Source organism: Rhinolophus ferrumequinum, chromosome 6 (assembly GCF_004115265.2).
Source record: "Rhinolophus ferrumequinum isolate MPI-CBG mRhiFer1 chromosome 6, mRhiFer1_v1.p, whole genome shotgun sequence".
Lineage (NCBI taxonomy): Eukaryota > Metazoa > Chordata > Mammalia > Chiroptera > Rhinolophidae > Rhinolophus > Rhinolophus ferrumequinum.
In genome coordinates this window covers 61,462,482-61,674,687 of record NC_046289.1, presented here as the reverse complement: position 1 = coordinate 61,674,687, position 212,206 = coordinate 61,462,482, and the positions used below count along the sequence as shown (strand labels likewise).

At 37.6% G+C, this 212,206-nt stretch overlaps 4 protein-coding genes and 1 long non-coding RNA gene across 9 annotated transcripts; 2 read left to right on the top strand and 3 right to left on the bottom strand.

The window, feature by feature from the left end:
* Positions 1-6,724: 6,724 nt before the first annotated feature.
* CTDSPL2 (CTD small phosphatase like 2) lies at positions 6,725-91,281 on the top strand. Of its 4 annotated transcripts, none has more exons than XM_033108532.1 (14): positions 6,726-6,984; positions 35,667-35,728; positions 40,567-40,776; positions 62,803-62,941; positions 65,302-65,451; positions 67,987-68,202; positions 71,977-72,055; positions 72,343-72,454; positions 74,530-74,616; positions 84,507-84,569; positions 84,674-84,753; positions 87,699-87,825; positions 89,035-89,130; positions 89,770-90,462. In XM_033108532.1, the coding sequence occupies exons 3-14, from the start codon at positions 40,591-40,593 to the stop codon at positions 89,833-89,835; spliced, it is 1,401 nt and encodes a 466-aa protein (XP_032964423.1). In that variant the 5' UTR covers positions 6,726-6,984; positions 35,667-35,728; positions 40,567-40,590; the 3' UTR covers positions 89,836-90,462. The 4 variants fall into 4 exon arrangements, with proteins under 4 accessions (XP_032964424.1, XP_032964423.1, XP_032964422.1 ...); XM_033108531.1 differs by having other exon boundaries at positions 35,664-35,728; XM_033108533.1 differs by lacking the exon at positions 35,667-35,728 and having other exon boundaries at positions 6,725-6,984; positions 65,305-65,451.
* Positions 91,282-91,751: 470 nt separating this feature from the next.
* LOC117023578 (uncharacterized) lies at positions 91,752-103,511 on the bottom strand. The gene is made up of 2 exons (XR_004423232.1): positions 102,583-103,511; positions 91,752-93,179 (listed from the first exon to the last, which is right to left on the bottom strand). It is a non-coding gene; the product is annotated as an uncharacterized LOC117023578 (long non-coding RNA).
* Positions 103,512-103,639: 128 nt separating this feature from the next.
* On the top strand, positions 103,640-121,078 carry EIF3J (eukaryotic translation initiation factor 3 subunit J). The gene is made up of 8 exons (XM_033108534.1): positions 103,640-103,781; positions 103,868-103,974; positions 111,971-112,025; positions 112,525-112,616; positions 116,121-116,235; positions 118,167-118,328; positions 119,584-119,657; positions 120,002-121,078. Exons 1-8 carry the CDS (start codon positions 103,733-103,735, stop codon positions 120,131-120,133), a joined length of 786 nt encoding a protein of 261 aa, XP_032964425.1. The 5' UTR covers positions 103,640-103,732; the 3' UTR covers positions 120,134-121,078.
* Positions 121,079-121,788: 710 nt separating this feature from the next.
* On the bottom strand, positions 121,789-196,998 carry SPG11 (SPG11 vesicle trafficking associated, spatacsin). Of its 2 annotated transcripts, XM_033108529.1 has the most exons (40): positions 196,745-196,998; positions 193,860-194,044; positions 192,320-192,544; positions 190,310-190,511; positions 186,139-186,276; positions 185,504-185,952; positions 184,321-184,466; positions 176,066-176,198; positions 173,248-173,403; positions 172,673-172,848; positions 170,661-170,837; positions 169,788-169,859; positions 169,368-169,495; positions 168,871-169,046; positions 167,907-168,120; positions 164,582-164,785; positions 163,161-163,267; positions 161,232-161,377; positions 159,557-159,718; positions 157,280-157,346; positions 154,495-154,660; positions 153,310-153,515; positions 152,940-153,048; positions 151,822-151,981; positions 150,610-150,882; positions 149,557-149,757; positions 148,703-148,810; positions 138,761-138,923; positions 136,776-136,990; positions 135,590-136,340; positions 130,355-130,494; positions 129,265-129,463; positions 128,736-128,873; positions 126,843-126,976; positions 126,060-126,167; positions 124,433-124,601; positions 123,930-124,018; positions 123,571-123,726; positions 122,759-122,910; positions 121,789-122,308 (listed from the first exon to the last, which is right to left on the bottom strand). In XM_033108529.1, the coding sequence occupies exons 1-40, from the start codon at positions 196,996-196,998 to the stop codon at positions 122,128-122,130; spliced, it is 7,335 nt and encodes a 2,444-aa protein (XP_032964420.1). In that variant the 3' UTR covers positions 121,789-122,127. The 2 variants fall into 2 exon arrangements, 1 of the variants encoding a protein (XP_032964420.1); XR_004423231.1 differs by lacking the exons at positions 121,789-122,308; positions 122,759-122,910; positions 123,571-123,726; positions 123,930-124,018; positions 124,433-124,601 and having other exon boundaries at positions 128,794-128,873.
* A 2,397-nt stretch (positions 196,999-199,395) lies between these two features.
* PATL2 (PAT1 homolog 2) lies at positions 199,396-207,576 on the bottom strand. The gene is made up of 14 exons (XM_033107625.1): positions 207,283-207,576; positions 206,579-206,659; positions 205,692-205,834; positions 205,105-205,173; positions 204,752-204,893; positions 203,362-203,482; positions 203,165-203,262; positions 202,897-202,950; positions 202,664-202,797; positions 202,367-202,526; positions 201,750-201,890; positions 200,789-200,886; positions 200,085-200,234; positions 199,396-199,636 (listed from the first exon to the last, which is right to left on the bottom strand). The coding sequence occupies exons 1-14, from the start codon at positions 207,574-207,576 to the stop codon at positions 199,618-199,620; spliced, it is 1,704 nt and encodes a 567-aa protein (XP_032963516.1). The 3' UTR covers positions 199,396-199,617.
* Positions 207,577-212,206: the final 4,630 nt, after the last annotated feature.

The window sequence follows — 212,206 nt, the reverse complement described above, 5'->3', positions numbered from 1 at the left end:
ATTCAGGTTTTTACTTAACTGAAACATTACATTTGTGAGGCTAAAATATCATGAGCAAGAAGAAGAGAAATGAGGCTGAAGAGGTATGGAAGGGGTAAGATAATGAGAACCTTGTAAGTTCAGGCGACTTGCTATTGACCCATAAAGAGAAAATACAGGATATAAAATATACATGGAAGGATGATTCCACGGTAAATATTCAGACTTCAAAATCATTTCTAAAACATGTCCATTTATTTTTAAAAATCAGAAGATTGTGCGCCTTTTTGACTTCTCATTTGCATAATGCTATAACAACAAAATTTGCTAAAATACGAGGACAGAGAATCTGTTAAAAAATATTTGTAAGGGAGACAGTCATTTTCCATAATGGCTGATCTTGGAAACTTCTGTTCCCTCACGTCTGGCCCAATGACTCTAAATAAGACAATCAAACACGGTAACATCAATACATTTCCAAAGTTCTGACATCACATGTGGGCCATCAATATTCAGTTCTAATTGGGCTACATCCAGTTCCTTTTAAAAGACTCTCCTCACTAAAGGTTCCAAATGAAAATTCAACCAACTATACCAGAAAAAAGGGGAAATTTAGTGGTCCATGTAAGCAAATTGCATACAGGGCAGGAGTCTCCTGGACTTGAGGACAATTGAAACAAGGACTTGAATGCTGCCATCTTTGTTTATCCAACTCCCATTTCTGCTTTTCTCTACTCTTTGCCTTCATTCTCTCAGACCAGCCCCCCTACTCAAAGCTCTAAACCAAGAATTCCAGTAGGTCACATTTTCTTATTTTTGCCACCTGAGAGGGGCTGCTCCTCTTTCCTTAGTTCTACTTCAAAAAAATTTGAGGGACGGGAGACTTCTGCTTCTGGCTATGATTAACTTGACTATCCCTTCTGGATTAGTAGCAGCTATAAAACTGGACAAGATATATTAAGCAACTGTATTCGAGCAGAGAAGGGAAACTTAAGCAATTGAGCCCCACAATCAGCCAGCTTTCTGTGGTGTAAAGAGGCTGGAGTGCTGAGCTGAGAAGACAGATCATAGTGGAGAGCAGCTGAAGCAGGAATCTATGAGCTTGGGTATCAGAGAAGAGAGCTATTCAAAGAGCTATTCCAGAAATCTATGTGGGGTCACCAGAAGTCCAGGGCTGTATATAATCAGAGCAAGACCACTTGATACTTACCAGATAGCAGTGGCTACACAATTGAGAATGGAAAATACATACCAAAGGTAAACAAGTGTTGGCATAAAAGCAGTGCTAAGAGACATTGGGTTTCTGGGCCTGCCAAGATGGAGATCTTAACAACTGAGGCATCCAGCTGAAACACTAGAAAGACTGTACCTTCAGAGTAGAACATGCCCTAAAGTAAGACCTACTCTAGACCTGCTCTAACATGCTCTGACAAGATTGTCAGGAGACACAATATGGAGCTTGACTCCTGCTAAGTTAGAACTTAATAAAACTCTTTAGGCTTTCCATAGACATGAACTAACAAAACCAAACTAAGCCTATATACCACTTTAAGTTGACCACTCAGTAACTGAAATACCTGCTAAAACAAGAATCATCACTTTGCAGAAGATAACAAAATCCAGAATCTCTACAACATATGCACAATGTCCAGTATTCAATAAAAATTTACTAGACATGAAGACAAAAAGAATGTGATCCATAGTTTTAAAAATTTAACATGGCCTTTGTTATTATTTTTTATATTGTTACTTATTAATGCATGTATTAAAATGTGTTCAAAGATTAAACAAAAACATGTCTTAAGTGAGTGAACAGAGAATCTCAGCACAGACATGAAAATTATATAATGGGAATTCTAGAACTGCAAAGTACAATAACTGAAATGAAAAATTCATTGGATGTGTTTAATAGCAGATTAGAGATGGCAGTAGAATGAACTTGAAGACACAAATATAGTTGTTCTGTAAGTATTTGGAAATAGAGGATTGAAATGTTGAGACCCAGAAATATGGATTTGGGATTCATTCTTCAAACATTGAGTCCTCAAGATGCTCTCCACCCACCCCTAAAACATAAGCCTAAAAATTCCATCAGGAAAGAATAATGATCATTGTTTCATTTACTTATTGAGTACCTAATATGTGTAGAGAACTGTTCTGAATACTGTGGATACAACAGTGACAAAGTCCCTGCCTTTATGGAACTTATATGCCAGAGGGAGAGATAGATAACTATTTTCTATAATTATAGTGATACACGCTATGAGAAAAATAAATCAGAATAAAGGAATAGTGATGGAAGAGTGCTATTTTAGATAGCTTGATCAGGGAGGACCATTCTGACAGGTGGTGTGAGAACAAGCCGTGTGAATATCCTGTGCAACACTATCCAATGGAAATATAATGCAAACCAATTTAAAATTTTCTAGTATCCACATTTAGAAAACATGAAATTTTCATATTTGACCGATATATTAGAAATACTACCATTTTAACGTAAACAATATAGGATACTATTAATGAGATATTTTCTTTTGTATTAAATCTGAAATCTAGTGTATATATTTACATTTACAGCACATCTCAATTTGGACACTAAATTGTCATTGGAAATATGATTGGCATTTAGAATTCAATTAATTTATAGTTAAGTATATTCACATGCTCATGTTCCAAGCACACTTAAAAAGTTTTCCAATAACTGAATCAAGTATTAAAGTTTTTTCAATAGACTTTACTTTTTGTGGCAGTTTTAGGTACACAGCAAAATTGTATAAAGTATAGAGTGTAGAAAGTATAGAGTCCTCCCCTCCCCCAGCTTTCCCCACCATCAACATCCTGCACCAGTATACAATTGTTTCTAACACTGATACATTATCAACCAAAGTTTTTGTTCCCATTAGTATTCACACTTTGTATTGTACATTCTATGGGTTTGGACAAATGTATAATGACATATATTCACCATTATAGTATCATGCAGAATAGTTTCACTTCCTAAAAATCACTTGTGTTTCACTTATTCCTCCTTCCTAGCCCTAACCCCCTGGCAACCACTGATATTTCAATAGTTTCGCTGTTGCCAGAATGTCATATACTTGGAATCATACAGTAGATAGCCTTTTTAGAGTGGCTTCATTCATTTAGTAATATGCATTTAAGATTCCCCCATGTCTTTTCATGGCTTGGTAAGCTCATTTCTTTTTAATTAATTAAATTCCATTGTTTATCCATTTACCTACTGAAGGACATCTTGGTTGCTCCAAGTTTTGGCAATTATGAATAAAGCTGCTATAAACATTTGTGTGCAGGTTTTTGTCTGGACTTAAGTTTTCAACTCCTTTGAGTTAAAAATACCAAGCTTTTTACTGTAGTAAAATACACACAAAATTTACCATTATACATTTACATTTAAAGTGTACAATTCAGTGTCATTAAATACATCCACAATGTTGTGCAGCCATCACCAGTATCTAGTTCCAGAACTTTTTCATCACTCCAAATGGAATCCATGTTAAACAGTCACTCAAGTATCAATTTTAAATTTTGAATTAATTAAAATCAAACAAAATTAAGTTCCTCAGTCACAGTAGCCACATTTCAAGTGCTCAGTAGCTGTATGCAGCTAGTGGCTACTGAATAGCACAGGTCTAGTGGAAGAAAATTGGAGGCAGAGGAAACAATAAATACAAAGCCCTTGATAAACTCTTTCAAAGAACAGTTAGTTAGCCAGTCTGACTGGAGTACAAAGAGCAAGAGGTAGGGAATGCAGTTAGTGAGTAGCCAAGAGTCAGCGAATGAGGGGCCTTACCTATCATAGTAAAGACTAGATTTTAAGGGTGATGGAAAATTAACAAAGAAGTTTAAAATGATCACTCTGGCTGCTGTGTTGGAAAGATTAAAGGAGGTCCAAGAATGAAGAAGTAAGACTCTAAAGGCTATTACAGTATTTCAGGAGAGATATGATCTTTCTTGAACTACAAAGGTAGCTGAGGTGATGAGAAGTATTTAGATTCAGGATATATTTTGAAGATTTTGTTTATTGCACTTACAATGAATTTGACGTTAGATATGAGAAATAAAAACTGTATTCTGTGAAGTGGAGAACACAGAAAGTAGCAGGGGTGAATTTAATTTTGACTATCTTTTAAGTTTGAGATGGTCATTGCCATCAAGTTATTGCAATATTGGAGCAAAATTACAGCTTTTGGTATTTCAATATTACAACTATTACTTCCTAGTTGTAATAAGAGTAACAAAAATGTAACTCAGAGATAGAATATAAGAATGGATTGTGAGGTGCATATGCTCCATATACTCTGGAATAGGGACCTACTGAAAGACTATTGAAGATCCAAGTTACTTCTGTGGCATTACTTAGTGAACATCCTATTTCATTAATGTTTTCACATAGCAATAGTTTTGAATAATTTATAAGGCATGCATGTCACTAGTTTTTTGCATTACAATTTTTCCACCCTGTGGCTACTGCTTTGCATCTAAATATACTTAAGACCTTTTTTAAGTTTGTATTTTTAAACCTTATCTTACTCTAAAATCTTGGACAGGGTTGTTACTGAAGCTTAATGGCATTAACTACCATTTAAGGATCAAGAAAAACACTGATAAAAGTTTTCCATAAATAATCTCATTTGATCTTCACAACAATCCACTTAGATGTTGCAGAAGAGACTAGGAGAGACCATTGGATGTAAATGACTGAGGTGAAAAAGAGAACAAAACACAGTTATCCTGTGAAAAAATGGTGTTAAAATGTTAAATTGCAAAAGCATTTAGGCTCACTACCAGCAACATTTCTCAAGTTAGTATCTACTTTTCTAAACTGAGTATTTTCTAGCCATAGAACAGTGGGATGTGGTCTAATGAGCAGGAAGACTTAATTGTATTTCTTACTAGCTGATTGTGACTGTCTTTGTATAAGTATCTTCTCCCTCCTTTTAAAAAAAAACTTAAGTGTCTTCAACTGAAGAGTGAAGAGACTATTATCACCTATTCTACCTTTCTCACAGGGTTGTTGAGAGAATCAAAATGCATGTAAATGTATACAAAAGTGCTTTGTCAATGGCATATTTTACTTAAGTTTTAGGAGAGTTGAAGGTATTAAATTACTACTTGGAACTTTTTTTGAAATTTTATTTGATTTAAAAATTATTGTAGTCATCAATTGAGGTAATTGTTTAGTTTATATTCTATTGTTTTCCATGATACACACTAGATAATCAGTGACCATTTGTTGATTTCCAGTTGGTTTTTCAGGAATCTATTATTTTGTGGACTATTACCAGTTCTGCATGCTGCATTCGATGGGCTCTCAATAAACGTCGCAGAACATTCTTGTACTAGGAAGATTTAGGATGCAAATAACTCAGAGATCTGACAGGATCTCTAGTATATGTCTTTCAGAAGACAACCTTCCTGCTTCACACTTTGAACAAGAAACAAACAGATACACAAGCATCCTCAGCTTACCTCTCAACCTCATCTCTCTCCACTATCCTCCCCTCATCTCTATTCACTAGTAGCGCACAGAACTACTTGCCCAACTGCTCAACACAATTTTGTGTTTGGACCTTCCCATTTGTTGTTTGCTTTAATGCTTACACACACTTCCTCTGTAGCATCCGCTCTTCCTTTATGTCTCATTTAGACGTCATCTCATGAGAGCCTTCCAGACTCCCTTACAGGCACTCCTGATATGACTGTCAATAACTTTCTTGTAGTCTATCATTGTATTTAAATTGTTTACTTGTCACCTTCAATAGACTGTGAACTCTGGGAAGGCAGGGTCCAGTCACTGTTGCTCAGTGTTGTGTCTCTCGCATATACTAGTATGGTCCTAACACATTGTGGTTTTTCAATAAATAATTCTTGATTGAATTATGAGAGTGACCGGAGTTTTAGTAAACAAATAATGCTCTTCCAACCACTGGGTTTGGTTTTCTGATATTCCACTAAGACTGGACGCTCCAGATTGATACATTTTCACCCAGTGAGGTTGATTATCCTTTGATCCAGGCCTGCAGGTGGAAACCCATCTGTCTGAATCTGATTTCTCAGCAGAACCACCGCCGACATCGCGTGGAGATGAAGGGCGTGGGCTTGTAAGACAGATCTAGGAGCAACTGCTATGTCTTCTAGGCAGTGAGTTGGAAAGAAGGTCTTTATGGGCCACCGGGATCCCAGGAAAGACGAAGGATTCGTCTTACCCTCACCTCCGGATGCGCTCTCCACACACCACCTCTGCCAGCGCGCCAAGCCGTTAGTCCCACCCCCTCCTACTCGGCTCCACCCACCTGGCGCGCCCGCGTTACTAAAACCCTAGCCGCCGGAGTGCGCGACGCATTCCTAAGCCCCGCCTCCGGGGCGAGGGCGCGCTCCCCCTCCCAGCTCTGCCTAAGCAATTCCGTTAGTAGCAGGAGGAAAAACCGTCCTTCGGGTCCCCGCCTCTCCACTCTTAACGCTTTACTCCCTACTCCCCCTGCGACCACTACACAGCCAGCTACGGAGGCCCCTTAAGTACAAATATCCCCCAGGCCCTTGGCGTATCCAGATAGGTTTTGTTATTGTTATTCCATCTGGTCCTAAGGCCCTGCATTTAATTTTTGTCAGGAATTCGGGCTCGCGAGTTTCTTCCGGCGGCAGGAATTCCAACGCTCTTCACGGAAGTAAAACTTGTTTTTTCTTTCTTTTCTTTCTTTCTTTCTTTTTTTTTTTTTTGCCGCTGTGGCCGCTCCGCATTCCTTCCCTCCCACCTCGCGGAATTGTGGCGGGAGGGGGAGGAGGAAGTTAAAGCGCCTGCGCGCAGAGGCCGCTTTCCATCCGGGTCCCTGTCCGTGCGGTGCAGCAGGTCGGTAGGCGGGAAATGGCGACTGGCTGAAGGAGCTGGTTCTGTTGCTGCTGCGGGCTAAGCGGGAGAGACACCACACATTGCGCAGTCGGGACCATCGCCGGAGCCTGAAGACACTTCTCTGTCGTCATAGTTAGGTAATCCCCCTCGTCCAGACACTGCCGCTGCTCCCAACCCTAGTCTTCCTCCTCTTCCAGGGCCGTGTGCCGGGATCTCCTCCCCTTCTCAACCGGGTACTCCAGCGGCTCCCGCGCGTTGGTAGGCATGCACTCTTGGCGCCTCGTACGTCCGCGGTGTGGAGACGCTCTTTTCTGGACTTTCCTCTGGGAACAGAGAGGCAGCTCACTTCCCGCCAGCTTCAGCTCCCAGGCTGCGCGGCCTGTGTTGTGATTTCTGGGGTTAGATTTCACTTCGCTACCCACCCCCACCCCAATCTCACGTTCCTAGCCCCAAACCCTGTGGTCTCTCTGGGTAATTGGGTTAGATCAGCTTTTCTAACCTTGGCCCACCTGATATTTTCAATATTTCATTCTTTCTAGTAGGGTGCTTTTAGGGGGGCGTTGCTCTCAGTTTTTATAAACACCGTTTGGAGATCTGGAAGAAGAGAGTTCACTAAGTTCTGTTTATTTTCTGTACTGTTAAGATGTTGAGTTGACATTGTTTTTCAAATCAATAGTGATAGTAATGAACAACCCATGTGGAAGGCCTCTGGTTTCCGTAGTGGTCAATTAAGGGTGAATCTTATCGTCTGTAGTGTTCTGCGCTTTCTTTGGGTATTACGTTGCCAGTATGGATGTTTACTTTTGCATTCTTGACTCGAATTCCATGGTAAATAATTGTGTAAGTAAATTGTATTTATTTACTTCTCACCCTAGTGGTGGCTGGATGTGTGATGATGTTAAGCACTTTAGAGTACCTTAGGGAAGCCTAAAGAGATGCTGCTCGTAAACTGCCCTGAGGTCCTAAAATGAGATGTACTTACAGTTAGATGTTCCTCCAAGGCAGGGATCTATCTTTCCAATGCTAATAAAGCAATACCAGGATTACTGCCCAACATAAGTGTACTAATTAGGGACTTAAATGATAGATTTATCTTCATAATTTTCAGACTGTAGGTTTTTAAATATGTTGTCTTTCCATTCGACAGGTTTAAAATTTTGTTGTCCATCTGTTAAAGCAAGAAAATAGCTAGTTAAAGCTAATTTTATTCCTTTTTTTTTACATTACAGATCAATTGTCTATGAATATAGAGAAGTCATAAAAGAGGCTGTTGGTGTTTTTCAGAATTTGTTTTCTGATCTTGTTGAATTTTGGGGCATTTGTAGTTAGTTTTTTTTAGCTAGTCAAATTAAATTTTTAAAATGTTCATATTTCATATCATTTGATCTTTATAACTCAAAGGCTTCTAGCTCTCTATGTCCAGTTTAAAAGACTTTACTATTGTTAGCACCTTAGGATTAAATTTCATTAATAAACAGGAACATACAAACATCATTATAGTCATCATTGGATATATTTCCCCCCAAGGTCATAAAGAAAGTCAAGGCAAAATGTAGCTCTTATGTGAAGCAGTCATTTAGGATTGAGTTGAACTTCATACTTACTTTCTAGGACCAAAAAATCGGGAGTGGAGGTGAGGGCATGTTGAATACTGGCTGAACCAATTTGCTTAAAGAGTAGGGTCAAATATGTTACTTAAAAGGATGTAAAATAAATTATTGGTCTAGTATAGGCTTTGTCTGTACTTCAGTAACCTTTTTGGGTAGTTTATAAGCGTTAATATTTTTAATACAATTTGGTTTACAGGTAGCTGAGTGAACATTGTGTGTAGACTTTGTCTTCAAGAATTTACCCAAATTGTTTTAATTCTACATTCATTTAGTACCTGCGCTCTTCTTATGCTCTAAGTGATATAGATCTTAACCTTTGTGAATTTGTAGCTATATAGAAATTCTTAATACGATTAGAAAACCAAATAGAATTGGTATATTTTATAATACTCCAATCTACATAGAGCTAGTAATGTTATTTTTTCCACTGTTAAGAAATTAAGAATTGGGAAAGTTCTACCTTTCCCAAATTTATCTAACTGATCTCACGTTTGAAATTTCTGGTTAAGAGGTTTCTTCACAAGATTATTATATAGTAGAATCTATTCAATTATGGTTTAAAAAAACTTGGACCTGTTGTTCAGAAGAGTACAGGACTCCAGACTCATAACTGTGGAATTAATTGCAGATTGAATAAAATAGTATTAACTTATCTCAGTCATAGGAGACTGCTTTGGACTAATGTGGTATAGAATAAAGTGTATATCAAAATTCAAAATAAACACTATCTATTTATATTTGTAATTTACCAAGTTGTGAAAGTGTAAAGTAGAAACGACACTTTAAGTGATAAATATCAAATGTGCTGAGAAGACCTCATATGTGGTGTGCTCTAAGTAATTCTTCTGGGTAGATTAAAAAGTTACCATTTAACTAGATTAGTTATAGGCAGTCATTTGCTCTACTTCGAAGATGAGAAGATTTAACAGATACAGGATTTATAACGAAACTATACAAGTGCAGTTTTAGTTTCTACTTACTTGATATTTGCCATGAGACATATATCTAAGCCAGACATATATTCACAACTGGTTGTATGACTACATTAATTTTTAATTTAAACTATATTAAATTGTAATTCGATCTACATTACAAATAGTTAAACTAGGTGGTTGACTGTGAGGTATAATTTGAGAATTGCCAGTGTCAAACTTTATTTGTGTCTCTCCTGTGTGTTATGGAATTCTTTCTAAAATATTCTGTTTAAAATCACAAATTCTCTGAAAGAGAAACTTTAAAATACTGTGTTTTATTGACAGTATTGGCGCAGATTAGTTTATCAAATAAATTTGCTATGCCTGTACAAACCAGGTGAGGGTTCAGAGGCAGTGGGATACAGAAGTAAGCTTTTTTAATAGGTGTGTGGCATGTAGGAACATTGTCTAGGGGAGAAAGATATAGGGGGGGTAGAGTCATAGTTTGAAGCTCGGCCCTCTTGAGGTCCTTTGGGAATCTTGTGAAACTGACAGTAATGATGGGTAAGACTAAGTGTGGTCCCAGGAATAATCGTAGCACCTTACGGACAAATAAGATTTATAGATTTAGCCAGCCCTTTTCTATCCTTCATCTGTAGGTCCCCCAGTTAGTTTGGTATTTTTAGAAAAGAGTGAAGAGAAATGCTGAAATGCCATTGAAAACACTGTGTTGTAAAATATTTACATAAAAAGTCTTTTCAACTTTAATATAAGGTCACAGTAGGCCGGATGACTATATTACTGACCCCATATTTTATGGTATTCATAGGCTCTCCTATGTTAATTTAAAGAGATTGTAGAAAAGGAAGTATGTCTAGATTAAACATGAATCATCAGTGCTTTGATTTGAGGTTCTAGCAATCAGGTTTTCATAATAGCTATAATACTTTTAGGACAAGGAAATGTGTTTATTACTTTGATTAAAGAAAAACAAAACTTCCATTGAAAGGCATTTGAATACTTTATAAATAATTGGAATTAATATTTAATAATAGTAGTTTATATAGTTAGGAAGAATGTTTTCTTTCTTTGGACTAAATACTTTTATATTGAGAAATTGGGAACTAAAACAGCAGAGACATTGCTAAAAAAAGGGAGAAGATTGAGACCTTGTTAGCAGCATAACCTGATATTTTAAGTTTCTCATGTTGACCAGTGAAAGTAATCTTTAGGAATTTAAAAGCACATTTTATTATTATTATAAAAGTATATTCTTTGTTAAATAAAAATACCAGATTACACAAGTATCTTTCTGGTTGAGAAAAAACTATGATTAGTTATTTTAGTAATATTTGCTTTCTTCCTGGTATTTCCCAAATATGTATGATTATCCTATTGAATTGAAAATGATTAATCTCTCATTGACCTTACAAGTACCTGCTTTAATGTATTTTGTTACATAAGATAATTATACAATCCTGTAATTTTTGGTGTACTGATAATAATTATTTGAAAAATACAATCATATTTCAATCCTGCATTTCTTTTCTTCATTGGGAATATACCCTTTTATTTTAGTAGTAGCAAACACAACAGCACTTTTGTTAGAGAATTATGATTATACCTCATCTTTGACTAGTAACTTAAAAACTCACTCTTCATATACCTTATCTTCAGTTTAATCTGTCATGATGATTAGTTTTTCCTTGGTAGTTAGTGATAAGAGTAGTGGGGAATTATTGCAGATATTCAGTGCAAATTTATTTGGGGTAATGGCCTTGATGTTTTGCTTCATAATTCTATAATTTTTAATATCTATTTTTCTTTGTCAATATTTCATGATCCTTATCAAATTAATGTGTTCTGAGGATTTCAGATTTCTGCTTGGGCTGAGAGTAAGTTCAGTATAAAATTAATTTTTAAATAGAAGTTTTTGTCAAAAAAAAAAAGTATAAATAAGTAGGTATATCTCTCCCCATGTCCAGTTTTGGTGAGAATTACTAAATAAAAAAAACTTTTAGGAAAATTATGCTGAAATTATATTCGTTTCAGTCTTCAAGTTTTCTTTTTTGATGTATCCAATAAGTGCATTGTGACTTGTATGTATACAGGTGATCCCAGTAAATTTAAAAAGTGTGTATGTTGGAATATACATATATTCTATAGAAAGGTTAGTAATAAGAAAAAAATGGTAGACTGGAGTGACGAGTTTTCTATGTGCTTTTTGAAGGGAAAAAAATGTTTCTCATGAATATTATGGTACTCAGTTCTTATAAATTCATAACCTGTATTTTTGCTAAAATAACACATTGTTACAAAGTTTTATTGGTATGAATTTCTTTCATACCGTGTAATAGAATGCTCTTTTTTGCAAGATGTTTAAATTATATTTACTGAAAGTTGTTAATACACCTCCAAATTACTGTTCTTTTAAAGCTTAGGTTAAAGAAATACAGGTATGTTTTCAGCAGGACATACTGTCTCATTCTGTCCATAACAAATACTGGCTCTGCCCTAATGGAGTTCCTGTTGAGGACATACAAGATCTTAAGTTGGTGTGCTAATACTATTTTAGCACGTATATCTGACTGACTGTGCCTTAAATATTTTCAGTGATCAGCAGACTGAGTAATGCCATCTTTAAAATATCAATTCATATTTTCATGAGTGTTTTAGGCATTACTAACCTAACAGCCCACATATTTTTCTCTAGAGAAAATTAATTGATCATGCTTTTAGAAAAAAATTTTTGCGGAGGGGGTGTTGTTCATTGAAGAAAACTTTAAGAGGAAAAAATAACCTATGATTTTATCCACCTGACTCAGCTTCTCTTTTATTTTTTGTATGTACCCTATATTTTGGCAAATTTTTTTGTTTATAAGTTTATTATATTTAGTAGTTTCTGAAGAATGCTATAATATTAACTAATAAAAAGAGAATCATACATCAAAAATAATGATGCAAAAGGACCCACACACTTTGTTGGAAAAGGTTCAATGAAAAGAATCTCCCTGTCTTGAAGTTGATGCTTTATGTAATAACTCCTCTACTTACTCCTTCTGCCCTAGTTGACTTTTGAATTTTATTAGCTGATAAGTAAGAGGGATAGAAAAATCTCTTGTTTCTCTGAAGTCGTTTAATGAAGGCTTAAGAAAGTAGTAGAGAGTAAAAGTGGACAGTTGCAATACCTGAAGCTGCTGATTTCAGATTAGTCAGGCTAAAAATATAGGTAGTGAAACGGATGCTGACACTTTTGAAAATGTCATTTGGTGTCAATGAAGGCAATGATTTTCAGCCTTTTCTTTCACAAATATAACTTTTTAATATAAATTTAGTAGTGATACCATTTGTAATATAGTCTAAATGAACAAACCCATAGAAATTTAGCTAGAAGAAACCAAAGGGGTCACCTAGTCCAATAATATCTTTGTTTTATTAATGATGAACCATTCTGAAGACTTTTTAACTACATATAGTAAATGTCTTAATTAGGGTGCTTGGGGATGAGTTATATATGATACAAGGATGCAAACAGCTCAGATTAATTAATGACTCAACTCCCACTTTGACAACTTTCTTTAAGATAAAATTTGCATGTAGTGAAATGCACAGGTCTGATGTCCAATAATTTCTTTTGCTGTTGAGGAAATGAAGTGCTAGAATGATTGCATGACTTACTCAATGTCACAGCTAACTAATGATAGGTTTACGACTGGTGCCTTCTAGTCAGAGGTTATTCCTCTAGTAACTCCCTCAGGAACCTACTCCAGAAACTTGCATGCATATATTCTTTATATGGACAAGTTATAATTTACATATACCTAAAATTTATGGCAAAACCCAGACTGTTGCCTTTAAAGTTTCTGATCTTACAATTTTCTTTATATTTATTACCCACTTTTTTGTTTCCCTCTTATTCCCTTCGTTCAGCAAACATTTTGTGAAAATGTATATTCGGTTAGTCCTAGGTAATTTTAAGAATCCTTCATATACAATGTGCTGTTTTGTTTTAATAGGAATTTATACATTCAACACCACAGTAGCAAATTATCAACTGAGTTTTCCTGGTATCATTATTATAATCTTGTTAACACAAGACAATTTGCAACCATAATTGTTTGCTTCAAATATTGTTTGGGATCAGGAAATCTTATGAGGAAGGAACATTCTTGGTTTTATTTATAGGCTCTTTTTTGTGAGCAAGAATTGATTACTACTGTGAGGATTGTTTTTATGTTTCAGTGAGCCTTTCTCTCTCTCTCTCTCTCTCTCTCTCTCTCTCTCTTCTTTCTTTCTCATCCTCTGGTCTCTGAGGGAAATGAGAAAAATGATGTTTCAGTTCAACAAAGATTGAATTATCTTGTGTGCCAGGTCACTGGAATTACAGATACCATCTCTGCCTTCAAGACTTTTACAGTCTAGTGCCATTAAAGATAGACAGATTATTTCAGTATGACTTGTTAAGAGCTAAGATAGAGATAACCACAGGTCTACACAGGCTTGGGGATGTGGAAGTGGAAGTAGCTGCTTAACTATTGGGGAGCGTGATACCTGGGCTGAGCTTTAAATGCTGAGGATAAGAATTAGTTGAAAGAATGTTTGAGGTAAAGAGAAAAGCAGAAGCATGATACCGCACAGTTCGGGCGGGAAACGTATTACTGGAGTGCAAAGAACGAGACAGCAAATAGCAGTGAAAAAAGACTGAGAGGCAGATCTTGTAGGATTTTATGTATAATGCCATAGTTCAGTCTTTATTTTGAAGGGAGTTGATAGGAAGGAACAGGCAGATTTGTGGAGTACAGAGGATTAGATTTAAAGGGGACAAGACAAATATTTCACAGGTAAAATTATCAGGATTTGATTGACTATCGGGCACAAGGGAGAGGAAGAACTGACTTGGATGTTTGGGATGGTTGCTGGCTTGATTGATCAAGTAGATGATGGTACTTGAAATCAAGAACACAGTGGTGGGAAAAATACAGTAAAAAAAGCAGATTTGGGGGTAGTAGGATGGGAAAAGTGAAATTCAGTTTTGGGTAAATTGAATTTGAGGTGCCAAGTGAAAGTGTTGCAAAGGCTGTTTGTTGGATGTGAGTCTGAAATGTAGAGGTGGGAGAGGAACTAGCAGATTTGTTGCAATTTGTAATGAACATGTGGAAGAGGCTCTTATTCCCCCCTTTCCACCAATCCTTTTAACTGGTCTGCATGTAAATAGAAAGCAAACTTCATTGCCTAGTTATAAATTGCTGAGCAATCAGCTTTTTCTATTCCTGAAATGAGATCTGGTTCAAATGTTGAAAAAGTGGAAATGTTTTTCATTATATACTCTTTCTCCCCATTGTTATAAGTTCTTAGGCTTTAAAATGTTGATGCCCCCATTGCTATGTTTGTTTTATGATGTAATCTACTTAAATTGTATCATTTTCATTCATTAGTAGATTTATTTCCCTAGTGTACTCATTTCCTATTCTTGTTTTGTTCTATTATTACTGAGAAAAGAACGTAGCTAGTAATGGAGCTGTTAAGAACCTAGAGGATGTGTGAAATTCTAACATAAATAGTAGGATTACCAAGATGAGGCTGTATATACATGTTTAAAACTCGTCCCTTTATATATTAAGTTTGGGTGATAGAATTAGGTTTTTGCAGATGTTCTGTAGGCAATGTCCGATCTGTTCTTGGCCTGATTAATATTTATTGTCTTTGGTTTTGGTATCAGGATAATGCTGACCTTATAAAATGAGTTGGGAAGTGCTCCCTTCGTTTCTATTTTCTAGAGGAGTGTAGATTTGTGATGTGTTATTTTTAAAGATGTTTGGTAGAATTCTCCAGTGAAGCCATTTGGGCCTGGTGTTTACTATGTTGGAGTCTTCTTCTATAGTTTCATTTTTAAAAATGATATAGTGATGATCAGGTTATCTATTCTTGAGCTTTGGTGTTTTATGTTTTTTGAGGAATTTGATCATTTTATCTAAAGTATCGAGTATATGGGCGTCAGGTTGTTTGTTCCATTATTTTTCTTTTAATGTTTGTAGGAGGTGTAGTGATGTTCACGTTTCTATTCCTGACATGGTAATTTGTGCCTTGTCCCTTTTTGTAAATCTGTCTTGCTAGATAGAGGTTTTTCAATTTACTGATCTTTTTTAAAAAGTCACCTTTTGGTTTCATTTTTTGTTTTTAAACCTCATTGATTTTTGGTTCTGTTGAATGTTTTGTCTCTTAACAAGGGGTTGTATTTCCTTTTTTTTGTGAATCTTGCCGTGTTTTATTGAATCTTGGATGTCTCGAATAGGACAGTAAAGACTGAGTACATAGTATTTATACCTGGAAATTGTATATTTGGGCTTTTAGTGTAGGGGCTGGAGTAAAGATTTTGTTGTTGCAAAGAATACCTTAAGTGGCTTCAGATTTTTCTAGTGTGACTTTGTGCTTAGGCTAAAAGTTTGAAGTATGGGGAAGTAGTTCTTGGTTTTCCTGTTGACTCAGTTTTTGGCTTTCTCTGTGTGCCTGTGCCTCTGTGGAATCTAGATGCTCCTGACCCTCTCCCAGTGGTAGACGGTGGTTGTGTCATCAGAACTTGACAGCTGGTGGTAGAGTCAGCAGCTTCTCTGTTGTCCTGTCCAGCCCCAGTCTTGGGGAGGCCCTGTGTATGGGCATCGGGAGTGAGGCATCGCGGTGATCTTGACCCTCTCTGCCAAAGCAGGCCTTGTGTCTTTTTCTGTTCTCATTTGGAAGAGTTTCCTGAGCCTGCCTCAGTGGTAAGAGATCTCTAAGGGCATTGGTATAAGATCCTGGGCCCAAGATTGTTTCCTGCCCTTTCCCTAGTGGTTAGGGTCTTCTGCTATACCCCCATTCTTAATGATGTCTTCACTTGTGCCCTGGGGGTGTCTATACTTGCTGTTCCTCCCCCAGCCTTAGCCTTAAAGTTTTTGTTCCTTAAGGGGAGAATGATCTGGTTGGGGCTTTGAATTCCCCCCCCCCCCATAATAGAGGCTGCTCCCCCTTGCAGCCTAGCACCATAGAGGAGGACTCTCCAGTCTCATGTTCCCATATTGTGAGTGCTGGGGGAGGTCTGGGGTGAAGGTCCTGCCAATAGATTTGGATTCCTGTTGTGTCTGTAGCTTCCGGAACCACATGCTTCTGCTAGCCCACTTTGCCTTTAGGCGTTTATTAACAATTTTAAATGAATTCTTTTTATCTGCTTTTATGGTACCACTGTTTCTTCACGTGCTCTGCCACAGGTGAGCCAGCGCTTATATCCTTTCTCCCCTAGGAAGGTCTTGTCTTGGATCTTCATTTGGTTGCCTTGAGTTCTCAGCTTTCTGATGGATTGAAGAAAAGTTTAGTTTTGTAGTTTATCCAAGTTGTTGTTAGGCATTTTTTCTAGCTTTCTGTTGTGTGGGCAGAATCCAATAAAGTGATCTTTAGGCAAAACTCGAGTTAGTCAGAGGAGCTCTCTTTTCTGGAGCTGTAGTTTGTAATTCCATGACTTCTTTGGCCTCAGGTTCCTTGGGATAAATTCCCTTGCTTTCTTTTATTTAGACTAAAGGAAAGCATTCACAATGGCTAAATTGATAGTAAAAAAAGAAAAAAAGAATAATTCCCCAACTGGTCCTAGTTTGCTTTTTTTCTCTTCCCTAAACACTGGTTTTCTTCAAACTATGTTGTGTTCAGTGTCTCCTACAGTTTTTGTTGTCTTTTCCTAGAACGTCTCTTTCTCCCAACCCTGCTTATCCTTCCAGTCCATTTCCTGTTAATGAAATGGCCCAGAAAAACCAGGTATATACTGAACTTTTTAATCTAGCATTTATATGAAATATTTCTGTACTTTATATAACTGACTTTTATTACTTTATAATCCTTTTTTTTTTTGCAGTTTATTTTGTCATTTCTTATAAGAACTAAATATTTAAAAGGCAGAATAGGAGGGCAATTTTTACTTGGTCCCCTTTCGTGTACTTCTTTCCCCATTCTATCCTTTCCCTTTTCATTGTAGTTTATTTTAAAAGGGGGTGGGGAATAAGGGATTTTGTTTTCCCATTCCAGAGACCCTGTTACTCACCCTATTAGAAAACTTTACCTTACACTCTCATTAGTAGCTTGGAAAAAAGGATGGAGATCTACATTTTTTTTTAATGTGGTCAAAAATAGATAACATAAAATTAATCATTTCAATCATTTTTTAATGTTTGGTTCAGTGGTGTTAAGTATATTCATCTTGTGCAGCCATTACCACTCTACACTGTGAGAACTTTTTCATCTTCCCAAACTGAAACTCCGTATCTATTAAACAATAACCCGCTTTTGCCTTCTTCTCCTAGGCTCTGACAACCATCATTCTACTTTGTCTCTGAATTGGACTACTCTAGTTACCTCATATAAGGGAAATCATATAATAGTTGTCCTTTCATGACTGACTTGTTCTACTTAGCCAGCATAATGTCCTCAAGGTTCATTAACATTGTAGCATTTTGCAGAATTTCCTTTCTTCCCCCACCTCTTCTGCCTCACCCCCTCCCCACCTCCACTCTGGTTCAAGCCGCTGTTTCTCAGCCTGCTTGTGTAGGACACAGCTCCCTGGCCCATGCTGGTATTAGGAGCCTTGTGCTCCCCCTCACCCCCCCATTGGTCGGCCTCACACGGCAGCTCATAGCAGCTGACGGCCGCTCACGATGGCTACCGGCCACGCATGGCAGCACACGGGTAGCCCCCGGCAGCACACAGCAGGCCATGCCAACTTCTGGCAGCTCACAGCAGCCCAGCTCCAGGGAGAGCTGTTGTTCACAGTCTTAGCTGTAGAGGGTGCAGCTCACTGGCTCATATGGGACTCTAACTGGCAACTTTGGGCATTAGGAGCACTACGCTCCAACCACCTGAGCCACCCGGCTGAATAATATGCCATCTTACGTATGTACCACGTTTTGTTTATGCATTCATCTGTCGATAGACATTTCTGATTCTACCTTTTGGCAGCTGTGAATAATGCTGCTGTGAATATGGTTATACAAATATCTGTTCGAGTCCCTCTTTCAGTTCTTTGGAATATATACGTAGAACTAGAATTGATAGATTATATGATAGTTCAGTGTTTAATTTTGTGAGGAACTGCCAGAATATTTTCCACAGTGGCTGCACCATTTTGCATTCCCATCAACTATGCACAAGAGTTCCAATTTCTACATATCTTCCCTGACACGCTTGTTTTTTTTTTTTTATAATAGCCATCCTAGTGGGTGTGAAGAGGAATCTCGTGATTTTGATTTGCATTTCCTTAATGATTAGTGATATTTAGCATTTTTTCATGTGCTCATTTACCATTTGTACATTTTCTTTAAAGAAATGTCTGTTCAAGTCTTTTGCCCATTGTTTGAATCATGTTGTTTTTGTTGTTGAGTTGTAGGAATTTAAAAAAATACATTCAGGATATTAACCTCTTATGAGCTATATTATTTATACATATTTTTTCCCATATCATAGGTTGCCTTTTCACTCTGTTGATAGTGTCTTTTGATGCACAAAAGTTTTTAATTTTGCTATAGTTCAGTATATCTTTTTATTTTCTTTTGTTGCCTGTGCTTTTGGTGTCATATCCAAGAATCATTGCCAAATCCAATGTTAAGAGCTTTCCCCCTATGTTTTCTTCTACGAGTTTTATAGTTTTAGCTCTTAAGGTCTTTCGTCCGTTTTGAGTTCATTTTTGTCTAGGTGTAAGGTAAGGGTCCGACTGTTTTTTTTTTTGTTTTTTTTTGGCTTTTGGATATCCCAGTTTTCCCAGCATTAGAGATGTATAGTTTTAATATGGGTACAGATAAGGCCTGGTGTTGAGGTACAGAATATATAGTGTTTTGCATTGTATAAAGTTTAGATTCTAAGGTTTTCACTTATATAATGGGTAAAAATATGCTATAGGAGCTGACTTAGAACTCTACCATTCCCCCCCCCCCCCAGGTTTATAACATTTTCTTCTGTGAGAAGTTTGGTTTTGAGCTCCCAACTGCCAATTAAACACATCTGTTTGCAGGTTGATCCTGTTTTAAGGCATTGCATAGTTAGAAGTCTTCAGGAAAATCACCAATTGTGAATGACTATTTAGAAAAAGAGTAGAAATAAAAAATAAACTTTAGAGGGAACTGAGAAATTAGAATTTTTGGCAACTTTTAATTAGTAAGATTTTTTTGTTGTTGGTGATAAATATTTTTTTACATTTCTGGTTTTTTTATTGATGATGTCTGCAAATTGTTACTTAAAATACTGCCATTTTCTCCACCTCATTTTTCTCAGTCATAAAATGGAAATAATGGACACTGTTTTATGTTGAAAATACTGACTGAGTGAAATAACATATTTCAGATTTTCCTTGATTTACAGTGGGGTTGGGTTCCAATAAACCCATCGTACGTTGAAAATATCGTAAGCCAAAATTCATTTAATACAACTAATCTACTGAACATCATAGCTTAGCCTAGCCTACCTTAAACGTGCTCAGAACATTAGCCTACAGTTGGGAGAAATCATCTTACACAAAGCCTATTTTATAATAAAGTGTCGAATATCTCATGTGATTTATTGAATACTGTACTGAGAGTGAAAACCAATGGTTGTATGGGTACAGGATGGTTATAAATACATTGGTTGTTTACCCTTGTGATTGCATAGCTGCCTGGGAGCTGTGGCTGTCTGCTGTTGCTGCATGTTGCTAGCCCAGAAACTGAAAATTCAAAATTTGAAGTACGGTTTCTACTGAATGCTTATCACTTTCACACCATTGTAAGTTAGGTACCATCTGTAAAAGCTCTTAGGATAGTGCCTTGCACGTAGCAGTTAATAAAGAACAGCTGTTGGTTATATATCACTAACCTTTTCTGTGTTCAGATAAATGCAGTTAAAATAGGTACTTTGTTTTTGAAAAGAATAGGTTGAGAGTTGGTTTTCTGAAGTTGACATAATACATTTTATACAGTGATTTTATAGAACACTTGGTTGGTTTATGTTTCAGTGTTCAGGTAAGCATAGACATTTAAACTTTTATTTTAGGATTTTAGCAATTTGCAGGAAATGCCAAGAGATTAAATTTAGCAAATATTTTTTTGAGATCCTTGGAAATGCAGATTGTTTTTAAGGTATTAAATATAATCCCATTATTTTGGGGAGTTGGGCGGAAATATGCAAATATCTAAACTCTTCTAAATTAAGCCATAATTGGTAAACTAAAAAAGTTATATAAAATCTGTCTATTAAAATGAAAATTTTTTTTTTAATTTTGGGTTTAAAACAGGGAAAATTATCTTTAACCAATTTGCTAGAGTTAAATTCTTCTTCAAAATTCTTTTTTTCTTAAGGAAATTGTCAGTACATAGTTGCAGGTTTTATTCAGTTCTGTTTAAAAGGTTTTTTTGGTTAGAGCTCTTTCAACATTTTTAAATATTTGCATTTTGAAGTAATGAACTTCATATCTCCTTAAGCATTCAAGGAGATTTTAGGTTACCTTTAGATAGGAATGCTACCTGAGAGATTTTGCTTTGGTTGGGAAGGCTGAACTAGTCATTTTCAACTTTAGGGTTTTATATTTTTAGAAAAGATTGAGAAAAGGGCATGCACAGGCACTTAACAAAATGGGAACTAGGGCTAGCCTATAAATATAATTAACATATTTAGTTCTACTAGTTATTACAATTTAAAATAATTCTTAAATTCAATTAGCAAACAATTTAAAATTAAAAATAAATTCTGATGGGCAAGATTCAGCTATATAAGCAAGCACTCTTTGTATCCTGCTGGTTGAAACCATCTTTCCAAAGAGCAGTTTTTTAGTATTTCTAGAGGTACTACCAAATGTTAATAACCTTTGACCTAATTAATTCTCGTAAGAAACTATCTTAAGAATCAGAAATGTAGACTGAAATTTATGTAGAAAGTTATTACATTTGAGGTGATGTTAGTAATTACGAGCAATTTAATTTTCAATAGGTCAGTTATTGCACAAATTAACAGAACATTTATATATTGGAATATTATGTGGTCTTTAAAAATTAAGTTCTCAGTAGCTGTTAACAGTCCTTTGTGGCTTTGACACAGTCTCTGTCACAGGCCAGGCACTGCCACGAGTCAAGCAGTGACTGGTAGTGGTATTCTCAGGGCGCTGTGCGAAGTGGTCACAGGCCACTATGTGAAGGTAGGCAGGATTCAGGGAGACCCAGGAAACCTAGAAATGGTCCAAAATGGCGGATTAGGTAAACACTATGCCTACTGCACCCCAGGATCACACTAAAATTACAAAAATTATAGAACATTCAACCTCAAGAATTATCTGAAGACTAGCTGAACAGAACCTCTATCACTAATGATACAAAGAAGGGGCCACATCGAGACTGGTAGGAGTGATGCAGATGCAAAACTGGCTGACCCCAAACCCACAGATAGTGATTGGACACTGGGAGGGACACTTTGGTGGTGGAAGTCCCCCCTGAAGAGGGAGGGGTCCTAGCCCCACACTGGGCTCCACAGCCCAGGGGTCATGTGCCGGGAAGAGGAGTTCCCATAGCATCTGGCTGTGAGAATCAGTGAGGACTCTGTCTGTCTGTCTGTCCCAGTGAGATGAAAGGCACTTGGAAACCCAGATATCCTCTTAGAGCCTGCGCAAAGACTTGCTCGCAAGCACTCACCTGGTCTCTGGTTGAGGGGCAGCAACTCAAGAGGCCCAGAGACATGTGGGGAAAGACTCAGTTTTGTGGCTTGGAAGTGAGGGCTGGAGGGACAGTAGCTATCATTGTCTCTGTAGAGCTTGACACACGTGTAACCTAAAGGAGGGCTCCATCATTTCTGTGTTGAGCCCTCCCCCAAAGAATCAAGTCTGGGACTGCATTGGTCTGATGGAGTCTGCGTGGGCACAGCCTTAGTGACGCTCTGGGTCCCTGCTCCTTGCACAGGTGGTACTGCATTGCTCGGGATACTCTTAACACTGGGCGGCTGGTCCCTCCCCCAGAGGCTGTGGAAGCCTTTTTGCAGTGACAGATGGCCTGCGTCAGCCTGGGAAATGTCTGTTGGTAGGTGGTGACCCAAGAACTGCACTGTAGCTTCTCTTGGGCAGCTCTCGGGGACTTGAGGGCCTAAGGGTGACGGTGGCTGGCCACAGTGTTCTTGGGGCGTTTTTGTGGGGTGGTCACGGGCCTGGCATAGGTACAGGATTGCGCTGACTTTGTAGAAACCACCGACCACACCCCTTAGCTCCCTGGAACCCACCCCACCTTGCCCACCTAGAGGGGCACTCTTCGTGCCTGGGTGGCCAGCCTTGCCCCACAAGCCACAGAAGCCTTTCATGGCAGCGGAAGGCCTGCGACAGCCCGAGGAGCTTTTGGTGGTGACAGTGACCCAAAACCTGCGCTGCAGCCAGTCTTGGGCCGCTCTAGGGGATCTGCAAGTTCGAGGCAAGTGGTGACTGGCTACAGTGTTCTAAGGGTGTTTCGTGAAGTGATCACAGGCCAGGCACTGGCACGAGGTGAGTGGTGGCTGGCAGTGGTGCTCGCAGGGCACTGTGTGAAATCACAGGCCAGGCACTGGTGCAAGAACTGAATCTGCATTAACTTTGTAAAAAACACTGGCCACATTTTGTGACTCCGTGGGATTCTGCCCCATCCAGCTAGTGCTGCGTCACCAAGGGAACTCTCAACACTGTCAACCTGCCCAGCCCACGTACCTAAGGAGGCTCTTTCAACAGCGGAGTCTTACTGGCAGCTGGTGGGTGGCAATAGGCCGAGGGGGCCCTGGGCCTTTTGCTAAGTTACCTCAGTCCCAACACTGGTGGCAGCCAGCCTTGGTTCACAGTGAGGCCACCCCCACATGCCTCCAGGTTCAGCACAGGCAGTAGCCAACCACATACAGCTTTGTGGTTCCTGTCAGGTAGCTGAAATTGGCCTGCATGAGAGCCCCTCCCCAAGAGACACCAGAAACAACACACCCAGAGGCCAGCTTCAGACCACACCAGAGCAGTACCTGGTTAGCCCCACAAGTGACATACCCAAAAGGAGGTCTTAACAGACACAGGAGCCCATGGGGGCAAATCCTCCTCTAAGGGATCAGCCCCCACGCAGCAGCTCATATACTGTGGGCATAGCCAGTCCTCACAGTCAGCCTGGGAGTCAGTCCCACACACTGACATGCCAAAAGCAATCAAGGCTCAACTATTGCAGGAGAACACACACAATGCACCCCGGGGACACTCCTAGAACACACGCACAGGAGATCAGGGAGACTGCACCATTGGACTACACAGGATACACTGCATAAGACCACTCCAGGAAAGACTGAGAGACATAGGAGATCTACCTAATATAATACATAGAAGCAAACAGAGAGGGAGCCAGGATGAGGAAACAAAGAAACAAATAAAAGAACAAGAGAAACCTCCAGAAATAAAAATAAATGAAATGCAGGCAACCAACCTACCAGAGACAGAGTTTAAAACACTGATTATAAGAATGCTTGAGGAACTTAGTGAGAATTTCAACAAAGAGATAGTAAGCATAAAGAAGAACATAGAAACCATAAAAAAGAACCAGTCAGAAATAAAGAATACAATAACTGAAATGAAGAATACACTAGGAGGAATGAACAGCAGATTAGATGAAACAGAGGATCAAATCAGCGATTTAAGAGACAAATCAGCAATTTAGAAGACAAGATAATTGAAAACACGCAATCAGAACAACAACAAAAAAAGAATTTTAAAAACCAAAGATAGTGTAAGAGACCTGTGGGACAACATCAAGCCTAACAACATACTCATCATAGGAGTGCCAGGAGAAGAATGGAAGCAAGGGATCAAGAACCTATTTGTGGGGCCGGCCCAGTGGCTCAGGCGGTTCGAGCTCCGTGCTCTTAACTCCGAAGGCTGCCGGTTCGATTCCCACATGGGCCAGTGGGCTCTCAACCACAAGGTTGCCAGTTCGATTTCCCGCAAGGGATGGTGGGCAGAGCCCCCTGCATCTAATGATTGAACATGGCACCTTGAGCTGAGCTGCCACTGAGCTCCTGGATGGCTCAGTTGGTTGGAGCGCAGACTCTCAACCACAAGGTTGCCAGTTCGATTCCTCGACTCCCGCAAGGGATGGTGGGCAGCACCCCCTGCAACTAAGACTGAATACGGCACCTTGAGCTGAGCTGCCGCTGAGCTCCAGGATGGCTCAGTTGGTTGGAGCGCGTCCTCTCAACCACAAGGTTGCCGGTTCGACTCCCACAAGGGATAGTGGGCTGTGCCCCCTGCAACTAGCAACAGCAACTGGACATGGAGCTGAGCTGCGCCCTCCACAACTAAGACTGACAGGACAACAATTGAGTTGGAAAAGTCCCAGAAGTACACACTCTTCCCCAATCAAGTCCTGTTCCCCTTCCCCAATAAAATCTTATTTAAAAAAAAAAAAAAAAGAACCTATTTGAAGAAATAATGACTGGAAACTTCCCTAACCTGGTGAAGGAAATAGACATACAAGCCCAGGAAGCACAGAGAGTCTCAAACAAGATGAACCCAAACAGGTAGACACCAAGACACATCCTAATTAAAATGGCAAAGGTTAAAGACAGAGAGAATCCTGAAAACATCAAGAGAAAGACAACTGGTTACTTACAAGGAAGCTTCCATAAGACTGTCATCTGATTTTTTTTTTTTTTTTACAGAATACAAAAAAACCCAAAAACAACCTTTATTACATGGACTAAGATAGGAGGGAGGAAGATTTACTATATTTTGCCATGTATAATGTGCTTCATATATAACGCAGACCCACATTTTTGGCCCAAAGTTTCAGGGGAAAAATATCTTTAATTTTAACTTTTTAAGTTAAATTTTTATTTGTTTATAGTTAGGTACTTTTTTGTATTATGAAGGAATTTCAGCATTTATTTTTTTAACATGGTACAACAAATTTTATGTTAAAAATAATTATAAAACACAAGAACAGATACAAGGCACAAGAAATTTTATGTACTGGTAGCATATTTATAATATTTCTGTGTCATAGAAGGCCAAGAACCCTTCATGATTGCAAATTTGTCATAAGTTCAACAAAACTGATATCGTATTCCACGTTATTATTTTGCAAAGAGATATTGTTATTGATTTCTAGAGTTACACTTTTGACTCAAGTATAAATAAAAGAATTAAAAACATTTAGATAACTAGTACTACCCGTGTATAATGCGCATCCCTATTTTTCCCTCACAAATTTGGGCAAAAAAGTGCACATTATAAATGGCAAAATATGGTACATTCTTTTCAAGTGCACATCAAACATTTTCAAACATAGACCACATGTCAGGCCACAAAACGAGTCTCAATAAATTGAAGAAGGTTGAAATCACATTAGGCATCTTTTCTGAACAGAGTGGTATGAAACTAGAAATTAATTACAAGAAAAAAACTGAAAATACATGAAGACTAAACGTACTACTAAATAATGAATGGGTCAACAATATGACCAAGGAAGAAATCAAAAGATACCTTGAGGTAAACGAAAATGAAAACATGACAACCCTAATCAATGGGACACAGCAAAAGCAGTCCTAAGAGGGAAATTTATAGTAATGCAGGCCCACTTAGAGAAACAGCAAAAAAAACAAAAAGAAACAAAAACCCAAAACTCAAACAGCTTAACTTTACACCTTAGGGAACTGGAAATGAACAGCAAACAAAGCCCAAAGTGAGTATAGGGAAGTAAGTAATAAAGATCAGAGTAAAAATAAACGAAATAGAGACTAAAAAAACAATACGAAAGATCAAAGAAACCAAGAGCTGTTTTTATTTTTTTGAAAATAAAAATTGACAAACATTTAACCAGCCTCCTCAAGAAAAAAAAGAGACAAGACTCAAATAAAATCATAAGTGAAAGAGAAGTGACTACTGGCACCACAGAAATACAAAAAAATTTAAGAAAATACTACAAGTAACTATATGCCAACAAATTGGACAATCTGGAAGAAATTGACAAATTCCTAGAAGCATATAACCTTTCAAGTCTAAATGAAGAAGAAAGAGAAAATGTTAACAGACTGATTATTACCAATGAAATTGAATCAGTAATCTGCAAGCTCCAAACAAAGTCCTGGACCAGATGGCTTCACAGGTGAATTTTACCAAACATTCAAAAAAGAACTTACACCTATTCTCAAAATATTCCAAAAAAATCCAGGAAGAGCAAGGCTGCCAGGCTTATTTTATGAGGTCACCATTACTCTGATTCCAAAACTTAGACAAAGACATTACAAAAAATACTTAATGTATGTAGGCCGATATTCCTAATGAACATTGATGTAAAAATCCTCAACAAAATATTAGCAAAATGAATTCAGCAATACATTAAAAAGATCATACACCACTATCAAGTGGGATTCATTCCTGGTATGCAAGGTTGGTTCAATATCCACAAGTCAACTAATGTGATACACCACATAAACAAAATGAAAAAAGTCATATGGTGATATCAGTAGATGCAGAAAAAGCATTTGACAAAATCCAGCATCCATTTATGATAACTCTCAAAAAGTGGGAATAGAGGGAACATATCCAACATAATAAAGGTCATATATAACAGAGCCACACCTAATATCATACTCAGTGGGGAAAAGCTGAAAGCATTCTACTTAAGATCAGGAACAAGAAAAGGATGCCCACTTTCACTACTTTTATTCATCATAGTACTGGAAGTTCCAACCACAGCAATCCGACAAGAAAAGGAAAAGGCATTCAAATAGGAAAGGAAGAAGTAAAATTGTCATTATTTGTAGATGGCATGATACTATATAGAGAGAACCCCAAAAATTTCACCAAACAACTATTAAAAGTAATAAATGAATTTAGTAAAGTAGCAGGATACAAAATTAATATTCAGAAATCAGTTGCATTTTTATACACCGATAATGAGCTGTCAGAAACAATCCCATTTACAATTGCATTAAAAATAAAAATACTTAAGAGTAAATTTAGCCAAGGAAGTAAAAGACTTGTACTCAGAAAATTACACAACATTGAAAAGAGAAATTAAAGAAGATACAAATAAATGGAAGCATATACCATACTCAGGTATATGGATATGAAGAATACTATGGTTAAAATGTCTATCCTACCCAAAGCAATCTATAGGTTCATTGCAATCCCTATCAAAATACCAATGGCATTTTTCACAGAACTAGGACAAATAATCCTAAAATTTATATCGAACTATGAAAGACCCTAAATAGCCACGGCAATCCTGTGAAAGAACAAAACTGGAAGTACCATGCTACCTGCTATCAAATTGCACTACAAGGCTATAGTAATCAAAACAGCATGGTATTGGCATAAAAACAGACACATCTATCAATGGAACAGAATAGAGAGGTCAGAAATAAATCCATGCCTATATAGTTATTTAACCTATGACAAAGGAAGCAAGAATTTATAATGGGGTAAAGACAGTCTATTGAATAAATGGTGCTGGGAAATCTAGACAGATACATGCCAAAAAATGAAACTGGACTACCTACTTTTTCCATATACGATAAACTAAAAATAGATTAAAGACTTAAATGTAAGACCCGAAACCATAAAACTCCTAGAAGAAAATATAGGAAGTAAACTCTTAGACATTACCTTTAGTAATGTTTTTACTGGTGTATCTTCTCGGGCAAGGGAAACAACAGAAAAAATAAACAAACTGGACTATGTCAAACTAAAAAGTTTTTTCTCAGCAAATGAAACCATCAACAAAACAGACATCCTACTGAATGGGAGAAGATATTTACCAATGATACATCGGATAAGGAGTTAATATCCAAAATTTATAACAAACTTATACATCTCAATACCAAAAAAACAATCAAAAAATGGGCAGAGGACCTGAATAGATATGTCTCCAACGAGGACATGCAGATGGTCAATATACATATGAAAAGTTGCTCAATGTCACTAATCAGAAATGCAAATAAAAATCATAATGAGATATCACCTCACTCTAGTCAGAACGGCTATCATAAACAAATGTTGGTGAGAATGTGGAGAAAAGGGAACCCTTATGCAATATTAGTGGGATTGCAAACTGGTGCAGCCACTATGGAAAACAGTATGGAGTTTCCTCAAAAAATTAAAAATAGAACTACCTTATAACCCAGCATTTGCACTCCTGGGTGTTTATCCAGAGAAATCCAAAATGCTAATTCAAAAAAATGTATGCACCCTGTGTTTACTGCAGTGCTCCAGCTCTACAAAAGCAGTGGGAAGCGAGAAGGGTGGCGCAAGATTAAGAAAGACAATAGACAAGAGTAGAGGGCAAGTGGGGCCAAGGGACTCAAGTCTCAAGGACTGAGCCCCAAATCGGGCCAACTCATGGCTTTTATTAGTAATCATACAAGGAAATAAAGTTTGATTTTTTTCATTTTCCACGAGTCACGTGCCTGACTGGCTGTTCTTTCCGAAAGCTCCCATTGTGCTCCAACATGTACTGTGCCTTCACACATGTATAACCCCAGGGGACGGAATCACTGTACTGAAACCATCAGATAAGAGAGGCTAACTGATATTATTCCATCAGTTCCCAGCTTTCTGAGACACTTACTTGTGATGTCATGGGGAAGGCGTGGGGGACAGATGGTTTGGCAGCTATTCACAGTAGCCAGGATATGGAAGCAATCCAAATGCCCATCAATGGATCACTGGATAAAGAAATTGTGATACATTTATACAATGGAGTATCACCCTGCCATAAGAAAGGATGAAATCTTATCATTTGCAACAACATGGAAGGACATAGAGGATTGTTGTGTTTAGTGAAATAAGTCAAACTGAGAAAGACAAATACCATATGATTTCATTTATATGTGGAATCTAAAGAACAGAATAAATGAACAAAACAAAGCAAATAGACTCACAGATACAGAGAACAAACTGATGGTTGCTACATGGGAGGGGGACTGGAGGATGGGTGAGAAAGGTGAAGGGATCAGAAAGTACAAATTGGTAGTTATTAAATAGCCGTAGGGATGTGAAATACAGTATGGGGAATATAGTCAATAATGTAAAGACTGGGGTATAAGATAGGTATTGGATTTATCGGGGGGATCACTTTATAGGTTATGTAAATGCCTAACTACTGCACTGTATACCTGAAACTAATATAAAATAATATTGAATGTCAACTATAACTTTGAAATATATGTTTTTAATATATGTCTGTGTGCATGTATATGTATGTGGTCAGACAATTAAGTTCATGAACTCATCCTAGAAAAAGTGCTGCATACCTCATTGGAGTACACCTTCGAAGTACTCCCCTTGGGAAGCCTATGCACCAACGCCAGCGCCTAGTCCACCCTTGAAAGCAGTTTTGGAACTCTTTCTGGAATGGCCATTAGAGCTGTCATCGTATTACCCTTGATGTCCTGAATGTCACCAAAATGTCTTCCTTTCGATATTTTCTTTATCTTTGGGTAAAGAAAGTAGTCATTGGGGGCCAGATCAGGTGAGTGGGGAGAGTGTTCCAATACAGTTATTTGTTTACTGTCTAAAAACTCCCTCACAGACAGTGCTATGTGAGCTGGTGCATTGTCATGATGCAAGAGCCATGAATTGGAGAAAAATTTAGGTTGTCTAACTTTTTAACGCAGCCTTTTCAGAACTTCCAAATAGTAAACTTCGTTAACTGTTTGTCCAGTTGGCACAAATTCATAATAACCCCTCATATCAAAAAAGGTTAGCAACATTGTTGCAACTAGTTCACAAACTTAATTGTCATACCTCATTTTATATTTATATCTATATCTGTATTTATAGGTGAAGATATATATAAAATCATGGGATGTAAAATACAGCATAGGGAATATAGTCAGTGATATAATAGCTACGCACTTGTCAGATGGATATTAGACTTGTTGGGGTTATCACTTTGTGAGGGGTGTAAATGTCTAGTGATTATGTTGTTTTTGTATTATCTGAAACTAATTAAAAAATTATGTTTTCAGATAAAAAAACATAGATTATGGAGTTTATAGTATAAAATGGGAAAAAACAGGTAATACCATTCTGCATGGAGTATAATTCTAAGTATTGATTAAAACACAGAGGGTGCCAAAAAAATGTATACACATTTTAAGAAAGAAAAAAACTATTAAGATTGTAATAATATATACTGACAACGAAAGTTGAATAGAAGTCATGTTTGACTTCTGCATTCTGATTATGGTGAACTACGGCTTGAGCAATGTTGACCAAAGTGTCCACTTGTGTACATTTTTTTGGTACCCCCAGTATTTATACATATTTAAACAAATGGTATAACATATACCCACATTTCAGTTATTTCTAGGGTTAGGAATTATGTGAGTTTTTTTCATATATTTCTGTTCTTTTAAAGTTTTCTAACAATGTATATTTTATCATCAGAGGAAAGGCTTGGTATGTCCACCTGAAATAGAGAATTTCTCAAACTTGTAAGGGCAAGAGTGAATTTTGTCTTGTGTAGGTGGAATACTTACCTATGTTTCTCCTTGAGTTGTTGTAAGCCTGGCATCTAACATATTCATTGCATATTTTCCTGTTTCTTTGTGTGTGTCCTAATTTTTTGTTGAAAACTAGCCATTTTAGATAAGATATTGTAGCCACTCTGGATTCAGAATTTTTCCCTCTGGAAGTTGTTAACTTCCACAGGCAAAATCTATGAATTTTGTCCCTGCAGTGTGCAACCACTTTTTAAGAAAAAAATTCTTGTTTTAATTTTTAAGCTTGGCTACTAGGGCGTACCCCTGTGTCTGCATAGTTTTGTGGTTCACCTATGATTGGACACATACTGTGCCCAAACATCTTGCACCGTAACGCTTCTTCTCCCTCTGCCTGTGGTTCTGTGTGGGGTGCACATTCCAAGTTCAGGCCTTTTCCAAGTCTGTCCCAGCTCTTATTTCCTACTGATCCATTTCATATCTCCTGTGTTCACATGTGTAGCTGCATGATTGGTCAAAAGTATGTACATAGCTTGGACCCTCTTTAGTCTCTTCTGTGCATGTGTACTGCCTCAGCCAGCAATACGGTTGCCCCAACAACCCCTGCAATGTCAAGCTAATAGAGCGGTTGGCCCTCCTAACTTCACTTGCCACAGAAATTATTATCCCACATACCAGAATTGTCACTTATACTGATGACAGCACTGAATGTGGTCATTACCCAACTGCTCTGAATCATGTGAGTCTCTTTATGGTGACCTCAAATCTGCCAGTCCTCTCAGCTTGCCAAATCATCTGAGCTTGCAGGTAGGAAGATAGGGGAGTGGAGCAGTTCCAGACAATGGCACAGACTCCAATGTTTTATCCTGAGTTGAGCAGTTTTGTAAGCATTCTCAGATTGTTGTATGCTTTTGGTTGATTTCCAGAGTGCTGAAATGGTTTTTGTCATTTTGTCCACCTGTGTGGTGGCTTTTTGTGGATAGGATTTGTTGCCCTCTTAACTTGGCCATAGTCAGAATTCCAGGGTTTTTATCTCTTCCTCCATTTTATATCTGTCTTGTGTTCCATACTATGTCTTGGTTCCCAAGGCCTTAGTGGATGACTGACTTAAATTAGAAATCTAAGTAAGATTTACCTCACAAGTCTCAGAATAGCAATTCCAGCAACTTCATATTTGTATGATTACTGAAGCCTTATAAACACTTTTTTTGCTGTGCTCTCCCCATCCTTCCCTCACTTTTAAATAGTTGAGTCTATACATTGTCAGAGAATGTAGCCCTCTCATACAATGCTCTGTCTCTTTTAGCCTTTATTTTATCCTAGTTGTACGAATAACTACATGTTCTATGCTTGGTGCTTACCATTAGTCGTTATGCAGTATCTGTAGTCAGTTTGGTTTTATGAAGTGCTCTATCAGAATTTTTTTGAAAGGGCTCCATAAGCACAATATTCCCCGAGTTCTTGCATACTGGTAACAGTTTGTGGTCGGTATTCTTCTAAGTTATTTTTTTGGATATAAAATTCTTGGTTTATATGTTATTTCCTTGATTATTTTATTTTAAATAGGTTACTCCATTTTTCTTCTGGCATAAAGTGTTGCTATTGAAAAATTTAGAGTAGTGTATTTTTCTCTCTTTCCATTTTAAAGTTATTTAGTGCCTACCTAGATAAGGGGTCTGCAAATTACTGTCCATGGGTTGATTGCCTGTGTTTGTAAACACAATTTTGTACATAAGGCATGCCCATTCATTTACATATTCTCTTTGGTAGCTTTTGCTATACAGTGCAATAGACAATATGGAAACCAATGAACAGAGCTGTGGACACTGATATTTGAATTTCATATAACTTTCACCTTATGGTCTGCAAGAGTGAAATATTTGCTGTCTGGTTCTGTAAGAAAAAGTTTGCTTACATCTGGCAAAACGATTTTTCCCTCAAAGTTCAATAATTTAAAGTTCTAGTAATTCATACTAGACTATGTCTTGGAATTGGTCATTCTGGGTTGCTATTCTCAGGTCTGTGTCTTTCAATATTTGATTTTAAACTTTTTCTATTTCTGGAAGGTTTTCATGTTTACTTTTGAGTCTGATCTTTTTTATTTTTGTCCCATTTTTCTTCTCCCTGCCCCCCCACTCCGGTTCAAGCCGTTGTTTCTCAGTCTAGTTGTGTAGGACACAGCTCCCTGGCCCCTGCTGGTATTAGGAGCCTTGTGCTCCCCCTACCCCCGGCTGAGGCAGTCGGTCACCGGTCGTCGGGCGGCCGCTCACGGCCATTCTCGCCGGCTGCCAGCCACGGCTGTTCCTGGAAGCACACGTTAAAGTTGCCCATGGCAGCACACAGCAGCCCCCACAGCATCCCACGCCGACCTCTGGCTGCTCATGGCAGCCCAGCTCCAGGGAGAGCCATTGTCCACAATCGTAGCTGTAGAGGGCGCAGCTCACTGGCCCATGTGGAAATTGAACCAGCGACCTTGGTTGGCATTAGGAGCACGGCGCTCCAACCACCTGAGCCACTGGGCTAGCCTGAGTCTGATCTTTATCTCTAATATTTATCAGTTTCTCTTTAATCCTTTTTTGTAATGTTGAGAAATATTCCTTCTTTCTCTACCTGTTGTGTTCATTTACTTCTTTGTTCTCTTAGTCTTTATTTCTGAAATGATTTTTTTTCTTTGCTTTAAAAATTTTTTCTGAGTTCTACCACTTTATCCACCCTTTATGCCCCAAATCTTGGTTAAATTTATTGTTGTATTAGTGTCTTTAAGCTTGCTTGGAAATGTAGTTTATAGTTGTGATCTGTTTTTGTGGATCTGTCTTTTGTAATTTTATTGTCTATAGGAAGTTAGGGGTTTTAGTCTACTCTTTCTTTCTTATAACTATATGGGCTCTGATCTAATTTTTGTTACTTTTTAACATGAAGTTTGTTTTCCTGAACTTTTAGGAGGTTTAATTCAAGATAGTTTTTTTACTTAAATGGAGCTTTCTTAAAAAATGTTCAAAAATATGGAGAATTGCTCTCTCAGATTGCTTAGTTTATGTTCCTCTTCTCATCTTTTTGTAGACATTTCTCTTTGCTTTTCTCATTTGATACTGTCCTACTCTATTTTGACTTTATTCGGCATTTTCTTTTCAGTGTTGAAACCCTGTCAGTAGCTCTGGTAGTCAGGGTTTTTTGTTGTTACTGTTGTTATTTTTTTAATGGAAAATATCAAATATACCCACAAAGTAAACAGAATGGTATTATTAAGCCCTGTATCACCATCACTCAGTTTCAATAGTTACTAACATTTCTTTCTTGTGGGATCTATACTCCCATCCACTCCCAACTTCCTCCTATCTTGTTGGTCGTTATTGTTCATAAGAACTTTTTACAGGTGTTTATTTAGGTAAAATGTACATACTTTAAAACACATAGATCTTAGCTGTAAATTCGGACAAATAGATCCACACCCCTATCACAGTATAGGACATTTCCTTTCCCCAAGGCAACTTCTATTCTGATATTTTTCTCTGTAGATTATTTTTGACTCTGATAGAATTTCTTTTTAATGGTATCATCAAATATGTACTCTTGTGTCTGCCATTGCTCAGCATAATGTCTGTGAGATTCTTTCGTGTTGTTGATGATGTTGATGATATTAGTAATTGTTGTTTTGTGTCTGATGATTATTCCACTGTGTGAAAACACCACAATATTCGTCTTTCTATCACTGTGCACTTCCATTGTTTCCAGTTTGTGGCTATTATAAATAAAGCTGTCTGGAACATTTCTGTGAAAGTATGTTGTAGAAATGTTTGCATTTCTCTTGGATAAAAACTTAGAAGTGAACTTACTGGATCAAAGGGATAGGTGTTGTTTATTATAAATTGGTAAACTTTTACCAAAAACCTTACATTCCCACCAGCAGAACTTGTACATCTGAAGGTGAATAATGTTGAGTGTCATTTCATACGCCTGTGGCTAATCATCTAGCTTTTATGAAGTGGCCTCTCAAATCTTTTGCCCATTTTTTTCTAATGGCTGGTTTGTCTTCTTTGTGTTTTAGGATTTCTTTATATAGTCTTTGCATATATATACTTTGCAAGATACGTTTTGTGAATATTCTCTCAGTTTGTTGCCTGCCTTTTAATGTTCTTAGTGGTGTCTTTTGGTGAACAGAAAATTATTTTTATGAAGCCTAGTTTATCCAGTTTTTGCTTTTATCTTCAAAGAGAGTTTTTACTTTTTCCTTTCTAACATGGATTGCTTTTTCATGCCTAATTGCCTGGCTAGAACCTCCAGTAAAATGTGAATAGAACTGGAGTCGGGGGAATATTGAGGAACAGTGTGTTTTTTCAGGAACCATCAGCTCCAAATCAAGTCGTTGTTTTCAATCTAGTCGTGGAGGGTGCAGCTCCCTGGACCATGTGGGAGTCGAACCAGCGACCTTGGTGTTATGTGCACTGCGCTGTAACCGACTGAGCCAACTGGCCGCCCTCTTGTCTTATTTTTGATCTTAGGAGAAAAGCATTTAGTTTTTCACTATGAAATATGATTTTAGTTGTGGCTTTTTCATAGATAGCTTTTTTCAGGTTGAAGAAGGTCCCTTCTATTCCTGGTTTGTTGAGTGTTTTTATTATGAAAGGGTGTGTTGGGTTTGGGTCAAATGCTTTTTATGCATCAATTGAAATGATTATGTAGATTTTTTTTCTCTTTTTCTAATATGGTGTATTAGATTGATTTTTTTCCCAGGTTTTAAAACTTTATTTGCATATTTAAAAAACTGCATTCCAATAATTAAAATCATTTGAACAACAACAAAAAAATGACACTGATTAAACTTCATCTTACAACCAGCAGGAACCCTTGGACCAGCTTGGTTTTTACTCTGGATTTCACCCAGCTTCTGTCTTCATCAACATGTAAGTTCTTTCCCTTCCCTGCCAGCCAGACAGGCAGATGTGAGAGGCAGGTGTGGCTTTCGTTGTCCTTAGTTCTTTGATGTGAAAAAGGGCAGCACAGTTATTTAAACTTGATCCAACCTCTTGCATCTTACAAAGTTAAACATCTAAAAGAAGTAAAATAAGGCAAAGCTTGTGGAATGTACAGAGCATATTGGCAGTTCGTGCCTCATTGTGATTTGCCAACTTCTGTTCAATTGTTCTTGAAGACCGTGGATTTTTCTCTCGTGTTTCTGTCATTTTCAATTTTGACTTACTGAATTTCTCCATCTCGGCCACATTGGGTTTGTCAGACATGGTTGCAGAGGAAGCAAGGTGAGGCGTGTGAACAAGTGGGTTCGATCTGCTTAGTGGTGGTCGCGGAGCCTATATTGATTGATTTTCATATGTTAAACCACCCTTGCATTCCTGGGGTAAATCCCATTGGGTCCTAGTATATAATCCTTTCATTAAGCTGCTGGATTTAGTTTGTTGAGGCTGTTGATGTACATCTATGTTCCTAAAAGATATTATCCTGTAGTTTTCTTTTCTGCCAGTGTCTTTGTATTAGGGTAATGCTGGCCTCATGAATTGAGTTGGGAGGTGTTCCTCGGTGTTTCGGAAGAGTTTGAGAAGGATTGGTGTTAATTTTTCTTTAAACATTTGGTAAAATTCTTCAGTGAAGTCACCTGGTCCTTGGTTTTCATTGTGGAAAGGTTTTTTTTTTTTTTTTTTTTAATTGCTGATTCAATCTTTAGTTGTCATGAACCTTTCAGATTTTCTGTTTTTTTCTTGAGTCCATTTTAGTTGTGTCTTTCTACAAATTTGTCCATTTTATCTAGGTTATCTAATATGTTGGTGTATATATGTTCATAGTATTTCCTCATAATCTTTTTTCTTTCCTTAAGGTTGGTATTAGTGTCCCTTTCATTCCTGATTTTAGTAGGCTGAGTCTTCCTTTTTTTGGCCAGTATAACTAAAGCTTTGTCAATTTTATTGATCTTTTCAAAGAACCAGCTTTTTTGGTTTCATTGATTTTTCTTTTTTTTTAATTATCTATTTGACTTATTTCTGCTCTTAATATTTCCTTCCTTCTGCTTTCTTTAGATGTAGTTTGCTTTTCTCTTTCTAATTTCTTAAAGTGGAAGGTTTTGTTATCAATTTCAGGTCTTCTTTTTTTAACATAAGCATTTACAGCCATTCAGTTGCCCTCTGAGCAACGAGCAACTTGCTTTTGGGGCATCCCATTAATTTTGGTATGTTGTGTTTTTTCGTTCATCTTGAAGTGTTTTCTGATTCCCATTGTGATTTCTTCTTTGACACAGTAGTTATTTAGGAGTTTGTTTAATTTCTGCATATTTGTTAAATTCTCACATTTTTCTTCCTTGTGAATTCTAATTTTATTCCAATATGTTTGGAGACCTCATACTTGTATGTTTTCAATCCTTTTAAATTTATTGAGACTTGCTTTGTGTCCTAACATGTAGTCTCTCCTGGAGAATGTTCCTTCCATGTGTAAAGTGAGAATATGTATTCAGCTGTTGTTGGATGAAGTGTCCTACATATGTTTTTTAGGTCTCGAGAATTGTTCAAATCTTCTATTTCTATGTTGATCTTTTGTGTAGTTCTATCTGTTATTGAAAGTGAGGCAGTGAAGTTTCCAACTATTGTTGAATTGCCTATTTTTTACTTCAGATATTTTGGGACTCTGTTGTTGAGTGCATATATGTTTATAATTTCTCTCTAAGTGCTGCTTATTCATCCTAGAAATTTTTCTATGCTCTGTTTTTGTTATTTTTCAATTAAAAATATTTTGTGTTTGTCTTGTGATTTCTTTTTTGACTCAACATTTATTTATAAATATATTTTTAAATTTCCAAGCATTTGGTGCTGTTAAAGAGTTTTTTTTGTTTTGTTTTGATTTATTATATAATGTGGTTAGAGAACATACTTGGTAAGATTTTAATCTTCAAACTTACCGAGACTTGTTTTACTGCTCACCACCTAGTCTGTCTTGGTGAACATTCCATGTGAGATTGAAAAGTATGTGGTTTCTTCATCTGTTGCATGAGTGGTCAGTTTTGAAAGTTCATGAGGGCTTGACTGCTTTAGCCGTTTCAGACCTATTACATAACACCTTTCTATAACTCACTATTGAAATGGACAAACGCCCTCTACATTTCAGCTTCCTTTTATAAATGTTCTTCTCTTGCTTTCCAGTGAAAATCCATTGGTTATTTTTTAGTTCAGAGGACTTTGCTTCTGAGCTTTACCAGAATCTTCTTTACTCTCAACATGCAGTGCTCTAGCATTTTATGTATAAACTATGGTATGTACAAGGTCGGACAATTAAGTTCACGAGCTCATCCTAGAACAAATGCTACATACCTCATTGCTGAATATCACTACGGTCACCTCCGAAGTACTCCCCTTAGGAAGCTGTGCAGCAATGCCAGCACCTAGTCCACCCTTGAAAGCAGTTTTGGAACTCTTTTTCTGGAATGGCCATCAGAGTTCTCATTGTATTACTCGTGATGTCCTGAGTGTCATCAAAATGTCTTCCTTTCAATATTTCCTTTATCTTCGGGTAAAGAAAGAAGTCATTGGGGCCACATCAGGTGAGTAGGGAGGGTGTTCCAATACAGCTATTTGTTTATTGGCTAAAAACTCCCTCACAGACAGTGCCATGTGAGCTGGTGCATTGTCGTGATGCAAGAGCCATGAGTTGTTGGCGAAATGTTCAGGTCATCCAACTTTTTCCCGCAGCCTTTTCAGCACTTCTGAATAGTAAACTAGGTTAAGTGTTTATCCCGTTGGTACAAATTCATAATGAATAATCCCTCTGATATCAAAAAAGGTTAGCAACATCGTTAAAACAAGTTCGCAGACTTTATTGTCAGACCGTGTATATATATTTACCTCCTAGACTGTTTGATTCTCTTGGGCAGAGATTATAATTTTCATCCTTTTATTACCATTCTGGCAAATAAGTGTTTAAATTTTCATGAGCTAAACCTCATAAGACTGGACTACCTATACACCTTTAGTCTTTTAAGACCTACTTTACGTCAATATATTGTTTTATAACATTTTCTAATTTGTATAATCATTTAATGATTCTGAGTTTAAGGTAGATTCACCCCTAGGTATTTTTGAAAAAACTGAAGAAAAAAAAAACCTCACAGAAATTGATTAAAAATAACTTTCTTTAGAAGTTAACAGTGACTCTTCAGGAGAAAAGGCAATATTATTTGGGGATAGCAACTTAAAACGCCACCATTTGGTGATGGGGAAAAAGTAATTATTTGGAAAGATATTTGGAACTCCTAGTGAATCCCTTGATTTGGGGGTTTTTGGTTTTTTGTTGTAAAAGCAGTTACTGTGTAGTAGAATAGTATAAAGTTTCTGTATAGTTTTTTAAAGGTTTCTAACTGTCTTTCTGTGAATTCAGTTATGTTGAATTAGTAAAGACAAAACTTCTTAAGCTTCCTAATTGGTTGGGGAAGACCCTAACCTTTGCCAGGAATTGCTACACCTTTAGGAGTTTAGAGTGCTTAAGTGGAGTTAGACTTTCTGTGAATACATTTCTGTTGTGAGTAGCTTTATTGTAATTCCTATTCATTTTGAGCCTCAAGATGGTAAGATGAATGTATTCTTTATGCAGGTGAAAAAACACTGTTGTGACTACAGCTTAGCTATGATTGAGGTAGGATTAGAATTCACATCTCTTAATTCTTAGTTTAGTAGTTTTGTGTTCTGTTTCACAGATTCTAATTCAGGGTGTGTTCTTAACTACCTTTAAGTCTTGGGACAGTTTTACCAGCCACTGTTTTTCTCATCTATAAAATGAGAGCATTCAAGGAGATTGCCTTATATTTTCTTTCTGCTATGAATTCATTTTTTAAAGTATCATTGTGTGTGGTAAGATCGAATCCCACAAAATGATCCAACTTCTCTTGTTACACTTATATGATTATTAGTTATAGGAATTGTGCTCATAGAATTAATTCATTTATTGACTAAGGGTTTTTTCTACTACAATTGTGATTGAGCTTCAGAGGGCAGAAAACTTTCCCTGTCTTGTTTACTATTTACTAGTTGCCCAGTGCCTCGAATGTGGTCACTGCTCAATAAATACTTGTTGAATGAATGATTAAATGAATGATAATGTTGGCATAGATAGAGGCAGCATAGTGTTGTGGAAAGAGCATGCACACTCTTTAGTGTTTGATCATAGAATATGATATTTCAGAAGTTGTTGGGAAGGTTACTTGGGATGATGTATATACTACGAGGTTCAAAGCACAGTGCCTTTCACTTAAAATGTTAGTTTCTCATTTCAATCTCTTAGAGATCAGGACTTCTTTTTGTTTTGTTTTTTTTAAGATTTTATTGGGGAAGGTGAACAGGACTTTATTGGGGAACAGTGTGTACTTCCAGGAATTTTTTCCAAGTCAAGTTATTGTCCTTTTAGTCTTAGTTGTGGAGGGTGCCATTCAGCTTCAAGTTGTTGTCCTTTCAGTCTTAGTTGTGGAGGGTGCAGCTCAGCTCCAGGTCCAGTTGCCGTTGTTAGTTGCAGGGGGCACAGCCCACCATCCCTTGTGGGAGTCGAACTGGCAACCTTGTGGTTGAGAGCCCACTGGCCCATGTGAGAATCGAACTGGCAGCCTTTGGAGTTAGGAGCATGGAGCTCCAACCGCCTGAGCTACCGGGCCGGCCCTGGACTTTGTAATGAAGACATTTTTATTATATAAGCTGGGAAAATATGGGTATGCTAGGTTTAATTTTAATAAATAACCCTTTTCATTTTTCCCGTATAGTTTTACATGTGGCACCCATAAAAGATGAGGCTGAGAACACGGAAAGCTTCTCAGCAATCAAATCAAATCCAAACACAACGCACTGCCAGAGCAAAGAGGAAATATTCAGAGGTTGATGATAGCCTGCCTTCAGGAGGAGAAAAACCACCGAAGAATGAAACCGGCTTGTTGTCCTCAATTAAAAAGTTCATTAAAGGAAGCACACCCAAGGTAATGGTTTTACCTTTTACTTATATCATTAAAATTGAAGTTTAGGGTTTTTATAAGCTTGTAAAGACAAGAATTCTGATATTGCTAGAACCCACTTTAAAGGCAGGTGTCTCCATTTGGTGTTATTTAAGAGTATTAACATGCAAACTAAAGAGGGTGCCAAAAAAATGTATATATATTTTAAGAAAGGAAGAAACTGTATTAATTGTAATAATATATACCGATAACAAAAGATGAACATGAGTCATGTTTGACTACTGCAATTACAAGAGGTGCTCAGAGTAGTTGCTATCAATGTCCAGACACTTCCTTTTTTTTTTTTTTTTTTTAAAGATTTTATTGGGGAAGGGGAACAGGACTTATTGGGTAAGAGTGTGTACTTCTGGGACTTTTCCAAGTCAGGTTGTTGTCCTTTCAGTCTTAGTTGTGGAGGGCTCAGCTCAACTCCATGTCCAGTTGCCGTTGCTAGTTGCAGGGGGCGCAGCCCACTATCCCTTGTGGGAGTCGAACCGGCAACCTTGTGGTTGAGAGCCAGCCTGCACCCCAACCAACTGAGCCATCTGGGAGCTCAGTGGCAGCTCAGCTCAAGGTGCCGTATTCAGTCTTAGTTGCAGGGGGCGCTGCCCACCATCCTTTGCGGGAGTCGAGGAATGGAACTGGCAACCTTGTGGTTGAGAGCCCGCGCTCCAACCAACTGTGCCATCCGGGAGCTCAGCGGCAGCTCATTGACTTCATTCTAATTGCGGAGAGTGCAGCTCGCTGGCCCATGAGGGAATCGAACAGGCAGCCCGTTGTCCAGAGCCTGCGCTCTAACCAGCTGAGCCACCTGTCCACCCCTGTCCAGACACTTCTGATTACGGTGAACTACTGCCTTGAGCATAGATAACATCTCTTAAAATTTGTATGCATTTTTTTCGGCACCCTTGGTATTTAGTGGCTGTTTAAGAAAACATTATTTAGTGTGCTTAACTGATCCTCTTTGCCTTCTGTTTTTTTCAGCACAGTTTTATAGGAAGTAAAAGAAAAATTTCTTTTACTTGACTTTTTTCTTTTACTTACATTTTTTCCCCATTTCACATAAAAGGTAGTTTCTCCTTAACGTTATTAGTAGTACATTGTTTAATTGGGGAGATGATTTCTCCTACCGATCTGAATTCTAACATTTGTACAATGAAAATGTGTTATTTCATTAAAGAGAAAACAAAGTTATTAAAGAAAAGAATGGATGCTGACCACAAGTCACAGGCTCCAGATTCATATTCTGGACCAATTTGAGTGATGTGAAGAAAGTCATTTACCCCTGTGAGCCTCAGGAAGACAGTAAAATAGGATTAATACCATTTATCTACCTCAAAGTTGTTTTCAAATTAGATGGCAAACAGGTGGAAAAGCAGTTTGAGAAATTTTAATGCACTCTATAAATGGGTAGTGTTATTAACATTCATTGTATGTAGATTTTTAAACCACTGTTTACTACTCTTGTGTTTTTTCTTGGGATTAGTATATATGAGAAAATTTTCATTATAATGTAAGTTTATCACTTTGATAAGTAAATCACTGTGGTGACTTATTCATAGTGAAAGATTTTGCTCTCACGTATAACTAACAAAACTTAACTTATTGTGAATCATTGCCCAAGATTTAGAAGTATTCTGTGTTTGTAGAGTTTGTCTTTTATTTATTTATTTATTTATTTTTGTTTGTTTTTATTTTTTTAATTTATTGGGGTGACAATTGTTAGTAAAATTACATAGATTTCAGGTGTGCAATTCTGTATCACATAATCCATAAATCACACTGTGTGTTCACCACCCAGAGTCAGCTCCCCTTCCATCACCATACATTTGATCCCCCTCACCCTCATCCCCCACCCCCCAACCCCCTTACCCTCTGGTAACCACCAAATTACGTTCCCCAGTAGAGTTTGTCTTTTTGTTTTGATTGTTTTATTTTGTTTATCTAACAATATAAGCAAAATTTCTTTTGTTAATTTTAAATACAATTTTTAAAAAGTTTCTTTGAGTTAATTTATAAACACACACGACGTGTGTATTTATGTGTGTGTGTATATATACTATGTGTATATGTGTGTGTGTATATATACACACACACACATACACACACACACACACACACACACGGTGAAAAAAAAACTAGAAGTATTTTAGTATTAACATGTAACAAAGATCAGATTTCTTCCAGAAACATTGATTCCTAATCTGTAAATTCCTAATTGGTTGTCTTCAGCCTCTGTTGATGGGAATGCCATTCTCTGAACAACTCTAAATGTTGTAAAATTTTTCATCTTGAGGAAAGATGAATCTACCCTTTATTTTCTTATATGTTCTTTTTCTGCATGTGCAAATGTAAAACCTCAATCACTAGCAGAAAAATTTCTAGTTTTCATTATATGACAGTATATGATATAGGTCACCATCTTGGCCAGCCTTTTCTGTTCATGAAAAGTAACAACCAGAGGTAAAGATAGGTTTTTCCTATGTCTTCTGACTTCTCTTCTTATTTACTTCCTTTGATCTGGGCATTCTTCTATTAATGTAGTATTATATTACATCATATTGTATCATATCATGTTTTTTTTCTCTCCTTTAGTAGTTAGATCTCTTTGTTGGTCAGCAGATTTTTCCTCATGTCAATTAAAACACTCAGGGTTTTTCTGTAGAATTGCTGTTGAGTTTCTTTTTTTTTTTTAAACCAACATCTAGGATTTTTCATTAATGCCTGCTTACACAAAGATGTTAAATAGTATAGGGCCATAAAAAACTGGCTTGCAAACTAATGTCTTATTTATTAATGTTATTTTGGGGCAAAGTTTTTCCTACAAATTAATTTAATTGTACTATCATTCATCCTAGATTTCTTTATTATATTCTATAAATTTATTATGAAAATCACTACTTGAATGCTTTACTGAAATCAAGGTACACTGTTTTGTTCCCAGTCTACTAACCCCATGTTAGAAGTAAATGAAAAGGTTAGCTTTTCGTGTATTATTGCCAATGAGTTTATACTGGCTTCTAATTGTTAGTTCTTTCTTATTTACATTGTCATTACACCGTCTTCTTGATAATCTAAAATTTTACTTGACTATCTATATAATACATGCTTACGTTCAGTATCTTAAATAAAGCATTGTTGTCCTTTTCAAAATTTGGGTAGAAGTTGGCATCTACTGTTCAGATTCTACTGAGAATCTGATTATCTGAATAGATTCTACTGAGTATCTATTAGGTGCTTTATACCCACTATCTCCTTAATCCTTAAACCATCTTTTGATATTTTTTTCGAAGAGAAAAACTGTGGTTTAGTAAATTTAGGTAACCTGTACAGTGTCAGCAATAACAACAGCAATTACAATAAATAGCTTACCCAGGATAAAAAAGAACAAAACAAAACAAATAAACAATTATTTTTGTGTTTATTATAAACAAAATAATAACAGAATAAATAAACAATTACTAACAGTTATTGAGCAATTGCTATGTGCTGTGCACTCAGTGTGTTCTCAGTGCATTAAGTGCAATAACTTCTTTAAGCCTCATAAACCATATGAAGTGGGTGCCATCATCTCTATATTACAGATGAGGAAATTGAGACACTGGGAGGTTAAATAACTTGTGCAGGGTTACTTAGCTTTAAGTGGCAACACTAATTGAAATCCAAGTACTGGTTTCAGAGCTTACACTATTTATTTATTTATATTTTTTAATTGGGGAATATTGGGGAACAGTGTGTTTCTCCAGGGCCCATGAGCTCCAAGTGTTGTCCTTCAACCTAGCTGTGGAGGGCGCAGCTCAGCTCCAAGTCCAGTTGCCATTTTCAGTCGTTAGTTGCAGGGTGTACAGCCCACCATTTCATGTGGGAATTGAACCGGCAACCCTGTTGTTCAGAGCTCGCGCTCTAACCAACTGAGCCATCCAGCTGCCCCCAGAGCTTACACTCTTAACCACTTTGCCATCCAGCTGCTCCTCCAGTAAGCAGCAGTACTGGGATTTAAATCCATGTACATCTGACTGTGATACCTGTGCTCTTTCTCCTATACCATTCTGTCCCAAAGTAGCTAGAGATCGTCTTTATAGTATTACCTGTCTTCTGTCGGGACTGAGAATTATTCTTGATGAAAGTAAACAGGAGTTGAGTATTCCAGTGCTGCCCACTTTGTCATTTATTTACAATCAATCATCAGCTCAAAGCTTGAAGTTTATGTTTTTACAGGAAGTTTTTTCCCCCCTAGTATTTTTTTGCATATGTCATTATCTTCTATCTTTAGTCTTTCTGATTGTATCATAGACTACTTCTCTTATTTCCACAAATGTCCTTTTCAAAACCAAGTTAGTTAGACAGCTCCCTGTGTTGCCACTTTGGTTTCTTTGGTACCTTTCCTTTTTCTCTTCTTTTGGACTTTTGAAGTTATGTGGCTGGAACTGAACTTTTAGATAAGCTAAGCTTTCTCTTTTGAGTTGTGCCCCTTCCAAGATATCTGACATTGCTTTCATGCCTAGCTCATGAGTCTGGTTTTTTGAAACTTCCTCTCCTTATATCAGCCTTCTTTTTTGCTTTTTTACTTTTATGATTTCTAGGACCAATGGCTACTGGTATTCTTGCCATTTTCCTATAACTGAGCCATGTTTATATATCTAACAAGTTTTAATCTGTGTTCTAGTCCTAACTGCATAAATTAGTCGTGAGACTATTTAGGTAATCTAAGCATAGGTTGTTCATTTATGCATATGTAAGGGGTATGTTTTAGTTTACTAGGGCTGCCATAACAAAATACCACAAATTGGGTGGCTTAAATAATAGAAATTTATTTTCTCACAGTTCTGGAAGCTGGAATTCCCAAGATCAAGATGTCAGCAGGTTGGTTTCTTCTGAGGCCTCTCCTTGATTTGCAGATGACCACTCTTGGCTCACTGTGTTGTCTGTGTCTTAATCTCCTCTTCTTGCAAAGACACCAGTCATATTTGGATTAGGGCCCACCCTAATGATCCCATTTTAACTTAATTACCTCTCTGAAGGCCGTCTCCTTGGTTACATTCTGAGGTCCTAAGGGTTAGGGCTGCAACCAGTGATTTTTTGGAGACACAATTCAGCCCCTAACAGGGTGAATGAAATCTCAGGTCTCTTTCAAATCCAGATTTTATGATTCAAAGACTTAACCACTTCGCAGATTTGGGAATTAGGAACGTGTCAGCAAGAGTACTCAGCAATTGTTGACATGCAGCCTTTCTGCTTTTAGCATAAGATTTCTGATATCTGAAGTGAAGGCCTCACAACCAAAATGTATTTGTTTTATATCAGAAATCTCTTTACACCTAAATAGGTAGTTTCTAGAGTTTTCTCATAACAGAATGATACCTAAATACTGTTCTGTCATAGTTAAGGGTCACCAATTTCCATATGGTTATAAATCTAATGAAGTAGTGAAATCCTTACTTGTTACATTAAATCAGTGTTTTTTTTATTTTTTAAAGTATGACCTACAGAAAGAAATACATGTTATAATACATCTATACATATGAAACAAAACTCATCCTTAATATCTTTTATATGCTCTGATTTGTCTTTTCTAGTCTTCTTATTTTCCTTTTAAAGGTGACTCTAATACTTTAAATTGATTTTATAATCCACTGATGGGTTATACCCCTTAGTTTAATAAAATGTTATTAAATGAAAACTGTTCTCTTTAACCTTTATATTAACAAGCTTCATAGTTTTATTTGGTGGTTTTCCTCCTTCCTACCAAAGTTAAATCTCACTTGTTCATGTAAGCAAGTCCCTCTAGTTGTATTCTTTAACAGCTAGATTAATGAAGTAATTTACCATTTATTAATGGAATGAAAAAAATTAGCTCAGACTGGCTGGTTACATTTAATGATGGAGAAGATAATTTGTTTTAATTCATATTCATATTCTCTCTCCCTTCTTTCCTTTCCTCCCTCCCTTTACGTACACACATACAGCCTGACATACATGCATGCATTTATTCGTATATTTCCTTGTTCTTTGTCTGTTGAACTATGTATACCTAGCACCCAGATCTTAGTTTCTAAATACTATCTTTCACCAGTTATTTAGTGTAAAAGGAACAGGGCTCCTTGAAGAGATATCTCATGCTAGGGCTTGGGTAGTAACAGATTATAACCTCTAGAATAAAATAGCCCATGAGACCATAATGATACATAAATAAATAAGTGGATGGATGGATGGGTGGATGGATGGATGGATGGATGGACGGACGGACAAGAGAAGGAAAAGTTCTTCTCCCTCTTCCACTGTCCCACGCCCCCCATAGCTATCCAATTAGTCAACATTTGTTAAAGAGACTTTCCTTTCCACCTGAGATTAATTAGTATCTTGCTTGAAAATTAAAGGCGATATATATGTGTGGATCTATTTCTGAAACGTATTCTGTTCCATTGATCTCTCTCTCTCTATATATATATCATTATACCCATACTACAGTCTTTATTAGTTTAGCTTTTATAGTGAGGCTTGAAATGAGATAAAGTACTCCAACTTTGTTCTTTTTCAAGTTTATTATTTTAGATCCTTTATACTTACATATAAATTTTAGGATTACCTTGTCTATTTCTCAAATAAGCCTACTGGAATTATAATAGAAATTGTATTGAATATGTAGATCATTTAGTGAGAATGGACATCGTAACAATATTGAATCTGCCAATTAATGATATATCTTTTCATTAATATAGGTGTTCTTAATTTCTCCCAGTAATATAGAGGTCTTACACAACTTTCATTCGTTTTATTCCTAGATATTTAATGTATTATGATGCTGTTTTAAATGATATGCATTGAAATTTTTTGCTTTCCAGTAGTTTGTTAATATACAGAAATATAACTTTTCTATACTGACCTGGTACCATGTGAAATTGGTAAATTCACTTAATATCTGTAGCACTATGTTTTTTTTAAAGATTTCAGAGGTTTTTATACATACATAATTATATCATTTATCAGATAATGACAGTTTTATTCTTTTCTGACCTCTAAGCCTTTTACTTCTTGCATTGGTCAGGACCTCTAGTACAATGTTCAGTGGAGGTGGTGAAAGCAGACACCTTTCTTGTTGCTGATTTTAGGGAAAAAGAGTTTGTTTACCATTAGGTATGATGTTAGCTAAATGGTTTTCATAGTTATCTTTTATTAGTTTGAGGAAGTTCCTTTCTATTCCTAGTTTGCTCAAAGTTTTTATCATGTTGAGCTTTGTCAAAGACTTCTACATCTGTTGAGATATTCAGATTTTACTTTTTTATTCTTTAAATGTGGAGTAGTACATAAATTTTTTTGAATGGAAAACCAAACTTGCAAGTATTGCTGGATTTGATTGCTTTTCTTGTTTGTTTTTTTAAACATTTTTATTTCTGTGTTCATGAAGGCTTTGGTCTGTAGTAGTTTGGGTTTGTAATACTTTCAGATTTGGGGATCAGGATTATGCTGGTGTAAAAACAAGTCATGAATTGTTCCCTCTGCTTTTTCTGAAAGAGCTTGTCTTGGCTTAGTATTATTTCATCCTTAAATAATTAGTAGAATTCACTGGTGAATTCTGGAGTGGGATTTCTGGAATGTGACTGGAATTTTCTTTGTGAGATAGCTTTTATTATAAATTTGATTTCTTTAATATATATATGGTTGTTTCTTTTTTCATTTCTTGTTTCAGTTTTGGTTATATTACATGTTTTTCAAGGAATTTGGCCATTCATCTAAGTTGTTGAATTATTTAGTGTAAAAGATTTTCAGTATTCCTGAATTAACCTAATAATGTCTGTAGGATCTCCTCTTTTCATTCCTGATGTGGATAATTTATGATTTATCTTTGTTTTGATCTGTCTTTCTAGAGGTTTATCAATTTCATTCTTTCAAAGAACCAACATGGTCTTTGTTCATTTTCTTTTTTGTTTGCTGTTTAATTTTACTTGTCATTTTTAATATTTTCTTGTACTCTCTGATTTACTTTTCTAGCTTCTAAACGTGGGAGCTTAGATTAAATAAGAAATATTTAGGCTTTGTGAACCATATTATTTCTGTTGCAGCTACTACTCAACTTTTCCATTGTACATGATACATGAATGAGTATGACTTTGACCAGTGATGTTTGAATTTCATGTAATTTTCATGTGTCATGAAATACTGTTCTTCTGATCCCTCCCCTCCACCCCACCCCCACCCCCCGCCAACAATTTAAAAATATAAAAAACATTCTTAGCTTTCTAGCCATATAAAATCAGTCAGTGTGCAGGATTTGGCTTTTGGAATGTAGTTTGCCAGCCCCTTGCTTAGATCATTAATAGTACACTTTAATTTTTTTTCTAATGTTAAGTATTTAAAGCTGTGAATTTCAAAGTACTGCTTTCCCACATATTCTGATTATATTTTTATTACCATATTTTCTTTATGCTTTATTCTTTGGCCCATGGTTATTTAGAAGTGTGTTGTTTAATTTCCAGGTATTTGGATAATTTCCAGAAATGTGTTATTTAATTTCCAGGTATTTGGGCATTCCAAATATTTTCTAATTGTTAATTTCTAATTTAGTATCATTGTGGTCCAGGAATATATACTCTGTATGATTTCATTGCTTTGGTGTTTTTTGATACTTTATAGAATATAGTCTCTCTTGGTGAATGTCCCATGTGTATTTGAAAATATGTGTATTTTGGAATTGTTGAGTGTGGTATTCTGCAAGTATTACTTAGATCAGGTTGGTTAATAATAGTGCAATCTCCTATGTCCTATTTTTAAACTCGTTTTATCAATTTCTAAGACAAGGGTATTAAAATCCAGCTGTTCTGAATTTTTCTACTTCGCCTTTCAGTTCTGTCTGTTTTCATTTCATTTATTTTGATGCTCTTTTATAGTTGGGTGTACACTGTTCTTGTTATCACAGTAAAGTCTCTCATCTGTAGTAATGTTATTTGCCTTGAGGTTTACTTTGCCTAGTATTGATATAGCCACACAGCGTTTTTGCTTAGCATTTGTGTGATATACTTTTTTCCATCCTGTGTATAAATATACTCTGTTATTGATCAATGATGCTATAGCCCGGCTAGCTCAGTCGGTAGAGCATGAGACTCTTAATCTCAGGGTCTTGGGTTCCAGCCTCACATTGGATGCCAATAATGTCAACTGGCCAAATAATTCTCCAGGTAATCCACCAAAAGAAAACAGTTTATTCGGGACAAGAAAAAGAAACAGAAACAAGGAGTGCATGCACACTCATCGGCTGGTCTTGCCCACCAGCTGCCCACATGGGAAGAAAGCCAGCCCAACATAGCTTCCCTTGTTGTTTGCATCCCTCCCCCGGAAGTTACCATAGAGTTCAACAGGAAGTCAAGACTATAGAGTTAACAAGGGGCCTAGCTTCACCCATAGTCCTCCCAGCTCTACGGTTAAGCATCTTAAGTTGCCAGTTCACTTTTAACATTATTTATATTTAAATTTTCATGTTTCATCTATTTACATTTAATGTAATTATTAATATGGTTAGTAGGAAAGTAACAAGTCTCCCATCTTGTTACTTATTCTGTATTTATCCCATTTGTCATTTGTTTCTCTGTTCTTATCCTGCCTTTTTGGTGAACTAGTTATCTTTTAGAATTCCATTTTATCTCCTATATTGACTTTTTAAAAATTAACTTTAATTATGTAATTGTAATTAAATACAATAAAACACACTCATCTAATGTATATGTTTTCATGACTTTTAACAGATTTAAACACCCATGACCAAAAAATACCTTTACTGACATTCTCATAGCATCACCCTAGACAACCACTGATCTGCTTCCTATCATTATAGATTATATTAATCTTTTCTAGAGTTTCATATGATTGTAATCATACAGTGTGTATGTGTCCTACTTCTTTCACTTAGCATAGTTTTTTAATTCATTTTTTTCTGCATGTTTATCTGTAATTTACCTCCTCTTCCCCAGTAGTATTGTGTTATATGAGTACCTCGGTTTTCAAATGTCTCCGTTGGCGAACGTTTCGGTTTACGAACGCCGTAAACCTGGAAGTAAATGCTTCGGTTTTCCAACACGCCTTGGAAGTCGAACATGTCACGCAGCTTCCACTGAATGCAAGATCCTGAGGCCTAGCTGTCGGCTGTTTTCCAACATTTCAGAACTTGAACGGGCTTCCGGAACGGATTATGTTAGAAAACCGAGGTACCACTGTACCACATAGCATAATTTCTTTATCCATCATCCATTTGGATTGTTTGTTTTTTGGCCGTCATGAATAAAGTTATGAATATTTCTGTTTGAGTACATGTATGGGCATATATTTAAGTGAAAATTGTATTGCTAGATCAGATATAGAAGATACATGTGTTTTTTGTGTATGTGGTAGCTTTATTGAGCTATAATTCACATACCAGAAAACTCACCCATTTAAGGTATAAATTCAGTAGCTTTTAGTTTAGTTAGTTGTGTAACCATTACCACAATCAAATTTAGCCCATTTTCATCATTCCCCTAAGAAACTCCGTACTCTTCAGCTCCTCCTTCCCTAGCCCTGAGCAATCACTAATCTACTTTCTATCTCTATAGATTTACCTATCCTGGACATTTCATATAAATGGAATCATACAGTATGTAGCCTTTATGTTTTGGCTTCTTTCACTTAGCGTAATATTTTCAAAGTGCATCCATGTTGCAGCATGTATCATTACATTATTCCTTTTTATTGCCAAGTAATATTCCATTGTATGAATATACCACATTTTGATTATCAGTTCATCAGTTAGTGGACATTTGAGTTTCTACATTTTGGCTATTATGAAAAATGACTGCTGTGAATGTTCACATACCGAGTTTCCCCAAAAATAAGACCTACCCGGGTAATCAGCTCTAATGCATCTTTTGGAGCAAAAATTAACATAAAACCCAGTTTTATTTTACTGTAAGACCCGATCTTATTTTACTTATATTACTATAAGACCGGGTCTTATGTAATATAACATAAGACTGGGTAGAATAATAATATAATATAATATAACTAGGTTTTATATTCATTTTTGCTCCAAAAGACGCATTAGAGCTGATTGTCCGGCTAGGTCTTATTTTCAGGGAAACACAATATATACGTTTTTATGTGGACATCTATTTTCATTTCTCTTGAGTGTATACCTAGAAGTCGAATTACTGGGTCATATGATAACTCTTCGTTTAGCTTTTTAAGGAACTGCATTTTAGAGTCCCACCAGAAAATATGGGCGTTCTAATTTCTCTACATCCTCATCAATACTTGTTATTGTCTGTCTTTTTTAATTTTAACCATCCTGGTGTTTGTGAAATGGCAGCTCATTGTGATTTTGATACACATTTCCCTAATGATTGATGACATTGAACATCTTTTCATGAGCTTCTTAGCCAGGTGTTTATCTTCTTTGGAGAAATGTCTATTTAAGTCCTTTGCCCATTTTTTAATTGGGTTGTAAGAGTCCTTTATACATTTTAGATACAAATCTCTTACTAGATTTGCAAATATTTTCTCCCATTCTGTGTACCCCTTTGAAGTACAAAAGTTTTTACTTCTGATGAAGTCCAATTGTTTAATTTTGTTGCTTGTGTTTTTGATGTCATATCCAAAGAACCATTGCCAAATTCAAGGTGATGAAGATTTAGCCCTAGGTTTTTTTTTTATAAGCATTTTATAGTTTTAGTTATTATACTTAGTTTTTCTGTCTATCTTGAATTAATTTTTGTAGATGGTGTGAGGTAAGGATCCAACTTTATTGGTCCCAGCACTATTTGTTGGCTGTTTAACTTTTAAGAAACTGCCCAACTGTTTTCCAAAATATTCGTACCATTTTACATTCTATCTAGCAATGTCTGATAGTTTCAGTTACCCACATTCTTACCAATATTTGGTTTGTTAGTCTTTTTAACTTTAACTTCAACCTCTCTACAGGGGTAAGTGGTATCTCCTTGTGTTTCTATTTTGCATTTCCCTGATGATTAATGAGGTTGAGTATTTTTTCGTGTTTATTGGCCATGTGTGGATCTTCTTTTGTGAACTGTCAAATTAAAATTTTTCCCCATTTGGAGGAAAGGCTCTTTAACTTTTCTCTTATCGTTTTGTTAGTAGACCCTCTTAAGCAAGTGGTTCTTAAAGTTTTTGATCTTAGGATCCTTTACCTTCTTAGAAATATTGGAAACCCTAAAGAACATTTATGTGAGTTGTATATATCAATATATCTCATTGGATATTAGAACTGAGGAATTTGAAAATAGTCATTCATAATTTTAAATCTACTACATATTAATACAAACATAACTGTTTTCTAAAAACAAAAAGGAAATTAGTGGGAAGCCTGACATTTACAGTTTTGCAAATCTTCTTAATGGTCGCTTCATAGAAGGTAGTTTATTGTTATTGTTGAAGCATGAAAACAACAACAACATGTATTTTGAAAAGGGAAAAGTATTTTAGTGTCCTTTTTAAATAATTGCAAATACTGTATTGATACTACTCCAAAACTTGACAACTGTGTAGTTTTTTAGGTTCTAGTTCCAAGATTGAATTTGAAAGCTCTGCAGTGATCTTTTTGTTGATCTGTCTTGCACTTGGAGTGGATATTTTTCCGATGTATGGTTTTGTAACATCATGCACTGGTTATTTGAAAAAAACTGGTTCACTGAATTGTGCAGATCTTCCATGTGTTTACATATTGACAAATTTTATTATTCAATATTTAAACATCACATTTGTGAGCATCCCCACTGATCTCAACAGAACAGTCTTTAAATATTGGGAAGCTGTCAAGCTCATGATTCTGGGTTCAACTTTTCTAAAATTCTAATTTTTGCTTGAAAACTCAAATTTTATTGTTGGCAATAAAAACCGTCAGTTTTCTTAAAGTGACAGGCTTGCTTTGTTCAATTTTCAGAAAATACCTACTTCCAGTAAAAATAATTTTCCGTCAGAAAAAGTAGTCTAATATAGGTTACAGCTCAGTCACTTACTTTTCCCCAACACAATTGTGGAAGCACAAATTTGCAGCAGAAGTACTTTGTGTATACTTCCCATCTCATCATACAGAATGTTAACACATATTTAAGCGTTGAGATTTGATTAATTTTACAGCTTCATCAAGGACATTCTTAAGTAGAATCAGCTTTTTTCTGCAAGTCCATGGCAGTGAAAAGCACAATAACTATTGGATGTCAGTGCCTTGATTTGCTAAGGTGGTAGTAGTTATATCCATCACAGTTGTGCTTTTGCACAATTAGTGCAGATGTCAGCACAAGTTATTCCAGGATAAAATGAGATGCAAAAAAATACGTACCATTTGTGTTTGTTACCATGCATTCACAGTAAAGAAGATCTTTGATGATTAAAGATCTTCGGTGATTAGTTGATGCTGGAACCATCAACATAAATACAGTCAAAACAGAAAGTTCAGCCACATCTGTAAGACAAAAGTACAGTTCTGCAAACCAGATTTTAAATCGTTTTTTGTATTTGCAGATACTTTTTTTTTAAAGACACATTTATTCAGCGTCATTATCAGACTATTACATTTAGCAATCAAGAGCATGGGTGCAAAAAAAATTCTAGTTAAAACCCTTTGTTGGAATGCTTTTTACACTTTCCACAGAACAGAAACTGAAATAACCTGTTACACAATTAGTAACAAATGCAGTTCTCGAGGTTTTTGTCCATACACAGGATTGTTGTCTAAAACATGTCTTCTTTGTAGCAGCTAGGCCCTGCCACCACTGTGCTTGGCTGAGTTCACAAATCTCTTGCTACCTGTAGTTTCTCTGTCACTTCTCTGGCTCTCCTCTCCTGCTAAGCTTTGTTTCCTGGCAGTAATTAAAACCTTCTGCCACTGCCATAGCTTCTGCTGCTGCTGGAACCACCAGAGCCACCTTAGTTTTGTGGTTTGGCAAAGTATTGGCCTCCACCACCATACGGGCCAGAGCTTCTGCTGCCAAAATTTTTCCTTCCATGGGTCCAAAATTTGAAGATAAATTGTTATAATTGTCAAAATCATTGTAGCTCCACCTCCTCCAAAATTGCTTTTATCATTACTAAATCCATTATAACCATTTCCACTGCCACCATATCTTCCACCACCACAACTGCCACCAAAGTCACCTCAACCACTGACGTTACCTCCATGACCAAAGTTGTCATTCAAACCAAAACCACCTCCACAATCACCACCGAAGTTTCCAGAACCATTTTGACCTCTGACTGGATGAAACACTAGCCATTTCTTGCTTAGACAGGGCTTTCCATACTTCCCCATTGTGGCCATTCACAGCATGGTATTTCTGAATGACATGCTTGTCTACAGAGTCACGGGCATCAAAGGTTACAAAAGCCAAGCCTCTCTTCTTGCCACTGCTTCAGTCAGTCATGATTTCAATCACTTCAATTTTCCCACACTGTTCAAAATCATCTCTTAGGTGATATTCTTCAGTGTCTCCTTTAATACCACCAGCAAAAATCTTTTCCACAGTGCAGTGGACACCAGGTGTTTGAGAATCTCCTCTTGAGCAGCCCTCTTTGGTCCCACAACTCTTCCCTCCACCTTGTGTGGCCTTGCCTTCATGGTTGCACTCACCTCCTCCACGGCGGCATAGATGACAAACCCAAAGCCTCTGGAGCGCTTGGTGTTTGGATACCTCATCACCACACAGTCTGAGCATTCCCCATTGTTCAGAATGGTTCCTCCAACTCACATCGGTTGTTTCAAAGCTCAAACCTCCCATGAAGAGGTTCTGCAGCTGTTCGGGCTCTTTGTGAGACTCTTGAGTTAGACATGACGACTGCGGGAGGAGAGTCTTGAACGATGCTTAACTTGGCAGTGTCCACGGACAAAAAGGCTGCACAGAAGTCTTTAATTCAGCAATTTATTTTATCATTGGAAACTGGAAGTGCCTGTTTCTTTTACTGACTTTTTACCCAGCAGGCTTTCAGCACTATCTACTGTAAAAGTGTATTTTATAAGTCTCTCAGATATTATGTACACTTTTTCAACTGATGCAATATAACTTTCTCTTTAAGATACTTCATGGGCTTTTTTATTTTTGGTTTGAAAAGCTGTAACAATTTTGCCTTTTAAAGAACTCATCATAGTATATTTTAAAATATCCTTTTTTTAAAAAAATGCTGAATGATCTCAAATGACAGTACAACTGAATTGTCACCGTAATTGAATTTCAGTATGTTCTATTGCATAAGACACAATAGGACTACTTAGGCAGCCAAAGGGAAAATAGGTTTATCATATTTTCATTTGTAATTCGCAATATACAATTCCATCCAGTTTCTTTGGAATACATTTGCCCTTTTTGTGATAAGAGAATTCTAATATATCAGTTTAATCCTTTCATCAGTACATCAGTGGGTTTAAATCACAAATCATCTAATCTCCCTTTTTAAATTCAATGGCCTAGTTATTATAAAGTTACAAATTTTCTTTTAAAATACTAAATTCTAAAATAGCTTTTAGATAAAATTTTAAAAACCAAATTTAATATTGCAAAACAACAAGAGTACTCTTATTGTGTTTCTACATATATAGAAAAACTTGGAGATTTCAAGATAATAATTTACTGGATCATAATAAGGCTAAAGAGATTATAGCAAGTATAACTATTGAACATAGCTAGTAAGAGCACAGTAGAAGTACTGAACATAAAGATCTTTTATATTTACTCATATATTTGCCTTAGTGGTGTTCATTCCTTACTGCAAATTTAGGGTCCCATCTGGTATTATTTATTTTATGCCTAAAGAACTTCACTTAGTATTTCTTGTGTAGATCAGCTGAAAATGAATTCTGTCAACTTTTCTGTTTAGAATGCCTTTAAAGTGAACTATTAAAAAAACTCTTACCAGTTTTTTATAGTTTATTTCGATACATTCTGAGCCTGTAGTCATCACATACTATCTTTTAGTCCTCATTTGTTTTAGTTATATAGGTTCTACATATGTTCCATATATTTAATGGTTATCTTCAGTCCTCATGTGAATTGTTGTCATTTTTATGTCTAAAGCTCATTTTCTAGTAGATGCCACAGAAAGCATTCTTGGGGAAAATATTCTGAGTTCTTGCTTGTTGCTAAAGTGCCCTTTATGCTTGAAAATCAGTTTTGCTGCATGTAAAATTTTTGGCTCACATTTTCTCTTGATTATTTTAAATGTTATTTCATTTTATTCTGACATACAAAGTATTGCTGTCAAAGTTTGATAATCTAATTCTTCCCTTTATAAATAAAGTGACTTTGCCTGTTCTCCTAAGTATTTTTTTCTTTAAATTCTGTTAAGTTTAGGATGTATCTGTTTTTCTGGGTTGATGGTTTAGTTAAAAAACCAGTTAGCTCAGTTGTTTAGAGAGTGGCGCTAAGAACACCAAGGCTGCTGGTTCGATCCCCACATGGGCCACTGTGAGCTGTGCCCTCCTTATAAATAAATAAATAAATAAATAAATAAATAAATAACAACAAATCAACCCAGAAAAAGTTTTAGTACTTTTTCATGTAATTTCATGTATTTTCAAATATGTAATTTCAAATATTTTATTTGAGGAAAATTTTCTAATATTTGTTCTCTTGCCATGTTTTTGCTTTGGTTTCCTTCTTCAAGGACTACTGTTTTCTGTCTGTTGGATCTTCTTTGTCTGTCTTGCAGTATTTGTCAACATTTTGATATCTTAAATTTTTTTTCCCGTTTTACCTTGTATTTCTCTTAAAGGCATAATCTATTGTTTACTCACTTCTATGTCCATTCTATTTCGGTCTTTATTTCTGAAATGATTTTTTTCTTCTAATTATTTTCTTCTGTCTCTTCATTTCTGAGTTTTCTTAACTCTGATGTATGTCTCATCATTTTCTTAATTTCTTGTTTTGCTTTGAAATAGAAGGCTATTGTTTTGATCTATTCTCTATGCATGTTTTTCTGACTTTTTTAAATCTGTAGAGGTCATTTGACTTCTTGTTCATTTTATTGTAATTTTTATTTGGGATTTGACATGTGTACTTTCTTGTTGCTCATTTTTATGTGAGATTGGTTTTTCTGAATTTTTAGAGAGTTTTGTGGTTCAAAGTATCTTTTCAATTAGGTTTGTGTTTTTGTGTGGTGTTAAAAAATACAATGATTGCTTTTCTAGTTTTCCTGTCACTTTACCCCTACCCCATGTTTATCTGGAACTTCTTTTTCTCCTCTCCTGTGATTTTCTTAATTCAATTTTGATTCCATTCCCAGCAATTTCCCTCCGTGTGGAACCCTGCTGTAGAAGGGGGCCATAGTTGGTCAATTTCAAGAGTTCATAAAAGCTAAACTTGCTCCTGTTTCATTCTCATCATTGACCCCTTTGCTATTGGATTGGGTAGCAACTTCCTCTCCTCTTCTCATCTGCTTTCATCAAGTTGGCCTGCTATGCTTTCAATTGAATACCTGCCTGTTAGCTATTTTGGGCTACTCCTGTTCTCAGATGTGTTGTTATACATCTTGTTGCATCCTTTTGCTTTCTTCTGCAGTGGTGCATGTGGGCATTCAGGTGTTGTGGCTGTTGGTTTGTCCTCCACTTGGAGTTTGGGGGAGACACCTTATTTCCTGATTTTGTTCTGAATTTGTCCTTGGGTTTTTGTTGCCTCTTTAGTTCTCTGTATTTCCTTCGGGATTCAGAGATTTCAGAAAACCACCTTCCCAAGATTTTCCACTTAAAAGAGACAATTTTGAAAAATGCAGATTCCAGAGAAAACATTGTAGGATTATTAAATTTATTAAAACAGCATGTATAGTAATGTAGAAATCCTGTTTTTCCTAATTCCTCTTCTAAAAATCTTATCATGTCCAAAAATGTCCCTGAAGTGTGTATAGTTGAATATTTACGGAAGACTAGGATTGGGTGACGAATTCTCTTTCAGAATTGAATCATCATCAGACATTTGAATACATTATCCTAAAAAATAGGATTTTTATCAGTGCAGAACCTTACTTAACCTTGATCTTAATAGCTTCTGCTTCCTTCTCTTTAGAGATGTAAGCTAAGGTATTTGAGTGTATTCTCAATTGACCATAATGCAGTGTGTTCTGGTACAATATGTGGTGCCTCCACAATATCAGTTAGCTTATACACTGTTGGGAATCAGGGGAATAGTGTCAGTGTAATATGGGTGGTATTTTGGTTTATACGTGATTTTCCCTAAATTGGATAGGGGGATCCTAAATAATGGGAGTTGAATTTTATACTTCATAAGGGAAGTTCAGCTGCTACAGAGCCTAAGGCACCCCCAAACCCCACACATAGACTTTTAAATTAAAAATGATAACCTGCAGTGGGGGTGTCCTCCCAGAGATGTACAGCCTGGCCTAGCAGGGACTCTTCTCATGTGGCAGCTGCATTGTCATAGCAGCCCTATTAAAGCTTTATCTATCAGCTCCCATAAGCCTTTGTTTCTACTTTTTTTTTTTAACACCTTTTATTAAGCTTTGAAGTAGTGTTTCAGCTGATCCTCGCTGCCTGACTGGGGTATCCAAGTTATCTCTGGAGGTCCCAGTCATTATTCTTGTTAGTGCTGTGGTTATAGAGTTATAGGGGTATTGACTGATCTGCCCCAATGTTCCCCTCTCTACTCTCCTGGTCCCATTTTTTCTCCTACCATAAACCTTGATATTTTTAGTATTGCAGAATGTAAGGTTTTCAGAAATGTATGTATTTATGTTATACCAGGTGAACTTCCTTAAGAGGATGCTGGAACTTAGTGTAGTTAAGGTTTTGTGGCACTATTTCTATTTTTGAAGGACTTGATAAAAAGACCCCTTATATTTTGCCACTATTTCTATTTTTGAAGGACTTTATAAAGAGCCCCTCTATATTTTGCAGTAATGGAGATCCCATATTTGAGATATGAGGCTTCCAGTTCATTTTAAAATACAGGGGAATGCTAAACAGTAAAAATGAGAGGAGTTTTGTTTTGAATCACTGAGGCATTTTGTGCTATATAGTAGCCCCCCTTATCCACTGGGGATATGTTCCAAGACCCCCAGTGGATGCCTGAAACTGTGGGCAGTGCTGAACCGTATATATACTATGATTTTTCCCTATACACGTATACCTATGATAAAGTTTAATTTATAAATTAGGCACAGTAAGAGATTAATAACAATAGCTAACAATAAAATAGAACAGTTATAACAATATACTGTAATAAGTTATAGCATGTGGCCTCTCAAAATATTGTACTGTACTCACCCTTCATGTGATGATGTGAGATAGATAATAAGTGCCTGTGTGATAAAGTGAAGTGAGGTGAATGATACTGGCATTGTGACGTAGCATTGGATTTTATAAGGGTTTCTTGAACACAAGCACTGTAATACCAGGACAATGATACAGTAACTGAGTCAGCTACTGAGTGACTAACAGATGGGCCAGTATACAGCGTAGATCTCACTTGACATGTTTATTTTCTGTTTTTAAAAACAATATTCAATCTTTAGAAAATGCATAATAGTATGAGGTATGATCAAAAAATACGGTGAATGTTTAAATTAATTTATTACAATAAAAGACACATTGCCATTAATCTCCCTCAAAATACCTCCCCTTGCTTTGAACACACTTATCCCATCATTCTTGCCACTTTCTGAAATAGTTCTGGAAGTCCTCTTTCAGAAGTGTCTTTAGTTGCACTGTCGTGGCTGCCTCGATGTCCTGAATTGATTCAAAACTTTTACCTTTCACGGTCATTTTGACTTTGGGGAAGAACCAGAAGTTGCACAGTGCCAGATCCGATGAATAAGGTGGATGAGCATACACCATAATGTTTTTATTTGACAGAAATTGACGTACCAGAAGTGATGCGTGATAGTCTTTCTGTTGTGATCACAAAATATGGTGAATGCTGCTGCCAAGTGCCATCCACTCGAAAGGCAGGGATCTTCAATAAGGGAAGCGGCACGTCGAAACTTAGTGACTGTGTGAAAAGTTTCAACTTGTTTGGTGCAGTCAGTCAGGTGTGAGCTACGGTTGAGAGAATGTGTGTTTTAAAGTGTGCCATAAATCATCCTCCATCATGACAACGCTCCGTGTTACACATCGCTGCTGGTATACGGCAATTTCTGTCAAATAAAAACATTACAGTGTGTCTTCATCTACTTTATTCATGGGATCTGGCACTGTGTGACTTCTGGATCTTCCCCAAAGTCAAAATGATTCAGGACATTGAGGCAGCCACAACAGCGCAACTAAAGATACTTAAGAAAGAGGACTTCCAGATCTGCTTCATAAAGTGGCAAGAACAATGGGATAAATAGGTTTGAAGCAAGGGGGAGTATTTTGAAGGGTATTAACGGTTATGTGTCTTACGATAATAAACGTTTTTTATTTTAAACATTTATTTGCTGTGGTGTAAAAGCATCAAATATAAAAAAGTAGACAAGTTATTCCTGTTGAATAAGGATGTTGATTATATGTGTAAATTATACATAAAGATTTTAAAATCTAGTCCTTATCCAAAGATTTCAAGTAGTCTCATTAAAACAAGGAATTACCGTGTTTCCCCAAAAATAAGACCTAGCTGGACAATCAGCTCTAATGCATCTTTTGGAACAAAAATTAATATTAGACTCGGTCATATATTATATAAGACCCGGTCTTATATTTCACTGTAAGACCGGGTCTTATATTAATTTTTGCTCCAAAAGACGCATGGTTTAGCTAGGTCTTATTTTCGGGGAAACACGGTATAGGCCAGTATTACAGTAAATGTAAGAAAATTGCTCGTGTGTTAGATGACTCTAAAAGTTTTACAATGAGAAAAAAATAGATGGAGAAAAATCAACTAATTGCTTGGAGTATGTACTCTCAGTCAATAATACTATAAAAATAGTATAAACTGGTCATATGTGGGTTTGCCCCATATAAGGAAATGAATAGAGAGCTTTGTTAAGAGTAGACTCCTTAGTGTTAATTTAGGCCTTTAAAGAATTGAGGTTGACATTAGGGGGTGTGGCAGTGGCAGGCCCTATAATTTTTTGTCATTTTTGGTAATATGTGATATGCCAGCAAATTCCAGTAAGGTTCTCTCTCTTCCCCTCAGGGCTCATGAAGCGACCTCTGTTCTTTCAGGCAATTCTAGGAATAAGGGGAAATTGCTGAAAATTCAGAGCACGTTGTATAATCAGTTTTTTCAATAGCATGGAAATTGAATGGATCTTGGGGAAAGGATCTGAATTGCATTAATAACTACTCTTCATGACACTCACATTTTTCCTGTATTTTCTACCAATGTTAGATATTAATTCAGTTTGTTACTCCTGGATTTGAAAAACGGGAAATATATCATACCGCATTAATTCTTTTCTTTTGAGATATAATTGATGTATATTAAGTATATAATGTAATGATTTGATATTTGTATGTATTGCGAAGTGATCACCACAATAAGTCTAGTTAACATCAATCAACATACATAGTTCCAGAGTTTTTTTCCCCTTGTGTTGAGAACGTTAAAGATTTACTCTCTTCGCAACTTTCAAATATCCGATACAGTATTAACTGTACTCACCATGCTGTACATTACATCTTCATGACTTATTATTTTATTACTTGAGTTTCGTACCTTCACCCATTTCTCCCACCTCTGGCAACCACCACCAATCTGTTCTCTGTTTTGTTTGTTTAATTTTAGATTTCACATACAAGTGAGATCATAACAGTATTTGTCTTTCTCTGTCTGACTTATTTCACTTAGTATAATGTAGTATAATGCCCTCCAAGTCCATCCATGTTGTCACAAATGGCAAGATTTCATTCTTTTCTTATGGCTGCATATATATATATATGCCATATTTTCTTTATCCATTCATCAATCAGTGGACCCTTAGGTTGTTTCCGTATGTTGGCTGTTGTAAATGATGCTGCAATGGGATGCATATCAAATTTTATTATTTTAAAAGTGTAACCTATGAGGCAGAAAGACTGCTCAATGCATGTTTTTCCTTTTATATCTTAAGGAAGAGAGAGAAAATCCTTCGAAACGGAGTAGAATTGAACGTGATATAGATAATAATCTGATCACATCAACACCAAGAGCAGGAGAAAAACCTAACAAACAGATATCTCGAGTAAGGCGGAAAAGTCAAGTAAATGGAGGTTTGTTAATATTTAGATACTGTTTTATTAGGTATAAGCAGAGATCTCACCTGATATGTTTCTTTTCTGTTTTTAAAAATCTACTTTGAGCAGTTTCTGCCTTGTTTTTGTAATCTTTAGTAAATATTAATAGCATGAAGTGAAATAAAAATTTACCTTAATATAAATCTACCTTTTTGAATTAAAATGACAACAGCAGAGCAACTAGCTTTATACTGTTTACTATGAACGTGTAAATGGATCAACATTTTTGGCTTCTGATGAACTCATTTCTTAAAATAATAATAGTTGTGACTTAATTTGTAGATGTACAAATTTGAAGTATGTACTTAATATGTACAAAGAATTTGTTTCTGGATCATAGAATTTCAGAGCTCAGAGAGGGCTTAGATCATTCAGGCCAGTTGTTCTCAACTAGGAGTGGTTTTGTCCCCCAGGGGACATTTGTCAATGCCTGGAGACCTTTTTGGTTGTCACAGTCTGTCGGGGTTGCTACTCATATCTCGCAGTAGAGGTCAGGGATGCTGCTAAACATCCTACAATGCACAGGCCATCTTCCCACAACAAAGAATTATCCAGCCCAGAAGTCAATAGTGTTGCTGTTGATAAACCCTGTTCAGGTCAATATCTTATATGGCCGAGAAGCTCCTCAAAGTTAAAAAGAAGAAAACAAGAACAAGCAGAGAAAGCTATAAAGAACAACACTTAGGAACATGGCATACTGCCTTTTAACCAATGCTGTTGTAAACACGACAGCAATAAAAATTTCTTACCTCTTTTCCCTCAATGCAGTGTTGTATCTCTTATCGTTAGAGTTCACCATTATGGAGAAAAGGGATAAAGGAACAAGTTATTAAAAGACCTACAGCAAAGAAGGAAAGAAATGAGGTAGATGCCGAGTAACGTTGTAAATGGTTAAGGATGATGAATCAAAACATTTGTTTGAATTTATTTTTATTTTATATTTTCCAAAAACCCATGAAAAATTTTTATTCACTAGAAATTAAAAAAAACAACTGGTTATTCTTCCTAACCACTTTGAAATGGTGCCTCAATATCCATAGGTAATTTTTGATACTGCTATCCATAGTCTTCTGCTTCAATAAAGCTATGTTCCCTCTATTTATTTCATTGCAAATAGATTGGAGGTTAGGTTTTATGAAGTAGGCAGCATCCCAAAATGTAAATAAAGACAAAATTTTGCATTTGTGTTTTCGATATTGTCGCTTGCTTTAGTTACAAAGAATTTATTTCATTCTGTTACCCTGTGTTGATAAGAAGCCTTTCAGTCTGTAATTCTAGATATAAATCTATAGTTGACCCTTTAACAACGTGGGGCCCTGACCCCTTGGCACAGTCAAAAAATCCACACATAACTTTGACTCCCTCAAAACTTCAGTTGTCCTTTGGAGTCTGTGGGGATTGGTTTTGGACCCCTGTGGATATACCAAAATCCACAGATGCTCAGGTCCCTTATACAAAATGGCTTACATAGAACAATGCCCTCTGCTTCTGTGCATCCCAGCCACAGATTGAAAGTCCTGTTTTTTTTTTTCCCCTTCTTCCATCCTCCCGCCATACTCTGGTTTAAGCGTTGTTTCTCAGTCCAGTGTAGGACACAGCTCCCTGGCCCATGCTGGTATTATGAGCCTTGTGCTCCCCCAGCCACCAGTCGTCACTTGGCCAACTCACAGCAGCTCATGGCAGCTCTTGCCAGCTGCTGGCCACTCACGCTGGCCACCAGCCGCTCATGGCAGCCCACGGTAGCACACAGCAGCTCACGGCAGCCCACACCAACCTCTGGTTGTTCCTCTAGTTCACGGCAGCCCAACTCCAGGGAGAGCCATTGTTCACAATCTTAACTGTAGAGGGCGCAGCTCACTGGCCCATGTGGGACTCCAACCGGCGACCTTGGCATTAGGAGTAGGGTTCTCCAACTATCTGAGCCACCGGGCCAGCCCGAAAGTACTGTTTTCAATATAACAACATATACTGATGACTCCGTGGAAGAGAAACCTGGGGATACAGAGGGCTGACTGTATTTATTGAAAAAATAAATAAATCCATGTTTAATCCATGCAGTTCAAACTCGTGTTGTTCAAGGGTCAACTGTACTTTGAAAAACTCAGTGAATTCTAGAATTTTTAAAGAGTTAAGTAAATTTGTTATAAAGATCATTTGATTTACCAGTGATTTACCTCAAGATTTTATTAAATAATAAACTTTCCTAATATTAATGTTAATTAGTTTTCATGAAGTATTTTGTGGGGAAAAGTTATTTTTACAATGAATGATTTAGAACACATTTCTGAAAGTCATGTTTTTTAGATTACAGCTTTGTTTTTCTATTTTTTTCTTAGAAGCTGGTAGTTATGAAATGACAAATCAACATGTAAAACAAAATGGAAAATTAGAAGATAATCCTTCCTCTGGCAGTCCTCCAAGGACTACGTTGTTGGGGACCATATTTTCTCCTGTCTTCAACTTTTTTTCACCAGCAAATAAAAATGGTGAGTGTAAACCATTAAACATGATTTGGGTTTTAAAAATTAATGGTTTTCCTAGGATTTTTAAAAATCTATTTGATTTTAGTGGCATAGTTTGTCGGCATCTTATGTTTGTTTTTAGCCTCATTAAAACACATGGCTTCTGAAAGGCTTTTTTTTTTTTTTTTTTTTTTTTTTTTTAGCGACTGAAATAAATATAGGACATGTTTAATTTTATTGAAGTGAATGACCTCTGCTTTCACACTCTGAAAAGCTTGATGATAAACTTTCGGATGGAGGGAAGTTATTTTTTCTGTGTTGGGATGACTTTGTAATCCTTGAGAATGTGTACAGGAGAGACTCCAGAAGCATTTTCAATATTCTAGATCAATAAAGTGAATATGTAGAACATTTTAAGTGAGCTGAAACTAGGTCATTTTTTGTAACACAGTTGATTTTTATTATTATTGCTTGATTTTTTTTCCCCTCACCTGCCATGTATCTTCAGTTTAGACAAATAGTAAAACTACACTAATTCAAATGAATTGAAGGTTTTTATTATCTAATTTAGCCTTTGCAAAAGAATCAAAATAGGCTTATTTACCAGTGTATTTTTTAAAAAAGATTTAGCTATTATCTTTTCTGATGGTTAATACATAATTTCATACATGCTAATTTAGTCTGTAGACTATTTGACTGCAAGAGATCATGTCTTTATTTTTGCATCTACCATGTTGTTTGATATAGTGTTGGGCACATGGAAAATAGCCATTAAATACTTGGTGCCTAGTTATTTAAATTCTAATTGGAATTATGTTTCTGGATAATGATGTAATTTTTAAGAGGCAGACTGTAAAATCAAGATGTTCCAAGGCAAAAATAGTGCATGTTAGCACATTAATTTGTAATGGCAACAAAACAAAAAAATGAAACTACCTTTAACTTTGGTTAACCCAGTATTTCCTAGACATATTTGACCAAGAACCCTATTCTGTGGGACATCTTACAGAACTAGTGCTTCAGAGAACATCTTTGGAAATAAATGCTAGTGTAATGGAAAAAGAATGGGCTTTGGAGTTAAACTTGCTTTAAAATCCAGCCCTGCCGTGTTACGTTGGACCAGTTCTTTTAAGTTCTTGAGTCTCTTAATCTGTGAGAGTGGATATACCTAAATGTGAGGGGTGGTTTGAAGATTTCAGCTCATTCAGCGAATATTGAGCATCTACTGTATTCCAGCCATTGGAGATTTACAGATGGTTAACACATGGTCCCTGCCCTCAAGACATCTCCTTTTTACAGGAGGGAGAGGTATATGTAAATAAGTATAATAAATTTTTATCATGAAAAGAGGTTTTTGGGGGGAAGAGGTTAAATTTAAAGCAATGAGGGAGAAGAAATATTCTGCGAGGAAGTTGAAAGTATTAGAGGTTGGTTTTGCTGTTGAAAATGACTTTTGGAGGATTCCATAAAGAAATGGAAAAAGATGGGATCATTCCATAGTGGAAGAAGAATTGGGCAGCAGTGTCATCTAGGTGATAGCTGAGTATAATGAGGAAACTAACTTCAAATCAATCTTTATTAAGATGGAATCTTGTTGAGATGTTGTCCTTGTTTCTCCAAATGAAGAGAGAGAGAGAATAGTATATATAAATAATGCCTAGACACAGTAGGCATTTAATAAATGATATTTGCTGTAAAGAAGTTCTATAGTCAACAATACTGTATTACATGCTTCAAAGTTGCTAAGAGAATAAATCTTAAATGTTCTAACCACAAAAAAAGAAATGATAATTATGTTGTGGTATAGAGATGTTAGCTAATGCTAGCTATGATTACCATGCTAGGTTGGTAATCATATTGCACTATATAAATGTATTAAATCAACAGGTACACCTGAAACTTACACAATGTTAAATGTCAGTTATATCTCAATAAAAAAATTAAAAAGTTCTAAATTATTACTTGTTTGACTATAAATGGGTGTTTTTAAACTATTTGAACACTTTTAAAGCTTTGTTCACAAATATTACTCTAGCTTATTCTTCTAGTCTTATTCCTTTAGTATTTATTCCTCTAGTCTTATTCCTGTAGCTTATTCCTCTAGTCTTTATTCCTCATTGTTTGAAATGTCTAGACGAGACTCACTAAACAATGGTGTCTTTCCACAGGTTTGTTTCTGTTGTATTTAGTTTTTTGAAATATTTCAGTTTTTATTTTTATTAAAATATATTTGACATAACATTGTGTAAAGTTAAGGTATACATGTATTTGATGCATTTATATGTTGTAATATGATATCCGTTATAGCTGTAGTTAGCATTGCTATCATGTTGCATGATTATTCTGTCTTTTTATTGGTTGGAACAATTAAGTTCTAGTCTCTTAGCAAGTTTGATGATTATAATAAATCTTGTCTGTATTCACTAAACTGTTCAATAGATCTTTAAAGCTTATTTACTAATCATTGTAAATTTGTACCCTTAAACAACATCTGTTTTATCCTCCCACCCCTATGAGTTTTTAAATGATGATTGTGAGTACACCAAATTATGATTTCAGGAACATCAGGATCCGATTCCCCAGGACAGGCTGTGGAAGCTGAAGAGATAGTAAAACAACTTGATATGGAACAGGTGGATGAGATCACTACCAGTACTACTACGTCAACTAATGGAGCAGCTTACTCAAATCAAGCAGTTCAAGTGAGGCCATCAATAAATAATGGTTTAGAAGAAGCAGAAGAAACAGTGAACCGTGATATCCCACCCCTTACAGGTGAAGAAAATTCCTTTTCTTATGCTCTTCACAAATAATTTTTAAAAATACAGTATTTCATATTTTTTCTTAAATAGGCAGATTAAATGCATACGTTTTTCTTCCTTAAAGTTAAGAAAATTAAAATTGAAAATAAAACTTTCTCCCCAAAATCTAGTCATTTTGAAATTGGAGTTTTTAAAAAAGATTGTTCTATTAATCACTTTACAGTTTAATTATTTGTACCAATCATACTACTTGAGATATTGAACACAACTGCAAAACATGTGCTCATGGTTATGAACATACGTATAATTACACCAGTCTTAGACCCTTAGTTCTGAAGCTTCTACGTAGAGGTAGTCTCATACCTTCATTTTTGTTTCATACATAGATGACATCCCCCCAAAAGAAGCTTCTGTTCCTGGATCTCTCCCTATACTCAGACTTTGCAGCCTAATTCTGGATCCTTATACAGGCCTAATATAATTCTTGGATTCCTGAGCCATTTGTTACAGAAATGTAGAACCTCATGAGATCATAATTTATTACCTCTGAGAGGATATGGTAGATAGACATCCAAGGCTAAAAGATGAAATTGTGTTCCATCATGCTTAAAAGCAGAAACAAATTGAGGATGGCCATCTTTTCCCAGAGGGAGAAGATCTTAGACTTTTATTTTTTATTTTTTTTAATTCCTTGTGTGCCAGGTATTTGAGAGAGACTAGACTAGTTAAGAAGTATAGTTTGATAGTTTGGTATAAAGAAGTAGAATGATGTTCTTCTCTTGAATATAATGGGAAAATTAAGAAAGAAAATCATTGAAATAGCAGAAAACAATTAAAAAAATTATACAATTATGAAACTTCTGTAAACTGCAACCCAGTAATACCAGCATAAAGAGAAAAGCAGGATAATAGAAGATTCAAATTTGTCAAACTATTAATGCCTATAATGTTCAATTATAATGTTATAATTTAAGAATAATACTGACTCTAACAAGCTAATCAGCATAGATTAATCACATAGTTCATTCTTGGGTGGATAAGACTTCAAATGAACGTACTGTTGACTTATTTTATGCTAATTTCTACACCCAGTGTTGCAGGCTATTGAATGGTAAAGTCCAAGGCTTTTGGCTTCCTGTTTGATGTTTATTCTGTATTTTTGTGTGGCATATAAACCTTTGTATTTATTTTTTCTGACAACTACCGTGTTTCCCTGAAAATAAGACCTAGCCGGACAATCAGCTCTAATGCGTCTTTTGGAGCAAAAATTAATGTAAGACCCGGTCTTAAGACCGGGTCGTATAGTAAAATAAGACCGGGTATTATATTATGTTATATTATGTCATATTATATTGTGTTATATTAATTTTTGCTCCAAAAGATGCATTAGAGCTGAGTATCCGGCTAGGTCTTATTTTTTGGGGAAACGATGTGAAGATGGAGAACTTCTATAAACTTAGTTGTTTCTAGAGGGGAAAGTAAGATTTACTCCAGTTGTCTCATTCACTTATTTAATTTCATAACATTTGTTGAACACCTATTTTTTGTGATGGGCACTGTTTATAAAAGATGAGTGAGATAAGCTCCTTGACCCTGAAGAGTACACAATCTTACTGATGAGCAAAGTAGACACAAAAATTACTGTATAGTGTGCTGAGCACTATTAAAAATAAATGAGCAATGGAATATTATTCAGCCATAAAAATTGAAATTTGCCATTTGTGAGAATATGGATGGACCTAGAGGATATTATGCTAAGTGAAATAAGTCAGGAGAACAAATACCATATGATCTCACTTATATGTGGAATCTGATAAACAAAGTAAACGAACAAACAAAATAAAAACACTCATATACAGAGAACAAATTGGTGGTCGTCAGAAGCAGGAAGTAGAGGGCTTGGGGAATGGGTGAAAAAGGTGAAAGGGATTAAGAAGTACAAATTGCAGGTTATTAAAATAGGAGGATGTGAAGTATAGCATAAGGAATATAGTCAAAAACATTGTAATAACTATATGGTGTCAGATGGGGTTTAGACTTATTGGGGTGACCACTTTGTAAGGTATATAAATGTCTAATCACTGCATTGTACACCTGAAACTAATGTAATATTGTATGTCAATTGTAATTGAAAAATAAACTTAAGAAATAATGAGGAAAATGATGAGGTGGCACATTGCAGTTACTCTGGGAGGATCAGGAGAGGATAGAAGTAAATTTTTGCTGATCTTAAAAGATGAGTATGAGCGACAAAATTATTACTTTCCCTAACTTCAAGAACGCAGCAAAAGAGAACAAGAAGAAAGGAGACTGGCTCTACCATTTACTTAGCTATGTGACTTTGGACAGTTCAAGTTCTCCGAAACAGTTTTCTTACCTTTTAAATGGTAATAATAATTCAGAGTTTTGAAGGTTAGAGAGATGAAATATGATAAAGGCTTAGCATGAAGGCACTCAAATATTACTTCCTTTCTCTGAGGTTAATAGGAATTTGAAACAGAAGTGGTTGGAAGATAAAATTTTTTCATTATCCTCTTGTGCTAATGAACTGTTTAGTTGGCATACAGTTATTACAAAAATTACAGCAATTTTTATTGAGTTCTACTGCCTTAGTCCTTCTGGGCTGCTATCATATAACAAAATTTATTTCTCACAGTTCAGGAGTCTGGGAAACCTAAGTCAAAAGTGTCATTGGTGTCAGTGTCTGGTGAGGGCCCGCTTCCTGGGTCACAGACAGCTAGCTATCTTCTCACTGTGTCCTCACATGGCAGAAGCTATGAGCTCTCTGATGGGCATTCATCCCCTTCATGAGGGCTCTATCAGCATGACCTAATGACCTCATGACCACCAAAGGCTCCACCTTCAAATACCATCATATTGAGGATTAGGTTTCAATGTGTGAAATTTGGGGGGACATAAAGACTCAGTCTCTAGCATCCGCCTTAAATTTTTTTCTCTGAGACATTGCCTGTTTAGCTTGTAAGTTATCTTTGTCCTCTCCTTGAGTTTAAATTGTAATTATTGGCTTACAAAATTCCCAGCATAATTTCTAAAGCTCTATCAATTGATACGTTTTATTTCAAACAGAACAGATTATATATGTGGCATGGAATATAGAATTGCTTCTTGATTATTTTAAGTTGGTTATACGTTAGAACTAAAATAACTGGGTCTTCTAAAGCAATGATTTCTATGCAGAGCATCATTTCTTAACTATTTAAGATGATGGATAGCCCTGTGATTCCTAGAAAAATGTACCTGCAGCATTTTGTTTTTATAAGTCTTCAAGGGATTCATGGACCTCTTGAAGACTATTCATGGATCTCAGGTTAAAAAATAGCTTTGGGTCTATTGTCAACACACATGTATTGACTGCCTGTAAGTACAAGGCACTTTGTGAAGTATTACTGCTATAAGAGCACCATGAAAGTTTTACAGTTATATATATAAACACCATCCAGTTAGAAATTGAATTCTTGTGGAGTGTATTTTTGTAGTAATAAGTAGTAAATTTTCTCTTAGCTGTTAGAACTTTTAGTTCTGCTAGCCATGATATACATAGCTTGCCATTTCGTCTGTAATGGTAATTTTTTCCTTTGGATCTGAAGTTAGAGCTATGTGTTAATAAATTTGCTTTTAAATACTGTTTAGAAGTTATTTCTGTCTTATCTTTAAGCTAAAACACACAGGGCTTCAGGAAGAGCTTATATAAAAGCAGTAAAATGCATACTTCATGGAAGCATTATTGACTAAAAGTAATATTTTGTTTTTCACTTTATTAAACCAGCACCAGTAACTCCAGATAGTGGTTATTCATCAGCCCATGCAGAGGCCACCTATGAAGAAGACTGGGAAGTATTTGACCCGTGAGTTTTTTATTTTTGTTTTCTTTCGCTTTTGGAGCAGAATGAAAGTACATGTGTGGAGGGATAATTGCAAAGAGCATGTGACCTGTAGGTATTAATACTTTTACTGAGTTACTAAAATACTAATTTGTATATGTTCAGTCTTATTTACATGTTTCACATGCTTGGTTTACTAGAATAAGTATGCATTATTTAATTAAAGATTTAAAGATGGGCTGAATTTAGTAATATGTCTCATATTTACAAAAAGTAAAAATGTTCACATTTTCTTAAAATTTGATTTATAGCTATTATTTCATCAAACATGTTCCACCACTGACAGAAGAACAGCTAAATAGGAAACCTGCTCTTCCATTGAAAACTAGAAGCACACCGGAATTCTCACTAGTTTTAGACCTGGTAAGTATATTATTTGTAGACGTAGGAAAAATAAAGGAGTTAAATTCCTTTTTTAAAATACTAGCCCCAAATACCTGAAAGAATACAAGTACATGAATAGTCTTACACATTTACTATAAACATGTCTTAGGTGTTCTGAAATATTTTTATATTAAGCATAGCCCTAATGCTAGGGCCCCCAACTTGGTTAGTTATAGGTACCCTTTGAAAATAAATTAGGCTTTTTATTTTTGTATTGAAATTAATTCTTTCCCCCATATTCCTGAAACCCCTGTGATTTTTTTTTTTTTAAATCTCCCAGTAAGTTCTAATTTCATTTCGTGCCTAGATTTCACCTATTTGGGGGTCACGATTATGTTTCCTTGAAGGACCAAATATAATCTGGGCCTCAATGTATTAACTTTATGTAAGACCATAATCCTTTTCCTATTCTTATTTTTGTGTATTATCTAATGACTATTAATAGACTCTCAAAAGCATGATCTCTTAATGCTGGCTAATAAAACCTTTAATATGCTCTCTTGGTATGATTGAAAAATTTATATTTTAGGGTACCAAAAGAGCTTTGAAAACTAAATATCTTTTACATAATCTTGGAAAACATTTTATTATTTATTTAGCCCTTGTTGCTGGTACCCTATAACTGGAGATGTGGTTTAATTCTCATAAAGAATTTTTCTTCAGGAAAAGTGTATTATTTTAAATCTTAGCGTGCATTAGCATGCATTCTTCTGTTTTGAGTTCAATACCTTATAGTCTTGGCCTAAGCAGAGGTATCAGAGAAGTATCCAGATGTGGTAAATATTTAAGGTATTTATTAGAAGATAAGTAGAAAGAAAATAATTTTGAAATTAATTATGAGTAGTTTAGATTTGATGTATGTGTTATTGGATTTTTATGTTAGGAATTGATTTGGGAGGTTTCGCTATATAATTTTTAATACATTGTGAAGACAAGTAGAGAAGGAAAGATAAGAATTGGCTGTTATTTTGTACAAGTGGATAAAGCAGAATGATCAAAATTTAGGTAGGTTATATATGAAGTAGTAGTAGAATTAGCTATTCAGATGTAGGAAACAATATATATTTTTCAAGATTCTGAGAGAATTCCTTGAAATGTGTAGTCTGATATGCTATTATTAAAAGAAAATGGGGCATATCTAGAGTATTTTTTGCTCTTTGCCTCCTCAGAGTTTAACTTTAGGTTAAAAGAAACACTACAGCTAATAAGATGTGGAATCACAAGGTATGAACATTTGTGTTTCATTTTAATTCATCTTAAACACAAAAATGTGAGGGATTGTTATTAGCAGCTTTATTTTTTTTTAAGCATTGTCACTATAAATGGAAGCCCTTTTTTTAAAATCATTCAGGATTTGAGAAATATAAATGCTTGCACCTATCTTTGAATCATCCTCACTGTAATCTTTTAATGAGAAATCAGGATTTGGTAATCAAAGATGACAAGTCTTCACTGACTGCTAATATAGTTAAATGTTTGTGTCTGTGAAATATTCAACAGATACTAAAACATCCAGTTTTTAAAATGAAATTCTTTATAAAAAGCTTTAAGGATAAGGAGCTATATAAATAGAATATATGTATTTTTAAAATAATTAGATTTTGAACTTCCATTTGCTAATTGTAAAAAAAAAAAAAAAAGCACTGGATATGTGGTTTACTTAACAGAAAGTTAGCAACTACAGAACTCAGCAGTGATTCTCAAAGTTGAGCATGCATCAGAATCACCTGAAGGGCTTGTTAAAACACAGTGCTGGCTCCTCTCTTCATCCTCCACTGAGTTTCTGAATTATTGGAAGTGGAGCTGGAAAGTTTGCATTTCTAACTAGTTCCCAGGTGATGATGCTGCTTGCTGGTCCAGGGACCACACCAGAGAACCAGTGACTTAGAAAATTCTGTCCAAATTGCCACACACAGTAATATATGATAAATGTGAAAGTCTATATATGAATGGGTGCTTGAATAAATGTTTTTGGTGGTCATGAATACATAAAATTATCATTTGAAATTTCTTCTACTATCTTGGTTCATTCAATATGTGTTTTTTATTTTAAGGATGAAACACTAGTACACTGTAGTCTAAATGAGCTGGAAGATGCAGCACTTACTTTTCCAGTCCTTTTCCAAGATGTCATTTATCAGGTAATTAAAAAAAAATTTTTTTAACTTCATTTTTGGCCTGTTAGTTAACATTCTGAACTAAGAAATCTTTTATAATTTTTTTTGTGTGTGAAGTTTAATGTGTTTTTTAAATGAATTTCATGAATGTTTTAATGACTTACTAACACCAAGTAGCATCATGCTAAATAATTACATAAAACATTAATTTGTTACAAAAAGATGTGAACTTTTTTTATCCAGTGATCTCTGCTAGTTTTACAATCTGTTTGCCAGCAGGTGGAGGCAGGAGCACTGACATCATAGATCCCTGAGAAAAACTTGCCAGGTTAATACCTGGTGTGTTTTTTCCCCTCTGAAATCCAGTCAACACAAAGAAAACTCATTCCTTGTTGGTCATTTTTATTTCCTTTTGTAGTAATATGGTCTGTAGATTCCAGTTTGGTTGATCTACTTTATATTAATCACAGAATTCCAGGATACTCTTCTAGTTACTGCTTTGCTTAAAAAATTTGGGTATAAACATTTCTCCCTCATCTGTGTTGATAGACAGGTAACAGTGCAAAATACAAATATTTACATTTCACTGTGAATTATAGTTTATGTGTGTTGGCCATAGTTTTTATTTTATGTGTAAGATTTTCTTATCATAAAATTTGAATTAGTATATGTGAATACACTTTGAAAGTTGGAAGGAAAGTGGCTTTCTGTGGTGGCAGTTGTTATTTAATTAGTATTACCTTCATATATACCAGTTGTTGAAGAATTGGGAAAGTGTCAAAAGCTTGTCAAGAGAAAACCAACGCAAGGATTAACTAAATAAAGCCACAGAATATTTACCATGAGGGTGATGAAAAGGTGTTCATGGTTGTTTATATGCTCTTAGTAGGCAGTTAGAATTTGGGTATTGTTTTCTTGGCACATGATAGTTATTATTTCTTAGGAATCAAAAAAATCTCAAAGTTAGGAAGTTTGTTGTTCAGAGTCTGCTTTACCTACTTGCAATGAGTTACAAAAGGATTTATTTTAGCAGTTATTGTGGGTTCTAGTTTACTCTAGATAGGTGTTGTAGGTGTGTTGATATATGAATACTATATTCATTTCCCTTTTATGTAAACTGGTTTTAATTCTGATGTCTGATCAGAGGATGAGCAAAATATACATAAAAATAAGGGATTTAAAGGTTTTTGTATTCTTTTTTAACAATATTATTCGGTTTAAGGTAAATCTTCTCCTTAATAAGATATTTTGTGCCAAATAGGTTGTTCTTGTTTAGTACACTTCAAAGACAGGAGTCCTGTGGCAAATAAATGTAGAATAGCAAGCGGTATCTTAGTTCTGTCTTTTTAGCTTGATAACCTTGTTTGTTTCAAAATTGCAGTTAAAAACAATGGCTTTCAGGCTTTGAATTTGGAAAGGAAAGCTGTTATTTGAAAAATAATTATTTTGAGATGACTTCTTACACTTTCAGATTTATTTCTTGCAGATGGTTTTGGTCTGTTTATGTAGTTTTTAATAGTGAAATAAGAAACTTAGAAAGTAAAAGAGTTTCATTCTTCACCTTCATGAGCATTTCTTTTCAGTGTGACCATAAAATTGAATTTTTTCATACTGCTTCTACCATTTCTGCTTCAGTTCTCTTCTGTATCAAGTTCTTATTATTTTCATGTGCATTTGAATAGTTGTCTTATTTTGAATAAAAGGCTTCTAGCAGTGCATGTGACTAAATACTTATAAAAATCATTTATGTACTACATCTACCTCTGTGGAATTCAAAGAACTCTTTTTTTCTGACATATTCTGAGGTATACTTTCTGAAGCTGAAAAATAAATGATCTAGCTTAAATTAGGAGCAATGAAAAGGAAGTTTGACTCTTACAAGTTATAGAGATGATTGCATTTTAATATTATGATTTAGTTACTACTATATCATGTACAGAGTTTAGTTCCTCTTCAGTAAATTTTTGAGGCTGTCCATAGTTAATATTGGGTACATTCCCTTGGATTTCTGGTTTTGGCATGGCTATTCTGCTGCTTTTTTAAAATAACTGAAGAAATCTTGGGTTAGGGTTCCTCCAGTTTTCAGACCAGCAAGCTCCCTTTAAACAGGGAATGATGTCTTTTAAACTTTCAGTGGTGTTGTCTCCATCTACTGGCAAAGAAGAAATATACACAAGGGTCTGAGATGATCTAAGAGATTTTGGAGAAACCACATTATTAGGTAAGATGTAACTTACATATTCAACCACTACGACATAATGTGGCCCACTTAAAGGTAGAAACCTGTAAAATACTGTATATACTCTTAAAAATAATTTGTTGGGGTGAAATTCACAACATAAAATTAACTATATTTAAGTGAACAGTTCATGGCATTTATTTACTCTTGAATATCAGTTCCATAGCATTGATGTATATACTCTTAAAAATAAAAAGGATATTTTTAAGATAGGATCAAAATTTTTCATCTGAATCAAAGCCAGATAGTGTCCTCTTGGGACTTATTTTACTTTTGCTTTCTTTTTTGGTAAGTTCATTATGGTTGACCTATGTCTAGTTTTAATTCTGCTTGTTATTTCTCTTACTTTCAAAACAATGTGAAGTGTAAATTGTCTTACATATGTTTTAATAATCGTCTATATCAGGTTGGCAAACTTTTTCCTATAAAGGGCCATCTGTTAATATTTTAGGTTTTGCAGTCTCTGTTACAACTGCTTTTTCTGCCATTGTAGCATGAAAGTAGTCATAGACAGTACATGATTGAATAAGTATTGCTGTGTACCAATAAAACTTTATTTACAAAATTAAGTGACAATTTGCATGTGGTCCACAGTCTGTAGTTCTCTGGTCCTTGGTCTAATAATTATGAGAGTATATACAGTAAATTTACATATTCAAATTCTTTCTAAGAGGAAATAAGTAATCAAATGTTCATCAAAATTCTTGTTAATATACAGAGAAATTTAAAATTATATCCACTCTAATTTGGTTGTGGGCTCTCTTAGTTTTCTTAGATGAGAGTTTGAGGGAAATTTAAGGTGGCCATTATTCATATTTAAAGATTGCCTAACTTCATGATTTATACTCTTGATTAATAAGTAGGACTCAGCGTAGTTAATGCGAGTCTTAGAATTTACAAGCAGGTAGATTATTCAAGCCTCAATTTAGTACCTTGAGTGTTTTTGAATTCCATTTCTAGGGGATTAAAAAAATACTTAAAAAATCCAACTCAAAATTTGATGTATGTTATTACTGACACTATATGAATAGACAGATTGTAGTTTGTGTATATGGAGGCAAAAGTAATTGGAAAGAAGAACTGAGTTTTTAAAGTGAGGGTATGGCACTCACAAAGGTAAAGTGTTTTGATTTTTGTTTGAATAGGTCTTCCCTCCCCCTTAAATTGGTATTTTTTCCCATAAATTGATTTATAGTTAGTTACTGGGAAAATGTCTTTCTTTATTCGTAGAATGTTATAAATGCATTTGATATCTGGAAAAACAAGTGCATAATCAGTTGTCATGCACGTGTTTATTTAATCTTTGTATTTAGCGTATATTGACGCATTATCAGGAAATCCATCTCGTGGTGTTACTCGGTTAAGAGGTCTCCACTGTATTTAGTTTCTGTTCCTGCAGATCCACCAATTCAAGACTCTAGGTCATCTCACTCCCTCTTCCATCCAGAAGATGACTTCTATCCACAAGCAGGACTGAATCAAAAGACAGATTTTTCACTTAGCTCTTGAGCTGAACAACCTCCTCAATGACCTTCCTCTGTCTCCATCAAGAACTGGAGCTCAGTTTTTTGAAGATGTAATAGAGCTACTCAGCCCAAACGTGGCTAATTGAAGACAAAAAGAAGATGCCTCATATGTTTCACCACAGTGCAGCCAAACGTAACTGTGTTGTCCAACTCCTCATTCTGTAAAGTATGACAGGGGCATCTGATTTTTGACTCTGTTCACCTTTAAGACTTTAGCCAGTCAGTGGCTTTCTGAAGATCAGTAAAATCAACAAGCTTTGGGTCAGCTGTCCAGAAATCAGATTGTGGTAAGCACTCAAGGAGAGATAGGATCCTGTAGGGAGCTGCGTGCTAAAGGATGCTTTGCTTTACTAGTAGAGGTTGCTTTTATGGGAAAAGTTGGGGGGAAAACTGGGTGGGAAACCCATGTTTAGCAAAGCTCAGCCTCTCTTCCCAGTTATTGTAGTTTATTTTCTTGGAAACCTACAGCCTAGGATAATTTTCTTAAGGATCTCAAATATTTTGTACAACAGAACAAGAGAAGTAGAGGGTCAGTGGCTTCTTATCTCCTCTACAGTCTTTCCCAGAAAAGGCAGCGTTTTTGCTTCATGAAGAAAAAAGCAGTCATTTAAATGGAGAGTTTTATATTAAATTCCTAATCAAGTTTTTCTTTCTCTCAGGCTCTGACTTAAATTGATAACCAAGAGGCATTTTGTTTTGACCTTCATAAAGCATAATTTTGTACAAAAGTAGTATGTATATTTGTGTCATAAATAAAACATTTGAGGTTGTGGATACTTAGTATTGAGGAGTGCTATTTCAGTTGGTTAGGGAACAATATTTTGACAATTGTGGGTTAATGTTAAAAATAATTTTAAAGTAACTTTCCTATCCTTATTAGTAAGTATAGTCAGTCATTGGCATTCATTTTTCATCATTATTATCTTTAGGTTACAAAAGGAACGATATAGCTGAAACCTATAATTGTCTACTTCTCAAAGACAAGAAAATGTATTTCATGAGGAATTATTTGCATTCTTTGTAAATGTATCTTAAAATTAGAAGCAGTTTATTGAAAGTACATGGAAAGTTCTTGTTCACCACCTGACAATGTTCTGCAAATTTAGGAAAGGTGACACTTGGTTACTAAGCGTGTTAAATTGGAGATTTCATTTCAGTTTTTATAGGCAATATTTGTGTTTCACTAAAAAGGCCTTTTATTGCTTTTAAAATGACTAAAATTTAATATAAACACATCAATAGTTTGTTTATATACACAAGTATATGTATACATTTCAATTTAAAATAATACATAAGTGGCTAATTTTTACTTGAAAATTATTGCTACTCTTAATATACCATTTATATGAATACATTAATCTTCACTTTATCCCACTTGGATTGTGTAAGAGAATTATTTTTTAAATTTATTTCTACTTAATACAGTGTAAAGTTTTGTAGAAGCTTTTAGTTTGGAGATTTTTGTTTTTTATTGATTCTGATGCTTTAGTATTTACCTATTCATTCCCAGATTGATCCACCTACAAAGAGATGACTGTAAAAATCACCCAATAGGCTATGAAGTTGAGGCCTCTGAGGGCCTACCTGAGCAACCCTCTTTCTATGGAGAAGGTTGGGGGTTTTGTCTCTATGCTCTGGTATTGGTGTTAAGAAAATGTTATGTACAATTGTTGAGCTATCAACTGATGCAGTTCATTATTACTGTCCCTTTTCTACTGTCCCATAGTTTGAGGCCATGGGACTTGCTCTTTGAGTTAAAGGTTGCCCAGTTCTGCCCCATAGAATCATACTCGTTCCATACTCATGTTCCCCTTATAACTGTCATATTTCCCTTATAACTGATTAGTTTTAAATAATACACTGGATAGTAGTAATAGCTATTTGTAGGCTCAATGTGCCAGGTGCTACTCTAGGTACTTAAATGCGTTAACTTATTTAAACCTCACAACCCTATGAGGTAGGTGCTGTTATACCCATTTTAAACTGAGGTGTACGGAGGGTTAAAAAATTGGCAGAGCCGCCTGTACACCTATGGTATCTACTAATGGTAAGATTTTTCAGTTATTTGTAGCATCTCATTCTTCACATTCCCCAGTGTTGTTAGTTTTTTACTGCTTTAAATTCTTACTGCTGATAAAGTAGATCACATTCACCAATCATTTTTCTTTTTAATTTAAAGATGCCATTCTCTTAAGTGGGTGAGTCCCACTGAATTTACCATTTTTCTTTCCTACAAGAGTGTAGCAAATAAGTTCAAAGGATATCATGGGGAAACGATTAAAGATGTTTATTTTTGAATGTATTATGGTCATATTATCTGCTTAAAACCATTTAGAAATATTTTTCCAAAAAAGATTTCACATGTAAGAAATTTTTTTTCTTAATCACTTGCCCACAAATTGAAACGGCTTATCTTCGGGCGTCTTTCATTCTTTCTCTCTCTCTCTCTTAATCTCTCAATATCTCTCTCTCTCTCTCTCTCTCTCTCTCTCTCTCTCTCTCTCTCTTGCTCTCTCCCCCTCTCTCTCTCTCCCTCCCTCCCTCCCTCCCTGCCTCTCTCCCCCCACCCCCCTCTTTCTTTCGTCATGCTGTTAATGTGATAATGGATAAAGGTTTGGTAAACTAGCAGTCAGAATACTCAGTGTATATAATTTGATATTACGTGCTTAGGCATGAATTTGAATTTAGATAAGACTATCACAAAATATAATAAATTTATAACTGGATTGCTATTTTAATTACTACTCTTATTAAATCTAGTCCTATTAACCATTTATGGCCTATTAGGACTATCTATATACACAATTGTCAAACATTTTCATTGTCTCAATACCAAAGTATGGGCTGACAGGTATTGTTCATATCAAGTAGTGTTAATGTACTGTTAATGTAATATTTTCTGTTATATATTTATCACTCTTCTATATAAAATTTAAATTTTGGTAAAATCAGTCCATAATAGATGATACAAGATTAGTCCCATTGCCACTATTTAGCAGATATTATTCTAATAGATTTTATTTAAAAGTTTTGCATAATGAACATATGTTCATAAATCCCTATCTTTGGGTATTAGTCAACCTTATTTAAGACATTTCTTTGTGTATTGTATTTTTATATAATTCTTACAGCATTATGCGTTATTTTTAAAACTATTGGCTTTTCAAAATACATTTGGTTTAGTGATAGATTAAAACTATTTGTAGTGAAGACAGACAATTGCTGTATATTTGGAGGAACATATGTATACAATACTAAAACGAAACTTTTGGCCTAATCTTACATTTGGGAGACTACGTAGTTTTGAAGAGTTGTATGTTTGAAGAAGGATGGTTGGTGAAATATTAAGTAGAGAAAGAATGTAAAAAATAGGGAATTGGCAGTTCAAAACAGGAATTTTTGTTGTTTAGGAGAAGAAAATGAAGTTAAAAACATCTGTGGAATAGTTTTTGAAGCATTTGGAGGCACGCCTATGTGTGCATCTGTATGTTAATATATGTGTGACCTAACACAATAAGTGATTGTAATCTCACTGTATTATACATACCTTACAAGTGTTCGTTTCCTACTGGACAATCTTAGTGCTTCTTGATTTCTAGTTATTTCTGCTTTAAGATATCACCCAAATGACTTTGACCCTGCGGGCCCTATGTCTCTATTTCTGTTTTTCTTTGAGCTTTTGCCTTTGCAGCACATGGCAGAACCCCATGTGGTCCCAACCCCACCCCACTTCACTGATACTTTGTACCTTTGTCACTAACCACCTCGGTTTCTGCTTAGTTTTTTAATCCTGAAACACCTTCCTGTTCAAAAGGTGACTCTGTTCTGAGGGTAGGAACTTTTATAATCAACAATTAACTCTATTTTCATGGTAAGGAAACACTCTAGCAACATATTCTCCCATTTTCAGTGCCCCCTTTAATTCCCAGTACACAAGCACATTTTTAAAGTAATGTCTAATTTAAGATGTATTTTATATTTAAATGTAGTCAAATGCATAATGAAGTCGACCTATTCTGAAATTCACTGTATAAGAAGTTGGAAAATCACACCTTTGTACAGCATTCCACTTTTATACTTGGATAATATTGTTTAAATAGAAGTATTCATTTACAATGGAAGTGTGTGAGTGTTCAGAGGAAACATCCCAAATTACTGAGGCCCTGCTTCTCTTCGTTTACAGTATGGAGCAAGTGATAACAGGGATATCGAAAACAAATGAAAACGTTTATACATATGCAAAAGTGAAATTTTTTTATTATTAAAGGCACGTAAGTGATAAACCTTAGCCACAAACAAAAGGCTCTGATAGTTCGCACGTAAGTGATAAACCTTAGCCACAAACAAAAGGCTCTGATAGTTCATGGTTTATCATCCTCCACAAGATCAGGTAATTGAAAAAACTATTGGCAGAATTGATGGTTTGTTTTCTTTTTTCTTAACCATAACAAACCTATTTTGACAAGACCCATAGTTAATAGAAAATGATTTTGCCAGCAAAGGTAGTAATATATCTAAAATCTATTAGTTACATGGATTACCAAACAAATAAGGTGTGGTTTTCAACCCAGGCCACAAACTATACCAGATGTTTTAGGATGAAAGTATTAAAATTAATTAGCAACTCTAGTTAAATTTTTTGTACCTCATCCTTAAAGAGAGTGATTGGATACTGAGGATTTTGTTGTTTTTATTTGCTAGGGGTAGGGATAGGTGTCTTACTTTGTTTTTGACTAGTCAAGAAATTGAGATAAAATGTCTAATAGAACTAAAAACAAGTATACTTTTATCATTCTAGCCTGTAGATGGGGTTAGAGTGATATTATTAGCATATTAATAATTGTCTGAAATTTGTCTTCCACAAGTAATCAGTTCTTAAGGAAATTCAATAGTTGTCCTTGTGTAGTCATGTAGGGTTGCCTCTCTATTTTGTCTATATTGCTTAACTTCAGGCAGTTCTATTTCACAACAAATTTTTATCAAGTACTTACTATGTATTTGGCACCGTCTTATGCCCTTTGGGCTTTGGAAATTACAAAGATTGATAGTATATAGTCCCTACGTCCAAGAATCCTTTGCATGATTTCTCTGTTCTGCCCTAAAACATTCCTAGAACTAGATTTTTATCATGAGGGCATTTTTATGTGGATGTACACTGATGACAGTTAAACTCCATGAGGCCTAGATTTTGAATTTTTTGCCATCACAGATTTTTGTAATCTGGGTCCAGTGAATCTGATACATAGGTGTTCTGTAGATACTTGTTGTTCATGGTAATTGAGGTTGATAATCACCTTTAAGTGGAGTACAAAATTTTTAAAAATTTTGTCACAAAATGAATATAATTTAAAGGAGTCAAAATCTTGTAAATCAATTTTAGTGGTTGCTCATGGCTTATGTTTGTGCTTTTTGAATATTGGAGTATATTATAAGAGTTACATTAAATGTAGGCAAGAAGGCACACAGAAATAAGAAAATATGTATATAAGGCAGTTCTTTGGGTAACTGGTGTTTCACTATTATATTTTCTATCTCAAGTAGCCCAGTAGTGCTAATTTAGATGCTACCTCTGAATCGGTAAATGGTAGAACAAGAAGATTGATTTCTGAAAAATTCCAGGTATTTAAAACCACCAATCCCAACATCTCTTTCTTGAACATTGCTTACCTTAATAGAAATTTAAAATAAAGGTATTCTTAGCAGGTGATTGTTGAGAAGAAATTCTGAGTAATTATTGAGGAAGGTCATTGAGACAGGTCAGCTAGAGATGGACACACAGCTTGCCTAATAATTGGATGGATGCTACCTGGCTGGAAGATGGAGCTGATTGGTGGATCAAACTCTCAGAGGGAAACCTCACACTTTTAGTTTAAATGTTTATTAAGATTATATTCCATGAAATATTATTGTATGCTGCTATTTAATTATTAAAAAGTGAAATTATCACCAATGATTATTATTAGCCCACCAAAAGGTTGTTTTAAGTGATTTTTGGTATGTGAAATATATCTGGTTGAGTGGTACTTAGCAAACTTTTTTATTTTTTTCAAATACGAACTTGATAACATATCCAGAGTTAGGACACAACATACCTTATAGTTTCTATTTTATATGTTTATTTGCTGAAGCTTATCTTTGTATTTCTTCAGGTTTATGTGAGATTAAGGCCATTCTTCAGGGAATTCCTGGAACGAATGTCTCAGATGTATGAGGTAAACATGCATAAGCTAATTACATAAGTATTTTTATTTTATTCAACATAGTACCCATATTTAGATCATGTATAATGATTACTTCTTTTCCCCTGAATTTGTAGATCATTCTTTTTACTGCTTCTAAGAAGGTGTATGCAGACAAGTTACTGAACATACTAGACCCTAAAAAGCAACTGGTCAGGTAAATTCAATTAAGAAATAGTGGAAATGTCTGTCATACTGATCTGTGAAATTACGATGATTATAGTAATTTTCATGTCCTTTTTCAGTGGGCGGCATATATAGAGATTTCTTGGGTTGAATGGTGAAAATAAATAAACTTTTTAAGCCCCAAAACTCCAGACAGACTTTCTTAAATGGATACAAAGATCAAATGTATTTATTTATTGTTAACAGCTGTATCCTCACCTTTTTTGGGATTGGGGGGAGAGGGGGGTATGTGGAATTTTTCACTGTGTGCATGATGTTCTCATTTCCTTATGTATCTGAGATAATGCATGTTATAATGCACTTTTTTAATGGCATAGAGAAATAAAGTTAATTTTAACAGAAAGCATCAAATAAAACTTTTGCTTTTTTCAAGAGCAAATTTATCTTCCATTGAAATGAAAATGTTACATGAATCTAATTGGAAATTGCAGTTGGCTTAGTCACTCAGCCTGAGACCTGATCTAGTCTCAGGTCTTGTGGGTGTCCTGAGCCTGCAGATGGGGTGTGTTCCTGGTTAAGTGGGGAGTGCCTTGGGTAATTTTAAAACAGTTTGAAAATTAGTCCAACTGAGGTAGTAACACTGCAGCAGTCTTGCTGCATTCTGTAAGATGTAGGAGTTAATCTTTGAGGTTTTGACCAAGAGCTGAGAGAGATGCCACAAGAGGCTTATTACAGCTGTCATAGCTGAGTATTCATTTTCTAGAATACTTTCTCCCATATTATCCTAGTGAAAAATCCTAAGCTCAATTGCTACTGTTGATAGTACCTTTATTATTGAGTGATTGCAACTATGATGAAAGGCTTTTCCTAATGTCCATGTTTAGGAGGTTTTCTTTCTTACAAATAGAACTATTTTTTTTTTAATCTAAAGGATTAAAATTTGACCTTGTCATTAGTTTCCATTTTATCTTTCATATAAGCAAGTTTCACACATGCAAAATAGAAAATGTATTTTCTATTCATAAAAGTATAACTTATTACCATTTTGCCTAACTTTAACAAAAGTATACACGTGATTTTGCTTTGATCACTTCATTCTGAATATTTTTATTCAGTATTTCCAATGTTCCAGGGAACAGTGGTGAGCAACACAAGCCCTTACCCTGGAGCTTCATTTTACTGGAGGACAAATTGTAGTCATACAATTATATTATTACAAATTAATATCCCTCTTTTAAACTAGTATTCTAAAATCTACACATTTGGGAGTTTAAATTTGTTTTATCTTTCTACTTTTTGGAAAAACTTCTTGAACAATATATTGAATTCATTAGAGTGTTGTAGGGAATTCTTCTGTGGTGACAAGGTCGACTCAGAAGTTCCTGTGATCTCGGAATCCCATGGGTCCAAATGCAAATTTGATGACTAGTAAAAGTAGTCTCTTTCTAAAACTGCAAATACATGCTACTGACACTCAGATTTCTGAATAACTGGAGAGGTTTTAGTGTAATCTAATGAAAATAACTGTTGGTACCCCCATATATATTCAGTTGTCTCTGGTCACAGGTGATTTTGCTGCTATTGGGGAAGAAGCATCTATAGTGACTTGCATGTACATCCAATTTCCTCATATTTAAATGTTTAAGCCATAAAGTAGAGAATCTTGTTTAGGCCCAACCAGGACCTTATTTCAAAGGAGGACTGTCTTTAAACTTTTCAGAGGTAGATAATCATTTAACTAATTAAAAGTATTCATTATAATAAGGGGGAAAGAACTGTTTAAACTACATTTTGTCTGCTTGTAAAATTCTCACTCTTTGCCATCACCACTGGCACTGATATTTTTAAGGTTGAGTTTTGTTGGGTTTTTGTTATTGTTGTTAGAACTATGACAGATTTTGTTGGTAGAAAATGTCCCTTTCTTGAAATTGCATGATTAAAAATACGGGTATGAGTAGGCCCTAGCTCCTGAAAATTTAGTGGGATTAAGACACAAGGAAGCCAAACTACCAAATTATTAATGTCTACAAATGGAGTATTTCGAGGTGATCTGTATCAATTACTAGTAATATTCAGAGACTAATATTTTTGAGTGCTAAATGAAGATTATATAATTATTACAGTATGTATTATTATAAAATCTTTAATAGCTTTTTTAAATGATATAGAATTTTTCACTTTACTGTCTTATCATTGGTGAAACATCAGTTTACATTGGTTATACTTAACTCTGAATTCATCATTTCAGTCCTTGTTTTTTCAAGTGCACACACACACACACACACACACACACACTATTAAAAGAAAGATGGGCGTTTGGGAAAAGTTGAAATGATGGAATGTTTTGGCCTCCACCCTTTTTCTCAGAAATTGTAAGGGAAACTAAAAACATTTTTAAAATGCCGACACAGAAACATTCCTTCTTATATTTTCTATTCTGGCATGTACAGGGATAGGGAGGCTGTGTGGTCTTCTGGTTAGAGCAAAGGACTGGGAGCCAGGACGATCCTGGGTTCCAATGCGGGGCTAACCACTGACTTACTGTGTGACCTTGGGCAAGTCACTTGATCTCCTTGTGCCTCAGTCAACCATCTGGAAAATTGGTTAAAAAGCAGGACCTCGCTGACAACCAGATGCTGCATCTGAACTGAGCTTTCCTGGGTAAATAAATTACAAAAACAATTTACAGAGTTTTTAATCCCTCTTTATAATTTGATATAATATTTTGGGATAAACCAGAGTTATTTAAGGCATGGTAATATTTGGTTGTAAGGTTCAGTAATTGCTAAGAATTTTAATAGTAAAACTGTAGCCCAAAGCTTAGGCCCACGTTTGTATTTTAATTTCTTTTGTGAGACAAGACTAATAAGGGTTAACCTCTAAAGCCTGTGGTACGTGTATGTACATATGTTTTAGTATATGTTGTACTTTTTAGAGCTCTTTTTTTTTTAAATTTGTTTTTATTTTTATGTTTAGGCACCGACTTTTTCGTGAACATTGTGTTTGTGTACAAGGAAACTATATAAAGGACTTAAATATCCTTGGAAGAGATCTTTCAAAAACTATAATAATTGACAACTCACCACAAGCCTTTGCATATCAGGTAGGAAGAGGGTTGCTAAACAGAGTGGAAGAAAAACACAATAAGAACAAATGCTGCCAAACACAATATGATGGGAGAACAGAATTTTTACTGGTGTAATTTCCATTTAGTGTCACCTTTAAAATTAGAAATGCCAAATTTGTATATTCCTTGTGCAAAAGTTTCTTTTAAATGGATTACAACATAAATAAAGGAAAACCTGAGTAGTAAATCTGAATAAGAAGGGACTATAAGATAGACATACATCATTTAATAGCATTCTTATCACTTGTTAAATCAGTAATATAATTGTAAACATATGTAAGAATTACAGATAACTTACCCATGTTCTTGTCTGTTTGATTTCACATTCTTTAATATTAGACTGTTTTGTCAATATATTTGTACCCTTTGTCAATGATTCTTTGAAATATAATAGAGATGAGCCATCTTTGCAAGATACATTTTACATTATGAACATGTTCATGTGATATGTCTGGGATTTCTTTCACAATAAATTGGTGCAGAATGGGGATGGTGGGAATTGGGTTGGGTGTAGATGAAATTAGGTTTGTCCTTCTCTATTTCAAAATGTCCATAATAAAAAGGGGGGAACTGCACATAGTATTGAAATATGTTCAACTTAGGTCACTACTTTTACTTGCTTGTATTTTGAATTATGTTAAGTATTTCTTCTTAGTTTCTAGATCAAACCATTTCAGTGCCCTCCATCTCAAACACTATGTTCTGTGTAAATGTTTAAAGATATTTTATACTAGAGATTATTTACTATAAAAAATACAATTTGCATTCTTGTTTTTAGACTCTTCCGTGAAATAGCATTGGGTCAATTTATTATGTTCCTACTATGTTTCAGATTGTCCTGCTATTTGTTGAGAATACAAGAATGAATGGGACAGTCCCTTGTGTAAAAGTACATGCTTTCTGACAATTGGTTTCTGTGTTGCCAATCTGTTAACAATACCCCTTCATTCACAATACCTAGCACTGACTAATAGTAACTATTTTTTGAATGAATAAAGAAATCTTTTTAGTTATGTTAATGTAAAACTTGTTTTAATGGATCTTTCTTGTTTAGTTTTATATATACTAAGAAGAAATTACGTTTGAAACCCCAATTAGGCTTCGATTTCTTTATTAAGCTTTTCCAAAGTAGGCAAACTGTAGGCCAAAAAAAAAAAGGATTTAATTACTTATTTATCATTTTAGCTGTCTAATGGAATCCCTATAGAAAGCTGGTTTATGGATAAAAATGACAATGAACTCCTAAAATTGATTCCATTTCTGGAGAAGCTTGTAGAACTGGTAAGTATATCTTATTTATCTGTTTGTTTTTATTGCCTCAACTTTATTGAAATAAATCTTTTAAATTGCTTTACTTTATGTATACTGACTTTTTAAAGTCAACGTGGTGAGAGATTAGGGCAAAGATTGAAAAGGATTATAAGCATTTCCAAACCTTACAAATTATATTAAAATACTTAACAGAATTTAAAAATTTATAGACTGAATTCTTTATTTCACTGGCCTTCCTCTTGCAAGTCACTAACTAGTTGTGTTAAATTGATTTCATTTTGCTTTTATAGTTCAGGTCTAAAATTATTGCTTGTACTCTTGAAACTTTATTCTGGTAACTGTTTCCTATATCAGTGGATTAATTTTAAAACTAATGTATAAAGTAGAATTCAGTGGCTTAACACTTTTACCTAACTTTTGGTTTGGCCTCTTACTGGGTAATTATTCTTACAAAATTAAAACTTTAATGACAATTTTTTTAAAATCTAAATTTAAGTTAATGGCTTCTGTGTAGCACATTTACGTTTGGCAAACAATAATATAAGTTGTAAAATAAAAAGGAATGCATTTTTCTGCAATGTTCATAATGGTCTGCGGATCAAATCTTTGAAATCACGTGGCCTTTAAAATGTCTTTTTCTCCACACAGAATGAAGATGTTCGACCTCACATCAGAGACAGATTTCGCTTGCATGATTTGCTGCCCCCAGATTAAGTACAAAGACTTGTCAAATCACTGAAGGGGGAGAGAATGCAGGACCCTTTTGGACTAAGACAAAACATTGCCATTACTGTTGAAATTTTGCATTTTTGTACCCCGTCTTGCTTTTCTTATCTTTGGTGCCCAATAATAATCAAGGGTTACAGAAAGAGACTTTATCTCAGATTGAATACATATAGTAGGTAGGCTAAAACAGAAGAGTCTTTAGAACTAGTGCAACTCCAGTGAAATTTTTTTATGTACAGGACATCTGCAGTTTATAAAGAATTCTGTTTCTGCCACCAGCAGTTTGACCTGTAGTCACACAGGATTTTATGATAATAACAGAGATGAAAATGGACTTTTATTTTCTCTCTGTTTGGTGCTCTAAGTGGGTTTGTAGCCACTTTTCTGTTACTTTAAGATTCTCATTTCAACAGGAATGGCCAGTAAAAGTTGTTTTATTTTTCCTGTTAAGGTTTATAACCTTTTTACATTTTTGACCTGTATTAGATTAGAATTTCATTATGCATTCCTTTTAGTTGAGGCGCTTCATAGTTTTCTGGAAATAGTCAATTTTTAGTTTTTTATTATACATTTGAATGGCCGTTTTCCTGCTTTGTCTGCCTGCATATTGTATATTTGTTTAAAAATATTCTCTACTTTTAGTCCATGTAAGTTGCATTTAGAAAGCCATGCATTTATATTTTGTTTCTGTAATATTCTACTGTAGGTGAAATCTTTTCAAAAATCAAGAGACTGGGTAGATAAGAATATATGAATGACTAATATTCAAAAGATTTAAACCATTGTGATGGCATGTGTTCCCAAATGGTAATATCTTGCAATGGCACACAGATTTAATGGATAAAGGTATACCTCAGACTTCACTGTGCTCACCAATCTTTGAGGAGAATGAGTTTAGTCACCTGTTGGGCTTGATCTGGTTACTGCTGCCTTTGGTTTCCTCCAGGAATGAAGTATTCAGCACAGTGACTCAGTATTTTTAGTTATTTTGCATGGGCTGGTAGTACCTCTGTTATGCTCTCAGTTACAATCAATTTAAAGCTCTGTGTAACAGTCTTGGTACCTTACAGTAGCTATGCATATTCCTGTGGCACAGTAAACTTCCAAGCCACCAATGCAGTTAATATGCTCTCATAGTGGTTTTCTATGCTATATGAAAATAGTCTTCAAGCCTTGGTTCTCTAATGCAGCTACCACAAGAGGTTGATATTTTTATAGTGGTGTGTAATCTCCTTTTCGGGAGGCTTTTTATGGAAGGTAGAATTTGTAAAAGTTAGTATGCTTTGCCTCTCGACTGCATTAACATGCCACAGGCTCAGACTGTTTTTGTGTAAAGGATGTCAAAGAACGGCACTTTTTCTAAAGAGAAGTTTGATATTTTGTATGCTTGTTAAGAAAGTACAGTATTGGAAATTAAAGGTGGACAACTGATAATTGAGGAGTATGTCACTTAATTTTTTATGTATATTACCTGTTTACTTGTACAACTTATTGTACAAATTACATGCAGCTTCATTTTCAAATGAATCCTTAAAATAAGGAAATCTTTTTAGGAAAACATTTAATTTTTGTATTTTTGATTTTAAAGGCATGAGTTATGTCAATTTTCAGTGTATTAATGAAGATTTTAACTTTTCATCAGGTTGAGTGTTTTCTTACTATATTATCTGTTGTGTATGTAGTTAGCATATTGTGTCACTGAACTGTTTAAAAATCTAGCATGTAGAGCAAGCCTGTTTTGTGGAAAATCCTTATTCATTAAAAAAATAATCATGGCAGGTTTTCTGCAAAAAAAAAAAGCAGAAGCATTTGCAATTCAGAATACTGGTTTTTTTGTTTTTGTTTTAATTTAAAGAAAGGTATTTTGCTTGCAGGAAAAAATACTACAGACTCATTTTAATGAGAATCTTCGAAATGTATTTATCTTTAGGGCATCTGGGCATCTTTATGCTGTTTGTCTTCTGTCTTTCTTGAAATAAAATGTACATACGTTACCTTTACATATGCTCTTGCTCAAAATTGTGAACCTAGTTACACTTCTCCTTGCTCCCTTTTTATGCTCAAACAGCAAAACCCAAAACCTATACAAGATCTAAACTTTCAGCATGCATTGGAATTGCTGAAAGCTTTTCTGATTAAGTAAATACAGTCTCAAAGGGCTTTCCCATAACTTAAAGGGAAATGTAAACACCTTACCATTGTGCCTGTGGGCACTTTAAATAAACACCAACTTTTAATCATCTTTCATTTAGTTGTAAAGCCATTTTCAGTCCCATGCTAAGGAGACTTCCCTAAAGTCAACTGACAAATGAACCAAGCATAACAAAATTCTATAAAGAAGTAAACTAAGGGAAATTTTGTATGGCCTGAGAAAATTTCTTGAGACCAATTTATTTTTCTTCATTAATTGACTTGTCATTTTAAATTTAATACAAAATTTAAAATTTATAGAGACAACTATCCAGTTTTCTTCCACTTTAATATTTATCTTCTCACTACCCCTTCTTTCTCTGTAGATGTTATCTTAGACACTTCCATTTAGTTAAGCGGAGGTGTATATTTTATGAACTGAGATGTGCCCAGCCCCTTCAGATCACGCAGGAAACATGAACTCTTAAAAACTGACTGTAGTAAATGCAGGAGAGCTGGATACCGATAAGACACAGCAAAAGTGACCTATATACACATTACAACTCTGAAGTACATAATTGTGGTATATCCAGTGATAAGTGTCTGACTTTTAAGACATTCTTTTAAATATTTGTATTATTGTTAGGATGTTTTAATCAGTTGTGTTTTTTAATTACATGTAATATATGTAGCCCTAATCAGATTTATATCACCAAATTTCTCCTTGGGTCTTAAAAGAATTGATAACAATTTGAAACTAGAAATTGTTTTATATTGGCTAGTATGTATATTTATTTACCCGATGGCTTTATCTTGTCTCCCAAAATTTTGGGGTAATTTGTTGAAAGCATTTTAACTTCTATAAATGGCTATTTTCTTATAACTGTCAGTGAAAATGTATGTACATTTTTTTAAAAATATTTTTCTGGTTTGTTTGTTTTTTGTTTTTTTAGGGTTAAACATAGAATGGTTTTTTTAAAAGTTCTCTTTGGCCAATGACTTTTTCAGCTAGATATTACTTTCATTCAGCCTTCTAAAGAAGTTCGTTTTTCATTGTTTTGTTCAGTCAACTTACCTGTAAAACAGAGACTTCATCTCATCAATGAAGAAAGCATTTCATTATTCCTACAAATCTTTACAGCGAGCACAGAATTCTTCATAAGGACCAGATCTCTTCCGCGTCTTGTGTCAATCACATAAAGCTGTAACGTAAAGGACACTGAAGCCTTCATTTAATTGTACTAACAAGATGGTGTTATATAACACATCATTAGCTAGTTAAGGTTTTCTTACCTGATTTCTTTGTCTTCCTAGGTATTTATTTGTTATCTCTTTTAATCTTGTGTATCTAAAATTAACTTAGTTAATAGTTACCCACCGAATAACTATGCCAAGCAACTAGGAAAGAATGTTTATTTTATTTCCCCTTATAGGGGAAGAGTGGACTGGGAACAAAAATGTATGGGCCAAAAGGCCTTAGGTTGTCATTCATTCACTTTCTTATTCCTCTCATGACCTATATTTGAGTATAGTATTTTTTCAGTGCTGATGTGCTTTTACTTTTCATGTCTTCCTGAGTTGAAAGCCTGCTAGGAACCTGTATAAAATACATTTTAAATGTTCAGAATAAGAACCACAAAATTCAGTATCTTATATTTAAATGCTACTTAAATTATTGGAATCCAAGTCTCACTCTCTAGGATACATTTTTATAAAATGTTTCTCTGTATCTTGAATTGAAATTACTTGCCCAAAGGCAAGAGTTCTAGAGGATATGTGTTTTGAGAAATTTTTAAAAGGGGGATAAGAGAGCAACAAGTTTATACTTAGTTACTTTATGGTTTTGATATTAGTATTTTAAAATAGTGGTTCCCAAACCTGGCTGTTCATTAGAATTACTCTGAGCTTTTCAAATACAGATTTCTGAGGCCTAGGCCCTGCAAAATTCTCTCATTGGGTCTAGAATGGGACCTAAGAATTTGTTTTTTTACAAACTCTCCAAGTGATTCTAATAGCCAAATTCAGGAAATCACTGTTTTAAATGTGACAGTGGTTTGAGAGTAGGCAACAAAATAAAAGTTCACTAGACATCTCTTTGTGGTAGAGTTTTCTTTTTTTAAACTGGGACCAGATTTTACAGAACTTATTCAAGATACATGGAGGAATAATAAAGAAGATTGAGGCTACTGCTCATTATTTCTTTCATACTTTTAAGAGTTTGCATTTCTAGCACTTGGAATAGTTGATTATATTCACAGCTGAAGGACATATCCCTGAATGAGACCATTATATATATTAACTGTAAAATATTTCACTATTTTTTTATTTTATAAATCTTTGTAGAAATAAGCAATGAAATACTACTTTCATCTTTTGAAATGGGATTTTTCAAGGCAGTGTCCTTTTGGCGTTAAGGTAGGGGGGAGTTAATATTCTCTCTGCCTTTTTCCATGTGAATCAATATGAAGTCATGGACATTTAAAAATCTCAATTTAATTTCTACATATTTACTATGCAGTATAGCCATGAACAAGTAATGTAGATTTAGTTTTCTCATCTTCAAATGCCCTGATCACCCTACCTCACAGGGTTGTTGTGAGGATAAATAAAATTTTTATGGAAGCACTTTTCTTTGATGATATTTTATCAGCCATTAGAAACAATGTAATGTCTAACAAATAAGTACTCTGTTTACAAATACACAAAGTTTTTCACATTACTTTCTCTTTAGATGATCTTCAGAACAGACCTGTAAGGAACGTAGAGCAAGTTACAGAGAAAGAAACAGGCTCAGAGAGGGCTGTTCCCCAAGACCTCACAGCTATTCCGGGAGACTTAAATTCAGGTATCACTACAATATGCTACTTCCCAAGGCCTTGGCAATCTTGTATAAGCATGTTTGTATATAAATACAAAGCTTTCTCAAGTTCATAAATCAATTTAGCCAACAAAATGTTCTTATAAAGGAATATAATAACTCAGGTTATAAGCCTGTGGTACAAACTAGGCCCTAGGGTTTAACCATCCAACTTTTTTAAACTAGAAAGAAATCCCAATTTCCAAGCATGCCTCTGTATGTTACAGATTAGGAAATGTTCTAGAAAAGTGTCTTCCCAAAATCACAGGTGGGATTAGAATCTAGGTCTCTTAATTAAGTGGAATGAATGATTTTAGGGGGAATAACATTCTTGATTTCTGGAACTAGTGTGTGTAGAAATGAAATAAAACATTTGACAAACCTCTGGATATAGAGGGGTTAGTTTTAAAAAGTAGAGATAAGATGGCAACAAAACTAGATTATGGTGAGCTAAATTGAGAAATTAATACTTGACGTAATGAAACAATTAACTACAAAATAACACTGGTCTCACCTCCAGTCTGTGATGACTTTTTCTCCAGCTTTATTGAGTAAAATTGACATAATATTGTGTACGTTTAAGGTATACAATGTGATGATTTGATGTACGGATATATTGTGAAATGTTTACCACAATAAGCTTAACACATCCTTCACCTCATGTAAATTACCATTTTTTGTTATGGTGAGAACATTTTATATCTCTAGTAGCAACTTTCAAGTATACAATACAGTATTGTTAACTATGCTATACATTAAGACCCCAGAACATTAGATCCTCATACAACTGAAAGTCTTTTAACATTTGACCATCTCATTATTCTCCCCACCCCTCAGCCCCTGGCTGTGATGAGACTATAAAACTATTTTCCCTAAGCTCCAAAGGAATTTTAATGCAGACAGGTTTGAGAGTCATTGCAACAGGCCTTTAGAAATTACTGAGTTTCAGACAAATAGTTGACTGGGGAGTATGGTTAAAAGCATAAAATTGAGAGCCAGCAGACCTGAATTCAAGGCCTTGACTCATCCACTTACTGGACTTAGCAGTTGAGCCTGTTCATCTGTAAAAGGTTGAAGACCTACCTTTCAGAATTACAAAGATGAAACAAATGTAAAGCAATATACAAGTTTAAATTGAAGAGTACTGAATGGCTTGAGAAGTCCAGTAAGTAGTTTTAGCAGGCTCATGATTTGCCAAGTTAAAAGTCTCTTAGTAATGGATCAACCAAATGATCTAGAGCTTTAGTGGCTACGATATGAGCTTTAATATATTTGATGTGTGACGATATTTGTTGAAGGTAGCTATAAAGTAGCCTTCCTAATGACAGTCATTTTATAACTGTCTTACTATGTGTTTGACACTGCACATAGCAGAAGAAAGCCAACCTGGCACTACCCTCAAGTTTAGTCTAGCAGTGGAGACAGTATTGTTGGGAAAGGGATCATGGAGAAAAATGGCTTTGAGAGCGCTAATACAATCTAGAAGTGAGGAATGGGTTGCCTGAAGTACTGTTTAATATGAGATCTGTAGAATATTGAAAGAATGTAAAGCCAGGTGTGTTTGGGGGGCGAGAGGTAAAATCAAGCGAGTAAATGATCACATTTGTCTTAGACCGCCCTTTGGCTGCTTCATAGGCAATACCGTAATAGAGTTGGTGTGTGGGAGACCAGTTAGAAGAGTTCTATAGAAGTTGACCTAATTTGCCACGCAATGTATTTCCTTTCTCCAAGACAATAAATGGTTAATGCACTGGTTGCTAGAATCAAAATGGACAATCTGATGTCAGGAGATGGGTCAAGTCTTAATGAGAGCGTGGCTTGTCTGGTTTACTGATAGGAATAGGAAGGTACGTTAGGATTTTATGATGCTGTATAAAAATAAATGTGGAAGAATAGGAGGTGAATGGCGACATGCTATCATTTCATTTAAGATTCTTGGGTAGGTTTTTGGGGGGATGGGGTGGTTTAAAATGGAAAAGTCATTCAATTATATAGTTGTTTATATCAAGTCATAAACCAAACTTTTTACGTATGTAATGACTGATTTTGGTATTTTATGAGTTTTAACCTGGTTCTGTTTGCAATTAAAACCTCTTCAGCCTTGTTTCATCTTTATGAGATTTTGAATCTGGTGCTTAAGGCACTTACATTTAAAAAGGAGCCATGAGCAGCTCTGCTTCATTTTTACTGTCATTTCCTATGGCTTTAATGATTAAGTTCTTGAAGGCAGAGGTGTTAATGTTAATTTGTCAACACTGATCAATTACTCTGCTCATCTGTAAAATGGGAATACTGTTAATGTGCGATTATAGAGCTCCCCTAGAAATTAACATGTGAATCACAGGTTAGTTTTAAGGACTAAAAGAAGTCCCCACCACATAGTTCTAGACAACTGTTTCCCTGTTTCCTCATTTCAAAAAGCAGCATGCACACTACTGTGAATGAATTCTCAATTTCTGCTTCAAAAATGCATCAGTGCTGCATACACATAGCACATGCATTTTTCCATAGCACCTCCAACCCCTACACCCATGTTCAATTGCATGTGGTTTATTTAGTACTTTCAAATTAACATCCTGAGAAACTAGGATAGTACTTCGTACAGAGTAGACACTCAATAGTTATTTGTTGAAGAAATAAGTGAATATGCTCACATTTCAAAGTCTGAACTATAAGTCCAGAAAATTGATTCATTCATTGCAGCCCAGAATTGATGAGACTCAGTGGAAGTGGTTCACATTAAACTCACAAGACACTAATTTTTAAGCCATATTTCAATTTCATTTACCATCAGCAGGTTTCTCCCTTATAAAACTAAATCACGACCTACCTGCTTGATAAGGGTAGAAACAGAGAATGTCTAGTGAAAGAATCATAATGGCTAACATGAAGTCAATGGGATACTTTCATCTCTACCAGGTATCTGCTGAAAGCCTGTGGGTTAGTTTGTCCTTTCCTCTGGAGACTGTCAAAATCTTGGTCTTTGCTTTTCCTATATTTCACCTTTCTGTTAACATTTTTTGTTTTAAGATGCAAGGTGATACAGATTACTACCACTTGGGAAATACAGTCTTGCTTTCCTGTGACTTCACCTTGCGGTGGCTGGTTGTACCTGGCATCCTCTTAGCTACTTATTTACTATTTCCTAGTTCAGGTTACTGCGACAATGCTTTTACAAGTAATATAATTTTTTAAAGTGCCTTTCTTTGGGACCCATGTATTTTCCTTTTGGGACTACCTGTCATGAAGAGAAACAATGGCCTGATGGGCAGGTTTTTCCTGGGAAAAAAATCCAGTTCTGCATAGAAATTTATTCATGCAGTCATTCAATAGTTACTGTTTCCCCAAAATAAGACCTAGCCGGACAATCAGCTCTAATGCATATTTTGGAGCAAAAACTAATATAAGAGCTGGTCTTATTTTACCGTAAGACCGGGTATAATACTGGGTCTTATGTTAATTTTTGCTCCAAAAAACACATTAGAACTGCTTGTCCAGCTAGGTCTTATTTTCGGGGAAACACGGTAAGTGCCTGCTATGTGTCAAATGCAGACTTAAGTATAGCAGAGCTTAAGATCTCAAGATTTGTGGTCTTCCCTTCAGAGTGCTGTCATTAGCCACCAACTCGTGGTCCCTCAGAGTCTCGTTCCAGCTTCTAAAGCCCTGGGAAAGAATCTATTATCATTGCATTAACAATTTGCCTCAAAACTTAAGAGGCTTAAGATATCTTATCTCTCACAGATCTGTGGTTTGACTGGTCAACTCTTGCTTGGGGTCTTCCTTGGTGACGTTGAAATGGTAGTTGGGGATGGAATCATCTGAAGGCTCAACTAGGCTGGATGTCCAAGATGGCTTCTTCACTCCCATGTCTGGAGTCTCTCTGCAGGGATATCTGAAACAGCCAGAGTTGGCTGAGTATTTCTTTTTCTAAACAGCCTCTCCATGTGGTTAGCATGAAACAGCACATGATGGTCACAGGCTAGTAAAGACTTCAGAAATGGCAGCTGACTTCCACCAGAGTGAGCATTCCAAAAAGCATAGGTGGAAGCTGCAAGGCTCGTGATAGGTAACACTGGGTGTCACTTCTGCCCTATTCTACTGGTCAAAAATGAATCATAGGGCTAGTCCAGGACTCAAGGGAAGGAGACCACATAAGGGCCTGAATAACTCTTCATTGAAGGACCATCTTTAGAGACTAGCTACCAGAGAATTTGAGGATTCCACTGGGTTACTTATACCCCACCTAAGGGCAGAACCAGATTTCATATTGTTTGATGCATGCATATATTACACAATTTGGAGGGCTTTCTTTAAAAATGGAGGAGCCCATGCAATGAGAGGCCCTGAAGCTAGAGCTTCATTAACTTCAGTTAATCTGCCTCTGACCCCCCTTCCCAAATCAGCAGTGGTAAAGGAGCAAATGTGGCTTTGGGGGCCCACCTACACTTGTGTTCTAGGACAATTTCCAGACAAGGAGGAATTGTGAGCTTTCCCCACCCCTCACCAGAAGTGTCCAGTGTTCAGTTCAATATAATTAGATCATTTTTATGTCTAGAACCCAGGTCTCCTGACTTCCAACAGGGAATTTTCAAATATACCATGTTCCACAGTATTTTAAAATTTATTTGTATTTTTTACCAAAAAAACGTGGTACAAATTTCTTTTTTAAAATCTTACTATTCTTTCTATACTTTTCTCCTCTGGTTGCTCCTTAAATGTTGATGTCCTTCAAGGTTTCTTCTCATTCTATCCTATCTGCAGACGGCCTCTTTCACGTGATTCCATCCACTGCCATAATCAGGTACTCCTAATTATCTGTAGCCTCGGCTTCTCCAGTTCCAAACGTGTACTAGGCATGTCCCTCAGGAATGTCAAGATCTATGAGCCAAAACTTTATTCCTGATTGTGATGACAGGCATTATACAGCCATTTTCAAAAACATTTATTGAGCATTTGCCACATGCCAAGCACTGGAACTACAGTATTAAGTAACAGACAAGGTAGGTGCCTGCGCTCCAAACAGACTTAAATAAGTCGTCAAAGTCATTAGAGACTGTGATAAATGCTATGACAAAACAGGGATGAGATAGAGTAACTGGGAAAGGTCCCTTGCAAGAGGGAGATCAGGGAAGACCTTCCTGCAAAGATCACATATGAACTTTGATTTGAAGGAGGAAGAAAAGCCAATCATGCAAAGAGGTGTGGAAAGAGCACTGTAGGCAGAAAGTCCAAAAATAGGAAAAAGCTTAGTAGCCTTAGAGAGCCAGTAGCAATGAAGTTAATGAGAGAGAATGGCATAAGGGGGCTGGATGGAAGTAGGAGTTAGACTATGCAGGGCTTTATAGGCCACAGTAAGCAGCTGAATTTTACTGTAAAAATGATAAGCCACTAAAGGGATTTCAACTGGGAGGAAGGGGTGTTACAATTTGGTTTACATTGTTAAATAAGCAAATTGCCTGGTGTGTAGTGAGTGAATGGACTGCGGAGGGGGAAGAGTGGAAGAAAACCAATTGGGAGGTTATTATAGTGGAAGAGTCTAGAGAAAGCTTGGATTAAGGTGGTACCAATATGGAGGTAATTAAAAGGATTCAAGATTAATATTGAAAGTAAATCACAGGGTTTGGTGATGGATTGAATTTAGGAGGTGAGCGAGAGGAAGAAAGCAAGGATAACTCCCAGGTTTTTTTGTAAAGATTTTTATTGGGGAAGGGAACAGGACTTTATTGGGGAACAGTGTGTACTGCCAGGACTTTTTTTTTCCAAGTCAAGTTGTCCTTTCAATCTTAGTTGTGGAGGGTGCCATTCAGCTTCAAGTTGTTGTCCTTTCAGTTTTAATTGCGGAGGGCGCAGCTCAGCTCAAGGCGCAGCTCAGCTCAAGGTGCCGTGTTCAATCTTAGTTGCAGGGGGTGGAGGCCACCATCCCTTGCGGGACTCGAGGAACTGAACTGGCAACCTTGTGGTTGAGAGCCCACTGGCCCATGTGGGAATCGAACCTGCAGCCTTCGGAGTTAGGAGCACAGAGCTCTAACCGCTTGAGCCACCGAACCGGCCCTAACTCCCAGGTTTTTGATAAGAGCACCTATAGATAGGTGTCACTACCACCCAATCTCTTTTTCCCCACCCATTCCATATCCAATCAGTCACTGTTTAGTCAGGGTTATCCAGAGAAACAGGATCATTGGGATGTGTGTATATTTAGAGATTTATTTTAAGGAATGGCTCACCAGATGGTGGGAGCTGGCTAGTCCAAAATTCTGCAGGGCAGGCCGGCATGCTGGGGGTGACTGTGATGACAGGCACAGGGAAGAGCTGATGTTGCAGAGCCCAAGGGCAGTCTACAGCCAGAATTCCTTTTTCCTCAGTGTTCTTAAGGTTGATGGGATGAGACCCATCCACATAATGGAGGGTAATCTGCTTTGCTTTCAAAATCTACTGATTTAAATGTTAATAACATATGACAGGGGCCGGCCCGGTGGCTCATGCGGTTGGAGCTCCGTGCTCCTAACTCCGAAGGCTGCCAGTTTGATTCCCACATGGGCCAGTGGGCTCTCAACCACAAGGTTGCCGGTTCAACTCCTTGAATCCCGCAAGGGATGGTGGGCTCTGCCCCCTGCAACTAAGATTGAACATGGCACCTTGAGCTGAGCTGTCACTGAGCTCCTGGATGGCTTGGTTGGAGCGCATCCTCTCAACCACAAGGTTGCCGGTTGGACTCCTGCAAGGGTTGGTGGGCTGCGCCCCCTGTAACTAACAGGCAACTGGACCTGGAGCTGAGCTGCGCCCTCCACAACTAAGACTGAAAGGACAACAACTTGACTTGGAAAAAAGTCCTGGAAGTACACACTGTTCCCCAATAAAGTCCTGTTCCCCTTCCCCAATAGAATCTTAAAAAAAAAAAAATATATATATATATATGTATATATATATATATATAAAATAACATACGACAAATATATATAATACAGCAAAAACTAATGTGTGACCAAAAGCAGTACCATGGCCTACCTAAGTTGATACAAAATTAACCATCAGTCACTAAATTCTGTTGATTTTGACCCTTAAATATTTCTCAATTGGTTCCTTCCTCTCTGTTACCATTGCCTGATTTGAGGCTTGTGTTCTTCTCATTTAATTAAAAAAATATTAATTTATATATTAGACACTGTCAAATGCTGGAGATAACACTGAATAAAAGATTGTGCTCTAGGGACCTTACATTTCTTACGTTTCAGGGTTTCCCTGCCTTCTGTCTTGCCTCCTTCCAATTCATCTTTACAAATGGATGTCTGTGTATCACTGCCTCTCACACTTTAATATGCAGAATCATCTGAGGATCTTGTTAGAAGGCAGATTCTGATTCATTAGGTCTGGGATGGGTCCTGAGAGTCTGCATTTCTAACAAGCTCCCCAGGTGTTGCTGCTGGATTGGGAACAAACTTTGAGTAACTGAGCTGTAGAATGTCTCTTAAAAGACCATCTTTATAAAAATGTGTATTTGTAGACTCTCTGAAAGAGATGAAGAAATGGGGAAAATGGTTACCAGTAGAAATAGAATGGCTGATCATTGTATAAACCCTTTTATAAACAATGTCGTACCAAGTTAAGTGTATTACATATTTGAAAACAAATTAAGAAAACAACTAAAAATATCAAACTATTCATCTCAAAAACCTTGCAGTGTAGCCCACTGACCCACATGGCAGAATGCAGCTTAACCTATCTGCAGCCCTTTATTATAATCAGTTTACCTGTTCAGTTTATCTTCAATTTCGCCACTCAGGTCAGGGACCACTTCCGTTCTTTGCGGGAAATGCTCTGGAGCAATTTCACTTGGTCTTTCAAACTCGTTTTCGCAGCGTTTACCTCGGGAAGCCTTTCACGCATCCTCCCGCTCCCCTCCCCCCGCCCCGCCGTTAAAGTTACATTTTTACATTTAACCTCACAATGCTTCCTTTTGTTGCAGTCATCACACTGTGTCGAAGTTTATTTACACGTCTACCTTGGCTGCTTGATGGTGCATTCCATGGGGACAAGACTAGAGTTTATGCCTAGCGCAAACCGAGTTCCGAAGTTGTTCTGCGAAAGAATGAATCATGTACTGGCCTGAAGAGGCTCACAGGGAAAATCCTCGAGCACTGGGGCTCTCTTCGATTCCTTCGTGACTACCTCGAGGCAAACGTGCAGAGAGCTGAATCTGAGCACCCAGCCTGGGAAGGTTGCCAGGAAAGCCGCCTTCTCCACTCGCCCGTCTCGGGAGCACCACAAACGCCAGCTTCCAGAGGGATGTCCCCTCCCCCTGAGCACGACTGCACCCTCCGGGAGTCGGCGAGGCGCGTCCACCTCCCCTACAGGCGCGCATGGCTTTCGGAGCCTGATTCCGAGCGTGGCGTGGAAAGGCTGGAAGTCTCCTTGACATCCGTCAGCAGCCACCGGCGGCGATCAAAGTGACGGATCGGTTGGGGCGTGGCAGTGGTAGGCAGGAGGTGTGGCGAGGACAGGCCAGGGCCAAGCACCTAGGCAAGGGACCGTCGTAACTTCCCCACACTTACGTTTCCTTACCGGGGCTCAGAGTGGCGTGGCCATCTGCTGGCCGCTTCGTCTCTCTCCGCCCCAGTAGTCTACAGGACTGTCCGGCGTCGCGGGCACTGGACGCTGGGCCACGCCCTCCCACGCGACCCCGGCTCCAAAGGCCACGTCCCACGCCCCATTCCCGCCCGCGCGCGCGTCACCGCCGCCGCCGGCGCCGCCGCCAGAGGGGCGGGGCCTGGGCTCCGGCGTAGAGTCAGCCACGGTCCCAGCCTGCCCCGCGCGGCCAACGAGAGCAAATCCAGTGACTCACCGCCGCCGCGCTAAGTCCTCGCTGGCTCTCCGCTCACACACGCTCACACCCGGCTCGAGATGGCGGCGGCAGCAGCAGCGGCAGCGGCGGGGGACTCCGACTCCTGGGGTGAGGAGAAGTTCCGGGGGAAGAGCCCGGGCCGGCGCTGGCCGCACGCCGAGGCAGGCACTAACGTGGCTCACTCTCTTCCGTAGACGCGGACACGTTCGCCGTGGAAGACCCGGTGCGAAAGGTGGGGGCCGGCGGGGGCACCCCCGGCGGAGACCGCTGGGAAGGCGAGGACGAGGACGAGGACGTCAAGGTGGGTGCAGGCTGGGGTTCCGAGCAGCGCCGGAGCGGGCTGACGCCGTCTGGGGCGGGGTTGGTCGCCGAAAGGCGGGCGGGTGGACTCTGGGCCCAGGGGCGCCGCCCGGGCCTGCGGGCCGTGAGTCCAGGCACGAGCTTCGAGCCCAGCGGTGTCCTGCTTCCCCTCCGCTCGCGGGCCATATGGGCCGGAGACGGGTAGTGTGGCCTTCCGGATTTCCTTGGCGAGGGCGGCAGCGGTGGCCCCGGCGTTTCTTTAAAAAAGGTCGACGCCCCGGCCTGGATCCCACCCGCCAACTGGCGACGGGAAGGTGACAGCAGCGGCTGGGCCAGCCCACGTGCAAACTTCGCAGTCTGGGGACTGCTCGCCGAGGTGAGACCGGGAAGTTGGGTATTGAGCCTCCATGGCTGCCATATGGAAAAATCTTACAACCCACCGGCCTTTTTGAGCTGAGGTCTCCCCAGGGCTGAAAATTCATTTATGTCTCCGAAGGCCCGTTTGTACAGTTTGAACAAGTAGATGAGTGAAATATTATGGCTTAATTTTAACCTTTTTCCGCACGAGAAATAGAAGCAGTAAAGTGAAATAACTTTTAGCCTCCTTCCCGATACACTGGTAAAAGGATGAACTGAGTACTGAATAGCCAGAAGTTATTGGTCAGAAACCTGGGTAGTCCACACAGCAACCCTGAAAAATGCAGAGTTGACAGAGTGACTTATTAATTTACACACGAATGACGCCTAAGGAGATAGCAAGGTGGTAAGAGTAGAGAGGGGACCAGGTTTTTTTTGTTTGTTTTTCTATGCCTTGTAGATTGTTTTTGAAAATTCCTGCGGGGCTGATCATATGGCTTCAGATGAGATTATGACTGCTGCATTTTTTAATAGTTTCAAAAGTCTCAAGCTCAGAATGTTAAGACTCTTATTAACAGAATTCTCAAAATCGTTTCATTTTGTACAGATAAAAGTTTTGTATGAATTAGAAAATGGTATTTTGTGGTTTTGATTCATTTAGTGAATATTTTACTTTCTTCTACCTTTCAGCATATACTCAGAACCCTACAAGTCCTTCTGCTTGGTTTGAAAAAGTTTAAGCTAGATAATCACTGTTAATAATACTGCTTTTGTTTGGATTTTACCCTTTTTTCCTGTGTCTGCTGAGGTGAATGTCCAATTTATCGAACAGCCTGAGGTTCAGGAATGATGGGAGCTTTGCACACACTGGGTTAATAAATGAGTAGGACTATTGTGAAGCTACTTCTATTCAGATGTAGTGTAGACTTGGGAATGGATTGTGTTAACAGCGTCATTGCAAGATACTAGTTACCTCTACATTGTAGGGGATTTTGTGTTGAGTCTTTAGTTCAGAGTTGTCCTTTCGCTTTTTCTATGCATACTGGATGCGGCAGTTAAGACATCCATTATGAAAACTGGGAATAAGTTAACAAATGAAAAGAAAAGATTAGAGAAATGGATGGATGGGGGCGGGAAGTGCCAGAAAATGAAGTTTGAATGGAGTTGTCTGCACTGATATTATAAAGTAGACTGTCTGAGATTATTGAACCTAAATTGTGTCAATCCTGATAGATAATAATTCTGACCATTTGGAACTAATTTTGGTGATTTACAAGTTGTAAGGGACCATGAAGTTCGTCTTGTCCAGTCACTCTTTCAGGCACAATTTCTTTTATACAAATAGCTGCTTTTACATAAACTTTGAAGTTGATCTTGGAGAAGAAAGCTAAACTTGTTCATTTTATTTCTGAGTTGAAATTTTGATTTATTTCTGTTGAGTTTCTCCAAAATTCCCAAGATATGGTATCCATGTAGTAGTTTGATTCTTGGGCTCTGGAATCAGACAGACTTGGCTTTATATTGTTGGCTCGACATTTTCTATATTTGTGGTCATAAACAAGTTTTCTAATCTTTCTGTTCTAGTTCCCCAGTCTGTAAATGCCATCATTATAGGAGCTATCTCAGGGATAATTTACATTTTATTATGTGGAGCATTAAGCAGAGTTGCCTGGGACTTGGTAGCCACTCAAATGTTAATTCTCTTTTACTTCAAGATGTCTTAATTTTTCTGGCTAATGGAAAGTATGCTTAGGTGTTTAGATTTAGTATGTGGGGTTTATTTTGTGCCATATTTTGTGGTTTCCTAAGCTCAGAAGGAGTAAGTAAGTTCTCTCCACGGTAGCTGTTTACTGTGAAGTTTGTGTTCTGAATAGAATGGCCATGTTTATCTAGCAAGTTTTTGATTGCTCAGAGGTTACCAATCTAGAGTTAAATTTTTGTCACCTTGGACAGTAGTAATACCGAATTTCTTATTTCTAATGTTTTAGTACCTAATTCTTTGGTAAAGAGATGCACACAATGCTTAGTTTCCATGAGATCGAATAATCATAGTCTTTAATGCAATATGTGAATTTTTAAAAATTCTTCAAAAGATATGTAGAACAGTAAGTTCTTCAGTTTATGTCAGTATCTAGTGTTTAACTTTAAAGAATATAGATTTAATGTCATTTGTAGCATCCTAAGAAATGAAAAGAAAATTGAGGTCTTTGTTACAGTAATTTGCTCCAGTAGTTACTATCTTTCAGTAGACATTATAGCATTTTGCTGCCTGGACTATTCAAAAAGCTGGCAGTGGCGGAAGTGGATTTAGGTAAAAATGTAGAATTGTTAATATTCATGGCGTGGGGGTAAAGCCTATGCTTCTTCCCAGTTACAAAGGTGAAAGCTAGGGAGTGTGCTTTGCTGCCACTTTGGCTTTATTATACTTTCCTTACTATACTGATGTTATGCAGAGGCAGTGGGAGGAATTGTTCACTTGTTACATATCGCTGCACTCCTTTCCCGTTGCTGGAATGATGTGTAGGCTGTGTTGACAAGAAGGCAGTGAGCACACTTACCCACTTCAAGCAGGGACAATACAAGTTTTACTACATTTTACTAGTCTCCCAGCATTTCAATAGAACAGATTAGAAGCTAGATGTATTCAAAGGGTGTAGAATTTGTTTTGTGAAAACTTCTCCTGGCTGTGTTCAAGTATCTCAGGCATTTGCTTCTATAATGTTGTTATAAAATTTCTTAAAAAGATCCTAGGGAACTGACTTAGTTGAAAGCTGCCTGCCTCATCCTACCCATTGAACCATCTGTTAGGACCCTATGTGGGATGATAGCTTAAATCTACCACAGTAAAGACATTTTTCTAGCATTGGAAACAGCACATCTGAAGATCTGTAATTCAGAGAAATGGGAGCTTGTTGGGAAGTACTCAGAAGGTGGGCATTTTGCGAGAAAATGGGAGTATGTGTAGCTTACGAAAAATTCCAAACATTACAGAAGTAGAAAGAAAAGTTTAATAAACCCATGGCCGGTCTTAATTCTTATATATCCCCACTTATTGCTCTCCTCCCCGACCAGATTATTTTGAAGAAAACCTCAATTATATCATTTTAATATCTTGACAATTTTTATAAATGTAAGTTTTTAGTTAGGAAAGTATGTTTGTTATTGAAAAATGTTTACTTGATGTATTTGTCATGCTGGACCACTGAAAATAAATAAGCCACTTGTTTAGAGTTCTGTGTCTTGATTGTGATCTTGCTTAGCCAGGAATTTAAAGTCAAATTGATTGATAACGATTTTGAATATGAGACAGGTAGGCATTGCAATGGGATTCAACTGAGTACTGAGCCATCATACATAGTAGGATGTTAAAAACTTAATGAATTGAGTTAAATGAATGACTTGGCTTCTAGAGATCAGCATAGTTCTGAGATGATGGAAGAACATTTGAACTTTTGAAAGCTGAACTTTGCTGGGAAGTCCAGCCTTGCCAGGAACTCATTACAGAGTTCTGAGGCCTCGCAGAGCAGGTCAGTATAACTTACAAACACCAGTAAAAGGCTTTTTTCCTGCCAGAGGTTGTGCTTTATCTAAACTAACTAAAGAAAAAAGGGGGGAAGGATTGTATGTTAGTTAGTGGGCTATTGCTATGGGACAGAAGAATTTTACTGCTCTTTTGAAGCTACTTCTATTTGGCGATCTATAAATATATCTTGCTTAAGTTGGAAACATTTTCAGCCCTAAATGTGTTCCCTCATAGCATGTGACATTCTGTAGTTGTATATTATAAAAATGACAGACCAGCCAACTACTGGCCACATTGTTAGAAATAAAAAGAAAGCAGGGTTTAAAATTTTTCTGTATTTTCAATTCTTAGTTCAATTGGGAAGCAGGTTTTAAACTTGAAAAGCAGCCATCTCTTTCAGAGAAATGGTTCAAATGATGTAGGGTGTGTATCTGTAGGACAGGAGTATAGATAGAAAAGTAAATATTTATAAAAAGCATCTGTTCTAAGCTAGCCATTTTAGGAGGGCAGCCTGAGTGATTCTTTTGGAGATAAATTGGATATAACAAGATTTATTGGCTACCAAAAATAACTGGATAAGGAATTTAACTGGATATTGATAGGTAGTTTCTTGAAGCAAATAACCATTTAAGGCTTGCTAAATTATAGACTCACTCCGTTTTAAATGTTAATTTTATGTGTTTCTCTAGGAATCCTTTTTGCATTTTATCTGAATTTATTGTCAGCATTTACAAAGTCCTGATGTTTATAGAAAATTTGGCAGATTTAGACATTCTACTTTACATTTACTTTTAGGGCACTTGCAAATTTTATAACTAAGGAAACAAAAACTCTTTTAAGTTCCTGGGCAAAGCTACCTGGCTTTTTGCTTTTGGGATTGTATCTATTTGGAAATGTGACCAGTCTCTTTTTTGTTGACCTCACTCTGCTCCCTTCTTTAGGGACTTGTCCCCAGTATGGTAGTGACTTCAGGCCAAGACTTGTCTCAAGCTCTCTGGGGTGAGGGCAACAGACAAGAAAGACATGCCTTTCCGTGGTGCTTTTATGAACTGAGGAGCAGGTATGGTTGTTCCCAGGACCTGTTAGGAACCACTGCTTGTGCTACTAAAATCCACTCTGTTGTGGAATTCTAGGAAGCCTTCTTAGGTCTGGCTGATGGGACAGTTTAACTTGATTGGGGTAAAGTTTACGCTTTGATGGGGAAACCAGGGACAGCGACTTAGGTGGGACATAGAGTTACTGTTAATGAGATGGGGGTGGTGGGGGTGGTGTTTTACTGGGACAGGGAATTGAGGAACATCAGCATTGAACAGAAATGCTCCTCTGCTGTACCTGTTTCTCTGTGTTGGAGTTATTGGGATGGAGCTGCTCATTTTCAGCCATACCTCTCCCCACTTAGCCTCCTTGTACCTGGGGCTGCTAGACTAGTTTCTGAAAATTAGTAGAAAACAGACACAGGCAATTTGATACGGGTAACTGATAACAGTTATAGCTGGGCATATCTCTGTAGTATGTGCCATCACCCTTCTCTTTGATGGGATTCCCTGTGATTCCAAGGGAGCTCATTCAAAACTAATTGAAAGAACACATTTTGGTGGGGAGGAACCTAGTTCCCAGATAGTTATTTTATACTTCAGGACTCAGGTAAGAAGTCCTGTTTACTGTGATACTTTAAAGGAACTTTGGTCCATTCAGGACAGTTTCCCTCACTATTCACTGAGATTGTAGGGTAGCTGTCCCTGGGTCTTAGTGTTCTTGTATGTAAAATGGGGATAATACCACCTTACTTACAGGACTTTGGTTAAGTGTGTTACATGTAAAGCTCTTTGCACAGCACCTGGTGCAAAGTAAGCGTTCACTAAATGCTATCTATTACTATTACCATCACTGTTGTTAGCAGAGAGTTATAAATATGCAACCCCTGGCAGTAAGCAAGTGCTCCTATCTGAAGCACTGCCTAAGCAGCATGTCATTCACAGGACCCACCTGTTCTGTGTTCTGTGACGATTAAAACAACAAAGAATGCCTGGTAGTTAAGTTTTATTTTTAGCTCTCTGGTTCTTTCTGTACTATGGTGTATTGATATAAGAACTTAAGTAACCCAGCAAGGTAATGCAAACATTTGCTTTCTGTTTTCTAACTCTAGTCTCAGATGTCTAAACAATGACTAGCTGTTTTGTTTTCAGTTTGTTAACTCTGAAAGTGGGGGTTAAATTGCCAAGGTAAGGTGATTATAAAAATATTTTTGCTTTTATACTAGTTCTTCCTACTCTGTTTGCAGACCCTATGGTAGCCTTAGCTAGGAATTTTTTTTTTCTTTGGTGGACTTAACAGATTTTTAAGAATCAAGGTTTGGTTAGTTTATATACCTAGACTGATTCAGATTTATGATCAGTCTTGTTAGAAAACCAGAAACTTGGCGTCATAGTTATGGCACATTAGTCAGCCTCCGCATCTTCTAGTAGCGTCAGGGCCTCCTGTGGCTCAGCGTCAAATGGCGTGTCATGGTATGCCTGGTGGTTGCTGAGACAATGACCCGTCTACCTATAGATTAAAGCCCTGTTTAAATACAGGGCTGTGTCTGTCCTTATTAACCTCAAGCCTTCTTAATTCTGGAGCCTTTAGAAAATTGGTTGATAATAGTTTATTTTTAGTTCAATGACTGTGTTAGGCACAGAAAAGACAAGAGCATAGATCCACCTTAAAGTGCCCTGCCCACGTTAGGGAGTGTGTTCCATGAAGCTCTGGGTTAGTTCCTGATTCCTCTTAAATACTGTGCTTCAATATTACGTAGATTTAATTCATTAACCAGGGATGTGTTGTATGGAATATTGCTTGAAATAACTGAACCATTGGCTAGAATGTTGGATATTTTTACATTTGGGAAAGTAAGTATAAAGTCCTCAATTTTTTATTTTAAAACAACTGAATTACTTTAAGAGAGACTATTAGTTTGGTTTAGTTGTGTTTTAATTGTTAATGGAGAGGCTTTTTTATGGAATTAGACTAGTTTGATATAAAAGTTCATATGGAAAAACAAGAATGCAAGAATGACCAGGAAAACATTAAAAAACCTGAAAACTTTCAGGAGGCAGCTAGCCCTCGCCTACATAAAAACATACTATAAAGCCTCTGTAATTAAAGCAGTATGATACTGGTGTATGAAGAGACAGTAGACCAGAGGGAAAGGATAGAAAGCAGAAATAGACCAAGTACCTATGAAAATAGAGTATGTGGTAAATGACGGGTTAAAGGCGGATTTTTTAATAAACGATGCTGTGCTGACTAGGTACCCATTTGGAAAAAGATAAAATTAGATCCATACTTCACACTACACAAAAGAAACTCCACATGGATCAGGTATCTAAATGAAAAAACAATGAAGTCATATACATGTTCTAGAAGAAAATTCCTTGCTTTAAGAAAATCAAGAGGCAATAAAAGATTGATAAATTTTACTGCATAAATGTAGTGGGGTGCATAGCACTTCATTGGGGAAACACTACAGGCATTTCCATTAAGAGAAGAACAGACATTATATCTGCTGCTATTGACAGGTTTAGCCAGTGCAGTTAGATAAAAGCAATCAATTGTGAAGGCATAAGAACTGATAAGAAATAAAGCTATCTCTTGTTTGCAGATGATATGGTAGTATACCTGGGACGCCCTAGAGAATCAATGATAAAACTAAAGCAGTAAGGTAGCAGGATATAAAATTAACATATAAAAACTAATAGCTTTTCCATGTACAAATAATAACCAGTTAAGAATACATAAAAGGAAAAAAACGCTATTTATAATAGTAACACAGAAGATGAAATACTTGGGAATAAACCTAAAGAGAAATGTGCAAAACCTCTAGGAGAAAAACTTTAAACACTCCTTGAAAAATACAGACGTCGCCTTGAACTAATGGAAAGACAGCCCTTTTTCTTGGCTAGTGCAGCTCTACATTATAAAGATGTCAGTTCTCCAGTATTAACTTATAAATTTAATGCAGTACCAAAAATACATAAAATACAACAAGTTTGTTTCTGTGGAGTTAGACAAGTTGATAATCAAGTTCACATGGAAAAGTAAACATGCAAGAATTATTAATGGAGGTCCTTTTCTTTAGGATAACTGGGATGATGAAGAAGATGAAAAAAAAGAGGAAGCAGAAATAAAACCAGGTAAGCCACTGGGGTTCCTCTATGTTTGGTTTTATATCTTGGTGAGCATCTGGTGCTTATGTTAAGACAAATGACAGAATGCTCACAAAATTGGAAATTTTGGTACTGAGAAACCAAACATCCTTCCATTCCCACCTTATTCTTTTCCTGCGCCTCTTTTTCTCCTCTCAAAACATAATCAAATTAGATGCTTGCTGTTTTTTTGTTTGAGTGCTATTGTTAGGAGGAAAGAGTAAAGGGTATGGCATCATAGTTAAATGATCTAAGTCCTGCCTAACGGACTCTGGGGAAATAGGAAGGGAGACAGTTGGATCATAGGGGTCAGGTTAGAGACGAGAAAGGAAGAGCCCCAGAACTTTCCCATTCTTATTTGCCAGGAAATCACCATCTGAAATTGGAGCTGAGGAGGTTTGGTCTCTTGAAGTACCCAAGTATGTCCATCTCCTCCACAAACTGGAAAATATTCAAGATAACTATTAAAACATTTCTTTACTTTCAGAAGTCAAAATTTCAGAAAAGAAAAAAATAACAGAGAAGATAAAAGAGAAAGAACGGCAACAGAGGAAAAGGCAAGAAGAAATTAAAAAGAGGGTAGGTACTACTCATTTTCTAAAATACAGAACTTTCACATCAGTACTGGTAGTGTCTTAATGGGCAACAAATATTACCTAGCAATTGGAAGGAGTTTGTAAAGACTTTAAATGGACACCACCAGATAAGTGAATCCTCAAACTGAATTTGTGGTTTTTGCAAAAACCAAGCCCAGAAGCTTTATGTATTAGAATGCCTTTTAAGTTTTCACAAACATTTACGAACAGTCATGATTATGTAGTGACCACCGTCAGTGATTTTTTTTTTGCCATTGCCTGCAGTTCTTTCTAGTTGTGATTAGTCTTTATTTGCATTGTACTTATTGAGTGAAATACAAAAAGCATCTGTTTCTCTGCCATGTGCTGTGTAAGTGTTTTTGTTCTTGATTATTTGGAACAAGATCAGGAATACTGTATTGTTTTCTGATAAAAAACACATTTACGTAATTCAAAAATAAAATAATATTAAAAAGCACTTCTATCACTCATTTATCCTGTTTCCTTCTATCCCATAAGTAAATATTGGTTTATGTCTACAAGGTGTCTTTATGTGTTTGGATACAACTATATATTCTTACTCCTTCCCCTTTTAAATAGTTTTTCACCTTGCTTTACTTCATATATTGTGGCGATCTTTCCATATCAGATTATAGAGAACTTCCCCCCCTTTTTTATTAATACTTTTCATTAAGAAAAATTTCAAATGAAAAAGGAGCAAAAATCTCAAAATGAATAGTCATATACATCACCTAAATTTAACAGTTAATATTGTGCCACTTTTGCTTCTTCTATTCTTTTTCACTAAAATATGATCAAATAACAAACTTCATGCATTTTACAATTGTCCCAAAATGTGTTTTACATTTGGTTTGTTCAGACAAGGACCTTGCATTGCATTTGGTTGTTAATGTATCCTAAATCTCCTTGAGCGTTTCTTCGTCTTTCTCTTTAAAATGACATTGACTTACTGAAGAGAACAGGCCAGTTCAGGTAGAACATCCCACCTTCTAGATTTGTCTGATTGCTTCCTTATAGTTACAAGTTCCTGTACCTTGGGAGTTAAGTCTGAAAGTTTGATTGGATTCAGATTAAACACTTTCGGTTGGAGTGCTTTAGAGGTAATGCTGTGTGCTTCATATTGCATCATATCACATCAATGTGTCCTATTCTTAGTGATGCTAAAATTGATCACTGGGTTAACGTGGTGACAGCCTGATCCTTCTAAAATTACGTATTTCTTCTTGGAGGTAATCCAGTTTCATCTTAACTTCTCACCCAATAGTTTTGTATCATCAATAATCATTCCCTAATTACTTCACAAAGTATTGCAGAATGGTGATTTTTCTCATTCTGTGACTTTTCTTCCATTTTTTTATTGGCTGGCTTCTTTCACTATTTGGTTACTTTGGATATGGTTTGTACTAGAAAGGAAGAGTAAAAGCTTAATTCCTTCTTTTTAATTATCAATTTTCAGAGTAAGGAGGGGGGTGTAGTAACTTCAAGTGGTGAAAAATGAGGGATTTTGTGGGTTTTTAAAAAGTTTTGAGTAAATTTATGGACTTACAGGTTTTTGTGTTCTACTAAGATATGGTGATTATTCTTTTTGATGCTCAGATTGCCCCAACTTTGGCCAGGGGAGTCCCTTTAAGTAGTTGCTATCTTTACCTTTCTGACAGAACTCCAATAGTCTTTGAAAGCTTCCTTATTTCCTGGCACAATAAGAAGTGCCAGGCTCACCTAGTAAACTCTCTTCCTTAAGCCTGGAATCAACTACTTCTGTGAGGGTTCTTTCAGTGGGAAATGATATTTAGAGGTCAAATCTAGGTACTTGTAGTACTCAGTATTATTTGGGTGGCCTTGCTGTCTAGACCCCTTTTCACAGATGAAGCTAGGAAATTTTGTGTGTAATCATTGGTTTATATTGATATTTTATTTTAACAATCTTGGTTTCTAATAATGTTAACATAATTGTTTTTCTGCAATACCAATATTGCTAACAATGTAAGCTACTGGATGAAGTTTAGGATTTCCTTGCAATTCTTTCTGGGCTTGGAATATATCCTACTAAGGATGTATAATTATATTCTGGATTCTAAAGCCATTTGAATTATCTTTCCTGTGTGTCATTATGTCTAGGTTGATGTACATTTGTGTTTGTTTGCAATTTTAAGGTTTTCATTTAATTTGTTTTTTAAACATGAAATAATGTTCAGAAGTCAAAAGTTGTATTGATAGGATCTTTCTTGGTCATTGAAGTTAGAATTACACTTATTTTGTTGTATCTTGATATTTGTCCCTAACATAAACCTTAGTTTGGGTGTACTCAGTTTATCTTAGGCCCAGTACTGAGTTAAGATACACGTATATTTAGTTTTGAATGCAGGAAATGACATTCAGGTCTACTATTACAGTTAAGTCAAGATATTTCCCTTTTTCTTTCTAGAATGTATTCTGAGGTTTCCTAACTAGGCATAATAACTTTCTCATGTCATCTTCTCCATTACAAATAAAATGACCTATTTCAGAAGTTGACTTCTGTGTCAAAATCTTTAAACTGCACAGGTATGGATAACCATGAATGGCACTAATTCCCTTCACTTTTTTCCACACTGATAAATATTATTGACAATTTCTCCTCATAGAGTAATACATATTTGTTGTGGAAAATTCTATCACAGTACATAGAAAAGATGTATAGTAAATTGTTAACTGTCATCTCAGAGGAGTGTGATTGGAATATAAGTGACTTCTATTGTGTGTTTTTAAATTTTAGAATGATGTACTACTTTTTTAACTAGTACAAAGTAATATAAAAAGATAAATAAGGGGAAATGTTTTTCTGATTGTTTGGGAAAAAACATGTTTTTATGTCTGCATAGCATTGTCATGCCATACTTTATTTAATCGTTCTGTTGAACATTTAGTTTTTTTCTAAATTTATTTGCAATTATAAATAATCCTTTATTGGACATCCTTGTAGTTAAAATTTGTGTGCATCTTTGGTTTCTTAAGATAAATACCGAGAAGTGGTATTATTTGGTTAAAGCATATAAAAATATTCTAAGACTTATTAATACATGTTACCAAGTTTCCCTAAGAGTGTTTCAATATATAGTGTTAGCAGCAGTGAGTGTTAGAGTGTCATTTTCACCTTGTCTACAATCTCAATTTCTTCTTTTTTTTTTTTTTTTTTTTTAAATAAAGGCTATAGAAATAAACTTAGTCTTCCTGGATTCGAATCTCAGCTGTCCCAAAACCAGCTGTGTTAACCTTCTGTTACCACGGGCAGGTTGCTTAACCTTTCTGTGCCTCAGGTTTTTTACCTGTAATATTAGGATGAGAATATCTAAAGTATTTGGAAGAATGCTGAAATACAGTATGTAAACACTTTTATATAAATGTTTGCTATTTATATGTGTTTAAAAAAAATTCATACAATACAGATATATTAAGCCCACCCATCATAATCCCAGCCCTTTTAAACTTCATTTCTGTCTCGTTTTAGTTAGAAGAGCCTGAAGAATCTAAAGTGCTAACACCAGAAGAACAATTAGCAGATAAACTACGGCTAAAGAAATTACAGGAAGAAGCAGACCTTGAATTAGCAAAAGAAACTTTCGGTAAGTGGGGGGTGTTTGCAGTGCAGTGTCGAGGTTCCAAGTGAATACTGTGAAGTCGTACTACAAGTTAGGAAAGTTCAGGAAACATCCCTTTCTTGAAGAAACACGATACTGGCTGATTTAGATACCAGAAAGCAGTTTTAAGTCTATATATTTGAGATTTCATTACTTAAGGTAGAGTGAGATACATGTTCAGATTTTTTAATAATTACGTTTCAAGTATCAAATAAAAGACTATGAAGATAAAAAGTCATTGGACCCAAGTAAAGTATGCTGCTACTTTAAATTATTCATCAGCTGGATGAAATTTGGTTGAAATGTGAGACCTGTGGCTTTGAAATTTCAATACTGAACTGCCTGTAGGGCTATCCTGTTGTGTTCGGTCTGGATGAGACTCAGGCAATAGAGTGTTGGTCCCGTGCGGGCTTTCAGCTTTGGCGCGGTGCCTTCTTGTGCTAAGGGTGGTGTCTTTCTGCAGCCCTTCTTGGCCCTCACCATGCCCTGTCTTTAGGGGGCTTTCATTTCTCTGTGTCATACCTGCAGCTGTGGTTAGTGCATGAGATAAAGACATGTTCGGGATCCTATAAATGGGTAAGTTCAGAGTGTTCCAGGGGGCGAGTTACATGGCACAGAAGATAAAAAATAGGAAACAGCCAGAGAAAATTAAAAGCTCTCACTTTAACCAAATTCGTTGTTGATTATCATCTTTTGAGTACTTTGCAGAGTAGATCTAGTCGACGCCCCCCCCCCCCCCCCACACACACACACACACCCTTCCTCTAAAACAGATCAAGCATGCTGACTGGAGTGAGCATTCTCCTTTCCACGGGAATATGACCTTATCTTTCAGTGGGTCACTAGCAATGTTAGGAGTGGCTGGGGGTGCTCCTCAGCACTGGTGTGTGCTCGGAGGTCTTAACTGCACTTGTCTTGCGGAAGGCACTCAGCCTGTGTCGTCATAGGATGGTAAAAGCCACCCATGTGTTTACTGAGAGAAGGGTTTGTGCGGTACCCACAAATCCTAATATGGGACACCAGTTACAGATGAAAAGGCAAAAATATACAGTCACCATTTGGATAATAGAATTTCAATATGTATTTCTCATACTGAAATACTGAATCAGTGATATTGTTAACTAATTTACTTGACTTTTGAAGAGGATACAGAAGTATACTGTCTCTTAGCCTAGAATCCTTTTAGGACAGATTAATTTTTCTATTGGGATTTAATACATGGTATGCTCCTGCTTAGCTTCTGGAGTTAGCTGGATACTTTGATAGGAACCATCTTTTCTTTGCTGTTTTCCTTCTCTCCCCACTTTACTGTGGGCTGTTTTGGACAAACGGTTAAGAGCATCATTTTGTGCCAGGGACTCCTTTGGTAGTCTGGTGAAGCCTATGGGTCTTTCTTAATATGTTTTTAAATGCATAAAATAAAATAGACAGGATTTTATTTACAAAGGAAACCTGTTATATTGAAATAGGTATCAAAATATTAAAATAACTTGTGCTATAATAATTAATGTGCTTCTTAATTAATGCATTAAATAAGATCTAAGGTAGGCCTAATAAGTAATGTAATTTGAAAGTAATGATGACTGAAAAATGTTTCAAGATACCTGAAACAACTGTTAACGTGATACAAAAGTATCGGATCGCTATTGGGAGCAGTCGTTTTGCTAGTACCATTGTGATTTGTTGCCTATTATCAAAATGGAAGGAAATACTAAATTAGAGGTTAGTAAAAATAAAGCTGTAATCTTTTCTTCTCATTCAGACTCACAGACCCCCCTGAATTCTATTAAGGACTCCAGTGGGCCCAGGTTCAGAAGCTCTGCTTTAGAATGAAATAACGGTTATTCAGATAGCTAATTGGTTTATAAACTTTTAAAAATCTTTCTGATATTTCCAGTGTTCCCTTTCTCTTACAGGTGTTACTAATACAGTTTATGGCATAGATGCTATGAACCCATCTTCAAGAGATGACTTCACAGAGTTTGGAAAGTTACTAAAAGATAAAATTACACAATATGAAAAGTCACTATATTATGCCAGTTTTTTGGAAGCCTTAGTTCGAGATGTGTGTATTTCATGTAAGTAATTCTCTGTCCCCTGTGGGTGGATTTTAGTAAGGGCACATCATACTCAGAAAGATGGAGGTTAACTTTTTGGGAGACAGATGCTATAATAGACTTAGGATTTGCTTTTAAGCAGTTACTGAGGAAATGTTCTGCAAATATACAATGAGTTTGAGTGGTTTTCCGTAATGTTTTTACAATGGCTTCCCAAAGAGACATCTGAGGTCCCAAAGAGACATCTGAGGTTTGTTGGCACAGGAGTTAATAAAAAAAACTAGCTTATTTTATCTAATTAGATCTTTAAAGGGGCTAGGAAGTGTCTTTTGGGGAAATGTTCTCTGGGCATACAAGATTTTATTGCTGAAACCATAGCAAGTGTCTGTGTTCATTTTACAAATGAGGAAGCCTGTGACCAACCAGGTGCAAGTTGCTCAACAGAGCTGGCATCTGTTCTCTGGTCCATGGGTGTGGTGCCATGGCCTGGGAGGAGTCACGTTTCAGGGGCAGGGTGTGTGGGAGTGACAACCTGGGTGATGCAGCACCAATGTGGAAAGATTCGTTTTGTTAATATTTACTGTTTTTAAGACTGAGAAAAAGGAATTCTATATAATGGATTTTAAATTGTGTTTTTGAGAAATTATTACTAAGTTGGGGCTTCTGAATTTGATCAGCAATATACCCATAGTTGATATTTTTTGTATATACTATTTTTCCTGTTTTTGAAGATGCTTCCTAACCAAAATTGAAAACTTTTTTAATAGTTAAAAGCTGGTTGGTGTCTGTTTATAGCTTTATGGTTTTATAAAGATGAAAGGATACGTTGCCCACTATACAGGCTTGTCTTCTAGTAGGGCACTGAGATTTCTGAGATACCTACTATTTTCATTCTAGTTCCTGTGCTAGAAAATGGAGACCCCAAGCGGTGGGGAGTGATCACCTGGAGGTTTAAGAATGGATGTGTTACGGAAAGGCATGGTTATCGTCGGTGTGTTGAGTGGTTAAGGAAGAATGGTAGGGAACACTGAGCTATAAAGACATGTGCAGTTTCTCTTTGGTTGAGCAATGGTGTCTTGCTGAGATTGCCATTTTACTTTAAATAGTTCTGATTTGTGAGCTTGGCTATAGATTGAATGATTCTTTATTATGTCAAACAGGAGAAATTCAAAATTTCTTAAGCCTTTTAATTTCATGGCCTTTTCAAAATTACTGAAGTTAAAGATGGACTAATTAGATTTTGCTTAAAAATTAGTGGTATACTTTTTTCTTTTAGTGGAAATTGATGACTTGAAAAAGATTACCAATTCATTGACTGTGCTTTGTAGTGAAAAACAGAAGCAAGAAAAGGTAAGAGCAAGCTATGTGGGGAAATGTTACATTTGGATGGCATTGTAGACATAATCTCAAGTGTAGTAGGAGCCCAATCTAAGAAACTTAAAAGTCAAGCAGTTCACCAATACTGTTTAAATTGAAATAGAACAGGAGTGTGAATGCCATCACTGTCCTTTTGTTTACAGACATGTTCAATCTTTCCTGAATTAATAGTAGCTGCCCTGGGTTAGGTCTGGGATCTCCCTCAGAGAACTACAGTTTTCCTGGGACCAGAGGCTTCGGTGTCTGTGAGGGTTGCTATACCAAGTAAGATGCCCATGGTAGATAAATGTTGTAAATTAACTCTCCTTTATCTTTAGCAAAGCAAAGCCAAAAAGAAGAAGAAAGGTGTGGTTCCTGGAGGGGGATTAAAAGCCACGATGAAAGACGATCTGGCAGATTATGGAGGTTATGATGGAGGATATGTACAAGACTTTGAAGACTTCATGTGACATTTTATCTTCTGGTGTCTTTTTGTTGCCCACAATCCCTTCAACATGTAGCACAACTTCCTTTCCTTTCAGTTCTGCCAAATGCTACAATCAGAAGTGCAGTATCTTTTGTGCTGGTTATTTAAATAACCCCTTGACACTTAGGTGCTAATGTGCAAATGAGGGAACTTGGAACTTGCTGCCAAGGGGTTAAAATTGGGAAACTCAGTTGCTACTAAATCATAGTTTTTTAAAAAACAAACCTAATAATGTTGTCATTGTTGCTATCTGATTCTATAGCAGCAGTCACTAAATTGGAAACAAAGGTTGCAACATGACAAAAAATTGTGTAGTATTTACCAGCACCATTGAGTAATACAGCCTTAACCATACCTCCTTGAACTACTTCATAACTTGTCAAGAAAAGCAGTTTGCAACGAGGGCATGTGGTGTGCACCTAGTATTAAAATTGCTTTGTCTTAAAATTGAGCGTGAGGATATTAAAAATACATTGTGAAGAAGACTGCTTATCTCAGAGTGAAGATACGGCGGCTGAAAAGCACTAGTTTGATACTCAAAAATTAAATGACCAAAACCCTCCAACTTTGAAGCTGAAGAAGGTAAACGCTCCATTATTGCATTACAAGCTGTGGAATCTCTTAAATGCATAGACTGTCTAGTTTATCAGACAATTCTACTGATGGAGTGCTTCAAATGGGGGAGGGAAATTCTACCTGTTTTATTTGCCTGATTTAAGTGTCTGAGAAACAAATCTCCTTTGTTCTCCTAGGCTGCAATGGAACAACTTTTAAACAGGGTTTTGGCATTTCCTTTCCTTTATAAAACATGCTCAGCAAGCTGCACCAGTTAACTACAGTTTGGTAAATTGTTATGTTAACAATTATGACATCTGCAATGTTTTATAAAGCAACTAATTTAATAAAATCACTATTGTGAGGACTTAAATTTTGTGTTACCTCCCAAGAGATATTTTTGGAGAGTATAGAACACAGCTCTTGGGACTAGAGTTCCCTATATATTTACAGAGCTTAATAAATGCTTAACAAATAGTTACAGCTTTAAAACAAAAATGATTTGCCGGGCTGTTAATGGTGTCACCCTAGAGCAACAAAGGTATAGGGCTGCCTTCCTCTTATTTATTTGGGAAAATTATTTGGTGTTAGATACTAAGGCCTAATTAAAGTACCTAGAAGAACTATTTATTGGGAGTCATTGAGCTTATAACTCAGGTTATGCTCAGGTTATGGCTGTAAGCATAGATTAAGTGATCTTTTATTATATATTTTAAGCAATTTAACCAAATTTGTGGTTGGAATCTTTTTTTTTTTTTTTTTTTGAAACTGTCACTGACTTAAAAGTAGGGACAGAACAAAAATGAAGTGGGAGTCTCAATCAAAGCTCTGTAGACCACTAAGTGGAAGACAAGACCATCCAAATGATTTGAGGAATTAAGAGAAAGCAGTGATTACACAGCAATAATTACAGCAAATAAAGGTTGTTTTAAGACAGACAAGGGCTAAGATTTCCTTAGCAGTTAATAACGACATGCACTGAATTTAAAATCTATTTTATTACAGAGATCAGTTTCTAACTAATGGAAATGTATCATCTGTTCCTTAACTGTGTAAATATTAAATTCCTTTGAAACTGGAATCTGCAGGCACAGATATTCTTTAATCAATATTGTATCATATAAAGTAGAAGCCATCCTGAGGAAGGTGGAACTTTTGATCTTAATACCAGTGTCTATACAAAATGGTACAGAGGAACAGTCACTTTTATACTAGGAATTTCCTTGTGAAAACTCATTCTTTACCCACAGTTCACAAAGGGCTGGTATGATCAGTTCTGGGGTTTTATAACTTGGACAACAAAGACCCCCAATGCGTTATTCTACTCTGATCACAAACATCTGTCAGTACCTCATTTCAGTACAAGAAAACGGGCAACTTTGAAATCTTGGTAGTAACCATGCTCATGTCATCTGTATCCATCTAACCTGCTAGCATGTCCTTTAGACAGCAGCCTGTCTGAGGGTCCTTCAGGAGCACATTTACAACATCGTAAAATTTGTGTTCGTATGCCAGCTTGTAATACAAGTAGACGTCTTCACAATATGTGAGTAACTTCTTCAGGTTTTTCACAACTGTGTCAGTAGGCTGCTGTTGTTTGTATCTAGACAAACAAGAATGTACAAGTTAAGAAACTTATCTTGAATGAGGGCTGTCAGCTCTGACACTTATGACTATCTACAATGAAGGTGCTAGATGATAGACAAGATTCTGGGATTTATAAGACTAGCACTGGGGGGGTGCCTGATGAACATTGAAATTAATCATTAAAAATGAGTACCGTAATGCTCACCTTAATTAGAGTAAGTTCAGTACTCCAGAGGGGGACCTCTGATGTTTATAGTTTTTAGCATCTCGGGCAAGCTGAGTAGCTATCCTCCCATTTTAAGTACAGAGCACCATAAGCAAACTGTTCTCAGTCATCTGTTTGCATAAATTTGTTCAAAGATCTCTTCCTTCTGGGGGGATTCTTGGCATCTTATGCAGAGGGGTAGCTTATAGGCATGTTTTACTTAGCCACAAAATTTTTAAGCAGAGGCATTTTAATACTTACTTTTCTGAAATCTCTTCAAATATACTGGATCTTAATAACCTTTGCTGCTTAAATTCTTCCAAGTAATTAAAGTCTCCCTTAAGAATCACTTGTTGGTATAGAACTTCGGCCCAATCAGGAACAAAGTCATAGGCCTCAGCCACAATAGAAGCCTTAAAAGGATGGAGGGAAGGATACCATTAGAGCCTGTCTGATGTAAAGTTGTTCTAGAAGACAGTACTGTATACTCAGAGTGAATGTGATCATTACCAGTCATGTTAAAAGGCTCCATGTATCAGAATTGATGTTAGTTGAACATTACCCTCCCTTTCCTTAAACACCTTTAAGTGTTTTTAATCGTCCTCACAATTGATTAATAAAACTGCTAAGAATATTTTCCCCACTAAATCAACTGTATAAGGAACTATGAAAGGGCTGATTTCCTGATAACCATCCCTCATTAAAGAGCCAGAACCAGGCTCCCAGAAGCGCTGACTCCCTAGGCTAACCAGGTGCACCATTCTGTAAAACGCTGGTGTTGACAGATGCTCCCAGGACCACTAGCAGAGATGTTCCTCTGAACCTTAAACTGTCGAAGGAGCAAAGGTATCTGCTGGCCTAACGGTATCTCTCACCTTTGTCCAAACAACATGCTAGTAAGAAATACTAACCATAGAAAGGTAATTGGGTATGTCAGACAGCTAAGGAAAACTGAACTATCCTGGGTCTGTCACTAGCCCTGAGACCTCAGGCAAGCCTCTCAAGCTCTGGGTCCCATGAGGAAGAGCAGGAGAGAGGACGCTGGCGGTGCGGGCTAGAGTTTTCTCGCTCACCTGGTAGAAGCGGGGTAGGGCCGTGATGCAGTCCATCAGCCTGGGGCGGGTCAGGTTGATGAGCATTGTGTTTTGGCCAGTGTTCAGAAAGTGAATCTGTAGTGTTAGCAACTTGGTGAGCTGGTGACAGTGCAGGGCCTGTCGCACGCAGGAGTCCTGAGGGACAGATGTGGAGGTAGGCGCAGGTAGAGACTTGCTATCATCTCCCCTGTGAACCCTCCAGCAATTGAACTCACCCCTTCTGCCCCCAGTTGGTCCATGACTTCCTCCCCCTTCACTTGGAAAAGCCCAGGGGCAAAATAATTCCTACTGCAGACACTAAGCCCCAAAGCCAGTCTGGAATAAGACCCCATGGTCACCTTGGCATAGCTCTCTGCTGCGTCCAGCATCAGAGTCAGGGCCTTCAGCAGCAGCTGCTTCAGCTGGTGCCCATCCTTGAGGCTTTCCTCTGCAGGGGAGTAAAGGAAAGGAAATGGGTGGATCTGACTCCCAAGGCTAGTCCCTCTCCACCCCAATCGGCATGATCCTGGGCTGGACTAGAAATAGCCCAGCTGTTGTTTATGCCCCACTCAGGTAAAGGGCAGTAAGCCAGAAATGCACACACTGGGATAGGATTCAGTGCTCCATCTAGTTCATTTCTCTCTGAAACAAGGCAGGCTTAGACAGCATCAATATACTCATTGGTTCCTGAAGGACGACACCCTAGGTGTACAGGCTACAAGAGGGAAATGTCTTCTACGTCCTCTTCCTTCTGTCCGCCCAGCCGGGGCCCCACTGAGTGGCTGTTAGAAGCTGAGGTGGGTTAGTCTCATGCATGGGCTCCGGAGACCCCTTCCCTGGCCAGCAGCAGGGCCCTGCTCACCCCAGGGCTGAGACTCAATCAGCTTCAGCTGGATGCGGGCAGCGGCCTCGTGGTTCTCCCCGATCTCGCGGCACATGCTGAAGCACAGTGCGATCATGTTGTGCTTCTCACTGTCCCCGGGACGGCAGCGTTTGATGTAGTCAAGCAGGGCCGTCTTCAGGGTGCCACTCTGTGCAGAAAAGGGAATACCAAGGTCTCAACCAGGGACTACAAGGCAGGCAGGACTGGCTGAGTCCCTGGTTCTGAAAGCTCCTTAAAACCTCCTAAGAAAAAGGAAAAGACAAGCAAAAAGGAATATAAAAGTTTATGCTATCCTGAGTATAAGGGAACAGGCACATACTCTGCTGCTGTGAACGGTAAAACCTGCCTTAAAAATGCACACACACATCATTCTAACAATTCCCTTTCTAGGAAATCTATCCCTAAAGAAATAAGCAAAGGAAAGTGCTAAGATGATGTAACAAGTATATTTAATGGCAATTAGAAATAATCCAGATGTCAAATTAAGGGTTAAGAAAATGCCATGTAGCCATTAAAACTGATGTTGATTTGGGAAATATTCATGACATGCTTATTAAGCGAGAAAAGTTTATATCTGGATAGCATAAGTTTGGTTAAAAATATTAAATACACACACACACACGTTTGTGGATACATGTGCAAAGAAAGGGCATATACCGAACTTGTTAGCAGTGGCTGTCTCCTGATGGTAGATACACACAGAGCGCTTTCTTTCTGTGTTGTTCTGTTTTCCAAGTGTCTTAACATTGAATATGCGTTACTTTTATAATCAGAAAAGTTATTAAAAGTATTTAAATACAGAAAACAAAAATGCCTCAAAAACAACTTAAATACCCTCTGGGGGACCTGAAGGCTGCCAGGACTTGCTCCTCTCCTTGACGACTGCACTGGCCTGGCCTGAAATGAGCCCCAGCATTAAGGGTTCTTTTCTGCTTTGTCTTTTTTTTTAATCCTGCTTGGCTGGGCCCAAGTTCCCGGAAGCCAAAAGTGTACCATGGTTTTTAAATCTTGAGAGGTGAATGGGCTGAAGCAATGAATCAGCCAAATGAATAACTTGGAAACAGGCTCTGTGAGTGATATGTTGGTGCCACATGTTGAGGACAGACAAGCGCCCAGAGCCCAGCGATCTGGCAGATGAGGCTTTTGCTTCCAAGTCTCCCTCCTGCTCGTAGTTAGAAATAGCTCCACAGCTTTCCAGGCCCAGGCCTTGGCTTTCACTTCCTAACAGCTCTCAGCAACACACTTTTTCATGGTCCTCTGAAAATTGTCCATTCTAATAGCTCTCAGTCACGGCCTTCTGAGCTGGCCACCCCATGTCCGCATGGCTCTAAGGAAAGGACCTTGCACCTGTCAGGGCAGGCATTAGGCCTGGAGGCGGCTAACAGCTGAGGGTGGAGGTACACGAACTTACTTACTTCCCTATTTAGCATATGTCAGCATAATCGCTACTTGGTCTGAACTCGAACCTTCAGCTACTGGTTAAAGGTCCTTAATTCCCTCCCTCGTATCCCAGGCCCCCCCGACTGGGAGTATTCCTGAGAAAGTCTGAGACTCCTGAATATCAACAATACATGTCATCTTAGAGCTCAAAATACTGTACACCTACCGGGTCCAACTTCTTCCTCATCAGCACTTCAAAGTAGTGCTTTTTATGCAGCAAATCAAATATGTATGTCATCTCATTATACCTTCCAATGCCAGTGAGGAGACGCACCTGGAACGGCAAAGTGCAGCCTGCGTCAGCATCCCTGGAGTCCTGTGAACCAGACCACTCCCCTGAAGGCTGCTGTCAGATACCAAGCTCGGGGGAGAAGGCCTGATGGCCAGGCTTCCACGCTTAGCCTCCCCTCCCATGTACCCAACAAGGGGACACCTCGGGGATTCAGAATTTCTAGTCCTTGGGCTGCTCCCTCTTCTTGTCTCTAAGCTTGACTATTGAGTGCTGAAGAGCTACCCTCCCGGGCAGGCACGCTTGCCTTCTCACCACTCCTTACTGCAGTGCCTAGTGGCTTGCTCAGCCACTTCGGTCAGTTCAGTCTCAAGCCCAGAGCATTTGGGGAGGCACAGAAGGCTTGATTTGTCAGCTCATCTCAATTCAGAGATAAGAGGTAGGTCTGAACCTATGTTGGGGGATATACAGCTGTCTTAGCCTTCTAGAAAAGCTAACAGCCCTGGAGCGTGGCAGAGATCCTCTGGGCTTCTCTGGAGCAACCTGATTCTGACAGAAATAACCTGGGCAGTGTTGAGCTGTCCAGCCAGCTACCATGCAGGTGGTGGTGTCCGATGGGCAAACTGCCTACGACCACATCAGCTCTGAATTGCTCCCCCACCTATCTGCTCTCAAAGGTTTCCTCAGGATGGAAAGTGGGGGGGTGAGGGAGTTACTTACCACCAGCCCATACTCCTCATTGGGGGCCAGGTGGTTGTCTGTGAGCAGCCGGGCGGCCTGCAGGACTCGTATGATGCCCTCCATGTGGCACGTCAGCGTGAAGCAGTGATGGGCCAGGATCAGCAGTTCTGTGGCTGGTTAAGCGGGGCACTGGTAAGATAGGGCTGTGAACCCTGGCCACCCACTGTCTGAGCCTGGCAGGAGGGTGAAGGGGCCTGGGACAGATGGGCCTGTTTGGAGAGGCCCTCTCAGCGGTCCTCTGACCCCTGACCTCACCAGCTCCAGCTCTGGGACAGCTCCCTAACTGCCTAAATTCTCTCAGTGACAGCATAATCTCTCTTCAAAGAAAGTCCTGTAGTGAGTGACCACAGAGTGACCGTTTGAGGCCCTACAAATGAGAACAAGGAACCCCTGCTTTCTAAAGATGGAGAAACTGCAGACAAACGGATGGAGCACCTGCCAACACAACTCCAAAGGGCCTAATCAAGTGCCCTGTGTCCTGTACTTCTAATGGCTTTGCAGATTAATAAAGATTTGACTACATACAAATTTAAAAATATTACACACAATCACTGTAAGCACAATTAAAAGGCAAACTGGGGAAAATATCTGCAATGTTGAAGATAGAAAAAGTGTTCCCAGCCTTACTACATGCTGTGTCCTCTGGGCCTTGGCACCTTGTGGAGCCCTCCTTAAACCTACCGACTACTGAGCAGCCTTGACTAATTCTTCAGGCCTTGGTTTGGACACTTCCTCCAAAAACTTTTCCTGACCCCGTCAGTCTGGCTCTTCCTGTGTATCATACCCTAGTCTGTGAGCTCCAGGAACTGCTTAACTTGGTCACCATATCCCTGGTTTTTAGACTACCTGGGATACAGGTGGTACTCAGTAAATGTTATATTGTTGAACTGGACTGAGAAGAGATACAGAAGGCGATTTTTAAAATACTGTTTCTCCTTTTATTATTTCATTTGTTCACTAAACATCAGTAAAATGCCTTCCTTGGATCTATCAAATTTGCAAAGTGGAATGGGTTCCAGGAAACGTTCCTCACACTGCTTACGTGGAAAAGAGCATTTTTTTTTTCTGGAGTAAAATTTGCCTCTCTCTCTCTGGCTTTAAAAATGGGCATACTCTTTTGAGTCAGGAATTTATCTTAGGAAAATAATCATGGATTTGCTCACAGATTTGCCTATAACGATGTTTGTTACAGTGTTTTAAAACAAAATTGAAAGCAATCTAAAGGTCCCACAGTAGGGTGAACAATTTTTAATTATAATACATATAAGAGAAATAATGTGTTACCATTAAAAATGACATAGAATATTCAATATCATGGAAAAATGTTAAAGACAGCATATTCATAAAGTAATTATAAACAATATGCACAGTATAATGCCATTTTTGAAAAATGAAAACCTACAGATTTGCGTAGAAAAGGTTCAGAAGGACATAACACTGAAGGCCCACCAGGAACTAGACATTGTGGAAAGGGAGCGAGCGGGCTTTTAAATCACACAGAGTGGGTTCAAATACGAACTCTGCTATATAACAGCTATAAATTAACTTCTCTAAGCTTCAGTTTCCTTCTAAAATGGGGGAAATAATATTTTACTTTGCAGGGTAACGTAAGAGTAAAATCAGAAAACTATGCCAAATGTTAAAGGTTTACCTTTTCGTGTGATTTTAAATTTTGGGCTACTTTTCCATATACATTTTCTAAATTTTCGTCAGTGAACTTAGGGCTTTGTACCAAGAATTTATTAACTGCTGGAGGGGTATGGAGCCAGAGCAGGAACACGGACCCGAGCTGAGTTTTGGAAAGACTAACTCTGGAAGACTTCTGGAAGACCAGGTTGGGCCCAAAACGTAAGAAAATGGCCAAGAACTTACTGCAAGACAATTCCCCGTGGGGAACGGAGGAAATCTTATCCAACAACTTCATGCCTACCAATGTGCGGTCTTGACACAAAGTGGTGAGCTGAAGAAATGTCTGGCTTTCCTCTGCTGGGGTGAACATCTGCTTATGTCCTGTAGAGAAAGATGTGGAGAAAGCACTGATTTCACCTTGAGCGAGCTGAGAGAAAGAGAAGAGCCCCATGCCAGGGCCCCTGTCTGCCTCGGCCTGGGCACCAGATGCTGCTACAGGAGTTCCCGATGCAGCTTGCCTCTGTTGAGCCCAAATACCTTGGCCTAGTGGTCCTCATACAGGACAGGAGTTCATGAGCTCAAAGAAAGGCACAGCCACTCTAAGCAAAATCATAAAACAAAAAACAAATGCAATGTGTTCTCCTTTTACAAGTGCAACCTGGCAGCCTGAGAGGGCAGCATGCAGGATGCATAGAGCACATCATCCAAAGGCGTAACAGTGGGAATTACGACCGTGGTCTGAAAGGCTGGGGGAGTCTGGTGGGCAGGTTACCTGCTCCCTCTGATGGGGACAGCAGCTCCCGGGTCACCTCTTCGGCCACAAGCTCAGCCACCGTGTCTGGCTCAAGGCCCTGGGTGCTGATGAAGGCTTGGGCTCGCTTGCATCTGTCGGGCTGCTGAGAGGTCAAGATTGCTCGGAGCACGGCCTCACCACCCTGGGCGGCGACGTGTGTGTAGGAACAGCCCAGCTCCTGAGAGGAAGTCAAAGGCAGTCAGAGCTATTGCTGGGAGCCAGGAAAAAGCCAGCCCTTTCTGAATTCTGACGTGGACACACTCCATCCGTTTCTGAGCTTGAGGGTCCCTGACCCTGGGCAGGAACCTTCGAGGAAGCAAGCACTATATTCTAGCCCTTCTTATTACTTAGCCAGTGAGCCAAATCCCAGCAAGAGGAAGGCTGTCTACAGAAAGCATCAGGAGACTTATCTCGTGTTGAACACTGAGCTTTGCAAATGTTACGAAACGTGAGAAAGTTGAATAGAAAGGAAGAGCCCCTTCCTGTTGTTCCCATGGCAGCAGCAAAACCCTCATTTTCCAAAGAAGTCTCTGAGCCTTATCCAGGGCAAAGGGCTTTAGTGCTCGGCTTTATTCTCTTGGGCTCTTGCACTTCACCTAGAGTTTACTGTTCTCCTTCAATCAGCACAAAGCCACAAGCAATTCCTGGCTGCTCTGGCTCCTGTCTTTAGGGTCATTTTCCATTTTATTTTATTTTAAAACTTATTTTGGGCTCTTTCCCATATGGAAAGTGTCAAACAATCCTGAACACAAAACCTAAGATATTACAGCTAGAAGGGACCCTGGTGGTCAAATTATTTATAGATCAAGAACCAGGGACCCAGAGAAGTGAAATGTCTGGCTGGCTGAGCTGCAACCAGGACTCAAAGCACCCTGGCACCTGGCCTGGCGTCCTCGCCAGTATTCCCCAGGGACGGACTGACGGGCCACATCCTGACAAGAGCTGCCCTCCCAGGCCATGGTTACCATCTAATGGGCTGACCTGGCAATGTCCAAAATTTACCTCCAGCTCCCCACTTTCCTCCTCCTCAGAGGAAGCTCCCCGTGGAGCCCCACCCTTTGGCACCTACCTTGGAAAGTTCATACAGACAGAGGACCTGCCGGCAGTAGTTCTTCCCATGGAAGCATCTGCTTATCAGAGTTCCCAGATTGGTCACCACTTCATCAATAGGGGGCAGCATCACAAATGACTGACTGTCCATACTTGAAGCTGGAAGCAAACACAGGTCTGAGAGGGCTTTAAGCTGGCAAATTAAGGCCTCTCCCCAACCCGCTATGACCCGACCTCTGCCCACAGCTTCCTGCACTGCACCCTCATGACTCCCCCAGGGTCTGGGACCACTTCTGACGGGGCCCACACCCCATGTGAACTTCTCTCATCACCTTCTTCTAGGAAATCGCAGGTGGAAATACTTCAAAGGCCTCTTAAGGCAACAAAAACTCAAAGCCACTGAATGAACACTGGGGGTCATCACCAAAATTGACCACTACACTCTCCTCCACACACCCTGCCCCGGTATTAAAGAAGTCGCCAGGTCTGGCTGACTATCTCCAAACACCTCTCCAATAACTGCCGCAGTACCAGCCTTCATTGGCCTGCATCTAACAGGCTGTTACTGTCTCCTGCTGCCAGCCGCCCCTCGCCCCCACTCTTCCCCATACTCATCAGGATCTTTCTAAAATGCACATCACAAAAACCAAGGATCATCTGGATAGATGCCTCAAAGGCATAATAAAGTTAAAATCCACTCCTGACTATATATATAAAAAAAGAAGCTCTTAACCTGAAATAGAAGAAAACTTTAATTGATAAAGGGTTTCTATCGGGGAAAAAAAAAGTAGAATATTTACACAACACTTTCTAATAGCAAAAACAAAAATTGAAACATTTAAATGTGTATCAATAAAGCATTAGTAAATAAATCATAGTACATCCATATAGAAGATTGTGTGGCCATTAAAAATAATGCAGTCTCTATGTGTACTGACAGAAAAAATGTGTTGTAGAATAATATGATTTCATTTTTGTAAAAAATAAATGTGTTTGTATACATGCAGGAGCCCACATGTAGAAAATATCAAGCAAGTAAAAGACGTTATTCTGGGGAATTTGGTGGGGGTGGTGTTGAATGGGTAAATGACTTCACTTTTTACTTTATGCACTTCTGTATTGTGTTATTTGTTACACTAAGCATGCAATACTTTTGCATTTAAGATATTATGCATTAAAAATACACTTTAAAGAAAACAAAAGTGAAAAGCAACTCAAACCATGATCTTCTCCTGCTTAAAATCCTGCACTGGGGATTCCAGCTCTAGATAAGGTGGAGTAAGCTCACTCCACCTGCCTCTCCCACTGAAATCAACAGAAAACTCGGACACAGTGCATGCAGCACTGTATGAGGACTCTGAAAAGGAATCAGTGGCAGGTGGATTGAAGATGACCAGAACCACCATTTTTCCCCTCTAGTAACCGTTAGCCTGAACGCAATATCACCTGAAATCCAGAACTGAGCCCTAAGGCTCGCAGAGAGCACGCACCCCACGAGAAGCCCTCTACTGTGGGCTCAAGGAGTGGAAAAGGGAACGCCTAATGCTCATTCTCTCTCATGTCAACTCCTAAGCAACCCCTTGGCTGTGGTGGTAGAGGCCGCAGCAACAGCTGGCAAGAGCCAAAACTCAGAGAGGAACCTTTTTCTCAGATTAGAGGGGCTCTGGTCCTGAGAGGGTGGAGTGAACCCGTTCCTTTTTGCATTATCCTCCTGTCAGTTGGCCCTGGATGCAGGCAGGGAAGGGCATGACAGCATGTGGTATCAAAACCTCCAGCTTTTGGCCAGACGAATGAAAAAGGAAGCTTCAGGGAACCCAAAAGTACTTGGGAGAGAGATTCAGGAAAGCAATAAAAGGTGTTTATAAACGCTAGGGCTCCTGGGCTTTGCATGTATAGATCTGATCCTCATCAGCATATCAAAGATTCTGAGAACTGAATTAACAAATAAACCACCATCCAGGTCACAGATTGACCACAGGATGGCACATACACGGGACGGATCCGAATAGAACCAGGAAGGATCTGAAAACTGAACTGACCCATAGCCTACAGAAAGTAGGTTAGAACTTGTAGCCGGAACCTACCAGGTCAATTGCCTGCTAAAAAAGTATCAACATTCTTCATAGGATTTAAATAACACCCAGAGTTTCATAACATACTATTCAAACTGTCCAGGACGCAAAACAAAATTACTCAGCATACAAAAATATAGGAAAATCTCAACTCATATGAGAAAAGACAACAGATGACACCCAGCACTAAAGTGACACAAATGTTGAAATTATCTGATAACGCTTTACAGCAATAAGCAACTATGAATGCTCTTGAAACAAAAAAAGTCTCAGCAAAGAAATGGAAGGTATAAAGAATAAAATGGAAATTTTAGAACTAAAAAATAACTGAATTTTAAAAACCACAGAAATGAAAAATCTCAACAGAATGGAAATGCCAGAGAAAAGAATCAGTGAAATTGAAGATAAACAAACAGAAATTATCCAATATGAACAACAGAGAGAAAAAAAGATTGGAAAAAAAGTTGAACAAAGCCTCAGGGACTTGTGGGACACTAACAAAAGTTCTATGATTCATGCTATTGGAGTCCCAGAAGGAGAGGAGTAAGAGTGGTGCTGAAAAAATATTTGAAAAAAATAATGTCTGAAAACAACTTAAATTTGGTGAAACACACAAACCTACTTGTTCAAGAAGTTCACTGAACCCCAAATAGGATAAACCCAAGGAAATACATGCCTCATCACATTGGAAGCTAACTGCTGAAGACTAAAGACAGAAAAAATACTTGGAAGCAACCAGAGAAAAATGCGTTATCTACAGGGGGTAAAATGATTCAAATGACTGCAGATTATTCATCAGATACCATGGAGGTCAAAAGGAAGTGGTACAGTATCTTTAACTGCTGAAAGAAAATAATGAACTTTCTATATCCAGCAAAAATCATCCTTCAGAAATGAAAGTGAAATAGAGACATTCTTAGATGAAGAAAAACTAATGAAGAAAAACTAAGAGAATCTGTTGGTAACAGAAAACTCTAAAAGAATTACTAAGGAAAGTCCTTCAGACAGAAGGAAAAAGAAACTAGAAGGAAACTCGAAACGTCAAGAGTGAGGGAGGGGCAGTAAAAGTTGTAAATATCTGAATATATATAATAAATCATTTTCCTCTTGAGTTTTAAAAATATATTTTTTGTGCAATGATATGGATGGACCTAGAGAACCATATGCTAAGTGAAAGAAGTCAGTTGGAGAAAGACAAATACCATATGATCTCACTTATCTGTGGAATCTAAAGAACTGAATACATGAGCAAAGTAAACAGAAATAGTCTCAGAGATACAGAGGAAAAACTGATGGTTGCTAGATGGGGATGAGGGAGAAGGGGAAGGGATTAGACAGCATAAATTGTAGGGTAACTACACTATTGCCACGGGGATATGAAAGACAGCTTGGGGAATTAATCAATAATGCTGTAAAGATTTTATAGGATGTCAGATGGGCACATGTCTTATTAGGAAGACCACTTCATGGACGGTGTAGATGCCTGACCACTGCACTGTACACCTGAAACTGAAGCTGAATAATATTGTATGTCAACTATAATTTAATATGTATATATAGTCACAGGATATGGAGTACAACATGGGGAATTGAGACAATGGAATTGTAATATATGCAATGTCAGAGGGGCAACAGATTGGGGGAAAGGGGTTATCACTTTGTGACAGGTGAAATGTCTATTATATTGTTTTATACACCTGAAACTAATAAAGAAAAAAATGTATTTCTTTTTTTGGTTGAAAGCAAAGATTAGCATTGTCTGATGGGGTTTCCAATGTATGTAGATATAATGCAATAAGACAACTTGGATATAAAGGGAGAAAAGTAAAGTGATCTCTATATGGTAAGGGTTCTGCATTCCAGTTGAGGTGGTAAAATATTGACTTTGATTAGACTGAAAAGTTAATAAGGTATAATATACTCCCTAAAGCAAACAACTGAAAAGAACTATACAAAGACATGTTGTCAAAGTCACAATAAACTAAAATGGAAGAGTAAAAAATGTTCAAATAACCTAAAAGACAGGAAAAAAAGTTTCCTCAAAACCCACAAACTACCAAAATTCACGCAAGATGAAAAAGATAACCTGAAGAGTTATACAAGTATGAAAGACATTAAATTCATATTTTAAAATATTCCAAAAAGAAATCTTCAGGTTCAGATAGTTTTGCTGGTAAGTTCTACTAAATATTTAAAGAAGAAATAATACCAATTCCACATAATGTTTTCCAGAAAAACAGAAGAGGAGGGAATACTTTCCAACTCATGAAACCAGCATTATCCTGATACAAAAATGAGACAAAGACAGTACAAAACAATACAGATTAATATTCCTCATGAACATAAATGCAAAAAATTCTCATTGATTCTAGTTAATATATCAATACAGAATAACACACCGTGACCAAGTGGGCTTTATCCTGGGAATACAAAGCTGGATCAATATTAAAAAATCAATTAATGTAATCCAACATATTAACAGTGTAAAGAAGAAAAAAACCCACATGATCATATCAATGGATACAGAAAAAACATGACAAAATTCAACAATAACTTATGACAAAAACTCTCAGCAAACTACGAATAGAAGGAAATACCCTCAGAATAACAAAGCATATCTTCAAAACATGAGTATCATACCTAATGATAAAAGACTGCATGCTTTTTCCCTAAGATCAGTAACGAGGTATGGATGTCCACTCTGACCATTTATATCCAACATCATACTGGAAGTCCTAGCCAGTGCAGTAAAGCAAGAAAAAGAAACAAAAGGCATACAAAAGGCAAACAAAGGACTGGAAAGGTGGAAATAGCACTCTCTACTTATACACATGATTGTCTCTGTTGAAAATCCCAAGGAATCTACAAGTAACCTCCTAGGATAATCGAGTTTAGCAAGGTCACAGGATACAAGGTTAACATAAAAATCAACCATATTTCTATATACTAATGTACAATTGGAAACATGATTATTTGTATAGAGTAAATTTCAATGAACTCATTACACAGCTAGTTAAAAGACATAAATGTTTCTACTTCACTGACTAGTTAATTACCTAGTTTATGGATTGCCTGGAAAAGAGTTGCTCTTAACTTAGTGTAACTATAAATATATCAAAAGGGACCTTTTTCTTCCTGGAGACAGTGCCAACACTCAGGGCAATTTGATCTCCTTTACTTACTGCTTGGGACTTTCCTTAGAGGAAGGCGAGGTTCTTCTTCCTCCAGCAGCTCAGCACTTTGTAGGAGAGAATGTATCTCTGGATGCAGGTCATCCACAGTAGCTTCCCCTGAAGCCAGTGCTCTGCAGTGCAATACCAAGGCGACATCTTGGTTGTAGAAATGAAAATACCGGCATACTCTACTCGCTTCATGCACACAGCCATCATCCAATAGGCGCCCAATCAAAAAGTTTAATGACTCCTGCTCCTTCCAATCCAGTCTGTTCTTACAAGTTTCTTTGGATGGAAGGCCACTAAGTTCTAAGTATTTTGATGTGTTCAGAGCAGCCAACTTGGAAAATGAAAACTCACTGGCTAAGGTATCAAAGGAAAGTTCACCACTAGTTGAGATCTGTTGAGAAAATCTGGGCACTGTTTCCTCCTGGTTTCCTCTGAGGGTGTGCTGGATGATACGGCAGAGCCAGATCTGCTTCTCCAGCTCCTCCAGCTTCTCTACAGGCACCGGGTCCTCCTGAGCAAGCCAGTGCCCTGCCAGGGTGAGCAGCAGACGGCGCTCCTCAATGCTGCTCTGTCCTGCCTCAGTTGGGTACTCACATGCCATGAGGGCCTGGGCTGAGAAAAAGGAAGTAGCTGCTTTGCTTGAAATGGAATTTTTCTTAAAATTCTCGTGGCATTTTTTCCAGAAGTCAATTCTTGCTTGTTTCAGGGACCACTGGTCAGTGTGTCTTAAAGTCTGCATTTCCTGTGTTATCTGTGAAATTTAACAAAGTGAATCTGAGTCTTTCCTAGATAAAGAAGTATCATAAATGCTGCCATGCTTTAAAAAACCAAATCAAGTCAGACTACATGGGACTTGGCTACAGATAATCCTGTGTATTTTATCTGAAAAGTTAAGGTATGAAAAACAATTCTAAATTTATCAATTGAATACGGTTCAAGGAGAAGCCACCTTATATTTAATTCTATTCAAAGGAAAATAGTTGCAGCATACCCTGTAAGCTCACATTACATTTAAAGCATATGTTCTTCAATAATGGGCATCCTGGGCTCATCCTGTTTCTGAAACTAATTGTATCAAAAGTATAAAAGCTTTATCTCCTATAAATTACATATCTCATTTGATTATTTGTTTAATGCTGGTTCAAAAAGCAAAGATTTTTAAAATATCTTAAAAGACTTATGTTACCTCTTCAATAACCAAGTTGTCCACAGGTAACTCAGCTAATTCTGCTACCCTCCTGGCCAAAGCAAACTGTCCATTTGTCTCCAGTTTTTCCAAAATAGATCTACATTCATGCTGAAAATTCTCAAGGCTATAGCTGGTAATAATTACATGATTAATGGCTATGGATGTATCCTTCAAAATTTGGCTAAGGACACATAGCTTCTTTACATCTGGACCTGTGCCAAAGAGAAGAGGATATAAACATTCAATCAATAAAATGCCACGATGGCATTTCAAGAGTAACTAAATATCAGCAGAGAAATATGTTTAACATAATACTATGTTTAAAGGAAAAAAAAAATCTATTTTTCTACTCTGGTCATTGACTAGCAGGGGAAGCCGTAGGCAGCTCCTATATAGTAAGAACTGTAAGAGCTTAGCCCATGGATCAATCTAGACATCTGGCTTTAAACACAGAGCAGAGGTTGGTGGCCTACTATGTAGTAGCAACTCAGTCAACCTGGGGAAGATTTGACCATTCAGGTTAGTTCCATCTCTTTCTGGATTTTCTATCCTACCTTGAACAAATCTGTTGTTATGATTGTTCACTCATTCATTCAATGCGGCCGCCATGTGGATTAAGACACAGAACTTGCAGGGCAGTTGACACTGCAGCTGCCCATAGCCAGAACTCTAATGCAGCCCATTGTGTTCAGAATGGCGTATCACTGGCTCCTCCAGACACCGAGCTACTAACCCAGTGAGACCCAGCTGAGCTCTTCCTGACGTCCCTGGGAAGTTCTTATCATCAGTAACATTAGGAATTCTCTGCCAGCAACTTATATGACTGCGTTTGCTCCCACTCCCAAATAGTCTGTGCAGAGCCTACGTGTACCCTACCGTAAAGGGGGGGAAACATTCTGTAGGAGCCTATTACCGATGTCACCTGCAGCTGTCATCTGATTTAGGTAGTTCCAGGGACAGTGAGACATCCTGCCCAATAAGCACCAGTGTGAGCATGCTGGGTTTCTTTGCTGGCATCATATAAAACACAGGTTTTTTAAAAACCTATTTCTTTTCCCTAAACACATACATGGTATACACACACACAAATATTCTATAAAAATGGAAATAACTTAGTTATATGAATAAAAGCATTATAGTAATGTTAACAATGTCGACAATCTTTGCAATTTTTTAAGGATAGAATAACTCTGGCAGGAAAATAGGAAATTCATTTCTGAAAAAAATTAAAATTACTAAAGATCAATGAAGACACCTACGTATATGTTAAAAGGAACTTCTTTCTATACACTACATTTAGGAAATACCCCTTTTTCCAGTCATCAGCTCCACAGCCTACAACACTGGCACTGAAGCAGCATTCTGTCAGTGTTTTGTGCAAATCTGAGTTCTCCAGTTGAACATCTGTGAGTTTAAATGTGATAAAATAACCGTAGGAATGAAAATGTCTGAATCTAGTGTAAAAGAATAACATCATTCACTAAAAACTTGAAGTTATCAAACAAGTAGAAAAGGGTAAGGCAACATTGATTTCAATAAGCAACAAGCTTAGAAACTGCCAATGTCTGGAGACACCTGCAAAAATTAAGCACAGTTTATCTCTGAAAACTTCAAAATGAATTAGGTATTTCTGAAACAAGTCTGTGACCCTGAGCAGTGAAGACATGTTAAGGTTACTTGTCAGAGAAAAGAATGACAGTGACAGGGTAATGAAGAGGCTAGCCAGGGGGAAAAATATGGCTATTTGACAATTGCTTAGCATGAATAGATAGTTCTATTATTTATGTTACATCCTGTTGGCCTATGTTTTGAATGCTTTAAGCATGACCGAAGTTTTGTAACTTCTTCAAACCCCATTACAGACTATAAATGTAATGTTATATATCATGTGCATTTTAATTTCCTGAATGTCCTTCTAAATATTTTTCAAGATTAAGAAAGCTAACTTCTTAACTACAACTTAACTGTAAGGATTGTCTTACCATCACAGAAGAGATGCTCTATTCCAACAAACAGCTGTAAAAGCTTCCCCAGCTCATACTGGGTCCTACACTGCTGCAGCATAAGCCTCAAAAGAAAACACGCCTGCTCCTTCAGCCATGGGACAGGGATGACAGTGTGGACCCTTATGGTTGCTGTTTCAAGCTACGAAAAAAACAGAGGGTTAGGGAAAGTGGTTTCACAGGAACAGCAAATCAAAACTTCCAAATGTGGGAATATCTAAGAAAACCAAGGTACCATCAAAAGTCATCTCCTATCACAAAGGGAGATGCTTCTTCAGGTCCTTTCTAAAAGGTAGGAATCAGTGGTGTGGCTTAGAAGAGCAGCAAAAATAAGCCCTCCTCAGCAGCTGTGTTGTTTATCTCTTTGTGGGGTGTACTGGTGTAGAGAACTGTGTGTGTGAAAGTCAAAGATAGGAAAGAGACCTAAAGACTACGGAGTGAACTGATATAAATACCCCCAGTTACTGACTGCCAAACTAATAGCCCTGTTTAGTTGCTGTGAAATTAACCAGACAGGTTTCACTTAAGAACTTCTCAAAAAAGCCTCTAAGCCTGCCCTTGAGTCCAGAAGATTCAAAATTCACATATAAAGACCTCTTAGAAAGACTTGCTTAACATTGCTGAACTGGTTCTGCTAGTTTGCTTGTAGTTTCGACTATCACTTGAGAAGGATGTCAGAGAGGCCTGGATTTATGTCATTTCAATCAAATGCTAAAAATATTGATACGAAAATGACCCCAAGTAGCAGGCCTCATTAGTTTCAATTAGACATGACTTCTTAGTCTTTACTGTTTACATACCTCTGTTGCTCTAAGAAGAGTGATTACAGCAGGCAGATGATGGAACTGATTAAAGGAAATAATATATGGAAGTAAAGGTCTGAGGCAGGGATGGAGCAGCCGCACTGCCCCTCTGCAGCAGGCTGGAGCAGGGGCAGTCGGGCAAGGATAAGAAGATACCTGGCAGGACCTAACTGTAAAACGCAAAACTATAAAACTCCTAGGAGAGATAATATAGGAGAAAACTTAAGATGAACTTGGATATGGTGTTGACTTTTTAGATACAACACCAAAGACATAATCCATGAAACAAATAATTGATAAGCAGGACTTCATTAAAATTAAAAACTTCTGCTCTACAAAAGACAACGTCAAGTGTATCAGAAGACAAGCCACAGACTGGGAGAAAATATTTGCAAAAGACACATCTGATAAAGAACTGTTATCCAAATGTACAAAGAACTCTTTAAACAATAGGAAAACAAACAACTGTATTTAAAAAAAAACAGGCCAATAACAACAACTCACCAAAGAAGATATACAGATGGCAAATAAGCATATGAAAAAGGGCTCAATATCATAACTCCTCAGGGAGATGCAAATTAAGACAACAATGACATATCACAACATACCTATTAGAATCGCCAAAATCTAGAATACTGACAACACTAAAGTCTGGAAAGAAGATGGAGCCACAGGAACTCTTAGTCATTGCTGGTGGGAATGCAAAATGGTACAGGCTCTTTGGAAGATAGTCTGGTGGTTTCTTACAAAACTTACTCTTAAACCATGTGATCCAGCAACCATGCTCCTTGGTATTTACCTACAGGAGTTGAAAACATGTCCACACAAAAACCTGCACAGGGATGTTCAGAGCAGCTATATTCATAATTGCCAAAACCGGGAAGCAACCAAGATGTCCTTCAGTAGGAGAATGGATAAATAGACTGCAGAAAGTGTAATTATTATTCAGCATTAAAAAGAAATGAGCTATCAACCCATGAAAGACAGTTAAGAAAACTTAGATGCATATTACTAAGTGAAAGAAGCCAATCTGAAAAGTAAATTCTATATGATTCCAATTATACCACATTTTGGAAAAGGCAAAACTATGGAGACAGTAAAAAAATCAGTGGTTGCCAGGGGTTTGGGGTTGGGAGGGATGAATAGGCAGAACTGAGAATTTTTAGGGCAGTGAAAATTCTCTGTATGATATTATAATGATGGCTATATATCATTATACATATGTCCAAAAGTAAACTATGGACTTTGGGTGATTATGATGTGTCAATGTAAATTAATCTTGGTAACAAATGCACCATTCTGGTGAGTGATACTGATAATGGGGCAGGATGTGCATGTGTGTGGGTAGGGGGTAGATGGGAAATCCATGTACTTGCCTCTCAGTTTTGTTGTGAACTAAAACTGCTCTAAAAAATAAAATTGTTAAAAATGGGGATGGGGGCTGTTAGAAGGCAGAGTAGAAAGCATTAGTAATCTGTCTCCCCATCTAGATAACAATTGCATTGGCAGACTGTCTAATGCAACTATTTTGGAACTCTGGAGTCTATTGAAGGTTTGCAATTTCCAGAGTAAGACTTGAAGGTAAATTATGATAATTTTGGTCAATTTCAGTCCTGCGCACAGTAGCTGTTACCCATCCCTCAACCTTAGCCATGTTGTCTGCAGCTATGCAGGTGTTCCTAAAGCAGCTTGCACGTAGCTTACAGGAATTAGAGGAGGTGGGGAAGACTCTGTCTTCCAAATCTGAGAGATCTGTGCTCTAATCTGACTGCTGCTTTTAACCAAACAGGTGCAGCCACTGTTGTTCCACCTCCCCCATTGTTGCAAGCCCCATCCCTCCAGTTAAAGTGACTTCCAGGGGACCTAAGGGACTGGCACCCTTTTTATCCCCCTTCACTTTTTGCTTTTTCCTCTTTCAGGAGTCAGACATGAAAAATTAAGACATCATAAAACAGCTCCATATACGAGGAAAATTAGAAAGTGATTGTACATATCCAGGGAAAGGCCTGAGAAGACTCAGGCTGATCCTCGGCACAGAGACAACCTATGACATTAAAAAAAATAATAAACAAAAATAGTAACAAAAAAATAGCAAACCCTGGGAGAGGGGAAGAATCTGATTTCCAGAATAACCACATTATTAGATTCATATATCCAGCATTCAACAGAAAATCTCAAGGCATGCAAAGAAACAGGAAGGTATGGCATGGCGCCTTCAAAGAAAAAAAAAATAAATCAACAGAAACTGTCCCTGAAAAGGACCTCATGACAGACACACTAAACAAAGACTTTAAAGATGCTCAAAGAACTAAAAAAGATGTGGAGAATGTCAAAAAAAAAAAAAAATGTGTAAACAAAATGGAAATAACGATAAAGAGAAAACCTAAAAAGAAACAAAAAAGAAATTCTGGAGCTGAAAAAGTACAATAACTGAAATGAAAAATTCACCAGAGGGATTCAAATACAGCTTTTAGCAGGCAGAAAAAAGAATCTGCAAACTTCAAGATAGGATAATGGAAATGATCAAGTCTGAGGAAGAAAAAGATTGGGGAAAAGCAAACTAAGCCTAAGGGACGTGAGGGTTACCAGCAAGAGGACCAACTACGTATCATGGGAGTCCTGGAAGAAGAGAGAATGGAGAAAACATTTGAAGAAACAATGGCTGAAAACTACCTGAATTTGATGAAAGACATGAATATAAACATCCAAGAAGCTCAACAAACTCCAATTAAGATGAACTCAAAGAAGTGACAAGGCCTCATTGAACTCAGAGGGAGCAAAGGCAAGCAACTGCCATGATGAGTGCTAACGCTGTGTACCACAGGCTTAGGTTTTGATGGAAAACAAACAAGAAAATGGCTCTATATAGTCAGGTGATGAGAAGAAAATTAACTTTTTTTAACTTAAAATTTTATTAAGATCACTCTTTTACATGCAGTTCTAAGAATCACGCAAAAGAGATTCTCTGTATATTTTACTCAGTTTCCCCCAATAAGAACATTTTGTTAAACACTATGGTATAACCTCACTATGGTATAACCTCACAACAATATTTACATTGATAATACTCACCAAACTTATTCAGATTTTCCCAGTTTTACTTGCCCTCGTGGCGTGTGTGTGTTCTATTCAATGTCAGCACCTGTGTAGGCTCCTGTATCCACCACCACAGTCAAGATACAGAACTTTTCCATCACCGCACGGATCCCTCCTATTGCCTTTTTATAAACTTATCTACCACCCATCCTCAGTCTAATCCAAGGCAACCACAACTTTTACCACCATTTTTAAAATTCTGTCATTTCAAGAATGTTATTTAAATGGAATCCTTTTTTTTTCCACTTAGTATGATTACCTGGAGATTCATCCAGGTTGTTGTAAACATCTAGTTCATTCCCTTGTATTGCTGAACAGTATCCCATAGTATGTATGCACCACAGTTTGCTTAACCATTCACCTGCTGAAGGACACTTAGTTGGTTCCAGGCCCTGGCTACTACAAATAAAACTGCTATTAACGTTTTGGGTTCTTCTTTTTTTTAAGGATGAACTCAAAAAGACCTAAGCTAAGACATTATAATCAAACTTTCAAATACAAAGAGAGGATCTTAAAGGCATTGAGAGAGAAGTGGTAATCACATACAAGTTATCCGCAATAAGATTATTGGCAGATTTCTCACCAGAAACTTTGGAGACAATGGGTCAATACACTTAAAGTGCCCAAATTAACAGAACAAAACAAACAAACAAAAACTGTCAACCAAGAACTCTATATCTGGCAAAACTACCCTTGAAAACTCAGGGAGAAAAGACATTTCCATGTAGACAAAAGCTGAGAGAGTTCTTGACCTCTCTCAGAAATACGCAATGGCGTCCTGCACAGTAAAATGAAAGGACACAAGATAGTACTTTGAAGTTGTATGGAGAAATAAAGAGCTCAAAAAAGGTAAATACACAGGCAATTATTAAAGCTAGTATTATTGTAGCAATGTTTTTTTGTTTCGTTTTTTATACGATTTAAGTGACTAATACATTTAAAAAAAAACTAATATTAGTATAAAAGCTAATATAACTGCAACTTGGTTTATAACACCAAATTTTGTTTTCTTCATAATTTAAGAGACTAATGCACTGAAAAGAGTTAGTTTAAGTTTGGGGGTACACAATGTATAAATATGTAATTTTGTGACAAAAACAAAAAGGGGTGGGGATAGAGCTGTAAAGGAGTTTTGTATGTTATTGAAGGTAAGCTGGTATAAATTAAAATTACAGTGTAACTTCTGGATGTTAAGTGTAATTCGCCATGGTAATCACAAAGAAAATAGCTATAGAATAGACACAAAATGAAATGAGAAAGGAATTTAAACATTTCACTATAAAAAATCAACTAAACATAAAAGAAGACAGTAATGCAAGAAATTAAGGACTTAAAAGCTTTAAGGCATATAGAAAATAGCACAATGAAAAAAGTCCCCCCTGTCAGTAATTACTTTAAATATAAATTAAACGCTCCAATTAAAAGACAAGGATTGGCAGCATGAATAAAATGATCCAACTATATGCTATCTGCAAGAGACTCACTGAGATTCAAAGACATACATTCAAAGTGAAAAGATGGGTAAAGGTGTTCCATGAAAATAGTAACCAAAAGAGAATAGGGGTGGTTATACTAATATTAGACAAAATAGACTTTAAATCAAAATAGGTTACAAGAGGCAAAGAAAGTCATTATATTGTAATAGACGATTCAATACAACAAGAAAATATAACAATTATAAACATTTACACACCTAATGACACACCATCAAAATATATGAAGCAAAAACTGATGAAACTGAAGGGAGAAATGGACAGTTCTATAATAATAGTCTCCAACTATTATTATACCACACTCACAATAATTGACAGAATAACCAGACAGAAGGAAACAATAAAAAACATATTCTTCTCAAGTGCACATGGAGTATTTTCCACAACAGACTATATGTTAGGCTACAAATTAAGCCTAAATGGATTTTAAAAGATAAGATACCATACAAAGTATCTTCTCTGACAACAACGGGATTAAGTTAGAAGTCAATAACAAAAGGAAACTGGAAAACTCACAAAACTGTGAAAATTAAACAGCACATTTTTAAAAAGAGAGAAGACTCAAATTACTTAAATCATAAATGAAAGTAGGGACATTACTACCTATTCTACAGAAATAAAAAGGATAAGAGAGTACTATGAAAAACTGTATGCTGAAAAACTGGATAACCTACATGAAATTGACAAATTCCTAGAAACACAAAACCTACCAAGACTAAATTACAAAGAAATAGATAATCTGAAGAGACCTATAACTAGTAAGGAAAGTAAATCAGCAGTGAAAAATCTCCCAGCAAAGAAAAGCTTGGACCTTATGGCTTCACTGGAGAATTCACTGGAGAATTCTATACCAAACATTTAAAATATTAATACCAACTCTTCTCAAACTTTAACAAAAAACTGAAGAGGACAGAACACTGCCTAACTCATTCTGCAAAACCAACACAATGTTGACACTAAAGACAAAGACACTACCAGAAAACTATATACTAATGTCCTTTATGAATATTGATGCAAAAATCCTCAAAATACTAGCAAACTGAATTCAAGCATGTTAAAAAGATTATATACTCTTACCAAATGGGATTTATTCCTGGAATGCAAGGAAAGTTCAACATACAAAAATCAATGTATATCACATCAACAGAATGAAAGAAAAAAACCACATGATCATCTCAATTAATGCAGAAAAAGTATCTGACAAAATTCAACACCATTTTATGATAAAAACACGCAATATATGCAGAATAGAAGGAAACTACCTCCATAAAATAAAATCTATATATGAAAAATCCACAGTAAACAGCTGATTCAATGGTGAAAGACTGAAAGCAGTCCTCTAAGATCAGGAACAAGGCAAGGATGCCCACTTTCACCACTTCTATTAGTGCTGGAAGTTTTAGCCAGAGCTTTTAAGCAAGAAAAAGAAATAAAAGGCATCCAAATCGGAAAGAAAAAAGTAAAATTATCTCTGTTTGCAGAAGATATGATTTTATACGTAGAAAACCCTAACGATTCCACAAAAACATTTAGAATTAATGAATTCAGCAAAGTAGCAGGATACAAAGTTAACACACAAAAATCAGTTTCATTTCTATATAAAAACAATGAAAATCTGAAAAGTAAATTACAAAAACAATTGCATTTCCAATAACATCAAATAGAATAAAATATTTAGGAATTAACAAAGGAGGTAAAAGACTTGTACAATGAAAACTAAAAATGCTGCTGAAAGAAATTAAAAGATATAAATAAACGGAAACACAACCCATGCTCAAGGACTGGAAATCTAATGTCTACATGTCAATATTATCCAAAGCGATCTACAGATTCAATGAAATCCCTATTAAAATCCCAATGATTTTTTTTTTTTTTTTTACAGAAATAGAAAAACCCATCCTAAAATCATATGGAATCTCAAGGGATCCTGAATAGTCACACAACCTTGAGAAAGAACAAAACTATAGGACTTTTTCCTCCTTTTATAACTTACACAAAGTTACGGTAATCAAAATAGTGTGGTATTAGGATAAAGACAGACACATAGACCAATGGATAGAACAGAAAACCCAGAAATAAATCCTTGCATATGGCTAAATAGTTTTTGAGAAGGGTGCCAACTCCAATGAGGAAAGGATAGTCTTATCAACAAAAGGTGCTGGCATGGGGTTGGCCGGTTAGCTCAGCTGATTAGAGCGGCGGGTGTTGGTAGCACACGGTTGCCGGTTTGATCCCCGCATGGGCCACTGTAAACTGTGCCTTCCTTAAAAAAAGAAAAAAGAAAAAAAAAAGGTGCTGGCAAAACTGGGTAAGTGCATGCAAAAGAATAAAGTTGGAACATTACCTAACAAGATATACAAAAATTAACTCCAAATAGGGCCAAATTTGGGGCCAAAGACCTAAATATAATATATAAAACAATAAAACTCCTAGAAAAAAACAGGACAAAAGTTTCACAACACTGGATTTGGCAACGATTTCTTGGATATGACACCAAAGGCACAGATAATGAAAAAATATACAAATTGGACTTCTTGAAAATTTTAGAATTTTAAAATTTTGTGCATAAAAAGACATTATCAACAGGTTAAAAAGGCAAGTCACAGGATGGGAGAAAATAACTGCAAATCAGGATTAATATCCAGAATATATAGAGAATTTCTAAAACTCAAAAACTAAAAACCAAATAACTTGATTCAAAAATGGGCAAAGGACTTGAACAGACATTTCTCCAAAGCATATTTACAAGTGGCCAATAAGCACATGAAGATATGCTCAATATCATTAATCATTAGGGACGTGCATATCAAAACTACAATGAGACACCGCCTCATACCCATTAGTATGACTACTATAAAAGAAAAACACAGAAAACAAATGTTGGCGAGGATGTGGAGAAATTAGAACTCTTGTGCACTATTGGTGGGAATGTAAAATGGTACAGTCACTGTGGAAAACAGTATGGTAGTTCCTCAAAATATTAAAAATATAATTACCATACCATCCAGCAATTCCACTCCTGAGTAGATACCCAAAAAAATTGAAAGCAGGACCTTGGAGAGATATTTGTATACCATGTTCATAGCAGCATTATTCACAATAGCTAAAATGTGGAAGCAACCCAAATGTCCACCTATGAATGAATAGATTAACAAAATGTTGTATGTGTGTGTATATGTACACACACACACTGGAATATTATTTAGCATTAAAAAGGAAGAAAACGCTGGCATATTGCTACAACACGGATGAATTTTGAGGATGTTATACTAAATAAAGACAAATCCTGTATGATTCCACTTATATGAGTACTTAGAGTAGCCAAAATCATAAACACCGAAAGCAGAATGGTAGTTGCCGGTGGCTAAGGGTAGGGGAGAATAGGGAGTATTGTTTAGTGGCTATAGACTTTCAGTTTTACAAGATGCAAAGAGTTATGGAGATGGATGGTGGTAATGACTGTACAACAATGTGAATGTATTTAATACCACTGAACTATACACTTAAAAATGGCTAAGATGGTAAATGTTATGTGTATTTGACCACAACAAAAAAGAAAGAAGAAGACACCTGCTAGGAATGAGGGCCCCAGTAATAGACAGTGATAGACCAAGGAAATTAATGTCCCTATCTTCTATTATGTAGGAACAGTGGGCATATCTGATTCTGCATTTTCAAATAATACCATAGCTTTGAAATCTTCACTACAGTTAAGACCAATGTGATTGAGAACAAAAGCCTATACTGAGGTTCCATTGTGATATACTTGTTGGGTAGTATATAGTTGTTTTTTAATTTTTTTTTTCAGTTACAGTTGACATTCAATATTTTATATGAGTTTCAGGTGTACAGTGTAGTGGTCAGACGAATCAGTGTATAGTTTTGTCTCATTTATCATAGAGCTCTTTTGGGGTAAAGAAGGCATTAGTGCCAAAACCCCAAGCAGGACTAAGGCTAATTCTTTTCCTGTCTCATAACTTTTTTTTTCCATAGGATCAATTAGTTTTACATGATAAATAGGCCTGAAGCAAGCCAAGCATCGATAGGTACAGCCTGAAATTGACCACAAGGCTCAGCATCATTTGGACGGGACCATGAGGAGTGTTGATGAAAAAAGCCATTATTTTCTGTCACCGTGAATAAAGCAGTATTAGACACCTTTCACACTCAACACTGATGGAACTATCTTGGAATGGCAGAATGTGGCCGATGTACCACCACACTCCACTCTAGCATTCAGAGCAGATAGCATTAATCCCTTTCCCACTGAGCTTGGCTGCAGCAGCAAAATACTGATCAGAGTTAGCACCTTAGATAAAACCTCTCTGTCATCCCTGGCAACTAAGGTGCTGTAGGCAAGGCTACTGCAACTCCTCCCGTGCCTATCTCTGGGACACCACTAATGATTTTGTTTGAATTATGCCACATAACAGCTATTCATCTGCTGCCACATCCTGACTACTAGCAGACAACAGGCCACTATAACAAATTTCAGATCAGCGAGAAAAAGCATGATAATTCCAACTTACAGTTTCGAGGCTCTTCTGGAACTCCAGTAGTTTAACTTCAGCTTCCTTATAATTCTTGAAGAACATACACAGTTCATACATCTCCATCATCAATAGTAATGGGGAATCCTTTGAAGAAGAATTTGAATGAAATTATAAAATCCTGAACTTAATACTATTTTCTCATAAATAATGCCGATATAAGAGAAGGTTAAAGTAAAAAATAAATACTATTAATAACAGCTCCATAGAATTAAATTGTGTATGTTAAAAAGAAAGGAAGTTAAATTTATATTTTTTTCCTTTGGGAAAAAAATACTCAGTCCAGGGACACCTACTCCACAGTCATTTTCTGTCTATTCTATACTTGGTCCACTGCACATGAGCAGGAGACGTTCTACAAGATGGTGCTACACACACTCCTGGAGAATAGACTCCACTGACCTGCCCATTTACTGCTGTCTGTGGCATCAATCCACACACTTCAGTAGGAGCTTTTCAGTTAAGAGGACAGGAGTTTGGGAATTAGGAAGTATGGATCTGAACTGTAGGCACACCACTTACTAAAGTACTTTGAGCCCCTTACAAAACTTAGGTTTTGTAAGCCTTGGTTTATTACTCTATAAAATGAGGACAAGACCACTTCATAGTATCCTCCTGCAGCATTATCTTAGTATAGGATTACTATGAGACTTGACTAAAATAATGTATAGAAAGTACTCTAATAAATAAATGATAGTTCCTTACCATTATTTGCTGTTGGCTAAAAAAAAAAAAAAAAAATTCCAGGAATAGGAATAATTGAAAAAGTCACTGTGGGATATTCTGAAGTAACACTTTTAAACTCAGGAAAGAAATGAAGTGATTATTGCTACCTTAAAGAAAAGCTGGAAACCTCTGATGAGAGTTTTGCTCTTCTGCCTTGTTAATAATGTTCTCCAAATGACTGAGAGGTCCTCAAGGTCCCAGGTGTGGCTCTCCATTGAGCCCTGAATGTGTCCCATTGCTTCAGCTGCAACACTGTCCTCCACAGAAGTGATGACCCAAACACAGAGACAAGGAATAGCACTGGCATCCTGCCATTGGATAAGAACTTTTCAAAATGCAGTAACAACCGGGCCTACATTACCTGACAGCGAAAACTTCCAGTAGTGCTACAACTAGGGATGGTTCCTGTTTGGAACAAGTCACCTCAATAAATTGGTTAAAATGGCTTGAAAAGCCTTCAAGCATGAAACAAAGTCTAATGAACAACCAAGGGGCATTTATAAACCATCCTGTAGAGTGTGGCAGGTCAAAAGGCCGAGAGACTAAGAGGATATACGTGGAAGTCAGGGAAATACTAAGTATACGAAAACATGACTGCCCTCCACAGAACTGCTGGTCAAGGGACTGTCTAAAGCACGGGTGTTCAAACTTTTTTCAACGTTTTTCGCCAAGGGCCATATGCGGTAAAATACACAAACAGCCGGGCCACTCACTCGAGGTGAAGTACGTATTGCCTCACCTGGTTTATTTAAGTAAACTAAATATATTTTTGGAATTTGCTGCGGGCCAATTACAAATGGATTGCGGGCTGCAGTTGGCCTGCGGGCTGCAGTTTGGACACCCCTGGTCTAGAGCATCCCTCTTCCTTGCTCAAGAGGAAGTGGTGGGCAGTTTACCAAAGCATCCTTCTCTATGACTAGAAACTAACAACCAAGGTTCTGACCTATTAAGTTACTAAATGTCATGGTAAAAGGAAGTGCACTAGACGGCCTGAATCCTAAGCTGGAGAAGCATAAAATGTTTCAGTGACCTTGAAAACACACACTAGAGCCTCACTGTCATTATCCTCCAGGTCCTCTCTGATTATCAGCCTTCCCCATCCTTTCCCACTTTTTCTATTGGTATCAGGGTCCTTAATTTAGGCTTCTCAAGATCCTCACCTGGAGACATGAGGCCAGGACACTAAGAATAGGAGCCTGTTGTTTCAGTGCTTCAGCCAGGAGCCAGCACCAGGAGTTTGGCTCCTCTGAGGACTGGAGCAGAATTTCAAACAAATCCGTCATCTCTTCTTTGCTTCTCTGGAGTTCCTGGAGGGACCTGTTGCAGAATTGATCACTGTCCATTCTGGAATTGGACACTGAGGGCAAGTTCTCAAAAGCCAGACTTAAGTGGTCTTGAAGGACAGGGCTGAAATATTGGAGAAGAGATTTTACCTAGAAAACAAATTAGGTGATTAAAACAGACAACCATTTCAGCTGGAGCTGAAAATGACAGAGAAAGGAATAGGCAAAATTGTTTTCTCTCAACCTGAATTGTGTCAGAAGTGACCCACGACAATTAAGTTCACGAACCTGTTGCAGCAATGTTGCTAACCTTTCTTTGATATCAAAGGGATTATTCATTATGAATTTATACCAACTGGACAAACACTTAACCAAGTTTACCATTTGGAAGTGCTGAAAAGGCTGCGTGAAAGAGTTAGATAACCTGAACTTTTTGCCAACAATTCATGGCTCTTGCATCACAATAATGCACCAGCTCACACAGCACTGTCTGTGAGGGATGTTTTAGCCAGTAAACAAGTAACTGTATTGGAACACCCTCCCTACTCAGCTGATCTGGCTTCTAATGACTTCTTTCTTTACCTGAAGATAAAGGAAATATTGAAAGGAAGACATTTTGATAACATTCAGAACATCAAGGGCAACATGATGACAGCTCTGATGGCCATTCCAGAAAAAGAATTCCAAAACTGCTTTGAAGGGTGGACTCGGTGCTGGCATCAGTGCATAGCTTCCCAAGGGGAGCACTTCAGAGATGACTATACTGACATTCAGCAATGAGGTATGTAGCACTTTTTCTAAGATGAGTTCACAAACTTAATTGTCTGACCGCATATAATTTTACAAAATTGTTTGTTGCTTTTCAGTGAATTTCCATATGCAATCTGGAGTTACAAAACTCTTCCTTCATCTCTTTAGTACTAATGACTAGTCGTCCTTTGTCTGAAGCCAACCCACTGAAATTTTAGTGAAAATAATAGTATCATATAAAACAAAAGTCTATGTGGTCACAACAGAAAGAACACTTTTTCTTCTAAGATGTGTTCCAATACCGTCTTCTTGAATAACTGGCAACAATCAGTGGCTTACCTCCTCTGGGTGGTAATTATGGAGCTGGCTGTGAATAATGAACTGTAGCCAATCATTTGCTTTGGCACATTCTCTCAGGTAAGATGTGCTCAGTTTCATATTGTGGAGCCCGCAGAACTGTACCACTAATGCCCACTGGCTGCTAGATTCGCTGGATAACCTATGATCGGGGATATGAGTGGCAGAGGAAAATAATTTGTTAAAATATTGCTTTAGTTTTAAACTGAATAATTAGTAAAAAATTAAATAAACTACAGTATTTTCTCTAAAAACCCTTTCAACAAATACCAAATATTTGTTAAACTGCTTTGAAAAAAACAAAGGACCCTTACCCATAACGCACAATAGCTGTCTTATTAGCGTGCTGGTACAATTCATTCCTTTTATCAACCACATATCTATCAAACTAGCTATGTACAATCTTTGGAAGAATTAAGAAAACAGTCACTCAAGACTATTTCCTATGTGCTTAATTATCTCTCATGATTCACTTTAAAGAATCAGAGTCCTGACAGGTGCCTGGGTTTCCTCAGTAAGGAGAGGGCACCTGTTCCTGCGGAAAGTAGAAGCTATTAAAAACAGCCTCAGTGACAGGAGTTACAGAAGAATGGTGCGTTCCCAAGGTCTAAGGTAGCTGGGTTAGCTCTAGGGGGATAGCACAGAGAAAAGATGGCATGAATTTATAAGTAGAGGGGTCTTGTGGACAGATGGTCACCTCAACTTCCATTATCAACTGACATATATTAGTAAGAAAAAATGAAGGACATCAGAATCAAATTTTCTGAGATCCATCCCACATCTTCTGAAACGATTTCAACATGTAACACTTAAAAGACTTCCCTGACCAATAGGGCAGTGGAGGAGACAAAGCTCCTCTCCATCTCTTGGAAACTCCATCTCTAAAGAGGAAATCATTATTTTTACCCTCCTTTTACTGATAGTAAGATGCAATTAAAACCCATTATCCATTTACTGAGTATCTGCTATATGCTGCATGAGTAAAAAGATAAGGTTTACGGAGACTGGTGAAAACATCTAAGGTGTTGGAAGAAAGACTAGGCAAACACACATGGAATAAAAGCTTGCTGGAAAAGAGGTTACGATTACAACTCACAAACCTCTGTATTTCCTGTTGCTGAATGCTGTTCCATACACCTTCTTCTAAAAGAACAAGCAATTCTTCTTTGGTTGCCTTTTCACCTGCAGCCAGTTTAGACAGTTTTTCAGCTATAAGAAATATAAGCAACAAATTTGGTCAAGAGAAGAAGTCAGGAACTGGGCACTTCTGTTTGAAGAGTGTGGCCCAGGGTCATTTTAGTACACAACTAAAGGGCCCAAGAAAGTGAGTTAAAAAGAAAACACTGCAGGAAAAGGATGAAAATGAAATATAACTATTTCCGCCCCCAACCACTCACAATTCAATGCCATAATCCTATTCATCCCTTGTCCTCTAAATAAACCAAGCCGCAGAAAGAAAAGGTACTGTACCTATAGACTCTCTGATAAAGTTGTACTGAGCATCTTCATTTCTACACTTGTAGCTCAGAATTATATTGGCCACTTTCATATCAACTCTGAGTTTGAGGCTGTCGAGGCCAAGCATTTCTAAGAAACAAACACAGGCAGCTCCTATTGAAGGTATGTAGAAGGAGGAGAGGCCTAAGACATAAGCTTCATTGCCTACTTGCTGGACCCTGAAAAAGAAAAGAATCAAAATCACATCAGCACCTGAAAACTTTCTCACCAGGAAAAGCAGATGGAATTGCATCAGTGTACATGGTGTATATAGCTTCTTCTTCCTTCCCTTTTTGCACACATCCATTTAGGTTCTTCATAGCTTTTAGCTGTCTTCTGGCTCCATAGCCCTCCCATTTCCTTAAATTTTACCTTCTTCTGAAACACCTACTCATAGTCCAAATTATTCTTGCTTCTAACTTCATCCAGGAACATGGAGTAGAATTTCCAAAAGATTGCCAGCTTGTGATCTTATCAATTATGAGTATGTACACAAACTACCAAAAAAATTAATGCCACTTAAAGTCTGACATCATAAAGCACACACCTTTTAAAGGACTCATATGTACTTTTATATGCACAGAAATTTTTCAAGGGAAGACACACAAAATATTAACCACATTTTTTTATTATGCAGAATGAGGATAGGACTCTTACCTTTCATTTTTCACCCTTCTGAGCTACCTGAATATTTTACCATAAAAATACATTACTTTGTTAATTTTATAAAACAAACCAGTAAATCTCTGTTTAACTGATGATTATATCTAATACTCCTCCCAACTCTGTGCATTTTTTATAAAAATGAATCATAAAAGACAAAGACGTTAAATACAGAATTCACATCTCATTATAGAATTCTCCCTTTAGAGTACCTGCTAACATTTGGCAAGCTCCTGAATCATTTTATTAAAATACGATTTTAAAATATGTTTATCTTTTAAAATATATTTTAATATTTTTTCCTATTAACAAAAGTAACACATGCTAAATGCTAAAAACTTGGGATACACAGAACAGCACAAATGAAAAAAATCGCCATTCAAATATAATTAGTATTAACTCTGTATACGTGCTTCCAGTATGTTTTTTTTAATGCATGTGTAAAATACAGATATGTCTTTCACTAAGAGTACAAATTACGTTTTAAATACTCACAGCTGCTTGGGTGTCTTGCTCTTGGTTAATTCCTGGACCAGAAAAGTACCAAATGCAAACGATGGCCGTCCATGATATAAATAATAAGCAAAATTCAGACGTTCTACTATTGCATATTTATTAACCAGGTCAGGGCTAGAGAAATGTGGGAGATGACTCGATGCATCTGCGGGTGAAGTGAAACAATATAAACCCTCTGCACCTCACCACGATTAACTGCAAATTTGTATATGGAAAACTTAAGTCTGTAATGGTAAAAGAAAACTGGTTGCTATAATCATTTTGTACTACTGTGTATCACTTTGAACCACCAAAATGTAATAATTTTATTTTGATGTAGAAAGTAGCCCTCATTTTATGCAAAAATGTGTACCTGAGAAACTGCATAAAAACTTATAAATTATGCTTTTCCCTCATTGAACTTACTTGTAATTTTAGATGCTTTAATTCTATATTTGACGATCCTTTAATTTCACAATGGCAATAACCCTTTAGTGACCAAACCTCTGCCAGTGATCAGCCAAAGGAGCTTTTTAATTCATCCACCCAGTCCATTATGCAATGAAATCCCTACTTATTTATCCTGTATTCACCAAAGCCAACTCACTATATACCTTTCTCCAATATGTATTTTGAGAACATCCTTTCCTCCATATTAATACCCTCCTTTTGTTATCACTACTAACTGTATTTTCTGATGCTGCATTCATAGAGCACCTTGTTGGTATCACCTTTCCAAGACCAGCAGACTAGCTCTGTGCCCATGAAAACAGCAGAAAAAAAATTTTTTCTCTTAGAGAAATTTAAAGTCATAAGATTTTTGGATGTGAGAACTTAGTATGAAATAATCACTCCTGTCAATCCCTACTATTTAATTGCCTCTTAACCACTTACTACTGATTTTTTTAAAAAAGAGATAAAATAACATCCTGAACTGGTAAGGAAACAATTCTAGAAAACAATGCATGTGTTCTTATTCTCAAAGTTCAAAGCTTATTTCTGAAATAAAGTTTTATCCTTCCACAGAATTCCAAAGACTTTATATTGTGACTTGGCCCCTACAAAAAAAGACAAATACCTTAATGGTGTCTGTCATCTTACAAAGCTATTACTTAAAAGCACACCCCCTTTGAGATTAAAAATTGTCATATGCCTCATCTGTGTTTTTTGAGATCCGAGTAACTTTTGCAACTTATAATTCCATATAAAACCATTCATTCATTCATTAAATATTTGCTGAGTACATGAAAAGTATATGGTACTTCCAGGTGCTAAATGAGTTAACTTTAATGTTTTATTCAGATAAGACCCGGATTTTTTAGTGGTTGGGGCTAGTGTGGAGATTGTGGGTAAAAGCAAATTCTACCCAAAAGGAAAATTTTCTCTGGCCTGCCGCAGAAACAAATTCACCCTGCAGTTGCTTTACATCCCCTTTCAGTGGTAAAACCATATGAAAAAATTAGTAAACATTCTAATTAAATACAATTCTCCAATTTTATACATCTGTAGTATGTTTTCATAATTGTTTCATTTACTTTGTGCTTTATTTGCTCAAATATGTTTTAAACTTCTAAAAATCAGGCAGGGAACATACCTTCAATTTCCTGTGTTTCCCTAGTGTACCTAGCAGAGCGCTCACTCTCCAAGAGGGAGGTCAAGGCCCTGGCGTTGGAGGTGCTAGAACAGGAAAGGGATTCTGTCTACTCTCTAGTAACTGAGATTAGAACATGTATTTTCATTTGAAAATGCAATAAGCACTACTTTTTAAGCACTCAACAAATATTTACTGAATATCTATTATACGCTTGGCACTGCAATGGACTTTTTTTTACACTAGGTAAATTCAATATATTGAAATTTGAACTTATAGAACTAGCACATTAGAAAATTCATTTTTATTTATATCAATAAATATTTACAGGTTGTGTATTATGTGTAAAGTACTAATTTGAAGCCTACTTTAGAGTAATACATAGGTGGAGGCACCCAGGTAACATGATATTAAAGGCTAATTCTAAATGCAAAAGAAAAAAAAAAAAGCAGAGTTTAAGAATAACACATGTATGTGAACTATACTATTAAGTTGGTGCAAAAGTAACTGTGGTTTTTGCAATTATTTTTCACCTGTTAAACCGCAATTACTTTTGCACCAACCTAATTTTAAAAAAAGAGAGAAAGAGGGAGGGAGGGAGGGAGGGAGGGAGGGAGGGAGGGAGGGAGAGAGAGAGAGAGAGAGAGAGAGAGAGAGAATGGTATATAAATCAGAGAAATGCTTATGGTCTAGAGAGGACTGCAGTGTTTGTGCATCTGGTGCTGACCATGTGCCAGGAACTGAGAGCTTTTTAAATGCCTTGTCTCCTTTCATTCTCAATATAACATAAGAGGTGAGCACTGTTATTAAACTTATTTTATAGGCAATTGAAGAGCGGTTAAATCACTTAACCAAGGTCATACAGTTAATACATGGTAGAGCCAGGATTTGTCTAAGGCCCACATCTATGCTTTTAACGTTTATAATACGATACTGCTAACAAAGGGATTTTTGGAAAGGGAGACATTTAAGCACATTACATTTCTCAGCAAGTATACCACTAGTGACCTAATACTTTTAACTCACAATATGTTTTCAATTCAGTTTCCTAGAAAATGTTTTCCACTGGAATGTGCCTTCATTTTTAAAATAGAAAGCAGTGGAAAAAAAACTGCATTGATTTTACATAAATTAACTCCTGTGGTCAACACTGCTGAAATGCTTTTAAGGCAAGAAATATGGATAATGACTTACCTCCTATAGCTAGTGTGTTGGCAGATTGCCAGCCAAACAACCTGCTAGCATCAAAGGGTAATAACGACTGAAAAAGAGGAAAAGTCAAATAAGCATTAAAGTTAACTGATTCTAAAATAAGTAAACAAAATTATATGAAAGGAATTAACAGGTGGTCTGCTTCCTTTCTCCAAAGCAATTAAAAACCTTATCTTTCTGGATATAAATTCTTTCAACAAGGCTAAAAACAAAAAAGAATGTATGAGATACTTTTCTATTTTAATAAAAATAGAACTGGCTATACTCCTTTTAAAGACTCTCTTTTGACTTCAAATTATGTCTACAAAGTGCACTCTTTTGGTAAAAGCAGAAATGCTATTGGAAACAAAAGACAAGAAGACTATGAGGCTAGAAAATGTTACCATGTAAACCAGACAAGGTGAGCTAAAGCAGGTCAGGAAAGGAAGAGAAAGACGATCAGATCAAAGGTTAAAGAAATGTGATGAGCATATCATCGACAACGAAGAAAAAAGCAGTTTCAAGGTTAAGTCAATCAGAAAAGTTTTGAGAGCAGGCAGCAGTGACTGAAATTTTTCTAGGCCAAAAGTTTAGCAAAGCCTATAAACAGATAATGGGAGGAATACAGGAGAAAGAAAACAAAACTATTAAGTCAAGATTTGGACGGCTAAGGAGGGAGCAGCTTTGATTTTAAATCAAGGGAGAATCTGTGGTCTATTAAGTAAGCAATACTTTTCCTAAGAAAACAGGACGAAAAAGCTGCATGAGTCAAGCTGAAAACAAAACAAAGAAGGACCTGAAAACACTTATGTTTTAGGCTGATTGAATCCACTTTAGGTAGTGAAACTATGTTTTTATATAATCCACTTATATATAGTTTATATCAGTGCTGGTCTGCAATGAAATAAGCTTGTGATAAATATAAATCCAGTTTCCTGCTTCCTTTAAGAAATTCCTGCTACATTTAAAAAAAAAAAAAAAAAAGCTTGCTAAACTAAACAGTGTACTTACCGTGTTTCTCCAAAAATAAGACCTACCTGGACAATCAGTTCTAATGCGTTTTTTTGGAGCAAAAATTAATATAAGACCCATCCTTATTTTACTATAATATAAAACCGAGTATAATATAATTAATATAATATAATATAATAATATTGGGTCTTATATTACTTTTTGCTCCCAAAGATGCATTAAAGCTGATTGCCCAGCTAGCTTTTATTTTCGGGGAAACACGGTAGTAACACAGATTTACATTCTGGTGCAAGAATCTAATCTCATCTCAGCAACAAGCAATTCAAGGACTGGTACCCACCTGGGGACCACATTTTTGAGCAGCAATAGTCTATACCCTAAGAATTCCTCACATGAGAGTAAAAGAGATTTTGAACTTTTATAGAATTATAGAGCTTATTTTGAATTGAAGACACTATGGGAATATGTATACCCAGAAAAAAAAAGCAAAACCCCTTAGAAATGAGAAATGAACCAAAGAAGGTGTTTTTAACTAAGAAACACTGAATAGGTTTCAAGGAATCTGTGAATTCCTTTGAAATATAAGCAAAATTATATGCATCTGTGCAATTTTTCTGTGTAGAGGACTCATAGCTCTCTCACATTCAGGTCTTTGTCCTGAAAAAGGTTAAGAAGCATTGATTTAAGTAAACAAACAGCCCTGTTCACTGAGAAGAGACAGAGTTATCAGTGGCAGAATGGAGTGACTTTTGATGAACGCAGCAGACAAATACGAAGGTCAACTATCTATTTGCTCTCAGATCCATTTCCACCATTTCCCTGCTCTCCCTGTACCTGCAGAGAACTGCATTTCCCGAGCCCGTTTGTCCTTTGGCTAGCAGATTAGGTTAGCGATGAGAGACAATATGGGAGATTAAAGGTGGGAAAAGGAGAGAAACCAAGATATTTTTCCCCTTCTGTGTTTTCTGGGGCATTTCCTCCAAGGTTCCAGCCCCACCCTCTATGTTCCTAGCTCCTGTTAGGCAGCCTGGTTGTGAGTTTAACTTCCACAGATGGCTCCAACTTCTGGGTTCTAATAACACCACTTTCTTGCACTATTTCTGTAGCCTTAGAGGTTTTGATGGTTTTGTTCTTTGTCAATTTTGGGGTCGTTCACCATCACACATTTGGTTTCTCCATTCTGCTATTACTCTGTGCAAGTAATTCCCTATGTTAAATGTTCTCCATTTGAAAAACCCAGAGTGGTTTCTGTTTCTGTGGCTGAACAGTGACTGACTTCCTTAAATACCAGCCACCTAAATACTGTACCTGAATAAGGTGGTAGAGTGTAATATCGGGTGGCAGGACACTAGGGGCAGTGTACTGTGGAAAGAGAGCAGTTTTTAGCTTGGGATAAGGAGTTAATGCCATCTTCAGTAGCTGGGGATCTACTTTCTTCAAACAGTTCTCATTTTCTTCATTCTGAACAACCTAAATAAAAAGACAGATAACATGGTACAGAGTAATGTTTTCCTCTTCTCCAAACTTAAGTCATTTTTCCACAAGAAACTTTTGAAACAAGATTAGCTTGAGAGAGTACATGGTAATGAAAACAGCACGGGACATGGAGTCAGAAGGCAATAATTCTAGTTCTGGATCTAGGATAAATTACCTGTGTGACCCTGGGCTAGATATTTAATATCAGGCCTCAGTTTCCTCATCTACAAAATTAGGAAGTTCAGTTGGACCAGTGGTTTTCAAACTCTATGTGGAAAAGTTGTTCCAAAAAGGTTCTGCTACTACAATGTTTAAAATATTTAAATATTAAATGTTTAATTAGATATTTAGTAAATATTTTAAAAGAAAAATAACTACTAGGCTAGATGACTCCTAGGTCCCTCTCCTTCAGCTCTCAAGTTATTCTATAACTGATGTCTGACAAGTGATCAGAAGCAGAAGAATAAATAATCATATTAAAGAATATTGCAATAATCTAAGAAGAGGTGGTATTAAATTAAGCTAGCATCAATAAGAAACTTTTGAAGATTAGATATTAAAAGCATTCTTAAGTTTCTTCTAACCAGGCACAAAAAGGAGAAAAGGGCAAATTTCCACTGGGTCCCTCAAAAGAATTCATATGGGTAGCTAATAGTTATGATTTCCTTTTTACCTCTCTAAGAGGACAAAAAGTAGAGTAATTCCCAAGCCATTGATCTAAAGTATACTTAGTCCCAGTAACAACCAGATCCGGATTCTATCCTAAAAATAAACCTGGAGCATAAGAGAACAAATAAAGGAAAAAAATAATCTCTATACAACATATTAATTCCTTTTCAACTTAAGATATAAAATTTTAAAGTTCACCCATTTTTAATGCTCTTTCATGAAATGCTTGTAAGTGTTTACATTTTAATATCAAATGATTTCTAGAAAATCCATAGATAGTTCTGCTAACTTTAAAATCAGTCCTATTTGGGCTGGCCCGGTGGCTCAGGCGGTTAGAGCTCCATGCTCCTAACTCCAAAGGCTACCGGTTCGATTCCCACATGGGCCAGTGGGCTCTCAACCACAAGGTTGCCAGTTCGATTCCTCGAGTCCTGCAAGGGATGGTGGGTTGCGCCCCCTGCAACTAAAGATTGAACATGGCACCTTGAGCTGAGCTGTCACTGAGCTCCTGGATGGCTCAGTTGGTTGGAGCACGGGCTCTCAACCATAAGGTTGCCAGTTCTATTTCCGCAAGGGATGGTGGGCTGTGCCCCCTGCAACTAGAAACGGCATCTGGACCTGGAGCTGAGCTGCGCCCTCCACAACTAAGACTGAAAGGACAACAACTTGAAGCTGAACAGCACCCTCCACAACTAAGATTGAAAAGACAACAACTTGACATGGAAAAAAGTCCTGGAAGTACACACTGTTCCCCAATAAAGTCCTGTTCCCCTTCCCCAATAATAATAATAAAAAAATCAGTCCTATTTGCCATAACAGGTAAAGGTGCTATCCATACCTGGCTGACACCCCCAGGAGCATACATTGTGGTAGCAAGGGCCAGGAGGGTATGTCCTTCTAACAGCATACTGCTTACACTGGCCTGGTTGCTGGGAATCAGTATCTGAGCGTTTGCAAGGCTAGCCTGGAAAATCAGTTTAGGATCTGGAAAATAGAAGAGTACGTTTTTCTCTTTAATATAAATTAAGAATTACACAATTCTGAGAAAATTGATTTTTAACTCTATCCACAGTAAGCACTTTATAAATTTAAAAGCAATAGGAAAACATCACAAAGAGAAAAAATGAATGATTTGTTTATATAAAAATAAAAACTTCTACTCAAAGAAAATTGAAAGTTACTAATAAACTAGGGGGGAAAATGAACAACAAATGACGACCTAAGGATTAATGTCTTCAATAAAGAGCTCACACAAATCAATGCCCAAAATACTGACTCGAACAGATAAATGGATAAAAGAAACAACCATTTCACAAATGAAGAAATATAAATGTCTGACACATAAAAGTATATAATTCACTAGCAATATATAATTCACTAGCAATAAAGAAGTGCACTTTAAAATAATTATATGCCTATAATATGTCACCTATTAAAACAGCAATGATTTTGAAAAACAATCATCCTCAATCATAGAGCTGGTCAGGGTGTGTAGAAGCTGGGACTTACGGATAAAATGGTACAAACCCCCTGGAAAGCAATCTTGCCTTAGCACAACCTTCAAAATGTGTATAACCTTTGACCCAGTAATTTTATATCCAGGATCCTATCTGTGTACTAAAGAAATAATCTGAAACAAGGACAAAAATTTTACGTTCAAGAGTATTCTTTATAGGAGAAAAAACCCTGAAAACAACCTCAATGTTTAAAAAAATGAGAGAATAGTAAATAAAAGTATATCCATACACTGAAATATTACGTAAACATAAAATGGTCATTGTCTCTAGGAACACAGGAAAATTCTTATATCATAATTACTATTATACATGAAAAAAGCAGTATTCAAATAATAGATGTTTCTAGTTGTATCCCTAGCACCTACAGACTGTCACAAGGTAGGAGCTCAATAAATATTTGTTAGATGAATGAAATACAATATAAACTAGGTTTAGAAAAGTACAGAGAAAATAACTGGAACAAAATACATTAAAATATATCAAGAATTATCAATGGACCCTCCTATCTACCTAGGCTATCTACCATAGATCTATTATCTTCTCGATAGTTGTCTATGGCTTCCAAGTTTGTTTTTTTTTGTCCACAATGAACGTATTTTAGTATCAGCACCAAAAGAACAAATAAAACAAAGCAAAAAAAAACACATTATGAAAAAATTCTTCATTTGGAAAGAAACTGGACACTACATAAAAGTGAAACATTGGTGACATTTTTTGGCTGTCCCTTTCCAGAATCTCTAAAATACCACCAGCTAAGCCCTCAGGGGTCACAGCGCTTTTCTGTCTGAGTGTAACTGGGGCAAGGTTCTCCATCAGTAGCTTTAGTACAGAAGACACAACAATCCCACACATGTGAATTTCTTTTCACTCAACCTGGAGTTCCTCACTAAAAGATTTCAGGGCAGACAGACCTGGAAGACAGACCATTTCTTCATGGAGAAAGGGTGTCAATCTGCCAGAGATTAGGAATTCAGTCTGTGATAAACTGGTAGGATGAGAGATACACAAAGAGAATAGAGCATGAGGCTGACAGAGAAAGAGAACATAACACACTTACTATCTGCTCCGTCTGGCTTTTCTTGGCTAACATTTTTGGTCTCTGCTTCTTAAACAAAGCTTGAGCCTAGATTATGGTCAGATATTTGTCCACAGCCAAATGATTTACTTAAAAGAGGTCACAAGTTAATGCCATCTGACAGAGCAGTTATTTATCCAGGGAAATTTTTGTATTTAATACAGTGCATCCATACCTGTTAAATTACTGGAAACTTGTCGACACTGAACTAAAAATTCAAACCAAGGGTAAGCTTCGTGTAATTCTTTTTTTTCCAAAAAGGGACAATTTGTAGGACTAAGTCTGTATGTAAAACAAAAAATAAACTCTGATTAACATACAGGATAAGACAAATAATTGTAATCATGTTTGCTCAGATGATTTTGTAATCATGTTTGCTCAGACTAGCATTAAAAAAAAAATCCTTGGAATTAAAAGGTAACTATAACATAATATCTCTCACTCTTGTGGGAGTTGTGTTTTACGTATTGATTATGATCTGTAAATAGAGAACATTTTAGAAACAGAGATAATATTATTTAAAATGTGTTTACTACCATGATGAAATTTTACCAGCTCTGTATAAGATTAACAGATACCTTTACTTTAAGATACTTTGTATTTTATTGTTTTTTACAACAAAAACTCTTTAGCATTTTCAAACTTAAGAAGTTTTTAAAAACCTTTACACAACTACAGAGAAGCTAAGACCCAGGAGTAAAGGCTCAGAACAGGTTCTTTGAAAATACAGCTTTTAAATCTTCTCTTGCCAGTAGCTCTGGGGAAAACATTTCTGCGTCTAAGTGAGCCTCAATGATATGAACCAGAATTTTTACTACACAAAATAAAATATTCTCATTAACACACTGAAAGTGGGCTCTGCAATCAAACATAAGTAAAATCAAATCTGGCTCTGCCATTTACTAGCTGTGTGCCCTAGTTAAGGCACTTAATCTCTCTGGAAGCTTCAGTTTCCTCATTTGTGAAATGGAAATAGGAGTAATCACCTCACAGGGTTTTTGTGAAGATTAAATGAGATAATGCATGTAACGCACTTAGCCTATGTCAAGAATATGGTAAGCACACATATATTAGAGACTACCACTGTTATTGTTATTACTGACCCAATAGCAATTAACACTGGCCACGGATATGATTCTGCAGGTTGATCTTAGGTAGGTATATATTGATGTCTGTCTACTTGTCTGCCTATCTATCTATCTAAATATAAATTTTAGACCCTATATAACCTGCAGTGGCTATGAATTCAAAGACATTTAGCATTTGCCGGGTAATGAAAGTATCAAAGAACCCCAAGTTAACTTTTAGCATCTTCCTCTTTTAAACTTTTACTTTAGTCTAATCTCTAGTCATTTAAAAGGTTAACAGAGATGTTACAGAATTAACATCACCAAAAAACACATGATAAGCACATAGTTGAATGCAGCATTGAACTAAAAGATGTATGTACCAAGGGTTGCAGTGAGAGGAACCACTTTAAAAAGATCAGTATTCCTCATGTGAATGCTTAACATTTTCCTAAAAGTCATATTCAAGTAATATTGAAAGAGGAAACATGAAGATCTGCTCAAGGACAAATCAATTCTCCGTACTCACTTGTAACAGTCGAGATAGACAAAAAGAGGGTACTGCAGATTGTGTTCCAAACAATAGAGAATGAAGTGAGAATGGAAATCCCAACCTTCTTTGGACCTGTAGTTTTGAACAGGGAGGGTATCTTGCATCACACCGCCAATACGGTTCAGCCTCAGGAGGAAGAGTTCAAAGTCTTCTAGTTCGGATGTAAGAAAAATCCCATTCCTATCAGGCAGTTTTAAGAGATGGCAAGTTAAAAAGGTGTTAGATTCAAAGCTCACCAAACAATTTCCATTAGTTTAAGTCTCAACTACAGCAGGTCCTTGAGTAACGACGTTTCCTTTCGTTCAATGTCATTTCGTTATAACTTATAATGTTGATGAGATCCCATAGGAAATTAATTCTTGTTTAATTAGCCTATGGTAAAATTGTTTTCATTATAATATAGGGAAGGGGCATGAGGACTATTTTTACAAAAGAAGAAACTTGGACGTTGGGTTCCAAACCTACATGGTCCAAGACACAGAACTCAGGCAGTCGTTAATCACACAGAACAAACCATCCTAACCTATTGACCGAAGATGTTCCATTATGGCCATTCCCGTAGTTAAACCACAAACAATCCACAGGCTGTACCTTATAAAAGTTAAAAGATAGGCCTGCCCCTATTCTTCTTGCACTTCACAGAAGTTAAACATAAACTTACCATGTTCTTCTTTCCCCACACCAAGAAATTTTCCATAGAAGCAAGAAAACACATAAAAACCCTAGCCCAGCGGATAGAGAGGGTCTCTCTTCCACTAGTGATAAGCGACTGCCACTCTGTCTGTGGGGTGGCCTTTTCCTACTTACTTTCTGCTAAATAAACTTATTTATTTTCACTTTGAACTCTGTATTGGCTCATGTTTGAATTCTTTCTTATGTGAGGCCAAGAAGACTCTTGGCCTAGAGCTTGAGTCTTCACTGTAGGGGATTCTCTCTGCCGGCATCAATTATATGTCATTTTGCTTAAAGTCCCAGAACCCACTGACAACATTAAGCGAGGACTTACTGTACTTAAAAAAAAAGTGTTTACAAATTAAGACTACCAATTCTTACTCTATAAATACATTCTGAGACATATATTTTGATACTTTCCAATAAAGGTTTCTGAACCACTATAGTATTTAAAGGTAGTAATGAAAATCTCAAGTTATCTTAAATATTTCAAAAATCTAAACTAAGCTATCTCCATTTTTTTGTTTTTGACTGCAACTGTACAATTCAGTGCGGCAACAGTGGTTAGCTCTTGAAGCTAGATGCTTTAAGCAATGAGAAATTCACCAAAATATATAAACAAAATCATTAAACTAAAGCAGAATAATTTAAATAGATCAACTACTAAACATGAAAAGAAATTTGCATTTAAATATAGTTTTTATAAATTTACTGTTTACTACATCATCTATACCACACAAAGGAGTATAGAAGATACATTATGTAGAGTTTAAAGACACACCACGTAACCACCATTCAAACTACAGCACATCATACCTGGAAGCCCATGGTGCATTGCTCCCCCAGTGCATGTTCTTGTTGCCCCCAGAGGTGACTTTTGTGATAACCATTCCCTTAGTTTTATTCATAGTTTTACCACCATTATACGTAACCCCAAACAACATATGGTTTGGTTTTGCCTATTTTAAACTTTATATATAAATAAAACATTCTTCTACTAAACATTGTGAGTTTTTTTTCAGTAACAATTGACATTCAATATTATGCGTATTGTATATTAGTTTCAGGTGTACAGTGTAGTGCTTAGACATTTACATAATGTATGCAGTGATTCCCCCAATTAGTCTAGTACACCCACCTGGCACTATACATAGTTGTTGCAACATTATTGACTATATTCTCTGTGCTGTACTTTACATCCCTGTGACTATTTTGTAACTACCAATTTGTATTTCTTAATCCCTTCACCTTTTTCACCCTGCTCCCCAACCTTCCTTCCCTCTGGCAACCCTCAGTTTGCTTTGTATCTATGAGTCTGTTTCTGTTTTGTTTGTTTATTTTATTCTTTAGATTCCACATATAAGTGAGATCATATAGTATTTGTCTTTCTCAGTCTGACTTATTTCGCATAATACCCTCTAGGTCCATACATGTTGTCACAAACAGTAAGATTTCATTCTTTTTTTAGGGCTGAGAACATTGTGCAATTTATCCATGTTGATATCTTTGGCTACAACTTGTTAGTTGTTGTTGTTATATAGCATTCCATTATATGATTATACATTTTATTTACCTACTCTACCTTTGATAGTCATTGCAGTTGTTCCTAGATTTTTTGGTAAAATAAACTTACATTTCCATGACTACAAGTGAGGAAGAGCATCTTTTCATGCTTATTGGCCATTTGTGTTTTCTCTTTATGAAATGCCTACTTACGATGGTATCTTCCCTTTCAAATCCAAGCTCCAAGCTTGAATCTCCTGCTCTTGTGTCCCTGGAGGCTCTCCTGTATTAGTTGCTCCAAAAGACTCCAGTGTTTTGGTTTGCCCTATGGGAGACCCCTACCAGGAGGTAAGAGTCAGAAAAAAGGTAGGATGGGGATAGCTTGGCTCTGTCTGTACTGAGTGACTGCAGGTTGGCTGACACTCTCCTCTAAGGGACACAGCTCCTGCCAGGCAGCTTTCTGGGTCTCACTGTTTTCTTCCTTTGCCTCTTTAGGCCTTTTAGAGAGGTCATGAAGATAATCTTCTATATTTTCTAAGAGCTTTATAGTTTTACATTTGACATTTAGGTTTTAAAATCTACCTGGAATTGATTTTATGCATGATATAAGGCAGAGGGTCCAATTTAACTTTTCTCCCACATACCGTATTTCCCCCAAAACAAGACCTAGCCGGACAATCAACTCTAACACATCTTTTAGAGCAAAAATTAATATAAGACCAGGTCTTATTTTACTTATTTTACTAATTTCTTATGTGAGCAGTCTTCTTTAGTTCAAGGCCATACAAGCATACAGGTGTAGTAAGAAGAGTGGGAAACATTACAGCATACTAACCTATTCTCATCTAAGCTCTCACCACTTGGTCTTTGTCACTCCCACTGACAGCTTACCAGTTCCACACCAAAGCACATACAATGTTTTGGGAAGAATCTTCATCTAGAATTTGAGAGCGTACCAGTATTCACTACCCCATGATGCTGAATGCCTGCAATTTTAAAATCTCAATATACAAGAATGCCCTTTCAATTTTAAAATACTATGAAACAACATTCAACTGGATTCATGGCATTTCAAAGGAAACATTACAAAATTATTTTTTATTGTTCTTCCCCACAGTTATAGTACCTGGCCAGCTCATCTAAAATTTTATTCCTCATGTCGTCATTGCAGCAAGTATTCTGATCAATAACATCAACAGTCAGAGGGGGCCATTTGTTCTGCTGAAGTGAAGCATAACTATTCTGGGCCTGAAATTCTCCAATCCACGAGATAATGTTTAACCAATCATGGCGAGCTGTGAGGTATCTCCAGAGGGCTTTGGGAGAACACGATTTGTATTCTACATTAAAAACAAAATACACTTTAGAATAGGAATGAATTATGATTATTGACACAAAACTGAACACTAATTAACTGAGCAGATATGACGGTCTGAACAAATGTTTATATAATGAATTATTCAGCCCTCTGCTTCTTTTACTATCTCCCGCTTTTATGTTGCTGTTCATTTTATAATCAGTACTTCAGCTAGAGAAAGAGCTAAATGTTGCTTGTTCTTACTACAGTGGTTAAAGGAAACTTGGAAATTAGCTGTATGTTTCATTTCTTTTCAGGCCTCTTTTTCCATTTTTTCTAAGTATAAATGAAAATTTTGGCTATAATAGTAAACATGAATTTGACATCCTATGTATTACTTATGTTTTACATCCTATGTATTACTATGTATTACTTATGTATTACTTACACTGTTAGTTATTATCCAGCGCCCCAATATAATACAGATCCTCAGTTTACACAAGAAGAAGCTCAAAGACTATTTGGAAAAATAAAGAATGTCATTTTGAGGCGGGAAGAGAACTCAGCCTTGACATCTCAATTCACTGAATCATATGACTTTTCTCTTTCACTATCACTTTATAAATCCCTCATATAAACCTTGAGATAAGAAAGAGATATTAATGACTTGCATTTTAAAGCAACTGACTATTTTTCCCCCTAAAGAAACTCTAAAATGGAGACATCAAAACATACCGATGCCTAATTTAATACTCATTCAATATGTTCAGATTTCAGGCTGTCTCACACTTGCCTTCTGGATTGATCCTGGGGAGAAGGATGGAATCTTGGGTTAGTTGCTTCCACCACTGAGCCCAATTTAACGCAATTCTATGGTTCTGCTTGCTAAATGTATCTTTTTGATCATATTTCAGGAATGAGTCCAAAACAGATTTATGCTTGAAAAAATCGTGTTCCTTTATCCAATACCTAAAACAATGATATAAATTTTTTTTTAATTGTGGAGGAAAAAGCATCATTCCTTTTTATCTGCCCAAAAACTTCTACCCTTTTGGGGGGCACATACTTCAATACTCTTATTTTGTATTTATTGTCTTAAAAATATACATCTGATTATGCACGTATTGAAATAACAGGAAATTCCTGAGTCCCTTTTGGACGACATAAGTTTTATCTTCATAGGGAATGTAAGCTCAGTTCCACAGAAGAAATCCGTGCTCATTAAATTATAAACTGAACACTGTCTACAATATTCTTCCCATATTATCAAAAGGGGGCTAATGAGACTACCTGGGAAAGGACTGGATCTGCATATTTTCTTGCAACTGTTCTGAATAAAACTTCTCAACTTGATGCACGAAGTCTATAGTTCTTTTCTCTTTTTCAGAAAAGTAATTTTTTTCTTTTAAAATTTCAACCTTGGATAAAAAGTAATTAAATGAAAGCAGTGACCTCACAACAATCAAGCATATTTGCAAAACAAATGTCATGAAAATAAATGCCATTTAAGAATATTTTGAATTTTTGAGGTAATGTATATATTCACACAAATTTTCCTTTACCACAAAAGCAAAATGATCCTTTAAAGAGACAATGGAGTTGTCATATTTGACTTACTAGATATTAGTAAAATGTTAAAATAATTTATTTTGAAGTTTCACACCAAGGTTTACTAGAAAATGTAAACCACATAGTTTCACCTTTACTTACCAAAAAGTCTCGTATATTTTTATCAGTTGTATAAAAGCATATCTTGAGCAACTGGTCTTTTACATTAAAGCCCTATAATAAACACAGAAAACCAAAAAGCTTACATTTTGTAATGGAGTTATTTTGAATATAAATATATGCTGGAAACTAAAGTACTATATTACAGACATGCATAGATTTGCATAGATTTCCACAGCTTTCCTGCTCTTGTGAATATTCAATTTTCTACATTTATCAAACATACTTACTGCCTATCCCTAAGCTTTCTGCCAGAACAAAGGCAGCAGATAGAACAATTTAACATAGGCTACTATTTGACCAATACTACAGGTATCAACTATGATGATTCATTTGAAAACAAAAGTCAATGCAAATAACAACACTTAAATAGTTTCACTCTGCACTTCCAGAAAGTTATTAAGGGCAAGACCTCAGCCATGAAGTTTAGAGCCAGAGATTAGCTTAGTGCAGGAGCCCTACCTCTAGGACTTCCCCTTCTCAAGTTAAGTAAAACCATGGAGCACGAAGCAAAGGTAAAAGGAGGTATCAGGGGTCACATGAACAATACAGAATGTCCCCCAACAAAATAAGGTCCTGTGCATGCTGGGTCATGTGTGAAGCTTTCTATGAGAAACACTGTCTCCTGATGGAAACTCCAATCAAAAATCTCTTCAAGAACTTTCTCAGCACTGAAAAACATTTCTTAGTGTTATTGTCATTATTTCCTAGTAAAAGCTACACAGGTTTCTTAGTTTGTGATACAACTATGAATACAAATCAATTATTATATCAATCAGAAATTGTATTAAGTACCTAGAGATCTTCTCTTACTTTGGGGACTTTAAGATCAGACAAACAGATAATGTTACTCACCATATTCTTTAAAAGTTCAGAGGCTTCTTTTACATTGTTCTTTTTCAAATTGTCAAAGACCAAATCTAGGCCTATTCTAATCAACTCCTCAAGTCTTTGAGCAGAATGACTATTAATCCTAAAGAAAGTCTGCGCCTCCGGTATTTTGTTGTTTAATATGGCATCGGCAATAACTTCCTGGGAAAAGGGGGAAAAGTTCCTTTTTATTTCCTTATTATGATTGTCAATATGTGACTTACACATTTATTGAGCACTTACTACAGGACCTTTACTGGAAATCTACTACTAAATTTGGGGCTTTGCACAGGGGATATGAAGTGGACTGAAACACAGACCCTGCTTTCCAGGAGCTTTTAAACTAGTGGAAGACCCACAAATAAAGTGCTGATTATAGACCTGTATAAGGGAGAAGATACAGGTATCCCCAGGTGCTAGAAAGGAGGGTGGAGAAGAATAGCACCTAAATAAGAGGGCTGACGAAAAAAGAAAAGGCTTTCTAGTCGAGATGACTAATGAGGTAAGTTTTGAAGTGTTACATACATACATATATTAAGAAAAGAGGACAAGCGTTTTAAAAAGAGGGAATAGTATTTGCAGAGGCATAAAGGCAAGAAACAGCATCAAGTCTTCAGGGAACTCCAAATTAGTCAATATAACTGAAGGAAAAGCTGGGGAGAGTATCATATGAGACTTGAAAGAAAAGCAGAGGTTCCATCATGAAGGGCATTGTGTGTGATAGATTTTATCCTGAAACTTACGTGGAGCCACTGAAGGATCTCAAAAGCAAGCAAGTGATATAATCAGATATACCTATTTTAGGAAGAATATTCAGGCAGCATTGTGGAGAATGGATTGAAAGGGATTCTAGCTCAAGAGAGTGAGGCATTAGGTTACTGCAATCATCCAAGTAAGAAGAAATCAAGCACAAACTGAAGACCTAAACCCAAGAGAGAACAGAAAGGAGGCATTCTTCACCTGGGGCTTTAGAGAGGTCTGTAAACCCCATTAAGCCACGGCAAAATTGTGCGAATATGTACACACACACACACATCAACATGCAAGTTTTTGGAGACAGAGTCCACAGCTTTCATCAAAGTGGACTGTAACCTCCCCCAAAACTAAAAATCAGTGATTTTGAGTAAAAGGAGCAGAAGACCATGGATGGAGCCTTGAAGGACATTAAAAGGGGAAAAGTAGGAGATGAAACCTGCAAAGAAAACTGTAAAGAGAAACCAAAAAAAGGTAGAAGGAAAGTCAAGTAATTTTTGGCCAGAGAATGAATAAGAGATAGAGAATGCAGTCATACCAGGTACTTCTCCCTGTGTCTCCACCCCAAGAACAGCAGTCTTGTGGACCTGGTAACCTCTCAACCTCATCACTTTCCCTCTCTATTGATTGTGATCACCTGGGCTAAGCTATTTTGGCCTTTGTCTTTCCAATGCCAATACTCTCCATGTGTGTGGAGAGATTCTTCCAATCCCTAATCTAGCAGTTTGGTTGAATTAACGTCTGCTATAAAAAGAAAGGCAAGAAGATGAGTACAGAAAATTTAACTGGCAAAGTCTTAACCAGAATCTGAGATAGGACTCAAATCGAGTATTCTTCCAAGTAGTAATGTCATACAATAAAAGTTTCCTAAGATCAAATCACCAGCAGCAAATTGATTTATTCAAAGATGACAGAATGCCTAAGTCCAAAGTGCCCAGCCCTAGCCACTGAGGGAGGATTACTAAGGGAATGACACTTCACATAGGTTTGGGGATGGTGTTTGTCACTAGATCCAAGTGGGCAGATGTAGCATTAAAATGAGCCTGTCTGTGTTCTGAATTAAATAAACAAGCTTGTAGACATAAATTTGAAGTCATGTCCAGAGATTCCCAAATCGATAAAACCTAAAACCCTTGACAAAGGTTCTGAATCACAGGTATACAGAGTCTAAATTCTTTTTCTTATTGTTTTCTTAGATCCTCTGAATCTGGTAAATAAAAGAATGGATAATTACTCATATTTACCTCAACGCTGAGTTTCTCCCATATAGTGCTGTCCTTTACCTTTGGGACATTTTCATTTACATCATATTTATCTACAGCATCTGTTAGCTTCCAAGGAAACTTTATCATGAAGGTTCGAAGTTCATTAATGTAGCTGGTCAAAATGCTCACTCCTTTCTGTAGATGTCCATCTAGCTCTATGAAAAACACCAATGTACCAATTTCATATATGTATAAATATGTGTGTGTGTGCATGTGTAGAAAGAGAATACATCATGAGCTGTTATAAAGAATTCTAGAAAATGTCAAAATTCAAACTCAGTGTTTTCAAAATTTCAGACCAAAAAATCTGAGCTTTTTCCTATTTACAGGTAGCTCTAGGATTTAATATACCCCTTTTTCATAATGATTCATCCTATCTGCCAACTTTCCCAGAATTAGAACCCATTTCACTCACATAATTACACACTGATTTTACCCAACGTTAGCAAATGGCACTTCAATCAGCTTATGCTCTGTCATGAAATAGGACCACTTATATCTCTGTCCTGACACATGAATAGGACAACTGCACCCTTCTTTGCTGCTCTTCTTACCTTCATTGTGAACAAAAAGCTCCTTTATTTGTTTGTTAAGGAAGGACAGTGTAAGACTAAGCAATTGTTCTGAGAAGTTTTTGCTTTGGGTTTCAGAATCACTTTCTCTAATTGCTGAGCAAAGTAAATCCAATGCTGGTGTCAGTTCTTCCACATCTGAGAAAGAACCAAGGAAATTAACATGAAGAACACTAGGATACTCCCAATAAAATGAACATATCCAAAAATACCGTGCTGCAATATTTTAAAACATAAAACAAGGACCAATGTCTTATTCTCAAAAAACTCACAAAATTTTTATGAAGTCTTATTATCTGCAAACTTTAGTGATTCTACTTACTACCAGTCATTATTTACTGGTATTACTAGTTAACTATCATTTTGCTGACCACCTACTGTATCTTAAGTATTGTATTTGGTGTTTTATAAATGCTATCTCATTTATTCAACAACCTGAAAGGTAGGTGATATAGCCCCCTTTCTACAGATGAGTAAACAGGTTCAGAGAAAGGATAAATAACTTGCCCAAGCTACTTTGGAAAGTAAGTGGCAGAGCCAAAATTTGAACTTGAACGCCTGTCTGATTCCAAAACCATTCTCTCAAACGTGCGGGTGAAGGCAAGGGGTGTGGGCCCTTGAATCCTCTACTTGCCACCTGCAGGCCCTAATGAAGTGATTCCTGTTTATCTCAGCATAAACTCTAGAACTGTATCTGTGTGAGTGAGGATGATGGAAAATGTGGGTTTTACCCTGGGAGAGCAGGTAAAGCTATTCCCACATTTCTGATTTCCAGACTCATTCCCCTGCCCTTCAGGTGAGAATGAAGTGACTAGAAATCACAGACCACAGGAGGAGTAATGACTATATAATCACTGATGGAGCCCCACTCATCACCACAAACTAGGCCTTTTTTAACAAGTCTGAGCAGATTAAAACAAAAAAAATTGGAGCATAAAAAGGATTAGCAATTCAAGAGGGAGAAGACCAAACTCTGCACTCAAAAGAGAATGTTTTTGAAAAAGATAATGTTTCCTCTACATTCTCAGTGAGACTACCACATCAATGGAAAAGGTAGGTTGTCATTTTCTTCATGTAACTAGAGTACAAATTGGTAAAACTGTTCTGAAGGACAATTTATCAAAGTATTAAGAATTTAAACTGTGTTATCTCTTTGACTTAGAAATTCCACATCTAGAAATTTATCCCAAGTAAGTAACTGTACATATCGTGTTTCCCCGAAAATACGACCTAGCGGACAATCAGCTCTAACGCATCTTTTGGAGCAAAAATTAATATAAGACCCAGTATTATATTATATAAGACCCAGTCTTATATTACAGTAAAATAAGACCGGGTCTTACAGTAATTTTTGCTCCAAAAGACGCATTGGAGATGATTGTCCGGCTAGGTCTTATTTTTGGGGAAACATGGTATGTGAAATTATACATATACAGCCTTTATAGCACACTGCAAATAATAGTAAAAATTGGAATCCATCTAAATGGCTAAAAGAAGTTTGGTTGGGTAAATTATGGTACAGCCCACAGAATGAAATTCTGTGCCACCATAAATCCTTGTAGGGCATTTGGTCCTGTTCAAAACGTCCACAGAGACATTTGGTCCATACCAACTCATCTACCCCTTGGACCATGACCAGCTAGGCTACCAAGGCAAGAAGGGTTATTATCAGCAATACAGCCCCAACACAATTATTGGACCAACAGGACATGACAGGATTTTTTATGTATTAATCCTATAAATCAAAAGTATAAATAAATGTGACGGGCTGTTTGAACCCAGGGATATTTCCTAAGCGTGACCATTTGGCATAGACCAAATACGCTCACGGAGGTTTCTGACAGGACCAAATTTCAAGGACCTTTCGGCATGGACCAAATGTCTCGGTGGATGTTTTGGACATGACTAAATTTCAAGGAGCTTTTGGCATTGACCAAATGTCTCCTTGAACATTTTGGACAGGACCAAATGTCTAGTAATTCCATAAATAATAAGTATATCTATTATTAACTATTAATATATCTATAATATATCATCAATAAAAAATATGTAAGATTATAAACCTGTATATACAGGGAAAAATATATTTTATCACCACATGCTTCTGAGGAGAGGATCTGTATGACTACCTGGCCCAAGAATAAAAGCTAGCTTTCCTGTTTATTAAAAAAGCCAAAATCTTGGGGGCGGCAGCTGGTTACCTCAGTTGGTTAGAGCACAATGCTCTTAACAACAAGGTTGCCGGTTCGATCCCCACATGTGTCACTGTGAGCTGCGCCCTCCACAACTAGATTGAAACAACTACTTGAGTTGGAGCTGATGGGTCCTGGAAAAACACACTTAAATAGATAAAAGTTTAAAAAAAAAAAAAAAAAGCCAAAATCTTGAAAAGTGTTGGCAGTGTAGCAGAAGAGTCAGGCTGAAAATTCTTGTACGTTCCAATCCATAACTCAGTCAGCTGCACTGTCACTATACATCTCAGACAGCTGCAAGGGTAGGCAACTTTGCAAATGAATTTTATTCTCTTTTGAATAAAAATTTCTTGAATTTGAAAGATCATCTCTTCCTTGCATACTAAAAATGTGAAGCACAATACAGGCAGGATATGAACAATAAACACCCCACTTAGAATAAGAACATTTACAGATTCTCACAACTCTCTCAAGTTTCCACAAAGCATATGAAATCTCATGACTGAGTTTTTAGCAAGTAAATAAGTCATAGGAAAACACAACAATAATTGGAATGATTAAAAAGATAAAATGATAAGTACAAATGTAGACATATTTATTCTACTTACTTCTTAAATATAAATGGGATGGAAAGTGATCAAACTGATCAGGTACACAAGATTTTGAGGATGGATTTAAAAGATTTTCCTTGCTCTTCAAAAAGAAATCTACTGTGTCCAGCTGACGATTTTCTATCCCAGCCTGAAATCAGAGAAAATCCGAAAACAATTACAATAGAAAACAATTAGGATACAGTTTTTAAAAACTTCAGAACTTAATGTACTGAGGCTGGAGGAGACACAAGCTATGTTTATCTTGCAGGAGTACCTGGGTTCTTGTGAGGATTCTGAAAATGACTAATTATGTCATCTGGGGCAAGTCTCTGTAACCTTTCCGAACATCAGTTTCTGCTTCAGTAGAAACAAGAAGTTCGAGTAGAAAAACCCTTCCAGCTCTACTGTTAATTCCAAAACCATTCAAAGCTAGGTACTTGTGGATCACCCTTACAAGTAAGTTATAGCCTATTTGAATTAAAATGTTAAAGCAGTATGATATAGCATTAACAAGAGCAGGCTAAAAACAGACTCCCATTTCTGACCAGACATCTCAATTCAAAAAAATACATGAGGATGTGAGTGTGTGCGCACGCTCAGTTGAACAAGAAAGAGAAACATTCTCAGGGGATTAAAAACAAGGAGAAAAATCCAGAAAAGTGAGCTCTAAAGCCAACTGCTGCCTGAAGGCATCTGCAGATCTCTGACTGATTAATGCAGGGGTTGGAAAACTAAAGTCCACCAATAAAATCCAGCCATTGCCTGTTTTTGTAAATGAAGTTTTAAGGGAACACAGCTACAGCCATGCACTTCATTACTGTCAGTGGCTACAAAAGCACAACTGATTATTTGCAACAGAAACCACATGGCCTGCAAGGCCTGAAATATTTATTTTCCGGCCTTTATAGAAAAAGTATGCTACTACTGGTCTAAAGCATAGCGAGTAAAACTCACATAAAGAGCTTGTTAAAATGTGGATTACTGAGCGCTGCCCGCAGAGTTTCTGATTTTGTAGGTCTGGCATGGGGCTTGATAATCTGCATTTCTAATAAATTCCCAGGTGATGGTGATGCTGCTGCTCTGGGGACAACACTGTGAGAACCAATGGGCCAAAGTCCTGGGTGTTACAGACTAGGTAGGTTGAGGTGAGAGGTACTGGGGGAAGTTATGTATGGAGGAAGGAAAGAGAATAAACCTAGGGTCCATGAAGAGTGACACTCTGAAAAAAGCTGAAGTAGAAAAATCACTGCCCCTACAGGAAGAACATCAACAAACTATGTCTTTGCTCTGGGTGGTAGAAGGAAAAACTCAGTTACATATGATTAAACAAAAGACTATTCTTGTTCTTAGGAGATACACAAGTATGCTAAAGTACTTGGAGTGAAGAATTATAAAGTTTGCAACTTTCAAATGGTTCGGCAAAAATTAAGTATAAACACACAATTAAAACAAATATATTAGGTTGGTGCAAAAGTAATTGCGGTTTCAAAAGTTAAAAATAATTGCAAAAGCCGCAATTACTTTTGCACCAATCTAATAGCAAAAACGTTAACAGTTGGTGAATGTAGGTGAAGGATAAATGGATGTTCACTTTATTATTTTTTGCAATTTTTCTGTAAATTTGAAAAATTTCAAAATAGCACATTTAAAAACAATGACCAAATAGTAATTCTAAAAATAAAAATTATAAAAATTGAAATTATATACTCAATGGATGTATGTAATAGATTAGACATATCTGAAAACAGAATTAGTGAGCTGGAAGAAATGAAAAAATTATCCACAAAGTAACAGACTCATAGAGGTTAAGAGAAATAAAGGAGAGTATGGAAAGTCTACTTCTGATTGAAGTATCAACTGGAAAGCAGACATTTAATTTTCAAGTACATGGAATATTTACAAAAACTGAGTACTTACTAGGCTAGAAACTAAGTCTCAACAAATTTTAAAGAGTATCATATAGTCCAATATATTCCCAACTGAGGACCATGACTCATTAGTGAGACATAAAATCACAGTGAAACTGTAGAACACTAAGAACAAAAAGTTCACAAAAGCAGCCTGAAGGGAGGAAAAAAAAAAGACTACCCTCAAAAGAACAACAGCTGATTTCTCAATGACAATGGAATCCAGAAGACCGTGTTTCCCCAAATAAGACCTAGCCAGACCATCAGCCCTAATGCGTCTTTTGGAGCAAAAATTAACATAAGACCCGGTCTTATTTTATATTATATAAGACCCGATCTTATAGTAAAATAAGACCGGGTCTTATATTAATTTTTGCTCCAAAAAACGCATTAGAGTTGATGGTCTGGCTAGGTCTCATTTTCAGGGAAACACGGTAGTAGAAAGTGATCATGACTGTGCTGAAAGAAAACAACTGCCTACCTAGAATTCCATACTCATCAAAAATGTTTCAAAAATGACAGCAAAATAGACATCATTAAGTAAAAACTGAATGTTCACCAGCACTCAGTTCCTCACTAAGAAGATTTTACAGGATACAGTTCAGGCAGAGGGAAGGCGCCTAAATGTGAGGAGAAATGAAGAGAAAAGAAAATATGTAATGTCTATGTAAAAAGAAAGAAACCTAAATACATAATAATGATGTTTAACGTGGTTTAAAAAACACAATAACACAAATAGGGAAAGAGTACATAAAGTTAAAGCATTTAATGGCTTTCTATTATCCAGAAGGGTAAAGTTGTTAACTTTGGAATTAATAATTTAAATAAGTACATTATATGTCCTAGGATATTCTCTAAAAGAACATAAACTGAGTATTTAATATCCAAGCTAGTAAAGGGTTAGGAGCTTCTGGAGTGCTAGTAATGTTTTATTTCTTGACCTAGGTGATGGTTACAAGAATTTTTACTTTGTAATTATTTGTTAAACTGTACATATATTCTATATATACTTTTTAATATGTTGTATTTCATCATAAAATAAAATTGATTAATGTGGTTGATTACAGTAATAGACATAAGGAGATGATTCATATAATTATCTCAATAGAGTCTGAATAAGCAGTCAATAAAATTCAATAACCATTCAGGATAAAAACTCATAGCTGGGAAAAAAGGGAATTGAATCTTATAAACGTTTTCTTAATACACACACACAACTGAATAATGAGATATTACAAGTATTCTTTTTTAAAATCAGGAGTCAGATAAGGATGCCCACTATAACTTCTGGGTCTATTATAATAAAGTTTCCAGCAGCAAAATAAGGCAAGGAAAAAAAGTAAAAAAGATTTGAAGAGAAGAAACCAAATTGTATTATTTTGATGTTAAATGTAGTTAACTATACAGAAAACTTCAATTAAATCTAACAGGTAAGTTATTAGAATTAATAAGAGAATTTAGCAAATTTGCTAGATACAAAAATCAATATATAAAAGTTAACTGTATTTCTGTATACTAACAAAATGTAAATTAAAAATATACCATTTATAATAGCTATGTACAGTATTTAAACATATAAAATATACTATTTTAACATACAGTACTTAAATATAAATATATATGCACATATATTTAAATATACATAGTATTTCAATATAAATATACACACACCAAAAATAAAGCTAACAGGTATCAAGCTCTTAATGTAAAAATTGTAATGTGTTACTGAACGACATTAATAAAGACCTAAAAAAATGGGGAGAAAAATTATATTTGTGGATTGGATGATTAAATATCCTAAAGATGTCAATTCTTTCCAACTTTATATATAGATTTAATGAAATTCTAATAAAAATCCTAACAACTTTTCATGTAACTTGATAAGCTGATCCTAAAATATGGAAGAGGGTTGAGAGAAAGAGAATAACAAAAACATCCTGAAGAATAATAAAATGAAGGAGTTATAATTAAGACAGGATGGAATTGCCCCAGGGATAGACAAAGACCAATGGAACAGAATAGAGCCCAGAAACAAACTCATGTATATGTGGAAACTTGACAAGACATTTCAGATAAGTAGTAAAAGGACTTTTGAAAAAAAATGGTGCTGAGACAAATGGTAATCAATATGGGGGTGGGGGTATAGGTCCCTACCTCACACCATGCATAAATATAAGTTCCAAAGGGAAAGGATTTAAACATGAACGTAAATTTTAAAACTTAGGAAAAAATATAAAAATATCTTTATGACTTCAGGATAGAAGTCACAAGCTACAAAGGAAAAGATGAAACTATGTTATAATTTAGAACTATATTAAAATTAGAGGCCCCATGAAGAAAATAAAAAGCCAAAGATTGGAATATATTCATCACAAACAGATTTATAAGTGAGAAAATCCTTTGTTATAAGGATTGGTATCTAGAATATATCAAACCTTATAAAACACTAAGAAAAAGACAAACACACCAAGAGAAAAATAGGCAAGTCTTAAGCAATCACTTTACCACAGAAATCTAAATGTCACATATACGGACAATATATATATATATATATATATATATATATATATATATATATTCAACCTTAATCAGGGAAACGCAAATTAAAGCCCATCATACCATCAGATTGGCAAAAATTTTTAAATTCTGGATATGCCAAGCATTGGCAAAGACATACAACAATGAGAACTCACATACACTGCTGGTGAGAGCATATACTGATAAAACAACTTTGGAAAACTACAGTATTATCTAGTAAAGTTAAAGATGCACATAGCCTATGACCCAGCAATTGTACTACTGTAGTAGGTGGTCATGCCGGGTGGTCATGTAGTCACTAAAACCCGCAGCTGGGAAGAACAATCTTGAGCCACATCCCTGGGCCAACAAACAATGAGCAGACAGAACCATAATTACAAAAGAGACAAGTGGGCCCAAGGAAAGTTTCTAAAGTTGTGCACGCACATTAAAGAGCTGTCCTACAGTTAACTTTTCCTCATTGTAAAAAACACTCACCTAGGTGAAGATTTAAAATGCTAGTAAGACACACAATGCACGAACTAGGATATAGGTACAGCTGCCTCAACATACTTTGCAGAGGGAAAGGGGAAGGGGTGGTCCCTAACTCCAAGAGCCCATAAAACTGCTGTGCCTGTAAGCCTTGGAGAGCCACATCAATTCTCTTTCGCAGTGTGTTCCCTTGGTGCATCAAGCTTTCACTTTAATAAACCTTTCTCTCTGTGAAATTGTTTCGCCCACTCTCTTGATTTCTCTCCTGAGAGGGGCAAGGACCCCTGCGCCAGTACCACTACCACCACAGAGAAACTCTGGCACAGGGGCTACAGTAGATATGTAAGAAACTCCATAGAAGCATTGTTTGTAACCGCAAACAACTGGAAATAAGCTTATGTTGGATAAAAAAGACATATTCATATAATAAGATGCCATACAAGGGTGAAACTGAATGAACATAGATGAATCCCGAAAAAAATCATGTTGAATGAAAAAAAAAAAGGCAAGTCCCAAAAGAATATAGTGATTCTATTTTACACAAAATTCAACAATAGCTAAAACTAAATAGCATTATTTGGGGATCCATTTACATGGAGTAAGATAAAGAAAAGCAAGGGAATGATTAAAATTTTCAGAATGGCAGTTAACTCTGAGGCTGGGCAAGGTAAGGGAACAGGATGGGGAGGGGTGCACATTCAAAAACATTGCTGATAATCTAGTTCTTGCCTGGATGGTAGGTACAAGAATATTTGTTTTATAGAAACAGACTTATAGATACAGAGAACTGATGGTTACCAGATGGGAGGGGGTTAGGCGGCTGCGTGGAAAAGGTGAAGGGATTAAGAAGTACAAACTGGTAGTTACAAAATAGTCACAGGGATGTAAAGTACACCATAGGGAACATAGTCAATAATATTATAACTATGTATAGTGCCAGGTGGGTATTAATTGGGGGGATCACTTCATAAATTATATAAATGTCTAACCACTATGCTGTACACCTGAAACTAATATAAAATATTAAATATCAACTAAAAAAGAATAAGATACAAAAAAGTAGTATTTGTTTTATTATGGTTGTTGTTAATCACTTAAATAATACATATTCACTCATTTGTATGTGCGGGGGAGACTAAGGCAAAAACAACGCTGTACGTACCAGGCAATTCTAATTAAACTCACACATATGCACACACATTGTGTAAGGGCAGAGGCTCTGCAATCACACTGCCTGGGGCTACCACCTACTGTCCATGTATATCTGAATTAGATTTCCTAACCTCTATGTTCCCTCATCTATAAAAAGGGGATAATAACTGTATTTACCTATAGGGTCATAAGATTAATGAGATAAAACCTGATTATTAACATCAATATTTAGGAAAAAACAAGTAGAAGAAAATAACCCTGCTATAGTAAATATGATTACTTCTGGATAACAGATTTATAGGTGACAAATTTTCTTTTTTTCCCTATTACTCAAATTTTCGACAATGATATTTTGTAGTATATAAAAGTAAGTTTTTCAACATTTGGTGCTGGAACAACTGAATATCCACATGCAAAAGAATGAAGTCGGATCCCTTCTTCATTCCATATACAAAAATTAATTGAAATGCATCAGAGAACTAAATGTAAGAGCTAAAACTATAGAACTCTTATAAGAGTAAAACCTCATGACCTCAGAATAAGCCATGATTTCTTAGATATGACACCAAAAAAACAAATGACTTAAAAAAAAAAAAGTGAATTGACTTCATCAAAATTAAAAACTTTGTTTCAAACACCACTGAAAAGATGAAAAGACAATCCACAGAACGGGTAGAAAATATCTGCAAATCATATAGCTCATAAAGGTCTAGTATCTGGAACATATAAAGGACTCTTAGAACTCAACAATAAAGAAAAATAGCAATTAAAAAATGGACAAATGATCTAAACAGACCTATTTCCGAAGAATATACAAATGACCAATAAGCACATGAAAACATGTTCAATATCATTAGCCATCAGGAAATAAGATACTGTTTCACTTTGACTTCACAACCACTAGAACGGCTATAATAAAAATGGTGGACAAAAGCAAGAGCTGAGGATGTGGAGCTGTTGGAACCCTCATATACTGCTGGTGGGAATGGAAATTAGCACAGCCACGTGGAAAACAGTTTGGTGGTTCTTCAAAAAGTTAACTGCCTCAGTAATCCTACTGCTAGCTGGATACCCAAGAGAAATGAAAACATATGGTGATACAAAAACGTGTACAACAGTGTTCACAGCAGGATTATTCACAACAGCCAAAAAGTGGACATAACCCAAATATCCATCAACTGATAAATGGGAAAACAAAATGTGGTATATTATAGTGGAATACTATTCAGCCCCAAAAAAGGAATGAAGTACTGACACGTGCTACAACATGAACCTTGAAAACATGCTAAGTGAAAGAATCTAGTCACAAAAAACCACGTATTTAAAAATTCCATTTATATGTAATGCCCCGAATAGGCAAATCCAGACACAGAAGTAGATTAGTGTTTGGCACTTAGGGGCCTCAAGGAATAGGAAGTGACTGCTAATAGGTACAGAGTTTCTTCTCAGGGTGATGAAAATGTTCGGGAATTAGACAGTGATTGTTGTGTAACTCTGACTATACTAAAAATTACTGAAATGTACACTCTAGATGGGTGAATTTTATTTCAATAAAGCGGTCATTAAAAAAACTGGCACATAACATTATTAACTTCCAGTTTTTGACCATTATTAACTTCCAGTGGCTGTGTATATAGCAGAAAGTGCCTAACTTTGATTTTAGCTCCAGTCTTCTTAGTATGGCTGTGGGCCACTCACTCAACCATAAAGAGCCTAAGTTTTCTCATCTGTAAAATGAAATGAATAAAAACTACCCAACGTCATCTCATATTTTAGGACAAAATTAGATAATACATATAAAGGACTGTTTGTGAACTGGAAAATGCCATATAAATTCAGGTGCTGATGCTGCTACAGCTGGATTGTTCTATAGAAGAGTAGGGACTATAAGGTAGGAATAAAACATCACTCCTGTTCAAGCATTCCATAACTTGCTCCTACTTCATTTCCGCTTATTCTTGCCTTCATTTCTTATAACTTTTTCTTCCTTAAATAGTATATATCACAATCTTATATTTTTTAAAGCCAAAAAGGGTAAACTGCTAAGCAGAGTTAGGGTAATAAAATACCCAGAACTAAGCAAATGGAAGGGTAAAGGCTATAGTTCTTTTTGCTGCTAGCTTAAAACCACTTCTCTCATTCTTCAAATAAGAGTATATGACAGAAAATAAGCAACATTCTACAGACATTTAATTCTGTTACCTCTAGTGCATGTATGGGGATTGAGCACCTCCCCCAACCATTGAGATGGCAAAGCAAGTCCACAGTGCTGGCACTTCCATGGATCATTAGTCTATTTAAAAACTCCTCTTGAGTCAAACCAAACAAAATCAGAGAGAGTCCATTTTCTACAGGAAAAATAAAAGTTAGCTTTAATAAATTAGTAGGACTAAAGTTTCAGGATTATGGCAGGAATTTCTAATTACCCAATACCTCAGCACTATAATTACAAACATATTTATTGGACACCAGGTACTATTATGACCTTAATTCATCATGATTTTTCAATGTCTTTAAAGAAGAGTTCTATATTTTAAACATTGATCATTAAAGCAAATTCTCCTAAGAATGCATTCTATGAAGTAGCACTAAATTTCACTTTTCTACTTTGTAGTATCTTGCACAATATCTTGGAAACTTTATTTACAGAGATGTCACATTTCTGATTTACTAAAATAAAAAAATTAACAGCACGCTCCTGACACACAGAAATACATGATTACCAAAACTAGGGTACTGAAGATACACATGGTTCTATCACAACATTCAGTAGTTTTGTAGGAGGTTATGGCATAAATGCTGAATGAATGTGTATCTAAAACTATCAAACCCAAATGCCTACAGGGACCAAGCAGGCGGTGACAGACGTGCAAGAGAAACCTAACCAGAAAGAAAATGGCTCACCTAACAGAACTGAAATTCAGCTCCAACTCATAAATTACTCTGCAGGTCCAGTATTGCCAGATCTTATAATTTCTCAGTAATAGCTGGAAATCCAGATTTTGTGTGAAATCCTCTAATTTTATGTTTATAATAAATAAAATCTTATTTAAAAGCATAAATAATAGTACAAGTCAAACAAAATAAACGTGCAGTTCATACGTGGCCCACAAGCAACCAGCTTGCAACCTTTGCTTGTACAGACCAAAGTAAAGATGTCCCGGGTTAAAACCAACCTTTATTACTCCTAAACTTTCTCTTACTTAGTATCTTAGCATTTAGCTGAGCAGAAATTATGAGAAAACATTACCACTAGTAACACCAAAGGTCATCTACGAAAGATTATCACTTAGAGGACAGAATAGGCACTAATACAACCAGGGCAGCAGAAGTAAAATACACACTTCCCAGCAATGGACTTCAACCCAATACAAGACATTCTCACCTGTCAAAATAAGGCACAGTTGCTGGTCTCCACTACTGTCTACAGGAATACACTTTTGGCCAAGGGAAAAGCATTGTATGCCCTGGGTTTCTAAATCCCAGAGGACAACGGTGCAGCCCATCCTTTCCACTGTCCAAGTAAACAGTGCAGTGAATCCTGTCGCAGACACACATCTAAGATCGATGGGTTCTTCCTGTTCACTGATGTGCATTATTTTCCATGCTCTTCCTGGATCACTGGTCTTGGCATGATCTTTCTGTGACAAATTATACTGACTGCGCATTATGTCCTGTGGAGTGAAGGCCCAGGATGGCACACTTGTACTGTGGTTATTGGATTCAAGGGACTCCAAGTGCAAAATATCCTGGAACCATGGAGCACAATGGGAAACCTCCCATTTGGAGTTCTTTATTGCTTCATTCAGTGATGATAGCTGGGCTTTCCAAGACCTGGAAGATAGGGTAGAGCTCACACCTGTTACAAGTGAAAGGAACTAAGTGAAATACTAAACCAGGAACAAGCTGTACTTAAAAAAAAAAGTGTCCACCTCTGTGAAGATTTTTAGTGAAAAGGTATGGAGTAAGCAAGACAAAAAGGGAAACGACAAAATAAACCCAGAAAGACGGTTTCTGTACCTGTCTACTTGGAAGGAAAACTTGGTCAGTTTCATGCTGTAGTCAGAATTAACAGGATCGTCTTCATCTATGCCCGCAGGGCCTTCAACAGGAATGTCTGCTCGAGTTCTTTCACACAGTAGGTGTCCTGGGTGTTGCCTACATTTCAAAATAATAGCCATGGTCAAAAATGATGATCAAACCTAAATCTGTGTTACTACTGCTCCTGTTAAAAACTGAGAGGGTGTTAGGGGGTGTGTCACAGAGAAGGAACAGTATAGACAAAAAGTTATCCTGAATAGGACTCCTTCTTATCTGCATTACTTAATAGCAGAATGACAAAGTCAACCTTAAGAATTTAACCCATTTGTAACTATGTATAGTGATGACGTTAGAGTTATGTGATCATTTTACAATATATACATATATTGAGTTATGTTGTACACCTGAAACTAATATGTCATGTCAATTATACCTCAATTAAAAAAAAGAATTTGACCCTTAAGGGCAGAGTGAGATTTATAAAAATATGAGCATTTGTCTACTATATTACAGATGTTGTGATAAAAACTTTATATAAATTATCTTATTTAAGCCTTTCAACAACCCTATGAAGTAAATATATCCCCATTTTATAGATATGGAAACTAAAGCTCAGAGAAATAGCAGAGCTGGATTTGAACCAGGTCAATATGACTATAAAGGTTTTTAAGCACTCACTATACCACCACCACAAAGATGATTTAGGCTGAGACAGGGAAATACATAAAAACTAGGAAGGCAAAATGAGTGTGGGTGGAGGTGAGAGAGTATATGCAGAAAGAGGGCTGTCACATTTGAGAAACACAAAGAAAGCTCGGGTGGCTAAAGCATAGTGAATGAGAAGCAAGGTGGTATGAGATGAAGCTGGAGGGGTTGGCAGGAGACAGATGGTGAAGGGCTTTATGAGTTGTTAGGAAAGATTTTTAGTTTTTATCTTGGGGGGAGAAGGAAGCTAAACAGGGGTTTTAAGCAGAAAAGTGATATGATCAGATGCAGAAGAGTAGCTGGGGAGAAAGGGAGGCATTTAAATCCTAGGAGCACTTAGTTAAATATTAACGATTAACCATTTCAACAATTTGAAGGTAGATTCAACAGATTTGTCGTGATGAAGTTAAAGAAGGCCCTGTGACAATGAGAAGGGATGATACATGGAGAAGGTATATACCCTGTCCCCAGACGTACCTGGCTATATGTCTGATAAGATGGATTTTAACATCACTCTGGTTACTCTACAGAGGATGAATGTGAAGGGGTAAGAACAGACGTTACGCTTGTTCAGGTAAGTCGTGAGAGTGGCATGGATCAGAAGATGACAGGGGAGTTAAGAAAATTAAACAGGTTCAAAAAACATTTAGAAGGTAAAACGGCTAGGATGTGGTGATTAACTGGATGCGGATCTAATACGTAAGAGGTTGGAAATATCAAAAAAAGCGGAAATGGAAAACAGTCCCTGAGGAGGGAAGAAATGGGATCCAGAGCATACAGAGGGATGGGGCTTTCATAAGAGGAGGGGAATCCCACCGATGTAATAGGAGGGAAGACACAGAAGATGGGTGCAAGAAAGCGGGTTTGTAATTTAATGTGAGAAACCAGAGGAGCTCCCATTAGACGGGTTTTACTTCCTTTATAAAGCAGGAGGCAAAGTGATCCAAGAAGTTGGGGGTAAAGAGATGAATAGATGTTTAAGGAAAATGGACACTTTAAAACAGTGTTCTAAAGAATGGGCTCATGAAAAAAAATCATTGTAAAATTTCCAAGTAATACTGAGAGACCAGTTGAAGGTCATGAATGTAAACTTACAGTGGTATCATTTTTCTTTGTGGTTTCCTCATAAGCGCTTAGTTGCTTGGGTGCAGTGACAGTTAAAATGCAGAATAAAAGAAAGATTTTTGTCAGACCAAGTGTTACCAGGAGCAAGAGTTTAGGGGGCACGCAAGACAGTGACTGAAATTATGCATCACAGAACCCAGGCTGGAAAGGGAGGGAAGTAAAGAAAGGAAGGGCCTGAAGAGTGAAAGGTCAAAAGACTGGGAATTCCAATGAGGTCAGATGACTGGTGAAGTGGGAGTACTTGAGTAAGTGAGCTGGAAAGTTTGGGAAGTTGTAGTCAGAGAGTGAGATGTGTAGAATAGTGATTTGGGTGAGGAGCAGTTTCAAATAATGACAAAGCCTAAGGCATCACTATGAGAATGGACAGCCAAGGTAAATTGGAAGAAAAAGTCACTGACAGTGAACTGAGAGAATAAACCAGGGTTTTCAAGGAGCTTACAAGCTCTATGTGAAACATGAGAAAAATAGGGAAATAATACAAGACTATACAATTAAGTGCTAAATGGCAGTTCAAAGCAGAAGTGCTATAGAAGTTGAAAGAGGAGAAAAATTATACAATGAATATAAAATTACAAGAGGAAGGGGTTCTAGTAAGGAAAGCCTTCATGACAGAGGTGGATCTCAAAGGACGAACAGGACTTGAGAAAATGAAAAGGACTGGCATTCTGTATTAGGGGAAAGAAGAGCTAGAGCCAGGAGGCAGGGAAGACAGAAACACTTTTAGATTGCAGAGCACATTTATCAAATAAAACTCCAGAGAAATTATACTAATTAAAGAGCATTTATGTAAATAATTAATAAACAGAGCTCACTCATTTAGCTGGACAGGACAGATCTCTAAATTTACTGCAGGGAACAGAACAGTAGTTCTTCTTCGGCTGATGTTATAGCAGCCGAGTTCAATGAAATTTTTCAAAGGAATGTGCCTGGTGCCCTCTTCAGAGTTCTCTTGGAGTGTTGCCAAAACATTCAAAGGACTAAAAACCTACATTCAAGGCTCAGAGTAGCTTAGTAGGCTTTCCTCCCTCCTCGCCTGTCAAATTGTTTTCCAATGATTTTTACTGAAGATTCGGAGGTAATTAGACACACAACATATGTTTTAGTCAGTAAAAATGGCCTACTGATAAATAAGCATACAATCTGAGAATGTGCTAATCATCCCTGCTCAAACATTTAAAACAAGAAAAAAATGAAAAAATATGATAGTAGCGAGAAGTTCTGGTAGGTACGTGAAGATGAATTTATCCTTTTTTTGTGATCCAAATAATAAGGAATAAAACCCATCAAAGTGCATTCCAATTACCCAAAGTGCATTCCAAATACAAAGATTTGTTTATCTCATTCATATTAAGTTAGGACCAAAAATCCTAATGGTTTTGAATGTCCCTACATAGTGAAAGTCCTAAATGTGGACCAGCCTACTTTTAGATAAGCAACTTCCAATGTATAAGCTTGTGTGTGTGTGTGTGTGTGTGTGTGTGTGTGTGTACGCACACATACCATCCGCATGCATGTAAACACATACACACTCCACAAACATTATAAAATCAGAAGCAACTAGAATACTATCTAAATCAAAAAGCAACACAAATAAGCACTCAATTTTTACTAACATATTTAGATAGCCAAAAGTGTGGGCTCTCCAAGGGAAACACCTGGGGAAATCCTGAGCTGGAGAAAGTTAGCATATCTTGTCAAACTCGTTTAAGAGATAAGTAATCTCCAAGGAAGCCAGGACCCTGAGCCACATAAGAATTCTAACACAGGGTAAATGCCATTTCTCTTCTATTCTAATGTGGGGCAAGAGGTGAATAGATAATGTATAATAGCCAAGGGATTTTAAAATTGTGATTGATTACATTTTTCCTTATATGATGACGTGAGCTATATACAACATATCAAAATCAAAATTTTGATATACATCCAGAAATAAAAAGGCAGCCGGTGGTCATTTGCATACATTATACATTAACAACCTCACTATGTAGTAGCTAGAACATGATCTAGCTGAACAGAGGAAGAAAACTAGTATTAAAAAAAAACAAAAACCTAGGGCCCGCCCGGTGGCTCAGGTGGTTGGAGCGCCCTGCTCCTAGCGACCAACTGCCTCAGTCAGGGTGGCGGGGAGCGCATGGCTCCTAATACCAGCACGGGCCAGGGAGCTGTGTCCTACACAACTAGACTGAGAAACAACAGCTTGAACCAGAGTGTGGGGGGAGAGGCGGAAGAAAGGGGTAAAAAGAAACCTAACAAGTACATTTTTATGCTCTTATGGCTCCAATTATTTACCTCAAATTAGAGACTGCGGTAATCTACATACCTGAAATACAGATTTAAGTTAAGAGCAATTGCAGAGTTGGAGGAGCTGACAATCACTACAACATCTAGGTCTTGAGACACTTTCAGTGAAGTAAAGGAAGACATCTTGGCTGGCTCCTGTTGCTGTTCATTACACATATCTTCTTGGTGAAGTGCTAAATCCACATGAGCTACCTGTGTACCCTCCACAATGTCAAAAATGTCTTTGAGTTAGAGTTAAAGAAAATGCCAGTTTTAAGAATGCCTAACCATTTAAACCACAGGATAGCTATGGACTTCATTGCTCCACCTTGTAGGTATAGTAACAGGACACTGAGGTTGCCCCATCACAGTAACCAGATGAGTATGAAGTTGGTGGCCCAATAAACAACCTGATAGAGTTCATTCAACTTGCTGAATACCGCTCTGTGCCAGTCCCTGAGACACTGGTAATATTCTCCACTACTGTTCTACAACAGTGCTGTCCAAGAGAAATATAACGTGAGCCACATTTGTCATTATAAATTTTCTAGTAGCCTTATTTAAAAAGTAAAAAGAAACCAGTAAACCTAATCTTATTTTACTTACTGTATTCAAAATATCATCTCAATATGTAATCAATATAAAAAAACAGATAATTTCCATCTTTTTTTCATAAAGTGTGCAAAATCTGGTATTTTATACCTATAGCATATCTTAATTTGGACACTAAATTTTCACTGAAAATAAATTATCTGTATTTAGATTTCATAAAATTTATATTCGAGAACTTGGAACAACCAAAGTTGTTCCAAACATACTTAAAAGTTCTCCAATAGCTGAATTAAGCATCACCTTTTAAGTCTGAAATAATTAAATAAAATTAAGAATTTAGTTCCCCAGTCATGCTAGCCAATTTCAAGTGTTCAAAAGCTACATATGCCTAGTGCTATGTTGGACAACACAGTTCTACAACCTGGCAACAAAAAATGAAGTTAATCCAATAATTTATAACATTTTACAAAAGAAGTTTTAACATAGGCTGATATATCTAAAATAGAAAAAGTGTTCCTTAATTTAGAAATGAAAGCTGCAAAATCAGATAACAGGTCATTTTTCAAGCCTTTGAAATAATTTTGCTGATGACCTATGGATCTGCTACAGACAAAAAAACCCAGAATATTTTCCAAAAATAAATTAAAAGTGGTTAAGCAAACCATATGATTTACTAATATGATTGAATCATTAGCAGTAAGAGGTGGATTATATTCATACATGAAAATATAAGTATCATTTCATAAGCAGTCATCTAAATCCTTCCTGGAACAAGCACTTAGTAGATATTTAATAAGCATACCTGAATAAATGGGTAATGCAAAGCATATACAATTTAAAAAGGACACAACTAAGTTGGATAATTATGACCAGTAAAAAACATATGTGGGGCCGGCCCGGTGGCTCAGGCGGTTAGAGCTCCATGCTCCTAACTCCGAAGGCTGCCGGTTCGATTCCCACATGGGCCAATGGGCTCTCAACCACAAGGTTGCCGGTTCAACTTCTCAAGTCCCACAAGGGATGTTGGGCTCCGCCCCCTGCAACTAAGATTGAACACAGCACCTTGAGCTGAGCTGCCGCTGAGCTCCCGGATGGCTCAGTTGGTTGGAGCGCGTCCTCTCAACCACAAGGTTGCCGGTTTGACTCCCGCAAGGGATGGTGGGCTGTGCCCCTGCAACTAAGACTGAAAGGCCAACAACTTGACTTGGAAAAAAAAAGTCCTGGAAGTACACACTGTTCCCCAATAAAGTCCTGTTCCCCAATAAAATCTTTAAAAAAAAAAAAAAAAACATATGTATACACTGGAAAATAGTTGAATGGAATATAAAGTAATATAGTTAAGTATTTTAAGTTCATGAAGATCTTTTTCCCTGAAAAGTTTTACTAAAAAACTAACCACTTACCTATACCCCAGTTCCCTAAAACTAAAAGCCTAAAAGGTTCATCTTTCTAGGTAGTCTCCTCCCCTGTATATCAACATCTTTACCGTCAAGGATACAGATCCAGCCTAAACTGCTCAAAACAAAAAGAATTCCTCTGCAGAGCTGCGTGTCAATAATCCTGTCCACTGTCTGCGCAGGCAAGGGTAACGTGAAACAGTTAAGTACTCTAATCTCAGCATCTCTTTCAGGAAATATAATGCGTAGGACGATACATTTGTTGATGAACAATAATGATGTGTTATCATGAAATGACAGAATTCGCAAAGATAATAAGGAAATACCTGTGAAACAAAAGAACATTATTTCCAACTCATTGGTCATGATTTTACAATGGGTAAATTTAATTTTGTAAACATAACACAAACAGGTAAAACAAAAAGCAAATAGCACTTAGCTCAGTCCAACTGTAGGCAGTTATTATTCATACCCACCTAAGCAAATAGTCATTGGAAGGTGGTTAAAGGGATGAAAAAAGATAATCTACAATGTCTCTGTTTCTTCTGTTTATGGACAACGTGATAGCACACCAGAAGATGATTCAAAAAAGCCTACTTACACATGGTACCCCATAAGAACAATCACAGACTATTTCAAAACATGAAAAAGAAGGAACCTTAAAATCAAGGGCAGCAAGTATGCTACTGCCTTAGAAATAGAAGCCCGAGTGCTTTGATTTCTGCTCCCTGCAGTCCTCAAGAGGGGACATAATAAATACGTAGCTCTGTAGCTCCGTAACCAGTCTAGATCAGCACTATCCAATAGAAATACAATATCAGCCACAAATGCAAACCACACATATAATTTTAAATTTTTTAGTAGTAGCTGCATTAAAAAAAGAAACGGGTGAAACTAATTTTAATACATATGTAAGATAACTTACATCCAAATGTAAGGTAACTTACATCCAAAATATCATTTCAACATTTAATTAATACAAAAACCTATTAATGAGCTGTTTTACTTTTGTGATACTAAGTCTTCAAAATCTGGTATGTATTGGACACTTAAAGGACATCTTAATTCATATTAACCACATTTCAAGTGCTCAATAATCCCATGTGGCTACTGGCTAGTGTCATGCAGGGTCTCTGGTCCTGCTTCCCGCACAAGAACGCAGGATATGGTGAGGCCAAAAAGGAATACCCACGGAGCCATAGATAGGGGAGTTATACCACTCCAGTCTCACTGGGTTGGAGACACAGGAAGCAGGTGCCACACGATCTGCAACCTGCCATCCGCTTCTCTGCCAACCAACCAACCCCACTTGCTAGCCACAATCTGCGCTTCTCTGCCAACCAACAACCCCTTGCTAACTGCAATCCGCTTGCTAACTCAGCCACGGAAGTTATATCAGTGGCTAATGGCTAACTGGTTACAGCTGATGGCCAACTAGTCACAGCTGAGGGCCATCTATTACCCAAGCCAGCACCTTTCCACGTGAAACTGCTTTCTGGGACTCTGTCCCCACACTAGTATTGGACAAGGCAGATCTCCCAACCTGAGCTCATCTCTACAAAAATTTTTCCTAAAATATATAAAATTACATAGTAATGTCACAGATTTAAACATGCTGAAAGACCACCAGTAAATACTTACTGATATTTTGATCTTCAATGAGCTTTTGCAATGTCTCCTCACTATAGCTATACAAAATGGTTCCATCACATCTTCCATCTTTCAAATCAAATTCATAGATGAGCAGTTCATAATTTTCACTAAGAGCGAGCAGTCTGGGCTTGTCCGTTGGTGTGCCTCTGTTATGAGAATCCTCCCACACAAAGCTAAGGAAAAAGTTTAGATTGTTTATTATATTCTATATCCACAATACTTATCCACAATGGTGAGGTTAGAAGGGCAGAATAAGTAGAGAACAGTTCTTTAGTTCACCTGGTAGCATTAATTCTAATCCAACTTAAGAGAGTGTAAACTGCTCTAGGACTTCCCTCCTCTGCCCTGTCTCACTTCCTACTTCTTCCCCTTCAGCTCCCTTCAGACCAACACAAGAATATAGAAGTGGATGGTGAAAAGGGGACATGGAACAAGAAATGACGGCTGCTTTTACTCCTTTATCCTAAATCCTGACTGATGGTATGTGTCATGCAGGGTGTCATGCGGGGTCTCTGGTCCCGCTCCCCACATAAGAACGCAGGACATGGTGAGGCCAAAAAGGAACACCCAAGGAGCCATAGGTAGGGGAGTTATACCACTATACTCTCACTGGCAGCTGGGTTGGAGACACAGGAACCAGGAGCAACACAATTCTCAACCCTCACTGTGCCGCTTGCAGACTTAGCCACCATCTTCTTGCTAGCTCCCCCTTTTCTGCTAGTGTAGCCACAGCAGTTATATTAGTGGCCAATGGCTCACTGGTTACAGCTGACGGCCAACTAGCCACAGCTGATGGCCATCCAATCACAGTTCATGGCCATTTACTACCTGAGCCAGCACCTTTCTATGTGAGGCCGAGAGCCTGGAAACTGCTTTTTGGGGCTCTGTCCCCACCGTATGTTTAAAGGAACTGTTATGATCAAGGATAAGTTTCAACAAACAAATATGCATATTATTTATATGAGGTATGAGGTGGGGCTCACAATTACCAAAATAGGTTTTGCTAACTTAAATGCTTTCAATGACTGTCATGTGGGGTGTCATGCAGAGTCTCTGGTCCCACTCCCCATATAAGAATGCAGGACATGGTGAGGTCAAAAAGGAACATCCACAGAGCCACAGGTAGGGGAGTCATACCACTATATTCTCGCTGGAGGCTAGGTTGGAAACACAGGAAGCAGGAGCCACACGATCTGCAACCCACCCACCACCTCTCTGCCAACCAACCTCACTTGCTAACTGCAATCCGCCTCTCTGCAATCCACAATTCACAATCCACGCTTGCTAGCTTAGCCACAGCAGTTATATCAGTGGCTAATGGCTAACCGGTAACAGCTGATGGCCAACTAGTCACAGCTGACAGCCATCTACTACCTGAGCCAGCACCTTTCCACGTGAGGCCGAGAGCCTGGAAACTGCTCTCTGGGACCCTGTCCCCACACTATCCTATATCTAGATTGAGCTTTAATTAATGCCCAATTCCTGACTGTTTACACTGAAATCTGGAAAACAATCTAAGTGTTGAACATGGAAAATGTTCAACAAATTGAGATATATTTAAAAGGCAGAATACTGTGACACCATTAACATCATTAGCACATGGACTGTTATTTCCATGTGGAAAGACAGGAGATTTTCAATGAAAATAAAGGACGTACAGTGATTTCAACAATATAAAACGGACTATAAACACTTTGAGAAAAATAGGAAGTAAATCCTGAATAGTATAAACGTCCTTATTTTTACCCTTGAATTATTTTAATTGAATTAAAATTCAATGCAATTCAAATAAAAAAGCTCTTCTTGATCCATGCCCCCCCCTCGAATTTCACGCAGTAACTTATGAATACCCCCATTAATTCACACGTGAATGTCTTTTCTGTTAAGTTCTCAAACACCTCAAGAGTTCTGCTTCTTTTCTCTCTGCATCATGCCTGTCTTTACGAGGCTGTTCAACAGTACTTAATACTGTTGAATAAATTTACTTCCCCTCAGGAAGAGATGCCCCTTCCTAGCAACTAGAGATGGGGAATAAAGAAGACACAGAACAGGTTAAAGCACTCACTGATTTAACAAACGAATCTCTACTGTCACGCAGTTATAGGACCTGGAGATTCCAAGGTAAGACATCTCTTGGCTACTCAAAGTCTTTAAGAGGAGATCGTTTCCAAAATATTTTGTTATAAAAAGAGCCCAAAGACTCAGATGGCACTATCTAACTGAAGTCCTGAACCGAGAGTTACTGAAGTGGAAAGTAATACATGATTGTAATTATGTTTTTTTCTTAATTCCCAAATCATGCAAACCTCACATAAAAGAATTGTCTTATTCAACTTTTCAGGCACTGCTCCTTGGTAACAGTACGTGCGTAAGAAATATTTGAGAGAACGAGTGTACTAACTCATAGGCTCTGTCCTTGAAGAAAGTGGGGGAAGCCCATACGTGAAGGAAATCCCTCTTTGTTTCAGGGGCGAGAAAAAGGTTATCAAGATGACTCCAATTAGAGATGATTCCCCAGCTGGTATCCATTAGATCTAATGGATCCAATCTAATGGATACCAGCTGGGAAAGGTGCACGGCTTGTGTTGAATGAATAAAAGCAATCAGCGCCTAAGTGGGGGCCCATTCCAGGTTCGCTGACGCTAGAAGAGAAGCGGGATGCCGTCTCCGCCCACCGAAACCGGGAAGCGAGGGCACAGGGATGCACCAGAGCGAGGAAAAAGTTCCAAGAGGAAACCGGGCTCGCTTCTGGGGCGTTTCCCGCGGCTGTCATTCCTCTCCCGCTACCTCCATGCCAGGAGTGCGGCATGGGGGCCGGCCGAGCTAGAGCTCTGGGCACCCCCTACACTGCCCAGCCCTCCTGCAGCACTTACTGCCGAAAGGGGCCATCGAGGCAGCAGCCACCCCCGCCCCGGCCGCCGGGAGCCAAGGAAAGCACTTGAAGGCTGCCCGCAGCTGTCAGGCTCCCCAGAACCTCTTGCTCTCTGTGCATCTGCGCCCGGGGTCCCATCCGCCCCGTCGCCTCGGCGGGGACCGGCACCAACAACATAGGCAGAACCCGCTCCATGGCTTTAGGGCTGCAGGTACCACCGGCGGCGGAACTTCCGGACGACTTCACCGCAGCCATCTTTGGTCCGGCCGCTTCTTCCGGTCACCTGCGCCCCACGGCGTCCTGGGCATGCGCAGTGTAGCCAATCCGCTCGCTGCCTCGTGATCCCGCAGCGGTTACATTCCCTGCCTGTAGAGGCCGGTACCAACTAACCAATACAGCAAAGCCACATCTGTCTTTGCCTCAAGACCACTGTTTACTCTGAAACAGTTGAGGGCCTAATTTAGCAGCCTAACGCAGGCTGTAGCAGGTGTGCTCACTCTGTGGCATTACCCTTTGCCGCCTTAATGTAGCTGCCACCTAGCTATTGGAACCAGGTTCCTGTCTCTTAGTGCGCTATTATTTTTGTTTGTTTGCAGGCCCTGGGGTGGTGCAATATTCTCTGTAGTGTGGACCAATCCATCATGAGGGAGTTGACCTGAGTGCTGAAGTTAAACAATACCCACTGCAATGGGCAGGGAAACAGGGTAAGGAGTGAAGGTGATGCAGTTCCTTTTCATTACTATTTTCTCAAGGAAGTATGATCAGAGATCGTCAGGAGAGAGAGGAAGAGAAGCAGAGGGGGTGAGAAGAAGAGGTGTGGAGTAGGCATTTTGGAAAGAACCCTAATAGACGGCAGTACCTTTCTTATCAACACATTTTCCACAATCAGATAGGGTCACAAGGCTACCAAAGGTCCGCTCCTTTGTTTGTGCTTTGACTCCCATCCTCTTGTTCTAGAGCTTTGTGTCTGGAAAATTATTTTTCTCCTGCATTGTTTTCTCCCCCTTTATTGGAGGTACTTTCGTTACCAGGCAGACAAGCTATATATAATATGTCATTCTTAAGAAAAGTAACTTCCCTTAATCTACACCAACAACTACCTACTGTCAAATTTCTGCTTCCCTTTTAGAAAATTCCAAGTTGATTCTTCTTGTAGTCAGACAAACTCTCTCCTTCCTCACCTCAACCCCTCTAATCAGGCTGACCTCTCCACCAAAACTGTTCAAGGTCGATGATCTCCATATTACCACAACCAGCCATCACCTCTATCATTCCTCACTCCTTTCTTAACGAACTTTCTATCTTGGTAACATCACTTCCTAGTTTTCTACCTATTTCACTGATAACTCCTCCTCAGTCTGCTTTTCTTCCTACATAATCTCTCCCACCTTTAAGTATCATCTATACATATGCTTATAACTTCCACGTTTGTGTCTTTATCCCTGACCATTTCCTTCAACTCCAGACTGTTGTTTAACTACCTACTTGATATGTCTACTTGGATTTCTAATAGGACTCAAATTAAAGTGTCTAAATTTGATTTTTAACCCCCAACAAACCCATTTTTCCCACTTCAGTTTGGGACGCCCACCATTCAACTCTACCTGGGAGTCAGCCTTGATTCTTAACCACCACCCTTATCCAGCCCCTCAACAGTGTCTGTCAACTCTTACTTCCAAGACTTATTCCAAATCTCTTCTCTACTTTCTGTCATCACTCTTCAATTCTTGCCTGAGCTGTTGGAAAAAAAACCTCTGAACATTTTTCTCTGCCATCTTGTTTCCCTAACAATTCAGCAGTCAGAGTGATCTTCTAAAAACGAAATGTCATATTACTTTCCTGTTTAAAATTCTCACTTCCCATCAGATTTTTAAAAATAATGGCTTACAAATCTATACCTTTCCTACCTCTCTCCAACCTTATCACCCTCCCCACTTATCTTTGTGTACTTCAGCCACATTTTCTTTTCTTGAAACACACAACATTCATTCTCACTTTTGGGGGCTTTGTGCTCACTAGTGTCTCTACATGAAATACTTTTCATTTCAGCTTAAATGTAACCTCCATTGACAGGCCTTCCTGGACCATTCCATTCCAGTCACTCATCACGCAGTTTTGTTTTCACCATGGTGTTTATCACTACTTGGTGTTTTGTGTCAGTCCCTGTCAAAGCAGAATGTAAGCTTCAGAAGAGGGGGGACTTTTCCTTGCTCACCACTGTTACCATACCACCTAAAATGGTGCCTAATTGGTAAAAAGCACTCCAGTGTTTGCTGATGAATGCATAACCTTGTTTGTCAATTTAAATCAAACATTTCATATCCCATGAGAGATATTTATATCCAACCCTCTTAGCTCATTCATTATTATGCAGACAAGCTATAACATGTAATTCTTAAGAAAAGGAACTTCCCTTAACCTATGTCAACAATTACCTACTGTCAAGTTTCTGCTTCCCTCTTAGAAAATTCCAAGTTGATTCTTCTTATAGTCAGAAAAACTTTTTAAAATGGCAACATTGAAGCAATTTCCAACATATTTTTGTTAGATATAACAAGGTCCTGTCCCTTATTTTAAGAACATTCTTAGAGCATTCACACGTAAGAAAATGGCTTTCATTATACCTCCTAACTTACAAACAAGTTTCAACAATCATTGTCTTATCTCTTTAATCATATTTTACTACGCCATGTTTTTTTAGGCATATTATTCAGGTTCTTCAAGAAGCACAAGAAAATGTTTGGGGCAGTGTCCTCCAATATATCAAGGGATAAGAAATGTCTTCAGACTCTTGGATCCCTATAGACATTGCCCGCACAGCTAGTGTCTGATGATTAAACTTTTCCGACATGTATATATTCCAGAACAACGGGATCAGTAGATCCAGGCAAGCCTACAAAGAGAACAGATGTTAACTACAATCAATCTCATTTTCTAAAGTATCGGTGTGATTTGATTAATATCTGACTCTTTCCAGCAGATGGTAAATTCTGAGGACAGAGGTGACCTCCATATTTTTCATGCTTATATTTTGGAACAGTTGTCCCTCAAATATTTCTTGATTGAACACTTCAGCCTCTCAAATTAATTATTTGCCCTCAAATAGCTTAGCATGATAAAGGACCAAAGCACCTGGGATTAAAACATTTGGCTGAAGAAACAGGCCACAGGGCCCTAACTTGGAGCAGACTGGTTACTCAGTAAATGCCAAAAAGTCTAGGGCTACTTCTAAAAGCAAGTTATCCTCCATACTCTTGGTTTAAAGAAGTAGAGATGGGACAGAAACTAGACTGGGCTTGAAAAAGGAGCGGGGCTATGACCTTATTTCTGCCATCACTTACTGCATTGTAGCCTCCAGCTGCTGTACCAACTGTTTGTCTACATGGCGACAGAACAGGGGAAGAAGGTTGCTGGGGAAGGCAAGGGGTTCTGCCAGAGAGGTTGCAGGCATCTGAGCTATTTCCCAGGCAATTAGAATCACTATGTCTGTCCTGGAGGGCAGAGAGGAAGAAATAGAGTATTTGTATTTAGATTCAAGGCCAAGATCCTTATTATCCTCTACCACCACTATCACCCTCTATGCATGTAGCAATTGAGAGAGAACGTTTGACATTTGACATATGCCAGGGCAATGCTTCATGCTTTATACATCTTATTTCTTATTTAATCTTAATAATTCTATAAGTGGTTAGTACCATCATCCCTAGGTCCCTAGTTTATAAATGAGGAAACAGGTTGACAGAAGGGAAGTAACATGCCTGAAAGTTACAGTGCTAATAAGTGACAGAGGCAGAATTCAGACCTAGAGCTGTTTGACTCTAAAGCTTGTCCCCTTAATTACTATGTTATACTGCCTCCCATGGGAAAGGAACTCTCTAGGGGACTATAGGAAAAAAAAGGCAGAACAGAACAACTACAACTCTGCTACTTTTCCCTTTGACCCAACTCCTCTCCAATGCTTGAATACACCACTCAGGAAATATCTGGCTTAGCCTACACATCCCAGGGATACTGAAATAATATTTACAGGTCTTTACGATCTTACCAAACTGTATGGTCACTGTTGGATTCCTCTAGGGAAGAATCCAGGCACACCAACTTCTCCCCATGACTCAGCAGAGCATAGAGCAAAGATATTCCAAACTGCAAGTAATAAAGTGTCCGGTAAACTGAGTTCACCCTAGGCATTCAGTGCTTCCCTGCCTCTGTCTTCCCAACTCAAAGGGCAAGTTCACATGTACAAATGGAGTCCAACACCCATAAAATTGTCAGGTTTTACATTAGCTGGCCAAAGAACTTTCAGACCTTTCCAAGGGAATCACTGCTTTGAATTTCCAAAAGATTCTTCTGGGAAGCTGATTAAATGCAAACTCGTGAGTTCTGCCCCCAGGAGTCAGTCTGTAGATCAGGAATGGACCCAGGAATCTGACACAAGTAGTCTGTGGAACCCCCGCCCCCTTTAAGAAGCACTGCTTTAGGCAAAGATCTTCGGAGAGGGGTTCATACGATAATCCACTGGCATATTAGAAGTTGTCAGAACTTCTACATCTAGAGTCTCATCTTTCAAAACTTTATATCTTATATTTGTTATATATCTAATATTAATATAGTGTTACATGTATATGACTTATAAACACACATGGGTGATATGGTTCAGAATTTTTTTTTTTTACCAAAAGGGATTTAAAAAAGAAAATCGAAATGTTTGGCAACCTCTACTCTAGAGGTCTACACCAGCACCATCATTAGGGAGCTTGTTCGGAAGCAGGTGTCTGGGCCCCACCCAGGTCTACTAAATGAAATTCTCGGGATGGACCCAAGGAACTGGTATTCAATAAGCTCTCCAGGTTATCCTAATGCTCACTAGAAGTTGAGAAGCACAGCAGAGGATAAACTGGAGACATGAGAAGATTGCAGAGAGATAAAGACATTCCCTCATTTATTCCTTGCCAGTGATACCCCTGGAGGCCTTCTCTGGAAAGAGAAAAACTTCCCGGATATGTTACCTGATTCTGAAGCACCGCAGTGACTAGCCGCTCTGAGGAGCCAGGTGGAAGCAGCATTAGTCCCTGAAGTCCTTGCAGGAGTTCATGGAAGGTCAAGTGATTGATATATTTGCTCAGAGGTTGGAATAACATCTGTAGGGCCTGCAAGAAGGTCAGTGAATGCTTCTCTGACTCCATCTCCTCCCACCTTGCCTCCAATCCCTTTTCTTGCCGACCTGCCTTTGGCACCTCCCTGGTTATTTACCAGACCTATCACCACTCATGTCTCTCTATCCCTAACACTGGTCATTCAATACCTACTTGTTCTAAAGTGCCTTCCCTAAGAAAAGTACATATGGAGCTCCACACTTCCCAGGGAGTCCTTATTTTCTCACCCTCCACAGCACACTCACACCTGTGCAACCAAGGCCGGTGGGTTTTCTTTTGATCATTGCACCCTGAGATGATCAGCTGTTCCTAGAGTAGTTTATTCTGTCACTCCTTCACCTGAGGATGGCAGCATCAACTTCACTGCCCAATACCTTCTCTGACATCTCTGGGAGTAGGGACTGGAGGAGGAAGAAAGATGCCTAACCCATCCATGAAACCATCCTCTTCTCCACTTAATGCCCCAGTACCTGATCAGCTGCATCCCTCCTGACCAGGAGGGGTAGATGGTGGGTGATAGCCAAAAGAAGGCTAACCGCCCGATCCTGGGGCAGGAAGGGGAGTAGCCGGGCCACTAGGGCTTTCCCCTTCCTCACGGAGAGCACCTGCAGGAAGCCATCTGCTGCCTCACTGCAAGTGAGATAGAGCATTTTCAGGGCTCTGCATAGAGGAGAGGGCTACATGCCAGAAAAGAGGGGCTGAAGCAAAGCCAATGTCTTTGCTGATCCTTCCCTTATTGGGCCGGGGTGTGACCCTCCCCTGCTTACTCCAGATGATTCTGCTCCGGGGTGTTTAAGGACTGGAAGAGCTTCTCAACCTGGTTTCTCTGCTGCTCAGAGTAGCAGGGCCGTGAAGGCCCATCCTTCTGGCCCTCCTCTATCTCTAGTAACTGAAGGAACATCTAGGAATTTGAGGGCGAGAAAAGAAGCAAAGGTCAATTTGAGCAATATCCCATTTTCAAGGGTAAGTTAGGAACTCATCCCTAAGGAGCTGATCTCACCTTCTCAATCCAGTACAACACCCGAAGCCTCTGACTGCTTGTAGCTCCTATCTCCTAGGAGAAAGAGTCCCCAGCCATCAGCCACACCTCCATAGCAGCAGCCCAGGCCTTGGGCAAGCTAGAAATTGAGCTGGAAAGGCTAACACAAAGTCTGATCACAGTTCTTCCTCACTCTTAGGTCACAATCTGAACAGAAGCACAAGAGTGCTCCAGACCTTTCCCCAAAACAAGGAAGAGAAAAAAGGTTCTGGGAAGATATTGCTCCTACCGGCTCTTGAGTTCCATGGGGTACAGCATCAATAGCTCGGCGAGGGCTAAAACACGTCGACACAGCTACCTGGCCCAGGGAACCCTCAATTCGAACCACTGCATGAAAGGAGTTAGGACAGGCATATTTCCCTCCCCTTTCCATCCTCTGTCCACCCGGATGGCCGGCCCAACCCAGCAGGTCAGCCCAGGTCCTACCTGATTCGTAAGCCTCTGCCTTCTGAATGTAAGGCGTTACCAGCTTGAGGGACTCAACCTTGCTCCTTTGCCCAAGTAGCTCTTCATCTGCCTGCCTCTTCTCTAGTTTCTGATAATATTTCTGAGAGTCCATGGAATGGAAAAATGTATACTCATCTTCTGAACTTAGAATTAAAGTTCTCAAGTGCAACCTCTTAACACACTGTATAGCATCCATTCCAGAAACGAGCCTGGCAAATTAGGCCCTTATGGCAATCATTCTAAAGAACCTTAAGTACCCTGGGCCTCATGCCACCTGTCCTGGGATCCCTATACTAAGGACTTGAAGAGCTAGGTACCACTATCAGATCTGATGGAAAGGTGGAGAACCAGGAAGCAAATCTGTCCCAGCACCTGCAACCTTGCTGCATTCCTTGTTCCCAAGTTACACACTGCACACCACATATCCTCCCCCTCCCTATTTTGATTTGGTGATTCTACCTGTCCTTTCCAAAATCGGAGTTATCTGATGGCATGAAGACCATCAGCAGCTTGAAGAACAGAGATAGCACTATTTGTCAACTTGCTTCTAGGATTTGCTCTTCTGAGGATTTGCTCAGCAGCTCTAATATTTTCTTAAAGAAATCTGTAAAATCCCAAGCTAAAAAAAGCCATTGACTGTGAGCCAAACAAGGATTTCAATAAAGTTCCTTCAATTAGGAGAAGTGTCAAAAAGGCACGAGTATAAAACTACTTCACTTTCAGTGATCCTGACAGGAAGAGGCGAGTTTTTGAAGTGGGGTGAAAAGGAAGAAATTAAATAGGAAGGAGATAAAGGTGGGAACCTTGGTAGGGGACTCATGGAAGTTAGGGAGAAAGAGAAACACAGCTTAGACAACCCCAAAACCCATAGACAAATATTTGCCCCATAAATAAAAGGGAGGTAAGGAAGCAGGAGGAAGAGTCAAAATGTCTACCAGCATTTGTTCAATTCAACATATCAAATCCCACTATTTATAAGACCCCTGTGTTTTAGATATAAAAAAGGAAAAGTAAATAAATGGTTATAATAAGACATTTTTAAAGACGCACAAAAGTATATCAAGGTGGAAAAGTCCATATTTCTTAGCTGAATAGGGAAAATTCTTGGCAAAGGATGGAGACAAAAACCTCAGGGTGTGTTTGGAGAATTGTAAATAACCCCATTCAGTTGAAGTGTAGAAGAATAGACGGGTGAATGAGGTTGGGATGTCAACTTTAGAAATATGGCCCCTCGCCTAGAGTAGTTATCTTTCCCAACTGAATGGACATGGCCCCTATGAGATGAAGAAGAGAGGATCTGAGAGGGCCTGTGGAAACCAGGCCCATTTGACCCCAAGGTCAGAGGATGGGAAGAGCATGTGGGGCTCACCTGGTAGTAACAGTCATCCAGGCTGGGGTTCTCACTCTGCAGCTGAACCATCTGCACTTTTATCACCCAGTCCTTCTCTTTTTGGGTCATGAGGTTAGCATAGGGGTCTGGCTGCTGAGACCAAGGCTTCTTGGCTGGGGGACTTCAAGCCAGGAGGAATGTCCCTTTAGACCTACCCACCCCTGCCACAGTGAAATCCCAAGGTGTGGTGAGCAGGGTGTGAAACTGTCTAGGAAGGATGGGAGAGCATACAGAGGTGGGCAGCTCTACGAGAGTCCAAATTGTGCAGGGACTTTGGGGAAATACTCAGCATGCAAATGAGCTGCCCACCACCCTGCTCCTCAAGGTTTTACCTTGGTGTTCGACTCTGCTGCTGCAGCTGCAACATCCGTTGGTGCTGAGGGTGGAGCTGCGTCAGATGACTGGGAAGAGTCAGAAAGAAACTTGGGCTGGCTGAGAGAAGCTCTCGGCTCCCCACCCCTCCACTCAGGTAGCCTCTGCTAACCTGAGTTGGACATCTAAGGGAACCCTGTTGTTTACGTGCCTCCCAAAAGACAGCCACATGAAACATCACAACCCCAGCTCAACAGGGCTCACATTCCCCTCCAAGATACACTTTTCTACAACATGGCTGCAGGAAATCTTGACACAGTAGAAAGCCATTTAGCCTGATAGTCAGGAGTTCTGAGTCCTAATCTCAGTTCTGCCATGCCAGCTAATCCTCAAGTAAGTTCTTTTAGTCTCCCTGGGCCTCCATTTCCTCATCTGTGAGGGAGAAGGGGTTGGACTCTACTTCCCACTTATTACGTTTCTGTAAGTATTTTCCTGTGGCAGCTGGTAGTGCGGTCCCCACCCCTCCTCAGCCACTACCTCCTAAGACCTCCAAAGAAGAGCTCAGATGGTCACAGACACTGGGGTACCTGGCACCCTGAACCAGTACCTGAACCTAGGGGACTGTAAGGTCGGTGAGCTGCAGAAGAGAGATGGGTCTGGTGAGAGCAGTCGAGGGCCAAAGTGCCGCGCTGGAGAGCTGGTGCTGGCATGGGTAGGCCGGAAAGGACTGGGTGACAAGTAGTCCAGCGTCTAAGAGAGGAATTAAGACATCTGGGAGAAGGGCATACCCACCAAAAGAATGCTGCTCTTGTTGATAAGTGCCTTTCCTGCCTCTACATTCTCACCTGCCTTTTCCCTCAAGAACCTCACCAAACATTTGGCCATCTGGGGGGATGTGAAGTCACCAGACTGTGGATCCTGCCCTTGTTTCCAACAGAGTTTGTTACCTCCTGGGGAAGCAGCTCTTCAGTCCCTGGCATTGAGGGGGCAGGTGCTTTTTCTACTATTTGGTGAGTCAGCACCTCTCCCTATCCTCTCTGAGGCTTCTCTCAGGCTTTTGGGTCTTCGGCTACTGGGACAATGCTTAGCTGTCTCTTTTCTGAGTCATCTGAAGCCCTCCTCAGAGCTGAATTCCCTTCTTGTTCTCCCTGCAGGATGTCTTGCAATTCCTCCACCCCAGGCCATGTTCCCATTATGCAGTTAATTGAAGGGCAGGTGCTCTTTCTAGCCCTAAGCTCAGCACTGCTCATCTGCTGAAATGAAAAGACGTGGGGATCTAGTTTATCCTTTTTCATATGAATGGTCAGTTGTCCCAGTACCACCTTTGTCACTTACCAAGCTTCTCCACATGATGGGCATCTCTCAAGTCCCATACCCATACCTTACCCAAAGCAAGGTCAAGAGCAGACTGAACATAATGAATTTAGGGACACTTGGTATGCTCCTTCTCAGCACCGAGTCACTTTCTCACATGATCGGACTGGAGCAACTCACCTGGCACAGAAAGTACAAGGAGGTAGGTGACATCCCCAACACGCCAGGGGCCTTGATTCCAGGGGAGCTGAGAAGACCTTTCTGGAATGGGAGGGAAGAAAACCCAACTCGAATGAGCCCCTGTGGTGTCTTCTACATTCATCTGTGTTTATAGAGGGTGGGGGCAGCAAGGCCAACTATTTCCAATACACAGGATAGTGGCAGCCTCGTCCTCCCTCATAATTAAAGTCAACTGGGCCAGGACCCTTCTCCTGCTCGGAGAGGAAGCAAGCCCGGTATCTCAGGAGAAGCAAAACTAGTATCTCAGGAGTAGTTTGAAGGAGGGTCTGAGTCACTTCATTTCTACATGGGAATCCTTATCTCTCTCCATTCGCTGTGGGAATCCAAGGGAATAAATAGCAGGAATGGACTGTTGAGACCCAGGGACCCAGGGTCAAAGGTGACCTTCAGCACTAAGAGCAGGGCCAGCTCCTATAGGTGATATACAGCCCTGCTTAGACCTGGTTTTTAAGGTGAAGACAGCATCAGAAACTAAGTGGGAGACAGGAGGAAAGAGGGAAGGAAGAAGAGAGTCCCTGGTCAGGTTCAGGCCTGACATAGAAAGTGTTAACCCAGAACCTGTCTTAGAAAGGGGTGGAGGAGAGGGGTGTTTAGTAATAGTTCATGAACTGAGGCAGTTCCGGACAACCATCCCGCCATGGTACCTGGGCGTTATGGACAGCAGTGAGGACAGCTGGATCCCCAAGACTGTTTTCTTCTTCCTCCTCCTCCTCCTCCACGTCCAGAGCTAGATCAGGATCCAGATTCTCCTCCTCGTTCTCATTTTCTTCCTCCTCCTCTAATTGGGAGGCAGACACCAGCTCCTCCTCAGGAGCCAAGGGGCTACAGGACTTTTCTGGGCCTTGGCTTGAGTGGAGTCCTGAGGAGGAAGTAGACGGGGGCTCAGGTGTGAGGAGTCTTATCCAGAGAGGCTGCTTCTCAGAAGTGCTTGTGCTCATGCGCCATCTCCAGCACCACCTTCAAATAGCGCGTCCTGTTCTAAGCGTTCCAGTCAGCCTCCTGACCCCACGGGCCCCGACTTGTCCTCCCAGAGAAAAAGGAACCTGGCAGGTGCCAGACACCTTTACTTGCTACATTCCCTCTTCTATCACCTAATTTGGTACCAACAGAGGCCTCTCCACTGGCTCTCCTCCACCTAACAGCCCTTTCTGTGCCTCTTTAATTAACCAAGTTCCAGCTGCTGTGACTCACTGCAATATAACCCTACTGTGCACCAGATACATTCCAGGTGTACGTTCATTTAACGCTAACCATCATACAAGTTTGTTGTTGATAGTTTCAACTATGAAGGCAAGGAAAATGGGGCCCAAAAAAGTGATCTCAGTCATCCAGCATGACGTAGCTCTCAGGTAGGAAGGTTTGGAATCCCTCCCAGCGATGCTGGATACCCAACCCCATGTCCGTCCACTGAACCAGAAGAGCAAGTCTTGACATCACTGGGCTTTTTACCCAGATATCATGGCCCACTTAGTGATACCTTCAAGATATTTCATCTTTGCAGGCTGGCAGACTTCCTCTGTGGCTGCTTCCTCTGGGGAGAGATCACTTGCAGCTTTTGGAAGATAAACCTGGGAGAGGGAAGAGACCCACAGACACGCTGCTCCTCAGGATGGATGGCATGGCACCCTAAAACAGCCACGGTCTTCCCCCAGCTAGGTTGTCAGAGAAGTACTGGCCCAGGGTCTTGAGGAGCAGGACCCTAGGCTCTCAGACAGCCCTAAATCTCTACCCTTTGACCTCACTGTCCCAGCTCTAAGGAGCTGTCCTTCAAATAGACAGAAGTGAGGGACAAGGCTAGGAGTCGGAGGAGAAGCACTCCCACACAGACGCCACCAGCCTCCATCTGTGCACAGCAAGGGGACCTCACAGCTGCCTTGCTGGTGACACCCACCACTTGACTGCTGTCCTTTCTGCTTAGTTTAGCCATGGCAGCCCGGCCAGTGCTGGCTTGCTGCCCCTGGCTTTAAGAGTCCCAGCACCGCCCCTGCTCTTCCATTAAAGGGCCAGCATCCCCCAACCTAGGGGTTTTGGTAGAAACATAAGAACACAACCTTATGATAAAGAAAACCCTTGAAAGGTCAAGAGAAATAAACTGCACTTTTAACCATTAAGGGTTTGAGTACAGTTTATTGGGATCGCTATTTGGGGGCAGATATTTTTTAAAAAGATCCCTGTTTTCTACACCCTTCATAGGAACTGTGTGAGGTTGTTTCCTTCAATCCCTAGGTTTTGCTCCATCAAAACTGGGTAGGAAAATTGGCAGATCCTGGGGAGATTCCCTAACAACCAAGTTCTCGGCACTTCAGGGCAACACACTTGTGGAGCCACCTGCTTACCCTTCACTGCCCCCTGTGAGCCTAAGTCTGCTACCAGCTGTAACTGATGAGGGACGGACCCCTCTGAATTTAGAAGCCAGATCTTCAAGGTAAAAACATTTCTTCTGCATGAGGTACACAGACAATCTTGTATCCTCTCAGCTGCTCTAATGAAAAACTGGTTCAGAAGCTCAGGAGTAAAAAGAAAACAAAACAAAAACAAGCATATCAGTACTGCTGGTAGGCAAAACCTAAGACCCAGCTGAGCCTTATCTAACACCAGACTGATCCTGGGTTTTGTGCCCACATCCTGTGTTCAGCTGAACCCCACATGACTGTAGAACTTGTGAATAAAAACAAAAACACAGCTAATTTCTCTACATCAAAAAGGCAAGTTAGGGCCCTATCGTCCCAGTTATAGAACGATGATTCTTGGTGCCTCCAAAAATTTGTCTCAAAAATTTTGCTGTAGGTCAGAACAGGTGAGGGGAAAATTCTAAGTAGCTTGAAAGTTACTGAAAAACTCTTCAAATATCTGAATTAGGTTCAGGCCTTTTTTGTAATGTTATTCAGCTGTTTCTCTCAAGAAGTTCCTAATAATTCACTTTGTTATTATTAACAAAAGGGCCAAATGGTGAATTTCAGTATTCCAGGTGATTTATTAGGTGACATATCAGGTTGTTATAGAGACCAAGTCTTAGGGAGAGCCACTAGCTGCACGCAGATTTTCATTGTGAAGGGACTTCCTATACCAGACTAGTACCACAGAGGGTGATATAGGGCTTAGTCTTCAAGATCACACCTGGCTGTTTGAAGTTTCACTTGGGACCTAGTGACTTCTGTGAAAGTCCCTTACCTTTGCCTGAAGTCTTATATGTACCCGGGTGCCAAAAAAAAAAAAAAAAAATGTATACACGTGACTTGTATTCATCTTTTATTATTGTGAGTATTACAATTTTAATACACTTTTTTCCTTTCTTAAAATGTGTATACATTTTTTTGGTACCCTCTGTATATACCGGTCCCTTAGGTTTTCTAACTTTCTGCTATAGTTTAACTGTGCTAAGTTTAAGCCAAGCCTCTGCTAGGCTTGGGGTAAGTACAGCAGTGAATAATAAGGCAGGTGCCACCCGGGGCCTTTTAGAGCTTCCCAAAAAATAAGAAGTACAGTCAGGTAAACAGGATTGTTGGATTGGATAAAAAGTCCACTAGAAATGTTTACCTTTGCTGAATAAAACTCCTAGGACTTTCCCACTTGTATGGGGAGATTTATTAATCCATTGTTTCAGTTTCTTTAATGGCTATAGATCTGTTCCAGTTTTCAGTTTCTTTGTGAGGTTGTGTCGTTAAATTATACAGTCTTCTAGAAATGTGCCCATTTCTATAAGTTCAAATTTATTGACATTGGCTCGCTTAGGCAGCACATATACTAAAATTTATTGACATAAAGTTACTCATACTGTAAGACTATTTTTTAAATCCATGCTATATCTGTATGTTGTCCCCCTTTTTATTCCTAACATTTATGTTTTATCCCCCTTTTCTTTTCTTTCCAGTTTGTCTATTTTATTAGTCTTTTCAAGAAAAACCATACATAAGTCAGGGATTTTAATAAAGGGATATTTATCAAGGTGTAGAAAGAATATAGTGCAATCGTAAGGAATATTACAGTACCTTGGCACTGGTTATAGTTGGTTATTACCACTTTAGGAGAAGGGCCAGTGGATGGGGTGCTTACTAGAACCTGGAGACAGAGAAGGCTGCCTGGCAGGCAGGTAGATAATTTCAATATCTGTGTCACATTGGCTCTAGTGTGGCAGCCCTCTCCTAAATTATATCCATTCTTTCTAAGATCTGATAACTGCTCTCCTCTTGCCTCTTGAGTTCTAAGTGTGGGAAAGACACCCCCCACTTGCTAACCCCAGGGTGCTTCAATATCCTTTATGAATTTCTCTTAACCCTGCTTACACCTTTGTAAATATGCCCTCCACAAAACTCTCCTCGGTTACCCTACTCAAACGTGCTATTTGGTTTCCTGGCAGGACCTTGACTGACACCATCTCCATCACCAGCCTACTGAGCCCTTCTTTTCTTGTCCTCATTCAGCTTCCTCTTCTATCCCTCAATTATCAGTGATTGTCAAACATAACAATTGTTCTCAAGTCTCTATACGTGACTCCCAGAACTTTATTCTCAGCAGCCACCTCACCTCTTATGGTATTCAGAAAATAGAGGCCATTTGGGCTGATCTACTTAAATTTATGCTCAGAAGAAATTTACATGCAGCCACAGGCCTTCTCACCTCCTTCTTCCAGGTGGGGAGTCCCTCTTCCTCTTCAAGTCCAACCTTTCTTCCTAGATCCTATGCCTTCCGGTCCCTTAAGTCATGCTTCTCTTGTCCGTGTCCTCAGCCTTTCTATTTTTCCTTCTTTCTTTTTCTTATAGCATAGCATAGAAATATCAGGATTTGTTCATTTTTAGAAACAAAATCCCTTTCTTGTTTTTGTTTCTTAGTTTAACTGCTCCTTGTCTCTCTCCTACCTGACAAACAAGCTTCTCCATTTCTTCAACTCACATCATCCCTTCAGCTGTTGCTCTCTGGCTTTTGACTCCATCATCATGGGGATACCAGGGGACAGATTGACATCAATCATCCCACAAGCCCCTCAACTCTTTCTATGGACAACTGATATTTTTTTCAGCCTTATGTCAGTACTCTGCAAACACCCCATCATGATAAATCCCCTACTCTCACTTCTATCCTAATGCCAGCACTGAGCACTTCTTAGATGAAAAAAATAATAATCTGAAACTACCATTACCCGTCATTCCTCAGAAACTATTCTCAATTCCCAGTGATTTCATAATTATAAGTGCAAAAGACATGTCTCCGTCCTTATCTTAGTTGAAGTCTCTACAGCATTTGACACCGTTGATCATGTCCTCTGTGCATCTCTATTCTCCCACAGCTTCCTGACAATTCAGTCTCCTACTTCTTCTTGTACCTCTTCGGTCATCTTTCTTTGGTCCCTTTCCTGCTCTCCTCATCCTCTTGCCATCCGTCAAATATCCTATTCCTTATGCCTCTTCTCTTTCCCCTCTACATCAAATATTCTTAATCTGAGGGTCCCCTGAAATTGTGTATATGTCTGTGTGATTTTTAACATGCACATTTTCCTGGAGAAACAGAACTTTCATCCCATTCTCAAAGGGATCGAGAATCCCCCAAAAGCTTAAGTCCTCTGCAACCTCA

Excerpts from the sequence above, each read along its gene's own strand:
- CTDSPL2 (XM_033108530.1), top strand. The coding sequence starts at position 40,591 with ATGAGGCTGAGAACACGGAAAGCTTCTCAGCAATCAAATCAAATCCAA. Across the intron at positions 68,203-71,976 it reads TGATATCCCACCCCTTACAG|CACCAGTAACTCCAGATAGT; the intron begins GTGAAGAAAATT and ends TTATTAAACCAG. Across the intron at positions 84,754-87,698 it reads CCTAAAAAGCAACTGGTCAG|GCACCGACTTTTTCGTGAAC; the intron begins GTAAATTCAATT and ends TTTTATGTTTAG.
- PATL2 (XM_033107625.1), bottom strand. The coding sequence starts at position 207,576 with ATGAGCACAAGCACTTCTGAGAAGCAGCCTCTCTGGATAAGACTCCTC. Across the intron at positions 202,951-203,164 it reads CCCATGGAACTCAAGAGCCG|GAGATAGGAGCTACAAGCAG; the intron begins GTAGGAGCAATA and ends TCTTTCTCCTAG. Across the intron at positions 200,887-201,749 it reads CTGCGGTGCTTCAGAATCAG|TTTGGAATATCTTTGCTCTA; the intron begins GTAACATATCCG and ends TATTACTTGCAG.
- EIF3J (XM_033108534.1), top strand. The coding sequence starts at position 103,733 with ATGGCGGCGGCAGCAGCAGCGGCAGCGGCGGGGGACTCCGACTCCTGG. Across the intron at positions 103,782-103,867 it reads GGGGGACTCCGACTCCTGGG|ACGCGGACACGTTCGCCGTG; the intron begins GTGAGGAGAAGT and ends TCTCTTCCGTAG. Across the intron at positions 112,026-112,524 it reads GGAAGCAGAAATAAAACCAG|AAGTCAAAATTTCAGAAAAG; the intron begins GTAAGCCACTGG and ends CTTTACTTTCAG.
- SPG11 (XM_033108529.1), bottom strand. The coding sequence starts at position 196,998 with ATGGCTGCGGTGAAGTCGTCCGGAAGTTCCGCCGCCGGTGGTACCTGC. Across the intron at positions 186,277-190,309 it reads AACTTAAATCTGTATTTCAG|GCAACACCCAGGACACCTAC; the intron begins GTATGTAGATTA and ends TTTGAAATGTAG. Across the intron at positions 153,516-154,494 it reads AGCAAGACACCCAAGCAGCT|GGTCCAGCAAGTAGGCAATG; the intron begins GTGAGTATTTAA and ends TTTCTTTTTCAG.